The sequence below is a fragment of the Vulpes vulpes genome, chromosome 15 (assembly GCF_048418805.1).
Source record: "Vulpes vulpes isolate BD-2025 chromosome 15, VulVul3, whole genome shotgun sequence".
Lineage (NCBI taxonomy): Eukaryota > Metazoa > Chordata > Mammalia > Carnivora > Canidae > Vulpes > Vulpes vulpes.
The window spans coordinates 233514-465817 of record NC_132794.1 but is presented as its reverse complement, the minus strand read 5'-3'; the positions used below and the strand labels follow the sequence as shown (position 1 = coordinate 465817).

Here is a 232304-nt window from a genome sequence, read left to right as displayed (position 1 = left end):
GCGCTCATTTTCCTTTTCCGAGGATTTATTTGGTGGGGGAGGAGCAGGAGGGAGGGAGAGAGACTCCCGAGCAGATTCCCCACAGAGCAAAGGGCCCGACGACCAGGGACTCGATCTCCCGACCCCGAGGTCGTGGCCTGAGCCTGAATCAGGAGCTGGCCAGTGAGCCAGCTGAGCCACCCAAGGGCCCCTTGTGCTCATTTTTCTATTGGTTTTTCTTTTTCCATGGATTCGGAGGGGTTTACATCCTTGAAGGCCGCAGGACGTGTGAGCCGCGCCCCGACCTGCGTGGCAGCAGCTCTCCCTGGCTGTGTGCTTGTCGCGCCCCCCCCCACCCACCCGGGGTTTGCGAGCGCCGGCGCCTCCTCCTGCCAGGGCCCCTGGGTTGCCCAGGCCCACGCCAGGGCGCCCCGCAAGGCCCAATCCCACAGAGCCCGGAGACCTGGTGGGCGCTCATCCTCATGGCCAGGGTGCTCCCTCCACCCAAGGGCACACAAGCGCTGTGCTCTGCCTCCCACCCCCGCCCCTTCTTGCCCACTTGCACGCCCACTTCACGCAGCCGGGGCTCTGAGCCACTCGGACCACCTAGTGGGACCCGGGGAGGGGGCGCGGAAGCCCTGCCCCCGGACCTGTGGGGGCAGCTGCCAGGGCCTGGCCCGACGGTGTCCAACCAGCCGGACCGCGGACGGCGGCTGTCGTCGGAGTTAGTGACTGGCAGCGTTAGACGGGCCTGCGGGTGAAGACCCGGGCTTGCCTGCCTCCGGCCGCGGACAGAATGGAGGCTTCCCGTGTGTTGGGCCACGAGGGACCGCCCGCCTCTGTCAGGGGCCTTCTTGGTGTTAATCAAAATTACGTTGAGAACTTACAAAATAAACCGTGTTAGAAAATGTCAACGTGAAAATAAGCGGAGTCAGACCTTGCATTGCACTTCGCAGGAGATGCTGGTGCCAGGAGGCCCGTGGGGACACCTACCGCCGTCCTGCGGGGGCTCCCGGCGCCCAGGGCTCACGGGCTGCACCTGCGTGGCGCCCGCTTAGCCGCCGCTGCCGTCTGCTCCCGGGGGGCCGGAGCTGAGCGAGGGGCGCTCCGGCTGGCGTGGGACTCGGGGCGCGAGAGCTTACCCCAAGAGTGCCCGCGAAAACGTGTGTAGCACTTAAAAATGACATTTTTTTAAAAAAGGTTTTATTGATTTATTCATGAGACACACACAGAGAGAGAGAGAGGCAGAGGGAGAAGCAGGCCCCATGCAGGGAGCCCAACCGGGACTCAATCTCGGGACCCTGGGTCACACCCTGGGGGGAAGGCGGCGCTAAACCGCTGAGCCGCCCAGGGATCCCCTTAAAAATGACATTTATGTGAAAGTTAAAACAGCAAGGGATGGGGCACCCAGGCTCAGGGCGTGACCCCGGGGCCCTGGGATGGAGCCCCGCATCTCGGCCTCCCCGCGGGGAGCCTGCTTCTCCCTCTGCCCCCCATAAATAAATAATCTTTAAAAACAAAGGAAAAGTGAAGAGAGTGCAGGCGAGGTTCAGGTCAGGACCCCGCAGCCCGAGGGAGCAAACACGCAGAGGCAGAGGCACCTGGCCGTGGCCCCGCGGGCTCCCCCGGGGAGGCGGCAGCTGGGCGCCCTCACCCCTCACGCTCCACTCCCTGAGGCTGCTCCCCTGTGGGAAGGTTTGCTCTGCGAGCCGCCGGCTCCGTGGATCCTTTCTCTCTCGGGGCCCCTGGGCCACCTCTCCCGACGAGACCCTGGCCCCATCCGGCAACTTCGGGGCCTCGGCGACCACACCCGAGGGGCCGCAGGGACCCTGCTTACCAGAGTCCGTGCGCCCAGGCCCACGGGCCGGCCGCCTGGGTGGGCAGCGCGCCGTCAGAGGCGGGCCTAGGGGAGCCGGGAGGCCCAGGCGCTGTCACCGCCCTGCCCAGCCCGGCCCACGGACACCACGACAGCCCCGCTCCTGCCCTGCTGGCCGGACGCCCAGGCCCCAGGCGGCCTCCCCAGGGGGTTGGCACAGGCCCACCCCGAGCCCTGAACCCACCCCCACCCCCCCCACCCCCGCCTCCCCTGGAAGGGGGTAGGGCCTTTCCAGACTCCCTGCTGCGGCCTGGGACCCGGGAGACGGGGCCACCGCGCCAGCAGCAGGGGCAACAAGGTGCAGCCGGCCCGGGGTCCCACTGCGCCGACCCGCAAGGCTGGCCTGGACTCACGGGCTGCGGGCCGCTGCGGGGCCGGCCAGGGGGTGCAGCGCAGGCAGGAGGCCGGGCGCGGGCGGGAGGGTGGCCAGGAGCGCGGGCCAAGGTGGGCAAGCCGGCAGGGAGCCGGGGGCTGGGGGCGTGTAGTGGTGGTGGTGATGCACGGACGGCGCCCGGGGCCTCTGCAGGCGCGGGAGGCCAGTGAGGCCCAGCACACGGCTGCCCAACGGGCCCTGCTCCCTGGGCGCACCCTGCTGGCCCCCCAGGAAAGGGGGAGGGATGGGGGATGGGGGAGGGAGCAGGGGAGAGGGGGCGAGGGAGGGGAGGGAGGGGGTGAGGGGAAGGACAGAGGGAGGGAGGGACGGATGGAGGGCCTGGCCCAGCCTGGGCCTCTCGGTGGGACGGGGGCATCCAGGGCTTCACGCGCAGGCCCCGCGCAGACCCCGGGTCAGACACAGAAAGCCGCCCAGGCCTCTGGCTTCCATTTGCGTGGCCCCCTAGGCTGTGCCATCCACGGAGCCTACCTGCAGGCCGGGGTGCAGGGGGGCGGCCTGGGATGCCCCCGGGGGCAAAAACACAGATGAGGGCAGGGCTCTGAGCATCAGGCTGTGCATCAGGATCTGGTGCAGCTGTGCGTTCTGCATCAGCATCATCTCCACCATGTCTGGAAGGAGAGGCGGGGGCTCCTCGTTCTCCTCTGGCCTCGCGCCCCCGACCGGGACTGGGGGTGGGGGGCTGCGCAGGGCCCTGGGCGCCTCCGAGGCGTGAAGCTTCGGGGCTGGAGGACGTGTGTGGAGGAGGGTGTCCCACTGGCCTCAGTCCTGCGCCCAGAGTCAAGTCCCCCCACGCTACACGGCCGGGAGGCGAGCACCCCCCGAAACCCCCACCCCACCCCTTGACCTCTGACAGTCCCGCAGATGTAATTAGGGATCTTAGCGGATGTTGTCCTGGGTGATTCCAGGCCCTACCTCCAGGAACGGGGGTTCCTATGAGAGCGAGAGTGGAGAGGGCCTGGAGAGGGACCCCGCAGCCGAGCCAGGACCTGCGCCCCCCTCCAGCCGCTGGGGGGCCTGTGTTGAGGGTTCCGGCCTCCAGACCCAGAGAAAGCGCTTCTCTGTTGTTTCAAGGCCTGGGGCGCCTCCTTACCCTGAACCCATCAATTCACCTCCGGTGTCCCTGCTGTGAGACCTCCCCCAGCCTGTCCCACAGCAAGGAGGCCCCGAGGCTCTACGCAGGGCCCTGGAACCACTCACCCTCCCAGTCAAATAAGGGGCCCCCCGCAGACGTGGCGGGAGCGGGGTGGGCAGCAGCCTCCCCCCCCCCCCCCGCCAGCTCTGGCCCCAGCGGCCTCCCTGCAGATCCAGGGGTGGCCAAGCCTCCGGGACCACGGCGGCCGGACCCCCACACCGCTCTTTCCTCTGTGGAGACCTGACCTATGGGTTCTGCCCTGAGTACCTCAAGGAACAGATCTTGTCCTGGGCCTGGGAGCATGGGGTGCGGCAGGGGGTGCACAGAGCAGCTCCCACCCCGCAAGGTCACGAGGTGGGGAGGCTGCGTCCAGCAGCCGCTTCCTGGGCAAAGGCCCAGGGGAGACCCAGTCCCGCAGCAGCCCCCCCGCCCCTCCCCCAGGGAAGCTTCCCATTGAGCAGAAGCACCATGTGAGCAAGGCCCAGGCGCGACGCGGTGTACTGCCCGGGCGCAGGGCAGCCGTCAGGGGAGCCTCTGGGCAGTGCGCTCGCCCCCTGCCCCAGTGGGGGGGATGGGGTCCAGGACGTGCGCCCACTGCCGTGCCTGTCACACTGCGCACTTGGAGCTTGTGCTCTTTGCTCTGTCTCTCAATAAAGCGGCCTTAAATCCCAGGATTTGAAACTCATGTAAGGGGCGTCCGGGTGACACTGTCCGTTGGGGTTGGGCACCGCGCTCCGGGTTGCTGCCTGGGATCCTGGGATGGAGCCAAATCAGTGCTCAGCGGGGACTCTGCTGGGGATTCTCTCTCTGCCTCTGCCCCTCCCCCAAAACAAAACAAAAACTTACCTAAAAGGAGAAACCATTTATGGTGTTTTTTAAAAAAAATTTTTTTTAAAGATTTTATTCATGAGAGACACAGAGAGGCAGAGACACAGGCAGAGGGAGAAGCAGGCTCCGTGGGGGAGCCCGACGTGGGACTCGATCCCGGGACCCCGACCACGACCTGAGCCGATGGCCGTGGCGTCACCACGGAGCGCCGGACACCCCCAGGGGAGCGGGTGAGCCAACCTATACAGCGGGCTATCCCCGGTTCTCCCGATTCCTAGTTCTCGTTCTCTCAGAGGCCCCAGGAGGGTTTCCTAAGGTTTCCTAAGGTCAACACTCTAATGTGCAGGCGACCAGGAGGCCACGCGCTGCCCCCAGGTGACCACCCTGTCACAGACCCACCTGGGAGAGGATTTAGGCACATGGGGCGGGGGAGGCTACACACTCACCCTCCTTGATGCCCCCTGGTCCCCGGGGGGGCCCGGCCTGGGGCGGCGGCTGGACGGTGGCGGCCAGAGGCTGCAGGGCCTGCGAGGAGCCCACGGTCAGGGCCCGGGACACACCCGCCGCCCACCCCCGCGAGGCGCTCTGCGTGATTCGCCCTCCACATGGGCCACGCTGCTGGATGGACGGGCCGAGTCTAGATGCCCAGCACCCGGTGTGTTGTGTTCACCCCCAAACTCAGAGGCTGAAGCTCGAGCCGCCAACGGGGCTGCACCAGGGGACGGGCCATGGGCTTGCGGAGGGCTCGGCGACCTCCCATCCCAGGGCTGCCACGAGGTCCCCTGCAGGGCCCGGCCGGCTCCTCGCTGTGACCCCCCACATCCCCCACAGCCGCTGTTCAGAGGAGGGGTCTCACCTCCTCCCCGCGTGGGCTCTGCCGTCGGGCGGCCCCAGGGCTTACCCAGGGCTGGATCAGCCGAGGCGGCTCCGGGGCCGGCGGGGGCAGGGGGGCGGCCGGGTAGATGCTCAGGGGTGGCGCGGCCAGGGGCGGCGGGCGGCTCGGGGCCGGGGCCCGGGAGGCCTCCTCCAGGAGGCGCTGCTCCTGCAACACCAAAGCCGGGATGCGCTGGGGAGGGAGCCGGCGGCCGGGGCGCACCGCACCTGGCCCAGCGGGCGCTGGCGTCCTCCTGCCCCACGCGGCCTCGCCTTGGGCATCGGAGCCGGGCTCGTGGGGTGGGGAACGCGTGGGGACCACCCTCCTTCGTGGGCGGAGGGGACTTTAAACTTAAGTTTACCAAGTAACGGACCAGTGTGTGCTGGTTCCTTACGTGCCGCCCACGGGGCGCGCTGAGCCCCGGCCCCCGGGCACGAGGGCTCAGGTCAACCCCACCACTCTGCGTGGAGCCTCTGGCCCTCGCTGCTTCCCGCGGCCCCCAGCCCCGCACAGCGTTTCCCCTTGAAGCTTCCCAGCCGGGCAGGGGCTTCGGCCACGCCGCCCTAAGGACCCGCCCCGGGCGCCCCTCCCCGCGGGCCTTGCACCTACCCGGAGCATCTGCAGAAGGTCTCGGCGCCTCCCCAGGGCGCCCAGCAGGGCCGCGTCGGGCTGGTCCTCGCCTCCTGCGGGGACAGCACTCACTCAGGAAGGAGCAGGTTTGCCCGGGGCCCGGCACAGCCCTGCCCGGGCAGGAGGCCCTTCCCGCCGAGCACCTGTGCCCCGAGCCCCGGAGGCCCGCCCGGTGCCCGCCGCCTCCAGAGCGGCTCCCAAGAGCCCTCCTTCCTCGGGGCACAGCAAGCCCCCACCCCCCCCCCCGCCCCTGTGCGGAGGATGGAGCGCAGGCCTGGGCGGCCCGAGGAGTCCCACGGCCCGGCCCACTGCAGGGCCCTGCTCTTCCTCGCCGGCCAGGTCGCCTGGTTTGGGATTCCCAGTCTGGACTCCCACGGCCCCGGGGCTCGCACCGCAGCCCCTGCAGGCCCCCTGCACCTGGACACTGTTGCCAGGGAGGGCCGGCCTCCCCCTAGTTCCCGTGGCCTGACAGCCTGACCCTCGGCCAGGGTGGCAGGGGCACGGGGGGCCTGCTCTGGGCCCGAGGATGCGCCCACCTGACAGGTCGCAGCCCCCCAGCCCCGAACAAGCTCGCAGCAACGTGGGCCTGGCCCAGGGGTGGCCACCTCGTGGGACCTCCAGTTCCTATCCGCAAACTGGGAAGGGTGAACGGGTCCCCTCGCGGGGCTCGCGTGAGGCTGTGATGCGCTGTGGGGGCCGTGCGTATGTGGGTGCGCGCGTGTACGTGCTTTAAAGATGAAAGTGGACGCCTTTCTACCATGAGCGCGAGGGAAAAGCCAAGGACGGTCGCGCCGGCCTCAGGAAGAGGCAGGGGTCCAGGAGTCTTACCTGGCGTGACGCGTGGGTCCTCAGGATCCCCTCCCACGTGCTCACGCTCTTGCTCTAGTTTCTGTGTTGAGAGGGGCAGAGGGTGCAAGTGGGTGGGCTGAGGGCCGGGAGCGGGGCACCTGCCCCGTAGGCTGCGGGGATGACCCCCCAGAGGGCCTGGGGAGGAGGTACCCAGCTGGCAGGTGGGAGGGGGCAAGGGTCGTCCGTGTCCCCGGGTACCCTGCGAGCCACGCTCGGCGCACACAAGTTGCACCCACAAGTGTCGGGGCTCACGGGCTGACGCCAAAGGCCCCCCCCATCCGCGGCTCTCCCAGGAGCTTGACGCCGGCCAGCGTGTCCCGCCGCCTGTGACCCCCGGAGCCTGGCGAGCAGCAGGATGGGGACAGGCCGGCCGTGGGCCCTCAGGGGACGACGGGACAGGAGGCCGCATCAGGAGGGGCCCGGGGCCGGCCCAGAAGGCTGCGGATCCTGCAGCGGCCAGGCCCGTCGCCTCTCACACGCCGAAGCCAGCAGGCTCCGCAGACGACGGCGGCGCGCCCGAGTGCTCCAGCCCGAGGGGGACCTGCCCCGGGGCCGAGAAGTTGCCAGAAGAACCTAGTTGGTTCTGCATAAATGCAGAGGAAAAAACAAACCCAAGAAACCACAGTCCCTCATAACTGCAAAGTGTTGGGGTTCAGAAGCAGGAGCCCCCTGAAGGGTGCAACAACTTGCTTCAGGGTCGTGCTTCCTCGACAAGCTGCTAAAAGCATTAACCCTCCCCACCCCCCGTCTTACCTTCTCCAACAGTTTCAGGGTCAGTCGGGTCATCGCGTCTGCCACCGAGGAGTCCAGCATCCCGCACGCCGCGGCCCCTCCCTGCTTCTCAGATCATCTGCAAGGAGCACCGGCCGCGGAGAAGCCGCCCGACCCCAGGGCCCCCGCAGGACGCCAGAGCGGGGCTCGCGGGCGCTGGACACCGGCCTCTGCTGCGGGACAGCGCGTGGGTGGCGGCCGCCTCCCGGGAGGACACCCAGTGTTGCCGGGCGGTTGCCAGGCGCTGCGGACACAGGAAGGCCCGGGCTGCCGGGTGTCCCCAAGAGGCCTCCTCCCCCACGGGGGTTGCCTGTCAACACCGCGCGTCTCCAGGTACAGCCAGTGGGGCCGATGAGGGGGCAGTGAGCAGCAGCTGGCCAGAGGGGACAGTGTGAGGTTGCGCAGAGGACTGTCCCGACTCCCCCTGCCCTGCCCCCAGCCTCAGGACGGAGCCCAGAGGAGTACGGGGTGGGGGCGGCATCCGTACCCCACGCACTGCGGGGCTGGGCGCCAGGACAGGGAGGGGCTTCTCACGGTAGCTGGGAGGTAACCCACGCGGTATACGTAACACGCCCGTGTGAGCTACCCGCGTGCCTGGTAGTTCAGGTTTACAGGAGAATCAGGAAGACGGGGTAAGTTCCCTCGCGTGGCTTCCCCGTCATGCACCTAGACTGCGCATTATCAACGACAACCACACGCATACTGCATCTATTCCCGTGTTTATTCTTTGCCCCGTCCCATCTGTGTGGCAGGAACCCACCCAGGACCCACGCGGCATCAGGCATCACGTCTCCTCGGCTCGCTTGCTCCTGATGCTCGGGACGGCCCTGGGGTGGGCTTGCAGGTATTCCGCAGGTGTCCCCACCGTGGGGGCTTACAGGTTGGCGGGAGGAAGACCACGTCACAGCCACCGTGCGTGTGGTCGCCCTGATGTCACTGCTGACTCCGACCCTGCCCACCTGGCTCAAGTGTGTGTGTGTGTCTGTGTGTGTTTTATTTTTAATTTATTTATATTTTAATTTATTCATGAGACAGAGAAAAACGAGAGAGGCAGAGAGAGCAGCAGGCTCCATACAGGGACCCCGGGACTCCAGGATCATGCCCTGGGCTGAAGGCGGTGCTAAACCACTGAGCCACCCAGGGATCCCCCTTCAGGTGTGTTTTTAATGGGTTTCTTCGCAGTATTTTTCTCCCCTCTCCACTGTCCTCTGTGGAAGGAAGTCACTTACCTAGTGAGGGTTTTGTTTCCCTCCTTGGGGGGGGGGGGGATCTACATAACTCGGACAGCTCCGTAATTGTTAAGAGTAAATGGAGAGTCAGATCGAACAATAACGTAGCCTGGAAGGACCACGGAAATGTTTCCGGGGTGCTAGGGAACATAGGGTGGGAACCCACCCGGCGTGGGAAGACGGCCACGCGCCCCACGGAGTTCCGAATGTACGCTCACGTGAAGGCTGGGACTGGGACTGAGGCTTGGATCCAGGACTGCAACCGCTCTTGGGAAGTCGATCCAGTGCTCGGCGCCGCCGGCTGGACCCCTGGCCCGGAACCCACGCGCTCGTCCGCTCCACCCGCCGAATCCTGCAAGCGAAGGCTGGAGGCTGCACTAACCAAAGGGCGGTGGTCGGACGCAGGAGGAGGAACACTTGCCTGCGGTGGACTTGCCAGCACGCACAGTGTGCGGGAGATCGGTCGGTCCACGTTGTGGTTGCTTTTGACTGCACAGCGTCACAGGGTGGGAGACCCGCTTGTGTCAGCGGCTGCCACTACTGCACGCTAACGGGAGGGCATCATCCTCACGCGTCCCGTGTCAGGGAGCAAGCAGGAGGCACGCGGCCTGCACACGCTCTCTCCGAGTCCAGGTGCAGGAGCCAGTGAGTGGGGGCAGCAGGCCCCCGGGGGGCCCAGGGCGTGTCTCCTGCAGCTCCGCCCAAAACAAGGCTGTGCACTGCAGTCCTGCTTCCTGTGCCCCTTTGTCTCTGGCCGCAGGCCACCTGAGGTCGTGTCACCCTACCCTGCTCTAGACAGGCCCCGCCTGCAGCAGCGGCGTCTGCATCTCCCACGGGCCGCGGGAGCGCAGCGGTGGTGTCCCGCGTCTCCTCCCCAGGTGGGCGCCCCCACCTTGTCCGTGTCCCTGTCACCGGCCTGAGCTCTGCGGTTCCCTAATCCTGCCACAGACACGGTGCTGTTCTCAGTACAGACCGTGCGGGGGGCGGGCAGGGGTTCACTCTCATTTTTCCATTTCACCCTAAACGGGATCTCCACGGGGAATGAGAATAGTTAAAACGAGACCGAGAGCGTGAAGCCCGTTTAGACAGGATCGGCCCTCGGTGAAAGCCCGAGTGTGGACGTTCTGGTGACAGCAACACGACACCGGGTGAGACCCGCGGAGTTGCCGGTGGGTCCATCAGCTTCCGTGGAGCTGCGCTGCCGACCCAGGGCTGGGAATGGGGCCCTGCACTGTTCCCCACTGGACGAGAGCTTCAAGCCAAGTTTGAGGCTGAGCGGTGATTTCAGACTTGACTCCCACGCAGACCGCGAATGCACAACCAGAGCTGTCTTCCTTTTTTTTTTTCTTTGAAAATTTTAAGACTTTAGTTACTCTTCAAAGACTTATTTGCTTTAGAGAGCGCGCGGGGGCAGCGTGTCCACCTGAGACCCCTCTGAGCCGCAGCCCCGCTGGGGCTGGAGCCGGGGGCCGAGTGACATCAGGAGTGGGAGGCTGACCCCACTGGCCCCAGGGCCCCCCGACCCCGGGGTCAAGGCGGGGGAACCAGTCCCTGGGGAGCCCCGGACAGACGCCGCGGCCTGGCCTGCCCCCCTAGGGTCCCCCCATCCCCCCCCCCCGACCCCGGGGTCAAGGCGGGGGGACCAGTCCCTGGGGAGCCCCGGACAGACGCCGCGGCCTGGCCTGCCCCCCTAGGGTCCCCCCATCCCCCCCCGACCCCGGGGTCAAGGCGGGGGGACCAGTCCCTGGGGAGCCCCGGACAGACGCCGCGGCCTGGCCCGCCCCCCCCAGGGCCCCCCTCCCCCCCCCGACCCCGGGGTCAAGGCGGGGGGACCAGTCCCTGGGGAGCCCCGGACAGACACCGCGGCCTGGCCCGCCCCCCTAGGGTCCCCCCATACCCCCGACCCCTGGGGTCAAGGCGGAGGGACCAGTCCCTGGGGAGCCCCGGACAGACGCCGCGGCCTGGCCCGCCCCCCCCCAGGGCCCCCCCTGCTCACCGACCCCGGGGTCAAGGCGGGGGGACCAGTCCCTGGGGAGCCCCGGACAGACGCCGCGGCCTGGCCCGCCCCCCCCCAGGGCCCCCCTCCCCCCCCGACCCCGGGGTCAAGGCTGCGGGCCGGTGCCCACTCCGCCCGGAAGCGCGTCCCCAGGGAGGAGAGGCCCCGCCCCGCCCCCCCGCGCGGCCGCAGCGCGGTCCAGGGGTCACACGGGGGCGGCGCCCGGGGAACCGGAGCTCGGCTCCCGCCACCGCCCACCGAGGGGCCCTCCGCGCCGCCCGCGAGCCCCGGGCCTGGCTTCCTGGCGCCGACCAACAGCTCCGGGGAAACCCGACGGGGGACACGACCGCCCGAAGGCCCCGCAGCCCGCGCCGGGGAAGCCGCCCTCCGCGCCCGCGCCCGCAGCAGCGACGCCCTCTTCAAATCCGACCAATCACAGAGGGCTCCGAGGCCTCCGCGCCCCGCCACTGGCCCCGCTGGGAGGCGGGGCCTTCATCCCGCCAATGGGAGGCCAGCGGCCGGCAGGGGCGGAGTCCCGTGTGGGCCGCCCCGCTCCGACTGCGCGTGCGCGAGGGCAGGACCACGGCGCCCCTGATTGGCTGCGGGGCGGACGGCGCACGCAGGGGGCGGAGCCGAGCTCACGTCTGCGTGACAGTTGTCGCGGGGGGAGGGCGAGCCCGGACTAGGGGGAGGGAGTGTAAATAGAGCGGAGGGCGGCGGCGTGTGGACCCCGTGCCCTCTCGGGGGGCCCGCGGGAAACCCCGGAGGGAGATGGACGAAGATGAGCAAGAGCAGCGGCGCAGAAAGGTGGAGGCCGGGAGAGCGAAGGTAAACGACGGCGCCTCCTCCTGCTCCTCCTCCCGCCGTCCCAGCGCGGGTTCCCAAGGGCAGGTCCCGGCGACGGCTGCTGTCCCCTGCGAGGAGCGATGCGGTGCGCCGGGGACCGCCGCCAAGGCCTTGCCCTTCCCGCCGACTCGGCTGGAAGCCGCCTCCTGACCGCCGCCATCTTGAATCCGCCGCCCTCTGCCCGGCCCCGCCCCCGTGGCGGCCGCAGCCAATCACCGGCTTGGGGACGTGCGTGGGGGGTGGGGCTCCCGCGCGTGGAGGCCGGGCGCGGGGCATGCCGGGATTCGCGGGGGTGCGTCTGCGCGGGGCGGGGAAACGCTAGGCGGGTGGGCGTGGTCTGGGGCGTGGTCTGGGGCGTGGCCTCAGGAGCTGCCCCGCCCCCCGCTAGCGCCGCGGCCGCCTCCTACTGGACACTACCTGCAGATTTTTGCTGTTCCTGGAATTATGCAGCTTTTTTTTTTTTTAAACGTCAGGAAGTCTTGGAGTGTCGGTGCGGGGGCACCTGAAGTGTTGACATTGCACGGGGCCTGCCGCTTCCCCTTCTCTGGGGCCCAGGTGCGGGGGGGCCCTGCTGCAGCGGCCCCCCGGGCTGGCCTTCCTGGCGGGGCCCCACCCCTGACCGAGGCGCCTGTGGGTGCCCTGGGAGCTGCAGGCGGCAGGTGGCAGGCCCTGCGGGGCAGGGCTGAGCGCGGGGTCGGTGTCACCTGTTGGCAGGTAGAGCCGCGTGAAGGTGCTGTGTCGGGGTTGGCAGTGGCCGGACCCTGGGGTTTGACACAGACCTGGTCACCGGAGATGCTCTGCAGGAGCATCCTTTGAAGGAGCCCATCGCAGCGGGCCGTGGCCTGGCAGCAGCGTCTTGTGGCGACAGGCAGGGGACAGGGTGGCCTTGTGCAGCTTTCGTGCGAAGAAGAGACCTGGACTGGGGTTCAAAGAGGGAGGCGGTGGCTGGCAGGTGCCCGGCACCGACACGGGCCAGAGATGAAGAGGAGCTGGATTTGAATACTTGGCTTGTGTTCCTCCTCCCCCTCCCCCCTCCCCGCCCCCACCTGCGGTAAAGGTGCATGGAGGGGTGAGAGGAAGGGTCACCTTGTTGCAAGATGAAACCGGGCATCTCTTGTTGGGAGGCCCCAGGCCAGAGTCGGGCATGACCATGTGGGAGGGAACCCCGGCACGGGCTTGACGGGGAACGTGGGGCTGGCTTGGAAGGCGGGCTCTGTCCCGCAGACACGGATTTTCTCGCTGAAGTGGCCTTATGTGATTTTCCTGTCTGTGAAAGTGAGCACTTCTGTTACATTTGCACAAGCGGTCCTTAGATGCATTTGCTTTTATGAGCACGGTCGTCATTTGAAGGAGCCGACGTCCCCTCGTGACCAGCCGATGTTCGATCTCCTATGTTTGAATAAGACCTTAGTGGGAGACGGTGTGTGGACAGAGTCCAAAACCCTGTCAGTTTGAGGCGCTGAACGGAGCTGGGTTGTGTCTTCTGATGGGTGACATTCTGTGGAGGTCCCTGGTGCATTGGTGAGCTGTGTCATGAAAAATAGAACATCTGATTCCATAAAGGAGGATCTTAGATTGACCTGGCTTAATTAATTTTTTGCTATTTCTGTACCTTGCCTCAGATTCTATGGCTAGGAAGTTTTGGCTAGGCTATATATTTCCTCATTTGGGGGGAAATGGGGGCAAAAAGAGATTTAGTATTCACGTAGTTTTAAACCTTAGGCATGTCTTGATTAAGCTATCATTCTTTTAAACAGATGTATTCTTTTCAGTTGTATTTTTCTGAAAACTGCCAGGGGTTAGGAAAGCTATTTTGCCAATTGGCCGTATTGCTTTCTCTCGTCCGTATGTAGGCATAATTAACAGTCCTCGTTATGGGACTTCAGAGAGAATTCTGAACTTAAATGCTAGCATCGCAGGTATTAATGAAGGCAGAGTTTGTAGGACAGGGATCTGTTGGTTGACGTGGGTCTGGTGAGGTTTGGCTGAGTACACTGAGCCAGCCCCAGAGCCTCATGTTCCCCACCAGCTCCTTGGCTTTGTGGTTCTGTTACTTTTTTCTCACTTATCTTTGCCTTTACTATTTCTCTACGTTTTTGCGCAGCTTGCTCACTTCCGACAGAGAAAAACAAAAGGTGACTGTGCGTATCCGAAGAAAAAGACGGCGAAGAGGAAGGGCCCGGCTGTCGATGCGCCTGTCCAGGAGGAGAGCCCGGTAGCCACCGAGGATGGTGGACCCCTGGGAAGAGGAGGGGATGTTTGCAGAGACACGTCATGCAGCGACACCCCTGACGGAGCAGGAGCAGCACAGGTAGGTGTCCTCAGCGCTGTGCTTTAGCATTTTGCTTATCTTTTTTTTTTTTTTAAGATTTATTTTTATTTATTTATTTATGATAGAGAGAGAGAGAGAGAGAGAGGCAGAGACACAGGAGGAAGGAGAAGCAGGCTCCATGCCAGGAGCCTGACGTGGGATTCGATCCCGGGTCTCCAGGATTGTGCCCTGGGCCAAAGGCAGGCGCCAAACCGCTGCGCCACCCAGGGATCCCCAGCATTTTGCTTATCTTCTAGTTGTGACCCGTGTGACTTCGATCTGCTTTTGCCCATTAAAGGTGGGAAAAGAATTTGACTTTACAAAAAGGGAATATATTTTTGTGTTTTCACTCCGACTGATTTGATCTTCTATGATTTTGGGATTTTGATTGACTGAAGACAAGTGTCAGCGTAGGTTCTTGCTTGGAAATTTTATCAGTGTGGGTGTGGCTGTACGTGTCAGCCCCTTTCACAGGCTTGTCTTTGCACACTGAAGCCATAGTATTCCTTCGCCTGCTTATCGTTCTTTGCTCTTTACCTTCTCTCTGAGTGGAATGAAGAGGGAATGAGTGCAGGTGTTGCACAAATGGTGTCTTGCTGGATGAGGCACCACCATCCTTTGCTTGAGGCCCCGTGAGCTGCAGGGGCAGGTGTGGCCGACTAGTGGATGTGGGTATTGAGGGCGCTGAGCCCGCTGGCCTCCTGATGGCCTAGAGTGGGATCTTGGGGCCTTGCTATGTACACGGAGCAGGAGCAGCTTTAGGTGTTGGCTAGAATGAGCTGGAATACGGGTGGCTGGAGGCAGAACTTGATGAAAAATCATCATGTATCTGTTCTGCTTCACTGGAGAAGTGGAATCATTGCCAGCAGTTAAATTTATGATACCTTACCACATCTGGATTTTTTACTTTTTTTTGAAAATTTGGATGACTTAACTGTTGTACTCCCTCATCTGGGGAGCATCTGGCCAGCCGATCCCATCTCACCCCTTCTCCTCCTGCAGGCCAGAGGGTCACCGTCATCCTCTGTGCTTGTCTTGGGGTAGAGCAGCAGTTCTCAGCAGCTGTCTCCGTTGCAGCTGTGCCAGTGAACGAAAGCTATGTTACTCTTCTCTGTATGTTTTCTCCTAGGCCCTTTTTTTTTTTTTTTAAGATTTTATTTATTTATTCATGAGAGACACACACACAGAGAGAGAGGCAGAGACACAGGCAGAGGGAGAAGCAGGCTCCATGCAGGGAGCCTGATGGAGGACTTGATCCCAGGGCTCGGGGTCACGCCCCGGGCTGAAGGCAGATGCTCAGCCACTGAGCCACCCAGGCGTCCCTCTCCTAGGCATCTTGAGGAGGAAGCCTCCTGATTTATGATTATTTATTTTATTTTTACTCTCAAGTCAGAGAAATCTTTTTATATTAAATTAAATCTTCTACATGTTTTAGTTTTTCACTTTGAAATAATGTCTGGCTTAACAAAAAATTTGCAAAAATTAGCACAGGGGTTGTAGATACCTTCCACTTAGGCTCTTGAAATATTACTATCTTGTGTTATCGGTATGGTATCATAATGTTTCATTTGACACTGAAACAATATCATGAGCTAATTGATGGAGCTTATTTAAATCTTCTCTACTGTCCCACTACTGCCCTTTTACCCGTCCAAGGTTCTGTGTTGTATTTCAGCGCCCTGCCACCTCAGTCTACTCCATTCTGGGTTAGTTTCTCAGTCTTGTTTTTTTTTTTTTTTTTTTTAGTCTCTCAGTCTTTTTTTTTTTTTTTTTTTTTTTTTTTTAATTATTTATGATAGTCACAGAGAGAGAGAGGCAGAGAACAGGCAGAGGGAGAAGCAGGCTCCATGCACCGGGAGCCCGATGTGGGACTCGATCCCGGGTCTCCAGGATCGCGCCCTGGGCCAAAGGCAGGCGCTAAACCGCTGCGCCACCCAGGGATCCCCCTAGTCTCTCAGTCTTAACTTTTCTTTTTAAGTTGGCCATCTTTGAAGAGGCCTTGCTGCTGGTTTTTTTTTTTCTTAAGATTTCATTTATTTTTGAGACAGAGAGCACAGAAAGGGGGTGGGGCAGAGGCAGAGGCAGAAGCAGACTCCTCACTGAGTGGGGAGCCCGAAGCAGGACTTGATCCCAGGACCCTGAGATCATGGCCTGAGCCAGAGGCAGATGCTCAACCATTGAGCCACTCAGGCATCTCTCTGTTGCATTTTAAGACTAAGAAAATAATCCTCCTTGGCTGGATGCTCTGCCCTCAGGGCCACTGAGGCTGCAGCCTCCCCACGTGGCCCTACATGGAGGCCCCACCCTGACCCCTGGGCAGACACTCTTGCTGAGCTTGAGGAAAGGACCCCATCTTCTGAAACAGGAGGAAACAGCCTGGCCTGCTGGGCGTGGCAGCCCCCGATGGCCTCTGGGCCCCATATCACTGTGAGGGTCATTCTTCCCTTTTGTGGAACGATAACACGTGGTCGTGTTTGTAGAATCCCAGAAGTCTGAAAGATCTTACTCCAGCCTGCCTGCCTGTTTCCTGTGATGCAGACTGGCAGTGTCTGCCGGTGTCAGCTCCACTTCACTTCCCTTTCTGGCCCTGGCTGGTGACTGGCTGACTCCCGGAGTGATCTCTGAGCCAGCAGTCGCGGCCACGCCCGTGGTTTCTCTGCAGAATGCACATGCTCCGTTTTTGCAGAGAATTCCAAATCTTCAAGTTCTGGGCCCTCTTTGCTAGCGGTTCTTCAGAGTTCCTCCCCTCCGTCTTACCCTGAGCTGGAAGGAGCAGCAGGCCACCCCTGCTCACTGAATATCCTGCGTCTTCGCTCGCAAGTTCTGCCTCCCACTGAGCACAGTGCAGCGAAGCTCTTGGCCACGTGCGTCCACCGGTCACCTTTGCTCCAGCCTCCCAACGGCACGTTTTCCAATCCTCTTGGAGGCCTCGCTGGAAGGGCCTGTGGCACCTTCATCTCTGCCAGCGGCCCCTGCCCATCACCCGGTTCCAGAGCTGCTTGCTCATGCGGAGGTGTCTCTGACAGCAGCACCCCCACCTGCTTCCCGGGTGCGTCTTGGTCAGCTTGGCCCTGTGATGAAATACTGCAGGCTGGAGGCTCACACAGCAGGCGCTTGTCCTCTCATGGTCCGGAGGCTGGACATTGAGATCAGGTGTGGGCAGGGCTGATTCTCCTGTGGACGCTGTTCTCCACGTGTCCCGACCTTCCTGTTACAGGGACACCAGGCCCCACCCTGTGAGTTCATTTAACCTTAATCCCCTCCTCAGAGGCTGGAATCTGGGGGACACCAGTCAGTCCGTAACGGGGGGAGGATGTGATAAATCTGAAGGTCATATTGAGAGAAAGGCTGTGGAAGGCTGATTGGCGCCATGGCGAGTGGCGTGCTCAGTGACCTTCACGGGCTCAGAGTAGGAGAGAAATACTTGACCTTTGTCTTTTAAAGGACAGAACATGTTGCCTGAGGATCAGAGTCAGCTTGAAAGTCAGAGGCTCAGGCTAGAGAGTCCACACTGGAGGAGCATCCGAGCCAGGACGACGTCGTGGAGAGACAGGTCGGGGTGGAGGAGCTTCCGGCTCGCAGGGCTCTGTGCCCTGGCGTTCCCCGCCAGCAGGGTCACTGTTAGTCAGGGTCACTGTTAGTCGGCTAACGTCTTGCCCGTTTCAAGGGAAGTGTCATGTTTGATGTAAAGTTCTAAGGCGGGGCGTTTGCTCCTACCTCGTGGATTCGTCGTTTTCAGGTGCTGAGCTGGTGCCTTCCCCGCCCCGGCTGGGGAGTGAGTGATCTTCCCGCCTGGGTGAGGGCGGTGTCTGCGGGGTGGGCGGTCGGGAGAGCCTCACGCTGCCCGGGGCGGGTCGTGGTGCCCGGGGCGTCCTGGCGTGAGCGAGACCGCTGGGAGGGGCCCTCCGCCCGCAGACCTCTGCCTGTGCTTCAGTCCATTTGTAGTGGAGACGCTGAGTGCTGCGACCCAGTTTTCCATACATAGGGCAGCTCCGTTCGTCTGCGTTATCTCAGCTGGTTGAGGGGCTTGGGGGAGCAACGGTGCGGGAGGGGGTGTGCGAGGGCTCTGCTGTCCTGCAATGACCACGGCAAAGCATTTTGTTTTTTTTATTTATAACTTATTATAAGTACTACTTCCCTACTTCAAGCCGTGATTTACACCCAGAAGCTGATGAAATGTGTGGGCTTCTCTAGAAAGATGTGCGTGTTCATTCAGGCAAAATCTTGCTTACAGGGGTGTCTGGGAGGCTCAGTCGGTTCAGAGTCTGACTCTTGACCTCAGCTCAGGTCTGGATTTTAGGGTTGTGAGTTCAAGGTATGTGTTGGGCCCCACACACAGTGGAACGCACTTAAATTTTTTCTTTTTCTTTATTATTATTTTTTTTTTTGCATCCCACATGTGTTGTCTGTGAACGTGTTGATCTTTCCTCTGCCGGTGGTCCTGCCCAGCTGACTGTCGGCTGCAGAGCTCCTCTGCAGTCTGGTGGCTATGGATGAGGGAGAGAGAACCTTCTCTGTGTCTGCTGGCTCTTCACGTGGTGGGCAGTGGTCAGGCTGCCATCAAAAGCTGTTTTATCATAGAGTTGTTACTTTAACGAGCTGATGGTAATCATAAGCCAAAAATGTAAAATCACCATGTGTTATTCCTTTTTTTAAAAAATATTTTTATTTATTTATTCATGAGAAACAGAGAGACAGAGAGGCAGAGACACAGGCAGAGAGAGAAGCAGGCTGCATGCAGGGAGCCTGATGTGGGACTCGATCCCGGGACCCCAGGATCACGCCCTGGGCTGAAGGCAGATGCTCAACCGCTGGGCCACTGGGGCTGTCCATCATGTGTTATTCCTACTGGGTTCTCAGAGACGTCTGTTCTAAGGTTTCCAAAGGCTGGAGTTCCACACACAGCAGTGAATTCCTGTGATCTCTACATCCCTCCCCCTTTCCTTCGTGATGTGGTTGTCAGGACAATCTGCTGTTTATCCCAGAGAATGGACCGCAGTTTGGATTTTGTTGTTTGCATCCCCGTGGGTTGTTGGGAAGCTTCCTCTGACACCCTGGCCCTCTGCTATAGTTTCTGTAAACTGCCACTTCCGTCTAGAGTAGAGGCTTGGTCAGATTATGGTGGTGGTTTTTTCAGAATTAATTAATTTCCCCTTCAGAATTTTATTTACATTCAAGTTAACGTACCGTGTACTGTTATTCTCAGGGGTAGAGGTCGGTGATTCATCCACCGTGTACAGCGCCCAGTGCGCGTCCCATCGCGTGCCTGCTTCATGCCCGTGCCCCAGTGACCCTGTCCCCCGCCCCCCATCCTTCCAGCAGCCCTGTTTGTTCCCTGCGGTTGAGAGTTGTGGTGGTGGTTTCAGCGGTAGCCGGCGTGTAATTGTGCACTTGTGTCGGAAGGCACGCGGGGCCTGTGGTCTCTGGTGCTGCTTGGTGTCGCGGCTTGAGGCCCAGTCTGCGCACTTGTCCACCCGAGAGGTCCTCCTGAGCTCCCGTGGCCGGTGTGGGTTCTTGCCCAGAACTGTCATTTCCCAGGACCACAAGATAATCACGTCTCAGGTCTGCCATTCCTTCCTTATGGATTGTGACGTTCTGTGGGGAGAGCCTCCCCTCATCGGTGATTGGTGACCCCGAGGTCCAGTTTGTATGTTCCCAGCTTTGACCAGGGAGAGTATCTTTAGTTTGACCCTCCACGGTCATGACGATGGCTTGTTTCCTTGCTTTTGGGAAAAAAATGTCGCAGGTCAGCTTGTGTATTTCCTGCCCCAGGCCTGTAGCCGCTCATTTCTCTGACTCCTGGTTCCTCTTAGTGGGAAAGAGTTTTCAGAAACATGATCTGGACGTTAGGGGTTTCATTGCTTTTAGGTCATGTCAGTGCATAGTTAGGGTTTTGTTCTACAGGTTGAGTTAATACTGACATTTTCAGATCAACAGGTTGCAATTTACTCAAGTTTGAAATTTCTAACATTAAAAATATATGTTCCTAACATGAACATAATTACCCGGTAATCTTTATATATAGTTTTACAATACCAATATATTTTTTTTAAGATTTTATTTGTTTATTCATGAGAGACCCAGAGAGAGAGAGGCAGAGACACAGGCAGAGGGAGAAGCAGGCTCCATGCAGGGACTCGATCCCGGGTCTCCAGGATCACACCCTGGACCGAAGGCGGCGCTAAACCGCTGGGCCACCCGGGCTGCCCCAACACCAACATTTCTTTGTACTTATTTTTGTCCTTTAGATATTTTCCACAGTCATATTAAAGTCACTTGAGATAGTTCTGCTTTGTATGATTAAGCTGGTAACTTAATATATTTATATTTATTTGTTTTATTATCTCTTCATGTTTTAGGGATTTTCATTTGTTTTGATTTTGTTTTACAATTATGTAAAACGTCAACATGGTTCTAAAATTAAATCTATAAAGTCAAAGCATATTCAGATAATTTGACTATGCCTTTCCCTTATGTACTATTTCTTGCTTTCTAGTTAACTATTTAGTTTTTTGCTTATTGTTACATTTCTTTCTTTATCTGTGTTTTAAAAAATATTCGAGAGTGAGCCTGAGTGTGTTAAGTGTGAGCTGGGGGGAGAGGGAGAAGGAGAAGCAGGCTCCCCATTGAGCAGGAGCCAGATGCTGGCTTCATCCCAGGATCCTGGGACCATGACCTGAGCCAAAGGGAGACCCATAACTGATTGATCCACCCAGGGGCCCCTATTGTTACGATTATAAAAACGAAAGTAAATATGTGCATATATTCTTTAGCATTTATTTGCTTTTAGTAGCAGGATATATTACATACTTTTCTGTATCCTGCTTTTTTCCACGTATGGTATCATGGAAATCACAGCAGTTTAAGCATCGGACTCTTGATCTCAGCCCAGGTCTTGATCTCAGGATCCTGGGTTCAAGCCCCATGTTGGGCTCCATGCTGGGTGTGGAATGAACGGATGAATGAACAAATATCTTAAAAAAATGAAAGTGATCTTTTATGTTTACCAATTTATCTGCCAATTCCAGGGCTTTTGTGTGTTGGTATAGACCCTATTTTTCATCGTGTATCATTTTTCCTGAAGAACTTCCTTTCAGCAGTTTTTTGGGTAGTGCAGGTCTGCTGATGAATTTTCTAGGCTTTTCTTTTTTTGTCTGAAAATGACTTTGTTGAGGGACACCTGTGGGGGCTCAGTGGTTGAGTGTCTGCCTTCTGCTCAGGGCGTGATCCCGGGGTCCCGGGATTGAGTCCCACATGGGGCTCCACACAGGGAGCCTGTTTCTCCCTCTGCCTGTGTCTCTGCCTCTCTCTGTCTCATGAATAAATAAGACAAATCATAGATTTGTCTCAAGTTACTTTTTGTGTATTGAGTACCTTGACTTTTAGAACTACAGTCTTGTTGATTTTTGAATTTTTTAAAGTTTTTTTTAATTTAAGTAATCTCTATACCCAATGTGGTGTTTGAACTCCTGACTCTGAGATGAAGAGTCTTTTTTTTTTTTAATATTTTATTTATTTATTCATAGAGACACACACAGAGAGAGAGGCAGAGACACAGGCAGAGGGAGAAGCAGGCCCCATGCAGGAAGCCCGATGTGGGACTCGATCCCGGGTCTCCAGGATCACGCCCTGGGCTGCAGGCGGCGCTAAACCGCTGAGCCACTGGGGCTGCCCTGAGATGAAGAGTCTTATGCCTTACCAACTGACTTAGCCAGATACCCCTGATATTTTGACTTTAATAAATGGAATAATCTCAAGTATGCCTGTCTTGAGTTTGTATCTTTATATCAAGTGTCTTATTTATGAGGTTTGTCCATGTTAAGAGCTATAGTTTATTCATCTTCGTTGGTGTGTAGTAGTTTGTTGTATGAATGTACCTCCATCTGTTTGCTCCACTGTTATTTGGCATTTGCTCTGTACATTCTTACATAGGTCTCTTGGTGTACATGTGCACATGTTTTTATTGAGGCTGTAATTATTTAATTATTGGATCAGTGTACACGTATGTTTTCAAAATGCACATGTTGAATCGTGTAAAACAGTTGTTTCTATTTTTAGTAGTGACATGTAAGGATCGCTTGTCCCATAACCTCTGTGATTGATATTGACAGCCTTTTTTTTTTTTCCTTCTGTATTAGCAGTTTGGGTGGATGTAGAGTGGAGTGGTTTTCGTTTTTTAAGATTTTATTTATTTGAGAGAGAGAGAGCGCGCGCAAGGTGGGGGCAAAGCATAGGGAGAGGGACAAGCAGACTCAGTGCAGAGCGTGGAGCCTGCTGTGGAGCTCAGTCTTACAACCTTGAGATAATGACCAAAGCTGAAATGAAGAGTTGGAGGCTTAACCAACTGAGCCACCCAGGCACCCCAAGTGGAGTGTATTTTAGTGTTGCGCAAGATTAGTCAAAGAAATTAGTGCTATTAACAGACTCAAAGAGAAAAGTTATATGATCATCCCAGTTGCTACAGAGAAAGCATGTATTTTTGTGAGAAGGTCACCTGTACTTTAACCTCCTTGTCAGGATGGCCTTACCTGATGAGCTGAGGTCTCCTCTGCTCTGGAGGAGCCTGTGTAGGATGGTGAACTGAGGTTTTGTTTGTGGGAAAGCCTTTAATTACAGACTCCACTTATTTAAGAATTATCAGACTATTCACTAAGGCTTTTTCTTAGAATTCACTTTTTTATCTGATCTTCTAGTTGGCATTTTTTCATAGGAATGTTCTCTTCTTAGTGGTTGTGGCACCAGTATTGATGACCCTCTTCATTTTTTTTTTAAAGATTTTATTTTTTCATTCATGAGAGACACATACAGAGAGAAGCAGAGACATAGGCAGAGGGACCGGATCCTGGATCCTGGGATCACGACCTGAGCTGAAGGCAGACGTTCAACTGCTGAGCCACCCAGGCATCTCTCTTTTTTTTTTTTTCCTAACATTTTAATGTATTTGTTCATGAGAGACAGAGAGAGAGAGAGAGAGAGAGAGAGAGAGAGAGGGGGGCAGAGACACAGGCAGAGGGAGAAGCAGGCTCCATGCAGGGAGCCCGATGTGGGACTCGATCCCGGGACCCTGGGGTCATGCCCTGAGCCAAAGGCAGACACTCAACCGCTGAGCCGCCCAGACATCCCGACCTTCTTCATTTTTTAAAGGTAATTGTGCCTTTATTAGTCTCACCACAAATTAATATTTATTATTCTTATAAAAAAATGAACTCCAGGGGTACCTGGGTGGCTCAGTCGGTTTTGGCTCAGGTCATTATCTCATGGATTGTGGGATCAAGCCCCGTGGGTGTGCACTTGGTGTCTTTCAAATAAATGCATCTTTATTTCTTTTTATTTTTGTTTTTTTTTTAAATAAATACATCCTTAAGTTAGTGTTTATTCTTTTATGTATACATTTATGTTTAACTTATGCTCTTACTATATATAGTTTCTTATTTTAAATTATGTTGGGTTTTAATTTTGTTGTTTTTCTAACTTCTTGAGATAGGTACACAGATCAATTTCCAGCCTTTAAAATATACATACAGTCAAGCTTATTGGTTTTTCTCTGTGTGTGACTTTACCTTCATTCACAATTTTTCAAATTTTTATTATTTTTCAACGAGTTATTTTTAATTACAGACTTTTAAAATTTTGTATGTGTATAGGTAAAGTACCATGTTAGGAGCGCCTGGCTGGCTCAGTCGGTAGGGCATGCGACTCTTGATCTTGGGGTTGTAAGTTTGAGCCCCACATTGGGTGTAGAGATGACTTAAAAATCAATCGTGGGTGCCTGAGTGGCTCGGTTGGTTGTGTGTGACTTTGGCTCAGGTTGTGATCTTGGGGCCTGGAGTAATGATCTTCTGAAAAGTAAACTTCCAGGAAAGCGTTCACTGTTCCAAGTCCAGCGCAGATCGCTTTGTGGCAGGACAGTCATGGGCACATAGGCTTCCCTGCACTGCAGCCGCGTCTGTGTCAGCAGAGGATGGGCCCTTGTAGGGGCAGGACTAAAGGTGTCTTTGCTTTACTCTGCCCATGGGGAGCTTTTTAGAAGTTTCGCTTTTATTTTTTTAAAGGATTTTATTTATTTATTCATGAGAGACACAGAGAGAGGCAGAGACATAGGCAGAGGGAGAGGCAGGCTCCTCACAGGGAGCCTGAGGCCCGACTGGATCCCGGATCCCAGGATTGCGACCTGAGCCGGAGGCAGACACTAAACTGCTGAGCCACCCGGGCGTCCCAAATAAACCATGTAAGCTTTGTAAGCAGCTTTAGATTTGAGTTTCTATAGGAGGTTATAAGCAGAGATAGAGTTGCAGAAGGACTTCATGGTAAATGTTCAGGATCTAGCCACCTTCCCGCACAATTTAAGTGGAGGGTCTGAAAAGGCATTTTCCTTCCGTTCCTTCCTGGCAGTTAACTGAGAAATGGCAGAAAGCAGTATTTGACCTTCCAGTTATGTGTCAGGAACAAAGGAAGTACGGGTCATCATCTTGTAAAAGAACCATCCAGACCTTGCTCGGAGGTCCAGAATTTCAGAGGAAAATCACCTTCACAGAGACTTGTATTGAAGGGTTAAAACATAGGGCTGTAGGAGGTTTAGGGAGTATGGTTCCAGAACCCTTCCGACTCCGATTCGTGTGGACTACCGCTGTTTATCATCTGGGTCCCTGGATGCTTCTACTTTCTGCTTAAGTTATTTCACAAGTAATTTGCAGGAGTAAGAATTAAACAATAAAGGGGCTCCTGGGTGGCTCAGTTGGTTAGGCCTCTGCCTTCAGCTCAGGTCATGATCCCGGGGTCCTGGGATCGAGTCCCACCTCGGGCTCCCTGCTTGGCACGGAGTCCGCTTCTCCCTCTGCCCCTCCCCCTGCTTGTGCTCTCTCCTGCTCTCTTTCTCAAATAAACCTTAAAAAAAAACTTTTTGTAAATGGATCAGACACGATACTGGTGTTTTTTATTCTTTCTCTTCCAACATCTTGCATCCTTGTGTTTTAGATGTATGCCCTGCTACACAGCATGGGGTTGATTCTTTAGAGTTACCTGACAGTCTTTGTCTTTTTAGTGGGTAATGTCATCTCTGATGTGTTTGAGTTTACATTTTATTTAATTTAGGCTTTCTATGTGTTTTGTTTGCTTTTTTCTCTTTTTACAGTGGGGATGGGGCTTTGGATTATTTTTTATCGGGGCATTTCTTGTTTTTAATTCTCTTTTTATCCATTTTGAAGTAATAATATACTTCGTTTCTATACCTTTATTTATTTATTTTAAAGATTTTATTTATTCATGAGAGACATAGAGGCAGAGACAGTCAGAGGGAGAAGCAGGCTCCCTGTGGGGAGCCCGACACGGGACTCGATCCCGGGACCCTGGGTCACGTCCTGGGCCGAGGCAGATGCTCCACCGCCGAACCCCCCGGGTGCCCCCCGTTTGGATTTTTTAAAGACGCTGACACCAGTTTGAACAACGAGAGGTTTCCCAGGCAGGACTCAAAGCTGCTTCTACTTTAAGTGTGACGGTACCTTTACGTGAGCACACAGGTTTGAGCCCTGCCGGGTGTCGGGAGGCGCAGGCAGTTCTGTGGTGTGACCCCTGTGCGGCCCGGGCCCCTGTGGGCGCTGCCGAAGGTCGCGCTCCCCGCTCACCTGTTCCCCTCCTGGGGCGGCCTGCGGCAGGCCTCACGCAGGTGCTGCGGTGGCTCCGTGAGTGCGTGCGCCGCGGCCCGCGGGGCCCTTCCCGACGGTGCCAGCCTCGCGTCCGCTCGCTGTCCCGGCCGACGCCTTCGCTAGGACTTCTTTTAGGTCCGTTCCTCTGCTCGGGGGTTTCTGCGCCCCGGGGCAGCTGTACATTAGTAAACACGTGGCCGTGGCGAGGAGCCTGGGTCGTACCGTCTGGGGAGCGACGCCCCACATCGCCTCTGCCGTGCCGTGGAGGCGGGTCGGCTCCCTGCCCTCCCCACACCCGGTGGCCTCGCTCTGGGCGGCGCGGCCGTGTCCTGTCCTGCCCACGGGCCTCCGAGACGCTGCCGTGTCAGACGTCGCGACTGGCCACCCTTCAGGCCGCGCTGTGGGTTCTGGAGCGTGCGCTGCTCGCACGTCCCGGTCGCCCCAGATGGCGTTCCAGTCCCCGGCCCTCCTGTCTGGCCCAGGCCGTGTCCCTCTCCCAAGAGCACGTGGAGTCATGTTTGTCACATTCTATCCAGCGATTCTGATGTTTGTAGCAAAGATGTCTTAAGATCGTGCCTTTTATGTTTAAAACTGGACATTCCTGGGATCCCTGGGTGGCGCAGCGGTTTGGCGCCTGCCTTTGGCCCGGGGCGTGATCCTGGAGACCCGGGATCGAATCCCACGTCGGGCTCCCTGCATGGAGCCTGCTTCTCCCTCTGCCTATGTCTCTGCTTCTCTCTCTTTCTCACTGTGTGCCTATCATAAATAAATAAAATTTTTTAAAAAATTTAAAACTGGACATTCCTGTGTTGCCTTTTTCCGTGGGGGAAAAGCCCCTTCATTTGAAGAAGGGTCCATGACGCTATTCAGTTGGCTCTAATGCTCTTCTTTGAACCGTCTGATTCCACAGTGGCCCTCAGAGGCGGGGGCACTTGCACGGACGTCCCCGCGGGCAGTGCCGAGTGCTTGCTGTGCAGGGAGCTGCAGGAGCCTCTGCAGCCTCTGGGTGGCGACCCAGGCTTGGCATGGTCACGGAGGCTGGCAGGTCCCAGATGAGCTAGGGGAGGGGGGCATAGCCGTTCCAAGGGTGCAGGGCCCCCTGGTGCACGAGGCGGGTGCCAAGTCAGCAGGAGGGCCTGCCCCCTGCAGGGATTTTCCCAAGGGCAGCAGATGCACTGAGTTTTTCAAGGGAGTGTGACAGGGTTGGATTTGTTTTCTGAATGCGTCATCTGGCCTCCAAGCAGTGACCTCACGTGAGGTTGAGTGACCATGGGGGCCAGTCAGCTGTGCTCATGGGAATGGAGGGATGTCAGGACTGGCCTTGGGCTATTGTGGGGTCACTGTGAGCAGGCCAAGGAGGACTGTGAGGGCTTGGGGGTGCTGTTAACGAGGTACGTAGCATTAGAGGAGTCCTGGTTTGGGCAGGAAAATTCAGTTTGGTTGGAGTCCAAGGTGCTTTGTCGACAAGCCCCAGAGAAAGGTCTGGGCTGTCATGTGGGGGAAGCTGGGAGGCCTCTGGCTGTCATAGCCTACTCTTGGGGGGAGGGGGGCAGGGAGCATGCTGGGGTGGGGGCAGGTGTGCTCCGAGCCAGGCGGGGAGCTGGTTGGGGATGCATAGGGGAGACTGGGATGCTCATAGAGCACCTGTAGCTTTTCTTTTCCCTTTAGATTGTTGATGCTAAAAATGTTCCCAGAGTTGGGATTTTTTTTGTTTTTAAAGTAAGCTTCGTGCTCAGTGCAGAGCCCAGCGTGGGGCATGAACACATGACACTGAGATCAAGAGGACACTCAACCAGTTGAGCCACTCAGGCGCCCCCAGAGTTGGGAATATATATATATATATATATATATTTTTTATTACAGATTTTTATTTATTTGTTCATGAGAGACACACACAGAGAGAGACAGACAGACAGACACAGGCAGAGGGAGAAGCAGGCTCCACGCAGGGAGCCCGACGCGGGACTCGATCCTGGGTCTCCAGGATCAGGCCCTGGGCTGAAGGTGGCGCTAAACCGCTGAGCCACCCGGGCTGCCCCAGAGGTGGGAATATTTAGACAGAAATGTTTTCTACGCCTCTTGATGTGTGTCGTCAAAAAGTTCATAAAAAGTTATACCAACTTATTCTGTCCTTGACAGCATTTGCTTGTTTCCCCATGACCTTGGTGACCTTGAGGATCCACATGATCACCAACTTTTGCTGATTGACTAGGTATAAAGTGATGTTTCAGATTTACATCTTCAGGTTCATTCAGCTTTTATTGGAACCCACCACTTCCAGGCATTTTGTGTGCATTTCCCTCCTGTGGGTGTCCCTGCCCTCCTTCGACTGAGGGTCAGGCAGCCTGGGGACCTCCCCCTCCTGTCCAGCATCCACACCGCTGCCACTCTTTCTGGGGTTTTCCACTTTCCTCTAAGCCATTTAAACAGGCTGAATGTTTTTCGTAGGTATTTTGAGGTATAATTTACGTATGTAAAATTTACCATCTTAGAGTATACGGATATCAAGGGCTCTTAGTACGGCCACTTTGTCGTGCAACCCTCGCAACTGTCTAGGCCCAGAACATCTTCACTGCCCGAGAAGGAACCCCGTGCCCATTAGCCGTCCTTCCCCACACCCTCTCCTTCCAGCCCCTGGTGCCCCGGCCAGTGTTCTCTCCCTGTGGGCCTGCCTGTTCTGGACATTTCCTAGTCCTAGAACCACACAGTCTGTGCCTGGCTGCTTTCACTGAGCTTCATGTATTGAGGTTATTGCTGTCGTCCCGTGTGTCCGTTTGTCATTCCTTTTTACGGCTCAGTGATACCCCTTGGATGGCTTGGCCACATTTTGTTTATGCATTCCCCTGTCTGCGAACACTTGGGTTGCTTCACCTTCTGGCAGCTGGGAGTCCTGCTGTGAGCACTGCTGGGCTCAGGTCTGTCCCAAGTGTCCTGACTGTCCCTTCCTTTTCTTTCTCCAGGACCGTGAACAAGACTGTAAGCTAGAGATTGCACAGCCAATGGGAAGACAGGAGGATGAGGCCAGTGCACAGCAGCAGGTGCCCGTGGAGCTTCGGCAGCCGGCGGGGATGCAGCAGGTGCAGCTGCAGACCCAGGTGACAGGGGCACTCGGGGGCGTGGCCGATCCCTATAATTGCACCGGTGGGTTTGGGGACCTGGCAGGGTTGTAGGTAGGACACAGTGGATGGATGTGCTGCAAACTTTGCTGTATGGGGGCCTTTGAAAGGGCAGGGGGAGGGATGTGCGAGGACACCTGGGGCAGTGAGTCTGGCCAGGTGCCACTCAGCACAGCCAGCATTCCTCTGTCTGCTGCCGTTGCACTCGTTAACCACAGGCAGTGCCGTGTCCCCGAGCGGCCTCGACCAAGAGAAGCTGTGAGCAAGGCTGTGAGGCGCACCCGTTCCCCTGGTGGCTGCCACCTGCGGGAGCAGAGGGTGCTCTGGACATGCTCTTGTGGTGGGAGGGCTGCTGTGTGCCCTGCCCCTCCCTGTGGCCTCCCTGTCCTCAGTGGTCCCTGCTGGCCTCTTTGGAGACACGTGTCCTATTCCCGTGTTTTTTGCTTACTGCTCTCCTTTATTCATTTTATTTTTATGCTTTTTTGGGTGTCCCTTAAGTGCTAAGTTCCAGGCATGTTTTTCTGTTGTTTTGTTTGGGAATAAGGTATGCTTCCTGGAACCCAGGCCTTCCTCCACTTTCCCCCAAGTCAGGGGAGGGAGAAACAGATGCCCCGTGTCTTAGCTAGACACAGAAATGTCTCCCCTGTGCCCACCGTCCAGAGCAGCGAAGCACCGTGCTCACTCTGCCTCTGGTCTGGAGCACAGGGTTCCTGATGGTGTCACTAACTCAGCCACTGCTGGGCTCCATTTGGCCTTAGGGTTTACCCTTGTGGGCAGTGACTGTCTAGAGCCACCTCTTGTTCGTATTCTGATTGTCATCCCGCGTTTCTTTTCTTTTTTTTTTTTTTAAGATTTTATTTATTTATTCACGAGACAGAGACAGAGCGAGGTGAAGACACAGGCAGAGGGAAAGGCAGGCTCCATGCAGGGAGCCTGACATGGGACTTGATCCTGGGTCTCCAGGGTCACGCCCTGAGCTGAAGGCGGCGCTAAACCACTGAGCCACCCAGGGATCCCCTCGTCCCGTGTTTCTGATGGGGATCTTGCAACATCGGGAATGGCTGCTCACCTGTCTCCAGCCAGGATGCTCCTGTGGGCTGGGGTCTGCCTGGAGGGAGTTTGGGGGCCATCCTGCACAGCCACTGGCTTTGTGTGGCCCGTGTCCTCAAGGAGGAACCTGTGGCCCCTGCCATCTGCAGAGCCGTGGTTTAGATGGAGGGAGAGCACATGTGGCTCAGAGGGGCTTCCGGATAGGATGGGGTGGGCAGTTCTAGGTGGGGGAGCTGCCAGGCTGTGCTGGGGCTGCCTCAGGCCCTGCGGGGAGCTGAGCTGGTGCCGTCCCTTGAGCACGAGGCAGACACGGACACGCCAGGCGTTGTGCTGGTGTCCGTGACCCGACCGCCCAGAAACGCCTCGCTCTCCCGCAGCCGGTGCCCTCCCTGGAGCTGGAGGCGCTGCGCCTGAGTCTGAGCAACATGCACACGGCGCAGCTGGAGCTGACGCAAGCCAACCTCCAGAAGGAGAAGGAGACGGCGCTGACGGAGCTGCGGGCCATGCTCAATGGCCGGCACGCCCAGGAGCTGGCCCTGCTGCGCAGCAGGCAGCAGCAGGAGCTGGAGCTCGCCAGGGAGCAGCACGCGCGGGAGCAGGAGGAGATGCGGCTGCGGTGCAGCCAGGAAACCGGTACGGGCCTCACCAGGACCTGAGTGGGGCGCGGGCCCCTCCTGCTGCTCTGGGGTGGGGGTGAGCCCGCCAGGGGCTGGTCCCAGGGAAGGGGCTCACACAGAGTCCCTGCCGGGCGGGAGGGCAGTGCACATCCTGTTCCGCGGGCCTCTGCTGTCCCCTTGCCTTCTGTCCAGTTCTCCGCTGGGCCTGTGTTAGTTTTTAAAATGGTCTCGTGTCGTCGGTGGTGATCTGCCGGTGTGCTGGAAGTTTCCGTGTCCGCCTGTTGGACGGGACTGTGTCTGGCTGAGCTTCGTCGACCGTCCCCGATGCTCCTGGACACGGACCCCCATGTCCCGCAGGTGCCTCTCTCTGCTCCCTGTGGACGGCTTAGGCACCTTTTCCTAGACTGAGCTCTTTATTGATATCTGAGAGCTATTCACATTTTACTGGTGTTTTGGGTACTTTTTTGTAGTCACTGCTTTGTGAGCATCAGTTGTAAACACTAACTTGATTGTGCTGTAGTTCACGTACGTACGGTTCTCTACTTGAAGTGTGCGTTTCCGAGTCTGCAGACGTCCCCACGTCTAAGGTTAGGACGTTCATCCCCCAGGAAGAAACCCGTGCCCGTGAGCAGTCTCCCCATTCCTCTGCTTATCTACCTATTTGTTGAGTTTTTCATTTGAAAAATGGAAGCAACGTGTGCAGCCCCGGATGTGTTGCAAGTCTTCCCTCCTGCGGGTCCCCCCGCAGCTGTCTGAGGGAGCCAGTCTTCTCGGGTTCCGGGGGTTCCGTCCCACGTTTCTTCACGTAGATTTCAGCAAGTGTAAATAGTTTTATGTCCTCTTGTTTTTGCTCATTTTTTAAAATACAAAACTTGTTTCCCCTTAGGCCCCTCTGTGCCATTTCCTCTGGGAACAGGGCCACAGAGGGGCCCACGCCCACCCTCTGCTCCATGAGGCTCTCCTGTGGGTTGGGCCCCGCGACTTCCCCTCACAGGTGGTGTCTGGCCCTTTGCTGGGGCTCTGGGCTTGCTCAGGCCACCCTCGCCTGTACGTGTGGCATTGGCTGGTGCTGCTCCCCCGCAGCCCTTTCCTGAGGTCCCCATACCTCTGACCGGCATCTCCAGGCGTGTGCACACCCCTCTGTCCATGCCACGGCTCGCACGCTGGTCCAGCCTCATCCCTCCTCCGCACCCCCAGCACCCGGCACCTCTCTTCTTGTGGTCCTTCCCTCGGGGTTTGGGGGCGGCTGGTCCTGGAACATCTGCCTGTCTGTGGTACGTCGCCTGGAGTCTGGCACAGGGGGAGCCTGGACGACAGGCCCCGGGGTGTGTGGGGCTGAGCCAGCGTCGGGCTGCAGGCTGCCGGGAGGGCTCTGTCCTTGGTCTGGGCGGGAATGTAATCCTGTAATCCATAATTTAAATCACAGTGGGGTTCTTGTTTCCTCCTAGATGACCCCCAAGCCCGAGCCCCGTTGTCCTGGGAGAGTTCTGGGGGCGCTGGTGTGTGCTCTGGGGAGCGGCCCCTGCACGTGGCCCTACCTCCCGAGGCTCCGGCTGGGAAACTTGGAGACTGAGATCTGATCTGCTCTCCTGTCTGTCTTGCAGCCGAGCTGAAAGAGAAGCTACAGTCAGAAATGGAGAGAAACGCCCGGGCCGTGGAGGTAGGGGTCGTTGTCGAGCCGCAGTCCCCTCCATCCCTCCAGCTTGCCCCCCCGCCCCCGGCCCCCTTCACCTGATTCAGACAAAATCCAGTCAGAGCTTTCATCGAACATGCTGGCAGATGGTGTGTTGCCTTTTGCTTTCGAGGTCAAGCGTTCTCTGTACAGCGTGAACTTGTCAGCACAGCTCGTTTGGGGCCTTGCGTGTACTTGTTCTGTGACGCGAAGCACTTGCACCCTGAGTCTGGTTCCCAAGTGGCCCCCACAGCCCAGGCCTCCTGTGCTCCCACTGCAGGGGGCCGCCCGGCGACTGAGTGACCCATGTGGGGTGCGGGGCACGGGGGAGGAGCGGTGGGGGCAGAGCCCTGTGCAGCCGACGCCGTGGCGGGCCCATGTGCTGTGCTGACCGTACCCGCTAGTCCTGGAGTCTCCTGGGGAGGGTTCTCACTGAGGGTGTGACAAGCCTGGTCCTGGCAATTGGTCCCTTTGTCAAGGCTACATTTGTAGAAGGGCTGTTGGTGCCCATGACAGCGGAGGACGGGGCTCGTGAGGTTGGGGGACGTTGGTGACAGTAGAGGGCGTATGTGACGTTGGGCACGTGGGTGTTTTTGTCCTTGCTGCACTGATCAGGCCGTTGGTGTTGGACGGCTGTTAGGGGCTTTGCTCCCGCTCCTCACCCCTCTAAGCTGGACAGTGGAGACTCCTTTTTTTTGTTTTTTAAAGATTTTGTGGGATCCCTGGGTGGCGCAGCGGTTTGGCGCCTGCCTTTGGCCCAGGGCACGATCCTGGAGACCCGGGATCGAATCCCACGTCGGGCTCCCAGTGCATGGAGCCTGCTTCTCCCTCTGCCTGTGTCTCTGCCTCTCTCTCTCTCTCTGTGTGTGACTATCATAAATAAATAAAAATTAAAAAAAAAATAAAATAAAGATTTTGTTTATTTATTTGTGAGAGACCCAGGCACAGAGAGAGAGAGGCAGAGACCCAGGCAGAGGGAGAAGCAGGCTCGCTGTAGGGACCCGATGTGGGACTCGATCCTGGGACCTCGGGGTCACGACCTGAGCTGAAGGCAGATGCTCACCCGCTGAGCCACCCAGGCATCTTGGGGACCCCTTTCTTAGGGCATTTATGGCCACGCCGTCCCTCGGCAGAGGTCAGGTGATGGCACAGCAGCACCCTGGGTCTTTCGTGGGGGACGGTGTGTGAATTGTTGAGCATGACCTCCGTCCACACTTTGTTTCTGGGCAGGGGGTCCTTGCTCTCTGCTCCTATGTGTGGGTGGTGGGCACCATGCAGGTTCCTGTAGTGACCGTCTGGTCTGGGCGCCATGGCTGCTCACCAGGGTTTCCAACACTGTTCAAAATTTTTTTTTTTTCACAGTTTAAATTTTTTACCAGGGATGGTCCACTGTTAGTCCATAGTCTTTTTCTTTCCATACTTGATTTAGAGCCTGAAGCGAGACTGGGAATCGGAGAGAGGTTTATGCCTGGAAAACCTACGCAGAGAGTTGTCTGCAAAGCATCGGTCAGAGTTGGAGAATTTACAAGACCAGTTTAAGAGAGAATTGTCAGAACAGAAAGCTGAATTGGAGAAGATCTTTCAAGCCAAAAATCAGGCTGAATGTGAGTTTCAGGTTAAAATGAGCAGTTTCGAAGAGGGCCGTGAGTGTTGGTGCGGGACGCTGGAACCGAGGTCAGGGGCTGTGCGCGGCCTGCGCTGGGCGGGTGTCCTCCGTGTCAGTGCCAGGGGCCTTGTGTGTTACCCAGGTGTTGGTGCTGGGTGCGGGCCAGCGGGGCCCTCGGGCTCAGCCTCGGGGTCTTCCTTCTTTGAACACAGACGTCTCAAGCTCCCTAACTTCTCCCGAAACCTTTGATTCAGAGACATTTGTCCATGTTTTGTTACTAAGATGCTACCAAAAAATAACACGACTGTTTGCCTTTCATACTGTCGCCCGTCACTTGGCGCCTCTGTGGCGGAGCACCGGGTGCTGGGCACAGCGGGGCTGGGAGCGGCGCGCCCTGAGTGAGGTGTCTGCCGCCGTCCAGGTGCCCTGAGGACCCTGGAGGCCCAGCACGAAGAGGCCCTGAGGCAGTTGCGTGAAGACCTGCAGTCGGAGCGCTGCCAGTACGTGCAGGACTTGGAGCTGAGGCTCCGCGACCAGGAGGCGGAAAAGCAGCTGGAGGTGGGTGGGGACGTCTGGGCCCCAGCTCCTGGGGGGGTTAGAAGACCCGGTGGTGGTTCCCTGTTCTGGTACTGCTACAACTGAAGTCCTGAACGCGCGGATTCCCAGTACTTAGTAGAAGAGGAAGGATAGAGTCTGTGGAGTTGACCCAGTGGTTCCGGGCAGCCGCACAACATCCGTGTCCTTTAGCAGCGCCCCTGGGACCCAGGCTCCAGGCATTAGGAGTCTGAGGCCACGTTCTCAGCCGTAACCCTAAATAAACACAGGTCCTGAGAAGGCTCAGCCAGAAGCACTTCCACTGCTTCTGTATTCAGAACGCTTTCCCAGCTCAAGCCCGCGTCCCACGGTGGGAGCTGTGGCCGGGGTCTCAGGTAGCCGAGGGCTCCATCCTCGGGACAGCAGCGCCCCAGGCCTGGGGCCGAGGGGTCAGACAGGAAGGGAACCAGAGGCGGGCTCCGTCTCTGCCCGTGCCCCATTGCAGAGGAGGCGATGTGAGCACCCAGGAGCAGCTTGTGCTTCCGTCCCGAGGCTTCCGTCCACACCTGCGCTGCCGCCTTTCCTCCTCACGTCCCCTCATGTCCCCTGCTGGTGGGAAAGGAACACGGAAGGACACCTTCTGTCCTGGCCCTGCGTGAGGCTGGTGGGGCTGTCCGTGACGTGGAGGCTGACCTAGGGCTGCCGCAGGCCGGAGCTCCCAGGCCCCGTGTCCCCTCGGCCCTGCCCTCGTACCTCCCCACTGAGGGCCTTGGGGGCAACGTGTGGCCTGACTCGAACCCCCCGTGGCGACGGTGGTTGGTGCTCGCAGCTCCAGGTGCAGGGCGGGTCGACGCCCGAGAGGATGGGGGTTTAGGGTGACAGACAAGGTTTCTGTCCTTACTCAGTGAGGGGACAGCCGGGTAGAGTCAGGTAGAGGCGTCTTGCCAACGGTCGTAGTGTTTCTGTGCTGCTGCTGTGGCCGGCCCTCTCGTTTCACCTCGTGTGTCCCTGGAGCTGGGCTCCGAGCTCCCGCGGTGGTTCTTGGAGACGTCTCACCCTGTCGCCTTCCCTTTCCAGTTAGAGAGCCTCCGAGCATCGTACGCGGAGCTGAAGGCTCAGTCACAGGAAGAGATCCGGCGCCTCTGGTCCCAGCTCGAGTCTCCGAGACCCGATAGACAGGACGCGAGTGGTGAGGAGTTTCCCATTGAAAAAGCTATGTTTTTAGTCGTCGAAACCCCGAAGTCAGACTTAAAGTCGCAGCAGGCTTAGAAAGCGATTTTGTAGACTTCTTTGAAGAGTGTTTTCAGGGTGGAGACCTGAGGGCCTTGGTTTCACCCTGGAGCGGGTAACGGCTAGCGTCGTGTTTTCTCATGTTCCTATGAGGCAGTTTTCAGGGTGAGGTCCTTAAAGCTTACGGTGGGGCTGGCGTTCACCGAGAAGCCGTGTCAGTGGGCGTTTGGCAGGTGCAGGTGCCCCGAGCTCCCGGGGCCCCCAGGCCGACGCCCGAGTCTGCGGGGCCCAGCAGCTCGCCTGGCCCCTCCTGCAAGACCCTCTGCAAGTCCCCCTCGCCGGCCACAAGGCCTCCAGCCGGGGAGTCGGGATGGAGCCTTTCCAGGCTGCTGGTCGCCCTTGCCGGGCAGAGAGCAGGGTTAGGAGGAAGGGCTGGACACCCGGACGGTGGCTGTGCATGGCCGCGGGGGTGCAGCTTGCAGCTCCTGCGGGTAGACTAGCGGCATAAGTGCTGACACAGTGGGCTCCCGCGTGGGCCGTGGGGCAGCCCTGCCTTGGCCTCCAGGGTCCTTGCAGGGCTGTTTGCATGGAAACTTCTGGGTGGTGACCGGGTCATGGCTGTGGTGTTTGAAAGTTAGTTATGAGTCCGTGTTAACCCCCTGGCGGCATCCATCCCCTTGCTGCCCACAGTGACGGTGACAAGTTCTCTATAGGTCAGTGTGTGTTGTGCTGTTGTCATGATGAGACGTCATAGGCTAGTGGCTTGAAGCCACCCCGGTTCTTAGCTGGCGGATGTCGACGTAGGTGGGAAGCCTGGGCTTCGTGTGGGCCCAGCAGCAGGGGCAGGGTGTTGGCGGCCTCCACGTGGCTTCCGGGGCTCAGGCCCGTGGGGCCGGGTCTTGTTCCTTGCCGGCTGTGGGTGGAGCCCTCAGGTGCTGGGCCGCCCACCCACACCCCCAGTCTCCCTGATGCCCTCGGCCCCGGCCTGAGAGCGCTCTGCTTCTGGGGACGGGGGATCCACTGAGGCCGCCGGCCACCGGCCTGTGGGAGCGAAGCGCAGGAGGGGCCTGCTGCACCTGCCCGCCGGCCGGCGCTCTCTGGGGATGGCGCTCCTCAGTGTTTGTCTGACGGTGACCCTGTAACCCCTCCAGCCCGCGCGCCTCACGGGGAAGAGCTGGAGCAGCGAGAGCGAGAGCGCAGCGTCCAGCAGCAGCGCCAGGGCCGGGGGCCCGAGCAGGAGTCCGAGCTGGGGCAGAGCCCTGAGGGGGCTGCGGAGCGCGGGCGGGAGGACCCGGTGCTGTTGGAGCAGCGGCTGCAGGATGCGACCGAAGAGCCCTCTCTGGAGTCCGGGGGAATCGGGTACGGGAGTCCTTTTCATCTTAAATGTGTTTCCAGATGCGGGAACCTTGAGCTGACGAGACCTCGTCTTGTTAGTGATTTCATGCCAGGGACACGAGCCTCGTGCGAGAACCACAGCCTGTGTTTGGGCCCCGAGGCGAGAGAGCGTGGGGGTGGGAGTGCGGGGAGGCGTGCGGGGCTCAGCGGCGTGCGGCCTGGCCCTCGGCTCCCACACAAGGCTCCTCCACGGGGGAGGGGAGGCAGGGCCGGGCGCAGGGAGCGGGAGGGACAGAGCTCCGCAGGGGAAAGCGCGGGTGAGGAGGTGTTGAAACGCGTTTTCTCTCTTAGTCCGTCCAGCATGCGTGAAGGGGAGAGACGAGAGCAACGTGCCGGACCCAGCCTGCAGCCCGAGGTGAGCCTTCTTTCCAACCGAGGGGAGACGGGCACATGGGTGCCCCAGGTGCGGGCGGTGAGCGGACGGTGCTGTGCAGCAAGTCCACACCCGGGGCCTCAGAGCTGCTTTTTCGTGTGATGAGAACTTTCAAGATCTGCTCTTGTGGCAGCTTTCATACGTACAACACGGCGTTTCTAACCGCCATCAGCAGGCTGTCGCGACACCCTGGGGCTCCTCCGCTCTGCACCTGGAACTCCGCACCCTCCGACCGTCCCACCCGCCCTGTCCCCCTCTGCAGCCGCTAGTCTGTCGTCTGCATCTGTGAGCTCAGGTTCAAGATTCCACGCGCGAGGGCACGTGGTGTGTGTTTCCCTCTGACCGACTGACTTTGCTCCTCGTTCCACCCTTGAGGCCCATCCGCGTTGTCACAGATGACGAGATCTCGTCGTGCTTTACGGCCGAGTGACGTCCTCTGTGCACACGCATCCTGTCTGTCGAGCGTCAGTCCGCAGGCACTGGGGCTGCGGGCGCTTGAGATGCAGCCAGCGTGGCTTTCCTGTCGCCAGGGGTTCCCTTGACTTGGTGGTGATCCCTGCAGGTGTCGGGAGCCGGGTCTCAGGGAGGTCACCTTGGGCAGGTGGACATGCTCTGCCCCAGGGCGTGCAGCTTCCGTGTGAGTGCCTGCTGCTCTCCGTCACCGCGTGGCCGTGGCAAACCGCAGGGCAGGGGGTCAACGGCCGGAACTTGTCGTCTGGGGCTGGAGGCTGAGGTCGGGGCTGGTCCCTCCCGAGGCCATCTCCGGGGCTTGTGCAGGGCGGCCCTTGTGCGGCCCCTGCACGTGTTCTCTGTGCAGACAGCCCTGGCGTCTGTCTCTAGAGGTAGTCCCCTTCTGAGGTGCTGGAGATTCGGACATCAGCGTGGGGATATTGGGGACACGGTCTGTCCTGTTGAACAGGTGGCTTCTGATTTTCCACTGTTCGCGTCCTCTCTGCAGACGCGCGATCATTTCCTCCCTTCCGCTTCCTCCGTGGGTGCCCGCCAGGCGTGGTGTGGCTGCTGCAGTGCCCCGGGCAGGCTGCGGCCCGCTCCTGTTCAGCGCCCCGTCCTGCTCCCCATCCAGCGCCCCGTCCTGCCCACCGTCGCTGGGATCGCCCTGCCCTCCGTGCTGCGTGGGGAGCAGGGGTGTGTCTGCACAGGGTCCGTCTTTGCTGCACCTGTTCCCTCGGCGGCGACACGGGGGCGCGTAGGGGGGATCCCGAGAGCTCGTGTGTGTGTGTGTGTGTGTGCGCGCGCGCGCGTGTGTGGCGGTGTAACGTCTGGAACGTGTCCTCCGTCCTCACACCCCAGTGACACAGAGCGCCGCCTGTCCCGTCCGTCCCGTCCTCCCCCCGAGGGTGCTGCCTGCGTGTCCAGCAGCCCTGGGTCCCCGCCGGGCCCCTGGAGCTGTTGGACGGCCGTTGGCGTGTGTGCGCATCTCTGGCTCATGCTTGCATCTGGGACGCTCCCTTCGCTTCCAGGAGGCCCGTCACCGCCCAGTTCAGGTCCTGTGCTCTCTCTTTACAGCTCTCGTGACCTTCGTGTTTCACCCCAAGAGGCAAGCCACCGGTGTTCTTGGAACTTACTAAGTTTTTCAGTTGCAGTTCGGTTATTTGCGTTGTCACCTAATTTCTAGGGGTTCAGCTTTCCTGCTTGTCCTGCCAGTGCCTGGGCAGCATCCTCACTTGCCCCCTGAGGCCCGTAGGTGGGGAAGGGTTTCTCGTGCTCCCCGTGTCCTGCATTCCGTCCACCCGTGTGGGTGTCTGTGTGGTGTGGGCGTCCCCTGTGGTGTGTGACCCGTGGCGGCGGGTCTCGGGGACCAGGGCTCCTCCTGGGGTCCTGCCCGGGGTGGCCAACCTCCTGGCCCGTGGATCCCAGGCGTTGCCACGGCAGTGAGTTTTGTCTTCCGAGGTTGGTCAGCTTTGGTTCCCTGAAGACCTCCTCCTGTTTCTCCTCGCAGGTTCCTAAGGTAAATTTTCCGTCATCGTAGCCACGTTTCAGTAAGGCAGGACAAGAGCGATGGAACGTGTGTTTAGACGTTGACAGGCCACCGTGCCCTCCTCAGGGCGCCTGGTGAACCGTCAGCGGACTGTGTGGGCCCCACGTCCCCTCCTACTGCTGGACGTTGCCCGTTTGCGTGGTCCTCGTTGTGGGGCAGCCAGCATCTGTGGTTTGTGTTCCTTTGGGCCTTTTTTTTTTTTTTTCCAGATTTTATTTATTTATTCCTGAGACCTTCAGAGACAGGCAGAGACGGGCAGAGGGAGAAGCAGGCTCCATGGAGGGGGCTCAATGGGGACTCAATCCCGGGACCCCGGGGTCATGCCCTGGGCCCAAGGCAGACGCTCCACCACTGAGCCCCCCTGGGCGTCCCTCTTCCTAGGATTCTTAATGAGGTCGCGCCCCTTTTCCTTGAAGTCGCCCAGGCCCCCCTGTGGGCCCCCCCGCGCTCTCATGGCATCTGCAGTGCCCGCGCTGCTCGCCTGTGGACTTGGTCGTGCTCGCTGTCGCTGGTCCCTGGCCCGTGGCTGTTCGTCTCCCGTCTCAGAGCGCCACAGCATTCGCATCCTCTTCTGATTTTTTTTTTTTTTTTTTTTTTTTTACTTGGTTTTTAAAGATTCTTATTCATGTGAGAGAGGTGCAGGAGCTGGGGAGTGGCAGGCGCAAGGGGAGCAGGGACTCTGAGATGGGGCCTGAGCGGGCGCTTCACCCACGAGCCCCTGGGCACCCTCTGCTGATCCCTTGAAGCCGTTTCTTACTAGTTCTGCACCTGGAACTGGTCCAGCGGGAGGCTCTGGGCTCCTTACCCCTTCCGCGTGGCACAACAGTGTTTGCAGCCCGACCTGGAGAAACACAGCCCCCGTGCTTCGCTGTCCTGCGGGCCCAGGTCTGTGTTGCGCCCGAGCCTTCTATCGCTGTCGTGGCTCATTCCTGTAACGGGGTGGGACTTAAGTCTTGTTTTAGAAGAAAACCAGCTTATTGTGAGCATGAAGATGAGGTTGCTAGGACTCCTCTGATTCTTGGGGAAAATGAGTTCACTGGCTGCATGTTCAGGGTCTCAGCAGGTTTGGCACATGCCCTGAGCCCCTCTGTCGTCCGCCCCCCCCCCCCCCACGCCGAGGGTGCTGGGCTGCGCGTGGTTGGCCGTGCTGCAGCAGTGACCACAGGCCCTTCCCTTGGGGCCCTTCTCATGGGGCAGGGCTGTGTCCCAAGCAGGCCAGGCTGGGTCTGGGCCCAGAGGGGACATGCAGAGGGGAGACGTGGAGTGGGGGGTAAGCAGGCTGGAGCCCCTCGGGGGGCGGAGGCCGTGGCCCGGGAAGGTCCACCTACAGTGCAGCTCCCGAAGGCTCTGGGCAGGCTCCGGGAATGGCCTCCCTGGCCTCCTGCACCTGGGGCTGTGGTGGCTCGGCGAGTGCTGCACGGAAGCGGGGAGGGCTCTCCGGCCAGGGCTGCGTGCCCGGCTCCGCAGGGCTGTTGTCTCCCTGAGTTACTGGGCCCCCCGAGGTAAGATGCAGGGACGGAGGCAGCCTAAGCGTGCACGGCCCAGGGAGGGCAACGTGGGAGGCCGTGATCGGGTGCTTGGGGGAGAGGCCGCCTGTGACGTGTCCTCTGCGTGATTTGCTGTGCGTTTGCCCACACAGTTGGCAGAGAACCACCAGTGCCACCTCGCAGCGTGGACATCCTCCCTGGAAGCCCAGCAGCAGGCGGACCTCGTGGAGACCCAGGAGTCGGAAGGGGAGCAATGCGGGGGCCTCTCAGAAGGGCCCGGCCAAGGTGTGTGCGGCCCCCTGCTGCCCTTGTCGGCGGCCGAGCAGCCCGTGGGGTTGACGCATGGGGGGGCTCCCGCGTGGGCTGCGTGGACAGGCTGGCCCCGAACTCTGCAGCTCCTCCCTGGTGGGTCCTTGGGGTTAAGGGCTGGGCTTGCGGCGAGTCGGGAGAGGGCCCGGCCAGGTAGAGCACGGGGGCGGAGGCTGGGGGGGGTCGCAGGACACGGGGGCGGAGAGAAGCTGCGGTCCTCCCAGTGGATGCAGCCCAGCCGCTGAGGAGACCAGGTGTGAGGCCGGCCCTGGACGCAGATTCCAGGTGGGGCGGTGGGGTGTGGGGGTCAGGGCCCACGTCGGGGTGCTCGGCAGCCCTGCCTGCTTTGGGCGGGGGCTCCCCTGGAGCTGATGAGGCGGAGGAGGAGGAGCGTGCTCCTAGAGCCAGGCTCCTGTGGTGCTGGCATCTGCCCCTCACTCTTCTCCTCCTGCTGTGGGAGGTCTTGGCCGCGCACACCGGCTGCTGGGCGCTGATGGGCGCTGACGGGCCGGCACCGAGCACCTGTCCTCTGCTCAGCTTGTGCTTGAGCCCAGGAAGGTGACAGAACCCGACCCGAACCACATGCCCCCAGAGTTGACCACCATCCCCTGGAGGGACGGGGCGGGCGGTGAGTGGGTCCGGTGGCTCCAGGCAGGACCGCTGCAAGGCTCGTCACTGGGGCCGGGGGCATGGGGTGCCGCGCTGTGACCTCCCATGCACTTCAGGCTGGGCTCACCCCGGGCGTGCCCCAGGAACAAGTGTCCGTCATCTGGGGAGTTGGAGGGCGAGCGTCCTAGTCTGCCGCGTGTGGTGCCTTCAAGGTTTGTGCCTGACTGTCCTTCCCGCCTGCTCGCCCCCTCACAGAGCTCACGCGGGTGCCCATCCCGTGTGCACAGGGCACGGCCTTGGAGGTGGACACGGAGGTGGCGGCCAGAGGGCTGGGTCTGGAAGCCGAGCACAGGCTTAAACTCCTGCTTCTTCAGACGGAGCTCAAGGAAGAAATGGACATCTTAAAACTAGAAAATAGGAATTTACACGAGAAGTTGCAGCACGAAGTCTGCCTGAAAGAGGACTTGGAGAGGGTGAGTGTGGGCCTGGCCCCTTCTGTGGCCGCGGACTCGGAGGCCCGCGCAGGTCCTGGTGCTCCGGCCTCTCTGCTCCTGCGGCCGTGCTCGCGCCTCAGGACAGGGCTCCACCTCGGGCCGAGCGCGTCTGACTCCTTGTTGCTCCGGGGTTAGGGGACGGGCCGGGCGTCCTCAGGGGGGCGGCAGGTAGGTGGCACCGTGCTGCGGGCTGGGGCCCAGTGAGCCCCTGGGCTGCCTTGCTGGCTGACGGCACGGCAATGGAGTGTGCGTGTGGCGAGTCTGGTGGTGCGGGCGGAGGTTGGCACAGCCTCGCCTGGATCCCCGGGAGGCCTCCGCATACGCAGCGCCGTGGGCCCCCCTGTGCTGCAGGGTGCCCTCGACGGAGTCGGAGCCGTCCGGACGAAGCTGCGTTCCCTCCGCCTGAGCTTGTGGCCCGATGCTCTCACCACAAGGGTCTTTCTGGATTTTCAGTCTCCATCAAGACTGAGTTTCATGTGACCTTCTCACCCGCCTGTCCAGGCGCTGCCGTTAGGTGTTGGCAGGGACTTGGAGCAGAGCGGAACCCAGGCTGGAGCCTGGCGGGCCCGCTGGAGGCGGCCGCCCTTGTTGGCGGTCTGTGGTTTCAGCAGGTGACCGTGTCAGGCACCATGGAGCGGAGGGCACACTTTCCTCCGCGACTTCTGATGTTCGGGTGTGTGTAATAGCTCTCCTGCACCACCGTTTCATCTCCTTACATCAATTAGAGAGACGGCGCGTACAATCATGTATTTTTCCCTTTAGTTTTGTTGATTTTTGAGTATTTTGAGGTTGTTCTCATCGTCATGGATGTTTATGATTGTTCCATCTTCCTGAAAAATGCACCCTTGTATCTTTGATGACGTATCCTTTCCTTTTAAAAAGATTTTACATATTTATTCATGGGAGACACAGAGAGAGGGAGAGACCCAGGCAGAGGGAGAAGCAGGCTCCCTGTGGGGAGCCCGAAGGGGGACTCGATCCCAGGACCCCGGGGTCACGCCCTGGGCCAAAGGCAGATGCTCAATCACTGAGCCACCCAGGTGCCCCCGAATTCTACAATTTCTATTTGGTCTTATTTGTTGTTGTTGTTAAGAATTTTTTTTCTTTGCCATGATTTGCTATCCTTTTATTCGTTACAAGCATATTTTTCTTATGCCCATAAGTGCAGTTATGATACTTGTTTTTAAAACCTTTGTCTGCTGGGGCACCCAGTGCTCAGTTGGTTGAGTGTTTGCCTTTGGCTCAAGTCATGATCCTGGGGTCCTGGGATTAAGCGGCGCATCGGGCCCCCTGCTCGGTAGGTTACCTGCTTCTCCCTCTCCCTCTGCACTCCCCCTGCTTGTGTGCAGGTGCGTGCTCTCGCACGCTCTCTCTCAAATAGATAAATAAAATCTTTTTTAAAAAATCATTTAAATCCTTTGCTGATTTCAAAATTTTGGCATCTTGAGGTTCTCCAATACAATCCTGTATTTTCTTTTTAGCATGGATCGTATTTCTTGGGTATTTGTATATCAGCTAATTTTGGATTATTTTCTGGACATTGTGAATGACACATTGTTGAGACTCTGGAATCTGTTACGTACCACTGAAAAGTATTGATTTTTTTGTTTGTTTTAGCGGACAGTTACCTTGGTTGGACTCTGACTCCACATTACATCTTCTCTGTGTTGGGTACTCCTAGCGTCTGCCCACACCTGTCTGCACCAGGGATCAGAGACTGGGGCTAGGTTAATGCACAGATCCTGTAGCTTCTGTGTCTGGTTCGGTCCCAGTGGGCCTTTACGTCTCACTTTCTACCTCCTCTGTTCACGCAAAGGAGGTGCTGGGGTTTTGTGTGTGGCGCAGACAGGTAGAGTGCCCAGTGCCGTTTGTTTCTTCTTAGTGTCCGACCCTTCTCCACAATCCGCCTGCTTTTAGATGCTCTCTCAGGCCTCTAAGTAGTTTCTTATGTTTTTCCCAGGGTTTATACCTCTTAGTGTCTGGGAGGTTTGGCCTGATTATAGCTTCTCAGCTATTTCCAGAAGCAGGATCCTAAACTTATTTTAATAACTTGATTATTTTAAGCAAACAGTCATACCCAGTGTGGGGCTTGAACTCATGACCTGAGATCAGGAGTCACATGCTCCACTGACTGAGCCAGCCACGTGCCTCTTTAATAGCTTAATTCTTAAATAAGGGGTTGAGGTCATCCTTCGATTCCATTTTTACTTTTGTTTTTTCTTGTAGTTTATTGACTTACTTGCTTTCTATTTTTGAAAATCAGGATATTTGCCTACCTCTAACTTTGTGATTCACCTCCCTTTCCAGAAAATACTCTTAAAAGTTTAAATTTTAGTTATCAATCTTTTACTCAGATTCCATGTAAGATATTAGAATATGAATGAAGCAAAGCCTGAGACGGGGGCTCATTGAACCGTTTGCTGCTCTTGTTCTCGTGGACTCTGGTGTCCTCGCTGACGGTGGCTCTGCTCTGTCCGGGGTGGTTGGCCCTCCCCCTGACTGAAGCCCCGTGGCGTCTCTGACCCCCCGCATCGCTGGTCTCACGCAGGTGGCCTCTGACACTGTCTTGGTTTCCTCCGCATATGCACGTACGTGTTGAGTTCACTTAGTTTTTAACCCTGTCTGCCGACCCCAGAGGCGAAGCACAGCTGATTTGGGGGTCTACCAGTTTACTACCAGTAAACCTCTCTTTTAATTTCTTTCGTCTTACGTGAAATTATGTTACGTGCAGGTAAAACACAGCTTGGTTGAAGATCACCAGGAGGAGCTGAAGAAAGCCAACGAGCGGTTACAGCTCGTGAAGCAAGAATTGAAAGACAAAGAAGCAGAATGGAAAGTGGCAAGTGAGGATCTAAAGAGAAAAGCTGAAGAGGAGCTCACGCTGATGCTCCGTGACCTGAAAGAACAAGCTGAAGCTGAGAAACAGTCCATAATAAACAAGTTTGAGCTCCGAGAAATCAAAATGAGGCAACTTCAGGATCAGCAGGCAGCCCAGATCCTGGACCTGGAGGGGTCTCTGGTGGAGCAGCAGGGCCGCCTGCGGCAGCTGGAGCACGGGCTGGAGGCAGAGGAGTGTCCACGGTGCAGCCGCTGTGGCCGGGAGCCAGCTGGCCGCGTGACTCCTGAGGACCAGGACTGGGAGCTCGCCACCCGCCGCCTGAGGGAGGACTGCGCCCTCCAGCTGATGCAGGCGCAGAGCAGGTGGGTGCCGTGCTCGCCACAGCGGGTCAGGTATGGAGCTGTCTGCCAGTTTCCCACTTGAGGCCTGACCCCAGGGGGCCCAGCAGAGGGTGAGAGGCCGGCCCCCTGGGAAGACCAGCGGTGGGCTTGGAGGCAGGCGGGAGCGTCTGCGGGAAGAGGGAGCGTGTACTGAGGCCTGGACACTGGTCTTCACCCTGGAACACAGCGGGTTAGAACGCTGCGTGTCCCCCCCTCCCCCCACAGAGCTGTGCTGCGAGGAGCGCCCAGATCCTCCTGGGAGAGTCGGTGTTCCTTTGATGGACGTACTGGGCACACGTCTGCCCCGTTATTTTGGTTCTTTGCATGTTTTAAAATTTCAGGAGCAAGAATTTAGACTTTACTTACCAAAAGGACACGCAGTTCATCAGTATTAGTTCTTTGTATTTTTATTTTTTTTTAATTTATTTTTTATTTTATTTTATTTTTTTTAAATTTTTTTAATTTATTTATGATAGTCACACACAGAGAGAGAGAGAGAGGCAGAGACACAGGCAGAGGGAGAAGCAGGCTCCATGCCGGAAGCCCGACGTGGGATTCGATCCCGGGTCTCCAGGATCGCGCCCTGGGCCAAAGGCAGGCGCTAAACCGCTGCGCCACCCAGGGATCCCAGTTCTTTGTATTTTTAAAACAGGTATTTTTAAAAATGGGTTTTTTTTTCTAAAATTTATATTTACTTCCTTTAAATTTCAAAGGAATTTAGAACGTGATTTGATCAGTCAGTGCTAACTCTTTGCAAACTTGAGCTATAGCGAGTGGGGGTGTTTGGGAGTCTTGAGTCATTGGTCTCGCTGCTGGTGCTGTAGCTTGTCACCTCCAAGCCGCTCCCACCGTTGTGAGTGAGGTGCAGGAGCCGTGGATCGGGGGTCTGAGGCCTTGAGCTCTGATCTCGACCCACCGCCTCACGCCGGGTGGACCCAGGCCCGTGCTCCTCCTGTGTGGGGAGGGGACACAGGATGGTCAGGGAACGCGGCCAGAGTTATCTGGTGGAGGCTTGGCACAGAGAAGCAAACCAGGTCGTCTTATTCTTCACGTGAACTGACTGAGAGGCACGTCACGAATGTGCCGTGTGTGCCCAGTTGAGATTCAGGCTTTTTCCGGGTCCTGGTGCTTTGATGAGATGGGAGTCTGCCCCTTGCCTGTGCTTTTGCAGGCAGCACTGCCTGTGGCTCGGGAATTCGCGTCCCTTCTTTCTCAGCCCGCTTTTCCGAGGTCTGGGTGGGCCTCAGGCGATAGTGCGGCCCCTTTCCTGTGTGGCCCTTCTCACCGGGCTGCGCGTCACCTCTGCGTTGCCATGACGTCTGTCGGAAACATGCCTGTGCTCTCCTGCTGTGGATCTGTGTCCTCCGCTTCGGGCTGTGAGCGGGGATGCCTGGGCTCTGTCCCTTGAGCTCCTCTGGCTTCACGTGGCCCCTTCACTCTCCCCTTGTTCCTCCTCTCGGGCCATTTGTGGCAGAGGGAGCAAGACCAGCTGGAATACGGCAACGGTGTAGTGAGTGGCTACTGTAGTGGTGAGTCACTGTGAGCAAAGTGAGTGAGGTTGGTGCTTTCGTGACTGTTTTGCTGCCCGTGCTCACCTTGCGTGTCCTCTCAGGTTCTTAAAAGAACGTAAAGAACTCACAGAGAAATTCACTGCGGAACAGGATGCTCTCCTCCGGGAGGCCCAGGAGAAGCACGCCTGTGACCTGCGGCTCCTGCAGGAGAGACACCAGCAGCACGTACTGTCCTTGACGGCGCAGCTGGAGGCCAGACGCCGGGCCGAGGTGGAGGAGCTGAAGGCCTCCGTGGAGAGCGAGCGGTGGGCTCTCGCGGAAGCACGTGTGGCTGAGTTGCAGACAGAGCACGCCGCTGCCATCAGTGCCCTGGAAGCCAGACACTCGGCACTTCTGGGTTCCCTGGAGTCGCGTCACCTGTCCGAGGTGCAGGCCATGCGGGAGGAGCACAGGCGGGCTCTCGAGCAGCTGAGAGCGGACCTGGAGAAGCAGCTGCAGGAGAAGGAGGCTTCTCACCCCACGCCTCTGACTCAGGCGCTGGAGAAGCATCCGCTGAGCCACAGCCAGGAACTTCCACCTGTGGAGGGGGGCCTGAGGACGCAGACGAGCTCGGGCCATCTTGAGGGTGTGAAGGCCCCGGTGCCCCCTGAGGTTCAGGGAGCCCAGCAGGTGAGGCGCGCGTCAGGGCCTGCGTGTCTCTACCCCGTGTGTCCCATCTGCCGCTATCTGTGGCAGCGGGGCTTCCTCGCGGGTGGCTGCGTGGTGGGTGGATGGAGGCGCGTGCAGGCCATGTGCTGGGGAGATGGTCGGAGCGCTCACAGTCTGGTCTGCCGTGGAGGCAGCCCCCCCCCCGCCTCCGTCGTCTCCCTTCTGCACGTTGGTCCCACCCTGTGCACCCCAGGTGCTCCCTCTGACCTGGGGGCACAGCTCTGCAGACCCCCACCACAGCACACTCTGACCGTCTCCCGGCTCCCGTCCCGTGGATGCCACGTGCCAGGCTTGCTGTCGCCTGGGCTCCTCGTGTGCTCACGTCCCCAACAAGCGTTTCCCCGACTGCTCGGTGCAGAGCCCACCTCCCTCTAGGACTTCTAGCCCTGGGGCCTCCAGGGGCTCCACCAGCAGGGGTGGATGCCATGGGGCCCGCCTTGCTCAGCCTTGCGGACATCCCCAGCTGCAGCTCTTTTGAGGTGCCAGGGGCCCTGCCCCAGCATGTTGGTGTGACCTCAGGTCAGCTGGGGCATATGGGAGTCCGGATCCGTCCACCTGCGGTGCACCTGGGGGGCAAGGTCCTGAGCTTGCAGGCAGCAGCAAGGGCGCAGATGCGTTCTGAAGGCCTCTGATGGCTGACGGAAGGGGGGGGGGGGCTTGGAGTGACTGGACTACCTGGGGGAAGGGTCAGCCGGGGCCCTCAGGGGGCAGCTGGGGGCAGCCACCCAGGAGGGAGGGCCGGGGGCACCTGGCGGGTGAGCGGGGTGACGTCTGGGTCTGCACCCGGGAGGCAGCGGCAGCGGAGGAGCCCTCCCTGCCCGAGGCAGAGGGCCCCGCAGGGACGGCTGTGCGCGGTGTCGCTGCCGCGGGTCCACACAGGACACTCCTGCCGGGGCAGGTGCTCCAGGGCTGACGCACGCTCTGGTTTCGTTTTCAGCTCTTTCAGCTGCGCTCACGCGTGTGTGAGCTGCGTGTCAGATTGCGCGCTCCTGCTGCTCGGGGTCTGATGAAGCAGTGGGGATCTCTCGAATCCGTACGGCTGCCGCAGCCAGGCCCTCGTGCGTGTCCGCGGGTCCCTGTGCATCTGGGCAGGATGGCCTGTGCCCCGAGGCCCTTCACACTCGTGTGTCCGTATCTCCCCGTCCTTCTGGGGGTGAGAGGGTAGCGACAGGATGGGAACCTACACACACGGCGCTTCGCAAATACCCGCTATTTTTTGTGAAGCCTTACGTCCAAATTTATTGAGATACAGATTTTTGTGAGTAGTAGTTTTCTGGTTTTTTGTTTTTTTTTTTAAAGATTTTATCTATTTGAGAAACAGAGAGAGTGAGCGAGCGCACAAGTAGGCAGAGCAGCAGAGGTCGAGGGAGAAGCAGACCCCTCGCTGAGCAGGGATCCCACCATGGGACTCAATCGGGGACCCTGAGGTCATGACCTGAGCCCAAGGCAGATGCGTCACCGACAGAGCTCCCCCACCGCCCCTTGATACTTTTTTTTTTAAGATTTTATTATTTATTCATGAGAGACACACACACACACACAGAGGTAGAGACACAGGCAGAGGGAGAAGCAGGCTCCATGCAGGGAGCCTGACGTGGGACTCGATCCCGGGTCTCCAGGATCGTGCCCTGGGCCAAAGGCAGGCGCCAAACCGCTGCGCCACCCAGGGATCCCCCCCCTTGATACTTTTTAAGCGAGCCTTGTTGTCTAACTGGTTTCACAAAAACATTTGGACTTGTTGAATTTTCACTTTTATTGGAGAGGGTGTCCGCATAGACGGAGGGGCATCGGTTGAGCGACGCGCTGTGTGGCCGCCCGTGGCAGCAGGTGCCGTCCTCGTGCACCCGTGCCCCCTCACCTGCCCTTTCTGTTGCCGCAGGTCCCGGACATCACGCGTCTTCGTCTGTGGACACTTCAGTCTGTGTTTCTTCCCCCTCAAGGGAGCAGAACTGCAGTCTGTTCTGACTTTAAAACTAAGCACTAATTCCTTCGTACCCTCTCGTGTGCGGCCTCCTCCTGTGGCCGTTCGGGTCCGGCTCCGGGTCCGGCTCCGGGTCCGGCTCCAGCGCGGCTTGTGCGCCTCGAGCCATTTTACTGCCTCCGTGATGCTGCTTAACGCTTCCCCCTCCTGCCTGCAAGGCGTCGGTGTCTCCACGCAGGACTGGACTCCGGTGCCCGTCGTGGTCTGGAATCCTTGTGGGTGGACGCGTGCGCCCCCCGTGGCCCCCTCAGGCTTGGGCCTGCGTGAAGCCTTGCCAGGGCCGTTGTCCCCAAAATAGCAGGGACGCGCTGTTCCTCCTCAGCAGGTTTGCTCTGGGCCACAAATATCTTTGCACCTGTTTGAAAAGCAGGGTCACTTGCCACAAGTTATTTCACAAACGCTTGTGAGCTGATTGGCTTTCTTCCCCTGGGAGTTGGCTTGTGAGAAAAGTTCTCTGGAAAGCGAAGCTTGATTCCCTTCTCCTAGAGGTGTGCGTCCCGGACAGAGGTCACCCGTGTCGAAAACGCTAAGCAGTCGTGGAACGCAGGGGCTACCTGTAGTATGGCCGGGATCAGCTGCTCGAGGCAGTTTCCTGTTTTCTTCAATTAAGACATGAATTATGATAATTATGAATTGTATGATAATTTTTGAAAATAGTAAGGCCATTTTGGGTATAGTTTAATTCATTTTCAGTTGGATTTATTTTTATTAGTATGTCGGTTTACTTAATCTTTTTGGAGCTTTTATTTATTTGGGGGAAAGAACAGGAGTGGGGTGGGGGCAGCAGCAGGCAGAGGAAGAGGGAAACGCAGACTCCCGCTGAGCGGGGATTCCCAACGCAGGGCTCGATCCCAGGACCCTGAGCTCATGACCTGAGCTGAAGGCAGCCGCTTCCCCGATGGAGCCCCCAGGCACGTCCGACGACAGTATCTTTTGTGTTAATACTACTGTTTTTTTTTTTTTTTAAGACGTATCTGTCATGTTTTTTTAGTGGCTAAAAACATACATATATACCTGACATTTTTCCTAGAATTCTGTAGATTTTTAGAAAAACCTTGAGAATTAAAAAAAAAAATCGTTTCCATTGACTTTACCATTTATTTATTTATTTTTTATAGATTTATTTTTTATTAGTGTTCAGTTTGCCAACATAGAGCATAACACCCAGTGCTCATCCCATCAAGTGCCCCCCTCAGTGCCCGTCACCCAGTCACCCCCACCCCCCGCCCACCTCCCCTTCCACCACCCCTAGTTCGTTTGACTTTACCATTTAGAATATGGAAAAGTAAATGGAGTTTTATTCAAGGCTAGAAGTAGAAGTGATTATCTGCGAGGAGGTCTCAAGGTCGGGGGTAGGGTTGCATGAGCCAAGGGAGACTGGATTTGTGCCTTCCCAGCCTGGGGAGGAGTGGCCTGCGAATGCATGGCCGAGGCGAGGCACTGGGCCGTCCTGCAGCCTTCCCTGGGTGCACGCCCTCCAGCCGGCCTCACCTGACTCCTGAGCCCTTGGCCTTTGCGTCTGTCAGGTGCCCTTTCTCACACGTTCCCACTCCAGGCCTGGGCCCGCGTTGGGTGCAGCAGGCGTGAGGTGTCCCCACTGCACGGGAGCCGTTCCTCCCGCCCACAGTGCGCATCGGATGGGCACCTTGTGTGTGCTACTCGCTTAGCCGAGCTTATGCTCTCCCGTTACACGTGTGTCTGTGAACTGCCAGTAAAATCCTTCCTGATGCAAAGTGGTGGGTAGCAGATAAGTGACAGGTTTCCATCCTCTTGAGCAAGTGCAGCTCTGTGTTGGGGCAGGTGAGGAAGGGGCTTGGCATCAGGCCTGCTCTTTCCAGCCACGGTTCCATCTAGAACCCCCCCACCCTGTGCCCTCCCTGCAGCGATGACTCCGGGGCCAGGGAGAGGGGGCGAGAGCCTGCTGGTCACTGTGCTACCCCGTGCAGGTGCCCAGAACTTGAGGGCAGGTGGTCCTGAGTGGTCCTCAGGGGCATGTGTGCTCCTACCCTGACCTCAGACAGAGACTTGCTCTCTGAAAGATTGTTGCCTGAAGAAAGTGATCCTCCCACATCTTAACCAGAGCATTTAATGGGCACAGGGAGCTTGCGGGGTTTGGCATCCCGACCCCTCCCCAAAGGTGCTAGGAGGGAATCTCCTAATGCCTGTGCCGGGGTCCTGGGGGCCAAAGGGCTGTGATGCCGAGTCCCGCTGGATTGTTGTCCTGGCTGGTGGGTTGCTGGGTGGGGGTTGGGTCCCTCTCCCTCCCTGGGTGTTGGTGGTCTTTTTCCCAGTGTCCTCCACAGTGGTGCAGTATTTCCTGTGGTCTGTTTCTTCGGGAAACGGTGGCATGGCTCCCGTGCTTTGGCCCTGCTGGTCTGGGGTGCCTGTTGGCGTCTGGGTTTCCCCTATATTCACTCACTCTTTGTGGTTGACACTTGTGGAGTTAGCCTCCCTAGTCAAACCTGGTTACCCCCAGGGCTGCAGCTTTTTTTCTAGCTGTCAGTGGTCTGCATCACCCCCTGTTTCCCCTAGAAGGGGAATCATGGTGTAAATGTGATTAAAGTACTTCAGAAACTTTGCAATGTGTGATAGCTTGGAATTTGCAGGGGATGCTTCTTTTTAAAGGTTTTGGAGTTAAATTTGTTTCAAGAAAGAAAGTTAATTCAGAAATAGTCTCTGTAACTTGTAAGTACAAATTTAGGGCTGTGCCATGCATGCCCCGTTTTCTGATGCTGGTGATTAAGGTGACTCCAGAACCTGCGGAGTGGTTCTGTAAGCTGGAGCCTGACTCCTGTGTGTCATCACAGTGAAAATACTTGAGTATGAGGTAAGAGCTCAGCGTTGACTTTTTTCCTCCTCGCTCAAGGAGGGTGCCCCGGTCCCTGCAGAGGTTGAGGCCCAGCGTCCAGCCCTCCTGGCCGAGCTGCGACAGGAGAGAGGGAAACAGCAGCTCCACTGTCAGGAGGAGCCTGAGCTGCTCAAGTGCCCGTCAGAACCGTTCCTGGAGCAGCAGATCCTACAGCCAAAGGTACTGGGATTAAGAGTGGTCTGTCTTATTGCTGTGTTTGTCATCTGCAAAGTGAATGAGGAATTTTATTCTAAACTAATGGTGATATGCAAAGTTAAAATAGTTGGTATTAGATTTTTCTAGGCAACTTTTTCATTAATTTCTTTTCTATTTAGGGATCCCTGGGTGGCACAGCGGTTTGGCGCCTGCCTTTGGCCCAGGGCGCGATCCTGGAGACCCGGGATCGAATCCCACGTCGGGCTCCCGGTGCGTGGAGCCTGCTTCTCCCTCTGCCTGTGTCTCTGCCTCTCTCTCTATCTCTCTGTGACTATCATAAATAAATAAAAATTTAAAAAAAAAAAATTCTTTTCTATTTAAATTGGGTGGTTAGCATACCTTTTCTGCTAAGAAGTTGTCATCAAATATTTTAAATCTGAGAAAGTTTGAGTCTTACTGCCTTGCTCTGATGACTCAGCAGCAGCTACATCAAGGTTTTTCTTGCTTTAAGTAGTCTGTTTTCATGGAAGAATGTGCAGGATGAGTGAACATTCCACACCCTCTCTATGATTTTTTTTTTTTTAAGATTTTATTTATTTATTCATGACAGACACGCAGAGAGGGAGAGAGGCAGAGACACAGGCAGAGGGAGAAGCAGGCTCCATGCACCGGGAGCCCGACGTGGGATTCAATCCCGGGTCTCCAGGATCGCGCCCTGGGCCAAAGGCAGGCGCCAAACCGCTGCGCCACCCAGGGATCCCCTAAGATTTTATTTATTTATTCATGACAGACACGCAGAGAGGGAGAGAGGCAGAGACACAGGCAGAGGAAGAGCAGGCTCCATGCAGGGAGCCCGAGGTGGGACTCGATCCTGGGACTCCAGGTCACGCCCTGGGCTGAACGCGGCGCTAAACCACTGAGCCACCCAGGGATCCCCATCTTATGATGATTTTTAATGTAGCTTTATTTTGTTTTTTTTTCTTAAACAACTTTATTAAGATATATTTTAGATATTTTTATACTGAATATTAGATATTTATATGTAAGATATAGTTTAAGATATATTAAGGCATATCATAAAAATTATTCTTTTTAAGTATGCATTTCAGTGGTTTTAGTATATTCACCAAGTTGTGCAACTCTAACTCCTGTCTACTTCCAGAACACTTACATCACCACAAAAAGAAACCCCCACCCTGTTAGCTGCCTTTCCCATCCCCCAGCCCCTGGCAACCACTAATCTTTCTGTTAGTTTGCCTCTTCTGGACGTTATAGATGTGGGATCATACAGTATGTGCCCATTTGCCTTTGGTTCCTTTCACTTAGCACAATGTTTTCTATGTTTATAGATATTGTAGTGTGTATCAGTACTTGCTATTTGGTTTTTATGTATCATTTATCTCTTTTGTTTTTCTAATTTTCCATTACTGCTTTCTTTTCATTTGAATGTCCTTGATATTTATTTTGCTATATATTTTTTTGAGTTATTAGTTCCTGCCCAGGGGATTATAATGAACACTTTATAACGGTACAGCTCAGATTAATACCATCTTAAATTTAATAGTTTGTAAATCTATTCTCCTATGTAGCTTCATCCCCTTCTCTGTCCTTTGTGTTAATATTATACAAACCACATTTACATATAATTTATGCTCATTGATTTTTTCAAAATCACCTAGAAGAAAAAGACAATTACCAAAACTGTGATTATTTTGACTTTCACTTTACTGGTCCAGTCACTTTTACCGCGTTCCTCGTTTCTTCACGTGGATTCAAATTCAGGTCTAGGGATCCCCGGGTGGCGCAGCGGTTTGGCGCCTGCCTTTTGCCCAGGGCGCGACCCTGGAGACCCGGGATCGAATCCCATGTCGGGCTCCTGGTGCATGGAGCCTGCTTCTCCCTCTGCCTGTGTCTCTGCCTCTCTCTCTCTCTCTCTCTCTCTCTGTGACTATCATAAATAAATAAAAATTAAAAAAAAAAAAGATTCAAATTCAGGTCTAGTGTCCTTTCACTTTAGCCTTTCAGTATCTCTTCAGGGCAGGCCTGTTAGTAATGAATTCTCTCAGTTTTCATTCATCTAGGAATGTTTTAATTTCTCCTTCATTTTGTAAAGATAGTTTCCTGGACATAGAATTCTTGGTTCAGCATTTTTTTTTTTTTTTCCCAGCACTGAATTTTTACCACCCTACTGCTTTTTGGCCTCCATGGTTTCTGAAAAGTAAGCTAGCCATTAATTTTATGTTGAGGACAGCTGCTTTCAAGCTTCTTTTTCTTAGTCTTTCACAGTTTAATTGGGATGTGTCTTGGTGCGGATCTCTTGAGTTTATCCTGTCTGGGGCTAATTGGGCTTCTTGTGTTTATATATTAATATTTTCTCATCAAAGTTGTGGGTTTTGGCTGTTATCCTTTTTTTTTTTTCTTAAAGATTTTATTTATTCATGAGAGACAGAGAGAGAGAGAGAGAGGCAGAGACATAGGCAAAGGGAGAAGCAGGCTCCATGCAGGGAGCCCAAGTCCCGACTCCGGGACCCTGGGGGTCACGACCTGGGGGTCACGCCCTGGGAGTTACGCCCTGGGCCCTGGGCTGAAGGTGGTGCTAAACCGGCTGAGCCACCAAGCCCCCCCCCCCTTTTTGTTTTTGGCCATTATATCTTCAAAGAGTCTTCCTACCCTGTTCCTTTCTCCTCTCCCCCATTATGGGTATGTTGGTCTTTGAGGGTGTCCCGCAGGCCTTTGAAGCTCTGTTTACTTTCCTTTTTTTAAAAAAAGATTATATTTATTTATTTAGAGAGCACTTGGGCAGGGGGAGGGGCAGAGGGAGAGAGATAATCTTTGAGATCATGACCTGAGCTGAAATCAAGAGTCGGACATTTAACTGAGCCATCCAGGAGCCTATTTAATTTATTCTTTGTTTTTATTCTCCAGACTGAATAATCTTGATTGTTTTTTTTTTAATAATCTTGTTTGATCTGTCTTCATATTTGCTGATTCTTCTACTCATTCACATTTACCGTTGAGTCTCTCAATTAATTTTTCATTCATTGTACTTTTCAGCTCCAGAATCTCTCTTTAGTTCCATTTTATAATCTCTTTCTTTATTGAGGGGCTCTGGTTGGGTCATGCTTTCAGTGCTCTGGCAGGCAGTTTACTCTGCCTTAGCTTTTACTTTGTGTTAGTGTGAGATCGTAAAGAGTGAGCTCTTAGAGCTTTCTCAGGTTTTCCAGATAGGTACACAGTCCTGTACTTAGGATTGGGACTATGTTGGAGCTTTTCAAAGCTCCCTATTGACATCCCAAACTCTAGTGTTTCCTTTTAATTTTATGTCTACCGCTTTTGGCTCCAACTGTTACCAGTTTATCACTTGCAGGCTACTGTGATGTTAAACAGTTGCTGCTGATTGGTTTTGACAAATGGCCTAGGGATAGGATTGTTGACACAGGGAGCCATGTGAGATCAGTTTTGGGAGTGGAACTTTTTAGTGAGCTACAGTACAGGTCGGTTATAACAGGACAGTTGGAGGGGTTGTGCTTTTGGGGAGATCCAACCTATTTTGTCGTCCCCCCTCCCCCCAACCATTATGACTGCTGGGCTGCTGTTTTCAAAGTTATATGAGAGATTAGAGTGATGGGATAGGGCAAGTTTAAATACCTCAAAGCTTGCCGTTTTGATGGAGACTCAGACTTTTTTTTCAGACTTTGTTTTTAGTAAACTCTAGAATGTTACAAGTATCTTTCTTGGTTTCCAGAGCTCTGAAAAAGTTGATTTTGACAGCTTTTGTCAGTGTTCATAGTGCTTTTATAGAGGAATACATTTTTGGAGGTCCTTATTCTGCCATTTTGGAAGTGCTGCCTCTGTAGTGTTTTTTGGTTTTATTTTTTATTTTTTTAAAGATTTATTTATTTATGATAGACACAGAGAGAGAGACAGAGAGAGAGGCAGAGACACAGGAGGAGGGAGAAGCAGGCTCCATGCAGGGAGCCCGACGACGCAGGACTCGATCCCGGGACTCCAGGATCGCTCCCTGGGCCAAAAGCAGGCGCCAAACTGCTGAGCCACCCAGGGATCCCCTGGTTTTTTTTTTTTAAGCTTATTTCATTAATATACTTAAAAATAAAAGATTTTATTTATTTATTCATGAGAGACACAGAGAGAGAGAGGCAGGACATAGGCAGAGGGAGAAGCAGGCCCCCTGCAGGGGGAGCCCCATGTGGGACTCAATCCGGGGTCTCCAGGATCACGCCCTGGACTGAAGGGGGCGCTAACCTCCCCCCCCCCCTCCCCCAGCCACCTGGGCTGCCCTCATTAACATGAAGACTCCTAACTCTGGGAAAGGAACTAGGGGTGGTGGAAGGGGAGGAGGGCGGGGGGTGGGGGTGGCTGGGTGGCAGGCACTGAGGGGGGGCACTTGATGGGATGAGCACTGGGTGTTGTTCTGTATGTTGGCAAATTGAACACCAATAAAAAAAGTAATTTATTATTAAAAAATATATATACTTTAATTTGTTAGGTGAACCTTCTGAAAAAAAAAACTATTATTTAGGAAGAAATAGGGTTTATGTTTAAAATCAAAGGAACTTAGGCATCTTGGATTCTGATGGTCATGATATTCTGGTGATGGGTAATTGCTTAATGTGACCTTTTGGAAAGGTTGAAAGCTGTCTTAGTTATGTTTTGTATGAGAAGCACATTTGATATACATGTTCACTGTGGGTAGTGGCTTTGTCCCTTTTGATCACTGCTTTTGGCACAGTATGGACTCAAAACATTTGTTGAATGAACTATATATTAGCAAATAGAGAAATGGAACTACTTAATTTTTAGAGCTTAATGGCATTTTTGTTGTTTTTAATTAATGTGCTTTTATATAGGGTGAATTTGAAAGTGAAAAGAAAGTTGCTTTGCATGAAAAGGAGATACATGGACTTGAGTGTGCGCAAGCACAGTCCCTTTACCAAAAAGAGAAAGAATCTTTGTTTCTGCAGCTGCAGGAGAAGAATAACCAAATTCTGCAGGTATGTGGAAAGTGTCTTTTCTTTGTTATTACTTTGTGTGTGTGTGGTAAAATATGCATAACAAAATTTACCATTTTAATCATTTTTAAGGGTACAGTTCAGTGGCATTAACCCCATTCACACAGTTGTGCGACTATCACCACTGTTTCTAGAACTGTTCATCATCACAAGTAGAAACTCTGCCCCCATTACACACTAGCTCCCCATTTCCGTTTCCTCCAGCCCTGGAACCTACTCTTCTACTTTGTGTCTCTAGGAATTTGACCACTTTTGGGCCCTCCTATAAGTGGGATCATACAACATTTATTCTCTTATGTCTGGTTTATTCCACTCAGCATCATGTCTGTGGGGTCTGTCCATGTAAGGTGAATCAAAGTTTCTTGGTTTTTTTATGGTTGAATAATATTGTTACATTTAGATACCACATTGTATTTGTCTCTTCATCTTTATCTGTTGAAGGACCTTTAGATGGTTGTTTTCACCTTTTGACTAATCCGAATAATGTTACTCCGTGTGCAAGTATCTGCTGCAGTCCCTGCTGTCACTTCGGGGGTGTACCTCTCTAGGAACAGGATTGCCAGGTCAGATGGTGATGCTGTGTATGTCTTGAGGAGCTGCCATACTGCCTTCACAGCGGCTGCCCCTTATGTTCCTGCCAGCCGTGCACAACGTTCCAGTTTCTCCACATCCTTGCCAGCACTTATTATCCGTTTTCTGTTTATGATCGCCATCCTAGCGGGTGTGAGGTGATACCTCATCGTGGTTTTAATATGCATTTCCCTGATGATCAGTGATGTTGACCATCTTTTCATGAGCTAATTGGCCATTTGTATGTCTTTGAAGAAATGTCTGTTCAAGTCCTTTGACAGTTTTTGAATAGGATTGGGTTTTGTTGTTGAGTTGTTCGTTATTTCCTTTGTGAGTAGAGGTGTGTATTGATACTATTTTTTTTTTTTTTCTTTTGACTGGGCTCCACACACACAACGTGGAGCTTAAACTCATGACCTTGAGATCAAGGGGCAGATGCTCTACCAGCTGAAATGACCAGGCTCCCCTACTTATACTATTTTTTGAGATAGTCCTACAATGTAGACCTTTCAGGATCGTAATAGTACTGGTTTCTTTTTCTGACCTTATCATTGTTTTCTGCTGGTCTCCTTTCAGCCTATCAATAACCAGTGTTGTGGTTGTGATGTGATATTGGGGTGATGTGGGGTCTGGGAGCAAACAGTTGAGAAAGAATTCTTGAGATGCCTTAGGTGCAAAAAAGGTGGTTTTATTAAAGCAGAGGAATGGGGTTTGTGAACAGAAAGAGCTGCCCTGGGGTCACGAGGAGGGAGGGATTAGTTAGTCAGGATTAGGGATAGAGCAAGTCTCAGGAATTTAGAAACCAGGCTTCCAGGACTTTGCTGTGAAGATACGATTATTTCAGGAGACCCTTTAGATGTTTATCAATGGGCCAGACGTTTGAAGGATGATTGCCAACACACATCTTGGGGGGTAGAGATAAAGGAAGTCTCTGGAGGGATTTCTATATGTTAAAGGAGACTTACAGGCTCCTGGGGGTTGCTTTTTGCCTCCAACAGAGTATTAACCTTAAGGCAGTTGAATTCCTAGAAGGTCACTGCCTGCCTCAAGGATTTGTCAGTGGCTGCACGTTGTAAGGAGACTTGTTTCTACATCTTTTGCCTTTGTTCTCCACATCTTGTGGTTCTTATTATGACTACAAGATACTCTTTAGCAATAACCATCAGGAAACTTTGAAAAAATAAAAGTTTATTAAAGCCCTGGAGGCTACACCTTGTCGCTGGGTACACCTAGCCAGGTGTGATTGTGAGCCTGGGCTTCTGCTTTTACTGGGGTTGAGGGTGAGGGCCTGTGGTTTTGTGCGCTCACTACTGGTGAGTTTCATTAAGAGAAAAAACTCAGCCAGGCAAATTTGCAGGTCCGATTGGCTTTGTGACGTGATCTGTGAATCAGGAGCAGCCCATCCAGCAAGTACGGGGATGTTCTCAGGAGCTGTACAGGAAGGTTTCCAGCAAGCCCATCTTTCCCTGGGGGAAGGGCAGGGTGATCTTTTCATGCAGATCCCTCATCTTCCCTGGGGGGGGCTGGGGGGCGGGTGGAGATGGCCCTGAGGGACAGGTTACCTCCTCCCTGCCAACCAGAAAATTCCAGATTGAGTAGCTTAAAGTGTTTTCACTCCTGGGGAGGTTGGAACTGCTGTGACCTCTTGGTTTGTTGTCCTGGGGGCAAGTGACTCTGACCTGATTTTGTAGTGGTGTTGCTGGGGTCTGTGGCCCTTGGTGCAAAAAGGTGGTTTTATTAAAGCCAGGGGGTGGGGTGGGGGACAGGACCTGAGGGCAGGAAGAGCAGCTGCCCTGGGCTTGTGAGGAGACTGGCTAGATACTTGGGGGTTGGAGGAAGTAAAGGACGTTCCCACAGGACCTTAGTCGGCTAAAGAAGACTCTCCGGTTACTGGAGGCCTTGCTCTTTTCAAACCAAGGTTGTTTTCCCTTCTAGCAAGACATTGGGATTCAGACAGTTGGGAGCTTCCTGGAGGATATATTGTGCTCGCCTCAAGTACTTGTCAATGGGCTGCAGATTAGAAGGACATTTAATTTACCTGCATTTCTTTCTGCCTCTGTTCCCACATCACCACCTTGGGCCTGTGGCTTCCTTTGTAACAATTTCAAACATAAGAGCAGAATTTTGTTTATTTATCTACATATCTACTTTTAAATTTTATTTATTTATTTTTAAAGATTTTAAGTATAATCTACAACCAGCGTGGGGCTTGAACCTACAACCCTGCGATCAAGAGTCGCGTGCTCTACCAACTGAGGCAGTCAGGCGCCCCTGAGAGCAGGAATATAAAGTGTGGAGACGAAAGAAAACAAATGGACCAGAGATGAGTTATTGAAATCAACTAAGATCCGTAGAGCAAGGGAGCCGGGTGAGAGGGAGGCTGGCGATGTGCGTCTAGAGTGAGCCCCCTTGGAAGTGGGTGCCTCCGTCGTGAGGGCTCGAGGCAGGCTCTCCCAGTACAAAGGAGGAGAAAAACCACTGTGATCCTTGTGCACCATCACCGGATTTGGACTTCTCAGATTGGAGACATAGCTGACTTGTCTTTGTGTGCCAGGCACTTTGTGAGGTACATTCCAGAGCTTTCTTACTTCTGTAGGGTTCTGTCTTGCTCACGGAATGGATCCCTCAGGACACTGAGGCCCAGGAGAGGTTCCCTTAATTTGCTAACAATCCAGTGGCTCCCAGGCAGCAGAGCCAGTTTGGTTTTAAATACTGCGCCTGGGTGTGTGGCTTACCCTCCACCAGCCTCAGGTGGTGTGTGTCTGCGGAGGGCAGTCACCTGCTGGGGGGCAGGGGTGGGGTGGGGTGGGGGGGGCTTGTTTCTGGCAGCAGAAGCCCCTCCCGTGCTCCAGGCGGAAGAGCAAGGGGCACCAGTGCTGAGGCGGGAAACAGTTCCACAAGGAAGAAAGGACCTTTCTAAGTGTTTTTTCTTTTTCTATTTTTAAAGATTTTATTTGTTTGACAGAGGGAGAGGATGAACAGGGGGAGGGGCAGAGGGAGAGGGAGCAGCAGACTCCCCGCTGAGCAGGGAGCCCACACGGGGCTCCGTCCCAGGTCCCCGAGATCATGACCTGAGCCCAAGGCAGATGCTTCACTGACTGAGCCCCCCCAGGTGCCCCTAAAAGTGTTTTTTCAATTTTTCTTCAACTACCAGGTGTTTCTGCCAAGACACACTATATGCATTCCTAAAAAACTCATTCCGTAAAAAAATACTAAAAATAACCCAGGTCATGGGAAAGTAGGGTTAAAGATCATTCAAATCCTATGCCGTTTTGTATCTCAAGAGTCCTACTACAAGTATTAGCACAGGTAAAGAGAAATGGTAAATTCTGGATTGAGCAGTTACAGATTTACCTTTACAATAGGGGGATGCTGGCTTGATGGTCTCCTGAGTGCAAGGGGGAGGAATGAAGGGCATCAAGAGTGGGGGGCGGTGCTCAGGAGTGAACGCTCAGGAGTGAACGTGCTGCTGCAGGGCTGCGGGGGCTGCGGGGTGCGGGTGCGGGGAGGAGGCTGCTCCCTGCTGCCCAAGTCCCGCTCCTTTTTTTTTTTTTTTTTTTCTTTTTCTTTTTCCAAGTCCCGCTCCTGCCGCGAGCCCGCGCTCACTGCTCGTGTGCTGTGACCAGGCAGTGTTCCCAGGGAGAGGGACAATGATCGCTAGGCACACCAGACTCTATAAAGAAATTGTTTTTGTTGTAAATATTTCTATAAGCCCTTTTGAAATGTACGTGCTCAGTTAAAATAATGCTGTGCAGTAAGGAAGAGCGTCCTACTGATGTAGTTTTGGAACGTAAGTGGTTTTGTGGGGGGAGATCTGGAGCTGATGACCAAGAAGGAATTCTTGAGATGTCTTTGCAAATGGTGGTTTTATTAAAGCACAAGGACAGGACCTGTGGGCAGGAAGGGCTGCTGCCCCAGGGAGGTGAGGGCTGGCTCTTCATACACTGCGGAGTCGGAGTCGGGGTAAGTAAGGGGAAAGGAGATTTTCAAAAGAACTTTCGTCTAAGGAGGACCGACCTACAAGGTCCTGGACGCCTTGCCATTGTCGGGTTAAGGTTGCTTTTCCCTCTGGTAAAGCATCAACATGCAGACGGTTGGGAGCTTCCTGGAGGAAGGTCGCACCCGCATCCCACCGCATCCCACCCGGGCGGGGGTGGGGGCTGGCAGGGTGTCAGCTTGTGCTGTGTCCACTTCCCTTCCTTCAGCAGGAGGGAGCAGGATGGGCAGAGGAGAAAGTGTGTGTCCCACACACTTGGAGGGTGGACTCCGCCACCGTGGTGGCCTGTACGCCTGGCCCTCGGCTCGATGCTGGGAGGCCGGCAGGCGTCTGCCGTCCGTCCACACCCCACCAGCTGGGGCTACGCGGCGCCTGGAGCAGTCTGGGCACCAGCTCAGGTGCTGGCGGCGTTTGGGCTCACTGCTCTTCTCTTTTGTTTTTGGTCATCATTTGCCATCTTAGTCTGACGTAACCAGTGGTTTATAGAATCTGTATTTTTTTTTTTAAAGATTTTATTTGAGGGATCCCTGGGTGGCGCAGCGGTTTGGCGCCTGCCTTTGGCCCAGGGCGCGATCCTGGAGACCTGGGATCGAATCCCATGTCGGGCTCCTGGCATGGAGCCTGCTTCTCCCTCTGCCTTTATCTCTGCCTTGTCTCTGCCTCTCTCTATATATATGACTATCATAAATAAATAATAAAAAAAAAATTTTAAAGATTTTATTTGAGAGAGAGAATGTGCTGGGGAGGAGGCAGAGGGAGAAGCAGACTCCCCGCTGAGCAGGGGGCCTGACACAGGGCTGATCCCAGGACCCTGAGGTCATGACCTGAGCCAAGCAGCACTTCTGATGGAGCCCCCCACCACTGCCCCGGGGAGCCCCCTTTGGCTCTTTTTTCAAGGAGACAGGTGTAGGTGATCTTCAGTTGCCTAGAAACTAATACTCTGACCGAACATAAAAGAGATTTTGAGTGTTTTGTGAGAATAGTCTCTGGTGAATTTGCTCCTGACCCTGGCGCCTGGGCACCTGGGCACCTGGGCACCTGGGATGTCCATGTATCCCGGGTCTGGAGGCGGTGGATGATGGGGGGCTGTTAGTAATCTTCACCTTCAATCACCGTATTTTGCCGTGTTTTTGTTACCTGGGATGACGAGTGTTTGTTACAGAAGTTTATTCCTCCCGGAATTGTTTTAAACAGAGCTATGACAATTTTTCCTCGACAGCTGAAGGAACAGATTTTATCCCTAAGTCACGAGGTGGAAGAGCGCCGCCGCGACCTGGAGCAGCTGCAGCAGAGGCGCGAGAGGGAGAACCAGGAGGGCACGAATCTCATCTCGATGCTGAAGTCCGACGCTGACCTGTCTGACCGCGAAAGGTCAGTCGCTCGCTCCCCTGTGCCCGCCGCCCCTGCGCCCTCTCCCGCGTGAGCGCACCGCGGTACCTGGCGGGATGCGACCCCCAGCCACGTCCCTCTTCTCGTTCAAAAAGACTTTGGACATCAAGAAGAGTACTGAGCACCGAGTACAGGACGTCATTGGAGAACAGTGGGGCTGAAGGCGGGTGGTTTCTCCTCGGCCGAGCCTGCCAGCCTCGGCCTCTCAGTGGCTGGGCTGTTGAGAGGCAGAGGAAACCTTCCTCCTGCGGGGTGGCCAGGTAGTACCTGGACCCGGTGTCCCTCTCCTGGAAGGTCTGCACTTGGAGGCCTCGGGCGCCCCCGCTGCCCTCCTGACTCATTCTAATTGAGGTTTTCTTTGATTTATTTTTACACTTCCCCCTTTTGATGAAGATCCTTCCTTGAAAGCATTGCTGACGGAGTCAGGTGTTCCACGTTTATTGGTTTTGCCCCTCGGTGCCAGGAGGACCTTTCCTGCATCCTGCCCCGCGTCAGGGGAGTCTGGCTAGAGGGCTTGAGCCGACTCGAGTGCTTACGTTTGTAATAGTTCCTTCTTTTTCCTCTCCAGTGCCCTGGCTCTTTGCAGTGGCAGAAGCTGGAAGTTTTTTGGATTTGTTTTGTTGCCTTCACTTGTCAGATTTGAAAGTTGAGGATTTTAGCAGTTTTTTAGGTGACTCATGTAGGATGTGAGCAGCTGGTTTGCTGTAGTAATTAAATATGGAATGTGGGCAGCTTCCCATTCTGTCCTAGTCTTGTTAACTAAAAGAGAAAGTTCCTGGTTCAGCCTGTAAAAAAAAAAAAAGACCATATCAGCGTCTAGACAAAAGACTAGAATGGTCACAAAAAGACCATTTGGAGTCCATTGTAATGGTCAGTGAACAGATTTATTGGGCGTTTGTGTATAGGCATGTTTTGGGTTTTTTAAAAGATTTTATTTATTAGAGACAAGGCGTGGAGGGGCAGAGGGAGAGGCAGGCTCCCCGCTGGGCAGGGAAGGAGGGGGGAGCTGGAACCCAGGACCCCCGAGACCACGACTTGAGCTGAAGGCCGACGGTTAACCACCTGAGCCACCCAGGCGCCCCACAAGTTAGTTCCTATCAGGTATAAGAAAAGCTACTGTAACTGCTCAGGGACTTCCTGCCAGTGTTCTAGCATCCGGAGAGAAGTTGAGGGCCTGATTCCCTAAATCCCCCTTGGGGTGTTTCCTTTGGGCAGTTTGATCCAAGGTCTGGCCCTCCCCAGCAGGCCTGGGGACAGACACGTAAATGTGAAGAACTGGTGATTACTTCCGCAAACCCACCGAGTCCTTGGGTACTTGAGGACACGTAGCTGCGGCTCGCAGGTGGTCGGAGTCCAGAGAGCACCAGAAGCCTCCCGCGCTTAGGTCCTCGAAGACTGGGCAGGTTTGGGTAGGTTCAGGAGAGGGGGAAGAGGTGGTGGGGGAGGGCCTCAGGGCCCTTAGGAGGCGAACAATACATCAGAAACATCCAGAAGCCTCAAGAGACCCTTTAAAATAGGCATCCCCTCAGGCTTTTGTCTGTTTTGTGAAGGAGCCTCCGCAATCGTGAGTAAAACAGGTGTAGGGAGTTTGAAGTCCCCACTACCTCTGGGGCGTCAGTCCACTTAGTTACAAGGACACACTGTTTGTAAGCATGGGACCAACCGGGCCCGGGGCCGCCCCTGCGAGCAAGGTCTCCGTCTCGGGTTTTCTCTGGAGCCTGGCTGCAGAGCGCAGGGGGGCCGGAGTGTCCCTGCACCTGCCCACGGCCCAGGGCTCCCACCTCCCACCCCCTTGGAGAAGCGCAGCCCGGGGGCTCCCTGGGGGGGGGGGTGTTGGGCTTATAGTGTGGGGGGCCGGGGCGGGGCCACTGTCATCAGAAGGTCCCTCGGAGCCCGCCGCCCGCCGGGCTGTGCCGGCCTCCGCCCACTCTACCGCCCGCCCTAGGAGCTGGCGCGGGGCGCGAGTCGGGCTGCCCCTTGTCTGGCTGCCTGGGTTTCACTAAGAAGTTCCTGCTGTAGGCTGCCCGGGGGCTCAGCGGTGGAGCGTCTGCCTCAGCTCAGGGCGTGACCCCAGGGTCCTGGGATCGAGTCCCGCGTCGGGATCCCCGCAGGGAGCTTGCTTCCCCCTCGGCCTGTCTCTGCCTCTCTGTGTCTCAGGAGTAAATACAATCTTAAAAACAAAAAAGAAATTCCTGCCCTGCAGCATTCAGATTTCTCCCGTGTTGGCCCGGAGCCTTGTTTCTGCCGTTGCGGGTCGGCCGCGGATGGACCCGTTAGTGTGTAGCTGAGGCTGCAGGGCTCGCTTGTGTCCGAGCGCCTGGCTCACCTGGTGCATTGCTGCAGCTCACAGGGCCTCCCATGGGCCTTCCCCCCGGGGTCGCGGCCGGGGTCGACGTTGGGGTGGCCGTCAGGTCGGCTGTCTGTGTCCAGGGCGCCTGTGTGCACCGAGGGGCCGCGGGCCTTGCTGCCACTGAGCTGGCTGTGCAGAGAGCACGTCCTTCCTTCCAGAGCCCCTTGAATGCTGGCCTCGAGGAGAGCACCTGTCCATAGGTGTCTGGAGGCTGGGGCCCGGGCCTGAGCACCCCTCAGGCTGTAGGGCGACCGGCTCCACACACGATTCCAGGTGTGCAAGATGGGGCCAGTGGGTGAGCAGCAGCTGCAGACTCCTGACACCCACAAGCGTTTGTCACGGTTGAGGATCATCGAGGGGACTGCAGCCCTCCTGGCCTTTGAGGGTGACCCCTGCCCTCCCCGACCCTCCATAGCCGCGGTCATCCTCGTGCCTGCCTCCGCCCGCTCCCCCCACAGGACGTCTTGTCCTGTGCCTGCCTGCCCTCTGGAGGCCTGGGCAGCAGGGAGCGATTGGTGTGCTGCGTGCAGTCTGCCCCCGTGCTGCTTTCCCACCCCCGTCCTCCTGTCTCTCCCCTGGGCAGCCCTCCGCGTGTTGTTCAGTGGGGTCCTGGTGTTGGGAGGAGGCCTTGCCCCAGGCCCTTGGTGGCGGTGTGAGCGCGTGAATGGCTGGGGTGTACGAGTGTCCCCAACCGACTCGGCCCCGGCATCTCCCAGGCGCGAGGACCCGTGTCGGCTGGTCCACTTACGCACAGGCTGCAGCCCTTCACCCCAGCTGTGTCCTGGGTGCGGTCACTATGCTGTGGCCAGAGAGGGCCAGCCACGTTGGTGCCCTGCTGTCCTCCTGGGGGTCTGAGAGGCCGTGAGTGGGCACAGTAAGAAGATGCCTTCTCAAAGTCACCGGTAGCGCCCAGAGGTTGGGTCTCGTTGGCAGAGCTGCCCCCTGGCTGTGCCCCTCTTGTCCGAGTCAGGCAGGGTTGACACGGCTGACAGCTCACGGTCCGCTGTGTGCTTTGCTCAGGAGAGCTCTCCGAGATGCTCTGCGGAGGCTGCTCAGTTTGTTTGGAGAGATGCTGAAGGTTGCCATCGCGCTGAAGAGCCGGATCAGTGAGCGCGTGGGGCTCTGTCTGGAGGATGAAGACCCACCTGGCGCGTGGCCCAGCGGCCAGGCCCTGTCTGCAGGTGAGTGCCCGGACGGCCCTGCATCTGAGCCCCGGGGCCGGAGCGCTCCGTGCTGTCCCCCTCCTTCCCTGCTGGGTGGGGCCAGGCCGGATGAGCTCCCGATGTTGGAGGTGGGCCAGTGCCTCTGGGACACGGGTGTGCTTGTCCTTCGATGGCCTGGTCCTGGGAGCTTGCTTGCTGCGCACGCGGTATATGCAGGTTTACGTCTGCTCATTTGCAGCACCAGTGCTTGAAGAGACGTGGCCTGGGTCTGAGGCAGCCCTGCTGGAGCTGGACAGAACTTTGCCTGAATGCGTGGAGATGCCTTCAGAGGCTGAAATTAGCAGTCACATCTGTGAAAGCTTTTTCATGAGCCCAGAAAGTTCACTGGAGTACGAGCAGCCGATTAGGAGGATTTACCAGAGTCTGGGCCTGGCGGTGGAGGGCCTGCTGGAGCTGGCTCTGGACTCCACCAGGCAGGTGAGACACGGCTCCGCGTGCCGTCCATCCGTGGCCCTATGTCGGCTCCTGTTAGTGTTTCCCTTTTTCTGAGGATAACGGGTTCGCTAAGTGGTTAGGTTACATGGTTTGGCCACGTAAGCTTAGTGGATCAGGATGGTGCCGCTCCCAGGTGCGGTGCTGGCCGCTGTCCATGCGGTGTTTCTGGTTCTCGGCTGCAGCCTACAGGGCGAGAAGGGGCATTGGCACTTTCTGGGTGGATCTGGCTTCTTTCGCTGTTGTCTTCTCCTTTAGGATTCAGGGGCAGAAACTGTCAATTTTGGGTACGCACCTGCTTTCTCATATTGTTCTCATTTTCTGTTACTACCAGTGATGCTCCTCTGTGTTTTTCCTAAGCAGAAGTCTTTTCTGAGCCCAAATTCTGGAGACAGTAGGTTTGCTGCGAATGGAAAGGAAGAGCTGAGTGTGGGGTTGATGACACGTGGTCGGCGTCTCTCCTTTGTCTACCTCCTGCACCCTTTTAACTTCATGTTGAATATGTTTATGTCCAGAGATTATCACCAGAACAGGGGATTATGCTCAACTTTTTTTTTTTTTTTTTTTTTAATTTTACTTTTTTATGATAGTCACACACACAGAGAGAGAGAGAGAGGCAGAGACACAGGCAGAGGAAGAAGCAGGCTCCATGCACCAGGAGCCCGACGTGGGATTCGATCCCGGGTCTCCAGGATCGCGCCCTGGGCCAAAGTATGCTCAACTTTTTAGAAAGTTTTGTACAGTTAGGAAAGGCATGAAATATGAATACATGACAGGCAGCGTAGGGATTCTTTTTCATTTTGAACCCAATTAGAAAATACGCATTTTTAGCCAAAACCTTGCTGTTTACATCCCAGGAATCCTTGAATAAGTCTTCTCCATTTGGTGTGAGAAGAGGCAGCCTTGGGGCTGCTTTCAAGGGGGAAACCAGTGGATTCCCTCAGAGGCAGAGTCTGGGGAAGCTGGAGGTGCCTGAGCGTGAGGGAGGCCGAGGGAGGCCCAGGCCGGCTGCTCAGGCGTCTGTCGGCACAGCTGGCCGTAGGCGTCTGCCTCCACAGGTTAACCTGGGCCGCAGCCTGGGCAGGGGAGGGAGGCGAGATCGGGGCCTGGGGCTGAGCCAGGACAGGGCATCGCAGGAGGCCGCACCTCGTGGAGACCGAGTCAGGGAGGGTCTGCAGGGCGTAAGGGCGCGTCAGGCCCCGTGCCCGCCGAGGTGGCCGGCCCAGGGAGCCTCCCTCCCTCCCCTCCCACCCACGGCCTCCCTGCCTCCTCCTCTACCCGTGGAGCACAGGTGGTCATCCTGCGCGGCCTCGGGGCTCTTGATGAACGGTTCTCGTGGCCTTGGAAACACGCCCTCTCGGCAGCGTCACTGTGCAGATGTGTGGCGTCCGTCGTTCGTGCACGTGTGAACTTTCTGTGCAGCATCGTAGCTGTGCAGAATTTTTCTTTCTTGAAAATTGTTGAAAAAGCAAATTTGCGTATAACGGACACGGTATTGCACGTCGGTGTTGCTTCCTACAGAGTATTTGTGGTTTTGTCAGAATTCTAGTTGTGCCGGGATTCTAACCCCGTTGGTGTTACCGTGAGCTTTATTCTGACGTGTGGTTCTGGTTTCCAAATGTGTTAACAGCTGGAAGAAGCGCGTCAGATTCATTCTCGTTTTGAGAAAGAATTTAGCTGTAAGAACGAGGAGACGGCGCAGGTCGTCCGGAAGCAGCAGCAGTTGCTGGAGCGCCTGGAGGAGGAGAACGCGGCCCGGACGCGGCTGCTGCTGGAGCTACACCAGGCGCAGGGTGAGCGCTGGCTGCCGGGACACAGGCCCGGGGCACCGGGGAAGGGGAGGACTCACAACTTTAAGAGTGAAGCGAGGGACTAAGTAGCGCCGATGACGTGAGGCCCCGGTGACCTTCCCCAGGAAACCCTGGGATCAGGAGCGCAGATCCCGGGCCGACCGCCTCAGCGCGTTGCCCACTGTGGTGAGGTGGGAATGTCTGTCCTCCCGTCACGGGCGGTGGGTGTCCGGAAGGGACATTGTGAGATGTCACACCGCACGTCGGGCGTCCGGTCCCTGGTGTCACAGCGCTTGTGCGCCGGGCGGCGGCCGTGGTGTGAGGGAGTCCTCTCCCCGTGTTCGGGCCCCCCCCCGCCCCCCAGGCGCACGGGCCTGTCATCTGGGAGCGGGACGCAGGCGAGCACCGAGCTCCCAGGTGCCGCTGCGGCTGGGAGGGCTGGGAGGCCGTCGGGCCGACCGTTGCTCCTCCGTGAGGCCTCAGCGGCCCGTCCCCGTCTCCTCAGGCATCATCGAAGGCTTCAAGGAGGAGAAGGCCAGCCTGCAGGAGGCGCTGCGCCGGCAGGAGACGGCCGAGCACGGCCTGGCCGAGGAGCTGGAGGGTCTGAGGCAGCAGCTGCAGCGGGCGGCGCAGCAGCAGGCGGAGCTGAAGGAGGAGAATTCGGCCCTGTGGAGCCAGAAGGAGGCGTCGGCCGCAGAAGCAGAGGCGAGAGAAGCTGGTGAGGGCGGCACCTGCGGAGCGGGGCAGGCGGGGGGCAGGCGGGAGCCCGGCGCGGCTGTGCCCTCCCGGAGGCCTCAGTGCAGATAGCTCGGCCGCTGACCGCCCTTGTGTGCGCCCTTAAAACACTGTAACGTTACCCTCGGGTAGGGAAACGTGGTCGTAACAGGCTCGCCGTGATCTCAGGCCGTCAGAGGTCTCATCTTTAAAGTAGTTAAGGTGCGAGCGGTTGGAGCACGGAGGGCTGCGCTGCTGGGGTTTGCAGGTGGCGGTGTCCCTGAGGACGCCCCGGGGACGCCCGTGTGGGCGCAGCCTCCCCGGGCCTCAGGGGCTCCTGGCCCCGGGCCTGCTGCACCTCGGCCGTCCCTGTTCCACTCTGCGCCATCCGGGAGCCTCGTTTTTCATTTCTCTTTCCCCCAAGTTTTTATTCTTTTTAATTTCCCTTGAGACACAACCAGCCCTCGGGGCCTCGTGGTTGCCCTTTCTTGCATCCTTCGTGCCGTGAGCGCGCTCGCCCGGGCCGAGAGGCGGGTCCCCGGGCCCACGGCTCCTGCTCCGGGTCTCCAGCCGCAGGCCGTGCATGATGGCTCCCGACCCCCTCCTCTTGTCCGACGCTGCTCGATAACGTCTGTCTACCTGGACGTATCTCTGTCCCTTTTCTACTTTTTGAGTTGAATTTCTGATGTTGAAAACTTGACCTGCCTTTGTTGGTTTCACCCTTTGAGTCTCTTTCCACCGTCAGTTGTGTCTTGTGGGTCTCGTGTTAACGACGTCTGGCAAGCTGCCCGGGGGTCTCCTGCTGTCTCTCCTGGTGCGCGGTGACCTGTTCTGGGGCAGGGACGCTCCGCTGCTGACCGTGAAGCTGTGTGTCCGCTTACTCTTCGTGTCCCTTCTCCTGCTCCTGTCCCCGCCCGGTGCCCGGCCATGCTGGTGTCCAGGGAGGCACCGTTGATGCGTGAGAGTGCGTGAGTGTGAGCGAGCACGTGTGCCCTGTGGACCCTGTGTCACGTGCACACTGCTGTCTGCGCAGTTGTGAGTTCTTGGGGGTGTTCTTCCCGTGGCTCCTCGCGGACTGAATGCGCTCGCGGCAGGATCACGTGCAGGGAATTTCCCAAGACCTCCAGTGCCTGGAATTATCTTACTTGACTCTTTTCTATAAATGAAGTTGTAGCTGGTGACACGTGGTTTTAGATTTGATTTCTTTTCCTTTTACTGGAGGCCATAAACCATTGTTCTCCTGCACCCGCTGTCTTTGCTGAGGCACCTGTTTCTTCGCAGGTGTTCTGAGGAGCTGCCCTCTGCCCTGCTCTTCTTACCGCCCCTTTGCCGTGACTCGGTGGGGCTCCTGCACATGCCTTGTTCTGCTTCAGGTCTGAGGACTTGTCAGCCTCAGGTTATTTCTTTAGACCTCGTTCCTTCTGTCCTGGCCCTTCCCGTAGGCTGCACCTCCCAGTGGGACAGACTGTCCCTGTGCAAGGCCCCGTCCGCCCACTCCCAGCCTGTGGCTCCGTGGGGTGGCCGGGTCCACACCCCACCCACCCAGTTTATTAACCACCACAAGCGAGCCAGGGTGCTCACAGGTGTTGGAGTTGAGAGCCAGTGCCTGAGACGGCCTAAGCAGCTGAGCAGCCGTGTAGCCCCGAGCCGGGGGGCAGCCTCGTCGTTGCTGCCCAAGGCCCGAGTGGCCCTGCCTCCATGAGGTCCGTCCTGGGGGCTCCACTGCACCCGGGCCTGCCTCCCCCTGCACATCTTCTCGAGGCTGTGGACGCGGCTGCTCTTCTGCATCTCTGGTTACCCTGCAGAGAGGCCTGGCCTCCTGTGCGGCCGCAGCGCCTGTAGCCCTGGCACCTTGGCAGATGTGAGCGGGGCCAGTCTTTGCTCCTTCCCTTTGACACCGCTCTCGGTCCCTGGTTGGCTTTCATCCTGTTAGCCACACCTGGCCTTCTTACCTGGCCTCTGTTCTTTCCCTTCACGCTCACAGTTCCTCTCCCTTCACGCACAGCTCTGTGCTCAGGTTTGCAGACGCACCCCTGCCGGAGCGGTGAAAATGCTGCCCAGAGCACCTGGTGGCTCAGCTCAGTGTCGCACTCTTGGTTTCGGCTCAGGTCGTGATCTCGGGGTCGTGGGATCGGGCTCCCTGCTCAGCGGGGAGCCTGCCTGTCTCCCTCTGCCCGTCCCCCTGTTCACACTCATGTGCATGTGCCGTCTCTCTCAAATACATAATCTTTAAAAATAAATACATAAATGCTGCCCACGTGCACAGCACCTGCTGACCTTCCCTGACCACCGGCTTCCCAGGAACAGCCAGGGTCTCCGTGGTCCCGATTCTGCTCTGGGTCCTCGTCAGTGTTGACCTACGTCCAAGTGCCTTTAGAGGTCCTTGCACCTTGTGGGGAGATGCGGCTCTGCCTGTTTGCGTGGTGCCTCTTAGGTGTGTGGTGTGTTTTGCGGCTGCTCTCAGGGCAGTGCCGTCTACCCCAAGTGTGGTTTCTTTGTTTCTTTTTAAAAGTCTGCACAGAATTTATTGGCAGCCAAGACCTGCTGCAGCCCAAGAGCAAATGGCGTGCCTGGCTGCCGTCCCAGAATAGTGCGGACGGATACAAGCGGTGGGCACCTGCTGCCCTCAGTCTCGGAGGGTGGAGGTCCCACACAGAGTCGCACATGCCGCCTTCTGGGGAGCTCCGGCTCTTCCTGTTCCCTCCTGTGCAGAAGGGCCGGACGCTGTCAGAGCCTCTGGGAAAGCCCAGGTCCCATCTGTGAGGCCCACCGTACGGATGTCGGGGGATGCAGGTGTTCGCACCGTCATGGTGGCGCGAGGGCGTGGGCATTAGAGACTGTCCAGGACCACAGACAAGCCCTGCGCCCTGCTGACTTTAATACCCGTGTTTTCATCCATAGGCACTCCTGCTCCCATAGCACACGAGGACTCAGGTTTGTAAACACAGACCAGATTGCTGTGTGAGATGAGCTGTGTCTGCTGCACCAGATGCCCCAGTTTTTACTAAAGAGGAAAAATACTTCAAGGCTTTTGTGGCAAACTGTTAACAAAAACACCAACTTTAACATTCCCTGTTGACATGTGGAAATGCGCTAGCTCTTGTCCAGTGACGCCCTCCGCGGCTGGTGCTGCTTGGCAGGGAGCCCCATCTGGTGGCAGGTGCATCGTCCCGGGGCCGGGGGCCAGCCCTGGGGCCTGGAAGGTCTTGGGGGAGGAGTCCAGGGACCCCGAGTGGAGCTCCTGTGCCGCTCCGACGGCGTCGGTGGCCCTCGGCGTGGCCTGAGTGACCACATGACACCTTCTGCTCGGTGCCACCTGCACAGGGCCCTCGTGAGCTGTGACTGGGCGCCCTTCCTGCAGCACGTGGCCCCGAGGATGGTGCCGGCCGTCTGGGTGGGCGGCCAGGCAGCACGACCCCCGGGTGGAGATGATGTGGTTCTAACTGCATGTTTAAGGCGATTTAGCCTAATTGCTGACTTACTAGCATGAGAATTCCCTGGGAATGTTCCAGTAGTGGTGATGGCAGTTTGGCATAAGAGATTGGCGGGGTTTTATAAGAAGGAGTTTCGAAAGCAAATAAACTATAAATGAAAACCTATGAAATCAAAATTTCAGTTTGTGGATAGTTTGTGCACTTTAGGACTCCTCAGAGGCCAGCCTCCTCTACTAGATGTGCTTATGAGCGTACAGTTCCCACGGGGACTGGGGCCTTCCCCACTTAATTTTAGACTGGCTTTTGACGTCTGGCAGGCCCTGCCGCGGCCCCGGCTGTGCCGTCAGCACGTTCTCCGTCGGGCCGTGCGCCCCCTCACCGAGTCCTCGGCTGCATCTTGTCCACACAGGACAGTGTATGTGGAGGCGTGATTCCTAGAAAACCCACTGATGGGTCGTTTGGAAATACCAAGATGTAGTCTTCTCGGGCTTTACATTTCTTTATTTTAGCGAATTTTAATTTAAAAGCTGTAATTCTCCCCTTCTTTTCTAACGTCCTTGGTTTTGTCTCCGGGGGCATTTGGCCCAGTGGTGAGCACCCAGGCTCGTGCTGGCTGTGGGTGCATGTCCTTCGGAACCGGCTGTGTCTCGGGGCCCGGTGCTGCTGGGGCGGCTGGATGTGGCGTGTGCTCTGTCCTGGGACGGCCCCGCCGTGGGGGGCACCTGCCGGGCACGTTTCCCGTTTCTGCTTCAGCCCACGTCCCTGCCCTGATCTGTGGGGCTTTTCTCCCTGTTTTGTCTCTTCAGCTCTTCGTAGGGAAGTGGAGTGTCTGACGCAGGAGCAGTCAGAGGCCAGGAAGCAGTCGGAGAAGGACCGCGCGGCGCTGCTCTCTCAGATGAAGGTTTTCGAGGCAGAGTTGGAGGAGCAGCTCTCTCGGCACGAAGCGTGTGCCAAGCAGGCCGAGGAGCTGTCCGCGCTGAGGCAGCAGATGGCGGCTCTGGACAAGCATCTGCGGAGCCAGCGCCAGTTCATGGACGTGAGCATCTTGACTAAGTGTACTTGTGTCCCTGAACACCAGCCCCGTAGCATGAGCGTCCGTGACACAGTGTTAGGGTTAGCACGCGGCCGGGGTGTTGTGGCCGGGTCGCTCTCAGCACACATCCCCGAGGGGCCAGCGTGTGCCTGTGCGTGGCCTGCGGGGCCCTCCCACGGCCCCCGTGCCGGCCCTGCGTGCCCAGCCCTGCCCCCTCGGGCCGAGCCGTCTGCTGTCTGTGGCTGTTCTGTCCACACTCTGCAGAGCCTCTCGCTGCACCTGCAGGGCCACCTCTTCATCGAGCCGGTGGACAGGTGTGTGGAGGGAAGTGCTGCGAGTGCCTGCTGGGCGGTCCACGTCTGCGCAGGCAGTCGGCCTTCCCTCCGGAGGGAGAAGTGCCGTGGCCCACGTGCCTCTGAGATGTCCGAGCAGACTGCCTCTGTCCACAGGAGCAGGCTGTCGAGAGGGAACACGAGCGGGAGGAGTTCCAGCGGGAGATCCAGAGGCTGGAGGAGCAGCTCCGCCAGGCGGCCCGGCCGCGGCCCCATGGCCCTCGTGTCAGCGACGTAAGTCAGCCCGATGCGCGCTCTGCCCATTGGCTAATGTTCTGCATCATGTTCTAAAGACTTATCTGTGGAACAATTTTTCCTTCCCTGTATGTGGAAACAGCAGGAGGAGCAGCTGGACGAGGAGGTAGGGGTGTCGGGGGTCTGCATGGTGGGCGCCGCCTCCCTCCCCTCCCCTTCCCTGCACGGCACAGGGGCTGCTGCACGCGGGCTTGCTCCTCCTTCCCTTGCCTCCCTCTGCTGGAGCGGACCTGCGTGCGTCCCCCGCCTGCTACGGCTGTGGCTGGTGTGCTGGTTCAAACACTGAGCGTATATGGGGACGATGCTGGGTTCGTTTTCAGTTGTAAGCACTGAGGCGTTCTGTGCATCGTTCCCTGGGCCCCCAGCATGACCCCCCCCCCCCAGGGGCGGAGCCCCGAGCGCAGCCAGGGTGTCCACACGGGTCCCCTCCCGCCCACGGGCCTGCCGTGTGTGTGCCCGCGCCCTGGCCCTCGGTCCACCGGCACGCTGGCCGTGCCGGGTGCTCCTGTGCTTAGGAGGTGGCGCTGTCACTGTCACATTTCTCAGACGTTCTTGTTGTTTTAGGTTGAATTGTTGCAAGAAAAGTTGAGAGAGAAGTCAGATGGCTTTAACGAGTTGGTTATAAAGAAAGAGTTGGCGGACAGACAAGTGATGATCCAGGAAGAGGAAATCCGACGTCTTGAGGAGACCAATGCGAGCTGCAGGAGGGAGGCGGCTCAGCTGCGGGAAGAGCTGGAAAGGCAGAGAGACGCCGTGAAGGCCTTGCAGCAGGTAGCAGCCCGCGCCGGGGGACCCCGAGTCCGTGGGACGCCACGCCGCGCCCCCCCCCCCCCCACCGCTCTCCCCTCCGAGGGCAGCGTCCCCAGCTGCTCTCCCCTCAGCCCCTCACGCCAGCACCCTACTTGGCGTCGGCCCCAAGACTGCACCCCTTCCAGGCTCCTGTGAGCCCCGCTCGGTTCAGTTGGTTTGCCACAGGGGCTCAGGGACTCACAGCCCCAGCGGGAGGCCAAGGCGGGGCTTGGGTGCCCTCCCCAGGAGCGCCTCCTCCCCGCCCCTCCCCCCACCCTTCTTTTTTCCCTGCATCACTCGCTCCCTCTTCCTTCTCTCAGCAAACACTTCCTGAGCTTATTAGATGCTGCAGGCATAGAAAATGCCTTTTTTTCTCTGTACAAACTTGGGCCAGTTACTGTGACTTCTTTTCCATGTAATTTGTTGTGACCAATTTTTCCATAGTAAATACTGTTTGAAAACTTTTCCAGTGAGACCTTAACATGCGTTATACAGAGTAACATTGTCAGCCACTGGCCTCTTCTCGGGCAAGATCTTTGCAGTTTTTTTTTGTTAATAGCCGATAGCCTAGGGACAATTTTTTTCCTTCTTGAATAACTACTAAGGACAGATTCATTGCAGCGGACTCACAGGCACGCACGATGGCCCTCTCTTTGGGGTTCCATCCTTCACCAGGTGGATCTCGGCTCTGGAGCACGGCTGCTCTGGAGGTCATGTGTGTGGCGTGTGCAGGTGTGTGCAGGTGTGCACAGCTGAGTGCCAGGGGCATGTGAGGACACTGGGCACTCAGGTCACAATTTGACACCCCTTGTTCCTGAAAAACTTGCCTAAAATAAACCTTTTTTTCTTAATCAGGATAAAGAGGCCTTACAGGAGAAGCAGATGAGCAACTTGCTTCTGGTGTCCACGCTACAGTCTAAACTCGATGAGGGCAGGTGCCCTGTGCCTCCTGCAGACAGCTGCCCCGAGGGCCCAGAAGTCCAGTTAGAGGCGGTGCAGAGGGCGCTCCAGCAGCGAGAGAGCGAGGCAAGTGTGGGGGCTGGGGGCGGCTGGCGAGGGCAGGACGTCCACGTGATGCGGGAAGTGGGGCTGCGACTGCTGTGTCCCTTCGTGATTATTAGATGTTAATGACTCTTCTCAGCATGTACTTTAAAGTCTTGTAAATTTTTTTTTTAAGATTTATTTATTCATGAAAGACGCAGAGAGAGGCAGAGACACAGGCAGAGGGAGAAGCAGGCTCCCTGCGGGGAGCCCGATGTGGGACTCGATCCTGGGACCCCGGGGTCACGCCCTGAGCTTGGAGGCAGACGCTAAACTGCTGAGCAACCCGGGGGCCCCAATGTAAAGTAATTTTTAATAATTATTGAGTGACTTAGAATGTTAAATAATTTTTAATATTTTTTGTTTTAATGAAAGGTTTTGGATTTAAAAGAACAATTAGGAAAGATGAAAGATGACCTAGTAAGTAAGAGTGATGAAGTGCTGCACCTGAACTTGGAATTAGATGCGCAGAGCAGCCGTGCGGCCGTCAGTGTGCGGGAACTTCAGGAGGAGAACGCCAGCCTGAAGGTGCGCGGGGGAGACCCCCAGACAGCCGGGTCCATGGTCGTGTCAGTGCTGCAGCCCCCCGGGCGACCGTGGATCACAGGCTGCCGACGTGAGGCCGGGGACGGTCCTCTGCCGTTTCAGGAGGCACCTGCCTTCCGTTCTGAGGTCGGCAGCTGGGGCAGCTCTGGAAAGTGCAGTCGGGGGCAGAACCCAGAGCCTCCCTGGCCGGTGATGGGTGACGGTGGCCTGTGTCCCTCCCGCGCCGTCCCCCCCGCGCCGTCCTCTGCGTCCTGCTAGTGGCTCTGAGAGGACGCTGGCTGGAGTCACACGGCACAAGAGACAAACCTCTCTGATGGCAGAACTGTGAGGAGGAAATGAATCATCACCGTTTACCTAATTTGGGTCGTTACAGGGGTACCGTGTTCTAGAAGCAGTGACTTTCATTACATAGTTGCTCATTAATCCTTGCTACGAGCAGGATGAAATAAAGATTGATTGATTGTAGAGTGGGGGGAGGGTGGGAGAGAATCCCAAGAGGACGCCCTACTGAGCATGGAGCCCAGCGTGAGGCTCGGTCCCAGGACCCTGGGATCACGACCTGGAGCCGAAACCAGGAGTGGAATGTGTGACCGCCTGAGCCACCCAGGTGCCCCCAAAATACCCTGTTTTTAAATCTCCTCTTGTAGCTCTAGCGGAGAGTCCAGCTTGTAAAGAGACGGCTGTGCAGATGGCTTTGTGGCCCAGTGCAGAGCCCTTGCCTGTGGTGCCTGGCAGCTGTGGGGGCGTGAACCCAAAGGGCCAGGGTACACTCAGCGCGTGTCCTCTGTGCCGCCCCTCGCAGGCTGCGTGACGTCCGTGAAATCCGGGTTTCAGCCAGTCTCAGGCATCGGGCGCCCTCCTTACTCGTGACAGAAGACACCCAAACAGGAAGCCATTTTCAAACGGAGTGTCCGTCTTTCAAGCTACCTTATTTCGGGTGCTTCGGGTGCCAGGTCAGGGACCACGCCCATCGTCACGTTTTATTGGTGGTTGTATTTCCACAGGCATTTCTGCAAAACAAAGAAAAGGAGATCATGTGTGTGAGCGAGCAGCTCGAGGCGCAGCTGGCCGGGATGGGAAGTGGCGTGCTCCGCGAGGTAGGCCTTTCCTGGCGCTCGATGCAGCCGCCCGTTGCTCCTCAGGTTTGATTTTGAGTTTAAAGGCACCAAGTGGTACTAGTAAAACCAAGAATTGTTATGAAACCCACAATTTTTAGGAGGTAAACACTGGACTATAAGAAACTGGCCGAGGGGATCCCTGGGTGGCACAGCGGTTTAGCGCCTGCCTTTGGCCCAGGGCGCGATCCTGGAGACCCGGGATCGAATCCCACGTCGGGCTCCCGGTGCATGGAGCCTGCTTCTCCCTCTGCCTGTGTCTCTGCCTCTCTCTCTCTGTATCTCTCATGAATAAATAAATAAAAATTAAAAAAAAAAGAAAGAAACTGGCCAAGGATTGCTAACTGGAGCATAAATCGGTTGGTGGCTGCTAGTGATACAGGCTCACGAGAATGAAGTTTGGAGCCACATAGTGAGCATTTCAATCTGATTTTCCATTTACTGTCTTTGCATTCTTGGCAGGATATTTGACATGTGAGTTTCCGTTGTCTTATCTCGAAAGTACAAATAATGACATCTCGTACCTTAAAATCGTTAAGGACGGCATCAGCCAGCCGGTGCGAGCGCCCTCCCAGGTCTGGGGTGGCACAGTGCTCGGCGTGCAGCAGCCCCGTCCACGCGCCTGCTGGTCCTGTCCTTCGCCAGGGCTGGTTCCCAAGCCTGATCCTCTCCCAGCGTTAGAACGAGGTCCAAGACCTGAAGTGTCTCCCATTAGTAAAGCCTAACGAATCACTGTGTAAGCGTCACCGAACCACACACGGTACAGGTGGTGGCCTGAGTATGGGGGCGCCACGGAGACAGACGTGGCCTGTTGGGCTGCCCCTGCCCGTGGGACGGGCACAGGGGTCATGAGGCGTCTGAGCAGGTGGCGAAGCAGCAACTGCGTTCTTACTTCCCGAGCAGCTTGACGTTCCTGACGGAGCTGGCGTGTGGCATTTGGGCGTTTTCGAGTATTAAACGTCACTTGTTTGTTCCCACAGCTGTGAAGTCACCGCACCGAGCCGCAGGCTGAGGGTGAATCGTGGCTTTCATCTCTGAATGTGCTTTTTTCTCAGGTCACCTATGACAGAAGCTCAGAGATCGAGGAGCTGAGATCCATCATCGAGAACCTGCGAGAGAACCAGCAACGGCTGCAGAAAGAAAAGGCGGAGGAGATGGAGCAGCTCCACGAGGTCATCGAGAGGCTGCAGGGAGAGCTGTCCCTCGGGGCGCCCGCCGTGCCTGCCGCTGCGGACCGCGAGCTGCCCGCTGTCCCCGCCGTGGGGCCAGAGGCGCTGGCGGCGGCGGGGGCGGCGAGCCGGCTGTTCGAGGAGCAGGAGCGCAGGCACGGACAGGCCCTAGAGGCCCTGCAGCAGCGCCTGCAGGCCGCGGAGGAGGCCGCCGCCGGGCAGCTGGCCGAGCTGGAGCGCAGCGCTGCCCTCAGGGAGGCTGAGGTCCAGGCCATGGCCTCCCAGATCCAGGCCTTCGAAGCTGCCCTGAGAGCAAAGGAGGCGAGGCTCGCAGAACGGGATTTAGAGATCGACGCCATGAAGCGGCAGAAATTGGCCCAGTCCGCGGAGCTGGAGACCATCCTGGCCGCCTTCTCCCGCTTCCGCCGCGCCCTGGAACGGCAGCCCCTGGCCGCCGAGGACGAGCCCCCGGAGCTGCAGCGGCTGCGAGCGCAGTGTGTCCGCCTCAGTCGCCAGCTGCAGGTGCTGAACCAGCGGTTCCTGAGGTGCCAGAAGGAGGCAGACAAGCAGCAGGCGCGTGGGGCCCGCCTGCGCCCTCGGGGGGCGCGTGGCTCGCAGGGACTGGGCCCTGGGGCTGAAGAGGCCTCGCGGGACGAAGCGTCACAGCAGGACGTGGACAGCAGGCAGGTGGCCTCGGCCGCCCAGGGCCAGGTCAGAGACCCCCAGGTGGGCCCCGTTCCCTCTTGCGGGTTTGCTGGAGGCGTGGTGTCCATGCGTCAGGAGCGGGGAGCGTGTGGGGTACAGGGGCAAACACGGGGAGCCGGGGCGCACGTGGCACCTGCAAGAGGCCTTGACCCAGGCCCCGGGGGCCGAGACTGGGGGTTGGAGGTTTTCTCAAGAACTTACTGTTCCTAGTCTCTTCTCCTCAAATGTTAGCGACAGTCCTCCGTGTGGTGGGCAGTCATGGAATGGTTCTGTGGGGTGGCTCCTGGGTAGAGAGGAACCGGAATCTCGTGGTCCGTAGGCCCTCATGTCGGCGTCATGTGCACAGGGAAATCTGACTGGAGGGTTCATGTTCAACTTACTATTGTTGTCAGTTAAAGTTTCCAAAGTCCTAGGATGGAACGTTCGATGATATGGAGGAGGCCTTGTTACCCGGGCTCCCTGGATTTTCCTTTCTGGGTCTTAATTGTTGCTCTATTTCTTTTTTTTTTTTTTTTTTTAATTTTTTATTTATTTATGATAGTCACAGAGAGAGAGAGAGGCAGAGACACAGGCAGAGGGAGAAGCAGGCTCCATGCACCGGGAGCCTGATGTGGGATTCGATCCCGGGTGTCCAGGATCGCGCCCTGGGCCAAAGGCAGGCGCCAAACTGCTGCGCCACCCAGGGATCCCTGTTGCTCTATTTCTTTTAATGCTGATTCATTCTGGGACGTGCTCCCCTTTGGTTTGGAGTGGGAGTCAGGCCCCCTGCCTGCTGCCCCGTGCCGTTTCCAGCTTGTGGAGGGCGGCTCCTGTCGGCCCCAGCTTTGTGGGGTTGCCCCGCTGGCCCTGGAGCCCCTGGCCGCAAGCTTCCCGGGCCTGCTGTGCAGGGAGCAGACGGCAGGCCTGGCCCGAGGCTCCCCAGGACCTGGGAGGTGGGGTCCTGCTGGTGCGTGTGCCAGCTCCGGAGCTCGGGGACTCCGAGGCGCCCCACCCGGGGGGCCCAGGGCCCAGCAGGCTTTCTGGTGCCTTTAGCTTTATCCTCACGAGCACCGTCGTCGTTTTTTCTGCTTGTCATAGAACGCAGTGAACGACGATTCGCAGCCTGCCGAGCTGCCGGTGACGTCAGGTCCCCCGGGTCTGCTCAAACAAGACAGTGTGATGTCGGTGCTTGCGGTCTGCCAGAGGCAGCTGGAGTCTGAGCTGCTCTTGCTGAAGAACGAAATGCACTTGAGAACAGAGGACCGCGGCAAAGCGCCGGCGAGGATGAAGGTACTCGGCGCACGGGCTGTGCTCTGCATGGTAGGGAAGTCGGTGGCATTTTTGCAGAGGTGACACGCACGTTACCTAGGTGGCAGCTCCGTCGTGTTGTTGCAGTGGCCTATTCACGTCTGTTCTGAAATTTCCTGCACGTTTTGTTTAGGTATTCTCTAGAAATGCACATCTCCTGCGGTCCGTCTGGCCTGTGAGAAATGAGCCCTCAGTTACCCGTCCCGTAACGATGCCCCAGGAGTTCACTGGGCTCCAGGCCTGTCTCTAGGTTTTCACGGGAGGACACGTTGCCCACGCAGCTGCTTGTCCTTCAAGGCCAACAGAGATTGCATTGAATCTGTAGATCGCTGTTAGTTTTGACATCTTAACAGTATTAGGTCTTTCAGTTCATAAATATGAAATGTGTTTCCATTTATTTGTCATCTTTAATTTTTTTCAGCAATGTTTTATAGTTTTATCTCGGTTTAGTGAATTCTTACTTTCTTCTTTTTTGTTGCTGTTGTAAATTGTTTTCATTTCTTTTTCAGATTGCTCATTGTTCACGTGTAGAAGTGCAACTGATTTTTATATGTTGATTTTTGTATCCTGTGACTTTGCCGTATTGACTTATTCTAACAGGATTTATTTATTTATTTATTTTTTTCTTCTAAAGATTTTATTTGTTTATTCATGAGAGACACAGTGAGAGAAGCAGAGACACAGACAGAAAGAGAAGCAGGCTCCCTATGGGGAGCCCAATGTGGGACTCGATCCTGGGACCCCGGATCAGTTCCTGAGCTGAAGGCAGATGTTCAACTGTTGAGCCACCCAGGTGTCCCAACAGGAATTTTTCTTTTTTAAATTTATTATTTTTTTCAGGATTTTCTTTAATTGAGTCCTTCACACACATATATATGATCATATCATAATGGAATGTAGATGATTTCTTTTTTTCCAGTTTGGACACATTTTATTTATTTTTCCTGTCTAATTGTGCTGGCTAGAACTTCCAGTACAGTGTTGAAGGGAAGTGGTAAAAGCAGGCTTTTTTTTTTTTTTTTTAAACATTTTATTGATTTGAGAGAGAGCATGAGCAGGGTGAGGAGCAGAGGGAGACGCAGTTTCCATTCTGAGCAGGGAGCACAATGTGAGGCTCGATCCCAGGACCGTCGGATCATGACCTGAGCTGAAGGCAGATGCTGAACCGACTGAGCCGCGGGGCTCCCCAGAAAGCAGGCATTCTTGCTTTGTTCCTGGTGTTAGAGGAAAATCTTTCAGTCCAGTTCATTGCAATGTGTGTCCAGTGTGAAAGTTTGTCACACTCTGAGTCCAGTGTGATGTACGCTGTGTATTTTTCATGTATGGTTTTTTACATTAAAGTGGTTTCCTTCTGGTATGTTGAATGTCTTTATCACGGAAGGGTGTTGAACTTTGTCAAATGCATTTTCTGTGCCAATTGAGACAACCATGCAATTTTTTTCTCCTTCATTTTGCTAATGTGGTATGTTACACAGATGAGTTTTCCTATGTTGAACTATCTTTGTATTCCAGGAATAAACACCACCTGGTTATGGCATATATATTTAATATACTGTTGAATTCAATTTGCTTGTGTTTTAGGATTTTTGCATCAATGTTCATAAGGGATATTGGTCTGTAGTTTTTGTTTTTGTTGTGTCTTTTTTTAGCTTTAGTATCATGGTAATGCTGGCCTCATACTGCAAGTCAGGAGGCATTCTTCTGATTTTTTTTTTTTTAAGATTTTATTCATTTATTAAAGAGCAAGAGCACAAACATAAAGGGAGGGGAGGAGGCATAGGAAGAAGCAGGCTCCCCACTCAGCAGGGAGCCCGACGCTGCGCTGGATCCCAGGACCCTGAGACCCTGACTTGAGCTGAAGGCAGACACTTAACTGACTGATCCTTCCAGGTGCCCTCCTCTGCTTCTGTCCTATAAAGGAGACCGTAGAGAATTAGTTTACCTTTCTTTAATGTTTGGGGAATTCATCAGTGAACCCATTTGGGCATAGTGCTTTCCCATCTTCATTTTGTGGAAAAGTTTGAGAAGGATTGGTATTCAGTCTTAAATGTTCAGTAGAACTCACCGGTAAGTCTTCAGGTCCAGGGCTCTGCTTTAGTGGGAGATTTTTTATTACTGGTTCAATCCCCTTTGTGTTTTAGAACCTCTTTTAGGGCAGCCCAGGTGGCTCAGCAGTTTAGTATCTGCTTTCGGCCCAGGTTATGATCCTGGAGACCCGGGATCCTGTCCCGCGTTAGGCTCCCTGCATGGAGCCTGCTTCTCCCTCTGCCTGTGTCTCTGCCTCTCCCTCTCTCTCTCTCTTTCTCTCTCTCTCTTCCTCCCCCTGTGTGTCTCTCATGAGTAAATACAATCTTTTTTTTTTTTTAATAAATAAAATCTTAAAAAAAAAAAAAAAAAGAACCTCTCTTGGTTTAAATTTATTTTGTCTACTATTAATATAGCCACCCCACTCGCTTTTGGTTCCTTTTTGCATGAATTACCTTTTCCATCCTTTCACTTTCAACCTATTGTGCTCTGTGGGTTTTTTGGCTTCTTGTAGCCAGCATATGGTTGTGTCATATGGTTATATTTGTTTTTAGGATTTTGTTTATTTTTAGAGAGAGAATGCACTTAAGTGAGGGGAGGGGCAAAGGGAGAGGAAGAGGAAGAGGGAGAGAAGCAGATTCCCCACTGAGCGGGAGGCTGAGTGGGGCTCATGACATGAGAGATCATGACCTGAGCTAAAATCAAGAGTCAGATGTTCAACCAGCTGAGCTACCTGGATACCCCAGGATCATGTGTTTGTATCCATCCTGCTGTTCTCTGGTTTTGGAGAAATTAATCCATTTACATTTAAAGTAATTACTAAATAAGGAGGCATATTTTTTTTATCATTTTATTCTTTGTTTCCAAATGCCTTACAGCCCCCCACCCCGACCCCCCGGTTTCCAGCATTACTGTATTCTCTTTGACATTTTACGGTGAAATGTTTAAATCCCTTTCTCATTTCTCTTTGTGTATATAGGATAGCTAGGTTTTTTTTATGTGTTTATGTTAGGGATTACATTTAGCATCCAGCATTATAACACTGGTTTGAATCTATACAAGCTTAACTTTAAAAATATTCCTTTATATAAGGTTTTGCTCCTATCCCGTTTGGCTTTTGATGTCATTTTTATACCTGTGTGTCTCAAAACATAAACCAATGATTGTTTTAAATCCATTAACTTCTTAAGTTGTGTAGAAGATATGTGGAGTTAGAAACTAAAGTTAATAATACTAACTTTTAATTAATAATTTTTTAAAATGTCTTTTGAATCATGAAAACAAATGATATGGAGTTGAAAACCACTATTACACAACAGCATAAGCTTCTTAAAAAATTCGAGTATTTTAACATAGAGTTAATTCTATTCACACGTACAGTTTAATACACTGGTTTCTATTATTGTGCATGCACTTACCTTTACTGAGATCTTTATTTTTTTTTTTACGTGACTTTGAGTTACTGTCTAGTCACCTTTTATTTCACCCTGGAAGACTTCCTTGAGCGTTTCTTGCAGGGCAAGTGTAGTGATCATGAACTCCTTTAGCTTTTATTTATCTGGGAATATCTTGATTTCTTCCTCACTCTTAAAGGAGTTTTGTTGGGTATTTGATTTTTAGTCGACAGATTTTCTTTTAGCACTCTCAGTGTACGGACTACTCCCTGTCCTCTGGCCTCAGAAGTTTCTGATGAGAAACCTGTTGGTGATGTTATTGAGGATTCTTGCATGTGACAAGTCACTTCACTTTGCTTTCAGGATTCTCTCTCAGTGCCTTTAGCTTTTTACACATTTGATTATAATGTGTTTTTGGTGTGTCTAGTTCATCTTGTTTGGCATTTGTTGAGTTTCTTGGATGTTTATATTTGTGTCTTTTATCAGTTCTGGAAGTGTTCAGTCATTATGTCCTCAATTCTTTCAGCCGCCTTTCTCACATCTTCTGGGACTCCCACAAAGCGTATGTTGATCTGTTTGCTGGTGTCCCACAGGTCCCTTAGTCTGAATTCACTTTTGTCAGTTTTTTTTTTTTCCTCAGAGATGATTATTTCCATTGTTCTGTCTTTAAGTTTACCAGTTCTTTCTTCCTCCTACTCAAACCTGCCTTTGAATCCCTTTAGTGAATTTTTAATTATTGTACTTTTCAGCTCCAGAATTTTTTTGTTCATTTAGATTTTCTTTCTCTCCATTTGTATTTCTACTCTACTCATCGTTTTCTTCACTTTCTCCACATCCTCCTTTAGTTCCTCTAATGTCTTCAGGACTGTTTTAACATCTTTGACTAGTAGATCTGACATTTGGTCTTTTTCACGGACAGTTCCTTTTGATTTGTATTTTTCCTTTGAATGGGCCTTGCTTTCCTGTTTCTTTGTATGCCTTCTGATTTGGGGATTTTTTTTTTTTTTTTTTTTTTTTTTTGGTTTGTTGTGAATGATGAACATTTGAGTCTAGTAAATATAGAAATGTGAATCTGTTCCTCATAGTTTGCTGTTTTTTGTTATTGTGGTTTTTTGCTTGTTTGGTTTAGTGTTTTGTTTTTTTTTTTTAAGATTTTAAGACAACCACTGAGCCACTCAGGTGCACCTTGTTCGGTTGTTGTAGGCTGTCTCTGTGCCCATTTAATTTCTCCTCAAAAAGAAAAAAGAAAAATGCTGTTGTGGGGAAGGAGAGCAGTGGCCCTTTAAATCTCCTGGAGGTCATTTCAGCCAGAGGGGGAGGGGCTGCAACAATGGCCTCCAGCCGCTTTGCCCTTCATGATCAGGAGCAGCAGCCAGAGCACAGGTGCCCGGTATTGGTGGGGCAGCTCCTGTGGCCCCCCGTGCCTCACACACGTCCTGTGCTCGCTGCTCCAGGGCTGGGGTCCAGGGCTGGGTAGCAGCTGATGTGCACCCTCCGCCCCCCCTGGGAAGTTGCAAGCCTTGGACAGACTCCAGAGTTGGAGACAGTGGACAGACTTCAGCCCGGGCAGGGGTAGCGCAGCGCAGGGGCGCCAGGCTCCTGCTGCTTCCTGCTCTGCTGCCTTCCCAGAGTCCTCTGCAGCAAGCACCTGTAGGCAGGGGGCTCACGGCCGAGAGCCTCCTTCGTGGGATTAAAATAGCTTGAAATCTCAAGAGCTGCGAAGGGACTCAAGGACTGGCTTGTAAATACCAGAGACAGATGTGACTGTGTGTAGTTCAACTATTTTACTCTATGCGTGTTCTTTTTTACATGCAGAATAAGGAAAATCTACTGGAAGATCGTCGGCTGCAGAAAGTTGGTCTCATAAGTCAGGTGAAAGAACTTCAAGAAAAGTTGAACCACCTGGTGCGTTCTGTGAACTTTCAGAACATTGAGACAGAGGATTTCAAATCTCAGCAGCCGGTGGCCTGTTCACGTGCTTTAGAAAATAGTTTGAGTGATAGCTCCAGTAATGGTGAAGAAACTGACAGGTCATCTCCTGTTGATGCATTTCATATCGATAAGACCACGTGTGATCTAACTGACCTGAGTGGAAATCAGGACCCACTGATGAGAAATGAAATGCTAGATGTTCCCGTGGAAGATAAGGTTGAGTTGCAGGAAGGACCACATTGTCTACAAGCAAACTTCCATGGTGGCTCCCCTGACCTGACCCCTACGGAGGGGCCCGGGCCCTTGAAGAACACACTCAGGGCAATGGACCTGTCCTCCTGGAGCTCCCCAGAGGTTGTCAGGAAGGACCTCACCCTGGAGCCTGTGCCCAGCCTGCCCCTGACCCCATGCTCAGATGCCCTGAGCCTGGACGCCTCCCTGCAGGACAGGACCAGTGCCTCGCTCCAGGGTGACCAGTTGGAGCTGCTTTGGTATCTGGGCCAGTCACCAGCAGAAAAGGCCTCCAGGTCTGCAGAGTCTCCGTTGGCTGCAGACCGGGTTCCCTCCGCGGACCACCACGTGCCGCGAATGGCTGTGGTAAGTGGTCTTCCTCGGGTGCTGCCCTGGTTTGGTGTCTGTGGATGTCTGTGGGCGCTCCAGAGTGTTTCCATGGGAATGTGTCTGCGGGGCCTGCAGTATCATAGCTGTGGCCATTGTTGGCTCATCTCCTGGCAGGGCCAGCGGCCCAGGTGTGGGTGCGCAGCTGGCAGTCCCCTGGTCAACCATGTGTAGGGACGGTCAGCTCTATGCAGCACCAACTGCAGTCGGTTGCAATATGAGCAATTAGAGGACTTCAGTTTTTCTTAAAAACATGTGCGATGCACCAGTCCTACTCATACTCACTCCAGGCCTGCGTGCGCTCACTAGCGCGGACTCAAGAAGCACAGTCACAAACCCGCCTTCGTGTGTAGTTTCCATTCAGGTTCTTTGTCTAGAATGTGTTTTCTAGGTTTATTTTTTTTTTTCTAGGTTTATTTTCAGTTGTGTTTCATGTTTAATAGGCTTTACATATGGTGCTGATTAATTTCACAACAGTTATTTTTGACTTAGACTGTATCTTTTCTTCTATGACGATGTTGAGATTTTGCATCTCCTGGGTTAGATTAAAAACAAGTTACAGGGGACGTGTTATTGGAGACACCATATGCCCGTACAGAGTATTGCAAACCTTTTTTTTTTTTAATTTGAGATATATACCGGTGGCTTCTTTAAAATATTCCTAGAGAACTATGGCTGCGTTTGTTTAAATTCCTAGAAGCACATGATTTCGATGTGTTCACAAGCATGAAACACTCGTGTTTGGGTTCTGTGTGGAAAAATGATCAATTCGGGCCTTAGAAAGTTTCCATCTGGCTAGTTTAGCTCCCTGAGGTGATAAATTGTTATTTTACGACCATTTAATAACCTATTTGAACAGGAGAAAGATGTTGAAGATTTTATCGTAACATCTCTTGATGCTCAAGAAAAGCCCAGATCCTCTCCTCTTGGGTTTGAAGGAAAGAACAATGGAAGTGAAAACAGTGAGTTGGTCTTTCTTTTCTTTCTTTCTTTTCTTTTCTTTTCTTTTCTTTTCTTTTCTTTTCTTTTCTCTTTTCTTTTCTTTTCTTTTCTTTTCTTTTCTTTTCTTTTCTTTTCTTTTCTTTTCTTTTCTTTTCTTTTCTTTTCTTTTCTTCTTTTCTTTTCTTTTTCTTTCACCTCTTCACGGTTTCAGAGAACAGAAGAGCACAGAGGGCCCCCAGGCCGGCGTTTGCTGTGTGAGCCCACCTCGACCCCTCTCTGCGGAGTGGCCCTTGGAGGCCTGATGCCTATTACTCTGGAAAACTCGATGGTGCGCTTCACGGACCAGGTCCCTGCTCCCAGCACCTGGGCATCTGTGGCTGCCCCCTCACTTAGATTCTGCCGTGTTTCTCATTGGCACCTTTCACAGGAGGAGACGCCGCAGTGCTACGAGGCATTGAGACGCGCCTGCTGGGCCCCGCAGTGCGGGGGGGAGGCCCTCCCCTTGCCAGCAGCTCCTGCGTCTTGTGTGGGTATCTGTAGTCGAGTCGTCAGCGTGGGTGTCCCAGGTGTCCCTCGCACGTGGGTGCGGGGCTCTTCCCAGGGCATCCTGGCACGAGGCTCGCGGTGGTGTCCACCACGTTTTTTTTTTTTTTTTTTAATTTTTATTTATTTATGATAGTCACAGAGAGAGAGAGAGAGAGAGAGAGAGGCAGAGACACAGGTAGAGGGAGAAGCAGGCTCCATGCACCGGGAGCCCAACGTGGGACCCGATCCCGGGGCTTCAGTATTGCGCCCTGGGCCAAAGGCAGGTGCCAAACCGCTGCACCACCCAGGGATCCCTGATTTTTCCTTTTTGATGGCATGGTGTCGGGCAGTGGTCTGTGGAGACCATGCCTGCCATCTCGTGTTTCTCAGACCCCGGCCCGCTGACGTCAGCCTCCAAGGATGGTCATTAGGTTGGTTGCCAAACTGTGACTTTCCAACCTTGTACAACTACTTCTGCAGTTGGGCTTTTTTTTTAAGATTTATTTATTCATGAGAGACACACGCACACAGGCAGACACACAGGCAGAGGGAGAAGCAGGCTCCCTGCAGGGAGCCCGACGTGGGACTTGATCCCAGGACCCCAGGATCATGCCCTGGGCCGAAGGCAACACTAAACCACTGAGCCACCCGGGCTGCCCAGTTGTTGATTTTTTACAACCAACATTGATGGTTTGATTTTTCAAAAAGTCATCATTGATTTAATTCAGTGCTTTTGAAAACTAGACCACAGTGAAGTAAAGTTCATCGGCGTTTCAGCCGAGTGGGGTGAGCAACGTTTTAAGTTTGGAGTTGCTCTGTGTCGCGAGGGCCTGGTTTAGGGATCGGGCGTCTCTGCCCGGTGCCTTCCGCCTCCCCTGAGGACTGAGTCCACGGTCAGCTTTGAGACGTTTGTTCTGGTATTTATTCCTAAATCATATTTGCTACTTAGAGCAACATGTTTCGACCTGTGTCTGCTGGTTTCTCACACGTCCTGTCCTGTCCTCCCGACATGGCCCTGTCATGTCCTGTCCCCTCACTGCACTGCGTGCTGGAGCGCGTCTGTCCTGTTCCCGCAGGACCCCTGGGACTCCGTGTCCTCCCCCAGAGGGTCCACGCCGTCCGCGAGCAGGGTGTGCGCTGGCCTCCCCGTGGCCTCCCCCTTCTGGTCCCCGCTCCCTGGGCCCCACCCCTGTCCCTCCCTGGTGACCCTGATTTCAGTGTGTTCTGCAGAAGCAGAGGTGAGGAGGCCGTCCCTTGGACGCCAGGACGCCTGCGCTGCCCCCGGCCCTGCTGCCCCGGAGCCACGCCGGGGCTGCCGCGGCCTCAGCTTGCCGCGCTTGTGTTAGTCGCTGGACTGGTTCCCGCAGCTCCTCGTTTTGTCTCTTCTCACTCCTTTGTACTTCGCTCTTCTGTGTTGGAGAACTTTAAGAAATCCTCTCCTGAGCTTTGTGTCGGATGTTTCCATCTCTGCCGTGTCTTAGCTTCTAAGAGCGCTGCTTTCTGTTATTCTCTGTCCCTTTCTCTTGAAACTTCCTGCCTTGTTTCCCGAGTGAGATGGTTCCTGATTTCTCTGAACATGTTCCGGGTTTCCTGACCTGCTCTTGGCTTTGCTGCCTCTTGAGTCTCCTCCGGCGTCTGCGGCCCTGTTGCGTGCTGTGGCGGAGCGCTCCCCGGCGCTCCCGAGACAGGCGGTGGCGGGGTGGCCGTCGGCACCCGGTGGGAGTTCTGTGCCGCCAGGGGCCGTGCCAGGGCCTCGCCCTCGTTCCCGCGCGAGCTCAGGGCTGCTCTCCACCCCGTCAGGTGTGTTCAGCCCTTGCTGGCTGGTCGCTTGCTGCGCGTCCTGTGCCGCCTCCATGTGCGGCTGCGGGAGGTACGGGCCCCGCACGTGTCTGCCCAGGGGTCTGCGTCTGTGGACGGAGGACTGAGGTGCCTGACGCTTGTGTTGGGCTCACGGGGGTTAACATACCAAACATGCACAATACACGCTTTCTTCATGCAAGTAGTTATGTCAGCTTAGGGGTTTAGGAAGGTGTTTTGTCCCCTTTGGTGGTTTGTTGACGTCCAGGAGGAGCCTGGTCGCGGCTCTCCTGGGTGTTTAGGGACCTTGTGCGGCACCGGACGGCGGGGGTCTGACCATGCCCGGCGCTCTACAGGGCGCCCCCGCCCCCAGCCCAGAATCCAGAGATCGTGGTGTAGACCTGGACTTCGTGCTGTTTTTAGGTGATGGCTCGGCGTGTGGAGAGATCCTAAACCAAGATTTGGGAAGACTTGGGGCCCCCGCTGCTCGTCCCCCAGGGCCTCCTGCCGCCTCTGGAAGGTTCCGACGGCCGCTGGAGGCCATGAAGGAGAAGGAAGTCCACCCGAAGCAAGTGAAGGTAAGGGCTGGTGGGAGCAGGGCGTGCCGTCCGCGGGCCTCCGTCGGCGGCCACTGTGATTGCTGCGCGGGCGCGTCCGTCCGTGGCACAGACCGTGGCGGCGGTTCTCGTGGTGCCGGTGCGTCGCTCACATCTCCAGAGGGAGGGAACTGCTGACTCCGGGTGCGTGGGACGCGTGTGCGGGGAGGGCCTGGCAGCACGGCATGTGGAGGCCCGCAGGGGCGACGTTCCATAAGAGGAATGAGGGTTCGTCTTCGGAAGTGAGGTCGGGTGCCAGCGCCCGGCCGTCCGTGGGGGAGTGGGCGGCGGCGGCCTTTACTTGGTTCTGAGGTTGCCCGTCGGCCTCTCCTTCCGCGACTGGGCGTGTGTGTGCTCGCGGCTGGGCCGCCCTCCGCCGGGCGGGCAGGGGACAGGCTGGCCTGCTGCAGGCACGGGGCTGCTGGGCCACTGGGCTGTGGAGCGGCCGCCCGGCGGGAGGTTCCATCCTGTCAGGGCTGAAGAGGCTGTGGGAGGACGGCGTCCGCTCTCGTGCGGCCGTGTGCGTGTGCATGTGCGCTGGCGGCCTCAGCTCTGACTGCGCTGGCTGCACGGCGCCTCCTGCCCCTGGTGGGGCAGCTCCCGCGCACCGAGGGGCCACACATGCCCCCGCTCGCTCGGCCCTTCCCTTCTGCCGTCAGCGGGCCGTCCCGGGGTGGCCGGGGAGCACTTCTCGGTGTACCAAGGCTCCTTGCAGCCTGTTCTCCAGGAGCGTCCCACCCTGCACTCCCCTCCCCGCAAGGAGACCGTCCTCACCTCCTGGCAGGCCCAGCCATGCACCTGCAGGGCCCGCACATTGATGGGCTGGGCTACCCCTGGGGACCTGTGACGGGGTGTCGCTGTGTCCCGCCCCACCCCCCCTCTGCTGGCCCAGAGCGGAGTCCGTCAACTTGCCAGTCACACTGGAAGATTTGGGCGTGGTGGGGGCGGAGCCACGGTCAGCACACCCCGTTCTCGTTGGCAGCCGTCACCCAGCGTCTTTCCTCCAGGCCCGTGATCATCCCACAGCACAGGTCACCTCAAAAGCACAGACAGGAGCTTGGCTGAATAAGTAGATGATACAATGACACTCTTATGTTTTAAATAGTGAAAACATTTCCAAGGAAAACGGGGTTGTTGTTTCTGAGTATAGCGGACACCAGCGTCCCCTGGTTTCAGGTGCACAGCTGGGCGATTTGGTGGGTTTGAGTCCCGCTGTGCCCCCCGCAGATACAGCTGCTGCCCGTCCTCTTACCTCGCTGCCCCTGTACCATCCAAGGCACACGATTGTTTAAGGTTTATCTATTAACTTGTTTATTTGAGACACAGAGAAAGAGGGAGCACGAGCACCAGCAGGGGGGAGGGGCAGAGGGGGAAGCAGGGAGCCCCACGCGGGACTCGATCCCACGACCCTGAGACTGTGACCTGAGCCGAAGGCAGAGGCTTCACTGACGGAGCCACCAGGGGCCCTGAGAAGGCGATTTTGAGGTTAAGTAAAACTCTTGAAGTTGTGCTCAGAATAAATAAAAATTGTGGTGTTCTTACTCCTTTAAGAATTAAATTTGGGTTTTTTCTGGCTGTCAATTTTTATTTCCTTTTTTGCATTCCTTAATTTTTTATATGACTTAAAACATTAAAGGCACATTTCTTAGTGTTTCCAACTCAAGCAACCTGTTAGAATTTGTAATTTTAAAGAATGAACGTGGTCGTTACAATTACGTATACTTAAGCTTTGCGGTTTAGTGCTTAGTGATCAAAAAAGAAAACAGCAGCGCAGCAAAGGCCCTGGAGCCCTGGCGGCCGAGCGAGCTGTAGGGTGCGGGTCCCCCGAGCTCTGCGCTCGCCTCAGTCACAACCTGGGACTTTGTGGTTTCCAGGTCTCCCTGGAAGTGGCACCAGGAGGGGCGCCTGGGCGGCTCAGCCAGATGAGCAGCGGGCCGTGCTGCGGGCTGGGTCTGATGTCGGGGCCGCGTCGGCTCCGCGCCCGAGGGGTCAGCCCCCCGCCGGTCTGCTCTCTGTGAAATCAGCCTTTAAGAACAGAAAGTAGCTCAAAGGTATTTCCAGGTGGGTTTGTCAGGTGAGGGTCTCGCAGCCCCCGCTCTCCCCGGAGGGACAGCCGCCCGCGGGGGAACCTGCGCTCCCGCCTGAGCTGGCCCTGCGAGGCCTCACGACACGGCAAGAGCTCCCAGGACCGTGCTGTGGTCGTGGCTCAGGGGCCCCTGGAAGCGGCCGTGACTGGAGGCGGACGGGGGGGCCGGGGGCGCAGCAGTGCTGGGAATCGCCGGGCGTCCGCTGGAGGAAAGCGGGGCGCCTGAGGACCCCGCAAGGGGAGGGCTGGCTCCACGCGGTGGCGAGACCCTGCCCACGGCCAGTCCTGAGGACAGGGCTGTGGAAGCTGCTGCGGCCGCCGAGGCTCAAACCACTTGGCCTCCACGCCCAGCCAGCGTCAGACCCGGGGCGTGAGCCTGGGACGTGCGCAAGGGCCTCACGGGAAGCCTCGCTGGCTGGCGGGGTGGGGCCGGGCGTCACGGGCCTTGCTCAGCGTGCACTTGTCCAGGGAGGTACGTGGTCGCCTGCAGCCCGTCACTGCCGCATCGCTTGCTCTTCGCTGCCCGTGTGGACGGGCCGAGGATGCAGGACGGGGCGCGGGTGGCACCTGCAGGGCCTGTCGCCTGCGCCCCCTGTGCCCCGGGGGCCACCATCTGCAGCTGCTGCACAGCAATGAATTCTATTTAAAGTGGAAGCAGTTGTAGGTTGTTGAAGGAGATTGTTATTAAAATAAGCTACGTATGATTTGGCTTTCGGCACTTTCACGTTAACGTCTATGTTTTGGGGTCGGCTCGTTAGAACCCTAGCAGAGCCCGTTCCTGGTTAACCAGCTGGACTCTGTCGCAAGCCTCTTCGTTGCTACTTTTCCCCCAGAGGAATTCTTCCAAACGTGTATTTCTTTACTTACTTTCATTCATTTTTAAAAGTCGTGACGTATTTATACGTGTTAGCCTCACTGCTGTAGGTGGTGAAAAGACCTTGAAATACACTAAGGAATGAGATGTTTGTGAGTCACGTACATTTTTAAGTTTTAATTCTGGTTAACACACGGCACATTGTGAGTGTCCGGGGTCGGGGTCGGTTACGTGTCGTGTCTGGGGAACCACCCTCCTCCGCCATCCGCGTCTCTCATTGGAGACGCAGGGTGGGTGTGCGTGTCCTAGTTCTCTGCGAGGGACCGTGTGCCGCCCGGCGTAGGGAGGGGGTGGCAGGGGTGGCAGCCGCGGTGCTGCTGGGGTGGCTGGGTCGGGCGGCACCTCCCCACACCTTCCTGAGCCCCCGTCCCGTCGCAGGCCCTGCTGCAGATGGTGTGTGACGAGAGCCACCACATACTGGCCTTGTCCGAGTGCCGCGGGCTGCCCAGCGCCCTGAGCAGGGGCGAGCCGCGGGCCCCCCTGGAGCACTTCCCGGGGGAGGGCCCCGGCCTGCTGGAGGCGGTGCCGGCCCTGAGGAGACATCCGCACCTGGCACCCCAGAAGGGAGAGCAGGTACGGGGCGCGTGGGAGGAGCCGTGGGAGGGGGTGGCGGCCAGATAGGTGGGATGGAGGAAGGGGTGAGGCCGCGGCGGCACGGGGGCCGTGTGGCTGGCCAGCCACCCGCTCAGTCACGTTGCTGGCTCGTTCGGGCCCCACTGGGGCAGGAGAGGCTACGGGAGGAGGACGCGGGCAGCCCAGCGTCCACTCTGACCAGGGCCCAGTGCCGAGCCGCGTCCAAGGAGACCATGCGGCCGCCGCTGTGGGGGGCAGCCAGGAGCGACGGCCGCGCAGGGGGTGCCCCGGGCCCGTGCTGCTCCCTTAGCTGCTGCCTCTGTGGTGCCCTGCACGGTCCTGGGAGGGTGTCCCCCTCCTGTCGGGTGGCTGGGGCTGCAGCCCCCAGGAGGCGTTGGGGAGGATTCCGAGCTCCTTGTTTCAATATTTAGGAACCTCCCGACCCAGGCCTTGACTGGAGGGGAGAATTTCTACAGGCTGTTCAGGAGGCATTTGGGAAAGAACGGGAGATGTTGAGGGCTGAGCTGCAGCCCCGGCCCTGTGGCTCTGCCCCCGGGGAACACAGCTCCCTGCTGGAGAGGCTGGAGAAGGTGGTCCAGGAGCAGGTGAGCACCGGGCCCCGCAGACGGTGATGCAGTGGTCCCTGTGAGCCCCCTGACCTTGGCACGTGGGTGGCAGGAGGAGGCCTGCCTCGGTGCCAGCACTGCACTGCTTAGTCGTCTGGACACGACTGGCCTTTCCTTGAGAACAGAGCAGCACTCGGGGGTCTGGCCCAGGCTGTGCGCCCTGAGCCTGGGGTTGGGGGGTCGGGAGCCAGAGGGGTCGGTGGTGGTGAGGGCCCCGGGACCCCTCCCAGGAAAGGGCACTGGAGTCCCGACGCGGGTCCTCAGCAGGCCCCAGTGCATGGGGTCCGAGGGTCCCTGGGCCTCCGCGCCCCTGCTCCTGCTGTCAGGGACGAGGCCCAGTCCCCAGGCTGTGTCCACGACGCCGGAAGCACAAGTTTGCAGAACGTGGGTTGCTTACGCCAGGACGTCCCCCTGCTCCCCGCTCCCGGCTCCCTGTTCGGGGTGGGCGTTCCTGCTGTAGGGCCCTCCGTGTGGCCGCGCCTGTGACCCTGCTCTCCCTGTCGTGGCCCCGTCTCTGGGGAGATTGCAGGAGAAGTCCTTGGAGCACCTCCGCGCGTCAGACAGGAGCAGCTTGCTGTCGGAGATCCAGGCCCTGCGCGCCCAACTGCGCATGACGCACCTGCAGAACCAGGAGAAGCTGCAGCAGCTGTGTGCGGCGCTGACCAGCGCGGAGGCTCGGGGGAGCCGGCAGGAGCACCAGCTGCGCAGGCAGGGTGAGCGCTGCCCCTCGTCCATGCCCGGCCGTGCGCTCCCGGGGGTCAGGTGGCATGGAGGTGGCCAGGCCCCTGCGGTCCGCCCGGTGCTGGATCCCGCGGCCCCAGCACCGTCCTGGTCTCTCCGAGCCCCTGGGTGCGGGGACCTCTGGCCTTGGCACCTCTCAGTTCATAGACCTGCCAGTGAGGTGAGCCGGGGCTTGGGGCTCGGTCCCTGCAAGCAGTGGGCGCAGCGGGATCGGGTCTGGGAGCCCCTGGGCTTGCACGGGGTTTAAGCAGCCTGTCCTGCATTTCTACGTTTCATTTAGGTCCTTTTGGAATTTTCTGTAGGTGTTCACATTGGCTTTGAGTAAAAAGCATTTTATTATTTTTTTCCTCACCTGCTTCCTCTTACTAATCGCTCTGCTTAGGTCCTTGAGCGAGCGTTGTGAGCGGAGGGCCGCGGTGCTCTGGGCGTGGGGAGCACGCCATCGCCCAGGCCCACGTGACACCCGTTGTGTTCTGCACACCCGGCCCCGTGGGGCCTCAGAGCCCCTTCTCTTCCTGGGTTTGGGTGGGGCCTGGCGGGCAGAGCCGTCCAGCGGGCAGCCTCGCCTTGGGGCTGTGGCGTGACCCTGTGGGCGTCTCTGGGCTGGGCTTGCTGATGCCATGCACCTGCGGGCGTGAGGGCTGCTGGTCTGTGGGTTTCCTTCTCCCAGTTTTGGTGTCGGGCTAGTGGCAGCCTCGTGGAAGGTGGGCAGGAGCCTCCACCTTGTGTCCCAGAAGAGCTTGAGGAGGATGCGGTATTTCCTCCCTGAGCCGCAGGACGTTCTGCAGGGAAGCCGTAGGGGCTGGGACCGGCTCTCGGAGTGGCGGGCGACGTGGGGTGGGGATGGCTGGGGACGGTCACACCTGGGCTTCGTGCACGTCCACCTCGGCCCGACCCACGCTTCTGCCTCCAGGCAGGCCCCGGACCTGAACCCCAGGCCCTGGGGAGCCAGGTCATGTCCTCGGGCCCGGACAGTGTGTGGAGGCCAGCGTCCGGCTGTCCCGGCTGTGGGCCTAGAAACGCCGTTTTTCCCAGGAGTGGATACATCCCTGTCCCCGTCTCTGGTTTTTCCTGTGACGTCACGGGTGCAACTCAGCCTGGCTTCACAGGTGACGCTGTCTCGTGTTCCCTCATGTCTTCCTCAGTGGAGTTACTGGCATATAAGGTCGAGCAGGAGAAGCGCATAGCAAGCGACGTCCAGAAGACCCTGACTGAGGAGCAGGAGAAAGCCAGCAGCGTCCGGAAGCTCCTGGTGGTGGAGCAGACGGTCGTCAGGGACTTGAGGTCCGAGCTCCGCGAGTGTAAGCAGGACAACGAGAGGCTGCTGGCCTCGCTCGGTGAGGCGCAGAAGGAAGTCCTCCAGCTGAGGTAGGGGCCCTGCCTGCCTCCCGCGCCTTGGGTTCTGTCCCCAGTTTGTCGGGTGGCGCATGGGAGTCACGTGATTGTCGCCACGCGCCTCTGGCATTGGGTGGGCGAGTGCCGGAGCTGAGGCGCAGGAGGGCACGAAGCGCAGGCGCACGGGCATGTGTGGGAGGCCGCGGGTGCCACCCGGCGTGTCCCCTCCCCCCCGTGCAGGTCTGTGCTGGACAGCAAGGAGAGCAACCTGAGGGCCGCGCTGCAGGAGCTGGAGAGCGAGCGTGGGAAGGAGCGCGCCCTGCAGAGCCGGCTGGAGGAGGCGCAGCTGCAGCACCTGCAGAGGGAGGGCCAGAGCTCCAAGACCCTGGAGGTGCCTGGGCCGCGGGCTGGCGGGCGGCGGGTGGCGGGCGCCCACGACCAGGCAAGCAGCAGCAGCTTCGCGGTGACAGGGCTGCCCATGAGCCCTGCGTCTCCGGGGGCGAGCGGCCCGCCGGCAGCCGTGAGGACAGCACGTCCAGCAGGCGCCCTGGTTCCTCGTCCCGGGACGGAGCTGGCGCTCAGGGTTGCGGTTCTGAGGCAGGTGGGGGTCCCGGCGTGGGTGTGTGTCCCCGAACGCTGCCTCGGGAGGAGTGCAGCGTGCCGACAGAGCCGTGGCGGGCACTCCTGTCCCTGGTAGAAGGAGGACGTGCTTTGCTGCGGAGGGCCGGGTGCAGAATCGGGGCAGGGGGCCTCGCTGAGCCTGCTGCTGACGCGCTGCCCGGCCCCGCCCCAGGAGCTAAGGGCCTCTCTGGAGAAGCAGTTCGCCCAGAGCAGCCAGCTGTGCGTTGCCTTGAAGCACGAGCAGACGGCCAAGGACAACCTGCAGAAGGAGCTGCAGATCGAGGCCTCGCGCTGCGAGGCGCTGCTGGCGCAGGAGCGGGGCCAGCTGTCCGAGCTGCAGCGGAGCCTGGAGGCCGAGAAGGGCCGGTCGCTGGAGCTGGCCGCCGCCCTGCGCCACGAGCGGCTCCTGACGGAGCAGCTGAGCCGCGGCCCCCGGGAGTCGCCGGCGCATCACGCTCTGCTGAGGAAGCTCAAGGAGGAGAAGTCCCGCGCGGCGGAGCTGCAGGCCCGGCTGGAGCAGGTGCAGCAGCAGCAGGAGGCAGACGTGCAGAAGCACCGCACGGAGCTGGAGAGGGAGAAGGAGGTAAGGGCCGCGCAGGCCCGGGAGCCGGGGCGCTGTCTGCGCAGAGAGGGGCACGCTTCTCAGCAGCAGGCGGGATTAGAGCCCTCGCAGGCGGGGCTGGCTGCGCAGGAAGGACGCAAGGACGCCAGGAGAGCGGACGTGGGGCCGGGCCGGGCTGACGCGGAGATGCGGCCGACGGGAGCCAAGGAGAAACTGGTGAGCGCACGCTGGCCGCGTCACCACCCAGCCGCCAGCCGTGGGCCCCGGGCACCGCGCCGTCCTCGGGTCTGCGGTGTGGCCGCTGCCCCCGCTCCTTCTCTGGCCGTCGTGGATGCTGCGGGCCCCGGGGGTCTCAGGTCTCTGAGCAGCATGTGGCTGCGCTCAGATGACCAGCGTCGCACTGATGAGTAGCTGATCCCCAAGTGTTTTGTGATGTTTGATGCTGTTGCAGGTGGAGCTGGTTTCCCAGATGGCCCCGCTGGCCGCTGGGACCGTCGGGTCTTCTGTTGATCTTGCATCTTGTTTGTTCTTCCCAGCTTTTTAACGTATTTGGTGTTTTCCTTGTATGAGCTCGCGTCACCTGCACATAGACGCAGGCTTCCTTCTCCGTCAGGGTGGCCCCCGCAGTTGAGGGGAGCTGGGGCCCGGCCTGTGCCGTCCTCACCGCGCCTGTGGGGCCGCCCTCCGTCGTGCAGGAGCCTCTCTCCTCTCGCCACACCCGTCCTCTCTACCTCGTGTTCTCAGTCCCGGGAGGCTTGGATTGGCACTTCTGGTGTCTCAGAATCTGTGGTTTTGCCCTTTGTTGACGTCAAATTTCCTTGTCGAGGTTCCATCTGCAGAGCCGCTCACGTTCTTGGGCCGAATCACACATGTTGCTCGGTTTGCTAGTGTTTCAAGGATTTTTGTGTCTGTATTCATGAGGGATATTGGTCCGTACTTTTCAGGTTGGTGTCTTAGATTTTGGCATCTGGGTGATTTTTGCCTCACAGGTTGGGAGGTGTTCCTCTTGTGTTTTTGAGTAAAATTTGTTCTTAGGTGTATTTTATGTCAAGGAGAAGCCCTTGTTTCTGAGAAAATTAAATCCTTTGTCTTTGTATGGTTTGATGTTTGTGTTACCCTCTTTAAAGATATATATTCTTTAAAGATTTTATTTATTCAAGAGAGACACAGAGAGAGGCAGAGACACAGGCAGAGGGAGAAGCAGGCTCCATGCAGGGGGCCTGTGGGGGGACTTGGTCCCGGGACCCCGAGGTCACTCCCCGGGCTGAAGGCAGGTGCTAAACTGCTGGGTCACCCAGGGATCTCCCACGTTTAAAAACATTTCTTTAAATATATTTTATTTTTTTTTTTATTTTTTTTTTATTTAATTTTTATTTATTTATGATAGTCACAGAGAGAGAGAGAGAGAGAGGCAGAGACACAGGCAGAGGGAGAAGCAGGCTCCATGCACCGGGAGCCCGATGTGGGATTCGATCCCGGGTCTCCAGGATCGCGCCCTGGGCCAAAGGCAGGCGCCAAACCGCTGCACCACCCAGGGATCCCTAAATATATTTTAAACACGACTTTTAAAAAATTGTGAAAATCCAGGTAAATTTTTTTAAAAACACGAAGATCAGTAGCCCGGTCTTTTCAGTGGTTGGCCTGCCGTGACGTATTTGGGAAATGAGTATGTGTTTCCAAAAACGAAATAGATTTCTAAGTGTCACGAGGGTGAGTCAGCTCCCAAGATGCCATGAAATGAGTTTTGGGGGTTCGGGTGGGGTGTGATCAGGGTGTCAACAGCCCTGCCGTCCCCCGGCTCACACACGTTGGGCTCATGTCAGGTCTTCGGTACCTTGGGGCGGGGCCCTGATCGCCACCGTCCCCCGCGACGTGTCCTCAGCCCCCGGCCATGGCCGCGGGTGTGCTTGCAGGCCTGGCTGTCCGGCGGTGCGCTCGGCCTGTGCACGCGGCCTGCGGTTCTGCCCGGGGTGGGCGCCTCCCGGGAACAGGGGGTGGCCTGGGGTGGCCTTGCCGATGGCCCCGAGCGCGTTCAGGGGTGTGTACCTGTCCTCCCCGGGAAGAGTGCCGGGCGCCCTTGTGTACTCCTGAAGGACTTCCCCCGACTGATGCTTTCAGCCCAACTCTTTAGTCTCGATTTTTTAAAAGAACAAGTGGTAACACGATTGCTTACAAGATGCAAAGGAAATGTCTCCTCAGTTACAGAGTCGTCCGTGACGCACCCCGGGCCAGGGATTTGAGTCGGTGAAGGGCCGTGTGTCCGGCCCCTGTGGGTGGCAGTTGTCCCGGGTCAGAACACAGGGGCCTCCAGGGTAGTTATTTCAGGGTCGCTTTCATCTTTTCTACGGAGATTAAACGCTGGCTGCTTGCTGCTTGCGTGCCAGCCTGCAGGCTCGCTGGTGCCCCCGTGTCCCCCCCGGCTGCAGGCTCGCTGGAGGTGATGCCGGGTCGGGGAGGGGGGGCGCGTGCTCTGTGCGGTGGGAGCCCCGGGCCGGGCACGGGCGCCCCAGGGTGTCCCCAGCCCGGCAGAGCACTCTCTGTGCAGCTCTGCACACGCCGCCCCCCCCCCCACCGCAGCCGCACCTGTGGAAGCTGCAGGTGCCCTCCTGTGCGTGGCTGCCTACGGAGGCCCCGCCGCGTGGTGCACCGTCCCTGTGGGGGGCACAGCGCTGGGGGGCGGGCAGGGGGCTGCCGCTCGGTTTGTCTCGGGAGCCAGCATGCAGCACCTCCACGGTGAAGGGCGGTCCCCACCCACCTCATGGCGTTCCCGTGTGCGTGTGCAGGTGTGTGCAGGTGTGTGGGTGGAGCCGGCCCTGTGAAGGCTCCTGCGTCCCGCCCAGCGTCCCCTGCTCACGCCGGCGCAGTCCTGGTAGTTGTCAGAAGTGCCGATGAGGCCTTTCCCAAGGCCCTGCCCTCGGCCTGCACGCCCGGGCTCGGTGCTGGCGGGAGCGGCCCCTCCGGGGCCCCTGTGGGTTGGGGGCCGCCCGTCGTGGCCGCTGGGCCTGACTCCGGCTCTCGGGACGCGTGGCTGAGGCTCCTCTGTCGTTCTGCCATTGACAACAGCGAGAACTGGAGCTGCAGCGCCAGCGCGATGAACACAAGATCCGGCAGCTTCAGCGGACGGTACAGGCCCTGGAGGCGAAGGAGGAGGCTGCCCAGGGCCCAGAGGCCGAGCGGCTGCAGGAGGAGCGGCTCGGCCTGGAGCGTGTCCGGCAGCAGCTGCTGTGCGCCGCCGGGCTCCTGACCAGCTTCGTCAGCCGGACGGTGGACAGGTGGGCGCCTGGGGGCGCATGTGGGCGGCACTCCTGGGCCACGGGCCGGCCCTGCCGCCCAGGCACCCCCAGCTGGAGTGGCGCGGCCTGTCCGTGCTGCGGCCGCCCTGCCCACGACCCTCAGCCACTGCTCGCGCAGGGGGCGCGTCTCCTTGGCCGAGGGGCCTGTGGGAGTATTTCTGTGAGTGAAAGAGTCAGTACTTGCCCTTCCTTGTCTGTGCAGAAACTCAGCAAATAGGGTCCTCCCGCCTGTAATTGGATGCACCCTCCTTCTGGATGGTGCTTTAAACCCGGTACAGACCCCAGCGGGTCCGTGGCCGGGGTCTCTGGGTCCACACGAGGGCCGCGGCTGGCAGTAGAGGCGCTCCCACGCACCTGTCATGGGCAGAGCACTGCTCGAGGGAGCAGGCCGGGGCGAGTCCTCCGGGGGCTGCTCTGGATCCCTCGGTGTCTTCCCGGAGCTCCCGTGGCCGGGGGTGACCCTGTGTGTCCTCACAGGACCATCAGCGACTGGACGTCATCAAATGAGAAAGCAGTGACATCCTTACTGCACACGCTAGAGGAGCTCAAGTCTGAGCTGAGCACGCCCAGCTCCTCCCAGGTGAGGCTGGGCCCCCGCACGCCCCCTGCACACCCCCGCCGGCCCCTCCCTGCCGGCCCCTCCCGCCACCTCCCCTCCCGGCAGACCGAGGGCCTCGTGATGTGAGGCCCCCCAGAAAGCCATGTGACCTTGCCAAGTGCCCAATGTACCTCCAGCGGGCGCTGGGCTGCTCTGCTCAGGGCAGGTGCCCCTCGCACCCCTGGGCTGAGTGTGTAGGTCAGTGCCCAGGGCCTCCTGGCGAATCCTGAGCCTCCGAGCAGCTGCGAGGTCCTGCTCGCGGACAGATCCTGGTAGGTGATCCTTGGCCACCGTGCGTCCTGCCTGGGTAGCCGCGCCTCGGCCGTGTCCCCTGCCAGCCGCAGGCAGAGCATTGCTCCCATCGTGGAGACGACGGACGTGCGCTTGGGGCCCGCAGGGCCGTTCCCTGCACGCGCCGCCTCTGCAGCAGGAGCTGTGCTTCGGCCGCCCACGGGTGGGCAGGGCTGTCCTGCGGAGGAGCGAGGCGAGCGGTTAGCTGGCTTGTTTTCCGCCCCATACACGGTGGCTTTGCCCAGTTCAGCAGCCGCCCACTGAACTCCAAATACGTACATGACTATGATTCCTGAAACGGTGAAAAACACAAATAATGTGTATCTTTTTTTAAAAAAATGAGTTTTTGGGCAGCCCTCCCTCGTTTTAGCGCCCAAGGTGTGACCCCTGGGTGCCGGGATCAAGTCCGGCATCGGGGTCCCCGCAGGGAGCCTGCTTCTCCCTCTGCCTGTGTCCCTGCCTCTCTCTGGGTCTCTCATGAATAAATAAAATCTCTAAAATTAAAAAAAAAAAAATGAGTTTTAAGTTTATTTATTTGAGAGAAAGAGAACGCACACCGGGGAGAGGCAGAGGCAGACCCCCCCCCCCCCCCCGCCCCGAGCAGGGAGCCACATGCAGGACTCGACCTCAGGACCCCGGGATCAGGACCTGAGCCGAAGGCAGACGCCGAGCCCCCCACGTGCCCCCGTGCATACCTTTTAACAAACAAGTCTGTGTGTTTATCTCTGTTTTCTCTCTTTCAAGAAAAAAATGACCGCAGAGCTGCAGACCCAGCTGGTGGACGTCCTCCTGAAAGACAACGACTCCCTGACGAAGGCCCTGCGCACGGTGTCCCAGGAGAAGGCCGAGCTGTGCCGGGCGGTGTCCCAGCTGGAGAAGTCCCTGAAGCATCACGTGCTGAGGCGCGGCGTGTGCAGCGTACGTGCGGGACGCGACCTGGGCGGGCGGCGGGTGTCCCGGTTACTGCTGGGGGCTCGCGCCCGAGGGCGCCACACGGTCCTCCTTACGTCTCTGCGACGTGTGGCGTTGCGCACAGACGTGTGCGGGTGCCCGTGACCCTCGCCACGAGATCATGTTTGGGACACGCTCGTGACAGGAAATGTATTTATTTGACTTTTAGCTGATTAAGATGATGGAAACCTTCCTTATTGTGTAGTTTTGATAGACTTTTTACCTGGAATGCCTATTTTTTCTTTTATGTTTAGATTGTCATATTTGTCACTTACTTTATTTTTCTTACAGAGAAAAAGTATCTTAAGTTATTTTTAACTTCACACAGTAGAATCTGCCCCTCCTTGGTAGGACGTCATTTGAGTTTTCACACAGGTAGACTCTGGCGACCCAGGGCCGCGCACGCTGGTGGCCGGCTGCTGGCAGGCACAGCCTGGCTCCTTCCGCACCCGCCTCTTCCTGGACGTCCGCAGGTGGAAGCACACGGGCTCCTCTTTCCAGACGCCGCTGGGATCCTCCTGGGCGGCGACGTGGCCCGTTGTGTTGCTGAGCAGCGTCCTGGCCGCGGGTGTGCTCAGCGCAGCCCCTCGCCTGTGGCTTTTGACTCGGACCTAGCGCTTTCTCTGCAGTTTCTCTGGCCTGAACCCCTGGGGTGCCGCGTCCCCACGTCACCTTGAGCCCCGCCGAGCGCCCACGGATGCCCCACCTCGCTTCCCAAAACCGGGGAGTCTCGGTGCTGCATCTGCACGTTTGCTGCCGGCCGTGCCTTTTCCGTTCCCGTGGTCTCGGGTGTGGAGTGGCGTCCGTGGCGTCTTTGGTGACGTGTCCTTGCCCACTTCATGCTGCTGCGTTCTGAGTTCTTTATACGTCGTGGATGCGACTGCTTGGTCAGTTATGTGATTTGTGACCTCTTCTCCCTGGCGACACTGTCTCCTCCATATGGGTCCCACCCTTTGCAGAGCAAAATCTAAAAAGTATTTTTTAAAGATTTTATTCATTTATTCATGAGAGACATGCACAGAGAGAGGCGGAGACACAGGCAGAGGGAGAAGCAGGCTCCCCCTGACGTGGGACTCGATCCCGGGACCCTGGGGTCACGCCCTGAGCCAAAGGCAGATGGATCAACTGCTGAGCAGAGCACCCGGGCATCCCTGAAATTTAGTTTTAATTAAGTTGATTTTTTTTTTTTTTTTTTTTTTTTTTTTTTTTTTTTAACTGGATCGCACCGAGAGTTTGCAGTTGGTCTTTTTACATTTGGGTCTGTGATCCATTTTGAGTCACTTTTTTTTCGGTCCGAGGTTTTGGTCGAGGATTATCTGTATGTGTGTTGGGATCAGTTAGTGTGACACACGTCGTGGTTGTCTTGGTGCTGATGTCAGACCTCTTCCCACGGCGGTCGGCGGTCGGGTGTCTGGATTCTCCGTCCTGTTCGACTGACCAGGCCGCATGGGTTATATTACAGCCTCGTATCGGGTCGTGTGAAAATCACAATTTTATTCTGTTTTCAAATTATTTGGCTATTCTTGCTTCTCTGCCTTTCCACATACGTGTTAGAATCTTGCTGGTTGGTTGGTTGGGACGGTGGGCGAGTGTGTAGACGGCTGTGGGGGGAACCGTGAGGTGTGGGACCCGCTGGTCTGGAAAACCGTCGGGCCGTGCCTACCGGCAGTTCCACGTAAAAGCTCGTGCACACACTTTCCTATCACCACCGCTTGTACTGGCCAAAACGTGGAAATAACCCAGATGTCCATAATTAACGAAGGGGCAAGTAAAATACGGCTTATGCGTAAATGGGCTGCGTCGGCGGGAGAAAGGGCTGCGGGACTGCTGAGTGCGGCTGAGCGCGGACCTTCCTTCACTCCGCGTGGCCCCTCCGTGTGGGGTGTCCGGGGCAGCAACGCCACTGAGGCAGCACCCAAGTCGGTGGTTCCCGGGGGCGGGCGGGGTTGGGCGGCGAGGACCTCGCGGTAGACGGTGATCGCTGCGCTCGGTGAATGTAGTAAAACCCGCTGAGCTGTGCGCTTCCAGGGGATGAACCTGTGGTTGTACTTCGTGAGGCTCTCGTGGAGGTTTTAGGCGAGAACTGACCTCTCGACGCAGCCGTAGGGAGGCTGCGGTTGAGCGGCGCGGGTCTCCCGCCTGGGAGCTTGCCGGGCCCTCGGCCCTCTGAGGGCGCGGTCGGCCGCCTCGGGCCCTGGAAGCGTGTTGACACCTGCACGTTGCACCCTCCGGGGGCCGGTGAAGCATCTTGTTTCCCGGGTGTTCAGGGCTCGTGTGCAGAGACGCGGTCACTGTGCCCGGGTCCGCTTGTCCGTGACCCGGCCGACCTCAGGCTCTCGCCCCGTGAACCCTCCTGTGGGTGTTCTACGTAGACGGTCACGTCATCTGTGGCGAGTCTTGTCTCCTCTCCAGCGTGACCCCGTTGATTCCCTTCCCTCGGCCTCTTGCGCAGGCTGGACCCCCGCCTGGTGCCCAGTGCTGGGGGCAGGGCCTCCGTCCGCCAGCGGCTCGTGCGCAGGCCCTGGGCTGACCACTGCCCTTCCGGTCTCAGCTGCCAGGACTTTTCACCACGAATGCATGAGGTTGTCACGCTTCTCCTTCGCCTGTTGATACACTGACGTGTTTCTCCTTGTTTCCTCAGCCAACGGCGTATTACCGTGATCTTTGGGCGTGGACTGCGCTGCCGTCCCGGGGGGCCCCAGTCAGTCGTGATGTCTTCGTATTTTTACGTATTGTTGGATTCAGTTTGCCCGTATTTTGTGGAGCATTTTTGCCTCTGAGTTCACGAGGGATCTTAGTCCGGAGGGTTTTTTGTGGGACGTAGTTTTGGCCTCAGAAAACGAGTTGGGACTTGTTCACTCCTCTTAGTTTCTGGAGCAGATTACATAGAGTTGGTATCGTTTCTTCCTTAAATATTGATTATAATTGGGATCCCCGGGTGGCGCAGCGGTTTGGCGCCTGCCTTTGGCTCAGGGCGCGATCCTGGAGACCCGGGATCGAATCCCACATCGGGCTCCCGGTGCATGGAGCCTGCTTCTCCCTCTGCCTGTGTCTCTGCCCCTTTCTCTTTCTCTCTCTCTATCATAAATTAAAAAAAAAAAGTTAATTATAATTCACCAGTGAAACCACCAGAGCCCAGGATGGATCTTTTGGGGAAGGTTCTCAGTGGGGGACGTGGTGGTTCTGGTGCTGGGGGGGCCCCACCGAGCTGCTCCTGCGTCGAGGGGTCGCTGTCTGCCGAGGTGCCACCGGCTTCGCGCTGCGCGTGGTGAAGCTCGGGCGGCGGGGGGCAAAGTCGGCCCGGCCGCCAGCAACCCGGGCCGTGCATTCCTCACTGCTGGAGGCCGCGGCTGTCCCTGGGACCCGAGCCCAGGCACACGTTTACCTTCAGAGAGAAGCTCACCAGGAAATCGGGGAATAAATTGTTACTGAGGAAGAATTGACACAGATGCTGTGCTAGTGTCGGCGGGCCACACGGGGACCCGGAGCCCTGAGCCCCTGCGACCGGGGAGCGTCTGTCGCCACCCGAGCTGCCGCGGCGTCCCCAGCACAGGACGCTGCCGCTCTTCGTCCCTCCTCTGCCTCGTCCTCTCTCTGGCCGCCGGCCACTTTGTTCTGTTGCCCTGAGTCTCTTTCTAGTCTGTTTTGTTCTGTTATTTGTTCCAGTTTTTTAGGTTCTGCATATAAGTGAGATGGTACGGTGTTGGCGTTTTTCTGTCTCACTCCTTTCACGTAGTGTAATTTTTTTTTTTAATTGAAGATTCTATTTATTTATTCATTCAACACACGGAGAGAGGCAGAGACCCAGGCAGAGGGAGAAGCAGGCTCCATGCAGGGAGCCCGATGGGGGACTTGATCCCGGGTCTCCAGGATCGCGCGCAGGGCCAAAGGCAGGCGCCAAACCGCTGAGCCCTGCAGGCACTTCTAAAATAAATATTTTTAATGAGTAAATTACAGACTGAGCATGAATTAGCGGAGCGTTGTCTCCCTGTCCAAGGGGACTCTCGTTCCTGGAGGGTGTCTTCCCAGCAGTGGCCAGGCCGTGTGTTAGGACCAGGACAGCAAACATGTGGCCTTCCTCTTCCTCATCCGGGGTCCCGCGAGGGCCCGTCCACAGGGTCCCCTCGGTCACGGGCTCCTCCTCCAGCTGTGCCCTGAGCTGGGGCTGGTGCGACCAGGCTGCCCTGCCCCGTGCCTGCAGGACGGGGGTCACTGAGCTCGTGGCCCCGTGCCAGGCAGTGGGGCAGCCCCTTGCTGTCTCACTGCGGGATCCTGCTCCTCTGTTGAGAGGCCCCTTGTGGGGCTCTGGGCGTCCTGCGCACACGGTGTCCAGCCGCGTGCATGTGCTTGGACGTGCGCCTGGTGGTGACGGCCTCTGCGTGCACGACGCCCTCGCTGAGACGTCCAGGTGTGATTTGTTGGTGCCGCGGCGGAAGCAGGGACTCGGGAGTTAGCGTTTCCAGGACCAGAAGTGTGTGCTGCTCAACAGACTCAGTGCTTTGATTTCAGTGTTTGACACGCGTTTGGGTTTTGTTCTCGGTAAAGCGCCCGTCGTGCAGTCGTGCTCAGGTGCGCGTGTGTAGTCCCCACCATGAGCGCCGAGCACCCGATAACACACGTGGCCGCTCGGGGCTCTGAAGGGATGCGGATCGGGGACCCAGGGGCGGCCACGCCGCGGCCTTCGGGAGACGAGCTCCAGCCCCTCCGCCCCCGGGGGCCTCAGCCTGGAAAGGTCCTGGGGGGCGGCCGAGGGGGACACGAGCTGTGTGAACGCGCCCTGACCCTGGGTTGGGGGTTTGCGTGGTATCTCCTGCTGACTCTGCCCTTGGCCGTTTCCCTCGATGCTGTTGCGTAGGAGCCGCTCCGTAGACGGTGCGTCTGTGGTTTGTTGCAGAGGCCGGACAGGTGTGCGGGGAAGCAGGACGGGACGGCCTTGCCGAGCTCGGCGCGACAGCCAGACCCAGGACTGCCACCAGCAGCCGCGCGCGAGGACGCAAACACCTGCGGCGTGCAAGTAAGGCCGGGCCGGGGGCCACTGGGCGCCTCCGCTCGCGGACCCTTACGTGTGCAGGGGCGGCCCCGTCGGTCGAGTGTCTGACTCTTGATGTAGCTCAGGTCACGACCGTGGGGTCCTGGGGTCGCGCCCTGCGTTGAGCCCCACGTGGGGCCCTGCTTGGGACTCCCCCCACCCACCCCCCACGCATGCCTTGCTCTTTCAGAAAAAATAGACTTTGTATTCAGAGCAGTTTGGGGTTGACCCCAGAGTTGAGGGGAAGGTGTGAGCGTCCCCGGGAGCCCGCGTGCCTTGCGGTCTGGGATCGGGCTGCAGGCACCTGCCCCCGCTCTCGACAGCAGCGCCCCCAGCCCTCTCCGCCTGCCGGTCTCCCCGACGCCCCAGGGGACTCTGAAAACTCCTGTTGGTTCGTGTGGCTGAGGAGGCATTGCCGTCCCGAGGGCGGGCGCCGCCGTGTGCCTGGTGGCCGCGGGGAGCGCGGTTGGAGGGGACACACTTGCAGCTGGTGTCGCTCCCGAGTGTGTGCGTGCACAGTCAAGGCGCCCGGCTGCGTCGTTGAGGCCACGGTCCCCACAGCCCGAGAACACCCAGGTCGGCGATTCGCGGGTCGTCGTGTGGCCCCAGGTCCGAGCACTGAGCCCTCCCTTGAGGGGAAACGCGTGTTGGAATCAGGTTATGAGGATGCGCCCCTGCTTCAGGGTGTCCTGCGGCCCCCGGACGAGCCCCCACCCGCCAGGTGTGCACGGCCCTCGGGGTCCCGTTCAGGGGCCCTGGGAGGCCCTCGCAGGCCCGGGAAGGATGTGTGCGCCGTCCTCTGCCGCAGGCCGTCCCTGGGAACCGTGTGCACGGCTGACTGAGGTGACAATTTGCCAAGGGGGGAAACCGTCTGATTCTTTTTATTTCAAGTTTTTAAAGCTGTGCTTGTCTAGGTTCTCTGCAGCCGGCGTGAGCTCGAACCCGGAACCCTGGGTCCAGGGCCGCAGGCTCCACCGGCAGCCGCCCTGTGCCCCATCCAGGTGTTTGTAAAGCACAAGGGGACACTTGCCGCACGGCCTTTGTCCCGTGATCGGTTTGCTTTTTTATTTCTTTCAGATGGAGAAGCTGTACCTGCATTACTTGAGAGCAGAAAGCTTCAGGAAAGCTCTGATTTATCAGAAGAAGTACCTTTTGCTGCTGATTGGTGGATTCCAGGACTCTGAACAAGAGACGCTCTCCATGATCGCTCACCTGGGCGTGTTTCCCTCCAAAGCCGATAAGAAGACGACCACGTCGCGCCCTTTCACGAGGTTCCGGACGGCCGTCAGGGTGGTGATCGCCATATTAAGGTAGCGCTGAGGCCCGCGCCGCCCCGAGTCCGCGGGCAGGAGGCACACGGGGTGCCGGGTTGTGCCCCCCCATCCCAGGCCCCCCCAGGACAATGACGCTTGAGCCTCTAAGATTACGTGACGCCTGCCCCAAGGGCACGTTGTGCACAACTGTCTGCAGCACGCGGAGTTGGCTTTTCCTCACCAAACCCGGGCTTCCCCCTCGACGGCCGCGTGCTGGGTCCCGTGTGATGACGGGACAGGCACAGCTGATGGGGTTGAAACTGTGTCCCACCGCTCCCCGTGGCCACGTCCCACGTTCTAGTGACACGTGTGCTCCGTCCGGGGGGCCGTGAGCCCATCTCCGGGAGGGCGGGGGGGGGTCCTGCCGCCCCAGCGCTGTCTGTGGCCCCGGCTGGTTTGCACGGGGTCGTGTAGGGGCAGGTGTGGGGCCTCGGGTGTGACTGGGGATCTGGGCCTGTTCATACCGGTGATGAAATCGGTTCTGTGTCCTGATGCGGAATTTCTCAGAGCATTTGTCCCACTGAGGATTGGGGGATCGTAGGGCCGCATGCGCCCGTGACGCCCTGGGGCCTCCCTCAGGCCGGGTGGGCTGGTTCCCCTGGTCGGCCAAGCACCGGGGGCGGGGGGGGGGGGGCAGGGAGCCCTGCCCTGCCCTATGGAGACCGCAGACATGGGAGGCGGCCTCAGGGCGCGGTCCCCTCGGCTCGGGGTTCTGACCGCAGCCCCCACCTGTCCGTCCACCCGCCCGCCCCGCATGTTTGCAGAGGCTGCGCTGGGCCAGGAAGCCTGGCGGTGCCACGTGGGGCGGGCCAGCAGCCCCTCCCCCCCCTCCCCTCCCCTCCCCTCCCCTCCCCACAGCTGTGGTTTGATGCGAATCAGAAAGTGCCTCCCTGGAGCCAGGGTCAGGGCCTAGGGCGGCAGGCGGGAGGCCACAGCGCCGCGTCCCCGGGCACCACCCGGCTGGGTCTCCCTTGTGCCCCCCGAGCCGTCGGGGCTGGGCCGCTGGGCGTCAGGGTGGCGGGTCAGGCCTGCACTCGCTGCTGTCTTCGCAGCCGTTGTGCTCTGGTTTCCGGCCTACCGTGTCCTTCCTCTCCCGCGCAGATTACGCTTTCTGGTTAAGAAGTGGCAAGAGGTGGATCGGAGAGGCGCCGCCACGCACGGCAGAGCACCACGTCCAGGTGGGCCCACTGCCCCGCGAGCAGACGGCGAGGTGGCTCCTGGAGGGAGGTGGTGCGGGTGCTGGGCGGACGCCGGCCGGCGCTGGGACAGCGCAGGGACCTGAGCGCACGGTCGCCGTCGTGACGAAAGGTGTCGGGAGCCGACTGCCTGCTGCCCCCGTGTCACCGTGTCCCCATCGGGCACGCGGCCCGGCCGCCCATCAGCCCTGGTTCCCGTGTGTTATTTCCTGGAATTAAAATGGCTTCTTGGCCTCTGAAGACCTTGCTGCCCCAGGTCCGGGGCCCCTCCGTCCCCCGAGCCCCTCGCTGCCCCGCAGGCCACGGGCGCCCGCCGAGCGGTCCGGTCGGGTCAGCCCCGGGTCCGCCCCCGTGGCACAGTACAGAGATCAAAACTCAGGCCGCCTCCGGGGCTTTTTAAAACATGATTTTACAAATCGGTTATTTTAAAAATGCTTTGAAATCGCCGTGCAGACTCTTAAAAGTTCATAGACTTTGAATTTTGGTAGAAGGGCCTCTGCTCACGGGTGTTCCTCTGTTTCCTGTTCTCGGGGAGAAGGGCTCCCGGCGCCACGGCAGCAGCCCCCGCCCGCAGCCAGCAGGTCGCCCCCGACCCGGGACACGTCCTGCAGCCGCTCTGGGGACCGAGCGCCCAAGGCCTCCCCGGGCAGGAGGCACAGGTGAGTGTGGCCGCCACGCGCCAGGGCCCGCTGGGCTGGGCTGCACGTGTCCTGGGGACTCGGGGTGACGTGAGCCGTCCCAGGGCCGTGGGAGACACCGGGCCCCTGTGGGGAGGCCTGCAGCCTCCACTTAGGACAGCAGAGGCCTGGAGGTTGCTGGTCGGTGCAGGTAGGTCTGGCCCTCGGTGACCCGTGCGCCCCTGGAGGCCGCGGGGACGGGGCCGCGGCTGGGACTGGCCATCGGGGTTTCCCTGCGAAGCGTGGGACGGCTTCGCTCTGCAGAGGGAACCGCGCAAGCGTCTACTCAGGCGCCGGGACAGGGAAGCCGTCGGAGCCGTGTCGTTTCCACCACGATCTCCCAGGATTTGTAACAAAGCACACTTGAGTTTGTGTCTCTGTGGTGTCGGCACCTGTGTCTGGATTCCTCCGTGCCAGCGTGTCCCGCTCTCAGCCCCCGCATGTGCCCTCGCCCCGCGCCCCGGCTGACGGGGCATCTCCGTGCACGCTGCACCTGGGCGTCTGGTGTGGCCGTCCCGCCCTCGCACGGGCGCCCCGTGGAGCCGCAGGCGTGTGCTCCCGCCGTGCCGACCTCGTGCACCTGGCTCCGGCCTGGCCCCCCACAGCCGGGGTCGTGAGATGGAGCCCGTGTCAGCGGGGCCCCGCCAGGTTCCCTCCCGGGGCTCGCTCCCTCGGGGACTTTATTTTATTTTCCCTCGGGGACTTTAACAGACTGGTGTACGGGGAATCTTACTCATTATAACTCACTTTATAGAAGTTGGGTTTGTATTTACTATTTATTTTAAGGTCTTATTTATTTATTCATGAGAGACATGGAGAGAGGCAGAGACACAGGCAGAGGGAGAAGCAGCCTCCCTGCGGGGACCCCGATGCGGGACTTGATCTCGGGGCCCCGGGGTCACGCCCTGACCACCCAGGCATCCCCAGAAGTCAGTTCTAGAACATCACACTGCACTTTATTTTTTTATTTTTTATTTTTTAAATTTCTTTACACTGCATTTTAAAACCATGCCTGACTAGGGCTCCCGGCCGCGCGGTGGGCAGGGGCGGTGGAGGCAGCACACGCGTGTGCACGCTTCAGGCTCTGCCATGGCGGGAGAGGCTCTGCGGGGAACACCGTCCGGTCCCCCCTCGCCGCACTCTCCGTGCTCAGGACACTCGCGTGTCTTCGCAGATCCACTCCGTCCCCGGATTCAAGATCACAAGGGTCCCCGGCTGCTTCTCAAGATCCCGAGCGCTCCCTGACGGAGTATATTCGCCACCTGGAGGTGATCCAGCAGCGGCTGGGCGGGGCGGCCGCAGGTGAGGGTCTCGGCCGGACACCCCGGGCCCAGCCCAGTCCACGGTCACCGCCGCCGTGTCCCTGTGTCCCTGGGAGGGCGATGGCAGGTGGTGGCGCCGCCCGTGCATGGAGGCCGGGGACCGCGGGCTCCGTCCCCCCCCACCCCTTCGCACACGAGGTGCCACACGGTGGCGGCGTCTCTACGGTCAGGGCCTGAGCCGTCGTGTGTCCTGTGGTTCTCGTTCTTACCGCAAGTGAGACGAGCTCAGGGCCCCGGCCCAGAACTCAGCAGCTCTCGTTGAAAGTCCCGTGGAGGGATCCCCGGGTGGTGCAGCGGTTTGGCACCTGCCTTTGGCCCAGGGTGCGATTCTGGAGACCCGGGATCGAGTCCCGCGTCGGGCTCCCTGCATGGAGCCTGCTCCTACCTCTGCCTGTGTCTCTGCCTCTCTCTCTCTCTCTCTCTCTCTATCATAAATAAATAAAAATTAAAAAAAAAAAGTCCCGTGGAGACGCTGAACTGACGGTCGGTCATTTTCATTTCTAGATTCGGGTTCAAAGAAATCCTGCTGCCAGAGGACGAAACAGTGAATAAAATCCTTGAGGCTCTCTCCTGTGGCGGCTCTATTTGAGGAACAGGGCTCTTTCCCTTTTCCTAAGGACGGCGTGCGGCGGGCGGCGCCTGGGAACCCGCCCCGGTGAGAGGCCGCGCGGAGCATCTCGGTCCCTGCCGTGCTTTAGCTCCTGCCCGGGTCGTGCGCGATGACGGGCGCCCCGGCCTTGCCTCCACGCGGCGAGCGGAGACCGGCCTCCCGCTGGTTATTTCCTTGACGTGGACGGAGGGGAGCTCGGCTGCAGAACAGAAACAATAAAATGACAGCACGGCCTTACGTGCGAACGGCCCTTGTGGTTTCTTTCATTTTATCCAATTTGCTTTGTAATTGGTGAAAACCCGAAACCTTGACTTGGAATTTGTTGAAATGTGCGTCAGCTTTGGTGGAGCGCCGCGAGCCCTCCGCCCCGCACAGAGACAGGCCTGCCCGCGCGGCCCTCCCCGCTCTCCGCCCGTTTCCTGCGGTGGGACCTTGCACGGGCACGTGTTCCGCTGCCTCGGGTGGTTTTACTCATTCCTGAGAGGCCCAGAGAGGGGGACGCAGGCAGGGGGAGGAGCAGGCTCCACGCGGGCACGGTCCAGGGATCCTGGGTCACGCCCTGGGCCGAAGGGAGGGGCTCGCCCGTGGAGCCGCCCAGGGGTCCTGCTGGCCCAGGGGTCCTGCTGGCGTGGGTGTTTCCACAGCGCGGCTCTCTGGGTGACCGCGCGCTTCCATGACGGGTTTCCCGCTCGCCCCCGGCACGTGCTCGGCTGCATGAGGGAGGCGACGGCGGGGATGCTGCGTGAGGGGTGCGCCTTCTGCCCTCACAGCGACCGCACAGCCGGGGGGCCTGTTCCCTGCAGGAGACGCAGCCCAACGGGCGTCCCTGGGGTGACCCTGAGGCTGCGCATAAGGGAGTCGTTCACTGTGGCTCTGGGGCGAGCTGGCAGGTGACAGTCCGGCTTTCTTAGGTGTTGTGCTCGGAACCGTTTAGAATAAGGAGCCGCGTCAGGGAGACACACCAGCACCACATGGGACCCCCCCACCCCCCGCACGCCCGGCAGGACGGCCACCGTCGGGAGGCGACAGAGGCGACAGGTGCGGGGAGGATGTGGAGAAAGGGGAGCCTCTCCGGCTGGTGGGAACGCAGGCGGGGGGGCCACGGTGGGGACGGGGTGGGGGGGTGGCCTCAGGGAGCCTGACACGGAGCTGCCCTCCGACCCGGCAATTGCACTGCTGGGTACCGACCCCACAGCCCAGAGGCGGTGAGCTGCAGGGGCACCTGCACCCCGCGTTCCCCGCGGCCGTGTCCATGGGGGCCGCGCTGTGGGAGGAGCCTCGACGTCCACGGACACATGCTGGAGGGAGGAGACGTGGTCCCTGCGCACCCCGGGTGTCACTCGGCCATGGGGGGGGGGAGATCTCGCCATTTACACTGATGTGGGGGGAGCTGAGGGCGTGATGTCGAGGGGGGCGAGTTGGCTGGGGAGGGACATGATCCCACGGCCTCCCGCACACGGGGACTGGAGGACACAGCCCAGAGGGTCACGGGAAGGAGGGAAAGTGAAGCTGGACGAGTCAGAGAGGGAGACAAACGCTGAGAGACTGGAAGTCCCCCCGCCCTCGCCGGAGGAGGTCGTCGGGGTCACGGCCCGGCCCTGGGCTGGCCCCAGCCCACCTGGGCAGTCAGCCGGAGGCTGCTCACTCCCTGCCCGTCCTTGGTCCTTGGAATGTGTGCTCCGCCCTGTGTTCCCACTGTGGGACTGTTCCGAGGACGCGTAGCCGCGTGGATCCATCTGGATCGTGCATGTGACTGGATCCGGTGAAGGCTTCTATAGGAGCTTCTAACTGGAGGGAGGGTGTGGAGTCCTGCTGGTCTCGGGCTGCCCAGGACGGGCCTCGGAGGAAGCTCCCTACTGACGGGGAGCGCCCGGCCCCGTCCCCCCACCCCGTGACCCGTGGTGCACGGGGCCAGGTTGTGAGCCTGCACGCGCGTCCCATCAGGGGCAGCCAGTGGCCTGGGCCCGAGAGCAGTGGCCCCGACGGCCGTCCTCCCACCAGGCTGCCAGCTCCTGCGGGTCCACAGGCAGAGCCTTGCGTCACGTGTGCAAGTTGAACCCCCAGGTTCCCTTTCATTTTCTAATGTGTTTTTTTATGTCTTTTTAATTAAAAAAATTTTTAGATGATCTCCGTGCCCAACCTGGCGCTTGAACTTACAGGAGCGAGATCAGGAGTTGCATGTGTTACTGCCTGGGCCAACCAGGGCCCCTACTTTTTAGTTTTTGATGGAACAAAGTGTTCTTAACTTATGCTTTTATTTCTAATGCATTGTTATTAGTTTTTTTTTTTTAAATTTACTTTATGCTTGTATATTTGTTTTTTTACTTTTTGTTATTAAGTAGGCTCCACGCCCAACGTGGGGCTTGAACACAAGGATCAAGAATCACACTTCACCCGCTGCGCCAGCCAGGCACCTTTTTATTCATTCACTTATTTTAAAGATTCTATTTTTAGGTCATCTCTACACTCCACACGGGGCTTGAACTCACAACCCCGAGACCGAGAGTCGGGGCTCCACGGACCCAAGCAGCCACGTGCAGCCCGTATCTGTGTTTCCAATTGAAGCGTAGCTGACGGGCAATGTTCCATCCGTTTCAGGCGCGAGACATCGAGGCTCAGCGCTTTTCTACGTTATCACCGTGACCGGTGTGGCCACGTGTTACACTCGTCACTTGGGCGTTACTGACTGTGCTCCCCAGGCTGCGCTTCGCATCCCCGTGACTCCTTTACTTAATAACTGGGAGTTTGTGCCTCTCCATCCCCTTTATCTGCTTCACCGCCCCCCCCCCCCCCCGCCCCTGGCAGCCACCAGTTCTTTGTATTTATGAGTCTGTTTCTCTTTGTTGTTTCTTAGATTCTCTCAGGCTCGTGTCACGCAGCACGATACCCTCTAGCTCCATCCACGTCCCGCCGCGGCGAATGGCAAGATTCCATTCTTTTTGGCGGCTGAGTCATAGTCCATTGTGTACATTTACCCCATTTACCCCCCTCCCCAGCCAGCCAGCCGTCGATGGGCACGTGGGCTGCGTCCATATCTTGGTTTCCGTAGCTACTGCTACAGGAAATGTAGGTGTTTTTATTTATTTATTATTATTTTTTTTTAATGTAGGTGTTTTTAAGTTAGTGTTTTAATTCTTTAGTTTCTCAGTCGCGGGAGCAGTACCAGGACACCAACACGGATCACCTGGGCCCCCCCGACTTCTCCCCGTTGTGTAGTTAGCACCATAGCACGCCTACCTCCTCCCCTTTCAAGACAGCGACTCCTCCCCTTGCCTGCTGGTTCCCGGATGCTGGGTCCCCCGGTTCCCAGACCTCCGTAGTCCGTAATGCAGTGGAACACTTGCTGTGTGCCCTGGTGAGCGTCCTTTTTGGGAGGCAGGACCTCTACCCTGCGGTCTGGACTCGGGAAGACAGGAAGCAGAAACTTCCCGAGTGGATCTCTGGGGGCAGCGCTAAGTGGGACCACTCGTGTTTGCGCCCTTGGATTTCAGCTCCCGTGTCCCTCCTGTTGGGAACACCGCGCCACATTAAGGTCTTCGTGGCCCCTGTCTTCGCAGGTATCAACTCCTACTTCAGCGCGTCAGCTTTGGCTTGGGCTGGCTGGCCCGGTGCTCTGGCGGGCAGCAGATGCCATGGATTCCGCGGCGCCAGGGGAGCAGATGCCCCGTAAGGCCCTGCCGGCTGGCATCTGTGGGCACGAAGGCCAAACTTATACATAGACTGTGAGTGTGTTCCCGTGAAGATGACGCCTGGCGCCTCCAGGCTGGAAGAGCTCCAACACGGTGGAGTTGGTCACAGGAGCTTCTCGCTGTGAGGAGCCACAGTGGGAGCTCAGCATCCGTCCTGGGCTGGCAGGTTAGACACCGAGTGGCCGCTCGTGGCCGGATCAGAAGACTCACACGGCTGGGCCCGGAGTGGCCTCCACTCTCACGCTCTGGCCGCGCAGTCCTCCTGCCCGTTGTGCCAATACTAGGGTTGCCGATGACAGCCGCTGTCCAGTGTCACCTGGCTGCATTGTGTCTACTGGGCTGTTTAATACTCCTTCCGCGGAGGCTCTCTGGGCATCAGCATTTTACACAAAGACCGTCCCCCTTGGTGCCTATTCCCATAGGCCTGCCCCCACGCCTCATCCCCGATCTCCTTGTCCCCAGCCTCTAATTATTTTTGTTCCAAGCCCTAACCAGTCACCCAGGTCATCCGACGCTGCCCAGGGTCCGTATATATTCTCACCTTGGTTTGCTTGTTACATAAAAAAAGAATGACTGGGAGCTTTGCCTCTTGGGAGGATGTACCCTTACCACTGTCTTACACGCTGTCTTTCCTTTTTTTTTTTTAAAGATTTTATTTATTTATTTATTCATGAGAGACAGAGAGAGAGAGAGAGATGCAGAGACACAGGCAGAGGGAGAAGCAGGCTCCCTGCAGGGAGCCCGACGTGGGATTCGATCCCCGGACCCCTGGATCACGCCCTGGGCGGAAGGCGGTGCTGTACTGCTGAGCCCCCCGGGCGTCCCCACTCCTGCTGAGTCCTGCTTCCATCTTATGACGGGCTGTTGCCGGGCCCAGCTGACCCGGAGACTCTGACAGCCCATCTCGTAATGGGCTATTTTGGCTGCACGGTGACTTGAGTGTCCCAAGGTCCCGTGTTCCCTCTCTATCGAAGCACAGTAGCAAACCAGGATATTTTTTTCCCCATGAGGCATATAAATTCTCTGCTCTAACTGGTGTGCCAGAAGCTCACGGTCCTGAGTTGTGAGTCTCCTACCTGGACATGCCAGAAACTTCACACTGCGTTGTTCCTCACTCCGGTAACCACCAATGCCACCTGCTAGACCATAGGACTCAGGTGGCGGAGCCACTTGCATCACAGCCTGGACCTATCGCGGCCTCTGTTCACTACCTGCGCACCCCCCCCCCCCCGGGGGGCCGCTCTAGCAGGAGCACCATGGTACGGCCCAGGTACACAGGCATCAGGACTCTGGGCTCTTCTCAAAGCTGACAGTTTTCCAACTCAGTCCGTATTAGAGTCTGAGCTGGATTCCCAGGTGTGGAACGTGCTGCTTCCAGAACCTGAAGAGGTGCAACAGGGTCTTGCTTCCTAACTGTTGAGGAGGAAGATGCAATAATCGTCTTTTACTTCTGGAAAGGATGCCCTGGGCCACCACGGGATCCTTCACAATATTATGGAGGTAGCAGGCCCCGAATTTTCACAGGGTTTGGGATTTCCTTCCTGTAGTACCTGTGTCTCACCAGGGTCTGCAGCATCTTCGCCTCGCGCTCATCTGGCCGAACAGTATGTTGACGGGATGGGACCACGCAGTCGTCAGCAGACCCTTCAGGCCAAACTCTGTTCCACACGTTCCACCATCTGGGGCCCACAGCAACTGTCAGACGTGTGAGGAAATGAGTAACCGAGAGGGATGATTCTGATCTGTGCCACCGAGAGTGGTGATTTGTTACCCAACCCTAGATCCGCCATCAAGCCAGCAGCCCTCCCGTAGGCAGGTTCACACCCCGTCTTCGTGTAGGTGTAAACGCCATGTCCTACAAGATTGCGGATAAGCCAGGGAAGTCTTCTGCTCAATTTTATTATTTTTAAAAATTTATTCAAATTCAACTGACATATAGTGTATTCCTAGTCTCAGAGGCAGAGGTCAGTGACTCAGCAGTTGCGTAGAACACCCGGTGCTCACGACGCCACGTGCCCTCCTCGACGCCCGTCCCCCGTGACCCCGTCCCCCACCTCCTCCCTGCAGTGAGCCTCAGTTTGTCTCCTGGAGTCAGAAGTCTCTCAGGGTTTGTCTCCCTCTCTGACTTCATCGTTTTATTCTTCGCTCCCTTCCCCTGTGATCCTGTTTTGTCTCTTCAATTCCACATCTGAGGGAAACCACGGGTAGTTGCCTTTCTCCGAGTAGCTTATTTCAGGAGCGTAGTGCCCTCTCGCTCATCTGTGTTGTTGTAAACGGCAAGATTTCGTCCTCGCTGACGGCTGAGTGGTGTCCCGGTGTGTATAGACCGCGTCTCCTTCCTCCATCACCTGTCGATGGACATCTGGGCTCCTCCCACAGCGCGGCCCCTGTGGACACGGCTGCTGTGAACGCTGGGGTGCAGGTGCCCCTCGGGATCACTACGTTTGTCTTCTGCTGACTTTTACATTGCAGCTCCCATCCGATTTCTTCAAGGGTCATGCTCATGAATTAATGATGTTGGCGCCACTACTCATTCATGATCCAGGCCCACACAAATCGTCCCAGTTCCTGGCAGTACTTGCTGGCTGGGTCCCAACAGCTTGTTAACGGGTTGAATTCTTTTTTTAAGATTTTATTTATTTATTCATGAGATACAGAGAGAGAGGCAGAGACACAGGCAGGAGGAGAAGCAGGATCCCTGCAGGGAGCCCGACGTGGGACTCGGTGGGACTCGATCCCCGGTCTCCAGGATCACACCCCGGGCCTAAGGCGGTGCTAAACCGCTGAGCCCCCCGGGCTGCCCAGTGGGTTGAATTCTATCCCAGAAAAGATGTTGAAGTACTAAGCCCAAGTACCTGTGAATGTGACCTTATTTGGAAATAGGGTCTCTGCAGATGACCAAGGTCAGATGAATTCATCAGGGTTGGGTTCTAATTCAATATGACTGGTGTCCTGATAAGTAGTGGAAATTTGAACACAGGAACAGACACACGTAGGGGAAAAGCCATGTGGGTCTGAAGGCTGATGTGACGCCCCTCCAAGCCAAGGACAGCAAACACTGCCAGCAAACCGCGAGAAGCTGGGAGAGACGAATGACATCTCAGACCCTCAGAAGGAACCAGCCACGCGGTCATCTTTTTTTTTTAAGTGTATTTTTTTTTTTTAGTAACTTTTACTCCCAATCTGGGGCTCTAGCTCATGAGCCCTGGATGAAGAGTCGCATGCTCTTCTGAGCCAGCCGGGCGCCCCCCTGCTATCATCTTGTTCTGACTTCTGGCCTCCAGAGGCAATAAATTCCTGGTCAACCATCCTGTTTGTGGTGCTCTGTTAGTGCAGCCCAAGCAAACTAGTACAACACACAGTTCCCGTGAGGGGGAGGGGCTAGACTTCCCTTTCAATCTTATGTTTCCAGCCAAATTATCCCCCGAAAATACCTGTGATTATATGCTTAGTGTCCAGCGGGTGCGAGGAAGGAGTGCTGGGTAACGAGGGAGAGGTGAGGCACGCGGTAGGCTGGGGAGGCAAAACCTCCGAAGGTAGCCAGCCAGGTAGCAAATCCCTCCAACCCGTGTGTCCTGGCCCCAGCTTTCCCCGACCAGGGTCCCAAATTTAGCATGACCGAGCTACCCGGGTTGGATGCTTACGGTCTTTGAGGAGTTAGTCCCTGGGCCTGGCCCTTGACTTTATGTGTCTCAACGTGGGAGATTGTTTTTTTTTAAGATTATTTATTTATTCATGAGAGACACTTAGAGAGAGGCAGAGACACAGGCAGAGGGAGAAGCAGGCTCCATGCGGGGAGCCCGATGTGGAACTGGATCCCGGGACCCCGGGGTCATGCCCTGGGCCAAAGGCAGGTGCTAAACCACCAGGGCTGCCCAGATTGTTTCTTTATATGCAACCAAAGAGACTGCATGCCTTTCAGTTGTGAGCCATCAACTCTCTGTTGTTTTTCTTAAAAGAAAAAAAAAAAAATGAATAAAGTAGGTTCCACGTCCACCCTGGAGCCCAAGGCAGGGCTTGAACTCCTGACCCCGAGGTCCGGAGCTGGAGGCTTAGCTGACTGAGCCCCAGGGGGCCCCTCCTTTTTCTCAAGGGCATCAACGGTTCAAGGAGGAGCGGCCCATCCGCTGTGCCTCATGGAAGCTACTGCCCCGCGAAGGCTTGCACCGGCCGCCTGGCTGCTCACCTGCAGCAGGTGCCCGCAGCCGGGCGGGGGCGCGACCCCGGGGGTCCCTGCGGCCTGCAGGTGCACCTGCCCCGGGCGCCCCCTCCCGAGGTCAGGCGGAGGTCAGGCCGAGGTCAGGCCGAGGTCAGGCTGCGGGCGGGAGCGAGCTGACCCGGGAGGACCTGGGCGGGGTCCCCGCGGGGCGCCTGCGCCTGCCCGGCCTGGCCTCCGCCCGTCTCTGCGGCTCTCACCGACGAATACATAAAATCTTAATCTTACATAAAAGGAGAAATAGCCGAAAGCCTGGGACCCAGGCCGCAGCCCCGCCGCGCGCCCGCCCGCCCGCCTCCCCGGCAGCCCCGCCCCGCGGCCTCGGAGCCAATGGGCGCGAGCCTCGCTGTTGCTGGGCGGGCCGCCTCCCCGAGCCCCGCCCCCGGCCCGCGCACGCGCACTGTCCCTCCTCCTCCCGCCCGCCCCGCCCCGCCCCGCCCCGCCCCGCGCACGCGCGCTCCGCGTCGGGCCTGCCGGGCGCTCGGGGGCGCGCGGGGTGGCGGCGGGGCGGCCTCGTGCTCGCGCCCGTGCTCGCGGCCGCGCCCCACCCGCCGCCTCGGCTCCGCGGGGCCCTGCCGGGTCGGGCTGAGGGCCGCGAGGGGCCGCGCCCGGGGCCTCCGGCGCCGTCCGGCCTGGTCGTCCGCGGGGCGCCGCCCGAGGCCATGGCCGCCCGCGGGTGTGCGCTGGAGGCGGCGCCGCTGCCCCCCGAGGTGCGGGAGAGCCTGGCCGAGCTGGAGCTGGAGCTGTCGGAGGGTGAGCGCGCCCCGCCCCGGGACCCGGGACCCGGGACCCGGGACCCGGGGGCTGACCCGACCCTGACCCCGACCCGGGCCTGACCCCGCCCCGACCCCGCCCCGACCCCGACCCTGACCCGCGACCCGGGACCCGGGGTCCTAACCTGACCCCAGACCCGGACCCGACCCTGACCCTAACCCTGGACCCCGACCCCAACCCCAGGACCCAGGACCCCGACCCTGACCGAACCCTCACAGGGGCCCGGACCCAGGATCCTGACCCCGACCCTGTCCTGGACCAGGGACCCGGACCCGGGATCCCGACCTGACCCTGACCCCGACCCCAACCCCGACCCCAGGACTCAGGACCCCGACCATGACCGAACCCTCACAGGGGCCCGGACCCAGGATCCTGACCTGACCCCTGGACCTGGACCCCGACCCGGGGTCCTGACCCAACCCTGACCCAACCGTGACCCATACCCAGGGTCCTGACCCCGACCCTGTCCTGGACCAGGGACCCGGACCCGGGATCCCGACCTGACCCTGACCCCAACCCCGGGCCCAGACCCTAGACCGGGACCCCAGACCCAGACTCAACCCCGACCCCAACCCTGGGATCCCGACCTCAACCCTGACCCCAGGACCCAACCCTGAGACCCAGGACCCCAACCCCAGACCTCAACCCCGACCCAGACCCTGACCCTGGACCCCGACCCTCACCTGGGACCCCAGTGCTCCCCCCCCCCCCCAGCGCCAGTGCCCTGCGGGTCCAGAGTGGCTTGGCCTCCAGCTCGTGAGTCTGGGTGGGAAGGGGCGTCTCTGGATGCTCCAGGCGGGGCCTGCTTCCTGGGGCGCATCCCAGGGCTGGGCGCCCAGCACCCGGCACCTGCCTCTCGGCCGCGCGGCCTAAAGGAACACCTGCGGAGCCCTGAACGCTTAGAAGGAGGTTGTTGCCCCATTTCCGGAATTTTAAAAAATTAAAAAAAAAAGAAAAGCTGAATGAATGGTTGCTTGTTAAAGAGAGACGGGAGTGATTGCACTTCAGCGGTGGGCGGCTTCCTCTGGAATCCTCTCTCCCGGGCTTGCGTCCTGATGTTCTGTTTGGATCCGCGCTCGGAGCGACCTCTTGCCCCGCGTCGGGGCAGCGGGGGCCTTTGAGGAAACACGGCTCAGTGTTTGAGTCTGGTTTTGAAACCGAAATGCATTTTCAGTTTTTAGATTCGATGGTTTCATAGCCCAGCTACTACCACGTCGGTGAGCGCGTGCATGGGCGCCCCGGTAATGTCCCCACGCTCGGGGCGGTGGGCGCACGGGTACCTGCTCTGAATTGAACGTTGAAATGTCTGGGTCTGTGGCACGTGTTCTTTAATGGAAGCGCGAGAAGGGGGTGGACTTGAGGATTCTTTGCCATGAGATGCGCTCGAGAACGGGCTTGGGGGAGGGCCCCGGGCTGCAGGCTTCACACAGCAGGTACCTTCCGCAGAGGGCTCCTAATTTCTGCCCCTGTTTTTGTTATTCCCTCAACTTGTGTTTCGTGGTTGTATGTTCAAGGGCTTTCTAGGAGCTGACGGATGAGACTGGACCCCTTCCTGAAAGAACCTTGTAATTCATGTTACTTCAGCGAAAAAAATCTCATCCGTGGACTCCGTGGGTGCCGTCCCCACTTCGGCCGTGTGCGTGTGCGCAGCCGCCTCGATGAGTAAGGGGCGGCCGCGGGCGCTGGAAGGTGGCTTCAGCCCGGAGGGTGTGGACTAAGCGTTGACAGCGCAGGGTGCAGCGCGCCAGGGAGGCGGGAGCCCTGGCCTCGGTCCCAGCTTCTAGGCTCGCCTGACACCTTTCTTTTGGCCCAAATAGGTCAGTGATTACGGGGCCCAGTCCTGCGCGGCCCTGCCCCCAGGTGTTCCCGCACCTTTGCGAAAGAGAGATACTTTTTCTGTATCTCTCATGAATAAATAAATGCAATCTTTAAAAAAAAAAAGATTTTATTTATGTATTCCTGAGACACAGAGAGAGAGGCACAGACACAGGCAGGGGGAGAAGCAGGCTCCCTGCAGGGACCCTGACGTGGGACTCATCGGGTATTCCAGGGTCACGCCCTTGGCAGAAGGGAGACGCTCCACCCCCGAGCCCCCGGGCGCCCCATTGTGAAGCACAGTCCCACAGCAACCAAAATTCGAAATTCGTTTTGTCGTCATCATTTAAAACTTGGATCAAGTAGAAGTAGGAAGCGCGCCTCCCCTCCCCCATCACACAAGGGGGCGGTAGATCTCTGATCAGAATAAAGTCCTGTGGAGCAGCCTCAGGTTTGTCTGGAAGAGAATGGTGCGCACCGTCCAGGTGACGCGGAGCCGGGCAGGCTACGGGAGAGCGGAGCCCGCAGACACGGCGCTGCCGCACGGAGGCTGGTGGGGGTAGAAACCTGGATAATCTGGAAAATCCTGCACAGCTTCCCTCGGCCTGTACACCAGTAGGGACTAGTTGAAAGTGTGGCCCTGCCTTTGTTCACTCCCGTGTGGCCTCAGTCTCGCACCCTCCCTGGGTTGTCAGCATTAACCACTGTAATGGGGTCAGCCCTCAGGGGCTTCGGGTCTCAGAACGTGGGTGCTTTCCTGTAGGGCCGCTTGCTGGCTTTAGGGTATAGATTCCCAGGAGGGAAATAAGGCAGCACTGCGGTCTCCCCCTAACTTTCCAGGCTGTTGCACCCTTTTTGGGATCTCCTTCAAATTAAGATGAAGATGAAAGGTGGAGCTACAAACTCCCCACCCTTAGACACCTCCCAGCCCCCCGCCCCCACCTACCCTAGACAAACACTTCACACACGTGGCTCCTCAAAACCTGTGAGGATGTCCGTGGGTGAAAGTGACGCTATTAGAAGTGTAACTTTGACTTTAAAAAAGAATCAATTCCCAAACATTGGTGTTTTACCTATTATAGTGTCAGATTACCTTCTAAATACTTCACAACTCATTTAGCACAGTATCTTGGGGTTATTGATGCTGAACTGCCTTAAAAACCTGGTTGGTGGGATGCCTGGGTGGCTCAGCGGTTGAGCGGCTGCCTTGGGCTCACGGTGTGACCCTGGGGTCCCGGGATCTGAGTCCCGCATCCAGATCCCTGCAGGGAGCCTGCTTGTCCCTCTGCCTGGGTCTCTGCCTCTCTGTGTGTCTCTCATGAATAAATGAATAAAATCTTAAAAAACAAAACAAAACCAAACCTGGATGGTGGTGTAAAGTGCTGCTTTGTCTGAGTGGCCTGCCTGCTTTAGAAAGGAAACTCCTACACAGTCGACTACGTTTGTTCCACTCCTGTTTCTTTATTCCCGTTAATCGGTCTGTTTCAAAGCTTTGCCTTCAGTCTCTTTCTGGTTTTACACCTTCTGTTAACAGGGCCTTAGCCTGGATGCGGGCAAACAAAAAGGGGAAAAGCTCTGTGGGTGTAGAGGAAGGGACTTCTTGACAAGCTTTTTTCCTCTTTAAATGTCTTTAATGTCTGTTATTTGTGATATGATTCTTAGTATTCAGAATGGGAGCCTGACCTTGCCTTTACATCATTGAGCACTGGTGGTGCTTCCTAAATACTTTGTGGCGTATTAAAGTTCTCCCAGCCAGATTCTTTTCGTCCCTCAAAGCCCAGCCCAGGTGCCTTCTTAGTTTGAACCTTCCCTGATCATCTCCGACGTGGCTACTTTCTTGGATTTCTTATCACACTTTCTCCCGCTTTTGGAATTCTTGGCACTTACTGTTTTTTGTATTTGTTATTTGTATATATCTCTGCGCTCCGCGACTGCCGAGTGCCCACTGGGTGCTGGCCGATGCTTTGGCTCTCCGGTCAGGGTTGGCTCTGTTTCTCCAGTGGTCCCTTTTGCACACTGTTTTATTAAAAAGTGATGCAGATACAGGGGCAGAGAAGTGACACAGTCCAAAGGAAATGTAGGGTAGAGTGAGTGCGTGTGAGTGCGAGTGAGTGAATGTGAGTGCGTGTGAGTGTGGTGCCCCACTCCCCGCCCAGGTGTTCTCTGGTGTCCGTTTCCTGCCTGTCCTTCCAGAGGGATCTGCCAGGGGCTCCTAAATGGTGGTCCAGAGACCCTTTCTGAGTGCCTGTGAAGGAAACCTTTTCATAATGACACTGAGATGTCATCCCTGCTTTCTGTGTTTGTACCGACGGTGCAGGAGCAGTGCGGGCACCTTCGCGCCAGTCGAGGCCAGGCCCCAGTGAGCAGCAAAAACAGGCGTCGCTTTCACTTCAACGTATCCTCCCTTGATGAAGCAATAAAAATCAATTTTCTTAGGACTCGACCCTGTGAGAAAATGGAAAGTGCCGCACAGAGAGGGCAGGGCCTATTGTGAGGAACAGCACTTGTGCATTTTGAGTGTGAAGAGGACAAGCCACTTTTTTTTTTTTTTTTTTTTTTTATGATAGAGAGAGAGAGAGAGAGGCAGAGACACAGGCAGAGGGAGAAGCAGGCTCCATGCTGGAAGCCTGACGTGGGATTCGATTCCAGGTCTCCAGGATCGCGCCCTGGGCCAAAGGCAGGCGCCAAACCGCTGTGCCACCCAGGGATCCCAGGACAAGCCACTTCTGTTGCAAAATGCCGTGTTTACTTAAAAATGGTTGTAGGACAAACCGTGTTTACCGAGACTTGGGTGTCTGGTGGACAATTTCTGGAACATAAATGAGCGAAAACAACTGTCAGAATTTAGGGCCAATGATAATATTCATGCTTTTGAACAAAAATTAAAATTTTATACGACTTATCTGAGCATGCCAGCTTCTTATTAAATACTTTTCTTGATGAGCTCAGTGACAATGTTAATGTCAGTTTTTGAAATTATATGATGAAATACGTCAACATTAAGAAGATCTACATGATTCTGTGAACCATTATTTTTTTTTAAAGATTTTATTTATTTATTCATGAGAGACAGGCAGAGACACAGGCAGAGGGAGAAGCAGGTTCCACGCAGGGAGCCCCATGTGGGACTCGATCCCGGGACCCTGGGGTCACGCCCTGAGCCGGAGGCAGATGCTCAACCCCTGAGCCAGCCAGGCGCCCCGTGAACCAGTATTTTCTAAATATCAATGTATTGTATTACAAATTTGTGCACAGATTAAAGATCCAATCAAAATATAGACCATTAGGTTGTAATGTAACCGTACGAAAAGTTCCTCGAAGGTTTTAGACTCTACGTTGCAGCTATTCTGTGAGAAACTACCACTGGCCTAGTTTTGATGGCGTGGGGTTGAGGAGGGCACACGGCGATCCGTAAAGGCCCTTGAAGCCCTCCGCCCTTGCCAGCACGTCTGTGTGAGGCTGGATTGGCCTTGCAGACTTCAGGCCGAGCTGCATGTCGCGACACGTTGAGCGCTGAGGCCGAGGCCGGTCAGAGAATCTGTCCAATCCAATCAATCCAATCTTCCTGTTTCTACGAAGCCAGGTATTAAAGGGACTTGTAGGGACGCCCAGGGGCTTAGTGGGTTGGGTGTCTGCCTTCCGGCCAGGTTGTGATCTCAGGGTCCTGCAATCGAGGATCGACAGGGAGCCTGCTTCTCCCTCTGTCTCATGCTCTCTCTGTCCTCAAAATCTTTAAAAAGAGAGAGAGAGACTTATAAAAGTAAACCAATACCTGCACTCACTGAATATTTTTGGCCTTGGAAATCTATTATTTTTTATTAAAAGTATATTTATGTTAACATGGTTTGGTATAAACAAATTCAAGTTAATTATAAAATTTCACTATTTTAATTTCTAATATGGTAATGTTGATTCATATAACACACACAAACATAAGCTCTTTGAGGTTTTCAGTAGTTTTTAAGTGTGTGAATGGGTCCTGAGTCCAGAACCTTTGAGAAGTGTTAGTCCATGCAACTCTTAACACAACTTTTAAGGAAATATCCAAATGTCCTTGTGTATTTCTTTATACTTTTTGTAACATATTTTTTAGCTGTGTTGGTGTAATAAGGATTTCTGTTTATATTTGTAAAGACAATCAGATATTTCCATTTATAAAACATGCTCGAAAGTCTCTGAAAATTATACTAATTGCTTCTGTGTCCCACTTTACATGATTCAGGAGTATTCCGTTTAGAATTTCTTTTCTTTTCATAGAGAATCATCCTAGCACAATTGTCTCTTCACAAACTTTTTTTTTCCTTACAGAATTTTGCTTTATACATTTTTAAAAGAGTATCAATACTGATCTCAGTTCTAATACCCTAAAACTTTGCACGTACTGCTCATTCCGTTCATTGCCAACTATTCCGCACTGCTGAATTCCTGCCTTTGTTTAAGCTTCACTTTCTCTTTGGAGTTGCGCCTTCCTCTGAGAAGCACCCGGTCCTCGGTCCTCGGCTGGGCTGCTCCGCGGCCCGAGCTCCCCCTGTAGCGCTGCTGTAGGGCTCGTCACACGCTGCACTTCTCCGTTTGCTGGTCTTTGCTCGGCTCCCTCATAGGAGCACTTCAAGCGGCAGTGGGGATCTGTTCATCTTTATGTCTTCCGCACCTGGCATGTTTTAGGGTTTTTTTTTTTTAAGATTTTATTTATTCCTGAGAGACACACACACACACACACACATACACAGAGAGAGAGAGAGAGAGAGAGAGAGAGAGAGAAAGGCAGAGACACAGGCAGAGGGAGAAGCAGGCTCCATGCAGGGAGCCCGATGTGGGACTCGATCCCGGGTCCAGGGTCACGCCCCGGGCTGTAGGTGGCACTAAACCGCTGCGCCACCAGGGCTGCCCTATTACTTTTTTAAACCTTATTTATTTAAGTAATCTCTGCCCCCAACATAGGGTTCAAACTCAGAACCCCGAGATCAGCAGCCTTGGGCTCCTCTGACTCAGCCAGCCCGGTGCCCTGGAATAGTAAAAATTTTAAAATTAAAAAGAAATTCATAGCAGTCTAGATTCTGGAAAGTCAGAAAGGTGGATAAGAAGAGCAAGCCCCATCCCGCCTAGGTAGGGAAGATAGGAAATGAGGTGGAGTCGTAACAGAAGGACAGTGTTCTTTGAACCGAGTCGGGGAGGGCTAGTGGTGGGAGGCGGTAACGAGGAGGGGATGTGGTTTCCGGGGGTTCTGCAGGGCCCCCACACACTCCCTTAGAAGGACGCCCGTTGTCTGGGGGCAAGGGGCTCCGCCGGAGCAGTGTCTCCACTTGGCTCCTCAGGAGAGTTCGCCCGAATAGGAGGGTAGGAGGTGCGCAGCTGAGAGGCTGGAACCGCACCCGAGTGGATGGTGTTTAGGTTCTCCTTCCAGTTGCAAGAGTATTCTGAGTTCTGATCATGAGTGTCCAATAAGAATCATACCCTAGTGGGCTTTATCTCACCAAGTGATGTTTAAAACCATTCTTGAATGATGTGTCTACTATTTTAATTTTTATTTAAGATCTTTCTTAAAAAGGCAGTCAGAGTGAGTCTTATTTTATTTTTTTTAAGACTTATTTATTTATTCATGAGAGATACAGAGAGAGAGAAAGAGAGGCAGAGACAAGCAGAGGGAGAGGCAGGCTCCTCACAAGAGCCCCACATGGGACTCGATCCCGAATCCCAGGATCACAACCTGAGCAGACGCTCAACCGCTGAGCCACCCAGGTGTCCCTATTTTAAGAAGTAATGTCTGCACCCAACATGGGGCTGAAACGCACCACCCCAAGATCAGGAGCCCCACTCTCCACTGGCTAAGCCAGCCAGGCACCCCTGGCTGCTATTTTTAAAAGGTCTGTTTTCTATTACATATGTATGTAATACAAAGTTGGTGGCCAAGAGCTGTATTTTTTAAAGCTTTTATTTATTTATCTATTTGGGGAGAGAGTGAGATCACAATCCAAGCCAAAATCAGGAGTTGGGTGCCCAACCGACTGAGCCACCCGGGTGTCCGCCACGGGCTGTATCTTCCTGGAAGAGCCTTGTTACCCTTCTCTGTGACATTGCTGTGTCTCCTTGTGTGTTCAGCGTCTTACTTCAGTGAAATGGGATAATTTAGACAAGCTCATGAGGCCCCGGGAATGGAAGGCCAACATTTGCACTGAGCGAGGACTCTGATCCTTGGGAAGTGCAGCCTGGCCAACTGCAAAATTCAGCTTGAGAGTCTTTTAAGAGTCAAAGCTGTGGTGTGGATGATTAATTCTTGTTTAACCTTTTTTCTAATATTTGCAGCATTTCAAACATAACCGAAAAGTAGAGAGAATCATGGTATATGCACCCATGTACCTACCACCTGATTTTTCAAAAAATTAGGATTTTGGAAGGGTGGATTTCGTCATATTAGCTTCCCCCGTAGTCCACGTGGAGAAGGGTTCCCCAGGGGAGGCTTTGAGGCCTCAGCGCACACACAAGCCAGCATGGTAAGAACTCCGGAAAAGAGGAATGGAGAGCACCTTCCATCTGGGTCAGGCTCACAGGGTGGCTGCTGGTGGGAAGTAGAGGTGTCAGGGCGGGCTCAGTTTTGGACTAAGTGGACGCAGGGTGGGTTGGGGCCGCTTTGGTATGAGTGTCCCGGTCAGCCGGCTCTGGCCACAGCTCCTCTGTCACCCTGTCCGTTGAGGTGCCACTGCTAGACCGACACACAGTCAGGGTCATTCAGGTTATCTGTGCAACCACAGCGTTGGGGTACACCTGGCTTTGTTGACCGAGACGTGTTTGCCCTGCCAGAGTGACTCAGGAAGTGCGGGTTCTCCCTGAGAGCATAGCCGTTCTGAAGACCACACGTGGTTCTTACTGGTCTCTCATTGTAATGCACATACGGGAAGTTCCCCCAGAATCCTGTCATGATCCCTCTGAGCCTGTGAACACTGCCATGTTTGGGAAAAGCAGTTTTGCAGATGTGATTGAGGATCTGGAGAGGAGTCGCCTGGGTTCTTCGGGTGGAACTTACGTGCCATCCAGCATGTCTTTAGAAGAGGCAGAGGGAGAGTGGACCCACACAAATGGAGAGGGGCAGGGGGACAGCACGGCCGACCCGGGAGTGATGTGGCCCCAGGTTGGGGGATGCTGGCAGAGTCCAGGAACGGATTTGCCCCCGCAGGCCTCAGAGGTCACCCTGATTCTGGCTCCATGAAACGGACTCTGGACTTCTGGCCTCCAGAACTGTGAGTTAGGAAGTGTTCTTGTTTTAAGCCACCAAGTTTGTGGCAATTTGTTACAGCAGCTGCAGGATATGAGTCCGCTCACCTCAAGGTCTGCTGCATACATAGAGAAGATGTTTTCTTTTTTATTCTAATTACCTCTTTGTGAAATTTTAAAAATATATTTTATTTATTTATTCATGAGAGACACAGAGAGAGGCAGAGACACAGGCAGAGGGAGAAGCAGGGTTCCCACGGGGAGCCCGATGCGGAACTCAATTCTGGGACTCAGGGTCACGCCCTGGGCTGAAAGCAGATGCTCCACCGCTGAGCCCCCGGGTGCCCCTCTGTGCATTTTTCTTAGCTCTTCCCTCTCTTTCGGGTTAGACGATCTCCCTCGAGGTGCGCTCACTCTCACACACCCTTTATTCCCCGTCTTCACTCTGCCATGACGACTTCCCAGGGGACATCCCATCTCCACTGTTGTGTTTTCAGTTCTAATTCCCATTTCCCACTGGTTCCCACTGAACTGCCTGACATCCCCTCTCCATTCAGTCATGACGATAACCCTTTCCTTTAATTCTTTGAACGTATCCTCCTTTGACTCTTGAGACACATTTATAGTAGCTTCTCTACGGCCACCGTTTGCCCAGCCAAGTGTCCGGACCATCCCGAGTTTCATTACTGCCGATTGATTTGTTCCTTTAACTGCGGATTACATTGTCTGTATCCTTTTTGTCTAGTGGGTTTTTTTAATTGTCTATTGAAATGATTGATAATACATTTAGGAAGTTTGCGTGTTCTCTCTCACTGGCTACTGATGTTCGTCCTGGCAGAGAGTCAGTCACTGGGTGATCGTCTTGAAGGTGGCCAAGCCTGGCTTTACACCTTCTTCGGCTGGTCTGTGGAGACTTCAGAGTGATTCCTAAGCTCCTTCTCTTGGTGGGACTCAGATGCCAAACTGTCTTCTCTGGAAGTGCTGTCCTGGGTTGGCTTTTTAGGGCAGGACTGGAGCGGGCCTCACCGTTGGTATGGTCACTGATCCCTGGGTGTAGCTGTACGGGGTCTTAGCAGGTTGCTGGGGGGATGCACTCTCCATCCTTTTTTTTTTTTTTTTTTTAAGATTTTATTTATTCATGAGAGACTCAGAGACAGAGGCAGAGACACAGGCAGAGGGAGAAGCAGGCTCCACGCAGGGAGCCCGAAGCAGGACTTGATCCCGGGACCCTGGGATCATGCCCTGGGCCAAAGGGAGACGCTAAACCGCTGAGCCGCCCAGGGATCCCCATGTTTTTTCTTTTATGGTTAGTAATCTTCGTGTCCTATATAAGAGTTCTTTCCCTACCTCATGGTCATGGATATATTCTTTTATATTATTTTTAAAGAGATTTATTGATCTTTCACATTTAAATGCATAGTCCACCTGGAATTGAATTTTGTGAGAAAGAGTCATTTCATTTCTGTTTCATGTGGATACCCTGTTGACCCAGCATATTTATGGAGAAGGCCATCTTTTCCCTACTGCTGTGGACTGATGCCTGGTCCCTTCCTCTCCTTGTCTCCCTTAGCATCTCACTCTGCTCCCTACTTAGCTTCACAGCACGCGTTCACGTCTGGTCAAGTCTGCCCCTTTCTGTTTCTCAAGTTTGATTTGCTAATCTCGGCCCTTTGCATTTTTCCATGTGCATTTTAGCATCAGCTTGTCTATTTCTACACACATACACACAAAAACCCTCCAACAGTTCTGATTATAATTACTCAGACTCTAAAGATCCATTTGGACAGAAATTATATCTTTACGGTGTTGAATATGCAGATTCACAAACATGCTGCATCCCTTCATTTCTTTACTTCTTTTAAGCTTTACCTCAGTAGTACTTTTAGTTTATTTATTTATGAGACACAGAGAGAAAGCTAGAATGAGCGAAGAGGGGCAGAGGGAGAGGGACAAGCAGGCTCCTTGCTGAGCACAGAGCCCACGTGGCGCTCCTTTCCAGAACCCCAGAATCATGACCTGAGCTTAAGGCAGACACTTAACTGACCGACCTACCCAGGCACCTCTGTCTTTTTGTTTTGTTTTGTTTTGTTTTTATTTTTGTTTGTTTGTTTGTTTGTTTGTTTTGTTTTTAAATCACAGTCCTACTTTTCTAATTCCTTGAACATATTGATCATGGTTATTTTAAAAGGTGGATTTCCTGTCTGTATTTTCCTGTTATCTGTTGGTTTTCATGGGTTGTAGTCACAGCTTCCTGTTGCCTAGAGGGCAGACACTATAGGTGTAGCAATGATTTGTGACTGTAGATGTTTCTGTGTGTAAAGGGTGGATGGACCGGGGGTGCATACAGTCCAAGATCACCTTAATCCATGTACAGAGAGAGTGCTTTGAAACTAGCTCTTGCGAGGGCTACTCGCAAGGGCTACTCTATTCCCAGTTCATGCCTGAGCTGCGATCCCTCCGGCTCTCCGATAACCTAGGCTGTCTATGGGCCGCCGCCTCCTCCTCCTCCTCCTCCTCAGTGAGTGTTCCACCTCATAAGAGCATGGAAGCTCTGCCTAGCTCGGCTACTTAGTTGTTCCTTTTGGAATCATCAGACCCCCTCCAGTGGGAGTTCTTCACTTCTTTGTTAGTTTCTGGTATCCTCAAACAGATTTCAAAAACATATCTTTTTTTTTTTTTAAGATTTAATTTATTTATTCATGAGACACAGAGAGAGGCAGAGACCCAGGCAGAGGGAGAAGCAGGTTCCACGCAGGGAGCCCGACGTGGGACTCGATCCCGGGTCTCCAGGATCGCACCCTGGGCTGAAGTCGGCACTAAACCGCTGAGCCACCTGGGGCTGCCCAGAATACACATTCTTCTCAAGCCCACCTGAAGCATTCACCAAGAGAGACCACATTCTGGGCCATAAAACACATCTTCACAAATTTAAAACAATAGAAATCATACAGTGTTTGCTCTCAAATCACAACAGAATTGAACTAGAAATCAATAACAAAGAGAACTCAAAATATGTAGATTAAACAGCATAATTCTAAATAAAACAGGTCCAAAGAGAAATCCTAAAATATTTTGAACTAAAAGAAAATAAAAGCACAACTTATTAAAATTTGTGGGATGCAGCAAAAGCAGTACTTGAAGGGAAACTTACAGCATTAAGAAGAAAGATCAAAAGTCAATAACCTGAATGGACATTGGGGTCATTAGGCTGAGTGAAATAAGTCAGGCAGAGAAAGACAAATACCGTATGATCTCATTTATATGTGGAATCTAGCATAACAAACGGAGCTCATAGATCTAGAGAACAGATTGGTGGTATTTGAAAGTTGCTAAGAGAGTAGATCTTAAAAGTTCTCATTACAAGAAAAAAATTGAACTGTGTGTGATGATGGCTAACTATACTTAATTGTGTTCATTTCACAGTACGTACAAATAACAAATCATGTTGTATACCTGAAGCTAATATAATATTATACGTCAATTATATCTCAATTTAAAAGATCAATTACCTAAGGATTCTTCCTTAGGCTATAAAAGGAAGAACAAATTAAATAAAAACTAAGTAGAATAAAAGAAATAAGAATTAGAGCAGAAATAATGAAACTGAAAACCAGAAATCAATAGAAAAGCTGGGTCTTTGAAAATCAATAAAATTGATAGGTCTTTAGTCAAGCCAATTAAGGAAAAAACAGAGAGGACACACATTAATATCAGAAATGAAAGAAATCATGCAGATCCTTTGGGCATTAAAAGGATAATAAAGGAATACTATGAACAACTCTGCACACCGGAATTTGATAACCTAGATGAGAAAGATCAACTCCTTGAAAGATAGAATCTGCCAAACTCACACAAGAAGAAATAAACAAACTGAATAGTCCTATATTAATAAATTCAATCAATAATTAGCTACCTTTCAAACTAGAAAGCAGACCCTAGGCCCAGATGGGGTCATTGGGGGAATTCTATCAAGCACTTAAGGAAGAGATAATACCACGTCTCTATAGTCCCTTTCATAGACTAGAAGCAGAGGGAATGTGTCCTTCCATGAGGTCCCATTACACTGATACCAAAACCAGACAAAGACATTACAAAAAGACAAAACTACAGACCAGTATCTCTCATGAACATAGATGCAAAAATTCTCAAAATATTAGAAAATTTAGTCCAACAGTGTATAAAGAGAATTATAATTAAGGTGGGCACATGATGAGATGAGCACTGGGTGTTATACTATATGTTGGCAAATTGAATTTGAATAAAAAAATTTATATACTATGACTAAGCAGGATATATCCTAGGTCTTGCGAGGCTGGTTCAACATTTAAAAATCAATTCATGGAAAATCTATCACAGCAACAGGCAAAAGAAAGAAAATCACGTGATCATATTAAAGATGCAGAAAAGGCATTTGGCAAAACACCACACCCATTCACGATCAAAACTGAGTAAACTAAGACTAGAGTGGGACTTCCTCAACTTAATAAAGTAGACTATCTTACATAAGAAACCTACAACTGGGGACACCTGGGTGTCCCTGCCTTCAACTCAGGGCATTATCCTGGGGTCCTGGGATCACATCCCACATGGGGCTCCTTGTGGAGAGCTTGCTTCTTGCTCTGCCTGTGTCTCTGCCTCTCTCTCTCTCTCTGTGTCTGTCATGAATAAGTAAAATCTTAAAAAAAAAAAAACCCAACTCATAACTAACATCATACTTAATGGGTAGGAACTGAAAGCTTTCCCTGTAAGAGGATATAAAGCAAGGATGACCCCTCTCACCACTCATTTTCAACATTATAGTGGAAAAAAATGTATAGATTGGGAAGGAAGAAATAAAACTGTCTTTGTTTACAGATAACATGATTGTCTATATAGAAAATCCAAAAGAATTAACAAGTCCCCCCCCCAAAAAAAACCCTGAAACTAATACACAGTTATAGCAAGGTTGCATGATACAAGGTTAATATGCAAAGGTCAGTCACTTTGCTAAATACCAGCACTGAACAAGTGGAATTTGAAATTAAAAACACAGTATCATTTACAGTAGCACTTCTCAAATTAATTACTTATGTATAAAAAAAACTAAGTATGTACAAGATCTATATGAGGAAAACTACAAAATACTGAAGAAAGAAATCAATGAACTAAATAAATGGAGAGATAGTCTATGTTCATGGATATGCAGACAATATTGGCAAGAGGTCAGTTCTTCCCAAGTTGATCAAATAGATTCAGTGCAGTCCCAATCAAAATGTCAGCATTTGTGGACATTGACAAACTGGTTCTAAAGTTTATAGGGCGGGGCAGAAGACCCAAAATAGAAACATAATTTTGAAGGAGATACAGTTGGAAGACTGACACTGTGAAATCAGGACTTACTGTAAAGCTGTAGTAATCAAGAGTGTGTTGTGGTGTCAACAGAAGGGACAAGTCAATGGAGCAGAATAGAGAATCCAGAAGTAGACCCACATGAACATAGCCAGTTAGTCTTTGATGGAAGAGCAAAGCTTATCCAGTGTAACAAAGATGGTCTTTCTAACAAATGGTCCTGGAACAACTGGACATCCAGAAGCAAAAAAATGAACCTAGGCATGGACCCCTCACAAAAAGTTAACTTAAAATGGATCTCATGCCTAAATGTAGACTATAAAACTAGAGGGTAGGGGATCCCTGGGTGGCGCAGCAGTTTGGCGCCTGCCTTTGGCCCAGGGCGCGATCCTGGAGACCCGGGATCGAATCCCACGTCGGGCTCCCGGTGCATGGAGCCTGCTTCTCCCTCTGCCTATGTCTCTGCCCTTCTCTCTCTCTCTCTGCGTGTGACTATCATAAATAAATAAAAATTTAAAAAATTAAAAAATAAATAAATAAAACTAGAGGGTAGATAGAAGCTAACATAGAAGAACAGGTAGATGAACTTAGTATGTGATGACTTTTTAGATACAACACCAAAGACACAATCTGTGATATGAATAATTGATCAGATACATTCTGATAAAAACTTGTGCTCTGGGGATCCCTGGATGGCTCAGCGGTTTAGCACCTGCCTTTGGCCCAGGGCACGATCCTGGAGTCCCGGGATCAAGTCCCACGTCGGGCTCCTGGCATGGAGCCTGCTTCTCTCTCCTCCTGTGTCTCTGCCTCTCTCTCTCTCTCTCTCTCTGTCTGTCATGAATAAATAAATAAATAAATAAATAAATAAATAAATAAATAAATCTTTAAAAAAAAACAAAAAACATGTGATCTGGAAAAGACAATGTTAAGAGGAAGAGAAGACAGACCATTGGCTGGGAGAAAATATTTATGGAAAAATACATCTGATAGAGAGGACTGTTATCCAAAATATACAAAGAACTCTTAAAACTCAACAGTGAAGAAACAACCAGATTGAAAAACGGTCCAAAGACCTTAAGAGACACCTCACCAGAGAAGACATATAGATGGCAAATAAGCATATAAAAAGATGCAGTACATCAGATGTTATTGGGGACATGAAACTTAAAACAACTATGACACCGCTGCAGATCTCTAGAGTGGCCACAATCCAGAATATGGACAACAGCAAGTGCTGATGAGGATGTGGCGCGACAGGAGCGCTCATTCCCTGCTGGTGGGAATGCAGGATGGGGCAGCCACTTTGGAAGAGAGTTTGGTGGTTTCTCACAGAATTACACATGCATATGACCCAGCGATCATATTCTTTGGTATTTACCCAAAGGAGTTGAAAACCTATGTCCACACAAAAACCTGCACACAGTTGTTTACAGGAAATTTGGAAGCAACCAAGATGTCCTTCAGTAGGTGAATAGATACATCGGTTCATCCAGTAATGGAATATTCAACACTAAGAAGAAAAGAGCTGTCAAGCCATGAAAAGACATGGAGGAAACTTAAGTTCAGTAAGTGAGGTCAATATGAAAAGGTTACTGTATGATCAAACTATATGACATTTTGGAAAACTATGGAGACCGTAGAAAGATCAGTGGTTGCCAGGGATTGGGGAGTAAGGGAAGGGTGAACAGCGCACAGATTTTTTAGGGCAGTGAAAATACTCTGTGTGCCATCATAATGATGGATATGTTATTAAACATTTGTCCAAACCCATAGAATGTGCAAAACCAAGAGTGAACCATAACTGTGGACTTGGGGTAATTACTGTGTGTCTGTATAGTTTATCAGTTGAAACAAATATACCACTGTGGTGGAGGATGTCTTGGGGCAGAGGGCATATGGAAACTCTCCTACTTGCCCTTAATTTTCTATGAACCTGAAACTGGTCTTAAAAAAAAAAAAAGCTTTAAGTTAAAAAAATATATATATGTATATAGCTTTAATTAAGTAAAATAAAACAAAACATAGAAGGGGGAAAAAATCCCCAGCCTCCTGGAAAATAAATCTGCAGGCCCAGATGGTTTCACTGACAAATTATATCACTTAAAAAAGAAATAACACCAGTTTTATATAGTCTGTTCCGTGTATTTTTAACTTTTTATTTTGAAATAATTTTAGTTTCATTGGTTGCAGAAATAGTACATAGAATTCATTCAGTTTCCTGCAGTAACATCTTATATAACCATATACATCATCAAACTATTTCCCATATATTCTTAATTACAGTTATTGTGCTAAAAAATGTAAAGAATTCAGAAGTGTGTGAGGTAAAAACTATTTCTCACACCTACCCCAAGCTAAATAAATAAATCACTGTTAATAATTTGTTGAGCATCCATCCAGGCATTTTTGGCACACACAGAAATACATACACCTACCAGCCTGCGTAGTTCTATTTATTGGTTGTTACCAGAATTCTACCATTCTTTATGTATATAGTTTCCAACTTGCTGCTTCTACCTGCTAGTACAGCATGAATCATGTAAGTAATACCCATCCCGCACCTTCCAAATAGTGGGGTGTGTTTGTCGTAATGCTGTATGGCAGCAGATTTACTTCTTCCTCTCCTTCCTCTCCCTCGTCCTCGTCCTCGTCCTCGTCCTCGTCCTCGTCCTCCTCCTCCTCCTCCTCCTCCTGTTAGGAACTCTGGTGTCTGGGTTGCAACCTGGAGATGTTCCTTGCAATTTTGCACATATAATCCGGAGTGACTTTGGTTCGCAGCAGTGGAGGTCACTGGGCGCCGGTGTTGTGGCCATGGCTGGAGGGCTGGTCAGCACAGCGAGCAGCGAGCAGCAGCCCATGGACCCCCAGAGAAGGACGGGCCCTGGCATCTCCCCAAGCCCCCCCACCCCCACCCCGCACCTGGGTCAGGACAGGACTGTATAATTGAGCTTATTATTTTTTAACTTGTGAACGACTTTAAAGCGCATGTATTTTTTAAAGCTCTGTCCTCAGTGGCTCCTCCCCCTGCCCCACGTCGGCTCCCCCAGTTGTATGCAGCCAGCTTGGGAGTTAGGCTCTGCTCTTTGTCTCCGGTGGTTACAGAACTTGGCTTCAGAGGGTTTGGATTGGGGCCACTTTTCTACTAGCTTAGTGGTTCCGTGTCCGCACTCTCCTTGGAATTCCACCTTTGTCTTTGTGCGGGTAGAAGTCTGCATGCGCTGCTGTGTCGGCTGAGTGTCTACGTTGGACACGAGAAATGTGGCAACTGGTTACACGTGAAAATGTGCAGCTTGGTTGTGTTCAGCTGGTTCAGTAGAAAGCGTGAGACCACTTTTGTGAGGTCACAGGCAGGAAGCGGGGAGTTAACGTTCATTTCTGAATGCCCTCTGGCACCCTCCCCGTGGAAATGTGCGTTTGGAATGAGAATCGAGGAAGGAGCCAGCTGAGGGCAATGAGCACTTAATTTTTAAATATCCTGGAAAATCAGTCCCCTGCTTTTAAATAGGGGTTTATCAGTTTTAATGTAGTGTAACAGTATTTAGTTTTCATTTAATTTTGTCTTAAGCACACATTTTTGTATATTTCAAAAGAATCATTTTTTAGTAGATATTGCTTTAAAAAATACATGCGCTTTAAAGTCGTTCACAAGTTAAAAAATAATAAGCTCAATTATACAGTCCTGTCCTGGCCCAGACTGGGGTCTGAGTGTCCAGGGAGCAGGTAGGCCAAGGATGGTGCACCCTGAGGGCCCGCAGTCAGTGGCGGGTGAGGTATGCTCCTGCGTCGCGGAGCGGCTGACATTACAGGTGGAGCGCTTGGCAGGAAAAATAGGCCGAGTGAGATTTGCAGTATGATGCTATTCAGGTGAAGTAAAAGTACAGGGACACAAAGCAGTGTCCATTCTGCAGAACAAGCTCCAGTTAGATGACTGGCGTCCGGTAGGGGTGGTGAGGGAACAAGGTGGGAGCAGAGGGACGAGGACAGCCAGGACGCCTGGGCGGCACGGAGGCCGGCGCCGAGGGAGGGCCGTGGTGGGGGCCTTGTCCACTCCCCCGCCCCAGCCTGTGGTCGGCCTGCCTGCCCTGACCTCACACCCATCTTTTGGAGGAATGTAGGATGGTCTCCCCGGAGGCGTCCAGGGGTCTGCCCCTGGATGTGAGGCCCTCGGGGGTGTCGGGCCGTGAGAGGCCCTGGGCCGTGCAGGGACGTGCTGGTGCAAAGGCGGGCCTTGGTCAAGCCCCCGCACCCCTGCAGCACCCCAAGCCCGACCCCTGATCCCTGAGCGGGCAGCCGGGCCCTGCGCGCCTGGGGTAGGGGCGGGGGGGGGGGGGGCGGGCAGCAGGCGCAGAACAGTGCGGCTTTGTCTTGCAGACGGGTAGCCCAGGCAGGCTACTCATGGAAATCGTAAACATATATTTCTGGTCTAAATAAAGTCTCCAAAGCATGATGGGTTCATGCTGAGCGTGCCAAGTTCTCTCTAGGAAACAGAATGTGCTCGTACATTGAGAAGTCTTTCCTTAAGACACCCTTCCTGCCTTGTTCCTGGGAGCTTTAATTTATTTTTAGGCTGTTCTTCTTTATGATAATTTGTTGGAACAGCAGTCCCTGTTCCCGAGTCCTTGCCCGGGGACAGGCTAGGGCCTCCCACCCCCACTTCCACACCGGGAACCTACGGACCTGCCTGGGACTCACTTCGGGATCTTGATGAAATGCAGGCTTGGGCTCATTCTGCAGCGTGGCCTCAGAGTCTGCTTTTCTGGTTTTGTTTTTAACTTTTAAACATGTTTATTAAAATTTTTTTGAGTCTTCATTTCTAACAGGCTCTTAGGGGATGATGACCACAATTTTTAAAAATTAAAGTATTCTTTACATACAATAAAATTCACCCTTCCTGGGTTTTGATGAACACGTGGTCATGGGCCACCAGCACCACCAAAACAGAACGGCTTCATTACCCCCAAGAACTCCCTCGTTCCCCGTTGTAGTCACCCCCTCCCTCACCCCCATCTGCTCTGTCCCTATAGTGTCATCTTTCCCAGAATGTCATGTAAATGGAATAACTGCGTACGTAGCCCTTAGAGCCTGGCTGCTTTCACTTAGTGATACTCATGTAAGCTCTATCCAGGCTCCTGTATAAAACGAAAGTTTGTTCCCTTTTACTGCTGAACAGAGTTCCATTGTGTGGGTGCGTCACAGATATTAGTGTTTCCACTTTCTCCATTATGAATTACTTTTTCATTCAAAAACTTTGGAGAGAATATAATCATCTTTTGTCATTGTTGTTTTAGGTGACATCACTCAAAAAGGATATGAAAAGAAACGGGCAAAGCTGCTTGCACGCTACATCCCACTTCTTCAAGGTAAGGTCGGCCACTCAGCTGTTTCATAACAGCCATTTTTCTTACCAAACTTGGCCTAAAAATTGATATGTTTTGTATTTTATTAAGGAGGACTGGGCAATATGTCTAATATTAAATAATAAAAATCAAAGACCCAGGTTATAACTTATAGCTTGGAGCTGGCATAGATCTTATTTCAGATAGGATTTATCATATTTTTATGATTATACAATATAATGATTTTTTGTGATGATAGTAAGGAACATTCCCTTACATAGGTTCAGAACAAATGCTGCAATGTTGTCAGTTCTTCCTACCTTAGGTTGATCTGTAGAGCTCACACACTTGTCATTTCAACAAAATTTTTTTTGGCGAAATTTAACAAGCTAATTCTAAAATTTATATAAGTCTAAAGGGCCAAGGGATTCAAAATGTGCTCAAAAAAGAAGAATGAGATGGGAAGATTGGAAAATAATTATTGGGCTGTCGTCATGAAGACGGCATGGTTTGGGACATGGGCAGGCAGCTGGGTTAGCGGAGCAGCACCCAGAGCCCAGACAGACACAGAATGGCCCGCGTGTGCAGATGTGGCCGCTGTTGGGGGCAGCGTTGCGGGGCACGGTGCTGGCACAGCTCCCTGTCCGCGTGTAGGACACGTCACTGGACACAGCAACCAGTGTCCGATGGAGAAGGACTGAGAGGAAACATAAAAGCTACAGCATCGTAGAAGATTGTATAGGAAAATCGTCACCATCTCAAGATAGACGGGATTCCATGAGTCACTAAAGGGCCTGGGCTGTGACCTGAACGGAGAGAGCCCAGACCGTGTTTAAAGTAATGTCATTTTATCCAGAGTCACCGTAAAGAGATTAAGGACAAGTCACACAGTGGGAAGATCACTGTAACACAAATAAGTGAAAAAGAACTAGTATCCAGACCGTGTAAGGCAGCTCTGTCCCATTTATTAACTTCCGTGATAATGGAAATGTCATGTAGGGCTGTCCAGCGCTCAAAACAATGGCTAGTGTAACTGGGAGACTGAATTTTTAATTTAAGTGAAATTAATATAAACTTAAAAAGCCAGAAAGTCCCCCAACATGATTTTTTTAAAAGCCAAGTAGGAAACTGGGCTGAAGACTTGATCATGGTTTTGTAAGCGGCAAGCCTACCAGGCAAAAGCAGACAGAGATGGTTGAGCTCAGGGGGAATCTGAGGGATGTGGATTAAAGCCATAAGCTGCCGGGTTGTTGGAGGAGGTTCAGACGGCAGGTATGGACAGCTGTAAGGCTGAGGCGGGGCTGCTCGCCTTCCCGTGTCCAGGCGCTCAGGCAAGCTGTTGGGTTTGCACCTGCGCTTTCTCTGGGCATAGGATGACGGCCGTCCTGCTCGCACCTGAGGGTTCCAGGCGCTGAGGGCCACGGAGCCCACGGGGCGCCCTGGCAGCCTCCACGAGTCCCGGGGTGCGGTGGCTCCATGCCCGGCGGGGGCTGCACACAGTGCTAGGCAGCCTGTCCTTGGGGAGCCCGGGCCAAGGCCCGCTGGCTACCCTTCCGACGTGCCCCGGGCCTCAGACGACGGAGCGGGGGAGGCTTGCCTCATGCGGGCGTCAGAGGGTAGCGGAGGAGGGTTCAGAGCCAGCCCAGGGTCGGCCTCATGACTCCGGGGCCCGCATGCTCGTGGCCGCATGCTCAGGGCCATGTGCTCAGCCCCGCGGTCTCTGTGGCCCGCCTCGTGCGCAGCCCTCCCTGCACCGACCCGCGGTGCTGCTGTCCCAGTGACTGCACAGTGGGATGTCGTTGGGGGGAGTTGGCCGACCTCGTGGACAGTGCCAAGAAGAGTGACACAAGCCATTCCAGATTCAGGACACATTTGTGATGCAGAAACACGTTTCTAAAGGGCCCTCCCCAGAGCGCGCCCCAGTGGCCACGTCGCTGTGATGGTCACCCATCGTACAGACAGCGGGCGGCGAGGCCAGGCAGGCCGGTCGCAGTCGGGAGAGGGCCGCGGAGGTGTTCGTGGCGGCCCGTGTCGATCCAGGGCCCTCCCAGGCTTCAGAGGCCGCCAGAGGCTGTGGGCGCTCCACTGCTACCCGTGGGCAGCGAGCGCGGCAGAGCGACACGGGAGCAATGCGTGCTGCTTTAACTGGAGTGTTCTATAATCACAAAAGCAAATTGTTAAGACAATCCTACAAATTTGTGTCGCAGGAGTAGATCCGTCCCTACAAGCAGAGAACAGGGTCTCCGGCCCCGCGCAGACGTCAGCTGCCGCACCCAAGCAGCAGAAGCCGCGGCCGGCCAACTCCCGGGACGAGCGCTTCCGCTCAGGTAGGGGCGCCCACTGGGGCCGCAGGGGAAGTGGTTTCCACTTGAGGGATCATTTACCACATCTCTTTTTAAGAGAAAATCTGGCCTCCACACAGCCTTAGGATCCCTAATGTGACTCGTAGGGTTGGCGGTCTCTCCCCGGATGCTTGTAAAAATCCCTAGAGAGGGATCCCTGGGTGGTGCAGCGGTTTGGCGCCTGCCTTTGGCCCAGGGCGCGGTCCTGGAGACCCGGGATCAAATCCCACGTCGGGCTCCCGGAGCATGGGGCCTACTTCTCTCTCTGCCTGTGTCTCTGCCTCTCTCTCTCTCTCTCTGTGTGTGACTATCATAAATAAATAAAAATTAAAAAAAAAATCCCTAGAGAAATCATCCTTTCTGCCGATTAGTATAATTCCTTTAAACTTTTTTGTTCATTTTTGGACCTCAAGCTTCAGGGTTGGTATCGGTAATTTTCATATGTTGTGGAGTAGCTTTACTACGGCAGGTGTTTTTACTAGTTTTTCTTTTTCTCATTTTGGAGATTTCCTTCTAATCAGATTTCTGCCATTCTGTCAGTACTTTTATGAATATTTAAGTCAGTCTGTGATATTTTATTTGAATTATCGGAATGGCCATTGAAAAGATTCATGTTTTCAGTTGTAGGCTGCATGTCAGTAGCTTTTGGGCCCTCTGCTTCGTCTGCTTAACATTTCCACCCTGTGTGACATACATTTCCTTTCCATTTAAGCTCTTTTGGTAAGCTTTTTTTATTTTTTAATTAAAAAGATTTTTTTAAGATCTTATTTATTTATTCATGAGAGACAGAGAGAGGCAGAGACATAGGCAGAGGGAGAAGCAGGCTCCATGCAGGGAGCCCGACGTGGGACTCGATCCCGGGACCCTGAGCTGAAGGCAGACGCTCAGCCCCGGAGCCCCCAGGGGCCCCAGAGTTTCTATTTTCTGTGCCTCCTTAGTAGATACCCTCCAGGGGAGCAGGCTAAACAGTCTAACTGCACTGATTGAAAGTCATTTGGAGGGATCCCTGGTGGCGCGGCGGTTTGGCACCTGCCTTTGGCCCAGGGCGCGATCCTGGAGACCTGGGATCAAATCCCACATCGGGCTCCCGGTGCATGGAGCCTGCTTCTCCCTCTGCCTATGTCTCTGCCTCTCTCTCTCTCTCTCTCTCTCTCTCTCTCTCTCTCTGTGACTATCATTAAAAAAAAAAAAAAAAAAAAAGTCATTTGGAATACTTCAGGACAACTAGAGACACATTTAGGTTCATTTGTTTCATTTTAATTTGGGGGATTTATTTTTTATCTAGTTTTGATTTATAACTATGAAAATATTTACATAGTCTAAATCTCCCAACAAAGGAACATTTAAAGAAATCTAGGGCCAATGTCATAGGCTATGCTTATTTTTTTAAATTTAAAATAAGTATCAGATAGTATAGTATAAGTTTCAGGGGTAGATTTAGTGACCCATCAGTTGCATCTAACACCCAGTGCTCATTACATCATGTGCCTCCTTTATGATAGGCCTTACTCATGTCTCTTTTACATTCAATAAAAACAAATAATATGAACTTAATTTTGTTACTTCGTAAGCAATCTTGTAGAAAGTGTATTTACTGCTGTGTTTTTACGTAGATGTTCACACGGAAGCGGTGCAAGCAGCTCTGGCCAAGTACAAGGAGAGGAAGATGCCTATGCCTTCCAAAAGACGTTCTGTTCTCGTACACTCGTCTGTGGAAACCTACACGCCTCCAGGTATTGACGGACGGCGTCAGGAGCAGCTGTGTGGGCCTTGCACGGCTCCGACCTCATAACCTTCCCTTCCCCGTCTGACCTGTAGTAAAGATTTGGAAAAACTAGAGATCAGAAATATTTGTGTACGTGCAGTGTACACAGTGTGGCTCTAACCCAAGTGGGTGCTTGCTTTCTTCCGGACTTTTGGGTACATTTTAATGCTTTTACTAAGATGCTATTTATTCTTTTTAGTAAAGAGAGGAACCCAAAGTCAATGCTTACTGGAATACTTAAGTTCTCTGATTTAAGAATCTTAAAATTATTCTCATCTTATTGATTATTTACTATATTGTTACCAGGCCTTAAATGGGAGCAGGTTATTTGGAGGATTTTAAAAATTTATTATTGTTTCGTTGTTACTACCATTAGAAATGAGAACTTTTACGTGGAGTATTGGTGATGTCTGGTGTCCTGCTGCTGCCTGTCTTGATTTTGAAGTCACGAAACTGGTGTCAGGAGTTTTTGGTTTGATGATGTAGTGAAAACCAAGCACACTAGATTTATAAGACAATTTGGGGGTTTTGGTAACACTTCCTTTCTAAAGGAAAGGAAAAGTTTATATTGAAAAAAAACTTCTAGAAATAGCTGTCAAATTAATGTTCCCACTAAATATAACTACAGATACCACTCAATTTTTAAGAAAACTTTTTAATAATAAAATGCACAGTCATGGTGACTTGAAAAATCTCAGTGAACAGTTAATCTTACTGAGTGAAGCAGTTGTCTTCGGGGGTTATTCTTCCCCGGGCTCATTACCGCCTCCCCTAAGAAGACGCAGGTGTGCAGGGGAGGCCGGGGCGGGTGGGGCTGCCGCCCCTGACCACTGCGCTGCCTCGGGGGGCAGGCCGGGCCGTGTGTCAAGGTTGTGTGGGGCATTCTCTCAGATGAGCACTCAGCACCTAGGGACTGCCGTGGTACTTGGGACCCCACCAAGGCATGTGCTGAAGCCACTTAGGGCTTGGGCCGCCTCCACTCCCAGCGTGTGGGCTCCCGGACAGTCCTCCCGGGGAGGCTGGGCTCTGAAACCGCTTTCCCAGGTAGGGCTCCTTGGATCTTACAGCGGAGAACTTAGACCTTCTAGACCCAGGGCAGCCTTTGAGACGACCCCGTGGCCGCGCTGGGCCTCAGCGGCGCAGGTGTGCACAGCTTGCCCCGGGCAGGCCTGGGAGACGCAGGTGCCGGTGTGGGAGCGCCACCCCCTCCCCGACTCATCCCTACATTATGCCTGTCATCATTATTTTAACCACAGACACGTCATCTGCCTCAGAAGATGAGGGCTCTTTACGGCGACCCGGGCGACTCACCTCCACTCCGCTCCAGAGCCATTCCAACATCGAGCCCTGGCTCGACCGGGTCATTCAGGGCTCGTCCACCTCATCCTCTGCATCCTCCACCTCATCTCACCCGGGAGGGAGACCCGCCGCCGCTCCCAGTGCCGCCGCCACCGCCACGCTCACAGGCCCCGTGGCCCACGCCCACATAGGTCAGTAACGAGCTGCCGTGGCCCTCCAGGACAGGGGTGCCTCTGTGCCCCGTGCCCATCAAGACCCACCTCCTCTTTTTCATCTGGAAATGTCTTTTTGGTAACAAGAGTAGCTCCTGGTGCATCTGTGGTTTGGCAGTTCCAGGCACGGTGGGCCCCGGAGTGGCGGTGTTCCTTCATGTCAGGTCCCCTCCTGCTCTGGAGGCTGGGCTGGTGCAGGTGGCAGGTGTAGGGTGGACGGCCCCTCAGGCGTGGCCTTGGCTGCTCCTGATAGCCACCCACGGCCTGCTGTCTCGACGTCATCCCCGCCTTTGCTCTTGGCTGCGTGTGCAGAGTTGGAGAGCCGTCAGCCGTCCCCTCGCCCGGGCTGTCCCAGGGCAGCTGCTGGGCCTGCAGTCGTGGACTGACCTTTCTTCCTCCACATACCAAGTCACACCACCCCTCAGCCCGAGGAGAGGCCAGGCAAAACTAAATCGCAGAGATGTGTCGATCTTTTCTAAATCGTCCAGTTCTCTAAATTACATTGATCTTAGAAAGGAAAAGTTGCAAACCTCTTATCATTTGAACGCTTTGCACTCAACAGCAGGAGTAGCATAGCGTGTGTGAGCTGCGACGGGAGCTCCCGTGCACTCTGCACTCGTGCCTGCACAGCAATGCGTTTCTTGGGTGGTGCTGTCAGCGTGGTCCCAGAGCCTCTGAACCCCTCATGGTTCTAGACGTGGAGGGAAGACAAGAGTCAGGTTGTCCGTGACCTGCCTGAGATCACGCAGCTGTCCTAGCAGTGAAGCCAGGGCTGATGCAGTTTTCTTGGTTCCCACTCATTTCTTTGCTATTCTGCTAAAACTGGAATGCGCACCAGCTGCACATCAGTGACAGGCTCCTGTTTTCAGGGAGGGGGGTCCCAGCAGGTCAGACACCCCCAGGCAGGGCGGGCTCGGGCTGAGCTGCTTTCATGTGAACGTTGGTCACTCGGCTGCACCGGGAGTGCATTGGGTGACGTCTCCGCATCCCCTGTGGACACATCACGGATGCGCTTCGCTGTTTATGTGTTGAGTCAGTACAGGAACCCTGCACGCTTCTGTGGAGCTTGAGTCATCTACCATGATGTAGCCTCGCTGCCTCCAGCACGCAGAGAAGCTGTCGGTCTAGTCCTCCGGGTAGCAGGAGAGGCTGGGGCTTGAGCAGAGCCCACGGACACTGTTCTGGCCGTCCTCCTGGGTGTCCTGGGGCAGCTCGCGGTCTCTGCCCACCGTCCTCAAGGACGGCTTCCAGGGAGAGCCTGAAAAACAGCTTTCACACGATTACACTTTTTTCCTCGTTTGTCACAGTGATTTGACTTATCGGAAATACACAGATGTCTCCAAAGTGAGAAAACAGTTGTTTCCGAATGTGCTGTTATCTTATTTCTGCTTCCTGAGACTCTGTTCTCGGTGAGATGGGGTAGGAACGAGACTGTGTTAGCCGCCCGCGGGCTCTTGCAGTCCCTGCTTCCCGTGGCTTAGAGAGGAAAGCGTATCCAGCGTGAGCGACTGGCCACAGCTTATAACTTAGCCTGACAGCGCTGGACTTCCCGGTGGCTGTGGGCCTTTTAACGACGCACGCAGCTGTGAGGTGTGTGTCGCCCTGGCCGTGGAGGGTGACGAGGGACACTCGTTACCACGGTGCACGGAGGACCCCCAACTCTAGCAGGTGTGGCCACACCCCTCTTCTCCCATCCCACTCGCTTGGCCTCCATATACATTGTGTGATCAAGTCTGGTAAATTCTAATAATCTTAACTGGATTGTGGGTTCCATATGCTAAATGTTCTCTGGGTATAGATGACTTGAGTTCTGAATCTGAAAATACTCACCTTCCTGCTCCGTGTTATAGAAAAATCACCTTTTTAGTTTTTATCACTGGAGAATTCTTCAGTTTGGACTGAGGAAAGAAATCTAGAAAGGAGAAAATTATACTAGGTAAAAAAACCTTGAGGTTCAATATATTAGGTAAAGGTAATTAAAAAAAATATTTTGTTTTCGATTTTGGATTAAAGAAATCAAATCCATAAAACACTGGGACACAGATGTAAATACCTGTATTTAAAAGTAGTATTTCCAGGGTAGCCCGGGTGGCTGAGCCATTTACTGCCGCCTTTGACCCAGGGCGTGATCCTGGAGACCCGGGATCGAGTCCCGCGTCGGGTTCCCTGCGTGGAGCCTGCTTCTCCCTCTGCCTGTGTCTCTGCCTCTCTCTCTCTCTCTCTGTTTCTCATGAATAAATAAAATCTTTAAGAAATAAATAAATAGATAAATAAAAGTATTATTTCCAGTTAAAGCAGTTCATTTTTATTTTAAATATTATTTTTATTGTTTTTTGAAGATTTTATTTATTTATTCATGAGAGACACACAGAGAGAGGCAGAGGGAGAAGCAGGCTCCCCGCAGGGAGCCCGACGTGGGACTCGATCCCAGGACCCTGGGGTCATGCCCTGAGCCGGAGGCAGACGCTCAACCACTGAGCCCCCCAGGTGTCCCTATTTATTTTTATATGGTGTTTTTAAAACTACTTTGTAGTTAAGATTACCATTTATGCATTTTTCATGAGTACTGTTAAAATCACTTCCTCTTTTTGCTAGACTTGGAAGGTTGGGGAAATTTCTTTGTAAACTAAAAGAACCTCATGATAGGCATACTTTAAAATGCTAATTTCATCAATATCATGCTTTCTCAAGGGTTATGAAAACTCTGTCATTAAGTTAGATTTTTCCAGATGGTGTTTTCTGCTCTGTAAATAGTTGAGTTTGGGTTTTGCTTCCATATAATTTCATCTATCTACATATTTAAAAAATTTTTTTAGCTTGCACTTTGCCTGGGTTATGATCTAGTAGGTAAAGGATTGGAATTTAAAATCAGAAGCAGCAGAATGGCATCTGGGGTGGCGGGAGCAGGGTCAGGACCAGGGGACTGCAGGTCTGTCCCGATGGCCCTGGTACAGATGCTCACACCCACACCTCTGCAGCTCCGAGGCGGCTGGCGTTCCAGATAGTTAACATGTGCCGTAGGATAAAGGTTAAACCCCAAAATGTGCGTTCAGACGGCGGAAGGAGTGGCTTTCAACATTTTCTGCATCTAACGCCGTTGGTCTTTAACTGTGATGTTAATAATATCCTGTGTCGTTAGGACTTGACAGAGATCCCCCAATAGTGACATGTGTTGACCTGGCAGTGGGGATAATTTTTATCTGCCTAGGCTTATTCTTGTGTATTTGTGACATCCAACATACTTTTTTGGGGAGAGGGGGATAGTTTACAGAAGCTTGCCTTTTTTTTCATAATACAATGAAAATGGTTCAGTGAACAATTGATTTAAAACGTGTCTGTGCTTCATTGAGATTTCTAACTGCAGCTCACTCGTGCCTGCCAACACACTGTTGTTGGAGGTTCTGGCCGAGATCCCTTTGAGAACCAAAGAGCCCACTTGCACACGGGTGTCCACAGACCGTGCCTGGGAGTTCAGAGTTCACAGGGTCTCAGTCAACCAGAAAAAGAGAATTAATTGGAGTACCACGTCCCTTGCTTAGAGCTCAGCGAGTGAGGCGTTAGTTGAATGGGGTTTATAGAGCGACTTAATCCTCTTCTGAATCAACAGCCACTCTCATTTGGGGTTTGTTTTTCCAAAGCAGATCTGCACTCTGCCCCTCCGGATGTCACCACGGGCCTCATGGAGCTCTCCCACTGCGAACGTCCACAGCTGGCTTCTGTGAGGGGTGTCCCTCGGGGCTACAGCGGGAGCGTCCTGGAAACGGCCGGTGGTGAGCATGCCTCTCTTTGTCCTTTAGAAGCAGCAGAGCACAGCCTTTCTCTTCAGTTCTCTTCAATTGACCATGAGCATCGCTTAGGTGCATTTGCTTTAGCAGACCTGCGCCAGCCATGAGTTATCACGGTGCACGTGGGCTGAAGCCAGCGTGTGGGCTGGGCGTTATTACAGAGAGTGCCGAGGGGAGGAAGAGTCAAAAATCTCTGGAAGGGTCAGAGGGGGAACAAGGAGAGTAGGGAAGAGAAAGCCTCGACATTTAAATTGGATGCAAAAGCAGTTTGTAGCTATAGAATAGCAGGAAAAGAAGCCGTGGCAGTCTTTGCTGCAGACTGTGCATGGCCTCAGTGGGAGAGAGCCCTGCCCGTGACACCCGTCCCCACGCTGTCCACGCCCACAGCCCGAGCAGCGGGCACTGCAGTGAGCGTGGTTTCTCACCTGCAGGCTGGGAAGGCCAGCGTGACCTTCACAGTGTCCTCATTTAGACCATTTCCCTTTGAATCAGTTTCCAGCATCTTTGATCAAAATCATGTGAAGTTTTCTTTGCAGTGTTCCAGGTCTGAATTGGAGGAAAATCCAGAGGATCTTAGATATGAGGTTTTTCATGTATTCTGATATTCCTAAGTAGTGGATCAAATTTTGTCCAGGTCCTTTAGCTCCTTGTCCAGACACAGCAGGAAAATACTGAGTCAACAAGAAGCAGGTTTTCCACTGGTTAGGTTTTTTTAAAAATTGATTATATATAAAAAAAAAAAAAAACACCTTAAGAGCTCAGTTGAGGTATAACTGACATGTAATCAACTGCACATATTTAAAGTGTACAGTTTTACATGTTTTAAGACGTGTACACCTGTGAAACCATCCCTGTGATGAAGATAGTGAACACATCCGTCTTTCCCCTCTGCCCCTCCCCTTGCACTCCCTCCCTCAAATGAATGAATGAATGAATGAATACATACATACATACATACATACATACATAAATGGTTAGGTGTCCAGTTCTTGTTTCAGCTCAGGTCATGGTCTCGGGGTTGTGGGATGGAGTCCCGCCTCAGGGCTGTACTCCGCAGGGAGTCTGCTTGAGATTCTCTCTCTCCCTCTGCCCACCCCCCCCACCCTGCCCCCATCACCCCCATCCCTGTCTCACAAATAAATAAATCTTTCAAAGAAAGATAGTGAACACATCCAGCATTCCTAAAAGTTCCCTTGTGCACCTTGGTAATACCTCCCCTCTGCCCTTTCTGACTTCCCCCAGGCTTCCTGCAGCCCTCATTTACTTCCTGACACTATGAATTAGTTTGTATTTTCTGGAATTCTGTATAAATAGAATCATGCAAGGGGAATCCCTGGGTGGCTCAGCAGTTTAGCGCCTGCCTTTGGCCCAGGGCGTGATCCTGGAGACCCAGGATCAAGTCCTGCATCAGGCTCCCTATATGGAGCCCACGTCTCCCTCTGCCTGTGCCTCTCCCTTTCTCTCTCCCTCTCTCTCTCTCTTTCTCTCCCTCCCTCTACCTCTCCCTCTCTCTACCTCTCCCTCTCTCTCTCTGTGTCTCTCATGAATAAATAAGTAAAATCTAAAAAAAAAGAATCATGCAGTATCTACTCTTAGATTGTCTGGCCTCGGCCCCTCTACATATGTACTTTGAGATTCACTCGTGGTCTTGGATGTAGTTTGTTTCTTTTGCCGGTAAGTTGTACCTTGTTTTATGGATGTGGGTGTGCTGTGCTGTAGTTCTCACCTGTTGAGGGGTACCTGGGTTGCCTCCAGGTTTGGGAGGCAAATACAAACTAAAGCTGCCGTGAATACTCCTACGAGGTTTGGTGTAGAGGTATACTTTCATTTCTTTTGGGTCAATAGCTAGGAATAGAATGGCTGGATCACATAGTAGGTTTATGCTTAACTTTCTAAGAAATTACCAAACCGATTTCCAAAGTGGTTGTCCTATTTCACATTCCCAGGCTGGAGATGAGTGCTCATGTCCCCCCACACCCTTGCCTGCGGTTGGTGTGATCAGGCTTGTTAACGTCAACGTGGAGCTGGGTGTGTGGAGGTATCTCACTGAGGTGTTAATTAGCATCTCCCTAAAGACTCAGGATGGGGAGCACCTTTTTATATACTTATTTGCCATTTGTATGTCTTTTTAAGTCTGTTCAGATCTTTTGCTTTCTTTTTAATATGCTCTTTTCTTATTAAGTTTTGAGAGTTTGTTATATATTCTGGATTCAAGTTCTTTATCAGATGTATAATTTGGATTTTTCTCCCAGCCTGTGGCTTGTGTTTCTCTCATTCTCTTAACAGTGACTTTCAAAGAGCAGAAGTTACTGATTGTGATGAAGTCCAGTTTACTCATGTTTTCCTTTATGGGTCCTACTTCTGTGTCATATCTAAGATATATTTCCCTAATCCACCATGTTTTCTCCTAGGATTTTGTAGTTTTTTTTTTTTTTTTTTAAGATTTTTTTTTTTAAATTTATTTATTTATGATAGTCACACACACAGAGAGAGAGAGAGAGAGAGAGAGAGAGAGAGAGGCAGAGACACAGGCAGAGGGAGAAGCAGGCTCCATGCACCGGGAGCCCGATGTGGGATTCGATCCCGGGTCTCCAGGATCGCGCCCTGGGCCAAAGGCAGGCACTAAACCACTGCGCCACCCAGGGATCCCCTGTAGTTTGTTTTATATGTAGATCCATTTCAAGTTAATTTTAGTGTAAGTACAGCGTATAGATGGGAGTTTGTTTTTTTTTTTGCATGTGGATGTCGAGCTGTTCCAGCATTGTTTGCTACAAGGCCCACTCTTTCCCCCACTGAATTTCTTTGGGATCTTCAATGAAACTTGGTAGACCATGTATGAGAAGGATCTGTTCCTGGCTCTCCGCGCTCCCCCATGGCTGTTTGTCCATCTTTGTGTCAGTACTACAGTGTCATGGTTACTGTGGTTTTATAGCAGATCTTGAAATTGTGTAATTTGTCTTCAAACTCTGCTTTTCATTTTGCAGTTTGCTTTGGCTCTTCCAGTTCCTTTGCATTTTAGTGTATATTTTTATATTTTTATTTTTAAATATTTTTATCTATTTATTTATTCATGAGAGACAGAGAGAGAGAGAGAGAGAGAGAGAGGCAGAGACACAGGCAGAAGGAGAAGCAGGCTCCATGCAGGGAACCTGATGTGGGACTCGATCCCGGGTCTCCAGGATCAGGCCCTGGGCCAGAGGCAGATGCTCAATCACTGAGCCACCCAGGCTGCCCTAATGTATATTTTTAAATCAGTTTGTTTCTATCAAAATTCCTACTGGATTCTTAAAATATTATATATTTCAATTGATAAATACAGGAGATCCCTGGGTGGCTCAGCAGTTTAGTGCCTGCCTTTGGCCCAGGGTATGATCTTGGAGTCCTGGGATCGAGTCCCACATCGGGCTCCTTGCATGGAGCCTCCATGCTTCTCCCTCTGCCTGTGTCTCTGCCTTTTTCCTCTCTCTTGTCTCTCATGAATAAATAAATAAAGTCTTTTAAAAAATTGAAAAATACAGTATATCCCTCCATGTATTTGGCTCTTACAAAAAATTTTTAGCATTGTTTTGTTAAAATTATTCCATAATAGGTTATGTTTTTGATGTTATTCAATTACAATGTTATTATAAATATTAGAATTTTAAATTTCTTCCAGTTGCTTATTACTGGTCTGCAGAAATGCAATTGGTTTTTGTTTGTTGGCCTTTTATAAGTTTATTAACTTCTTTGGTAGATTCCTTAAGATTCTATATGTTTGGCCATATTGTCTAATATGGTTTTAATTTTCTTTCCAAATTGTCTTTAGGGACATTTATTTTTCTGGCCTTACTGCAATGTGTAGGACTTCCACTTGTGTCATTGAGAAGTGTTGAAAGTTGTTTCCAGCTGTAGGAGGAAAGCATCCACTTTTTCGTGTTTGAATTGTGATCTTAGCTGTGGGTTTTTCAAAGATGCTCATCATTAGGATATTATTTTCCTAATTTCCTGAAAATTTTTATCTTGGTTTTTGTTAAATGATTTTTTTTTTTTAAGAGACAGAGAGTGAGCATGCAAGGGTTGGAGAGGGGCAGAAGGAGCAAGAGAATCTTAGGCAGGCTCCAACATCTACCAGGGTACTCCATCTCACAACTGTGAGGTCATGATCTGAGTTGAAATCAAGAGTCAGGCACTTCACCAACCGAGCCACCCAGGCACCCCTGTTAAATGAATTTTTTTATCTAGTAAAGTCACATAGGGTTTTTCTTTTGTAGTTTGTTAATGTAGTAAATTTCATTGATTGATATTTGAGTGTTAAACCAAAGTTACATTCTCAGGATAAACCCAACTTGGTTATCATGTGTAATTATTACACATAATTTTTTCTGTATTATGGATTTCATTTGCTAATACTTTCTGTTAAGGATTTTGTGCCTATGTTTAAGATACATAGTGGTCTGTAAGATTTTTTTTCTTGTAATATCTTTGGTCTTGGTATCACAATAACACTCATCTCAAAACGAATTGAGAAATATTCCTTCCTCTTCTACTTTCTAATCAGAGAAAATAAATTTTGTGTTCTTGAGTCAGTTTTGTGTATTGGAGGAATTTGTTCATCTGTGCTCTCCAATTCAGGCAGAGGTTCATGATATTCCTTGATTTTCCTCTGATGTATTTGAATCAGTGGTGCTGTCCCCTCTTATATTTCTGGTATTTGTAATTAGTGTCCTCTCTCTTTTTATCTTGATCATCCTAGCTAGAAAGTTAATTGAATTTTATTTATCTTGGGCTAATAAATAGTGGTTTAGTGGTTGAGCGTCTGCCTTTGGCTCGGGGCATGATTCCAGGGTCCTGGGATCAAGTCCCTCATCAAGCTCCCTACATGGAGCCTGCTTCTCCCTTTGCCTGTGTCTCTGCCCCTCTTTCTGTGTCTCTCATGAATAAATAAAATCTTTTTAAAAAATTAAAGAATTTTATTTATCTCTGAAAGAACCAGTTTTGGTTTCTTTTTTTCTATTGTGTTTATCTCTGATCTTCTATTTATTCCTATCTTTTTTTCTACTTATTTTGGATTTACTTTGTTTTTCCTTTTCTAATTTTTTGAGGTGGAATCTTAGATCATTGAATTTATTCTTTATTTATTCCTTAGTTCTTTATTCCTTCTTTCCTGATGAAAGTATTTAGGGGTGCCTGGGTGGCTCAGTTGCTTAAGCATATGACTCGACTTCAGCTCAAGTCATGATTTGAGGATCATGGGATTGAGCCCTGCATCGAGTTCCATGCTAGATGTGGAACCTTCTTAAGATTCTCTCTCTCCCCCTATCTCTTTCCCCCTCTCCCTCCCTCTTAAAAAGAAAAGTTGTTTAAAGCTATAAATACCCTTCTGAGAGCTGTTTTAACATCCCACATGTTTTGATATGTTCTTTTCCTTTTTAATATTCAATTCTAGATATTTCCTCTCATGCTTTCCATTTTGACCCATGATCTATTTAGAAATGTGTTGTTTAATTTCAATAAATTTCCAAATAGTTCAGGTGTATTTCTTTTAGTATATTATATAATTCAGCTCCTTCTAAATATATTCAAACTTTTTAATGACCAAGCACATGATCTGTTTGGGGCATATAATGCTGTTGGGTAGTTTTCTGTGTAATGAAAGTTATATTCAGTTGGTTGATACTTTAGTTTGAGTCTTCTCTCTCCTTACTGATTATCTACGTACTTTTTCTATAACTTGCTGAGAGGGGTATTGAATTGCTAACTATAATTTTGGATTTTTCTTTTTGTTTAGATCTGTCAGTTTTTGTTTTGTGTATTTTGAAGTTCTATTATTAGGTGCATACATATTTAAAATTGTTCTGACTTGATGAATTGGCCACTTTATCATCATAAAATTATCTTTTGTGATGTTTCTTATCCTGAAGTCTTCTTTATCTGGTATTATTATGGCTGCCTTCAGCCATTTGATGAGTATAGTTACATGGCAAATTTTTTTATCCGTTTACTTTTACCCTGCCTAGGTATTTAAAATTAAAATGAGTTTCTTTTAATTAGATTTTATTCATTCTTGCGTGTTTCTTTAAGCAGACAATCGTTTACTTAGTTGGAGTGTTTTGACCATTTATAGTCAGTTTTTTTTTTTTAAGTATGCTCCAATGTGAGCCTGAATTCACGACTCTGAGATCAAGACTTGAGGTGAGATTGTGAGTTGGATGCCTAACCAGCTAAGCCACCCAGGTGCCCTATAGTCCATTTTAAAGTTATTTATTTATTTATTTATTTATTTATTTATTTATTTATTTATTTATGGGGTCGGGTGCTCAGAGGCAGAGGGAGAAAAAAATCTCAAGCAGACTCCATACTGAGTGCAGAACCAGATCCCACAACTCCAAGATTACCACCCCAGCTGAAACCAAGACTCAGATGTTCAACTGACTGAGCTACCCAGGCACCCCCTGCCATGGTCCATTTTATTTTATTTTTTTTTATTTTATTTTTTTTTAACAAAGGCATCCTCTACATCACTAAACATTTTACAGGGCTTAGGACATCAGGTTAGCAACCTACACTTTTTTTTTTTTTTTTTTTAAATTTTTATTTATTTATGATAGTCACAGAGAGAGAGAGAGAGAGAGGCAGAGACACAGGCAGAGGGAGAAGCAGGCTCCATGCACTGGGAGCCCGACGTGGGATTCGATCCCGGGTCTCCAGGATCGCGCCCTGGGCCAAAGGCAGGCGCCAAACCGCTGCGCCACCCAGGGATCCCCCATGGTCCATTTTAATTAGTGATTTGCTTGGGTTTAAATCTATGATTCTGCACTATTTTCTCTCTTTTACCCATCTGCTAATTTTAGTCCTTTGTCTGCTTCCTCTTCTATTCTATATATACTTATTTTTTTTTTTAGTGGTTACTATACAATTTACTATATGCATCTTTACCTCATCACTGTATTCCTTTACATGATACTATATATACCATCTCTATGTGGCAAAGATGGTTTTTTAAATAAATGTTATTGGGACCATTGGAAAACTTGTTGGGAAAAGTTAAACTTAGATCCTTTTCCCATACCATTGAAAAGGCAAAACTCCAAAAGAATCAGACATCTGAATATAAGAAATGAATTGGTGAATTTTCTTTAACTTAGTTATAAGTAAAGCCTTTCTAAATTTAACTGAAAATCTACGTGCAATAAAAGTAATGTGAATTTGACTACATAAAACTAAAAAAATTCTTTAGATGGCAAAATAGAGTCACAAGAATTGACAAACTAGGAGAAACTATTCACAGCATTTGTGATAAAACTCTGATACTTCTAAAATGAAAGACTTTTTAAAAGATTTTATTTATTTATTTGAGAGAGAGTGAGAGAGAGAACACGAGCAGGGGGGAGAGGGAGAAGCAGACTCCCTGCTGAGCAGGGAGCCTGACGTAGGACTTGATCCCAGGACCCTGAGATCATTACCTGAGCTAAAGGCAGACACTTAACTGACTGAGCTACCCAGCTGCCTCTGAGTAGACTTTTAAGAATAGGAAAAGACCCAGAATCATATGGAGTGCCAATCAACAAATTATGGTGTATGGACTGGCATCTTGCTTTTGTAAATAATGTCTTATTGGGACAAGCCTTACCCATCCTTCCCATGTCATCTTTGCTGCTTTTGCCCCAGAATCACAGAGCAGAGTAGTTACAACCAAGACTGTGCTCTCTGCCCAGAGCATTTCCTATCTTGCCCTTTAAGAAAAGTTTGCCAGCTCTTAGTGTAGGAAAAGGGGCAAAAAATAGGAACATCTGGTTTATAAAAGTGTATAAAAGTAGCTCTTGAGCATCATGTTCAGCCTTTTTCATAATTAGAGAAATAACACACTGTTGCTGGGAATGCAAAATAGTTAAACCTCTTTGGAAGAGAAATTGGTAAAATATATAGAGGTACTTCTCTTTGGACCCAGCTGTGCCAAGGTAGGAATTTACTCTGAACATACATTTCCAAAACAAAGGAAATCCATATGCACGAGGTAGTTCTTTGCAGCACTATGTATAATTGCAAAATATTAGAGACTCCCTAGCTCTCCAAACTTTACAAATTGGTTGACTAAACCTAGTATTTTTGCATTATGGTTTATAATGCAGCTGTCAAAAATAATGAGAAAGCTCTTTATGACTTGGAGTAAGGTGTTTTTCCAGGATGTTAAGTGGAAAAGCAAAAAAAAAAAAAAAAAAAAAAGCAAAGTGAAAGAGCAGTTCTAGAATGCCACCTTTTGTGTGAGAGAAAAGGGGACGTGACGAAGCATTTCTGTGCACAGAAGGCCCTGGGAGGGGACCAGAAAGCAGTGAGACCAGAAGGCACCTCTCCAGAGGTGGTGGAAGGAGATGAAGAGGGCGTGCTGTTTCTTTGAGCTTGTCTTTATATAGCTTTGACTTTTAGAAGCTTGTTAACGTAATAACAAAATTCAGAGCATAAACTTGAAGGATGGGAAACTGAAAGCAAATGGAAGTGAGTATGGTTGTTGTGTTTGTGGAGCACTGTAGCCACGTTTAGGGGCGATGGGGAGAGGGGTAGGGTAGGTAGGTGACGAACACAGTCCTGGGGGGGACACCACAGTCTTCGACGAGGTGGAGTGTGAACAGTGAAGAAGCTTGAGCTCAATAGGGGTAAAGCCACTTGGAAATTCTTTTATATACACGATAGTGCTGAGTAGAGGCGTTGATGTTGTTGGGAGTCAGTGCAAATGGAGTGGGAAGGGGAGGAGGAAACCTGGGGGAGGACTGGGATGGGAAGCACGGTGTGGACTCCTGGCTCCTCGGATCCCGCTGTGCACTGTGCGCGGCCTGTAGGTGTGTGTGTCCGCGGCCCCTGCCCGTTACACACCTAGTCTGTGTTTTTAGCTCCGATGCCAACAGTAGCAAAGACACTGCAGGCTCACTGGGCACACCTGGTGGCCAGAGCTTGGTCTCCGACATGCCCCCGCCCCCCAGGAGGCCCCGGGCTCCTTAGAGAAAGAGCCCATGCCGGGCTGGGGCGGGACAGCCTGACGGGCCCGAAACGTCCTAGGACAGAGTGGACGGCGGTGTAGGCAAACGATGGGGGCGTGTCACAGATCAGCTTGCGTGGGATCCCACTGGCTAAATATGGGACAATTTGTCAAAATAGTTAAGACCCCAGAGGCACGGGGGCTCTGCGGGTGAGGCGCCTGCCTTCGGCTTGGGCTGGGCCATGCTCTCGAGGTCCTGGGAGCGAGCCCGTGTGCGCCATCGGCCTCTCCCTGTGCCTCTGCCCCGCCCCCTGCTCCTGCTCTGTCTCAAATAGAAATAAATAAAATCTTTAAAAAAATAGTTAAGAACCATCAGAAAAAAAAAGAAGAAAAAAAAAAAAGAAAAGAAAAAAGAAAAAAAAACCATCAGAAAAGAACCTTTTCTAAAAAGATTTATTTATTTATTTGAGACAGAGACCGAGAGTGGGGGAGGGGCCGAGGGAGAGGAAGTCTCAAGCCGGGTCCCCACTGAGAGCGGGGCGCCGCCGTCTTGGTCCCACCCCGAGTCCCCACCTGGCCCCAGTGCTCCGCAGGACTGAGCAGCCCTGAGCCATCCCTGAGGATCAGTAGACGGACAGACGGACGGACAGCAGAATGCTGGGGCTCGACGACCACACGGCTTCTGACACGAATGACCCCGTGGTGTTAAAGGCAGGGCGAGGCTTCTGTGAGGATCGGGGTGCCCGGTGGCCCGAGGTGGCTCCTCCCGCGCCCGTGCGGTGTGGGGTCAGGCGGCGCCGTGGGTGAGGAACGGCCGGAGAGCGCCCGAGCGGAGTCCTGGGAAAACCTCAGGCAAACGAAGAGGAGTGTCCTGCTTCATTAGAAAAAAAACCAACTACTCCTTCAGAATGTCCACGTCATAAAGGACGAAGAAGTGTGTCAGGCCCGAGGCTGGCCAGTGCTTGCCTGGGGCGGGTGCCACAGGCCGTGGGCGCCCCTGCGCAGCGGCCCTGCTCCCGGCCCCGCTCCCTCCCACCCGGCCTCTTCCTGCTGCTTCCCCTGGGGACGGCGAGCGGAGGGCGGACGCCGTCTGTCCGTCTGTCTGCTGCCTGACATCTCCCACGGCGTTGCGTCTTCATCGTTAGGACGCCAAAGAGCATTTAGTTTATGTGGCTTGAATATCTGAGTATTTACCACGTTAGAAGGTAAAACTAAAGATTTTAAAAATATTTATTAATCCATTTAAAAATAGCAACAAGAAACGCATCACATCTTCACCAAAATAGCACATATTTAGGAAAGAATTGCTAAAACAAAGATTTGTCTTGTTTTCCACCGTTGCCCTTCTGCGGCGGGGCTGGCGTCATGGAAGCCCTGTGCCTCGTCCCTGCCCCTCCTGTTGGGGCTCACGTTGTGGGGGAGGCTCACGTGCCCTGGGAGGAGGGCGGGAAGGCCAGTGATGCCGCCAGGTGGCCATGATCACCCAGAAGGGGCCCTGGACCACCCTGAAAATCACTAGTTTAAAAAAAACAAAATTCAAACAAAAACCAAAAAACAACAACATTCTAGTTCCCAGAAGGCCTTCGGTGAATATGTGTTGAATGAATTAGTGATTCCAAAACAGCTGCCTGACAGGGCGAGTGCTTGCTCGGGTGTAGGAGTTCCGGCACGTTCGTGCGGCTGGTCCAGGACCCCATTTGCGTCCTGTCTCCGGAGGGTCAGCGGGCTCTGGCCTCAGCGCTCCTCTTCCCGTGGCAGGTGTCCCTGTGAACAGCAGAGTGTCCTCCAAAATCCAGCAGCTTCTCAACACCCTGAAGAGGCCCAAGCGCCCTCCGCTGAAGGAGTTCTTTGTGGATGATTTTGAGGAGCTGTTGGAAGGTGAGAGATCTCGGGCGGGCTCTCGTGTCTGTGTAGACGAGGTGGCTGTCGCGTCCAGGGTTGGGGGCAAATGTGTGTCGTGTGTGGTCACCCCGGGACATTACAGCACAACGAAGTGACCCCCCCCGTCTGTTTCTGGCCCCCAGGGTCGCGGCGTGTCCCGCGTGACTGCTGGCCTCACTGTGAACGGGGCGGAAGCACGATGCTCGATGCCGTAGTTCAGGGACTTCACACTCCCTGTGCCTCTGGTCCAGGCCTTAGTTAGTGCTTTACGAGAATACTCCTAAGGTTTCGATTTACATACATTATTTCAGCTTTTTTTTTTTTTAAAGTCCCAATGTGGAGCTTGAACTCACGACCCTGAGATTGAGAGTCAAATGCTCCACCAACTGAGCCAGCCAGGTGCCCCCATCATTTCAATTTTTATTTAAGCTTTAAATCTGAAATACAGTCTTACATGGTGTTAACGTATATTTTTAGCATAGTTTTGGCCCTCGTTCATGAACTCAGTCTCTCACTTATGAATGAGATATACACTTTTAGGGAAAAAGAATGTAGGTTTATTTTTAAAAGAAAATTACCAGGAGGTAGAAGGAAGCATGAACCTGTGGAAGAGGCACAGAAATAGAGCCCAGCGCAAGGCTGGAGCACGCCATGTCCGCCCACCGCCCCTGCGTCTCTGGGGCAGTCTAGCTGCCCCCACCGCCACCCCCGCCTCGCTGGTGGTTAGCTGCAACCTGGAGGGCCTTGTCGTCCCCTTGGTCATCGGGCAATGCCCTTCACGTTGAGGGCTCAGCGGTGTGAATGCTCCCCGGGGAGGCTTTCTTACACTCGGGCCGATGCTGTTACACAGCCATTGGAAATATAATGGATTTTACTTTATTTTCTTCTTTCACCACGGTGAGCGTTGTTTTGTGTGCCCAACCAGAAATGGTGCTCCTCCTCACTTCCACCTTTCATCAGCGGGACTCGTCTGCTCCTTAGCTGTCAGCACTGGCCGTAACCCCAGAATGCTCCAGAACGCTGGAGCAGCACTGCTGCCCTTCTGGGGACTGTCCCGTGTGGGTACGGTCACCGTGTCTGTTATCATCCGTGATGGATCCCCACCTGTCCTTTGGTCAGTTGGTCCGTGACTGTGACAATGATAAGGGAATCTAAACAAGTTATTGTGACCTTTTTACAGTTGGCAATTTTTAAGAGAACACTTAAAAACAGAATGTATGCATGGTACTATGAAATGCTGATTTTTAAATTTCAATTTTGCTTGTAGTGCAGCAGCCAGATCCAAATCAGCCAAAGCCGGAGGGAAGCCAGATGGTGGTGCTGAAAGGGGAGCCTCTGGCCGTGGGGATTCCCTGGCCACCGTCCCTGCTGGCCGCCTTGCAGCGGTGGGGTACGACGCAGCCCAAAGCCCCCTGTCTGACCGCCTTAGACACAGCTGGGAAGGCCGTCTACACCCTCACCTATGGCAAGTGTCACCAGAAGGCATTTGGGCTCTGGTCTAGCTGTAACATGTTACCTGTCATGTCATACAACACGGCCGTACAGCTTCATGAGCATGATGGAGCGGATCCTGAGAAGCCAACACAACTGCCCACAAACCAGAACATTGCCTCAGTCCATGTGCCCCCCACCCCCACCCGCTGCCCCTTCCTCCAGCAGAGGGGACTACTCACCCACTGCTGGTGACCAGCCCCTGCCCTGAGGTCAAGGGTCACAGCTACATATGCATCTCTGAGCACAGGAGTTTAGTTTTGTCTAATTTTGAACTTTGTATAGATGGAATCCTACAGTATGTGTTTTTGTATTCAGCATCTTTGGTTCCACATTATATTTTTATTTAACACAAGTCATAAGCATCTGGCTTGATGCATTTTCACGGAGTGACTATACTCCTGTCGCTGGCACTCAGCTCCCGAGTGTTCCCCAGGCCCTTGGTCCCTACCACCACGCACATCCTCACTGATGGTGGAACTGTCCTGATGCCTGTGAACACTTCTGGGTTTCACTGTCGCTAAGTTTTATGTGAGTGGGATCGTGTGAAAGCCGTTCTGTGTCTGCATGCTTGTGCACCATTGTTTCTGAGGCTCAGACATGATGCCGTGTGAAGCTCATTGATGGAGGTGACTTTATTGTACGAATATGCTGAAAATTATTTGTGTCCTCGACCATGGGTGGAATTTCCACTGAGGCTATTGTGTATAGTGCTGTTATGAACATTCGTAGGTGAGTCTGCTGCTGAGCGTACGCTGTAGGCATTGGTGCTGGGCGCACGTGGATGTGCACAGGTCGCCGTGCTCGGCTGTAGGACATCCCGACACGGTGCCACAGAGGCTGCCGCCACCTCCACGCCTGCCGGCAGCGTGCACAGGCTTCCAGCTGTGCCACACCCGTGCCAACACTTGATATTGCCTGTTTACTTCCTTTAGGCTTTCCTATTGGCGTGTTGTGGTGTCGAGTTATGGTGCTAATTTACTTGCATGTCTCTCATAGCTAATGATGCTTTTTTGTGTGTTTATTGGCTATTTGAATATCCTCTTTTATGCACTATACAGATCTTTAGCTCATTTTTCTATTTGGTTGCTAATGCTTTCTGACTTCTTTCCATGTTCCAGGAACACATCCTTTGTCAGATATATTTCGCAGGTATCTTCTTCTACCCTGTGCTCTGTCTTTTAACACTTTTATCTGTGGCTTTAGATAAATGAGAAGTCTTCATCTAATTAGTCTGATTTATCTACTTTTTCCCTTTATTTTAGCACTTCTTTGTTCTGTTTGCCAAACCCAAGGTCACAAAGATATTCTCCTACTTTTTCATCTAACTTGTTTTACAAAAAAAAAAAAACTTGTTTTACTTTTAATATTTAGGTATCATAATTCATCTTTAGTTTGTGTGTTGTGACATTGGAATCCTTTTCTTTCCTTACGAATGTCTAACTGGCCTGGTGCCATGGACTGAACAGTCAGAGCTTGCCCCGAGGTCCTGCCAAGCTGCTTTGTCACAGATCAGGTGACGTACGTGCTGTGCCCTCTGCGCCCCCTGAACTGCCGCAGCTTTAGGGGTCCTGCTGTCTGGCATAGACACCCTTCAGCTGTGTGAATGTGCCTCACTCCTCTGGACTATTCTTGACTCTGCATTTCCGAGCCATTTTTAGAATCCGTTTGTCAATTTCCAGAAAGCTTCCTGCCTGACACTGCATTGATTCTGTAGTTCAATTTGAAGAGAATTGATACCATTACAATTACGGAATCTTCCAGTTCGTGACTGTGGAACAGTCATGACTGTGGAAATTTAATATATTTCCCCTTATTTTAAGGACTCCTTTAATTTCTCTCATTAATGTTTTATACTTCTGAGTACAGAACTCTAGAGCATCTTTTGTTAGATTCATTCCTGTTGTAGTGGCATGGTTAAAAACATTTTTCTGCTCATTTGTTGCTTGTATATAGAAGTGCAATTGATTTTTTTAAATGGTGATTTTAAAAAAATATTTATTTATTTGAGAGAGAAAGAATGAGAGCACAAGCAGGGGGAGAGGGAGAGGGGGAAGCAGACGCCCCAATGAGCAGGGAGCCTGACGTAGGACTCAATCTCAGGACCCCGAGTTCGTGACCTGAGCCAAAGGCAGACACTTAACCAACTGAACCACCCAGGTGCCCCCAGATGGTGATTTTGTATCTAATAGTCTCATTAAATTAACTTACTGATTCTTTTTCTATTTATTAATGAGTAGTTTGTCCACATATCTTTTGGATATCCTGTGTTCAAAATCATGTCATCTATGAACAAAGATGGTTATCTTGGCCTTTCCAGTACTTACCCCTTTTATCTTCTCCTTGCCTCACTGCAAGAGCTAGAACCGTCAGTACAGTGTTGGGTAGCGAGCATTCTTGCCTCCTCCTCTGTCTTCAGCGGAAAGCTTTGGGTCATGAAGTACAATGTTTGCTGTAGTTTTGTGGTAGAAAAGTTCCTTGTCAGATTAATGAAGCTCCCTTCTATTCCTAGTTTACTAGAAACTTTTTTTTTTTTTTTTTTTAAATCATGAATGGTTGGGCAGCCCGGGTGGCTCAGCGGTTTAGCGCCGCCTTCAGCCCAGGGCCGGATCCTGGAGACCCGGGATCGAGTCCCATGTCGGGCTCCCTGCATGGAGCCTGCTTCTCCCTCTGCCTGTGTCTATGCCTCTCTCTGTGTCTCTCATGAATAAATAAATAAAATCTTAAAAAAAAATAAATCATGAATGGCATTGAATTTTATCAAACCCTTTTTTTTTTGCTCTGTCAAGATGATCATGTTTCTCTCTCCTCCCCACTTAATTTGATGAATTAAATTGATTAACTCTCAGATGTTAAAGCAGCCCTTGCATTCCTAGAATAAATCCCAGTTAGCCATGATATCTCTTAAACAGATGTCTGAATTTGATTTAGCCAATATGTTGTTTAGGATCTTTGCATCTGTATTCATTAGAGATGGGTCTGTAATTCTTTACAAAAGGAGCTCCCTACCCACTGTGAGGAGTGTGGTTTGCTCACTGCCTCCGCCGGTTGATTTCAGCTGTCGGGTCTCTCTGTCTTCTTCTAGGACTTTGATTACAGTTATACCTCCTTTGAACCTTACATAGCTTTAATGTTCTTTTTTGTATTTTGTATTCTTTTCTGTATATTTGGTTGACCCTTGAACAATGCAGGGGGTTAGGGGCACTGACCCCTGCACGCTTGAAAACCCAAGTGTAAGTTTTAACTCCCCAAAACCTTAACTGTTACTAGTCTGCTGTTGACCAGAAGGCTAACTGAGAACAGTTGGTTGACATTTATTTTATATGTTTTTATTATGTGCTGTATTCATACAATAAAGTAAGGTAGAGAAAAGAGAATGTTATTAAAAAAATCAGAAGGAAGAAAAAAATAACACTTATACTACTGTATTTATAAAAAAAAAAAATCCACAGGTAGGTGGACCTGTGTTGTTCAAGGCTCATCTGTACTTCAGTATGGAGACGTTTAAATTTTCCTTTTTTTTTTTTTTAAGATTTTATTTATTCATGAGAGACACAGAGAGAGGCAGAGACACAGGCAGAGGGAGAAGCAGGATCACGGCCTGAGCCAAAGGCAGATCCTTAACCGCTGAGCCACCCAAGTGTCCCTAAATTTTCCTTTATTCAAATTCTCTAATCCCGTCTTCTGAAATTTTTATTTTATTATGAAATTCCTGATGAGTTCTTAATTTTGATATTGTCCTTTAAGTTTAAAATTTTCACTTCTGTATTCTAAATTCTTTGTCATTCCATGCATTGTCTTCGTCTTTTCCTTTATTTCCTAGCATCCATGTATTCCTTACCACAACTAGAAGTTTCTTTCCACCTGCTCCAGGGTCAGGTCACCTCTGGGCCTGTTGATCTCGTCTGTACTTTCTCTTGGTTTTAGTTTGGATAATTTATCTTTGGGGTGCCTAGGACCTTTCTGATTGAGTGTTGGACATTGTGTATAAAAAATTATGGAGGCTCCAGAGATGTCCCCTTCTATGAGAGAACATCCTCCTTCCCTCCATTTGGCAGGTAGCATGGTGGCCGGTCACTGTAGTCCCGTCAAGGCTGGCGCAGCCCCCTCTGAGCACCTGTCTGTCCTCCTCTGGGGTTCCCCAGCCGTGGCTTCTGTCTCCTGTGCTATGTTAAGGACACCACTTTGCTTCTCAGAGGTTTTCCTCGTGGGCGTTCGGCACCCTGTTGCTCACGGCCCCAGGACTCCGTAGACTTCCTAGAGGGAGGCTGGCTGTGCTGTCATGGCTCCCAGCCTCTTCCAGAAGCTCTGCTGTTTTCTTTGTGCCTCGGTGGTGGTGTTCCATGAAATACTCTGTCTCTCGTGGGTGCCAGGGCCCTAATAACCGCCGGCTGTGCATGGTCAGCTCACCTCCCCAAGGGTTTTCCCTCTGCAGCCTTAACTCCTCTGGTTGTCTTTGTAGATGAGTTCTGTATTTTATCCAGTTTTTAAGTTGTTTTGGGTGGGAGCCTGGTCTGCCACCAGTACTCTGTCGCATTGGGACGCAGAGTCTTTTACCATTACGCTTTTATGATTCGTGTTACTGTGTATAGTTGTAGCTCATTTATATCTAAGAATGTACATGTCGGAATTGACATATTGGTTATAATGTTGGTATCCACTTTTGGCTATTACAGACAGTGCTGCTAGGAACATTCTGGGGTACGCGTTTTTGTGGGGTATGTACTTTGAAGTGGAAGTGTTGGGTCTGGGATTATGCACATCTTCGCATTTATCAGATCATGCCAGACTTCCAGTTTACACTTAACCTGATCAGTGTGTTAGGCCCACCTGTTCCCCATCATTGTCAGGCTTATCATAGCTTCTCTGGTGAGAATATGGCGGTGGTACTTCATTTTGCTGTTAATTTGCATTTTCTTGATGACAGAGTAGATTGAGAGCTTTTCCTGTTTTGTTTTTTTAAAATCATTTGGGTTGATTGAGAGGTTTTCCTGTTTTGTTTTTTTTTAAAATCATTTGGGTTTTCTCTTTTGTTAAGTGCTATTGAATCTTCTGCACATTTTTTTTTATATAAGGTTATTTGGGAATTTTTAGTGTGTTCTGGATGCCAGTCCTTGTCAGTGACATGTGCTATAAGTATATGCCACCGTGTCCCTTCACCTTTTACTCCTGACTGGTACTTTAGTGAGCAGAAGCTCTGCCCAACCTCACCTTTTCTTTTTTTAAGACTTTATTTATTTATTCATGAGAGACACACAGAGAGAGAGAGAGAAAGAGAGAGGCAGAGATACAGGCAGAGGGAGAAGCATGGAGGCTCCATGCAGGGAGCCCGATGTGGGACTCGATCCCGGGACCCCAGGATCACACCCTGGGCCAAAGGCAGGCGCTGAACCACTGAGCCCTCCAGGCATCCTTCAACCTCACCTTTTTGCTCATGGTGAGCTCTTAAGTGGCGGTGCTCCTCCGCCAAGATCATAAAGCCGTTCTGTTATCTTGTAACAGCTCTGCTGTTTGCCGTGCACATCTAGATCCACCCAGTCTGCTGGGAATGAGTTTTGTGTACAGGGTAGAGGATGGGTCCCAGGGTCCGTTTATCAGGCTGGGTAACCATCTTCCCCATTCTCGTTCCCACCGGGCTGCCCCTCCTCTCCAGGGCGCCTGGTCAGAGATGGAATTGTCTGCATGTGGAGGGTCTCTTGGGGTCTTTATTTTATCCACTGTGTTATATACTATCCTTATGCCAGCACCGACTTCCTAAATTACTGTGGCTTTCTGAGAAGTCTTGACATCCACAGAGAAGTCTCCCATCTTGCTTCCTTCTGCAAGAGTGTCTCGGCTCTTCTTGTAGCTCAATGTTTCCGTGTCTGTTTTAGGGTCAGCTTGTCCAGTGCACGGACATTCCTGCTGAGATTCCTGTTATCACTGCTCTCGGCAGTTTGTAAATGAGCACTCCTGCATTGCATGGACCTAATATGTCCCCCTGTCATTCAGATCTTCTGCACTTCAGCTCGATGCTGTTTTATACTTTCTTGTTGGGAGACTGCATATCTTCCATAACACTTACTCTTAGGTATTTGGCATGTTTGTTTTAATCTTAATGTGAGCATTGTCATTAAAAATTTTTTTCTTAACGTTTATTGCTGGTATACAGAAGTCAGATAGTCTTTGTATACTGTTGTTACGTCTGGCAGCCTTGCCGGGTTCAGTTATGAGAACCATGATGTACATAGTCCCATCATCTGCAAGTCATGACAGTTTAGTTTCCAGCTGTGTGCCTCCTCTCTCCACCCCTCCCCTTCCTGCATTGGCTAAGACTTTCCATTAAAAAAGGCAGGCAGATGTTCTTGGCTTGTTTCTACTTCCTCGGGGAAAGCTTTCAATATGTGACCATTAATTATGATATTTTCTATAGGACTTTTAAAGATGGGCTTTATCACTTGAAAGAAATTCCCTTTCATTCTGAATCTAAGAAGGATTTTTAAAAAATCATTTGAAATCCTGATTGATTGTAAATTGTTTTTACCTTTTTTCACCTTTGTTAGTGTGACAAATTATGTTAATTTTCTGTTAAAACTTCTCGCATTCTTCTTTTTTAAAGATTTATTTATTCATTTTAGAGACAGAGAGTATGTGAGAGTGGGGCAAGGGGCAGAGGAAGCAAGGGAGAGAGAGAGTCTCCAGGAGATTCCTCGCTGAGCACAGAGCCAGATGCAGGGCTCTGTCTCATGACCCCCGGATCATGACCTGAGCCAAAACCAAGAGTCGGACACTCAACCAACTGAGCCATGCAGATGCTCCAAAGCTTTTTGCTTTCTTGAGAGAACCTGTTTTGATCATGATGCATTATTCTCCTTATATACAGCTGGATTCAGTTTGAAAAACTGGGTGTATTACAGTTATCAACATCTTGAATTGACCTTTAGGTCAATAGGCAGAGGCAACGGTGTTTTGAGTACTTTTTTTTCTCACCTATTTCTCTGGTCCTGCAATTCACGTATTTCATAATGTTGCACCCAAGTTTAGTTTTATTTATGATGAAGTCTGAGCACTTATTCAGAGGGTGCGGCTGCTCAAACTGCATGTGGTTATTCTCCGGGAATTTGGAAGGGGCTAAGTCATGACTCTCGGGTCACTTGTCTGGTACTGCAAAGGGTGAGTGTTGAGGCTGCTTTGGGTGTTGAGCATGGCCTCAGGTTTCTCTGTCGTCCGTCTTCCTTACCTTCCCGTTGTTTCATCTTCCATCTTCCTCAGTGGAGCTCTGCTTTGTTGAGCATTCACTGCTGGGCTGTCCTCCGTGAGGCTGCGTGCCGGGGGGGAAGTATGCCCAGTGGAACCTGCTAGGGCTCGTGGCTGGGTCCTGGAGGGCCAGATGCACCAGGCCAGCAGCCAGCGGCTCTGGGCAGCCTACTGGCCCCTCCTGGATGGTCTTCCCTTGAGTCAAGACTGGAGATGGGGATACGACCCACCCTGTGAATTATAAAGGTTAAATGAAGCCACTCCTATAAGGGATGTAGTTGAGAGATATTGAATGACATGAAAATACATTCAAAATGCAATGTTGGCTGAAAAAGGCAGAGTGAAGTATGGTCCCATTTCTTGAAGATTGCACATATGTGTATATATGCTTGTGTGTGTGTGTGTGTGTGTGTGTACATACATAACCGAGAGAATGCTGACTTTTCTGTTAGCTTTTCTATGTTCTAAATTTTCTATAATAAATTACTATTCTATATTTGTATTAAGGAAAATATATTTGTAAGTTATTTTTAAGAGAAAACTATGATGTTCATTACAGCATTGTGCAAAATAGTTATCAGTTGGAAATTACCTGAATTTCCAGTAATAGAGTGGTGGTACATTATGGGGTATTATGATTGCTACATTAAAATGTTAATTATTAGTTTCTTAAATTTTACATTGCTTAGTATTTTTATTTTATTTTAGGCAAACTTTGGAGTCGGAGTTTAAAACTAGCTTATACTCTACTTAATAAACTGACTAGTAAGAATGAACCACTACTTAACCCTGGAGACAGAGTAAGTAACTAGAATATAACTTCCTGGAGTGAGCAAAAGCAGACTCTAAAAATATGTCTCATTGGAATCAGTATTCCATCCGTCGGTTAGACTTGCAGCATTAATACAAGGGATTTAAAGTCAGCAAAGAAGAAATATTAAATATGGAAAAGGTTGACTATGATGTACGTAAGATAATGGTTCTTTTCATGCTTCTTCGTTGCCCATCCAGTGGCTCTGCAACATCTTTCCTCTTGGACTTCATATCTACTGCTTTTAATAAAAATATTGAAGTTAATAAATCTTAGGTCCCCAAAGCTGACATTTGATGAGAAAACATTGCCCTTACTAGAAAATTCATGTCTTCCTCTCATCCATGTGGCCAAGCAGCCTTCCTTCCTCACGGCTGGGGTAGAGCATGGAGGAGGCTCGAGGCTTCTTTGTTCCTTGTACTGACCACACTGCCCAGCGTTGTTGGCAGTCGCCACACAGGGCTACAGAAATTAACCAAAATTAAGTGAAATGAAGAATGTAGCTCCTCAGTCACCCCAGCCCCACAGGAAGTTCTGTTGGTGAGCATGGCCCTGGGTGGACTGAAGGCAGGTGTTCCCGAACGTCCAAGATGGAGCACGGGACCCTCGCAGTGAAACCCCTAGTGAGAGAGGCTGCCTGCGGTCAGATGGCCTCCCAGGGACTCTCTTCAGATAGAGCCAGTCACCAAGGACATTTGAAGAATACGAAGGAAAGCAACCAACGGGCAAAGAAAAGGAAAAGAAGAAAGGGGGAATGTAGGGGGAAGGAGGGAGGAGGAGGAAACAAATGTGAGAGAAAGTCATATACAGAAAATTAAGTTTTTAAAAACTTAGTCTTAATATCCCTGGAGAACTAAGGGAAGACATTGCTCCATAAATCAAGAAAAGGATGCCTGTGGGGAAGACCGAGAGCTAGAAAGTGGGGAGGACAGTGCAAAGCCGAGCCCTCGTCCAGGAAGTCCAGCACCAGCTGGTAGGAGTTCTGGACAGGAGGGGGGTAGAGCAGAGGATTCTGAGTGGTGGCCACTGCCCCTCAACATCCCGGAGCTGGAGAGAGTCCGCCTCAAAGGGACAGGGCCTGCAGGGGACGCAGTGGGCCCACAGCGACGTCCTCGACACTAACTGAGCAGGACTGGGGGGCAGAAGGGAGCCTGGGAGGCTCCGGGGTGGGGGCAGGAGCGAGCTGCAGCGCAGGGCGGCCGAGGGTCGGAGGGTTGTGCACTGGGCAGCCAGGAGACTGGTTGGTCACTTAGAACACACTTCCCAAAGGTACCGGGCACATCGGGCGGAGCGCGTGAGGACAGCTTGGCCAGCGGCTACGCAGGAGGCAAAGCATGTCAGGGTGGTGGTACCGTTACCGGCGGCAGATGGGTACTTGGCTGTAAAAACATGCACAGTCCGAGAACGGTCCTTGATACGTTGTGCTTTAGAGCGAACCTGTGAGAATTCCTGATTCATGTGCTTTAAAATGACTCACAGAATCACTCGTTTATTTTTCTTAACAAAGATTCCTGCAAGGACAGAGACTTCCAGATACCCTTCTTGACGCATGAGGGAATCTACATCTTAGGTTAATATGAAAGATCAGCAGGATCCCAGTGAACGAGCTGATTATCAGGTGTGCTGGAGAGTTCATCGTCCTGTGATGAACAGTCTATGAATGTGAACACACACAGCTCTTCTAACAAAATCTCTAAGAGTGTTCTTACACCAAACATCTAGTCTCGAAGCCGTGGGTCACAGTTCTCGTACAACCTCTGTTAACATCAGCTGTTAAAGGAGAGCTTTGCCCTTTCCAACACAGCAGCTTGTTAGAAACTGGATTTCCAGGCCTGGGGGAGGGAGTTTAGGTGTAGCTTAAACTTTGTCTTATCGAGTAGTTGTTAGTAGCCGTTGTTTGGGCTTCTCCAGGGCCCAGTGTTAACCATCCTGACTTAGCACTCATGCTTTCAATTACACTGATTACAATATTTGGGGCGTATAAAACGTTGTTCCGTAAATAGCTTTTAATTTTACCCGATGTAAGAAATGACACCTGGGAGGATGGGGGAAAAGAAAGAGACGGACTGTAGGGGGCTGGGTGTTCATCTACAATCATAGGAAATAAAATTGATACTGAGACATTTTCAAAAAATGAAAATATAGCAGTGTAAGCATAGTATTTAAAAATAAGAGAGTAAATAGCAAAAGGAAGATGTGAGATACTTTTAGAGGGGTCCCTCGGGCAGTGGGGAAGGGTGGAGCATGGGGTTTTGTATGGGGTACTTTTTTCATCTTAAATTCTGTGTTTTTAAAATGTCCTTGATAAAAGCGAAAGTGTGAGATGAATAAAATAGAGCGCATAACTTAAACGGTGGCAGCCTGGGGACCAGACAGGCCACCGAGGGGCTCCCCGGGAGGAGCGGTTGTGGGGGTCTCAGCGGAGGTGTCCGGTGCCCGCCCCCCACTTCCCTGTCGTGACTGAGGATCTGTTGGATTAAAACTTTGGTCTTAGGATCGTATCTTCTGGAAGATATTTTGGGTATAATTTGATTCCGTGCCCACGCGTGTTGGTGCGCATTTCTCGCCTGGCCTGACAGATGGGGGAGCTGTGCGCCGCTGGGGAGCCTCAGCTGCAGCTGCCAGACGGGGAGCGCCCGGAGCCAGCTCTCCATCCCGCCAGCCGTGCTGGACTGCCTTCAGGCACAGACACTCGAAATTATTGGGTCGCTTGTAGAATAAAGACCACAGCCTTAAAAAAAACTATTTAAGATGAGGAAATTTAAGGACCGAGAATTAACCTCCAAATGACATTTTCTGAACTCAATTTGAAAAGCTGTTAGATCGTCTAAAATGTCCAAATCCCTCTACTCAGTAAAGATTGTGAACGTTGCGATGACTGCGTCATCCGCAAGGGGTTTCATGGTTTTCCTTTGTACTGTTGCAGGTGGCCCTGGTGTTTCCAAACAGTGACCCCGTGATGTTCATGGTGGCATTTTATGGGTGTCTGCTGGCAGAGCTGGTTCCTGTCCCCATAGAGGTGCCGTTAACGAGAAAGGTAGCTCGCTCGCTCGCTCGGGGCCGCGGGGTTCCCTTCCAAAGCCGACACACAGACTCGTTGGGTCTCGTTTTGCCTTCCTGGCGGACGGGAGCGGCCCAGAGAGAGGAGGGGCTGCCGGCAGGCCAGGGCGTCGGGGGCGTGCCGTGCTGTGCCGTGGCCGGCAGCTCCTCTGCCTCGCGTGTCTCGTTGGCGAGGGTCTCCCGCAGCTCTACAGAGAGCTGTTCCGTCACCTCTGAGAACGTCTCAGCCCACGTGGTGGCCCTTTGTCCTTGAGTAATAGAATTTATGATTTGATAAGATTTTGTTAAACTGTCTCTCAAAACCACAGCTTATCAATAATGATTTTTGTTTCTTGGGGATGAATAAATGGCACCGGGATGGACTGTAGCTCACTTCTCGGTGACAGTTCTGAACGTGCAGGATGGGAGCTTGCCTTTCTATCCACCTGCTGTTTTTTATTACTGACAAAGGACGAGTGCAGGTGTTTCAGGTATAAATGTCAGTAATCTGATGATTGAAAAAAATTATTATTTTAGGAGTAGACAAGGCATGTACTTTAGAGGATTAGAGTTTGTACCCTATCAGGTGGTTAAAATGAGCGTTATCAGCAACAAATACTCAAGAATCCCCAAAGTGAAGTTGGAAATAAACCAGTAAATCTGAAAGGATAATACACGATGAGCAAATATTTGACTATAGAGATTCTCAAGAAAAAAGCAAGAGATTTGTCAAACTTGCAAGAAGAAAGTGACAAACGTTACTGGGGAGCACGTATGAAAGAGGCATTGACTGAAAGGACACATGCGTTCCATGGGAAATAAGTGATCGTGTCAAAGGTCGGGCCCCTCCACGTTAATCTATAAATTCTAAACATGATTTAAATGGAAATTTCCATGCCATTACTTTTGGAGTTTCTTAAAATGCTGCTAAATGTCATTTGCAAGAAAACACTGAGAAATTGGCCCATCATCCAGAACTTTATATCTCATTACAAAAATATACCATTTCAATTTAAAAATGATTATATTTTATTTTCATGAAAATGCAGTCTATCCGCATATGGGATTCAGTCATAGAAGCTTATGAGGGCGAATGATGACGAGGCTCGCCCTCCTGGGTGTGTGGGGGGCCGGGAGGGGGGGTGCCTGACGGCCCCATGAGCGCCTCCCTGTGTTTTCTGTAGGACGCTGGCAGCCAGCAGGTTGGCTTTCTGCTGGGCAGCTGCGGCGTCACCCTGGCCCTGACCACGGACGCTTGTCAGAAGGGCCTGCCCAAGGCACAGACTGGAGAGGTGGCGACTTTCAAAGGTAGGCCCCCGAGCACAGGGGAGTCGGCCTGCGGTGCCCAGGCACCCGCTCAGGGCAGGTGGACCTCGCAGGGGTGAGGGGTCTCCAGCAGGAGTGAGGTCCTCCTCCAGGGGCTGCCCATCTGGCTGCCCTGCACATCCCCGGGTTCGGAGTGTAGACCTGTGCCGTGCAGTTTGGTCGTCACTGTCAGAGGCACCGACTGAATTAATAGAAGCTGATACAGAGTGAGCAGCACAGAGACGTTCACCCCCCGGGTGTGCAGGAGCCAGTGACCGTGTGGTGGGTGGCTCAGCTCGGAGGCTGCTGACCAGTCTCTTGGGCCGGGTGCCCTGTCTGTGCTCTCCCAGGATGGCCCCCGCTCACCTGGCTGGTGATCGACGGGAAGCATCTGACCAAGCCCCCCAAAGACTGGCACCCGCAGGCACAGGACGCAGGGGCCGGGACGGCCTACATCGAGGTAATGACCTCCTCTTGCTGGGGCACAGCCCTTGTTTCTTTGAAGGCTGCAAACTGCCACTTACTTTGATCCCAGGCTTAAACGGACCTTTTGTTTTATCTTCACCCCAGAAACAGAAAGGGTCATGGGGGAGCTCAGTCAGACGTGGTTCACTCCTCTGATGGTTCCCCGCTGGCTGCTGGGGGTGGGTGGCAGCGGTTACGGGGGACCCTGCACGCACGGCTCGAGCAGACCCGGGGAGCCCCCGACTCCTCTGGGTGTAACGCGTGCTCCGCTCCGCCGGGGCGCTTAGTGAGGGCTGGCGGCTGCCCTCTGTCTGCCGTGACCTCCAGAAATCACATGATGGATTCTTTCCTTGAAATCTTTTAGTATAAAACCAGCAAAGAAGGCAGCACTGTGGGGGTCACGGTGTCCCATGCATCACTGCTGGCACAGTGCCGGGCTCTGACGCAGGCTTGCGGCTACTCAGAAGGTAAGGGCGTGGGGCGGCTCCTCCAGCTGCACACAGGCCCCCGGGGACCCCGGGGTGGGGGCTGCGGGGCTCAGGGCACCCTTTGCTTGTGCTGGATGCGTGGCTCTTAGGTCATGGGAGCCCCACTGAGGGTCATTTCTGGCAAATTCATGTGTGTTGATTTTATGGAGCATGAAATTCATACACTAGCACTTATTTATGCCTGGTGGGCGGAGCAGTCTGTGCCATAGCTGAGGCACCGTGTATTTTGCATTTAAATAAAAGGAAAACTATCCTAGGGGACCCACTTTCCTATCACTGTTGTCTATGACTGTGGTTTTGACTAAACTGTTGTGCATGCAAATACACAAACGGAATCTGAAAGGCCATAGATTTTCCGCTGGTAACATGTAGGTGGCTGTCCCCTCTGTACACTGTTCAATATCATATTTAACTTAGAGAATTATTATTTTAAAAAACAAAAAAAAAAAGGATACACGGTCATTTCCCTGCTATAACGATATTAGAATCCAGTAAAACTAGAAAGTAAGCTGAATGGTGTATTTGCGTGAGTAAAATACAGGTGTGTAAAAGTCAGGGGGAGATCTGGAGGACGATTTTAGGTATACTCAAGGGCCTGAAATGATTTTTTGAAAATCAGATCTATTAAATCAAGTCACATGGTTTCCTCCTCTTGCCACGTGTGCATCCTGCGTCACTGGGCCTCGCTGGCAGAGGGAGCGAGTTAGCAGAGATGCGGGCTGAGAGCGCAGCAGCCTTGTGTTCACGTCGGAGTCTATCTTGTGGGTGCTCCTGGGTTGCTGTGCTTTGGAGGGGCTGGAGCCAGGTCCTGCAGAGCACAGGCTCGCACCCGCCCCCCATCCTGGAGGAGAGCAGGGGGGAGGAGCAGCTTCCTTGACGAGGCCCCAGGGCCACCCCAGCCATGGGCCTCCAGCCTCCAGCGGCTGCTCGGGAACACTCAGGGGCCTTCTCATGTTTTCAGATTAGTGATCAGCGCGGCTCTGTCTTCATCCAAAATTGTATGACCTGCCTCTGAGTGTTTCTGCTAATTTGAATAGAAAACCAAGACAATCGATTAACTGGTGCATGGTGTTTGGAAATGCTGTGAATGTTTCCTAGAGCTCTTCGTGTCGATCAGTCGTGTATTCATCTCAGAGTATCTTTGAAAATGCACATGACTTGTGAAGAGGGTCACAAGCGGTTTAACCATCTTTGTCCACTTTCAGCTGAGACATTAACAAATGTGCTGGATTTCAAAAGGGATGCTGGTCTGTGGCATGGAGTGTTAACAGTGAGTGTTGTATGTTAAATGACCTAATTGTTGGAATTGAGGGATCCTAGGGCTTCGTATCAATAGATGACACCAAACCCCAATTTAGGTGACGTAATTAATCCTTACCTGGAGTGTCATCATGAGAAGGGCGCTGGTGTTATCTTTGCCTTCTCTGGCGCGGTGTGGCCCCTGCTGTCTGCGCCCGAGCGGGCCTGTCCGTTGAGCACTTCCGTTTCTTCCACAGAGCGTCATGAACAGGATGCACGTCATCAGCATCCCCTACGCACTGATGAAGGTCAACCCGCTGTCCTGGATTCAGAAAGTGTGTTCGTACAAAGGTAACAGGAAACAGCACCGTCGTTTGACTCATCCTTCATCAGGTGTCCGCCGATGTGCAGACCTGTGCTGAGGAGCCCTGACTGCCCGCGCGCCTGCCCGCGAGCCCTGCGACCGGTCGTGGACGCCGCCTGACGCGCGCACGCGGCCCGGGCATCCTCTGTGGAGGGCGGCACCGTGGCAGCTCTCTTCTGCAAGGGCCACAGGCTGCTGATTTTATTCTCTTGAAATGTTCTTTACAGTTACCTCAGTACTCCCAGTTCTTAGCGTGGAGATGGTTTTAATCTGAAGCTCTGGCTGGTTAAGCCACCAGTAGCAGAGCTGTTGATTCCAAGGACAGTGTAGACAGGCCACGGGGCTGCCTCAGCTGGACACGGTGCCATTACCGCGCGCGGACGGTGGGCCGCTGCCTCTCGGGCGCAGCCTTGTATGCTGGCTGGCTCCGTTGACTCTGTCTTACGGAGGGCAGCTGGAGCAGGCGCGCACACTAGTTTGGGCACGGCCAGGACCGGGGGCCAGGGCTGTGTGCTCAGGTCCTGGCGTCCTCCCAGCGCCCGGCTGCGTGAGTCGGCCCTCAGGGAGGGGCGGGAGGGGCAGGGGAGCCGCTGCTGGGCAGGACAGAGCTTCCCCAGGAAGTCCCGCTTGGAAGCAGACCTGAGTTTTCTGTGTCGGAATCAGAACTCGGAGCTGGTTCTTAAGTACAGCGGGTGCGGGCGCCTAGAGCGCCAGGCCGAGGCTGCCGAGCGCGTGTGGCTGGGGCACACGCCTGCACGTCTGCCCTCGGCACGCCGGCCGATGGGAGGCGCGGGGTGCCGCTGGCCGTGACGCCAGGCGCGTCTGTGCTCCCCATCTGCAGCCCGGGCCGCGCTGGTGAAGTCCCGCGACATGCACTGGTCTCTCCTAGCTCAGCGGGGTCAGAGGGACGTCAGCCTCAGCTCCCTGCGCATGCTGATCGTGGCCGACGGCGCTAACCCCTGTGAGTAAGCCCTGCTGAGCGTGGGCGAGGCCGTGGCTGCGTCCTGCAGGCCTGACGTGGGAGGGACGAGGTGGGAGCAGAACGTGCTGAGACCACACTGTGTGTCCTGTGCCCGCATGTGTGCTGCACTGGACCGTGGCACACACCCTCTCCCGGGGGCTCACAGAGCTCGTGCGTGTCTGTCAGGCACTGAACTTACACGCAGACTTAACACTATGGACAGAAGATACCCTGAGAAACGGCCAGGTTGGAGACATGGGCTGGGAGACTGTCCCAGCCTCCGTCCTTGGCCCCTGTGGCCCCAGAGACCCGCTCGACCTCCCGGGGGGTCTCCCTGGTGTGCCGCTGTGCACCCTGGGTTGTGTGCACGGGGTCTGAGCGTGGCTGCACGTTGGCGGCTGGCTGAAGCCTGCCACAGGCGTCTCTGGGGAGGCTCGGTGACCTTTGCAGGGGCTTCTGTGCAGCACAAAGCCCTTGACCGGGTAGGAGGCTTTAACAGCCGTGAGCCACTGTTTTTTCTTTGAAGCTGCCTGCACCTGGTCCCCCGTCCGGGAGGCCCTAGCAGCCCTGCCCCTGGGTCCCCCACCCCCAGGAGGGTGCCCTGCCATCCTCCACCCACCCCTGGCCCAGCAGGGCCCTGCGTCCTGCTTCCAAGACACCCCCATGGGGCCCCCGCTCTGCCCGCCGCCAGCACCTCCTCACCTGGCCCGCCTCACTCCCCACGGGAAGCCCTCCCCAGGCCTGAGAGCCTGCCAGTCCGCGTGCCCTCCAGGCCCCTTGGCCCCGAGTGAGCTGGGCTGTCCTGCGTGTCCCCTGCCACCGCTGGTGCCCAGCCTGAGCTTTACCCCGGCCTTGCTACGGCGGGGTGCTTGGGGTCTGGGGGAGCCGCAGGGGGCAGCCTGGGGACAGCGGGGGGCGGGTGGGGTGACCACGTGCCCCTGGGCCTCGCAGTGAGCGAGTTGACCCCGTAAGTGCTCCTCAGGCAGCTCCTGCTCAGCGGCCCCGTGAGGAGCTGGGGCGAGGGCAGGGCACAGGGCTTCCACGTAGGCCTTCCCTGAGGATTGCCGGCTCTTAAGTGCTGGTGGTTTCAAAGCGCATCATGTTTTCCATGGCAACAGCCCCCCTCCAAGACTCCCGCGTGCCCCCGCCGGCCCTGCACTTACCCACGACTCTCTGTCCGACGCAGGGTCCATATCCTCCTGTGACGCGTTCCTCAATGTCTTCCAGTCCAGAGGCCTGAGGCCAGAGGTCATTTGTCCCTGCGCCACTTCTCCTGAGGCGCTGACAGTTGCCATCCGCAGGTAAGGTGGTCGTCGTCCTCGACAGCTGGACCCCTGGGCCCAGACCCCGTCAGTCTGTGTCTGAGCAGCAGAGTTCCCTGAGCAGCGCTCCAGCAGGCCGCTTCCCCAGGCGGGTGAGCATGGTTATGGGGCAGCCCATATGGGTTATCCCCGTGCCCTGCGTCCCATGTTGGCCGCCTGTCCCATGCCAGCCTGGATTTGTGCCACACGTGGGGGCAAGCGGCTCCCGGGGCCATGCCCCTGGTTCTCGCCGTCCACAAGCTTGTTCGCCCTGAGTGCTCCTCTTCCTCCCTGACCTTTGTAAGCAGGGCCGGGCCGCCCAGAGCTCCTCCCGGCCCCGAGGGGCCCCTGGCGCCCGCCGCGCCTGCAGGCCCTGGCTGGGGCTCTGTGCCTGCTGGGCCAGCCGTCCTGGAGAAACATCTCGGCGCTTCCTCCCTCTCCAGGCCGCCTTCCCCTTCCCGCCACCGCTCGTCGGCTCTGGGGCTCTTGTCCACAGCAGCCTCACCTTGTGCCCCTGGCTGAGTCTCTGCATGAATTTTCTACCCTTCACTCAGCTGTTAGAAAATTAGCGGAGGTTGTCTTGTGTTACAGTAGCGTGTTCGTGGGCAGCCTGTGCTTTCATATGTGCAACTATTCGATAATCTTAAGGTCTTATTAACTTAGCAAGAAAAGTAACATCTTTATCCTTCGTGAACCGTGAGGTATTCCTCATTCCTTTGCTCAACAGTCTGCTTTTTCTTACTGGAGAAAATACTGACCTCTGTTTCTCAGTGTCCCAGCTCCGGCCGTGTGACCCCTCACCCCCCGCCTGCTGGCAGCGGCCACTGTATTTCTACTGCGTTCCGCATCGGGCTTAGGAAGGGCTCCCGGGGCGGGGCTGGCTTGCGGCTGGATGGCGTCCGGACTGGACGAGTGGGCGGCCCCAGGCTCCTCGAGCGTGTCGTTCTGCACACCGGGCTGCCCAGGGCCCCCGGCAGCTGGAGGCTCAGTCACCTCTATGACCAGGGAAGTCACCTGGTGTCACTTAGACTGTTGCCACAGGCCCCCCAGATGCAGGAAGGGACTCCAGCCTGCCTCCGGGTGGGAGGAGCATGCAGGTCCCCCGGCAGAGCGGCACGTGGGGCGGACATGCCGCAGCATCCTCGGTCGTGCGGCCAGTGTCCTCGCAGGGTGAGGCTGCAGAGCAGGGGCTTTGGTGCAGCGTCGTTCTGCAGGCAAGGCGGGCATGGCTGTCCCCTGTCAGCTACTCTGCTTTTGTCTTCCAGGCCGCCGGACCTGGGAGGACCTCCACCCAGGAAAGCTGTCCTCTCCATGAACGGTCTCAGTTTTGGTGTGATCAGAGTTGATACTGAAGAAAAGTTGTCGGTTCTTACCGTTCAGGACGTTGGCCAGGTGCTCCCTGGAGGTGAGAGACGCAGCTGGAGCGTGTCCGGCCCTGCAGCTGGTCGACATACCAGGTGTCATAAATGCTCCAGGCTTCGTGCCAGTGCTCTGCAAGCGCTCAAGTACAAAGCTTCTTCACAGTGCTTTTCTATGTAAATTGAGGATTTAATTTAATTTTTTTTCAGTTTTTTGCCTGCCTTTGTATTAAATTTAAGGTTGAGCAAAATTACAAGGGTACGTTCGTGCCCTCTGACCCTGATTAGTGGTTCTCCAGGGTCTGGGAAATGGAGCTCTGACTGCACGCAGGCAAGGCTTCGAGCTGTGCACACGGAGGCGTTCACACCTCGCAGTGCGCGGGTGTCTGCAGCCTGATGGTGGGGTCTGTCCTCAGGCTATGGCATATGTGTCACGTCAGCAGCATGAGCCTGGAGGCTCCAAGAAGTTCCTGTGGGTTCCAGGAGAGGCCTGCAAGGACCCTCCTGCCCCCGGAGCCACATGGGCCGTGCCACAGGGAGGGGGTGATGGAGCAGCCTGCCTGCAGCTCTGTGTGCAGTGTCCCAGAGGGAAACTGAGACCTGAGCCCGGCCCAGTGACAGTTGTGAGTGAGGGATATTCTGATCACACAGCTCTTAGGGTGCCCCTCCCTGTGGTGACCACAGCTTCCAGCATCTTCCTTGCCATGCGGGCCCTCCTGAGATTCGTGGACAGCTGTCTTGACCCACCCTATGCATGTGTTTCAGGGTGCTCCCCTAGACCTGGGTGTGTGCAGGGCTCTCCCCTAGACCTGGGTGTGTGTGCAAGAGCTCCCCCGGGTGTGGTGTGTGTGCATGTGTGCAAATGTGAGTGTGCACCCCGCTCTCACGGCATCTGTGAGCTATGACCGCTGCAGAGCTGCCTGGTGTGTCCTGTGTGCGTGTGCCTTGGGCTGTGTCCCCTGGCGTGTAGCCCAGGGGTGGTGGCTCTGTGCCGTGGGCCGTGCGTGTCTGCCGTGTGCCCAGGGCTCCGTCATGGGGACGTGCACACGCGCAGCCCCTCCACCTGAACGTGCACCCCCGCGTGGTGTCTGCCTGTGGCCTGCGGTGTGCGTGAGCGCCCCTCCTGTCCGCTCGCTTACCGCCTCTGGAGGTGGGAGTGTGTCTGAGAAAACTTGAGAGTCTGGGCGAGGTGGTGCCAGGTGAGCACAGGCTCCCTGAGTCTGACGGGTGCTTCCGGCCCACGCCCGCTCCTGGAGGCTGAGCGTGGACCCCCCGGGCAGGGCTGTCCAGTGGTGCTGCCCCCTGACCCCGGTGCTGCGGGCGCGGAGCTGCGGCGTGCTCTGGTCACGCACTACACGGAAGCAGAGACCTGCCCGTGGCCACAGCGTGGGCCCCGCGTGTCCTGCGACTCGGAGGAGTGTGTCGCACGTGTGGCGCATCATTTCTGAAGCTGCAGGTGTAGCAGCAGGTGATCTTTGTGAGTCACCCGTGTGACTGTATCTCTCGTTTATGATTTTGAGGGTTTTTTTTTTCTCTCTTTAGCGGACGTGTGTGTCGTGAAGGTAGAAGGTGCCCCTTATCTCTGTAAGACCGACGAAGTTGGAGAAATATGTGTCCATTCCAGCGCCACGGGCACGGCGTACTATGGGCTGCTCGGCATCACTAAGAGTGTCTTTGAGGTCCGCGCCTTCCCGACCGTGGTGTTGAGGTTGCGCTCCGTGAGCGTCCCTGCGGCGTGGGCCCGTGCCCTAGTCCGCAGCCTGCTGGGCGTAGGGTCAGCCCGGGAGCTCCGGGTGGTGGGAAGGAGTCTGGGGGGCGCCTGGGGCTGGGGGGGGGGCAGGAGATCACAGGCCACCCGGGCACGGGGCCCTAGAGACCCGGCCGTGGGGCAGCCTGTTCCCCACCAGGGATCCCCGGCTCTCCTGGCTGGTGGTTAATTGTCCACACGCCGCCGCCTAACCGTCCCCTCCCTGCTCTGCAGACTGTCCCGCTCACGGCAGGAGGGGCACCCGTGTCTGAGCGGCCTTTCACCAGGACGGGGCTGCTGGGCTTCGTCGGGCCGGTGAGTCTGTTCTGCTGCCAGGACCCGGGCCTCCCAACAGGCGACCCCCAGCCCAGGGAGGGGCCTGGTGCCCTCCACATCCCGCACTATGCGAGGCGGCACCCACGACACAGGGCTGGCAGCCCGAACGCCCCCGGGGCCGAGCGGGGAGCCCTGCTCGAGGCGGTGGGTCCCTCCCGTCCGTGGTCACGCATGTGCTGTGCGTACCGTCGGCGCCCGAGTCCTGACCCGTGTCCTTGCTTCCAGGACGACCTGGTGTTTGTCGTGGGCAAGCTGGACGGGCTGATGGTGGTTGGAGTTCGTCGACACAACGCGGACGACGTTGTGGCCACCGCGCTGGCCGTGGAGCCCATGAAGTTTGTCTACAGAGGCAGGTGATGCGCTGCGGGCCCCTGTGCTGTGGCTCTAGGTCCCTTCTCTGTCGAAGTTCGAGCATCTGCCTGCGGTAGAAGGAAAGCCGGGTGATTGGAATACACACAGCCTTAAAAATCCCTGTTCGTCAGAAAATCTCCACGGAGGAAAGAACGATATTTGCAGCCAGGAGCCCCTTAGTGTCCTCACTGCCCACGGGCCGCGGGTTCTCTGAGGACGGGGCCCAAGCAGCACCCGCGTCAGCTCCTAGACACTCAGACACGCAGACAGAAATAGCCAAGGGCCGTTTCTCTGGAACCGCCGAAGGTCCATGCTCTTTCCCGCTGAGGTTCAGTGAGATGCACGCAGGGGCCGCGTCGCTGCTGGGTGGGCATCAGCCCTGCGTTTCTGAATATGTTAGGCCGGCACCTCCCGTCGTGGCCTCGACCCTGGGGGGCTGGGGGTGCGGGGGAACCGCGGCTGGCCCTGTCCTCGCTGGCCTGCTCGGCTGGCTGCGTGTGTCACCGTCTCCCCAGGCCTGTGCCCCTGTTGCTCAGGCCAGGGCCCCGGAGCCTGGCCCGACGCCGCCTGCGAACCTTCCCTAAGGAAGCCGCAGGGAATGCGCGCCCCGGGGGTGTGGGGCGCTGGCATGGGGAGGCGGCAGGGCGGGCCTGGCGGTGCCGGGGAGCTGCCAGTGTGTGACCTGGGGGGTGTCCACAGGGCAGTGCGTCTGGGTGGGCCAGGGCCCAGGGCCTGACGGGGCCGAGGGGAAGCCCAGCCCGAGAGGCCACGCCCTGAGCGGTGGTGCCGGGTGAGTGACGTGGGCTGTGAGGGATGGTCCTTGCCGCTTCCAGCGCCACAGCCACCCCGACGTAGGGTGTGGGCGCCCGGGCGGCCCACCCGGGGAAGTGTCACTCTTGACTTCAGAGTCAGCTCTGTGGTGACCTCAGGGTTGTGAGACCAAGCCCCACGTCGGGCTCTGCCTCTGCCTCCACCTCCCCTGTTGGCGCTCGCTCGCTCGCTAAAGACATAGAAAGAACTAGAGCCGGAGCCGGTAGAGCACATGCCGCAGCTAGCGGGGGGCCTCGCTGGGAGGGAGGTGTCCTGGGAGGAGGATGTGGTAACTAAGCCCGGGTGGCGAGGTTTCTGTTCTGAAGCACACACAATAGGTGGAAGAAATGGGAGAGGCCAGCTGGAGGGCAGATGAGGGAACTATCCAGAAGTAAAAAAAGAGTTTCAAAGGCAAAAATCAAGAGAGGTGGGGAAAGAGGAAGGGCTGTCATCTGAACAGCAGCCCTGGGTGCACGGCATCCTGGGAGGAGGGAGGAGGGCGTCCTGGGTGCGGGAGGGTGTCCTGGGAGGAGGGTGTCCTGGGTGCAGGGAGGGCATCCTGGGAGAAGGGCATCCTGGGTGCAGGGAGGGTGTCCTGGGTGCGGGAGGGTATCCTGGGTGCAGGGAGGGTGTCCTGGGAGAATGGTATCCTGGGTGCAGGGAGGGTGTCCTGGGTGTGGGAGGGCATCCTGGGAGAAGGGCATCCTGGGTGCAGGGAGGGTGTCCTGGGTACGGGAGGGCATCCTGGGTGCAGGGAGGGTGTCCTGGGTGCGGGAGGGCGTCCTGGGTGCAGGGAGGGTGTCCTGGGTGCGGGAGGGCATCCTGGGTGCAGGGAGGGTGTCCTGGGTGCGGGAGGGCATCCTGGGTACAGGGAGGGTGTCCTGGGTGTGGGAGGGCATCCTGGGTGCAGGGAGGGTGTCCTGGGAGGAGGGCATCCTGGGTGCAGGGAGGGCATCCTGGGTGCGGGAGGGCATCCTGGGTGCAGGGAGGGCGTCCTGGGTGCAGGAGGGCGTCCTGGGAGGAGGGCGTCCTGGGAGGGGGGCGTGCACAGGACAGGGGGCCGCATCTGAGACGCGGGACTGGGGCGGGACTGGGGCGGTCCGAGGAGCGGTCTGTCCGTGCCTGTCCACCGACCCGGGCTCGAGGGGGGCCTGAGACTCCGCGGCTGGGGCTCGGGAAGGTGGCAGAGCAGCGATGCTGTTAAGTTCTCAAAGGGAGTTTTTAACTTAGATGTTATGTTCATCCGGTTGCCCCCTAATTGTGCGTTGTAACACGAATGTCCTTGGGTGGAGGAGTGTCTGAGAGGGGAAGAGGGTGACCAAGGGCAAGTGTGAGAGGCCACGGCGCAAGTGCGGGGACAGGGAGAGCGTGAGATCCCCGGAGCACAGTCAGCAGGGGGAGGAGGGGGCAGTGGACCAGGGACACGGCGGCAGTACCTCTGGACAGACTGTTGCGCCCACGGCGCGCCGCACGCGTTAACATCCTAATTAGGGAGTTTTCTTTGAAGATCTGTGCCCGGTGGTTTACTTTGCTCCGGAGTCGTCCATGCGCAGTGACTGGAGCTTGTGGCAGCTGCGCTGCTGGAGCCCCGGGGGGTCAGCCTGCCAGCTCTCCACGGGCAGCGCGAGCACGGCCGCGCCCTGCGTGTCCAGGGAGGGGGTGTCTGTGGCCCGTTGGCCGACCTTTGCTGGGTGGTCATTTCTGTCCTGTCTTCCCCCAGGATTGCCGTGTTCTCCGTGACGGTGTTGCATGACGACCGGATCGTGCTCGTGGCGGAGCAGCGGCCCGACGCCTCCGAGGAGGACAGCTTCCAGTGGATGAGCCGCGTGCTGCAGGTGGGCACGGGCGGCCCGCCGCTCCGGCGGGGGTCAGCGGAGTCTGTGCGTGTGGGTGTCGGCTCCCCTCCTCCTGAGCCCTGCCGGCCCAGCTCGTGTCGTGCTCGCGTGGCCGCGGGGTTGACGTACTGAGCGGCACCACCGTCCTCCGCCCCGTGCTGCCCGCACATGGTGGGCACTAAAGGATTTGGGCTTGCTGTCTTGCGACTAATGCCGTGTGACGGTTGGTGCCCTAGGACAGCAGTCCCGGAGCTCCCGTCAGCGGGGACGGTGTAAGTGGGACTATTGCTTGGACTCGCGGGGACTGTGGGCACCCCAGCAGCATGGGTGTCCAGCGCAGCCTCACGACGGTGCCCAGCAGAGCAGGTGAAGGGCACCGTGCAGGACGTTAACACGCGCCGTTCGCTTGCTGGCCCTCTGCCCCCTGCTCTGGGCGGGGCCGCCTCCCCCGTGCTGCACGGGCGCTCATGTCGTCAAACACTGAGTGAGAGTCCAACATAGTATTTTAGGGGGAAGGGAGTGAAAGGCACACGCCATAAGGTGCACCAACCCACAGGTACCGTTCGGGGAGTGGTTTTCAGCTGACTTGATGGCATGTGACTCACCTGTGCCATGAACCCGCCTGTAAGCGGCAGGCAGGGTGACCCGGTGCCCCCCGCCCCAGCCCAGGGAGCCCCTGGCCGGCTGTGTCCACTCGGACGGGCGCCGCAGCACGTCTCCCTTTCTGCCACGGACGCTCTGTGCAAAGCCAGCCACGCTCCTGGGCCCCTGCCTGGCTTCTTGCCCTCGGCATGGTTTGGGGACACCTCTGGGCAGCCGTGTATGGATCTTTGGGTGACGTTCACTGCTCGTGGGGTTTGAGAAGTCCCCTGCTGTCCTGCCACCTGCAGGCCAGTCGTGTGGGGTGGCCGGAAGCCGTGGACTCTGGGCCCCAACAGCCTCACCAACATTCAGAAACACCATCGTAATGACCCCATGTTCCCGTCAGGCCGTTCAGCACGTACCAACCCAGGTCCTGGCTGTGTCCCCGCTTGGCCGCCCCCTTCTCCCTTCGGAGTGTTTGGAAGCAAATGCAGACATCACATCTTATTTGTATGGATTTTAGTATTTCTTTACTTTTTAAAAAAGATTTTATTTATTCAAGAGAGACACAGAGAGAGGCAGAGACACAGGCAGAGGGAGAAGCCGGCTCCCTGCAGGGGTGCCCGACGTGGGACTCGATCCCAGGACCCCAGGGTCACGCCCTGGGCTGAAGGCAGGCGCCCAACCACTGAGCCACCAGGTGTCCCTATTATTTCTTTAAACAAAGAATGTCATTATCACATCTCTAAGAATTTATTTCTTTTACTTATTTTTTAAAAATTGAGACATAATTACGATAGAATAGTAATTTCGGGTGCACAACACAATGATTTGATGTTTATGTATACTGTGAAGTGATCCCCACAGTGAATCTAGTTGACATTCATCACTACATAATCACAAATTTTTTTCTTGTGATGAGAACTTTGAAGATTTACTATGTTAGCATTTTTCAAATGTACAAGTCAGTATTCTTTAAAAGATTTTATTTGCTTATTAGAGAGAGCGAGCGTGAGCAGGGAGGAGCAGCAGGCAGAGGGAGAGGGAGGACACTCCCCACTGAGCAGGGAGCCTGACGGAGGACTCGATCCCAGGACCCCAGGGTCACGACGTGGGCTGAAGGCAGACGCTTCACCGACTGGACCCCCAGACGCCCCACGACACGGCGTTTCTAACCGCCATCAGCAGGCTGTCGCGACACCCTGAGGCTCCTCCGCTCTGCACCTGGAACTCCGCACCCTCCGACCGTCCCACCCGCCCTGTCCCCCTCTGCAGCCGCTAGTCTGTCGTCTGCATCTGTGAGCTCAGGTTCAAGATTCCACGCGCGAGGGCACGTGGTGTGTGTTTCCCTCTGACCGACTGACTTTGCTCCTCGTTCCACCCTCGAGGCCCATCCACGTTGTCACAGATGACGAGATCTCATGGTGCTTTACGGCCGAGCGACGTCCTCTGTGCACACGCATCCTGTCTGTCCAGCGTCAGTCCGCAGGCACTGGGGCTGCTTCCCTACCTTAGCCCTTGTAAACAAATAACACAGGCGTGTATTTATCTTTTTGAATTAGTGTCTTTGGGGTTTTTTTTTTGGTAAATACTGAGCAGTGTGATTGCCAGGTCGTAGGGCAGCTCTGCGTTCAACTCTCCACGGTGGCCGCCCCGCCTGCGTTCCCCAGCAGTGCAGGAGGGCTCCTCACTCCTTACTTATTCCCCACATCCTCACCTGTTGTTTCTTGGGCTGTTGATTGCAGCCACTCTGACGGGTGTGGGGTGATACCTCACTTTTTAAGATTTGCCTTTTCCTGTTGATTAATGATGCCTTTTGCTGTACCTGTTGGGCACATGTATGTCTTCTTTGGAAAATGCCTATTTAGATCCTCTGCCCATTTTTTTTTAAGATTTTATTTATTTCCTCATGAGAGACACAGAGAGAGTCAGAGACACAGGCAGAGGGAGGAGCAGGCTCCATGCAGGGAGCCCAATGCGGGACTCGATCCCAGGACCCCAGGTTCACGCCCTGGGCTGATGGCAGAACACCCAACCGCTGAGCCACCCAGGCGTCCCGAGCCACCCCGGCATCCCCTCTGCCCATTTTTAAATTGGATTGTTTGTTTTTGCCCTTGAGTTGTGTGAGTTCTTTTTATATTTTGGATATTAACCCCTTATCAGATATATGATTTGCAAGCATCTTCTTCCGTTTAGTGGGGTGTCTTTCCATTTTGTTGATGACTCCCTCTGCTGTGCAGAAGCTTTTTTGCTCGATATAGTCCCACTTATTCATGTTTGCTTTCATTGCTTTTGCTTTTGGTGTCAGATCCATAAAGTCATCATCAAGACCTGTCTCAGGGAGCTTATGACTTATGTTTTCTTCTAGGAGTTTTGTGGTTTCAGGTCTTATGCTCAAGTCTTTAACCAATTTTGATTTTATTTTTGTGGATGATGTGAGAAAAAGTGGTCCGGTGTCATTCTGCATGTGGCTGTCCAGTTTTCCCGGAACCGTTTACTGAAGACCGTCCTTTCCTTGTTGCATATTCTTGCCTCCTTTGTCATAAATTAATTGACCATATGTGCTTGGGTTTATTTCTGGGCTCTCTATTCTAGACCTTTGATCTGTATGTCTGTTTTTATGCTAATACTGTATTGTTTTGGTTACTGTAGCTTTGTAATATCATTCAAACTCAGGAAGTGTGATGCCTCCAGCTTTGTTGTTCTTGGATTTGCTTTGGCTGTTCAGACTCTCTTTTGATTCCATAGAAATTTTAGAATGGTCTGTTCTGTGAAAAAAATGCCATTGGAATCAGGGATTGCCCTGAATCTGTAGATTACTTTGGGTAGAATGGACATTTTAACAATATTAATTCTTCCAATCCATGAGCATGGGGAGTGTCTTTGTATTTCTTTGTGTCTTCAGTTTCTTTCATCAATGTCATAGTTTGTCGTATAGGTTTTTCCCCTCCTTGGTTAAACCTATTTTATTATTTTTGGTGCAATTATAAATGGAATTGTTTCCTTAATTTCTCCTTCTGATGGTTCATTCATTAACGTACAGAGACACAGCATGTGTTCCCTGCAACTTTACTGAATGTGTTTATCGGTTCTAACAGGTTTTGGTGGAGCCTTAAGGGTTTCCTTATATAAGATCATGTCATCTGTAAATAGTGACGATTTTACTTCTTCCTTTTCAAGTCAGATGCTTCTTTTTCTTGCCTTATTGCTGTGGCTGGGATTTCCAGTTCCATGTTGAATGACGGTGGTGAGAGTGCACCCCTGTCTTATTCCTGATGTTAGGGGAAAAGTTCTCAGCTTCTTAGCATTGAGAATGGTGTTGATTGTGGGTTTGTCAAATATGGACTTTCTTTTTTTTTTTTTTTTATGAACTTTCTTATATTGAGGTATGTTTGCCCATCCCTGCTGTGTTCAGAATTTTTATCGTAATAGTAATTTCTTATAACTAAATATAGGTACTGTTTAGATTTCCCCGATTATCTAATGTTTGTTAGATTCAGGATCAAAATGAAGTAAAAAAAAAATTGTACCTGGTGGGGACAAGGTCTTTAAGGCTTTCTTGGTCTGTAGATTCTTCCTCTGCTGTGGGTTTTTTTTTTTAATTTTTTAAAATTTTTATTTATGATAGTCACACACACAGAGAGAGAGAGAGAGGCAGAGACACAGGCAGAGGGAGAAGCAGGCTCCATGCACCGGGAGCCCGATGTGGGATTCAATCCCGGGTCTCCAGCCAAACCGCTGCGCCACCCAGGGATCCCCTCTGCTGTGGTTTTTCTTGCAGTTAGTTCATGGATACAAACAAGTTGTTTGTGCAGAGTGTTTCTTTAACCTGAATTCCGAAGAGGGTGCCTCTGCGGTGTCATTTCATACAGACCTTTGGCCCCGCAGTCCTCCTGCACACTGGCTGGATCTGGAGGTTTAATTAGACTCAGGTTCAGTTTTCTGGCAAAAATTCCCCCTGGAAGGTGGCACATGATGTCTGGCTGCCTCTGCTGCTAGGACTTCACAGCGGAGCCACCTTGATGTGAAGGCTCACCAGAGCACCCTAGAATCTGTCCTCTTGAGAGCTGTGTCCTCCTTGGTCACCCAGGGACCTGGAGGCAGGATCGATTGCATAGTAGTGAGGTGGTTTCTCAGAATCCTCTTAAAGTGACCGCTGGATTTTGTTTGTTCCACTCAGAACTAATGGATGCAAGCATACTGGATATGATTCAGTCCATTATAGTTTTTTTTTTTTTTTCCCAGTGGTCAATGGGAGCCCCTCTACATTGGCTCTTGAGTCCTTTTGACATATTCTTGGAATTCTTTGAGGCCACAGCAGAGACATGGAGGCTCAGATGCTTGGGGCAAGGCAGGTGTTTCACATCCTAGACCTGTCGTGGCCGGGACCCTAGGGACCCTGTCACTTCCTAGGGGATGTGGAATTGGGGACCACCTTCTGGGCACTGGGTGTTTTGGCTTATTCACTGTTTCTGGACCTTCTTCAGTGGACAGAGGAGGAAATAATGTCTGTTTGTAAGAGCACCTACATCATGAATTTATGCTGCTAGCCCCAGCTCAAATTCGAGACCACAGAATTTTTACTTAACCCGTTGATCTTCTTTGTCCCATAATGAAAAATTGCAGACATCACCAGCTCGCAACAGAATCACTCATCTGCCTCAGGCCACGCTACACACTCTAGTCACAAAATAATGGTCTCTACGCTCTCTCTGACATGTGAGATTTCCAAGAGCAGCTTAACATGTTTTTGCAATTCCTTTTGCCCATAGGGCGTATGTCATCGGGGTGGACTAATGAAATTTTGGTGTTTAAAGCACTTTAAATAGATGCTCTCTCTCTGGGGTGTTGCTACCTCCCTAATTCCAGTTCAGCTGAGTTTCATCTGTTTTATTTTACTTTCGGTTGTTAGGGCATGCTTTCTAAAATGTCAGGTTTTTTGTATGTAAAACATATACCAGGCTCCAAAGTCCAATCTGAAGCCAAGATGTATTCAGGGAAGTCTGGTCTCTGCCCTCACGGCTTTGCTGGCTTATCTGATTTCCTTTAGTTAATATGAGCTTCACATTTATGTGTGTGTGCACGTAGACACAGTACGTGCGTGCTCGATGATGGGAAGTGAACACACGTCTCCCCATGTTTTCCGTCTCACAGGATGTCTCACTGAGAGATCACTGCCTCCTTGGTCTGTGGATCTGAGCGTTCTCACCAGTGTCCAGCCTTCTCGCCTCTACCAGCTGTGAGCGGGTCAGTGTCGCTCACATGCAGGTGGCTGTGCAACAGGTCGGGTCTCACCGCCTCCTGTGTCTCGTTGTTCCCTTCCAGGCCATCGACAGCATCCACCAGGTGGGCGTGTACTGTCTGGCCCTGGTTCCTGCCAACACCTTGCCCAAGGCTCCTCTTGGAGGGATTCACATTTCTGAAACCAAACAGCGTTTCCTGGAGGGGATGCTGCACCCATGTAATGTGCTCATGTGTCCTCACACCTGTGTTACCAACCTTCCCAAACCTCGCCAGAAACAACCAGGTGAATCGTATGTAACAACACTCATCTATTGGCAGCAGCCACACTCATGGTTAAATGGTGCGGCCCCCTGGGGGCCTGCATCTCTCGGGCTGGGGTTAAGAGCTGGGCCGTCCAGGTGGTCACCACCTCCTGCCTCCCGGGAACCCAGCTACAGATGAGAAAACTTGATCATGTCACCCGTGCGGTGGTTTTCACCTGCCCGTTGGAACGCACCTCAGTGACTAAGTGCAAGTGTGGCACTGAGGCTCGGGGCGGGGGGGGGGGGGGGGGTGGCTCCCTGGGAATAGCCATGAGGTCCCAGAGCCGCCGTGGAGCTTGGGAGTCGGAGGAGCTGCAGCGGTGCCAGGGCCGACCAGCCCCCCAGCTGCTGACGCCTGAGGACCTCAACAAACGGTCACCCTCCCTTCCCTCATTTCACACACGTAAAGACTAATTCCAGAGCCTGCTTTGACTGTTACTTTGGTTCTTTTGGTCATTTAAATTTTTAGTATATACGCATTTTTCTTTCACCGATTATTAAACACATAAAACGTCATTGAATAAAATATACCTCCTCGGGAACACATAATATGTTTTGTATGTGAACTGCAGTAAAACAACGCGGTTTACTGAGTGCGTGGCTGTGGCTGAGGCCCAGGCGTACCCGCAGGTGTATGCCGGACAGAGAATGTCTCAGCGTGGCATTGCTTGTGTCTGAGGGAGACCCTCCGGCTGCTTTCCTGAGTGAGGGGCCTCATCCAGAGAGGGGTTCCGGCCGCCAGCTGCTCACGCAGAACCCCCTGCCCCCCACAATGTTTTCCAGAGGTGGGGCCGGCCTCCATGATCGTGGGGAACCTGGTTGCCGGGAAGAGGATCGCACAGGCCTCAGGCCGGGAGCTGGCTCACCTGGAGGACAGCGACCAGGCCAGGAAGGTAACGGCGGTGCCCGGGAGCACGAGGTGGGCGCCGGGGTCAGGCCGCAGACTGAGGGGCCTCTCTGCACAGTTCCTGTTCCTGCCTGATGTGCTGCAGTGGCGAGCGCACACCACTCCCGACCACCCGCTGTTCCTGCTGCTCAACGCCAAGGTGAGGCCAGCCTGCTGCCCATCCTGGCTGCTCCCCGCGCTCTGTGCCCGAGCCCCCACCCCGAGGACCGCTGCCCCCCGCTGCCCCCTGCTGTCCTCCGCCTGGGGAACCCGGCTGTCCCCGAATGCAGGCAGCGACGTTTCATCAATCCAGTGCTTAGGGAAATTCTCAGGAACAGTGTGCTCATAAGGAAATGTTTATTTCCAGTGAGCTAAAAGGAAATGTTTATTTTGTGAAAATTAGGAATTTAGACTTTGGTTTCTAGCTTTAACATGACAGATGCTGCTTACTGCCCTGATCCTGGTATAGATTCCATGATTTTGGCTGCGTTGTGATGTGAGGACACCGTACCAGGAGCCCTTAGGATAGAAAGGAGGTGCTGTAACCCTCACATCCAACTGTTGGGCCAGCAGACGAAATACAGGACTGTGACATTAAATAACAGTAAAGGTGCTGCCTCACTCAGATGCATCACACTGGCCGTGAGAATGTTCACACCTGGACACGGGTGAGGGCGGGCCGCCGTGGGCCTAGGACATGCTGGTCTAGCTTTTGTTGCTGCTCATCCCTGCCCACTATTTCATCATTCAAAAATATTTGTTAAAAAATATATATATATATTTGTTAATACCTCTCTGGTGCTGGGTGTTAAGTCAGGGGACCCCGCCCCCAGGATGCTTGAAGTCCGTCTTCCCTGCTGGAAAACTGGTCCGGAAGAGAGACCGTGTCCTCTGCTCACTGTGTCTGCAGATCTAGAACGGTGTTCAGTAAACGCTTAGTTTGTGGTTGGTTGAGCTCTAAAGTGCAGAGACAGCCGATAACGATAGCGGCCAGGATACAGTGAGCTCAGGGTGGGACCGGGGAATCAGAACAGCAGGGGTGGGGGGCCGGGGGCTCCGAGGCGGGCCCCACCGGGTGCTGGGTGCTGCCCCGAGGCTGCGGCGGGAAGCCCTGCATGGGACGCAGCTCCGGGAGGGACGCGCTTCATGGTTCTGATCGGCTCGTGGGAGCGGGGTGGGGGCGGCGGCGTGGGGAGTGGTCTGAGCACCTGAGCTGGCCTGTGCTCCTCAAGGCAGGGGGCCCACGGTGGGGACCTCGCACAGGTGCTCACCAGCCGCGAATGGAGAGGTCGGCTGGCTGTAGAGCCCAGAGCGGGCGCAGGGGGAGCCCCTGGACGACTGGCTCTGGCCTTTTTCCCTGACTTCCCCCAAAGTCACGCATGAAACTGCATTTCTTTTGGTTTGTCAGCCTTCTTGGAGTTTGAATTGACCTTAGGGCCCTAAGGACTTGCCTGGCCTCATAGTGCAGAAGGGAGGGCTCTGGGGCCTGTCCTGTCCTCCGGGGCCTGTTCTGTGGCCTGTTCCAGGGCCTGCTCCGGGGCCTGCTCCGGGGCAGTATGTTTAGACCAAGCTGCACTTTTAATTTCCTAAGAAGAGCTCTGAGGCCTCCCTGACCTGGTCAGCAGAGGGAAGGAGGCATTTGCTGGCAGCTGGTCTGTTTTTTAAATTTTATTAATTTATTAAAAAATATATATATATATATTTTTAAATTTTTATTTATTTATGATAGTCACAGAGAGAGAGAGAGGCAGAGACACAGGCGGAGGGAGAAGCAGGCTCCATGCACCGGGAGCCTGATATGGGATTCGATCCCGGGTCTCCAGGATCGCGCCCTGGGCCAAAGGCAGGCGCCAAACCGCTGCACCACCCAGGGATCCCTTAAAAAATATTTTTAACAAAGAGGGTGAGCAAGTTGGGGGAAGGGCAGAGGCAGAGACAGGGAGCAGCCCAAGCAGGCATCACACCCAATGTGGGGCCCCACCGGGGGCTCCATCTCACGACCCCGAGGTCATGACCTGAGCCGAAACCAGGAGTTGGACCCTTACTGGATGAGCCCCCCAGGTGCCCTCAGCCGTCCCGGTGCTGAGTTGGGCCTGCTTCCCTAGGGCACCGTCACCAGCACTGCAACCTGTGTCCAGCTGCACAAAAGGGCAGAAAGGGTCGCCGCCGCTCTGATGGAGAAGGCAAGACTGAACATTGGGGACCACGTGGCTTTGGTCTATCCCCCAGGTAAGCACACGGGGCCTCCCTTGGCGCTGTGCTCACGGGACACTTACTGTTATAAAGCAAACACCCTCGAACCTCCAGCCAGGTCAGAAAGTAGGTCCTGGTGGGCGCCCCGGACGTCCCTTGGCGTTCCCCGTCCCGAGCACAGGCTCCTCCGCTGTCCTGGGAGCCGCCGCCGTGCCCGACCTCTGTCGCCGCGTCTTCCAAGTCCCAGGGTTTGCTCACCCTGCACCCCTGCCCATCAGGCTGATCTGCCAGTCTTCCTGAAATCTGATGCGTGTTTGGAGTCTCTTTTGACCCACAGGCTCTTCCTTTCCCCTCTGTTTACGATTTACCACCGAAGACCTGGTTTGACGCTGCAGAGGCCCCACAGGCCAGATGCTTCTGAGCAGCACGCTCAGGTGTGGGCCAGCGTCGTCTTGTCGGCAGCTGGGTCCTGGTCCCGAGTCAGACTCAGGTTCCGTGCCTTGCCGGCCCTGCGTGGTGTGAGAGTACTTCATCAGGGACCCGTGTTGGCTTGGGTGGCCTCAGCCACCGAGCGACGCCTCGCGGCTCGTTCGTTCGTTCTCGGGGGTCGCCAGCAGTGATACTATAGGCCTGGCCTTCCTGGCCGGGAGGTCACCCGCGGGAACCTCCCTCCACCCTGCGCTCGGTGCGCTGCATCCCTGCTGAAACTGTCCTTCCCGGCCCACGTGCTCCCGTCACACTCCGGACGTGACCGGTCGGCGGATCTGGAAACGCACACTCCATTGTGCACTTGTGGACTGAGACCGATCTGCCGGGTGTCCGTCCTCTGCCGTTCGTTTCTTCACCAAAGCTCAGGTCACCCTGCGTTCGGCCATTGGGAGCCCCTTCTGGCTTCGCAGCGACACCAGCCCCCGGGGGCTTCCTGCCGTGTGCCGGCCACGGTTCCTGTCCCTCTGCACCCCGGGCGCCAGCCGTCCCCCGGAGCCCCGTGTCCCCGGAACAAAGTCCGGGCGTGGGGTGCTCGTGGCTCCCGGGTTGACCGCTGTCGGCCTTTCCGTGAGCAGAGCTAGAATCAGAAATCCCACGACTGCGTCTGGGAGGCTCTACCTTGCGAGGCCGGGGTCAGGACGGTGGGACTCTGATGTGACCCCTTCTGCCTCGTTCCTCCCGTTTCCATACAGGCTTCCGCTGCTTCGGGGCAGGCAGATGAGAGATGCTCGAATATCGCAAATCAGGGCTTAACGCCCTCGCAGGCAGCGTGCCCCGAACAACCGCGTGGATGCCATGGCCCCTGCGTGAGCCTCGGCAGCGGGTGATCGCTTCCGCTGTGTCCCCGCCCCTCGCGTCTGTGTTGCCAGAGGGACAGCCTTGGCTTCCCTCCCGCAGTTTCCGTGCTTGCGGGGGCCGGACCGAGCGCTCCGTGGCCCAGGCCTCTGTCTCCGCCGCACAGGCTGCTGACGCTCCTCGGGAGCCCTGCTGCCGACGGTGTCTCCCGAGGTCCTGTCCGTCGGTAACAAGTGGCGCGTGAATGTTCAAGAGCGAAGCCCAGCGGGTACGGCCGGGAGGGCCGGGGCTCTGTCCCCTGACCCCTGAGCGGCCCCTGCACTGCGGCCGTGGGAAGGAGCTGGGGCGCCGCACGGAAGGCGGAGTGGGACCAGGAGGTCATCCCGGGAAGACGCGGGGTCGGGGGAAGGTCGCTGCCCTTCCCGTGACCCTGGGGTGCCCACCGGGGGACTCCCGAGCCACGCGGACTGCCCGTTCCTGGGAGAGGCCTGCGGGGGTCCTTCTGTCTCACGGGCGCCTCACACTCCGTCCTCCTGGGGGCGCGGGGCCTCTGCACACCCCAAGAGCTGTCTTATCCGCCCTGAGCCGTGGGCTGGGGCCCGGCAGGCTTCCCGTGTCGCCTCAGTGTCCGGCACACGCAGGGGCTGCACCCAGCGTGGCCCCTGCTCCCGTCCTCCCCGGTCGGCCGTGGGGCTCTCCTCTTCATCTCGGGAAGTTCCTCCTCACGGCCCCCCTTCCTCCCTCTTCCCTGCTCCTGGAGCTCTTCTGACGTGAGGTTTGATCCATCCTCCCGACCTCGGGCCCTCTCGGGTCCTCCCGGGTGTTGGGTGTTGGCTCTGTGGCGACATCCTTCCTGCCTGAGCCCCGGGCCGCCTGTCTGGGCCGGAGGTCGGAGGTCGGGTGTGCGTGTGCTGGCGCCCCCACTTCTCCGTAGCGGGGCCCTTCCTCGGGGGCCGCCGGTGTAGACGGCTCGTTCCTGGGACCTGGGCCCAGGGGGCAGCGTGGTCTCTTGGCGCGGACCCCGGAGCTCCCACCGGCGGTGCCGCGCTGTCTCCTCCATCCGCTCCCTGCTGTGGGTTTGCGCTGCTGTTGGGGTTCGGAGCCGGCGGCCAACAAGGTCTTCGGTGCAAGCAGGTGGCTTCGTCAGAGCGCACGGACGGGACCACGGGCAGGCGGAGCTGCTGGGGGGGACGTGAGGGCAGCTGGCCCTGCAGGGGCGGTGAGGTGAGGGAAGGGGCTGCCCCCGAGGACGCTCAGGACGCCCGAGGCCCTGCCGCTTGTTCTTCCTCTAGCGAAGCATCGACGTCACAAGTCTCCTGGGGGAACATCTCTCCCCGCCCCAGGCAGCCGTCCGGCCACAGGCCATGAGGGGGTTCACCTCCACCTGCGTTTCCTTCGGCCACCTGGGCTGTGGGGCCGCCTTCCCCCTGGGGTGACCGCCGTCCCCACTCCTCACGCACACCTGCACCCCTGGGTCCTGGGCGCATGCTGGGTGTGTGCCCCCGGGGCTGGGCCGCGGCTGAAGACACCCAGCACATGGTGGGGCGCGGGGGCCTTACGTCATGGGGGGCCTGATGCCCCGGGGCCTGGGAAGGCTCCAGTGTGGGGACGAGGAGGGAGGGGGTAGCGGGGGGCGCTGAGAATCCACAGGCCGATGCTCTTCTGCGCTTGGGGCTGAGCCGCTTGGAGCACAGAAGACCCTGCCTGCTGGAGGCCCCCTGCCCAGGCTGCCTGGGCCTCCCCGGCCGCAGGAGCCCGGGGGGGTGTCTCCCAGGGGCGACTTTCTCCCGAGCTGAGGGATTGACACCCTCCCCCACCCGAAGCTGCAGAAGAGGGATGCTGGTGGGATCAGGGGGGATCGTGCCCCCGCCCCGCACCTGCAAGTACGCGCGTTCAGGGGGCAGCGTGAGCTCTGTGAGCTCGAGGAGGCGGGCTGCTGGCCACGTGTCTGTCGTGTGCGCCGCGGGGCTGCCCTGCCTCAGTGTGTCCGAGTAACCCTGCTGGCCTGGGGGGCTTGGGGCCCCGCGACACCACCGGCCAGGTCAGATGTGCCCTTGACTGTGACCCTGGCACTGAAGATGGGGGCATCGCAGGCTGGACCGGCTTCAAGATGGTCTCATCCCCTCAGTGTTAATATGGGGAACCTGAGACGCTTAGACATTTGGAGAACATCTTGGTGGTCGTGTTACGGTGAGCGGCTGACAGCAAGGTGGGCGCCCGGCCTGGAGGAGATGTGCAGGGAGCACACACCGCCTGTGTGCCCCCGGTTCCCCCAGGGGCAGGCCCCCCGCCCCATCCTCCCATCTCCCTCTGGGACGGGGCCCCCTGCTGCGCCCCACCTTCTCTCGGGGCTGGACTCCTCACCGCACGCCCCACCGTCTCCCTGGCTGGACCCCCACCCGCGCCCCACCTTCTCCGGGGGGTGACTCCCTGCCTGTGCCTTACGTGGGCCCCGGACGTGCGTTCTTACCACGTCCTTACATAGACGTCGTCTGTTCCAAAGAGGTCACTGGCCGTGCGCCCCTTACATGAGGCCGTGTCTGCTTGCGCGGGCAGCGGGGGTGCAGGTCCTGGCGAGGGCAGAAGCCCGGCCTGCGTGAGCCCCTCAGCTTCTGCGTGTGGACACTGCGTTAGTTTGGGGAAGCCGTGGCTTTATCCAGGTAGCACTGGACTCAGAGCCTCTCCTCTGTGCTGCCGTCCCACGGGACCAGGTGCCGCCCGCCACGCCCACTGTGCACTGACCCTCTGCCGCGTGTCTCCCCAGGGGTGGACCTCATTGCCGCCTTCTACGGCTGCCTGTACTGCGGCTGCGTGCCTGTCACGGTGCGGCCCCCGCACCCCCAGAACCTCGCCACCACGCTGCCTACCGTCAAGATGATCGTGGAGGTACCTGTGCACCCTGGGCCGGCAGGCGGGCCCGACCCGGGGGACGGGGCTCTGTGTGGGTCCAGCGGTGGTCTGGCCGTCTCTCCCAGGCCCCACAACACGCTCACGCCTTCGACCCCGTGCTCTGCAGGTCAGCAAGTCCGCCTGCGTCCTCACGACACAGGCCATCATGCGGCTGCTCAAGTCCAAAGATGCAGGGGCCGCTGTGGACGTCAGGACCTGGCCAACCATTGTGGATACAGGTACGGGCCCGCGAGGCGTCAGGGCGTGTGCCGGCCCCTGGGACACAGCGTCTCCCCTCCCCTTGTTGTGCAGGTGGTACTGTCACCACCAAACAAGGAAAGTTAGGTGAGAGCTGCTGACAGATGAAGGGCCACCTGCCCCTGGGCCGCCCGCAGCTCGCCTCTGGGTGTTCCTCATGGCAGGGCGCCTGCACCGCGGGGGCGGAGTCCTTGCTGCAGCCCGTGTGCCTCATGCTGTCCTCGTGCCTGTACAGCACTTGGTGGTGGGGGCACCGGTCCCCTGGCACACCTGTGCTTTGTCCCTATCATGGCGAGTGCTGCCGTGCCCTGGGAAGTGCCTGTGGGCCAACCACCCCTCCCTAGCAGCACCCCGCAGGCTTCGTCGGTGACTCGAGGTGCACAGCCAGTGGGCGGGCGGGTGTCCCTCCTTCCCCATCACCCCTGTGGGCATCTGCCCTTGACGCCAGGGCAAGAGGTCAGGGATTGTGTCTGTGGCCACCTGCTCGATACCCGTGTCCAGGCTGGGGGACTGGTCCAGGCGGGGTGGGCCCCGGGGTGGGCTCCAGAGAGTCCCGCGGCTTCACCAGCATGCTGCGACCTAGGCTCCAGCCCCTGCCTCTCTGTGTCCGGCTCCGGGTCCTCAGGAGGGACGGGGCCAGTCCACAGGGCTCTCGCCACGGTCACAGTTCTTGCTCATCCTGGCTCCGCCACGGGCTCTGTGACCGTTGGCGCGTCCCTGCCCCTCTGAGCTGCCCCGCTGTAACGGAAGTGGCTTCCCATGCGGCTCCCGTGACTTGTCTTTCCCCTGGGTCCACCTCGCCCACTGTCCCGGCCGCTACACGTTCGCAGCAGTCATGGGGCTCTGCTCCCCGTGGCAGTCCCCGAGGGTTAAAGTGAGCTTCCCCGTGTGTGCACGTAGCCTGCTGCCTCCAGGCTTCCCTCCTGCTCCCCGCTCACTCCCCCCGGGCCCCCCGGGACTCCCCAGGTACAGACTCGTATTCTTTCTCCTGTGAGAGCCCAAGTAGCCTTAACATTACTGGGGTCTGGTTCCACAGATGACATACCAAAAAAGAAGGTGGCGAGCATTTTCAGGCCGCCGTCTCCAGACGTGCTCGCCTACTTGGACTTCAGCGTGTCAACCACTGGGATTTTAGCAGGCGTGAAGGTGGGTCCTGTGCTCGCGTGCCGTTCGCTTCTGCCTCGGGTGACGTGGGCAGAAGGGGTGTCGGTGCAGGTTTGTGCGGCCCTCCTCTGGCCCGCAGCTTGCAGCAAGGGTGTCGTTCCTCGAAGTGTGGCGAACACCAGGAAAGCCCCCTGGGAGCATGTTCCGATGTGTTATGGCAACAACTAAACTTTCGGATTTACCACTGGCTTTGGGAGCAGGTGGTTTGATGAGTCTGTCTCCTTACCAGGAGCCAAGAGCTCCAGTAAGTTTTTCTGTTACTCTCTGAAACCTCATTTAGAAGGTTTTCGGTGTGCCCTTTGCTGTGCATTATTAGGTTTGTATGGGGATTTGAGCCAGCCATCCTCTGAGGAAGTAACTGACTGGCGACGTGGCCGATAGGTCCTGCTGTCGCCTTTCTTCCCTCCCATCACTGACAACTGCCCTTTTACTTCTTAAGATGTCGCACGCAGCCACAAGTGCCTTGTGCCGCTCCATAAAGCTGCAGTGTGAGCTGTACCCCTCGAGGCAGATCGCCATCTGCCTTGACCCCTACTGTGGCCTCGGCTTTGCCCTGTGGTGTCTGTGCAGGTGAGTGCTGCAAGGGGTACGCAGGTAGGGTGCAGGTCACCGCTGCAGCTGGTGAGCAGGTCAGCCTTCAGGTGGCAAGCAGGTCAGTGCCGCAGGGGGCCAGCAGGTCAGGGCCAGCAGGTCAGTGCCACAGGGGGCCAGCAGGTCAGTGCCAGCAGGTCAGTGCCACAGGGGGCCTGCAGGTCAGTGCTTAGGTGCAAAGCAGCTAAGTGCTGCAGGTGGCCGGTAGAACAGTGTTTAGGTGGCCCGCAGGTGAGTGCTGCAGGGGGCCTGCAAATGAGTGCTGCAGGGGGTGCACAGGTGAGTGCACAGGTGGCCAGCAGCTGAGTGCTACAGGTGGCATGCAGGTCAGTGCTCAGGTGGTGCACAGTTGAGTGCCGCAGGGGGCGTGCAGGTGAGTGCTGCAGGTGATGAGCAGCTAAGTCCTGCAGGTGGCGAGCAGCTGAGTGCTCAGGTGGTGTGCAGGTGCCCCTGCTCTGTGCCCACCTGCAGCCAGGAATCGCCTGTGTCATTCTTTGGAACCTTCTGGTTCACTGCTGATGCCTCCGCAGTATGAGATGCACATGTGATGGTTGGTTTGGGGTGAGAAGGATCAGAGCCTGAGTTTGAAACTGAGTGAAAATGCACTTTTCAGTGAGTGTAAATGGCTTCCATTACTAGTAACGGAGGAGGTGACTTAATTCCATCCAATTCTAGGAGGTAGGGACCCATTTAGGATGTCGAAAGCCAGCGTGTCCGTGTCCAGCCAGCAGGCCCTGCCCCGGGGTCCTTCTGAAGGGCTTGGGGGAGAGAGACCACTGCCCATGTCATGTCACACTCCCCCCAACACAGAATTTTCTAGTGAAACTCCCACGTGATGCTTGGGCTGGAGAAGGAGGCGGTGGGTGGGGCACCCGAGGCTGCCCGGCGCTGATCCTCCCTCGCCCCCCAGCGTCTACTCAGGACACCAGTCCGTCCTGGTCCCTCCGCTGGAGCTGGAGAGCAATGTGTCCCTGTGGCTGTCCGCGGTCAGCCAGTACAAGGCCCGGGTCACCTTCTGCTCCTACTCGGTGATGGAAATGTGCACCAGGGGCCTGGGAACGCAGACGGGTGTCCTCAGGGTGAGTGTGCGGCCCTGCGCCTGCCCCGGGCCCAGCCCTGCCCCTGCCCCTGCTCCTGCCCCTGCACCTGCACCTGCCCCAGCCCTGCCCCTGCTCCTGCCCCTGCCCCTGTTCCTGCCCCTGCCCTGCCCCTGCTCCTGCCCCTGCTCCTGCCCCTGCACCTGCACCTGCCCCAGCCCTGCCCCTGCTCCTGCCCCTGCTCCTGCCCCTGCCCCTGCCCCTGCCCCTGCCCCTGCTGGGGTCCAAGGCCACCTCAGAGGGCTCAGGGCCGCCCCGCCCACCGCTCCCACAGATGAAGGGGGTGAACCTGTCCTGCGTGCGCACCTGCATGGTCGTGGCCGAGGAGCGGCCCAGGATCGCGCTCACACAGTCCTTCTCCAGGCTGTTCAAGGACCTGGGCCTGCCGGCGCGCGCCGTGAGCACCACGTTCGGGTGCAGGGTCAACGTGGCCATCTGCCTCCAGGTGAGGCCTGCTGCACCCCTCGGTGCCCTCCCTGTGTGCACTGTCCTGCCTTCCGGTCCCCGGTCCCTGCTTGTCCTCTCAGCCTTTCATGTTCACCTCCGTGTGGCCGTGGGGTCTGTGAGCTTAGGGACTTCACTGTGAAAGCTACTGTGGTCGCCTAGAGGCGCAAAGGCTCAGCGGCAGTGACTCCTACCCCCCTGGAGACACCTCTGAGGTGGTTACAACACGTAGCTAACTTTTTAAAGCAAGATAAACTTTGGAAGACATCTGCAAATTTTAAATTGAAACATTAATTAATGCGGTTTGTGTGGCCCCAAATATCACTTTTGAAACATTACAGTGTTTTGCTTATTAAAAGGAAACACGAAGTTTCAGGAATAGAAGTGCTGGGGTCAAACAGCGACTGGCTGTTCTCTGCATTTGGCAGCGGTATCTCCATCTCACTTCTTCCTAAAAACGTGCCGAATGCCTTCCTCATGGGCGTCCCGGGCCGCGCGTCCCCGCGCAGGGCCGTCTCGCAGGCGGGGACCCCCTGCCTCCTGGCAGCTCCCGGCGTCCTGTGTCCCGCGAGCCCCGGGCCCTCCTGGTGTGGGAGGGGTGTGAGCAGGTGTCGCTGTCGATGCCTCGTTAGCGGCCCCAGGGGAGGCTCTCCCCGCCCCCCCGCCCCCCGCCCCCGCGAAGGTGTCCGACTGTCGGTTGGCTGTGGGGCGCCGGTAGGGTCGCCTCGAGCTCCGTGGGCCGTTGTCGTTTGCGCTCTGAGATGCAGTGACGTGTTTTGCTTTCTCCCACGTGCGTCCCTCACGCGGCCTGTTGCTCTGTCGGTCTCCGCGCTGTCCTCCCCGTGCCCCGCTGCCGGCCCTCCTGGCCCCTGGCAGCCCAACAGGCTGGGGAAGCTGGCTGAGCAGGTACGACCTCGACCCCCGGCGCCGCCGTGCTCCCGTGAGTTCGCGCGGCCTGGCCGTGAGCCCTGACGCGCCCGTGCCTCTCCTGCCGTCTGACGGGCTCGCGGCCGTGTAACGGACGTATCACAAAGCTCCTTTGAAACCAAATTTACGAGCAGCCCTGTTTTCAGCAGAAGTACCAGTCGTGGCCTTGCCTCCGGACGCAGGGCAGCGTTTGGTCTCAAAGGAGACGCTTGTTTGGATTCCGGGGCAGACGTGGGTCGCGCTGTCTGGGACCCTGAGAGGGTGACGTTGCGCGGAGCCCGCTCAGTCCCACGTTCCTAGTGTACAAGTGGAACGCAGCGCCCTCAGCGGGCTCGGTGCCGAGCAGGGAGGTGCCGTGGGGGTGGATCCCGGGAGCGCCCCACGGGGCCCAGTACCGTCCCCGGCCGCGGAGCCAGCCTGCCCTGCCGGCGGCGTGATGCCCCCCCAACCTTCGGTGGTGTCTGTACCATCGTGCGGAGAGCGGGGAGCCATTAGCACTGGCCTCTAGGACCTTGTGTTACCGGACACTGCTGCCGGCAGAGCGCTGCCTCCCGGGGTGACCCCTGGGGCCTGGGGAGCCGTCCCGCGGCGGTGCCCGTGTAGACGCAGACACTGTTCTTCCAGGGCACGGCCGGCCCGGACCCCACCACGGTGTACGTGGACATGAGGGCGCTGCGCCACGACAGGTGAGGGCCCGCCCCGACCTCCCAGCTCGCGGGGCTGCCGGCCTCCTGCTCCCTCCCGTGTGCCTGCGCCTGTCACTCCCACACCTGGGGGTGATGATAGTCACTGAACGCTGGACGCGTGGCCTCCTACTGGATGGAAGCCAGTAAACCAACTGATGGCAAGCGTGTTTCACGTGGTACCATTTCAGGACGGGCCTTAGTGTTCCCGTCAGTTAGTGCCCCGGGGCCAGGGCGCACCTGTGGGCGGGGCCCCTCCTACCCTGAAGCTCCATCTGGGCTCTGGACCCTTGTAGGCCACGCTCAGCTGGAGGCTTCCTGGGGCGGGGCCGGCTGGACGGGAGGTGAGCCCCATGCCCCATCCAGCCTGTCATGGCGAGGCGGGATCCAGGCCTGAAGGCGTAGCCTCAGCGGCGGGCTGGCCCTCGCAGTGACGGTCGGTTTCTGATTTCCTTTTCTCTTGTTCGTTCTCAGGGTCCGTTTGGTGGAACGGGGATCTCCGCACAGCCTGCCGTTGACGGAGTCCGGAAAGGTAGTGGAGGCCGGTGCCCACACCCTGTCCTCTCGTGTTAGCCCCTGGCGGGTGCTGAGAATCAAAAACATCCCGTCCCGGTGGACACAGGCCGATGGGGCCACGCTGGGCTGCTGCACGGGGCTCGTCTCCCCCTCCCTGTGAACACAAGGACGTCTTTAAGTGCAACCCCGAGAGGGGCGGCCCCCAGAGGAGCTCCCCCTGGGGCTTGAGCCGTCGGGGCCCCTGGGGCCGGGCCCAGGGCCTCTGGGGTGTGGAGCACAGGCGTCCTCAACCAGGGGAAGAAGCCCCCGCAGGGCTTTATCGGGCCGTGTCATGAGGTGGGAGGACGGCTGGGTGGCCGGGCGCAGGGCACAGCGGGGGCAGGGCAGGGCCGTGGTGCCCTCCTGCCCCTGCACAACCCCGGAGGCAAGAAATGGAGGTTGGCACAGCCCAGGCAGCCCGGAAGGGCCACCCCGACTCTGCTCTCACCCCCGTGGTTACAGCTGCCTCTCGGGAGGCAGGGAACTGCCCAGAGGGGGACGGGGCAGTGGGGCAGCAACAGGACAAGCCCATGTGCCTGTGTGGGATGTGGGTGAGGAGGGCGGGCACCGTGGGGCCGTGTGCCCAGAGTGTGGGCAGGGTCAGGCTCCTGAGGAGGAACAGCCACAGAGATGTGGGGGGCTTAGCTGGTGCAAAGGTCCTGGGGTGGGAGTGTGGGCAAGCCGCGTTGGGGCAGAGGCAGAAGGATGACCGTGGGCACCAGCCGGCACCCCCTTGGCCCCGCAGCCCTTCCTCCCACCACCGGGGTCCCCGCCGCCACCTGTGTCACATGTGGGGAAGCACCTGGGACGGGCTAGAATGTGTGTGGCACATGTGTGGCTGTCATTCTGGGACGGGCTGTCGGGTGGCGGGCCTGCGCCAGGGCCCCTGGTGCCTGGGGGCATGGAGCTGGGGTGATGGCAGGTGCGTGCGCGGCCCCCACGCAGGCGGGCCCTACGGGGCGGACCCCAGGCGCGGCAGGTGCTTCTCGACATCTGAGATCCAGCCTGTTCTTGGGAAATGAGAGAATCTCGCTAAGATTCACATAATTTTTATCTGTTAAAAAGTCTCCTATTTCTGTGAAAATTGAGAATCTGACATAGGTTGTGCTCCAGCCCCCGATTGCTCCCGTTCTCTTTCCAGATCCTCCCCGGGGTGAAGGTCATTATTGCGCACACGGAGACCAAAGGGCCCCTTGGGGACTCACACCTGGGCGAGGTAAGGGGGGGCGCCGCAGTCCCCCAGCTGCCCCGTCCGCCCTTAGGGCCCTGCAGGGTGAGGGTACACGGGAGCAGGGGGCCAGCGGGGGGCCTCCGTGTCCTCAGGATGCAGGCTTCACGGGAGTTGCTGTGTCCACACGTCGTGCCGTCCGTGTGAGTGGGTCTCGCGTGACGCGGGGCACATGGGGCTGTCCCTGGGCCGGGGGCTCCGTGGTGCAGACGTCGCTCCATGGGCATTCCGGGGAGCCTGTGTCCTGGCGCCGGTGGGCACGGCAGCGCCTGGGGCTCGCGGGTACGGGCGCAGATGCTGCCTGTTTGTCCCCACGTCCTGCTGGGAAGCTGCCCGGCCCCAGGGCTGGCCGTAGTCCGCGTGCCCCTCACTGGCCAGCTCTTCGGGCAAGGCCTGTGGCCACGCTGCCTCCTTCAGGTGCTGTCAGGGGATCGAGGGCCAGGCGCCCAGCATGGGGAGCAACTGGGGGTGTGTCCCTGTGGCCCAGGGCCCCCCGGGCGGCTGACGGCTGCGGGGGTGCGTGCAGACCTGGCGTGTCTGCGAGGCCGCGGTGGCTCCTGCCTCCCACCCACCCCTGTGGGGACGCGCAGATGGGCAGCTCTCCCTCGGTGCCGGCCGGGGTCTGACATGAGGGCAGGGAACCCGTGAGCCCGTCCACGCCGCGGAGCCCACGCGTCCACTGGGGCCGAGGGGAGGAATGCTTCACGTCAAGGAAGCACGAGTTGTTTGTTGGCTTTGTGTGCCTGCGATTTTCCCTTCATTCACAGAGAAGAGGCCCTGAAACCACTCCCTCGCCCCCTGCCTTGCTTGGTGCTTTTTTTTTTTTTTTAAGATTTTATTGATGTATTCATGAGAAACACAGTGAGATGCAGAGACACAGGCAGAGGGAGAAGCAGGCCCCCTGCGGGGAGCCCAATGCGGGACTCGATCCTGGGACCCCGGGGTCACTCCCAGGGCCGAGGGCACATGCTCCAGTGCTGAGCCCCCCGGGGCCGCTGCTCAGCGTTTCCCTTAGCACCTGGGCTAGTGGACGCCTCCGGGCTGGTGTGCTCCGCGTTGGGGACGCGCCCACGTTCTCACCTTCGGCCCCACCAGATCTGGGTGAGCAGCCCCCACAACGCCACCGGGTACTACACGGTCTACGGGGAGGAGGCGCTCCACGCTGACCACTTCAGCGCCCGGCTGAGTTTCGGAGACACGCAGACCATCTGGGCAAGGACTGGCTACCTGGGTTTCCTTCGAAGGACGGAGCTCACCGATGCCAGTGGAGGTGAGGGTGCCGCCTGTGGGGTCTGGCCACACCCCAGGGAGGCCTGCGCCTGCCGTGCCTGCTGCGGCTCTCGGGGACCCGGCTGCCGCACCCTTTGCCGTGAGCTTGTGTCGTTAGGTGTGTCGTGAGGTGAGGGATGTGCCCTGATAGCAGCTTTCCTGCAAGTTGCCATTTTGCCGCCGGGCCGTCCCTCGCTGGCCTTGGACCCTCTGCCTCTGCCGAGGGGCCGGGGTGCTGGCCACAAGGCCACGAGGCCCTCCCTGGGCCTGACCCTGAAGGCTGCGGGGTCCCTTAGGCCGCAGCAGGTTGGCCAGGTCGTCAGAACCGGCTGTACCTCCAGATGCGGCTTTGCTTCCAGACACAGTACAGATGTCAGGAGTGTATTCAGACACTGACGGGCGCCCCCCAAGGTGGGGCTGCTGCGGGGGTCAGTCAGGTGGGCTGGAGGCCCGGACACACCTGAGGCCACCTGAGGGCGCGCTCCTCCATCCCACAGAGCAGGACGCGGGGCTCGAAGAATGTGCAGGAGGCGCCCGCCCTTCCCTGGGTGCCCTTGCGAGCGTGGGCTGTGTTCACAGAGCGACACGACGCGCTGTACGTGGTCGGGTCCCTGGATGAGACGCTGGAGCTGAGGGGCATGCGCTACCACCCCATCGACATCGAGACGTCCGTGGTCCGAGCGCACAGGAGCATCGCTGAGTGGTGAGAGCCCCGCCCCACCCCACGCCGCGTGCCTTGCTCTGGGCCCAGCTCTGGCCTGCGGGCACCTGCCACCAGCCGCGGACCCCAGGCCCCTCGCAGGCCCACGTCCTAATCTGTTTCAACCAAGAATCTGGCTCCCCAGACGTGGGGTCGCTCAGTTATCCCGAAGTGCTTCTGCTTTTACTGTGAGTTCCTTAACCTAAACAGACATGGTCCCCGTGTCTTCACTTGCTTGGAAGCTGGAGTTGGGACAGGCACAGCTTTCAGCACCTCGGTTCTTGTTAAGGACTGTAGGGTACAGATCCCTAGAGGATGCGTCCCCCCAACCCCTAAATTGCTCATGATCTCACGCAGCAGCGTAAGGTCGGCAGACGTCCTGCAGGGCTTCTTACTGCTCCGTGTCCGGCGCCGTTCCCGCCTATTTCCCCGTCTGCCCCAGAAGCCTGTGCCCGCCCCTGGGGTGACGTCTGTCTCCTCCCCGCAGCGCCGTGTTCACCTGGACCAACCTGCTGGTGGTGGTGGTGGAGCTGGACGGGCTCGAGCAGGATGCACTCGACCTGGTGGCCCTGGTGACAAACGTGGTGCTGGAGGAGCATCACCTGGTCGTGGGCGTGGTGGTGATCGTCGACCCCGGCGTGATCCCCATCAACTCACGGGGCGAGAAGCAGCGCATGCACCTGCGGGACGGCTTCCTGGCCGACCAGCTGGACCCCATCTACGTCGCCTACAACATGTGAGCGCCGCTCTCCCGCCCCACGCTCCTGAGCCGGGCGGGGAGCAGGCCTCCGGGGTGGGAGCACCGCCCTGTGTGCAGCCGCCGGAGAGGACGCCCATCTTCCTGGAGCCGCGCCCCTCCTCCGCTTTTACAGATCTGTCTCAAGGTTCCCCAATTCTCATTTTAGAAACTGCTTCCTGGACAGAGGGAAGAAACTTTTTAATTTGGAGGACGTTTACGAGAACAGGAACGTCAGGGTGCCTGAAGGGAGACGCAGGGCCCGGCGTGGGTGTGGCGAGGAACTGCAAGTGCTCTACTGTGTTGCGAGTTTGCACTTTTTTTAGGCCAAAAATATAGTTCTCGATTTTAAAAAGTCATTTATTTATTCCCAGTTCATATATAGAATTTATGCTAGAAAGCACGTGAGGCCCCTGGACCCCGCGCTTCGCTTCTGCTTCATATGGAGGAGCCGAGCAACTTGGGGGCGGGTGCTGGCCCGGCCTCCCCGCCCTGGGTCCCGAGTCGCCAGCTGTGCTCACAAGGCACTTCCTTTGCTCGTTTCATTTTGAAACACGTGTGCCCAAGTGTCCACACTTGTCACTGATACTCAAGAGGTGCCGTTGGGGGCTGTCAAGTTTGATGCTTGCTTTTGGGCAAATAAACCAGCAGTTAAGTCTTAAACCGCTGTCCTAGGTTTGTGACTTCATGCTGTTTAGTTAATGTGCTTGTTCTCCCAACACCACAGTCTGGGTTCCTCTAAATACATGGAATTACGTTGAGCTGTGATTTTTATTCCCATTCAACAGACTTGTGAGTACTGGTGACAGCACCTGAGGCCTTCAGGTCCTTAGTGCTGTTTGCTGAGTACCCTGCATGCAGTCGAGGGGCCGTGGAGAGAGCCTCGCCCCCGCCCCCCCTCCTGGCTGTCACAGTTTGACTTGTGTGCCTATAAAACTTGGCCAAACCGCATTCAGTTATTTTATTCAAACTTGATGAAACTGACTGATCTAATATTAGAGTAAACCTGAGTCAAAGAAGAGAATGTAAAATCCTTTAGCTACTTATAAGAATTTGAAGTGAAGCTCAAATCTAAGAGATTATTTTTATATAGCTATTACAGAGTATGTTATAAAGCTGTGGGGCTTGGGGGACTGAGGGTGGGAAAGTTTATGAGTCATGCATGCTTCCTAGGAACAACCAGGCGTTTCTGGAATTAGCCTGGAGCAGTGCCTAACCAAGCTGTTACTAATTCTCTACCGCTCTAAGTTCGCCGCCACCTGGGCCTGGGCCACTGGCTCGCTGGGCCAGCTCTCACGTCCTGCTCTTCCGTGGCCGCGGGCAGCGCGTGCACATTAGTTCTGTTCGCCTGCAGTGCTGAGCTGCGTGTGATAGAGACGACATACTGGAGTTCTAATGGCCTCGTGTAATTATGTACATAATCTGTATAACTTATTGTTCCACGTACAGAGGTTCTGGCAGTGGACTAACGGACGTTCCTTATAGTAGAATGGCCAGCGGGGAAACACTACCTAACCCTAATCCGAATGTCGTAGTTTTATAGCAAACAAATATTGTAAAAGTTTTGTATTGAAAGGTCAGTGGCAGCAAGACAGAGCATCTTGTAAATTAAGATTTGAAGAAGAGCATTAAACTGTCCTAAAATTACTTTCTGGGAATTCTGTATATCACACTAAAATTTTTTTTATATCATTATGTTAATAAAAGATATTGACTGTTTGTAATTCTGCATTTTGAAGTGTGTGAAAATGTTTTTTAAATTACCCAAAATGGGATGTATTTTATTTTACATTCTTTTAATCTGAATATAAAAGCATTTATGTTTACAGCATAAAATCTGCAAAGCACACGAAAGAAGAAAATTAAGATCTCCTGTTACTCTACCCCTGAGTAATAGCAGCATTAGTATTTGATAAAAATCCTCTCGGGGATTAATTTTTTCTTTTTAAAAACTTTCACAAAATTAGAATCCTATGTTTATTATCAGTGTTTGTACTTAATAAATTCCCGACTTTTAATCTTTCACACATATTCTTCTGCATGTTTTAACAGCTGTGCCACGTGTGCGCGTGGCACCAAGCCGCTGCTGGGTGCTGTGCGGTCGCGGTGCTGAGTACCCGCCTCTGCCGGTGCTGAGCACCCGCACATCTGCAATGGCAGTCGCTGCCTTGGACGCAGTTCACGCGGGGACAGTGACCAGGTCAGAGTTCATCCCAGTTTGAAAGGCCTTGGGGGGGCGGCCTCCTGCCAGCAGCCCGGCAGCCCTGGCGACGGACACTTGCCCAAGATTAAAACAAGTCCTTGCCAGACTGATGGCCAAATAAGTGTCATGTCGTGGTAAGTATGTTTTTGTGTGTCGTGTTTATTTCCCATTTGATTCATTCCATTCGGATCTGGCAATTCTTAACTGTCCTCAAAGGTGTTTTCGGTTGATTTGTAGGAGCCATTTTACATTCAGAATCGTAACATCCGCGTAGTCCACACTGCGTCTAGTAGGTCATTTGTATCTTAATTCTGTTTGTTTCGATTCAGGTTGTTTTCTAAATGTTCTTATTTTACGCAAACTGTGATTACCTGTGGTTAATTTTAGATTTTGAAGGTAGCTGATGTGTTTCCAAGTGATCTACTGGGATGGCAGCATAACCGTGATCCCTTCCTCCACTCAGCCTCCTGTGGAATGGAGCCTCCATCCGGGGTGAGACGCCACTGAGGACGCAGGGGCCGATCCCCCTCGGCCAGCTCGTAAGATGCAGGGTCCACACCAGGAGCGGCAAGCTGAGGAGACCCGAGGTGCGTCCCGACTCCACGGATCACCGAGCTCTGCCGGTGGGTGTCACTCAGAGGTTGCCCATTGCTCCCAGAGCAGAACCCTCGCCCGTTGGGAGAAGCAGGCTCTAGAAACAGGTAGCTCCTTGTCTCTTCCCAGAGGAGCTGACTGCGTTTGCCCAGGAGCATGCAGAAGTTCAATCACAGGGGCACTTTCAAAAACAGCAGGAGTTGTGAAAAGGCCCCTGGAAAGAGACTCAGAGATTCAGTGAAGGTACAGGCTAAATTGTAGGCCAGCAGAGGTGCAGGAGAACCAGGGAGAGGGACTCTAAGGAAGAGCCCTCCTGGGGTTAGAACAAATCTCAAACAGGGACCCCGGGAGCCGTTTCCTCAGTGAATCCCAGGTTAGGCTCCGGAGCTCTGCGCACCCCCACCCACCGCCAGCTTTGTTGAGGACACTAGAGCCATCAGCTGGCTTTGCTTGAGCTCAGCAGCTGGGTGTGGTCAGTGAAGGAGACTGGAGCCCTGCCCAGATCACTGGTGCCCAGGACAACTGTGGGCGTACGCACAGCTGCACCTCCCGAGGCACAGGGATGACACCAGAGGAGGGGGACAGATGTCACTGAAGTGAGTCGGCCAGCCGCTCCACGAGAGGACCACCGGCTGGGGCGGGCGGGGGGGGGGCGGGGCGCGGAGGGCCGAGGACCCAGAGTCCCTACGGGGTACGGTCCAGAGTGTCTAGATTCCTCCCCACAAAATTGTGAAGCGTGTAAAGAAACAGAGAAGCATGATCTATACACCAGGAAAGGAAGTCAACAGACACTTCCTGTCACATCAACCAGGTGTTCGGTTTAATGAAGACTTGAAAGTAGCCATTTAAAATACGTCCCAGAACTGGGATCCCTGGGTGGCGCAGTGGTTTGGCGTTTGCCTTTGGCCCAGGGCGCGATCTTGGAGACCCGGGATCGAGTCCCACGTCGGGCTCCCGGTGCATGGAGCCTGCTTCTCCCTCTGCCTGTGTCTCTGCCTCTCTCTCTCTCTCTCTCTGTGTGACTATCATAAATAAATAAAAATTTAAAAAATAAATAAATAAATAAAATAAAATAAAATAAAATACGTCCCAGAACTAAAGGAAGCTATAATTAAAGAAGTAAAGGGGGGTATGATGACAATGTCACATCAAAGAATATCAGTAGGTCAAAATAAAATATAAAATATGATGTATAACGTTTTTAAAAAGATCTTATTTATTCACGAGAGACACAGAGAGAGAGGCAGAGACACAGGCAGAGGGAGAAGCAGGCTCCATGCAGGGAACCCGATGGGGGACTCGATCCCGGGACCCTGGGGTCACGCTCTGGGCCGAAGGCAGACGCTCAACCGCTGAGCTCCCAGGGGCCCTAATGTATGACGTTTAGATAACAGGTTTATACAGTCCACACGTACCATTTATATAATGTATGTCATATAAAGTTACACAGATATATACACATATATGTCCAAAATATACAATATATTGACATACATAAAAAATCAATTGGAAATTCCTGGAGTTGGTAAAGTACAAGAACTGAAGTGAAACACTCAGTGGAGGGGCTCACCAGAGTTTCTGGACCAGCAGAATTAGCAAACTTGAAGACAGATCGATAAAGATTATGCGATCCTGAGAGCAGGGAGGGAGGAGAGAAAGATGAACAGAGCCTCAGCAACGTGGGGCCCGGTAAGCGCAGCAGACCTGGGTAACGGGAATACCGGGAGGGGGGGGAAGAGCAGAAAAAAGTTTGAAGAATTAATGGCTGAATACAACCCCAAATATATGGAAAAGTACTAACCTATCCTTTAGGGAGCTGAAGAGACTTCAGTTTGGTGAACACGGAGATTCACAGGCAGATGCAGCTGATCTTGAACAGCACGTGTCTGACCTGCCACGGACTCACTTGTAAGTCAATTTTTTCTTGGTAAAAACCATACAATCCTGTAAATGTATTTTTTTATGATTTTGCCAACATTTTCTTTTCTCTAGCTTTACTGTAAGAACACAGTAAGGGTCAACATGCCTGGGCCGAAGGTGGTGCTAAACCGCTGAGCCACCCGGGCTGCCCAATGTGTAATATTTTCGCCAATAACAGCACAGAAGAGAGTAAAGCTGTAGCAGGGCTACTTTGCAGATGGTAAAGTAGCAACCATAACCATGGGTGGTTGGGTTCATAGCATCCACAGGTGTAATATGCCCAACAGCCATTCTGTGAAAGGAAGGAAATGGGATAGATCTGTAGGGGTGAGGTGTGTATGTCTCGCTGGAATTAAGCTCATAAAAATCTGAAGCTGATTCTGAGAAGTCGTGTGTATAGTAAGCCCTAAAGCAACCACCCCAACAAATAGCTCAAAAAATATCACTCAAGAAATCTATGTGCTTCGTTAGAAAATATTCACTTAGTGGTCCCTGGGTGGCTCAGCCAGTGAAGGGTCAGACTCTTCGTCTCCGCTCCGGCCTTGATCACAGGATGGTGACTTCAAGCCCTGAGTTGGGCTCCACACTGGGCACGAAGCCAGTGAAGACACGGAAAATAAAATAAAATATTCACTTAATGCCAAAGGAAGTGATAAGGGATGATTCACAGAGGCATAAAACATGAGATGTGAATGGGTGAGGGGTGCCTGGGTCGCCCAGTCAGTTGAGCGTCAGACGCTTGGCTTTAGCTCAGGTCATGACCTCAGGGTTGTGAGATGGAGCCTCCCCCTGCATGAGGCTCTGCCCTCGCGTGGAATCTGCCTGAAATTCTCTCTCCGTCTCCCCGCCCCTCCCCCTGCTTGTGCTCTCCCTCTTTCTCTGTCTCTCTCTCTCTGTCAAATAAATAAAATCTTAAGAAAGAAAGAAATCTCCAATCAATAACCCAGTTTTCTACCTAAAGACGCTGCAAAAAGAAGAGCAAACAGCCTAAAAAGCAGGAAAAAGAAAGAAAATAATAAAGGTACAAATTAATAAGCAAACAATAGAGAAAGTCAATGAAACAACTGGTTTCTTCAAAACTGACAAAACTTTAGGTTGACCAAGAAAAAAGACACAAATTACTAGAATCAGAATAAAAGAGGACGTTGCCACCAACCTTACAGAAATAAGCAGTGATCTAAAGGAATACGTCAAACTAGACGAGCGCACCGATTCCTAGAAAGACACAAGTTACAAAACCTGACACAAGAAGAAAAATCTGAACAGACCAATAGCAGGTAAAGATAATGCGTAAGTAGTTAAAAAACTACCCACCGGGGTGGCCTCACCGCTGGAATCTAGCAAACCTTTAAAGACAAATTAATGCTGGTTGTTCACAAAACTTTCCTAGAAATGGGAGAGGCCACTGTCCCCGGCTACCGTTCCACAGGCTGGAAAACGAGGGATCCGTGTCTCTTACAAACATGGACACAAAAACCCTCAAAAAAAGTAGCAAATAAAATCCATCAACATGCAAAACGATACAAAGGAATCCTAGACCATGACCGGGGGGATTTGTCCCGGGAATACAAAGTGTATTTTATGAGAACACCCGATCAATCAATGAGAATAAAAACCACACGATCAGTGAAGTAGAAGAGCAGTTTACAAAATGCCAGACTCCCAGGATAAAGGGCAGCGACGGCCCCCGCTCGCCCCCTGCATGGTGGTGAAAGACGACGCCTGCCCCTCGGATCAGGACGGTGGGTCCGGGGATCGCACGAGGTGAGGCCCCCGGGAGAGGAGGTGGGGCCTGTGGTGTAGACACCCTCCAGCAGCCTTCCCTGCGAGGAAGCTGCAGGCGGGGGCCCGGCTGCCGGGAGCCCAGGACGGGACGGCCCGTGGGGGCCTGGAGCGTTGGGATGCTGGGTACCCCCACCCCGTCCGCTCCGGACGCCCACCCTACCGGGAAGGCAGGCACGATTCTAGAAGGATCTAGGCCGACGGAGCTGTTCCCCTAACTTCTCAGAGGGGAAGGATCAGCTGACTTCTTGAAGCAGCCTTGCCGTCGGCCCGGGCCTGGGAGGCCAGGCAGCTGCCATGTGGAACGGGGTCTTGGTGGGTGTTTGTGTGCAGGGGGCACCCTCCCCGAGTGCACGCCCGGCCTCGTGGGGCAGGATTCAGGGGGTTTCTACTGTGAGGGCTCCTCCAGGGACCTGCTCCTTAGCAGGGGGCCCTGGCGGCAGAGGCCCCGGGGCATCAGGCTCCAGCCCTGCGGGGCCCGCCCAGGCCACCCCACACCTGCTGCACCCTGCTCGGCATCCCAGCTGCCCCGTCCCCCGTCCTCTGCGGCAGGAAGGCCTGTGGATCGCCCGGCGGGGACTGCGGTGTAGACACAGGTCCAGGGGTGCAGGATGGGCCGTCCCTGCACATGGTCCCTGCGCGCTGGCTTCCGCCACCATTGTCTCAGGGTCCCCCCACCCCCCCGCCCCCCAGTGCTCCGTCCAGGGTGGGAGCCTCGGCCAGGGTGTGTCCCACCCGGTGCTGGCCTGCCCTCCGGCCCTCCGGCCCTCCTGCCCGCGCCCCTCCACACCTCTGCGCCCCCCGCGCCCCACCGCATCTGCTCCCTGCTGCCCCGGCACATCCCAGGGTCCCGGGCCCTGTGCACCCGCCTGGCTCTGGGGGGCCGCCTGTGCCCGCACCTTACTGCTTCCCCCCCTTTGCAGCAGTTTCTCTCCAGCCTCCTGTTCAAGGCCACGGGGACCCGTTGCAATACTCTCTTTATTCGATGCAAATACAAGCGATCAATTGGCTTATGGGTTTCCAGGTCTGTGCAGGTAAAGAAGCAGCAGGGAAAGGGGCAGGAAAGGTTAATCTGAACTTTCCCGGAAGTGACTTAATACTTGAGCGTTTGGATTCGTGGGTACCCACGTGTGATGAGCTTCCCACGTGCTCGGGCTCCACCGACCGCTGCGGGGCAGACCCTGTCTCGGCACAAGCGAGTGAGGAACGACCCCCGCGCTTCCCAGACGGGAGGGGGGGCCAAAGGGGCTGTTTGCGGAACACCTGTGTGCGGAGGGGCGTGACGCCCTGCTGGGAGCTGCGCTCCTGCCTCAGGGCACCAACGTGTGACCCGGGACACAGGAGCCCCGCTGAAGGTGGTTAGAATGCGGTGTCGGCCCCGACGGCCGGGAGACCCGCACCCCCTTCCCCCCAGTGCTGTAGCCCTGTTTGCTGAGCTCCCACGGCCGCCTGCCATCAGACGTGTCAGGCCACCTCCCGACCCTGGGTTTCCTTCGCACGGATGACAAACCCATTTTAGGAACAGGCAGGCTTCTCACAGGATGCGGGGCGAAGCTGCGTCTCTGACTTGGTACTTTGGACAAGGACCCACGTGCGTCCAGAGCCATCCTTGGGGTCCCGGCAGCTGCGTTGTTGGGGGGGGCGCGGCCCTGACCGCGGGCGGAGCACACGCCCTTGAGGATCGTGACCGCGTCGCACGGACCGTCAGCGGAGGATGGGGGCCCCGAGGTCAGCCCCGGGAAAGGGGGTCGGCATCTCCTCGACAAAGCACGTCAAGCTTCCTAATCAGCTACACGGCGCGGGGGGCTCGGCCCCACTCCGCTTCCTGCGTGGCCGCGCCTCACTCGTGCTCGAAGAACTCGTGGCAGGCGGTGGTGACCATAGCCACGAAGGCCACGAACTCCTGGAAGTCGCACTCGCCGTCTCCGTCACTGTCCAGCGTCTCCATGACCTTGTCCACGACCTCCTGCTCCTTGATCTCCTACGAGAGAGGACAAATTGCGCGGCCGCTATCGATGAGCCGAAGGCCCGCGGCGTGTCCCTGACCCTCGGCCACCGCAGCGACGTGTCCACAGCAGAGAGAATGTTCCCGGGGCGGCAGAGGGGCCGGGGCCCCAGCCTCTCCCCCGCCGGACGCTCCCGGAAAGGCGCCGTGGGACATGCGGGGTGTGCGCCCCGCCGCCCGCCGTCGCCGGGCTCGCATCCAGGGGGCCGCAGAGGACGGCGTCGTGGACGGAAGCACGGACTTCTGCTTCTCCCCGAGCTCCTCACCGCGTGTGGAAGGCCCCGTGAGGGCTTCCCGCGGGTTTGGGCTTTGAAAGTGTTTTCTCTGCAATGACCCCGGCTGCGCTCACCATGGACCATTTCTCTTTTATAAACTGGTTCCCACCTGCTAAGCTTTTAAAGCCGTAATTTTAAATCAGTGATTTGCTGATAAAATTAATAATTACTAATCATTTTAAAACCAATAATTAGTATTTTTAAAAATCAGTGATTAGCAGTTATTGATAATCGTTGAGCTTCCAGTGTATGTTGGGCACTTGACAAACACGGTCTCCTTTCATCCCGAGAACAATCCTGTTCACAGAGGAACCAGGGGGTTTGGGTTGTTAGGTCAGGAGGTGGGAGGGATGGGCTGAGGGGCGTGCACCTCGGCCCCTGCCTGAGACGGGTGTCGGGGTCCGCAGGAGTCGCCCCCGCCCCGAAGCCTGCAGGCGCTTCCCCCGCCTTGGGGAGGCGGGTCCCAGCGAGGGCGAGTCCGTGTGGGGCGGCGGTGCTGCCTCGCTGCTGGGGGGGACCTGGGGGGACGGAGAGGGGCTGGGGGGCCTGGGGGGACAGGAGAATGGGGAGACTGGAGGAGAATGGGGAGATGGGGACAGGGGGCACTGGGGGGATGAGGGCACTGGGGGGCCTGGGGATCCGGGGGCGGTTCCTGAGCATGAGCAGGGCCAGACCCCGGGCTCCGGCAGTGTCTCCGGAACCAGGTCATGGTCAGACCTTCGCGCACTGGCTCATGGCGTGGCCGTTTCCCGCATGCGGGGTCCCACGGGTGACCTTCAGGGCGGCCAGGGCAGGCAGGTGCCCGGGGACTGCAGTTCATGGCCTCAAGGGCTGAGGCCTGGGGTGCGGGGGACACGGGGGGTCACGGCCGGCCTCCCCGAGCCTGAGCGTGGAGCCAGTGGCCCCCTGAGGGCCCCAAGGCCGAGCTGGCGCCGCCCGCTGTGCTGGGCCCTCGGAGGTGCCGCTCCCGACCGCCCCCCCCCCCCCCCCCCCGGGGCCTCACCTCCAGGAAGTGGGCGAGCTCGCTGCCGATGAGCTCCTTGACGTCGGCCTTCCTCAGCCTGCGCCCGCCGCCCGCCCGGGCCAAGTACTGCTGGAACACGTCGAGCAGGGCCAGCGCCGCCTTCTCCAGCTGCGACATCCTGGCGCCGGGGACACGCGGCTCAGCGCTCCTCGCTCCTCGCTCCTCGGGGCCGCCCTCCCCCCCCTGGCCCCCTGGCCTCCCCTCCCCGGGCTCCGGGGCCAAGGTGCGGCATGCGCGGAGCAGGTCGGGGGCGGGGTACCGGGCACCCCAAGCTGAGCCGCGGCCCTGGCCCCGCCGTCACCCCCACATGAAGGAACGTCCCTTCTTCCAAACACCCTGAGGAACTTGCTGCCCGTGAAGGAACGTGGGACTCCAGCTCCGCAGGCAAGGGCCTCCGAGGCTGCGCTTCCCTCCCGCGGGGACCACGGCCGCGGCGCAGCCTCGCCCTGAACTGGAAACTTGGGACACAAAGGCCACATGCGCCGCCTCGGGAGCGCGGGGAGGTCACAGAGGAGCCCCCGGGGGGGTCGGGACCTGGAGAGCCCTCAGGGCCTGTGGATCGTCCCGACTGTCCCCCCTCGGCGGTGACGGGCAATCGCTACCTTTGCTCCGTCAGAGCTGAAAACCATACAAAACCACATCTGATTTTTGAAAAATCGTTGCCGTGTCGCAGGTCCCTTGTATCTAAGAAATAAGTTGGAGGAGAGATGTAAGACTTTATCTGATTTCTCAAAGGACAAAGCGCCGAGGTAACCCGTGGCCCCTGGTCGCGGTCCCCAGCGGTCGGAGCGGCCTCGCGCCGTTCAGCAGCTGCTGTGGGCTAGAATCCTTGACGCTTCGCCCTTCTCACCTCCCTGCACCCCGGCTTTCAGTGACTGGTTTTGGTTTTTGCAAACAGAACAAAAACCCGAGGAGCTTTTGCATCATTCTGATGCTTCTACGTTCTCGCGGAGCCTGACTAGTGGGGTTGTTTAAAAGGAAACGGAGAAGACCTGCATTCCACACGCCTGGAAGCTCCGTGTAGGGGGCGTTCCTCATAAGCACATGGAAATTAAAAATGTTCCCTTTCGCATTCTGCCCTGGTTTATAGCCTTTTAACAGAACTGGAGCTCAAGCCCGGCGTTCCTGCGTGGCCTTCCTGCACCCGGCTCACGTGGGAAGCCAGGGGCCTGTGCGCTTCCACCCCGGCCGCAGGGACGCGTCCCACCCGACGTGGGAAGGGACCGGCCCCCCGGGAGACCCAACACCGAGGACAGTCTGCCCACCCAGACCCACGCTCCGACCCACTGGAACCTCCTGGTGTAGACCCGCGGGCCACTGCGGGAGGACGCCCGGCAGGTGCGTGTGGTCGGGACGCGCTCGTCCTTGAGGTCGGCGGCCCGGGGTTCGAGCCCTGCTCCTGGAGGCTCACAACGCGGCACCAGCCGTCCCCGCGGAGCCCGGCCCAGGTCCCCGGCTCAGGGAGAACCGAGGGCTACGCCTGGGGGTCCCCACACTGAGGGGCTGCCGGCCACCCAAAGGGCCGTGCCCCCCGCCCCCTGCGTCCTCACGTCAGCGGCTCCACGGCTGCCGTCGTCCCTGCATCCATCTGTCCGGCTGCGGCGTCCAGAGTGGCCGGCGGTGGGGGCGCCGTCTTATCCCGTCTGGGCACTGGGGCGCGGCCGCTGCGGGCCTGGGCAGCCAATGGGGGTGGGGGGGCAGCGGGGGGGCGGTGGGGGGGCCGGGCCTGCACACAAGCAGCATTGAGCCGCGGCCGCCCGGGGACTGGCGGGGGAGCCAGGCCTGCGCTCGGGCCAAGGCGGAGAAAGGCCTGCGGGGCAGGAAGTAGGGAGTCAGCTTTTTGTGCTGTTTTTTTAATTATACATGAATATTGATGTTCCTCTAAGGCTGGGGTGGGAGCGGGGGGGGGGGTGCCCAGGGGGGTGCCCAGCGACGGTTCCAGCAAATAAATGTGCAGCCAAGACCACAGAGCTTCCAAGAACAGGCTGCTCAGGAGGACGGAGGCTGCTGCCCAGCTGGGCCGACCCCTGGGGCCCTGCCGGCCGCCTGCCCCATCCCCTGCCCCCGCAGGCCACCCCCCGCCCCCTGCGGCCCCCCCTCCCGCCCTGTCCTCCCCTTAGTGCCCTGAGCTCGCCCTCCGCTCCAGGGGCCCTGCTCCGCAGAGCCTCCACCTGCAGCACAGAAAGATCCTCACCCGACGTGGTTGGACTCGCCAGGTGGCCCCCATTCCTGGGCCCGCAGGGTGAGGTCCCAGGGGGCAGACAGGGCCCTGGGCGTGTGTCCAGCCTGGTCGCAGACACCGGGGTCGCCCCTCGACAGCCGCGGGCGGCCAGGCCCACGCTGCGCCCCACGCCTCCTCCCTCCTCTGCAGTGCTGTCCCTGAGCTGTTTGCAGCAGGCGCCCCGAGACCCCGGGCACTGGGCCACGGGACGCCTGCCCAGCCGGCCCCGACACCCACCCCGCAAGGTGGGACCTGGGCCTGCGCCCCCCGCTGCTCCCCCCACCCCGCCGCAGCCTCGGAGCCCAGGGCCCACCACGGGGGCTCAGAGGACGGGAGCGGCCGCCTCGTCCAGAGCCATGGGCAGGTCCCAGGCGCTGGGGACACGCGGGTTAGTGGCCGGGATGATGCTGCCGAAGCGCCTCCTCTGCCCTGTGCTTGTGAGCCCGGCGCCCTCTCCACCGCCCGCCGCGCTCCCACCTCGGGGCTGCACCCACCTCTAGGCCTCCCCGCTTGGCCTGCGGGACCGCCACGCTCCTGTGGGAGCCACGTACGGGGTCACCGTGGCCGCGTGGCCTCCTGACGTCCAGCAGGTGGGGCCAGGCCCGTGAGGCTCCCCGGTCCACGGAGGTCCACGGGTCGGGGCGCGGGTGGCGTGCTCAGGGGTCCTCGCCGGCAGGAGGGTGCAGGTCGGGAGCCCCCGCGGCAGGTGTGGAAGTGCAGCCTGAGCCCCGAGTCCCCAGACCTGCGTGGGCCGTGCCCCGAGTGCCGTGGGAAAGGCCCTCCCAGGCCCCGGCCCCGCACACCAAGCCCCCACCCCCAGGACCCACAGCCACCGCTTGACGCGACCACGCAGAGGAAACCTCGCTCTGTGATTAGTGGATCCGGCTCCGAGGGACGCGAATTCCCAGGGCCCCTAAGTGGCCCCACAGCCACTAGTCCGAGGAGGGCTTCGTGCATATGGGGGCAGAGTCCGGAGCAGCTCGTGTGGGTCCGCGGGGCAGAGACGCTCCCCGAATGTTGGGGAGGCTCGTCCCGGCCGCTGGTACCTGCCCTCGGCTCCGCAAGGCCAGGCTGGGGCCCGCTGTGCCCGGAGAAGCTGGGGGGACGTCCCGGGAACTTTCCCTTCTTATCACGACACTGGACTGAGCAGCCCGGCTCCCCGGGGAGAAGGTCGCGTCTAATACCATCAGGAGGCAAAGGTGGCGATGCCACAGACCACGTGCAGCGGGCGAGGACGACGGAGAACGGGGCCACCGCGCTGCGGGCGGCGTCTTCAGGGGCACCTCCGGCCCTCGAGGCGTCTCCCTGGGAGAAGGTCAGCACAGCCCCGGCTCGGGGACCAGCTGCCCATCTGACACCTTGTTCTCAAAACCAGTGGGGTATTTTTGTTTTTTTTTTTAAATAATAATTTTATTTTTTTAATTTAAATTCAGGTAATTCACATATTGTGCGTCTTACATGACTGAATTTTCAGTAGAACCATGACTGATCTGAGAACTAAATTAGCTGGCGATGGGTTCGAGGGCGGCTGAGGCCGGGAACTACCTCCCTGGCGACAGAGACGGTGGTCTTTTTAGGTAGAAATTCGGTGGTTGCCAGGGGGTTCAGCTGTGGGTGGGACGGTGCTGAGGGATGCTGGGTGGCCAGATGGGCAGACCCGCCCAGGACGGTCCGCAGCCTCTTGGGCCTGACTCTGCTTCAGCACCTGTGCTGCACCCGCAGCCCCTCCTGACAATGGGCCAGGTGCTGGGCTTTGCCGCGAGGGTGTTAGCAGGGGCTCCCCCTCCGGCGTCTGGGGGCGGCCTTCACTGTCCCTGACGGCATCTGCTGGTGCTGCAGCCGCCTGTCCAGAGAGGGCAGCCCTGGGTGCGCTGGCCTGGCTCTCTGACACGGACACTGCACAACTTGCATTCACGTCAGCTTGCCACCCCTCTGCCTGCCCGCCTGCCCTGCTCAGCCTGCTTGTGCCCCGGAGGTCTCAGCACCTTCTGAGTGTAGAGTGCTGAGGACTAAGTACAGAGTGCAAAGTGCTAAGTACAGAGTGCACAGTGTTGAGTGCTAAGGACGGACTGCTGAGTGTAGAGTGCTGGGGGCTAAGTACAGAGTGCTGAGTGCTGAGTGCGGAGACCACTGCAGGGCTCGGGCTCGCACCCAGCAGGCAGCCCGACATTCTCTGCACCTGCCCAGCAGCCTGGGTTCACCTGTGCTCCCCGAGCTGCGTCGAGGACTGGGAGGGGCAGTGACTTTCCAGCTCGTGCACAGACGTGGCTCGGGGCCCGAGGTTGTGGGTCAGGGACCACTGAGCGGCGTCAGCGGCCAGAGCCTTGCGGCTGCTGTCCATGCCCAGGCCCGCGTGGCCACAGCGGGGATGGGTGGGCCCTGCTGAGGGGCGCCCTCGCAGGGCTCGTGCTCAGAGGCGCCGAGTGCGGGGACTCACTGCCTTCCCACCGAGGGCTCATGAGCACCCCGTGTCGTCCATCCTGGGGGTGACGGGCCCGAGAGGGGGCCAGGCCTGGCATTGCCGGCGTGGCAGTGGGTGCCCCCGCCCGCCGCGGGCTGCCCGACCCAGCCTGGCCGCCCGCATCCCGGGGCCTCTTGTACTGTCACGATTCCTTATGTCCCTCGGACCCAGACCAAGCGCTAGGTGACGAGAGAACCCAAATGTCCGTTCAGCTCTTTACTGCTCTGCCATGAGGCCCCAGTGGTTTAAAGTGAGGAAAATCCAAGGACGCTCCATGGAGGGGCGCCCGCGGCGGTTGGTTAGGTCCTGGCTCCTGTTTCGGCTCCAGCTGTGACCTCGGGGTCATGGGCGTCGCCGGGGCCCCCGCCTCTGCCCCCCGAGTACACCTATACATCCTACAGAACCACGGGGCCCTCGGGGAGGGTGACCGCGGCACAGGAGGGGCAGAGGGGGCGGCGGCCCCGAGCCTGGAGCCCACGGTCCTACTGTGGATATGCGACACCCCCCCCCGACTGACGTGCTTCGCCCCGCATTTTCCTGCAAGAACATTTCTGACGTCACACATGTGGATTCTTCGTGACATCAGCCGGTCCTCCGACAGCGGCCGTGACGTCCATGGGCGCCCTCCGTGGGCTCGGTCGGTCGGTCGGTCACCTGCTGGGACGGTTCGAAGGGCGCGGGGCGGTCACCGTGGCCAGGCCCTCTGGGCGGCCACCCCCGGGCCGCTGAACTCCATCCTTCCCCGCCCACGGCTCCGTTCACCCCCAGCTCCCCGCACTGCTGGCCACGCGGGTGGCGGCGGGGTGACGTCCTTCATGCTCAGTGCTTCCTGCGGGAGGCTGCGTCCTGGGGCCTCCTCACCCGCTCCCGGGGCCCCACGGCTCCGCCCCGAGCCGCACCCCAGCCCTGCGCTGCCCGTCCCGGTGTCACGTGGCTGCAGGCAGAACAGGCGGCCGCACCGTCGGTAGGTGCAGAATTGGTGGCCGGGGGGCCGACGGGCTCCGGTGTCTGGTCCATGGCCCCTCTAGACGTGCAGGCGCGTGGATGGGGCGTGGAGGGGCGCGGGCCTGGGGCACCCCGCAGGTGCACGGAGCGCCCCGCCACCCCACCCGCATGGGTCCTGGGCTGAGCCCCGAGGAGGGAAGGCCACGGGCGGGACATTGTTCTCCGGTGGAAGGGCAGTGCCATCCGCCACCAAGCTGCTCACGGGGCCCTGACAGTGACCGCGTCCACGGGGAGAAAGGGGCGCCTGTGTCCGGAGGGACGTGGGAGAGGGGACAAAGACTTCTGTTGTGGCGAGTGCGAGTCTCAAGACGGCGAGAATGAATCGCCCTCCCTGTTCTGAAGAACGCGACCGGGGGTGAGGGGGGCGATCCCGGAGCCGGGTTCGAATCCTGCCGTCGTGGAGGCCGCACTTCACCTGTGTGAGCCTCAGTGAAGGGGGAGGTGGACGTACCCGGGGGGATTGCACGGATACGGGTGCACACGTGTGCGCCGTGCAGAGGCCATTGGTGCCCGGGGACCAGGCCGCCACAAAGTCCCCGCCGTCCTCCGTGGAAGGCTCCCGGCGCTGCCTGCTGAGCCCGTGGGTCGGGGTCTCGGAACAGGAGGTCGCCGGCCAACAGGTGCTGCCAGGCCCAGAGGCCCGGGCGGGTTCTGGCAGCGTCCCTGCGTCCCTGCGTCCCCGGGCATCACATTTTATTGTTTTTACCCCACATCAGATTCCATGAACCCATTTGGTTTCTGAGCGGTCGCCGCAGCATCAGCGCTCCTCTGGCCCCTCTGCCCGCCCGGGGTTTGCCGTGGGGCCGCGGCACCAGGAGGCCCAGCAAACAACAGGCCTTTTGTTGTTTCTGTTTTTCAACATTCTTTGTCACTATGGAGCAGGCCTGGAGGCTGCAGCACAGCGGGCGTGCCCCTGCGAGGCCAGGCCTTGCTCGCGCGTGGCGTGCGGGGCGGGTCACGCGGAGGCCCCGAGCTGCCCGGCGGAGCAGCGGCCAGACCCCAGCCCAGAACTGACCGCCCGCCCCTTGCGCAGGACTCCGCGACGGCCTCGTATGTGATCGCACCTTATGGATGGATTTAGGGGCTCTTGGAATTTTGGACGTTTTCCATAAACCCGTGTCAGATTTAAAGTTCAAAAAAATCACTGTATCAGCCTATTTGTTTTTTGCTCAATGGGGACACTTTTTAGCTTCACTGCTCTACGTGTGTCACACATTCCTGGGCTTTGAGTCGCTGTGGCCGGAGCAACGCAGCAGTGGCCACCGCGAGCCGCCGAGCAACAAGCTTCTCCACGAGGATGTGTGCACCGCGGGCTGCAGGTGCCGCCGGGCGCCCGAGCCGACCCGGGAACACTCCGGAAGGTGAAGGACAGGGATGTGGGACTCCAGAAGCCCAGTTCCTGGCAGTTTCCTACTGCGGGACAACACGGGTTTTTGTTTTCCAGAAACAAACTTTAAGTTGAAGATGTTGTAAAGAGTCACTGCTACATTCACAGTTTTCATAGGCCTGAAATACACGCCCGTGTAGACTTATTATCTAATAGCTCCGACGGGGGCTGATATAAAGAATGTAAAGGGCACCCAGATGAACTCATAGGAAGGGTAGACAACACTTGGATCAAAACCTAACGTGGTAGGTACTGAATAAATGATACGATTCCGTGTATATCGATTAGCAATAATCGCGCCTCGGATAAACCTCATTGGCTACGATACTGCCACAAAGCTGATTCCGTGTATATCAGCATTAAATTTGTTACGCACCTAAAACGACCTCCTCTTAGCCTTTTAAATGTGACTTAGGTAATATGTTTGTATCCGTAGCTTAACTGATGAATTCTTAATATGCTGAAACTTTTTTAAGGATTGCAAGAGGAAGGCTGTTGTGGGAAGGTCTGGGTCCAGCGCGGGGGTCCCTCCACCTGCCGGGCCCCCCCGGACATGTGCTGGTTGCCTCCCACTTCCCTCCAACTAGGACCGTGGGACGCAGAGGCGGAGAGGACAGTGCGCATAGCACAGCTTCTAAAACGCAAACCTAGTGCCCAGGAGTGGAAGGGGGTTTGCGGGTGCTGGGTCCCCTGGCCCCCGCCCCCACCCGGCGCACTGCCCTTCTTGCTGCCTGGAAACCAGGAGAAGGAAGAGAAGCCCCAACACATGTTGGGTCAAGTGGGTCCTGCAGCCAGTGGAGGCCCCGGGGACTCACGGTGGCTCCCGCTGGGACAGACGCCCCCGTGGAGTGACAACCACACCCCCCACGGTGAGTTCTCCCCCTGGGCAGGTCCCTCAGCAGGTCCCGGACGCGAGCGTGCTCTGGTGGCCCAGGAGCTGGTTAAGAGGGTGGGCCCTGGGCTCCTCAGGCGACGGTCTGGAAGGCGCAGCCCCGGGGCTTGCCCCGGGACACGGGGGGTGCGTGGGCAGAGATCCACCAGGGACCGGGCTGTACCCGCCTGCCCATGACACCTCCAGACTGGGGAGGAGCCTTCTCAGCCTTGTCAGCTTTCTGCATCCTCAGAAGAAACTGGGGCTCAGTGGAGGCAGAGACTGCGCAGGTCAGGTCACTGCTCAGTGGCAAAGTCGGGGTCTGACCCCAGGTCTGTCGTCAGGGTCCAAGCTCTGACGGGGCTGCCACGCCGCCTTCACGCAGGACCGCGTGTGGAAATGCCTACTCTTCAGACAAGCAAGAGAGACACATTTTCTATGCAAAATTTAGGAGGCAGGTATTTCTTTTTGCAAATTCAGTATTTTTTTTTTTTTTAAGTAAGTCTTTGGGGAAGAAATGAGTATGTTTGATGCTTCCATCTTTATTTTCCCGAGCATTTCTAAAAGCAATGCCATAGGCAAACCCGAATTACCAAACTTGTGTGTTTCCTTGTAAATAAAAACCAATCAGAAATCCATCATTTAGAAAGTACTCGGTGTTTCTACCCACAACAGCCAAAGGCTTTATGAAGAAGTGGCTGGACCTGCATTGCCCGTGAACGAGACTCTCCTGGATCACGCATGTGGGAAAGACGCTTCCTCAGGGGCCAGGGCATCCCGCTTGCTGTTGCCGGAAAGCAAACTGCCCCAAAGCTTGGGGGCTCAGATCCTATCCGCTCAGGACTTGGGCTGCGCCTGGAGCTACTCTTTGCCCCACGTGGTGTCCATTGAGGTCGTCGCTGGCCTTCGGTTGGCCCCTGAGCCGGGCCGGGTGGCCTCGCTCACACGTCTGGGGCCTTGGAGACGAGTGCAAGGCCGGGCTGAGTCCACACTGGCGCCGAACGTGGTCTCTCCGGGGTGGTTCCAGCACGGTCAGCTTCCCACACGGGGCTGCCTTTCTCCGGGGGGCATCGAGGGCCAGGTGGACGTTGTGTGGACTCTTGACCTGGCTGGATGTCGTGTGGGTGACTCAGCACCTTCCGTTGGTTATGGGCGGGAGGAAGGCAGCCCAGAACCCCGGGGAGGGGTTTAGACCTGACCTCATGGGGAGAGGGGGCCAGAGAAGACCACATGGGAAGGGAGAGCTCGCCGGCCCCCCTGTGCCTGCGCCCCATGCACCTGCACCTGCACCGCCTGGGACCGCCAAGGCCTCCCCGACCGTGCAGGTAGCGCCAGGGTGTCCACCCGCGAGGGGCCGCAGGCGAGCCTCCTTGAGGGTGACTGAGGTCTCAGGAGGAGCCGCGAGGCCGGACTCCACGCCCTTCCCCTGGGGGGGGGGGCGTCTCTGCTATTCAAAGTGGGGAACGGGGAGCAGGGTGGGCGTTGCCGAAGCAGTTCTGAAGCCCACTCGAGCCCACGTCCCCAGGGCCACGGGCAGGCCTGGGAGTGTCCTCCAAGGCAGGGACCTTGGCTCCATCCTTCCCTTTCCCTTCCCATAAGGAGCCGCCCCGCTTGCCCCTGAGTGGTCGCTTAGTGTGTGGCCCCCGGCCTCGCCCCACCGTGCGCTGTGGGTGCTGACCCCGGGATCCCGGGCCCCCCAAACCCCCTGCTCTCCAGCCACGAGACTGCCATGGCCCACGGCCACAGGGCCCGACGGCTGCGGGGCGAGGCGGGTGCGCAGGGCCCACGGAGGCCGCGGTCCCCCCGTGTGGGCCTGAGCCCCAGAGGCGGGTGTCCCCAGCCTTGGCGGCCCAGCCGCGGGGACCTGCCTTCACCCTGAGGCTCCTCTTGCCGAGTCTCCTGCCGGGAGAGGCCGCGGCCCGGACATCAGGTGGGACCCCTGTCCCCTGGGCTGCCCCCGAGGCCGCCCACGCCCCTGCTCCCGACTCGCTGTGCCTGGCAAGCTGCCCTCGGCTCCTCGCTGGGACCTGCGGTGGCCCCTCGGAGCCCTGCCCGCCCTCACGCCGTGGGCTCCGCGGCCGCCCCGCAGCTCCCCCCGGCCGAGCCCGAGCCCGATCATGAGCCTTGACCCCGACCCCAACCCGGCCCCTGAGCCCTCAGCCCGAGCCCGAAGCCCCAAGCCCTGTCCCCGGCCCTGACCCTGAGCCCAACCACAATCCAGACCCTGACCCCCGACCCTGACCCACGAGCCCCAAGCCCCAAGCCCCGACCCCACCCTGAGCCCTGACCCCTCCCCGACCCCCACCCTGACCCTGAGCCCCACCCGAGCCCATGCCACAGCAGCCACGGGAGTGCCTGTGGCAGGTGCTCGCCCCGCTCGGCTGGAGCGCTCTGCGGTGGGTGCGGGGTGTGGGGCCCGGCTGGCAGTAGGAACACCCTCAGGCGGGGTGACAGGCGGGCTCACTGCGCCTCCTCGGTGGCCTGTGCGGCTGCTGAGACACGACCTGAGCTGGGCTCCGCGGGGCTAGTCGGGCCGCCCCCCCCGGGCCACGCCGCCCCCTCATGACTGCTCCCCGGGCTCCGGGCAAGCGCGCGAGCCCACCCACTCCGGCTCCGAGCACGGGGGCCCCGGGCCTGTGTCTCGCTGGGGAGGGTGTCAACTCCCAGCCACTTGGGCGGCTGCACAGCCCGCAGCCGGGGCGTCCACGCGCGGTGGAGGGCACACGCCTCACCGAGGGCGTCGTGGAGGTTCCGTTCAGTTGAGCGACACTCCACATTGTGCGAGTTGCGTGTAGCACACCGATGTTGTCCTTTAGGGATAGGGAACATTCCAGCATCCCAGAAGCCCCTTCTGCCCCTGCCCTTCGCTAGGCGCCCTCCTCGTACTCGGCCCTCGATGGAGAGACGCATTTTTCGGAGACGGTCCACGCCTGTGAGACGGTCACTGAACTACGGGATAGGCACCTGCTTAGTCTACTCGGAGCTTCCGCACAGCTTTGCACGCCCCCAGTTACACCAGTTTGCACGTCCCCAGCGAGAGAGGAGAACTGACGCCCAACGTACTCACCAGCACCAAGCATGTTTGGTCCTTGAGAGCTCACCCATTCTGACGAGTGTGTGCGGACGTCTCCTCGTGGCTTTTTTTTTTTTTTTTTTTAAGATTTAATTAATTTATTCATGAGACACAGAGAGAGGCAGAGACACAAGCAGAGGGAGAGGCCGGCTCCCTGCAGGGAGCCCGATGCGGGGCTCCTCCCGGGACCCTGGGGTCACGCCCTGAGCCCAAGGCAGACGCTCCACTCGGGCGTCCCTCCCCGTGGTTTTCATTGCATCCCCTGAAGCGTCAATTATGTTTGCTGCACACCGAGGTGTCCCAGCATTTAGTGTTCTAGAACGACAATCGTTTATTTAGCTCATGAATCTGTGCATTGGCTGTTTGGAATTTGTTCATTGGGGCAATTCTGTTTTCTTTCCTTAGAGAGAGAGGCAGAGAAGGGGAGGGTGGAGCAGAGGGAGACGGAGAGAGAGAATCCTAAGCAGGCTGCGCACCCAGCACGGAGCCTGACATGGGGCTCAACATCATGACCCGAGCTGAGATCACGAGTCAGGTGCTCAAGCGACCGGCCGCCCAGGGCCCCAGCTGGACGGTCCTAACACTGGCCTCACCTGGCCTCACCTGGCCTCACTCAGCCGTAGTCGTGATCGGCCATCTAGGTGGTTCTGCTGACGGAGGACGGAGGAGGCTGGTTGTGTGCGCATGGGACGCGGTCCAGAGGGTGAGCAT

At 55.5% G+C, this 232304-nt stretch overlaps 4 protein-coding genes, 1 long non-coding RNA gene and 1 other non-coding gene across 23 annotated transcripts; 2 read left to right on the top strand and 4 right to left on the bottom strand.

The window, feature by feature from the left end:
• Positions 1-1680: 1680 nt before the first annotated feature.
• Positions 1681-7505, bottom strand: C15H21orf58 (chromosome 15 C21orf58 homolog). Its single transcript, XM_072738490.1, has 8 exons — positions 7316-7505; positions 6542-6602; positions 5693-5766; positions 5111-5251; positions 4656-4734; positions 2718-2857; positions 2209-2375; positions 1681-1882 (listed from the first exon to the last, which is right to left on the bottom strand). Exons 1-8 carry the CDS (start codon positions 7373-7375, stop codon positions 1813-1815), a joined length of 792 nt encoding a protein of 263 aa, XP_072594591.1. The 5' UTR covers positions 7376-7505; the 3' UTR covers positions 1681-1812.
• Positions 7506-11194: 3689 nt separating this feature from the next.
• PCNT (pericentrin) lies at positions 11195-114248 on the top strand. 11 transcript variants are annotated; one of them, XM_072738483.1, is made up of 49 exons: positions 11195-11386; positions 13509-13715; positions 28318-28452; positions 29901-30156; positions 31745-31800; positions 33242-33416; positions 33840-33976; positions 35030-35141; positions 36334-36541; positions 36869-36932; positions 40589-40721; positions 41610-41827; positions 44580-45049; positions 46680-47247; positions 52134-52295; positions 57140-57283; positions 63088-63239; positions 66628-66788; positions 67009-67247; positions 68893-69055; positions 69558-69770; positions 72668-72700; positions 74007-74236; positions 74683-74799; positions 74906-74926; positions 75385-75591; positions 76465-76635; positions 77026-77178; positions 78201-78293; positions 79367-80206; positions 81263-81454; positions 86707-87420; positions 88301-88403; positions 91129-91283; positions 94640-94834; positions 95266-95439; positions 95990-96173; positions 97347-97569; positions 97777-97927; positions 98330-98935; positions 101783-101991; positions 102490-102592; positions 103646-103819; positions 108747-108866; positions 109959-110191; positions 111296-111372; positions 111929-112049; positions 113242-113369; positions 113894-114248. In XM_072738483.1, exons 1-49 carry the CDS (start codon positions 11330-11332, stop codon positions 113935-113937), a joined length of 9801 nt encoding a protein of 3266 aa, XP_072594584.1. In that variant the 5' UTR covers positions 11195-11329; the 3' UTR covers positions 113938-114248. The 11 variants fall into 11 exon arrangements, with proteins under 11 accessions (XP_072594584.1, XP_072594583.1, XP_025841256.2 ...); XM_072738482.1 differs by having other exon boundaries at positions 74903-74926; XM_025985471.2 differs by lacking the exon at positions 72668-72700.
• Positions 114249-122425: 8177 nt separating this feature from the next.
• Positions 122426-212496, top strand: DIP2A (disco interacting protein 2 homolog A). Of its 6 annotated transcripts, none has more exons than XM_072738510.1 (39): positions 122426-122657; positions 142322-142393; positions 144577-144696; positions 146325-146444; positions 147733-147966; positions 151626-151757; positions 162481-162600; positions 163871-164068; positions 172039-172130; positions 175068-175178; positions 176365-176488; positions 176836-176945; positions 177315-177417; positions 178644-178708; positions 178935-179028; positions 179883-180002; positions 181189-181303; positions 182569-182708; positions 184204-184340; positions 184643-184723; positions 184970-185097; positions 187626-187740; positions 193648-193849; positions 194652-194761; positions 194834-194914; positions 196860-196983; positions 200996-201117; positions 201248-201359; positions 202415-202524; positions 202982-203112; positions 204044-204212; positions 204505-204675; positions 205551-205580; positions 206226-206287; positions 206759-206816; positions 207981-208055; positions 209163-209337; positions 209916-210039; positions 210524-212496. In XM_072738510.1, the coding sequence occupies exons 1-39, from the start codon at positions 122567-122569 to the stop codon at positions 210774-210776; spliced, it is 4731 nt and encodes a 1576-aa protein (XP_072594611.1). In that variant the 5' UTR covers positions 122426-122566; the 3' UTR covers positions 210777-212496. The 6 variants fall into 6 exon arrangements, with proteins under 6 accessions (XP_072594611.1, XP_072594610.1, XP_072594606.1 ...); XM_072738505.1 differs by having other exon boundaries at positions 122450-122657; positions 151629-151757; XM_072738508.1 differs by lacking the exon at positions 147733-147966 and having other exon boundaries at positions 122450-122657; positions 151629-151757.
• A 242-nt stretch (positions 212497-212738) lies between these two features.
• On the bottom strand, positions 212739-215513 carry LOC140595629 (uncharacterized). The gene is made up of 3 exons (XR_011997382.1): positions 215371-215513; positions 215140-215273; positions 212739-213783 (listed from the first exon to the last, which is right to left on the bottom strand). It is a non-coding gene; the product is annotated as an uncharacterized lncRNA (long non-coding RNA).
• A 2702-nt stretch (positions 215514-218215) lies between these two features.
• On the bottom strand, positions 218216-222395 carry S100B (S100 calcium binding protein B). 3 transcript variants are annotated; one of them, XM_025985482.2, is made up of 3 exons: positions 222126-222395; positions 220555-220693; positions 218216-219252 (listed from the first exon to the last, which is right to left on the bottom strand). In XM_025985482.2, the coding sequence occupies exons 1-3, from the start codon at positions 222161-222163 to the stop codon at positions 219112-219114; spliced, it is 318 nt and encodes a 105-aa protein (XP_025841267.1). In that variant the 5' UTR covers positions 222164-222395; the 3' UTR covers positions 218216-219111. The 3 variants fall into 3 exon arrangements, with proteins under 3 accessions (XP_025841267.1, XP_025841268.1, XP_072594612.1); XM_025985483.2 differs by having other exon boundaries at positions 221869-222184; XM_072738511.1 differs by having other exon boundaries at positions 221863-222183.
• A 5457-nt stretch (positions 222396-227852) lies between these two features.
• Positions 227853-227989, bottom strand: LOC140595824 (U4 spliceosomal RNA). The gene has a single exon (XR_011997709.1). It is a non-coding gene; the product is annotated as a U4 spliceosomal RNA (small nuclear RNA).
• Between the last annotated feature and the right edge of the window lie 4315 nt (positions 227990-232304).

Excerpts from the sequence above, each read along its gene's own strand:
- DIP2A (XM_072738510.1), top strand. The coding sequence starts at position 122,567 with ATGGCCGCCCGCGGGTGTGCGCTGGAGGCGGCGCCGCTGCCCCCCGAG. Across the intron at positions 151,758-162,480 it reads CGTCCTGGAAACGGCCGGTG|GTGTCCCTGTGAACAGCAGA; the intron begins GTGAGCATGCCT and ends TTCCCGTGGCAG. Across the intron at positions 172,131-175,067 it reads TACTTAACCCTGGAGACAGA|GTGGCCCTGGTGTTTCCAAA; the intron begins GTAAGTAACTAG and ends GTACTGTTGCAG.
- PCNT (XM_072738480.1), top strand. The coding sequence starts at position 11,849 with ATGCAGCTTTTTTTTTTTTTAAACGTCAGGAAGTCTTGGAGTGTCGGT. Across the intron at positions 67,248-68,892 it reads CTCTGGACTCCACCAGGCAG|CTGGAAGAAGCGCGTCAGAT; the intron begins GTGAGACACGGC and ends ATGTGTTAACAG. Across the intron at positions 96,174-97,346 it reads GCACCAGCTGCGCAGGCAGG|TGGAGTTACTGGCATATAAG; the intron begins GTGAGCGCTGCC and ends TGTCTTCCTCAG.
- S100B (XM_025985482.2), bottom strand. The coding sequence starts at position 222,163 with ATGGATGCAGGGACGACGGCAGCCGTGGAGCCGCTGAC. Across the intron at positions 220,694-222,125 it reads GCAGCCGTGGAGCCGCTGAC|GATGTCGCAGCTGGAGAAGG; the intron begins GTGAGGACGCAG and ends CCCCGGCGCCAG. Across the intron at positions 219,253-220,554 it reads AGCTCGCCCACTTCCTGGAG|GAGATCAAGGAGCAGGAGGT; the intron begins GTGAGGCCCCGG and ends CCTCTCTCGTAG.
- C15H21orf58 (XM_072738490.1), bottom strand. The coding sequence starts at position 7,375 with ATGCTGGACTCCTCGGTGGCAGACGCGATGACCCGACTGACCCTGAAA. Across the intron at positions 2,858-4,655 it reads ACCAGGGGGCATCAAGGAGG|ACATGGTGGAGATGATGCTG; the intron begins GTGAGTGTGTAG and ends CTCTCCTTCCAG. Across the intron at positions 1,883-2,208 it reads CCCGCAGCGGCCCGCAGCCC|GCCCGCCTCTGACGGCGCGC; the intron begins GTGAGTCCAGGC and ends CGGCTCCCCTAG.